Source organism: Phoxinus phoxinus (assembly GCF_949152265.1).
Source record: "Phoxinus phoxinus genome assembly, chromosome: 19".
Taxonomy (NCBI): Eukaryota; Metazoa; Chordata; class Actinopteri; order Cypriniformes; family Leuciscidae; genus Phoxinus; species Phoxinus phoxinus.
Genome location: NC_136894.1, coordinates 4,594,648 through 4,883,005, shown reverse-complemented (window position 1 = coordinate 4,883,005; position 288,358 = coordinate 4,594,648). Strand labels below are relative to the sequence as shown.

Sequence of the window (288,358 nt, the reverse complement as noted above, 5' to 3'; positions counted from 1 at the left end):
TAGTTCACCCAAAAATGAAAATACTATCTTCAATTACTCGCCCTCATGTCGTTCCAAACCCGTAAGACTTTCGTTCATCTCTGGAACACAAATGAAGATCTTTATGATGAAATCTGAGAGCTTTCTGTCCCTCCATTGACAGCTACACAACTACCACTTTGATATTTCAAAAAGTTCACGAAGAGATCGTAAAACTAATCCATATGAATTGAGCGATTTAAGCTTTTATTCACATATAAACATTCATCAACGCACACATCAGTTGTGGTAAACTGAAGCTCAAGCATGTTCACTTGACGTGCGAGAACCAATGAGGTTCATTCTCGTGTTACGCATCACGTTTGAGCGTCTGCAAGAGGTTCTCTCGTGTAAAGCAGGTTCGGTTGAGCTTCTGTTTATGTTCACTGATTCAAGTCAAGTCTAGTCAGATTTATTTATATAGCGCTTTTTACAATACACATTGTTTCAAAGCAGCTTTACAAAGATAACGGAAATAATGCAACTAAGTTTGTTTCCAGAAGAAAATAGTCCAGCTTAAGTATGTTCAGTGATGTTTCATTTTGTTGTAAAAAAGTCATTAATTTAGTTAAATAGCCGCTCTGGAGAAAACCTTGATGTCATCTTCCAGCTCAGATCAGTTCTCATAATGGTGTCCATGCAGGCAGATCAATATTATTGTTGAATATTAAATTAAATGTTACATTTAATGTCCCCAATTAAGCAAGCCAAAAGCCAATGGCAACAAAGGTGAAAACAGGCGACAGTGGCATAGAACCAGAACTCCCATCAGGTGACAGGATGGAGAAAAAAAACTTGGGAGAAACCAAGCTCAGTCGGGGATCAGTTCTCCTCAAGGAACGAACAGTGTATGATTATGATTCAGGCAGCATTACAGGTCAGATTGGATTGGAACAATCAGAATATTACCAGTTCTATCTGGTCTGATCAATGTTTATATGTGAATAAAATCCTAAATCAAATCTTTTCATCATATAAAGCGATCAAGTCTCTTCAGAGAATTTTGAGTAAACCACTCAATTCATATGGATTAGTTTTAGAATCTCTATGAAATTTTTTGAAGCGTCAAAAAGCAGCTGTCAATGCAGGGACAGAAAGCTCTCAGATTTCATCATAAAGATCTTCATTTGTGTTCCGGAGATGAACGAAAGTCTTACGGGTTTGGAACGACATGAGGGTGAGTAATTAATGACGCAATTTAAATTTTTGGGTCAACTATCACTTTAAAGACATTAAAGAAATAGATTATAAAAAATAAACATAACATCGCCCTTATTTAATTTCAAACACAAAAATATAGTTTTTCAAGTTTTTTTTCTAGTATAAACAGTTCATTGTACCATATCCAGCATATTAGATCAGAATTATTTCTGAAGGATCATGTGACACTGAAGACTGGAGTAATTATGCACAAATTTCAGCTTTATCACAGGAATAAATGACATTTTGAAATATATTAAAATAGGAAACTATTCGTTTAAATTGTAATAATCTGATTTGTAATATATATGTATTCTGTTTTTGACTGTATTTATAATCAAATAAAACTTCAACTTTAAAATTTAAAAACTTATAGACCAAAACTTTTGTATTGTTTTGTATCAGTATCATGAACAAAATGTTTTTGTTTGAAAGGATGAAAAGGATGGTCGACGGAAGAGGAAAGCTGACAGGAGTCACTCTGAGTCTTCAGACGAGTCTGATGTAGACAGAGACGTAAGAGTGTCTAAACCCTCTGTGACCTTAATATGTGTCATTAAACTGTTTTAGCGCTGCAAATACCATGTGACATGCCGAACTCATCTCTAAATGTTTTTGTTTTTTTAGGCTGAGCCCAAAAAAAAGAAACACAGTAGTGAAGAGAAGGATAAAATTACAGTAAGTCTTCAGTGTAAAGCGGCTTATCCATAACTTTGGCTTGTCTTTGCCCTTATGAGGGCAGCAGAAACGACTGAACATGCGACCCGCATCATCACAGAAATGTTATAAAGAGTGGATTCGAAAAACAGAACTTAAATTTAGCCCCTATTATGCTATTTTAAAGGTCTTTTAAGATTTGGTCTTTTTTTGTTTTAGAGGTCTCCTACAATAGGGTTAAATGCATCCAAGGTAAAAAAATAAATACAATTTTCTCATAATATACATTGCACATCACCACATTTCTCAGAAGATTCTGAAACGGTTCGTTTGAAGATTCAGTCTCTCTAAACCCGTCCTTTCCGAGAGACTACTCTGCTCTGATTGGTCAGACGACCCAGTCTGTTGTGATTGGTCGACCGCTTACAGCACATCTCAGAGATACGAACAGTAACGATAGTGTCAGTTTTACCGTATCAATTCCAGCCCGAGTCCTCGTCCTTTTGAATTGCAGCAAAGTGGATTCACGGCACTGAAAACAGCATCTCCTCGACATGAACAACTCAAACCAAACTCTTCCAGTCTCCGCTACAGCTACAGTGTTTGAGGGTCAAAGTAGATGTTGTTCACAGGAAGCCGATGAAGACACTAGGCTGGCATTATGCAAATTTGTTTCATTGTTATTCAGGTATGTATCAGGAAGTGAGACTGGAATTGCTGACAACTTCACCAGTTCAGAATCGATTCTTTCTTTTAGGAGACAATTACTTTATTTTTCTCGCATTTTGAACTTTAGAACTACTTTGTAGACCTTTTACATTCATAAACAGCTATGTTACACACTGCATGAAAGGTAATGTTCAAAAAGGGGGCGATTAAAAATGGATTAAAGACTGATTTTTTAATATCTTTATATTTATAGGATAAGTCTAAGAAGAAAAAGAAAAAGAAGAAGCATAAGAAACACAGCAGAAAGAAAAAGCGGAAGACTTCCGGCTCGGAGTTGGACTGAAGGGCTAGTGTTGACGTCCTGCGCGACGGGCGGCTGGAATTGAGTGTGAATGGAGACGGAGCTCTTGCCAGACTGTGGGAGAATAAACCCCATTAGATATCTGTTCAAGTGACTCTTAAATGCGGTGCTTCTTGGCACCGGCCGGCCGTGTGGCCGACTTGGATGACAGGATCAAGTGGTGGGGGACTTGAGAGGCGTTCGGGGTTCATTATGCTCGCTTTGTTTGTTTTTTAAAGCAGATGATTCTCAGTCCAAATAAAAGTCATTTACACCAATGCTGGCCCTGTGTACAGTATGTTTGTGCTGATGTGGGTTAGAAATGCTGGTTTATGGGTTGTAAAGGCAGTTGTTTTGCATTAAATATTTTGAAAAATTCTTGCTTCTGTTTTTCCCTATGAACCAATAATTGATTTTATTCTGTGATGTTAGTATGAACCAGTGTTTCCTGCACTGATCTTCAGCGGCACGAAAAAAACATCATTTTACCCAGGTTGTGAATGTGAGTTTGCAGTCTGTGTTAAATGTGATGCAATAAAGAGTGTGTATTTGTGAAAAATATTTTGAATCATTAAAAAGAACCGTTTTCTATTTGAATATACACAGCCCAGCCAAAAAAAAAAAAAAAAAGTTGCTGTTTGGATTTAAATAGGCAAATGCTTCAGAGTTTATGACTGGATCATTATAGCAGCGATTATTATGTTTTTAACATGTTGTATGTTTAGGAACAGTTCTTTTAACCATAGTTGCTGAAGTGTGTAGCTTTTCATTTCTTAAAAACCATATGGGAACACACATGGCCAAATTCCAGGATGACAATGTCAAGTTTCACCCGGCTCAGATTGTGAATAAATGGCTGGGAGAAAGCATGAAGAATCATTTTCACACATGAAGTGGCTCAGACCTTAAGTTCATTGAAAGTCTTTGGGATGTGCTGGAGGAGACTTTACAGAGTGCTGGACTCTTGCATCGTCAATACAGGATCTTGACCAAAAATTGATGCACCTCTTGATGGAAGTAAATGTTGTGGTGTTATTTCCATCAAGAGGTGCATAACATTTTGCTCAAGATCTTGTATTGACAATGCAAGAGTCCAGCACTCTGTAAAGTCTCCTCCAGCACATCCCAAAGACTTTCAATGACAGTTTATAACAAAATCAGGCCAAACAAGTGTGTTTGGCTGGTTAATGCCTTCGAACTACCATTGGTCCGTGGCAATTAAGTAATATGTAGGTGTGGCTCTGGAGACAGTCGGAGACTTAAGTATTTGCCTATTTAAATCCAATCAATTATTTATTTATTTTGGCCGGCCAGTGTATTTTAAAATGTAATTTATTCCTGATGCAAACCCTGCATAATTTCTCCAGTCTTCGGTGTCACATGATCCTTCAGAAATCATCTCTCATTTTTATCAGTGTGAAACAATTATGAAAACCGCGACTCAGGATTCTCTGATGAGAATGAATCTAAAGTAGTTAAAGGATAGATTTGACATGGAAGGAGAGATTGTGGAGTTACACTTTCCCTGAAATTAATTTGTACTTAACTGCGCAAAAGTATTCATGATGAACATGATTTATTAACCTTTTTCTTCAATAGCTCTTCCACACTCGTGCTATTTTAATAGTTGCCGTGGACTTAAATGACACTTTTAGGTCGCTTCTGGCTTATGTGTGGGATAGTTCTTGAAAACTGTGTCTTCCTGAGTCATGCTTGATTTCAGATGAAACTTTGCATGTCTCTGCACTGAATGTTCCTGTGTCTGTCTCGTACTTGAATGTCAGTGTGTGCTGGTTTCACACCTGTAGCAGTGTGTGTGTGAGTGTGTACCACCACTGTTTATTGAGAACTTCCCTTCTGATCATCTGACACTGTGTGTTTAAGCTGTGTAAGTGAGTGTGTATCGGTGAGACTGTATCTGGCCCTCAGGGTGACAGCAGTGTTTTTGGAAGCTCGTCCAGGTGTGTGTGTGTCCAAATGGCACGTGGGCGTGGCCTCGAGGTTCTCTCATTTCCCTGGCAAATACTGTCACCAGTTCCCTTTTCTTGTCACACAGCTTCTAGAGATGGAATGTGTTGGAGTCACCATGTTTCTTCTGATGTGCATCTTATTTCTCTTCGTTCCTGGTAAGATGATTTTTATTGCTGTTTGAATAACTATGGCAGCAGTGATGTCACACACCAAAACTTTCAGTAAAAACTATTTTACGGTAATTTTTGGCCAAAAATTTGAGGTTGAGCCAACAAGAGAAAGGCAATAGTTTGCAACATCATCTAATTAAATACATTGACATTTTTTGAAATTCACAGAAGAATAAATATTTATTCCTTTAATTAAAATGTCATGCAAAGTTAAGTGCATATACATTCATATTTATACTTAAGGAAGAAGGTGGATGGATTTTAAATTTTTTATCTTTAATTATTATTTATTATGATGATGACTGTTGGCTTTCAGCAAAAACATCCTTCTCTGCACATTAAGATTATGTCATGTACAGAACCTGAAAGACTAAAACTAAGATTTGATTTGAATTCTGTAATTCTGAAATAGTGTGGCGATTACTTCCTACATTTGGAAATTTTCACTTCCATTTTGAAATTTCGATGGAATAGATTCCTGTGACTGTCAGTGTTTGTCCTTATATTGTTTTAAATTGAAAATTTCACAATTCCATTTAATTTTATAGGACAAAAGTAAATAAATATATATTTAAAAACGTTAATTATTTTATTATATTGCATTTAATTGAGATTTTTTTTATATGAACAAATATGTATGATTTTGTGTTCAATGTTTTTAAATGTAGTGGGATTATAGTTTTATTATTGTGCTCTAAATTAATTTTAAACATAGATTGTCATAATCTTAATATTTGTGCTATTACTGTTGTCAAAAATCACTGTTTTCATAAATCCATTTCAATTAATACACAAAATAAAATTATATATATATATAATTAAAAAATGTTTTTAATAAAATTTATTTAAATATATATATATATATACATATATATATATATATATATATATATATATATATATATTATTTATTTATTTATTTAATTTTTTTTAAAATGTATAAAAAATATATAAATTCCCAATATTTTTTTACAGATTGGAATTACAAATATGTAATATTATATTTCAAGATAAAAATAATACAGTATGTATGTATGCATATATATATTATATATATATATCATCTAATTTAATACATGTATTGAATGAAATTCACTATAAATATATATATATATATTTTTTTTTATCTGACATAATCTTATAAAGGATGTTGCTGAAAGTCAACAGTCATCATCATAATAAATAATCATAAAAGGTGTCCATCTACCCTCTTCCTTAAGTATAAACATGAAAATACAGTGTGTGTGTGTGTGTCTACATATATATATATAATATGACACATACTCTTGTGACAGATGTTTCCTACATTTAGATTTTTGTCTCACATGATGCTTTAAAAATACACATTCACAAACATGCAATGCTTAGTGTATTATTCACAGTCAGGCTTTTGTTAATTTTCCAGTCCACACGTTTATATGTGTATTTTAGTTACAGCGCAAATGTCTGTATACCGGACCGTCATGGGATGTGAATAGCAAATAGCAGTGTTTGTTTGTGTTTTGGGAGTTGAGGGTTTGCTTGTTGGTGTGGTATAGCTCAACACCTAATGCCTGTTGTTGTGGTGGTCTAAGTGCGCTGTTGCTATCCCTGAAATAATCCTTGTTTGGAGACAATAAGACCAGAACAGGCCAAGCACACCGAGCGATAAGTGTGGCGTTAACTCATGCACACTTTCACTTCCACTGAACCTGCCCTCTGGTGTGTGCAATAAGGGTGTCTTTATTTATTATTTAGCGCACAACACGAGCCACACAGTTGTCTATTGTAATGCACAACACTGTCTGTCAGCTGGCCGATAAAGCGAGTAGGGGGTGGAGATGGCCGTGTCCGGGTAGTGAAGGGGTCTGAGAGCGATAGAGCGAGGGAGGAGTGAAGCTGTCTGCCTGCCTGCTGCCACACGGCCTTGCCTAGCAACCTAGTGCAGATTAACAGCTGTCAGTTAAAGCGGCCTAACATCCCTGTGTCCATGCTAAAGAAATCTTATCCTTAAGTAAATGAGATATGTCAGTTTAGAGTTCAATAGCTCTTTACAGCATTATCGGAGCATTACTTTTGCGATCAGTGATACGGAGGTCTCTATGACCTCATGTAACGTGTGATAGCTGTTCCTCACTGAGTGTTTGCTCACCGACCAGTTCAGACAAATTAGAGAGGACTTGATGTTTGATCACTATCATTCTGAGAAGCTGGTCAATATTTGCTCATGCAGGCTTGATCAAGCGGAGAGGGCAAAGGCAGATCTGTGCGTATGAACTAATTAATGATGGATAAATCCAGTGTCATGCTGGAATTGCAGATTATGTGAGGGCAGGTTTATGTCTTATTCTGCAAACTTCTTATTGTGCAGTTAATTGGAGCGCCCAAGTGAACTAAAGGAGAAGGAAAACTGCTCGGATTAGCAACGGTTTCGATTGATGTTTTAATCAGCGATGTCGCTGTTAATGAGAAACATTGCAGGGTTTTACCGTTCTGCCCAAATGACCGGGAAGTTTAATATTGAGCATTTTTGAAGCCTGGATGGTGTTATGTTTTACATATAGATGGTATTTTCTGCTTTGTGGAAAGTTCAGTGTGTGTTGTCCCTTGTGAAAAAGTAGTGTGCTTAATTATATTCAATGTGAATTTGTATACAAATAATAACAGTAGGCACAATTTTTAATAAAAACCTGTGCAGATAATATAATATTAATGAAATGCCACTGAAGTGTTCACTTTCATGACTTACTTAACACACTTAAGTCAAATGAAAAGTTTTACTTTAAAGTACATTTGAAATAATTATGTTTTAATAATCTTTTGCTTCTATTTCAAAGACAATTGAAGACATAAATATTTACTTAAGTGAGTCAAAAACTCTCTTAAGTTAAACTAATTCCATTTAATTTAAATGTAAACTATAATACATTTTAATTTAATGCATGCAATTAAGTGTTGAAAAAAAGCACAACATTCAGTTTGCACTTACTTAAAGTATGTTTCCGCAATAAGTAGCCTACATTTTTAAAAGTAAAATGTCATTGCATTGTTTTATTATATAAGCTAGTGTGCTCCAAAACAATGACAGAATTTGCATTTAGAAGACCAAACCCAACATTGACAACATCAACATCAACAAAACCAACATCATTTGGGTTCTGACGTCAACCCGACTTTCATTTCCAACCAAAATCCAACATCTGTCCGACGTAGGATGTTGACGTCAATCCGAAGTCGGGTTCTGGCGTCAATGTACTTAAAGTGTACTTAAGTACTCAAGTAAATGTACTTTGTTACTGTCCACCTTTTTTAATCATAAATCTAAAACTGCTTTTCTAAAAAAAACATTTAAAGGGAATCCATGTTGACTTAGCCTCCAAATTGACGTCATGACTGAACAACTCAAATGACATCACATAAAACAAATTATTTGTGTATATCTTAAATATTTAGTTTGACAGAACAAGTCATTAAACACCATTTTACACTCTCTTTTGAACAGGTACAGACTCTGAATACATTTCACTGGAGCCCACGCAGCATGGGAAAATGGGCGACTCTATGCTTCTCAGAGTTGAGACTCATTTTGATGTTCAGAATATAAAGTTCCAGGGGGCCTGGATTAAAACTAAGCCCAATTACACTCATTTGGTCACTTTCACTGGGACCAATGCCATCCCAAATCTGCGCCTGAAAAACAATGCGGTGCTCAATTTGCCTAACGTCTCACTATATTTTGAGCATCTGGATGAGGATACACAGGGGGAATACGAGCTGGAGATCAACATCGTCTTCCCGGAAATGTCCAAGCCATTGACTGTCACTAAAACAGTAACGGTCACAGTCAGCGGTAAGAGCCTTTGAGTGTTTTTTGGGTTCTCATACAAATGCAAGTCCGTTTCATGGAAGCCCTTTCCTGCCAGATAATAAACAAATCATGCTCTGGTAAATCATAATTATGGCATAAAATGTTGAAATTATGACAGTCAATTTAAATAGTTGAAATTGTGACTTAAAAGTCAAAATTATTGCTTACTAAATTGAAATTGACTTAAAAGTGGGAATATGACTTAAAAAGTCGGAATTACCACATTAAAAAGTCTAAATAATGTCTTTAAATGTCAGAATTATGACTTAAAAGTCATGTTTGTGAGATAAAAAGCCAAAATTAAAACTTTCAATTACTGTTTTTTTCTCTGAGATGGAAACGGGCTGCCATATACATACATATTTCAGAGAATCTCTTTTCTTGTAAACACTCAGTTTTATGTCTTGTCTGCTTCCAGTGCCTGTGTCCGTCCCCGTAATTAGTAAGACCCCAGAATCAGAAATCGTGGAAGACAGGGACAATGTGACGCTGACTTGCTCAGTTGAACACGGGACAAATGTTCAGTTCGAATGGCTAAAGAACAACTTGATTGTTGGTCCAAGTGACCGGCATACATTCTCACAAGATCATCGGACGCTTGTAATAAACCCTGTCAAGAAAGAAGACATCGGTCAATACGTGTGTGTGGCGATAAACCACATTAGCAGGAACCCAAGCAAACAGGCTGACCTCAGTGTGTTCTGTGAGTATCTGTCATACTCATTTATCATCTGTTATCATCCCATGTGTAGATCACTGCATCGTTTTGCACACTGTCCAGCAGGTTCCTCCTGCAGCCTGAGAATGAACTGCTGTTTGCATTGTAACGCAAACGTTAGACGTGACACGCCTTTTATATTAAAGCAAAGGTAGATGAAAGTGGGTCAAGCTATTAAAGAAGCAAAGCCTCATTAAAAAGTTTTACCACTAAAGAAATCATTTAGCCTGGCAAAACCCTGACGAACTTCCGGCAAATTTAAGATTTGCTCTGCAAGTCGGTCTGGCCAAGAGCCCATTTAAGCCCATTTCCAATTTGTCCAAATCGCGGCACCAAAAACAAACGTTGAGGCGGGCTTTACACGATGACGATCTCTCTGATTGGTTTTAGGTCTATCCAATTGCGCCCAGAGGCATTTGAGAGACGTCCGTCAGTGACGCCCCCTTTGGAAATGGGCTGTGAATGAACCTTCCCCAGACCCACTCTCAGTTACGACTGAGAAGGGTCTGGTGTCAACCAGGCTATAAATCATTAGTATTTTTTGAAAAATATGTTTAAAATCACGTACACTCTCATGAGATGAAGACTAATTTCAGTAGTCTAATAAAAGCTGATTTATTTTACATGAAAAGGGTCCCCTCATGGGGGCCGCCATTTTGAAATCACATGACCAGCTGAAAAAGGCTAACTCGTTGTTGTACGATATAACTCACAGAATAGAGAAATACTATGAACTATTTATAGTAATGAACTCTTTCCCCGGCATTGACCGAATTTTCCGTCATTTATGAGACAACGCTTCCCTACCATTGACGGAATTTACCGGCTTTTTCGTGTTTTTACTTTTATACAATAGGGGGCGCTATTATGCATTTTATGAAAGAGTACTGAATCTTTGGATCAAAACAAGGAGCACAACAAGTGATAAAAGAATTGCTTTTGCACATTGTAGTCTTTGAGAGAGAAAAAAATGCAACTTACCCACATTCAAGTGTTGATTAAAAAAAAGAATACATGAATAAAAGTTTTTTGATGTTGTTTAAAAGCAAAGGCTCTGTTCTTTCTTTTGATATATTGCATGTTCAGATATTCATACAACAAAATATTCTGGGAGCCATGATAATTTTGTGAAAATAATCAAAAACGCAGGCGGTGGCTGGCAACTTTTAAAAAAAGCACTGGCGGGGAAAAAGTTAGAACTAGAAGTTTAGTAGAACTAAAGCAAAGTAATAGAAAATTGCAAAGACATGAACAAAATTAATGTTGAAAAACAAACCACTAATAATGTTTTTTGCTACTTTAACACATTTTTCAGATGGGCCTTATAACCTGGCAGTAAATTCTGACCAGTGTCTGAAAACCGAAGGTGTGTTCACAGTGAACCCTGGGGAAATGGTATTTTTTGAGTGTTATGCGGACTCGAACCCTCCCAACACCTGCGCCTGGATCTCTAAAACAAAGAACGGCACAGAGGTCCTCATGATTGGACCGCGCTTTGAAGTGAAGCCGTACGAGTTACCTCAGGGTAAAGAGTTCTTGTGTCGAGCATTCAACAATGTGACGAAGAAGCAGGACGAGACCAAGTTCACACTGGTGGTGGCCAGATTTGGAGGTATGCTTGCTGCCACCTACAGTTTTGGATCTGTACATTAGTTCATGTTCTGTTGATCTGTCTTTACTGTGTCCCAAAAACTCCTATTGATTTACATATAAAAATGATTATGGTAATTTCTAAATTAAAGGTAGGGTTGGCAATTTTTTTCATAAATTGTTTTTTGTTATTGTGGTTAAAACTATCTTCACATCCTAATAGCAATCAATAATAGAAGTGGTCTAAATATTTAAAAAAAATACTATTCTGTGGAAGTCTTAGAACCAAAAAACAACAACAAATGCAAACCCCTAAACCTAGCCTACATCTGCACGACTGCAGGGCAGGATTTATGCTGAATAGAGTGTTAAAGCAAATGGCAATTCAGGAGATAAGCAGTTATAAGATCATATGAAATGAGATCGCCGGGCCGTTTGTATATCCCCAACCGGACCTCACCAGACATTGGGACCTTTTTAGTTGCACCCAGCATCACTGCCCCCTTTTACCCTGTGAATCTCGAGCTCCGGGATGCCCCTGTCGCTTAAAGCAGCAAAGCAATAGAGTACAAGTTTCCCACATGTTTTAAATCAACAAAAAACTATGTATTATTTACAAATTTTTCTTTAGAAATGCAATTCAATGACAGTTGGTTTAAGCCGTAAGCAATGGTGCAAGTCCCTTGTGGAGGTTCTGCCCACTTTCCCAGTTCACGCCCCATTTTGGAGATCTCTGGTCTGCAGCTATAACTTGTCAAAGCTTGCTATTGCTAGCCATTCAAAAATTGCCTACCCTACCCTTCAAATTATTTTATTAAATTCTTCTGACCTGATCAAACCGAAGTAGACCGGCATTATTGAAGCTTTAAATATATAAATAATATATGATGTATTTTTGCACACATTACAAAAATTGTCATTGGCTTTGGTGTTATCAGTTAATCTGTCCTGTTTGTTATTCCTTTGTTCCATCCATTGTCTCACTGCATGGTCGTGGCAAGCTGTTTTTTTTGTTTTCTGTCCCACCTGTGATTAAGTCTTGCCGTTCCACTGGAAAGTAAATAGGGGCCAGCACCTGTTCTTATTGTTTACATCGTTGCAGGCCGTGCATTTTCTTTCAGTGTATACTGTGAATGCAAACATGCAATGCAAGTTCTTGGTTGTTTAAAAATTAAGATCACACACCAGATATGATTTATCACAAAAAATATAAAATGTAATGCTGAAATATCGATCTGTTTCCAGGAAAAGCGAAATTTATCCAGGAAGGGGGTGCGCTGTCTTCATTGACATTTATCACCGTCTTCTCAGTCGTCATCATTGTGTGTATGATGTTTGTGCTCCTAAGGAAGAGCTGCCATCCAAAAAGAAGTAATCATTCTGCTTTTTAACAATATTCATGCATCACCTTAATAATGTGTCATTTGAACAAAGTCAGTTATTCAAAAAACATATTTTTCACTTTAAAATAATAGTCCAGATCACTAGTAGTTTCTGAAGAGTGACTGGGTAACACTTGAGTAAAAAGATGTCTGATTACATCTCAGACTCATGAATGTTCTCTATAATTTGCCAGTTAGTTATTAATGAGGCTAACCTCATTAAGTAATTATTGATTACATAATAAGGAACTATCTCCTAAATTGGATATTACTTACTGATTAGTTAAGCTTGTTTCTACACTTAGTATAATATAGTTCTACTCATTAGTCCTGCATTACTTCCTGCATAGTTACTTATTATTAATGACGGGGCGTTATTCTAAAGTGTTACCGCAATATATCAACAACACAGGACAGAAAACTAATGTCTACTGATTTCAAGGGGTCTTTAATCCTTAATATAGTGTTTGTCAGGCTTTATTTAAAGTGGCCACATGAGACAGAAATCATTTTTAACTGATTTTTATTTTTCTACAGTGATAAAGACTATCTACAAGCGGTAAGAAAACAATTATACAAGCATGATACAATGTGATAAATATGACGCATTTTTCGATATCTGTGACATCATTGATGGATTGCTCCTGTCCTCCAGGCCTATGACAGAGCAGAGAGGACTGCACCGCTCCGGTACGTTTACTGCACGCCTCGGACTATAATATACCTGTGTTGTTAAGCACTGATGTGTACACTGCCTCTCTGTACAAACAAACTCCCCAATCCCATTAACATTACAGCTATAATCATATCTGCTTGGTTTCTGTCAGCATACGCTTTAAACATTTTTTTCCACCTGGCTGGTTTGGCTTTACTTGGCCACGTACACTGTCACTCCCTTTTGAAAATAAATAGGATATTATTAACTACTTACTGTCTAAAGTAAACTAGTGCTAGTCAACTAAAAAGGTGGATATAATGATTCATACGCTGTCTAATGGAAACAAATAGCTTTTAAAACATTGCAAAATATAGATCTCAATAGAAATTAATGGAAAATAAAGTAAACATATTTATATTACTTGCCTAAATTTAGCTTTGTATTATATATACACTAATCTGAGTAATATTTGCAGGTCATGAAGATGCAACTGAAGACTTTGGCATCTATGAATTTGTCTCTGTACCTGAGAAAATGGATTCAACACAGGTAGAAATAATCTCTTTGCTATTTTGCATGGGCAGTTTTGCCCCAGATCAGTTTATTATTTCTTCCCTCTGTTTTCCAGGCATCCTGCAGGTCGTTGGCACGGCTCGATTCAGTCCGAGATTTGCATACCACCATCTATGATGTCATCAAACATGTGCCTGAAACTCCTACACTGAGTCTTTTGAAATGAGAGGTGGATAGTGACGTGTGCTCAGATGTCAAGAGGAAATACATTTTACTCTTTTTTTTGTTTTGCCTTTTTTTCTCAGTCACACATTTAAGCACTTCTTTTTGCTTAACAGTTATTCATTTTTATAATACCTTTTTATACTTCTTAATATCTGAAAAACAAACTTGTGCTGAGCACTTTTTTGTTTTTATTGTCTTAAAAAATATAAGATAACTATGAGATTTTATTCTGTAGTAACATGCTTAATGAAAAGCTAAGAGTATTTATATAAATACAGTTGTCGTCTTACATCGTTTTTCTTGCATAATCAATGTAAATATGTATGCATTTTGTACTTTGAAACTGTATTTTTTGCACACTGCAGTGTATTCTGTGATATTGCTCATTACATTTTAAAGATGCCACATTTCATTTTTTCGAATGTAAAACAGACTTCTGTTGTCTGTGTCGCACTTGTTCACATTTTGAACGTAGATGCATCCATTCGTAATTTCAAAATAAAAGTTTTTTTTTAAATATATGTTTGCATTCTTTTTTTTTTTATAACATATAATAAGATATAGGGGGCAACTTGTAAGTTACGTAATCAGATTCCTTTTTTCAAGTATCGAGTAAATTAACACATTAAATGTAAAAGAAATATCAAAGTTACTTTCTTTTTGCAAGATACTTTGTTCTCCCATTTATTGACTGACACCTCTCATGTTTCCATGTTGAGAGAAATCCGGAGTAAGCGCAGAGGTGTTGTGTGCGCTGTGTAAACATGATGGTTATTCCCCAAATGAGAAAAAGTAATGCGATAAGTTACTTTTTAGGGAATCACACAATATTGTAATGCATTACTTTTAAGTAACTCTCCGCAACACTATAGAGATAATGTCTTTAAAAAAATGGTCTTTTTGCTTATTTGTGCATCAATAAATCTGTACCGGTAAATGTTTTTGTAAGTATGGCAGTGAGTCTTCCTGTGCACATATTTCCTGTCCACATATTTTGCTGATAAATTACATTAAAGGGTTAGTTCACCCAAAAATAAAATGTATCCCATAATTTACTCTCCCTCAAACCGTCCTAGGTGCATATGAGTTTCTTATTTCAGCCAAAACACAAGCAGAGTTATGTTCAAAAATATCCTGGCTCTTCCATGCTTCATAATGGGAGTGAATGGTACCTTAGATTTTGAAGCCACAAAAGCGCATCCATCCATCATAAAAAATAATCCATACGGCTCCAGGGGGTTAATAAAGGCCTTCTGAAGCAAAGCGATGCATTTTTGTAAGAAAATATTCCTATTTATAACTTTATAACATATAAGCACTGGCGTGAAGAAGTTCCGGCGGAAGAGTGACCTCTGACCTGATATAAGCTCAGGTGAGAGGAGATGCCTCTCGCGGTTCGAACAACTAGGGCAAGCGGGGGCCGGTGAGAGGATTTTTCACGAGTGAAGATATTACTGCGCCAAGTCGAAGTGCTCCCAAGCACTTGCTATGGTATTCCGCCATACAATATAGTTATCCATTTTACACGCTTAGAAAAGCGCAACGTTTTTTGTGTCACCGTCCTAGGTCGAGTTACACTACTTGAGTAACTGTAAATAGGGAAAACGTGGAGGTGTTTGGTAGCTTCTCTGCTTGGCCCCTATTGAATGAACTGGGCTAAGCTAAGTGCTAACAAAGTTTCGCCGCAAGACAGAGCGATTTAGTGCACGCACTGAGACGAGAGAGGTATGTATCAACTCGTCTTAGTTAAAGGAATAACATAGTTTAATATGAAAAAACGGTGGAGTATCCCTTTAAGGGCGGTGCCCGCGCTTATGTAGATATAAATGACTCATTCTAAGGTAATAAAACATAACGGTTCATTAAGTAAGGTCTTTATACACCACTGAAAACATAGTTATGGATCTTATATTGCATTTCTGTCAATAGATCCTCAGAAATAATACACATTGCACCTTTAAGGTGGACGATGATGCAATTCTTTTTCTTCTAGAAACAAAAACTTTGTTGTATTATTTTCATGTTATCACTGTGAAGCTGCTTTGATACAATCTGTATTGTAAAAAGCTCTATGTAAATAAAGGTGAGTTGACTTGACTCTTCTGCCGGAACGAGACTCACTTACGGCCGTTACCAGAAGCCAGTGATTCTGGTTTATAAATTTCACTCCCATTATAAAGCTTGGAAGAGCCAGGATAGTTTTTAATGATTGTGTTTGGCTGAACGCAGTAAGTCATGTACACCTATGGCTTGAAGGAATACGGGATAATTTTAATTGTTGTGTGAAGCACTGATGGGTATTCTTCTTCCCCCAGAGAGATTGTCTGATAAGCGTCGGCTATTACCTGAACAAACAGGCAGTGTTTCATAAAATGAGGCTTTATAATATGACTACGTGTTTCTCGGGAAGAGCAGCAGTATTATATCAACAGCTCTCGGCCTGGGGGAGGAGGAGGTGCCACTCCCTCATTTGACTGGGAAATCATCAGCACTTTATTGACGGAAAACACTGCTCTCTTATGCGCGCTCATATCAGCGTCTCAAACACCCACGCTATAGAATATTTATGGCAGGTACCTCATATATTTGCTGTAAACCAATCTCTGAGCCGTGAGAGGTAAACAAATGAGGTATTGTCGCTTTTTCCAAGAATCCTCTTTTTCAACAATTTATTGTATGTGTCTGTACTGAAGTGCAACACAATGCAGCCAGTCTTCTAGGACTAGGTTATAACAAAAATAAGCATTTTAGTGTAGCCGGCGGTCTAGAAATGGTTAGAGAAAAGTCAGGAGACACTGACTTCGTCTTTCCTATTTATCTCTCAAAAAGTGGTGATGCAAAATATGGAAATCTCTAATGATGGCTTCAAAGCAGAAGGCGTATATAAATACAGGCCTAATTGCTTTCTCAGAGGCATGCCAGCTTTTTAAATTTGATTTAAATGTAAAATTGATTAAACAAATAAGCATGAGAAGAGCCGTTTTGTCTGCAGAAAGTGCTGACAATATAACATCACAACAACAGGCTAGTATACTAACATATGAAAGCCTATTTCCAACATGGAAAAAAATATAACCATGACATAAAAAGTCACAATTGCCTCCATCCACACAAAAAAAAAGAATCAGCCTTTTTTTAAGCCACTTCATCAAAACCTCTCATATTGAGGGTGGGGGAACGGATTCCGACAGCTGTTTTTTTGCCGTCGGATTCCGTTCCCCCCCCCATATTTCTTAGCAGTGAGGTTCAAATATTCAACACAATGAAATTTTCACTTGTCCCCTGTAGCCTAGTGGTCTAAGCACTGACATTTAACACTTTGGTGATTTAGACGACCCGAGTTCATATCCCGGGTCATCGATTTTTTTTTTTTTTTTTTTTTTTTAATCCCATACTGTCCTATCATGATTAAAAGGCAAACAAATTTTTTCAAACTGATGGCAGTTAACCTCCATCAACACAAAAAATGGAATCAGCCTTTTTTTAAGCCACTACATCAAAACCTCTCATATTGAGGGTGGGGGAACGGATTCCGACAGCTGTTTTTTTGCCGTCGGATTCCGTTCCACCCCCCCCATATGTCTTAGCATTGAGGTTCAAATATTCAACACAATGAAGTTTTCAACTTGTCCCCTATAGCCTAGTGGTCTAAGCACTGACATTTAACACTTTGGTGATTTAGATGACCCGAGGTCATCGTTTTTTTTTTTTTTTTTTTTTTTTTTTTTTTAATCCCATACTGTCCTATCATGATTAAAAGGCAAAACATATTCTTTAAACTGATGGCAGTTAACCTCCATCAACACAAAAATTGTAATTAGCCTTTTTTTAAGCCACTACATCAAATCTCTCATATTGAGGGTGGGGGAACGGATTCTGACAGCTGTTTTTTTGCCGTCGGATTCCGTTCCCCCCCCCATATTTCTTAGCAGTGAGGTTCAAATATTCAACACAATGAAGTTTTCACTTGTCCCCTATAGCCTAGTGGTCTAAGCACTGACATTTAACACTTTGGTGATTTAGACGAACCGAGTTCATATCCCGGGTCATCGATTTTTTTTTTTTTTTTGATTTTTTTTAATCCCATACTGTCCTATCATGATTAAAAGGCAAACAAATTTTTTCAAACTGATGGCAGTTAACCTCCATCAACACAGAAAATGGAATCAGCCTTTTTTTAAGCCACTACATCAAAACCTCTCATATTGAGGGTGGGGGAACGGATTCCGACAGCTGTTTTTTTGCTGTCGGATTACGTTCCCCCCCCCATATTTCTTAGCAGTAAAGTTCAAATATTCGACAAAATGTGACTCTCCACTTGTCCCCTATAGCCTAGTGGTCTAAGCACTGACATTTAACACTTTGGTGATTTAGATGACCCGAGTTCATATCCCGGGTCATCGTTTTTTTTGTTTGTTTGTTTTTTATTTTTTTTTAATCCCATACTGTCCTATCATGATTAAAAGGCAAACAAATTCTTTAAACTGATGGCAGTTAACCTCCATCAACACAAAAATTGTAATTAGCCTTTTTTAAGCCACTACATCAAAATCTCTCATATTGAGGGTGGGGGAACGGATTCCGACAGCTGTTTTTTTGCCGTCGGATTCCGTTCCCCCCCCCATATTTCTTAGCAGTGAGGTTCAAAGTGGGAAATATTTCCTACTAGGAAATCTGAGTTTCCAACTGGGAAATCTAAGTTTCCAACTGGGAAATCTGAGTTTCCTACTAGGAAATCTGAGTTTCCAACTGGGAAATCTTCCTAATAGAAAATCTGAGTTTCCAACTGGGAAATCTTTCTAATAGAAAATCTGGGTTTCCAACTGGGAAATCTGACTTCCTTAGTAAGAAATATGATTTGAGAGTGAGATCATGTCCAATTTCATGAAGCAAAGGCAATAAATTAGAATAATTTCCAATTAGAAAACTCTTATTTTCCTACTAGGAAATCTGAGTTTCCAACTGGAAAATCTGAAATCTGAGTTTCCTACTAGGAAATCTGAGTTTCCAACTAGGAAAACAAAGTTTCCAACTGGGAAATCTGAGTTTCCTACTAGGAAATCTGAGTTTCCAACTAGGAAAACTGAGTTTCCAACTGGGAAATCTTCCTAATAGAATTAATCTTCATGAAGCAAAGGCAATAAGTTAGAATAATTTCCAATTAGAAAACTCTTATTTTCTGAATTTCCAACTGGGAAATCTGAAATCTGAGTTTCCAACTAGGAAATTTCGAGTTTCCAACTTGGAAATTCCGAGTTTCCAACTAGGAAATTCCGAGTTTCCAACTTGGAAATTCCGAGTTTCCAACTAGGAAATTCCGAGTTTCCAACTGGGAAATTCCGAGTTTCCAACTTGGAAATTCCGAGTTTCCAACTAGGAAATTCCGAGTTTCCAACTGGGAAATTCCGAGTTTCCAACTTGGAAATTCCGAGTTTCCAACTTGGAATTTCCGAGTTTCCAACTGGGAAATTCCGAGTTTCCAACTAGGAAATTCCGAGTTTCCAACTGGGAAATTCCGAGTTTCCAATTTGGAAATTCCGAGTTTCCAACTTGGAAATTCCGAGTTTCCAAATGGGAAATCCGAGTTTCCAAATGGGAAATCCGACTTCCTTAGTAGGAAATATGATTTGAGAGCGAGATCATGTCCAATTTCATGGAGCAAAGGCAATAAATTAGAATAATTTCCAACTAGGAAACTTGTATTTTCCTACTAGTTTCCAACTGTGAAATGGGAGGTTTTTTATTTCTCTACTTTCTACATAATTAGTATGAGTTTCATACTAGGTAACCTGAATTCACAACTGGGAAATCTGAGTTTCCAACTGGGAAATCTGAGTTTACAACTAGGAAATCGGATTTGAGAGGGACTTCATGTCCAATTTCATGAAGCAAAGGCAATAAATTAGAATAATTTCCAACTAGGAAACTTGTATTTTCCTACTAGTTTCCAACTGGGAAATGGGAGGTTTTTTATTTCTGTGCAAGAGGGAGGGGAAGTTATTTTGCTAAAAGATTATGAATAATAATTCAAAAAAATGTTGCACGGAGTGGACAAACCGTTTATAATAAATACAGCAATATTCCATATTTTTTATATCACGATTTTTGGGGGAACGGATTCCGACAGCTGTTTTTTTGCCGTCGGATTCCGTTCCCCCCCCCCCATATTTCTTAGCAGTGAGGTTCAAATATTCAACACAATGAAGTTTTCAACTTGTCCCCTATAGCCTAGTGGTCTAAGCACTGACATTTAACACTTTGGTGATTTAGATGACCCGAGTTCATATCCCGGGTCATCGTTTTTTTTTTTTTTTTTTTTTTTTTTTTTTAATCCCATACTGTCCTATCATGATTTAAAGGCAAAAAAAATTCTCTAAACTGATGGCAGTTAACCTCCATCAACACAAAAATTGTAATTAGCCTTTTTTTAAGCCACTACATCAAAACCTCTCATATTGAGGGTGGGGGAACGGATTCCGACAGCTGTTTTTTTGCCGTCGGATTGCGTTCCCCGTCCCCCCATATTTCTTAGCAGTGAGGTTCAAATATTCAACACAATGAAGTTTTCACTTGTCCCCTATAGCCTAGTGGTCTAAGCACTGACATTTAACACTTTGGTGATTTAGACGACCCGAGTTCATATCCCGGGTCATCGATTTTTTTTTGATTTTTTTTTTTTTAAATCCCATACTGTCCTATCATGATTAAAAGGCAAACAAATTTTTTCAAACTGATGGCAGTTAACCTCCATCAACACAAAAAATGGAATCAGCCTTTTTTTAAGCCACTACATCAAAACCTCTCATATTGAGGGTGGGGGAACGGATTCCGACAGCTGTTTTTTTTGCCGTCGGATTCCGTTCCCCCCCCCATATTTCTTAGCAGTGAGGTTCAAATATTCGACAAAATGTGACTCTCCACTTGACCCCTATAGCCTAGTGGTCTAAGCACTGACATTTATCACTTTGGTGATTTCGATGACCCGAGTTCATTTCCCGGGTCATCGATTTTTTTATTTCTGATTTTTTTTTTTTAAATCCCATACTGTCCTATCATGATTAAAAGGCAAACAAATTTTTTCAAACTGATGGCAGTTAACCTCCATCAACACAAAAAATGGAATCAGCCTTTTTTTAAGCCACTACATCAAAACCTCTCATATTGAGGGTGGGGGAACGGATTCCGACAGCTGTTTTTTTGCCGTCGGATTCCGTTCCCCCCCCCATAAATCTTAGCAGTGAGGTTCAAATATTCGACAAAATGAAGTTTTCACTTGTCCCCTATAGCCTATTGTCTAAGCACTGACATTTAACACTTTGGTGATTTAGACGACCCGAGTTCATATCCCGGGTCATCGTTTTTTTTTTTTTTTTTTTTTTTATCCCATACTGTCCTATCATGATTAAAAGGCAAAAAAATTATTTAAACTGGTGGCAGTTAACCTGCATCAACACAAAAATTGGAAGCAGCCTTTTTTTAAGCCACTACATCAAAACCTCTCATATTGAGGGTGGGGGAACGGATTCCGACAGCTGTTTTTTTGCCGTCGGATTCCGTTCCCCCCCCATATTTCTTAGCAGTGAGGTTCAAATATTCGACAAAATGTGACTCTCCACTTGACCCCTATAGCCTAGTGGTCTAAACACTGACATTTAACACTTTGGTGATTTGGACGACCTGAGTTCATATCCCGGGTCATCGATTTTTTTTTTTTTTTTTTTTTTTTAATCCCATACTGTCCTATCATGATTAAAAGGCAAAAAATATTCTTTAAACTGATGGCAGTTAACCTCCATCAACACAAAAAATGGAATCAGCCTTTTTTTAAGCCACTACATCAAAACCTCTCATATTGAGGGTGGGGGAACGGATTCCGACAGCTGTTTTTTTGCCGTCGGATTCCGTTCCCCCCCCCATATTTCTTAGCAGTGAGGTTCAAATATTCAACACAATGAAGTTTTCACTTGTCCCCTATAGCCTAGTGGTCTAAGCACTGACATTTAACACTTTGGTGATTTAGACGACCCGAGTTCATATCCCGGGTCATCGATTTTTTTGTTTTTTTTAAAATCCCATACTGTCCTATCATGATTAAAAGGCAAAAAATATTCTTTAAACTGATGGCAGTTAACCGCCATCAACACAAAAATTGTAATTAGCCTTTTTTTCAGCCACTACGTCAAAACCTCTCATATTGAGGGTGGGGGAACGGATTCCGACAGCTGTTTTTTTGCCGTCGGATTCCGTTCCCCCCCCCCCATATTTCTTAGCAGTGAGGTTCAAAAATTCAACACAATGAAGTTTTCAACTTGTCCCCTATAGCCTAGTGGTTTAAGCACTGACATTTAACACTTTGGTGATTTAGATGACCCGAGTTCATATCCCGGGTCATCTTTTTTTTTTTTTTTTTTTTTTTTATCCCATACTGTCCTATCATGATTAAAAGGCAAAAAATATTCTTTAAACTGATGGCAGTTAACCTCCATCAACACAAAAATTGTAATTAGCCTTTTTTTAAGCCACTACATCAAAACCTCTCATATTGAGGGTGGGGGAACGGATTCCGACAGATGTTTTTTTGCCGTCGGATTCCGTTCCCCCCCCCCATATTTCTTAGCAGTGAGGTTCAAATATTCAAAACAATGAAGTTTTCACTTGTCCCCTATAGCCTAGTGGTCTAAGCACTGACATTTAACACTTTGGTGATTTAGACGACCCGAGTTCATATCCCGGGTCATCGATTTTTTTTAGATTTTTTTTTTTTTTAATATAAGGCAAACAAATTTTTTCAAACTGATGGCAGTTAACCTCCATCAACACAAAAAATGGAAGCAGCCTTTTTTTAAGCCACTACATCAAAACCTCTCATATTGAGGGTGGGGGAACGGATTCCGACAGCTGTTTTTTTTGCCGTCGGATTCCGTCCCCCTCCCCCCATATTTCTTAGCAGTGAGGTTCAAAGTGGGAAATCTTTCCTACTAGGAAATTTGAGTTTCCAACTGGGAAATCTAAGTTTCCAACTGGGAAATCTTCCTAATAGAAAATCTGGGTTTCCAACTGGGAAATCTGACTTCCTTAGTAAGAAATATGATTTGAGAGTGAGATCATGTCCAATTTCATGAAGCAAAGGCAATAAATTAGAATAATTTCCAATTAGAAAACTCTTTTTTCCTACTAGGAAATCTGAGTTTCCAACTGGAAAATCTGAAATCTGAGTTTCCAACTGGAAAATCTGAAATCTGAGTTTCCTACTAGGAAATCTGAGTTTCCAACTAGGAAAACAAAGTTTCCAACTGGGAAATCTAAGTTTCCTACTAGGAAATCTGAGTTTCCAACTAGGAAAACTGAGTTTCCAACTGGGAAATCTTCCTAATAGAATTAATCTTCATGAAGCAAAGGCAATAAATTAGAATAATTTCCAATTAGAAAACTCTTATTTTCTGAGTTTCCAACTGGGAAATCTGAAATCTGAGTTTCCAACTAGGAAATTCCGAGTTTCCAACTGGGAAATTCCGAGTATCCAACTGGGAAATTCCGAGTTTCCAACTGGGAAATTCCGAGTTTCCAAATGGGAAATCCGACTTCCTTAGTAGGAAATATGATTTGAGAGCGAGATCATGTCCAATTTCATGGAGCAAAGGCAATAAATTAGAATAATTTCCAACTAGGAAACTTGTATTTTCCTACTAGTTTCCAACTGGGAAATGGGAGGTTTTTTATTTCTCTACTTTCTACATAATTAGTATGAGTTTCATACTAGGTAACCTGAATTCACAACTGGGAAATCTGAGTTTCCAACTGGGAAATCTGAGTTTCCAACTAGGAAATCGGATTTGAGAGGGACTTCATGTCCAATTTCATGAAGCAAAGGCAATATATTAGAATAATTTCCAACTAGGAAACTTGTATTTTCCTACTAGTTTCCAACTGGGAAATGGGAGGTTTTTTATTTCTGTGCAAGAGGGAGGGGAAGTTATTTTGCTAAAAGATTATGAATAATAATTCAAAAAAATGTTGCACGGAGTGGACAAACCGTTTATAATAAATACAGCAATATTCCATATTTTTTATATCACGATTTTTGGGGGAACGGATTCCGACAGCTGTTTTTTTGCCATCGGATTCCGTTCCCCCCCCCCCATATTTCTTAGCAGTGAGGTTCAAATATTCAACACAATGAAGTTTTCAACTTGTCCCCTATAGCCTAGTGGTCTAAGCACTGACATTTAACACTTTGGTGATTTAGACGACCCGAGTTCATTTCCCGGGTCATCGATTTTTATTTTTATTTTTATTTTATTTTAAATCCAATACTGTCCTATCATGATTAAAAGGCAAAAAAATTCTTTAAACTGATGGCAGTTAACCTCCATCAACACAAAAATTGTAATTAGCCTTTTTTAAGCCACTACATCAAAACCTCTCATATTGAGGGTGGGGGAACGGATTCCGACAGCTGTTTTTTTGCCGTCGGATTCCGTTCCCCCCCCCATATTTCTTAGCAGTGAGGTTCAAATATTCAACACAATGAAGTTTTCACTTGTCCCCTATAGCCTAGTGGTCTAAGCACTGACATTTAACTCTTTGGTGATTTAGACGACCCGAGTTCATATCCCAGGTCATCGATTTTTATTTTATTTTATTTTTTTATTAATCCCATACTGTCCTATCATGATTAAAAGGCAAACAAATTTTTTCAAACTGATGGCAGTTAACCTCCATCAATACAAAAAATGGAATCAGCCTTTTTTTAAGCCACTACATCAAAACCTCTCATATTGAGGGTGGGGGAACGGATTCCGACAGCTGTTTTTTTGCCGTCGGATTCCGTTCCCCCCCCCCATATTTCTTAGCAGTGAGGTTCAAATATTCGACAAAATGTGACTCTCCACTTGACCCCTATAGCCTAGTGGTCTAAGCACTGACATTAAACACTTTGGTGATTTAGACGACCCGAGTTCATATCCCGGGTCATCGATTTTTTTATTTATTTTTTTTTCTTTTAAATCCCATACTGTCCTATCATGATTAAAAGGCAAAAAATATTCTTTAAACTGATGGCAGTTAACCTCCATCAACACAAAAATTGTAATTAGCCTTTTTTTCAGCCACTACGTCAAAACCTCTCATATTGAGGGTGGGGGAACGGATTCCGACAGCTGTTTTTTTGCCGTCGGATTCCGTTCCCCCCCCCCATATTTCTTAGCAGTGAGGTTCAAATATTCGACAAAATGTGACTCTCCACTTGACCCCTATAGCCTAGTGGTCTAAGCACTGACATTAAACACTTTGGTGATTTAGACGACCCGAGTTCATATCCCGGGTCATCGATTTTTTTTTTTTTTTTTTTTTTTTTTTAATCCCATACTGTCCTATCATGATTAAAAGGCAAACAAATTTTTTCAAACTGATGGCAGTTAACCTCTATCAACACAGAAAATGGAATCAGCCTTTTTTTAAGCCACTACATCAAAACCTCTCATATTGAGGGTGGGGGAACGGATTCCGACAGCTGTTTTTTTGCCGTCGGATTCCGTTCCCCCCCCCCCCCCCCCCCCCATATTTCTTAGCATTGAGGTTCAAATATTCAACACAATGATGTTTTCAACTTGTCCCCTATAGCCTAGTGGTCTAAGCACTGACATTTAACACTTTGGTGATTTAGTCGACCCGAGTTCATATCCCGGGTCATCGTCTTGTTTTTTTTGTTTTTTTTTAAATCCCATACTGTCCTATCATGATTAAAAGGCAAAAAATTATTTTTTAAACTGATGGCAGTTAACCTCCATCAACACAAAAAATGGAATCAGCCTTTTTTTAAGCCACTACGTCAAAACCTCTCATATTGAGGGTGGGGGAACGGATTCCGACAGCTGTTTTTTTGCCGTCGGATTACGTTCCCCCCCCCATATTTCTTAGCAGTAAAGTTCAAATATTCAACAAAATGTGACTCTCCACTTGTCCCCTATAGCCTAGTGTTCTAAACACTGACATTTAACACTTTGGTGAGTTGGACGATCTGAGTTCATATCCCGGGTCATCGATTTCTGTTTTGTTTTTGTTTTTTTGTTTAATCCCATACTGTCCTATCATGATTAAAAGGCAAAAAATATTCTTTAAACTGATGGCAGTTAACCTCCATCAACACAAAAATTGTAATTAGCCTTTTTTTAAGCCACTACATCAAAACCTCTCATATTGAGGGTGGGGGAACGGATTCCGACAGCTGTTTTTTTGCCGTCGGATTCCGTTCCCCCCCCCCCCATATTTCTTAGCAGTGAGGTTCAAATATTCAACACAATGAAGTTTTCACTTGTCCCCTATAGCCTAGTGGTCTAAGCACTGACATTTAACACTTTGGTGATTTAGACGACCCGAGTTCATATCCCGGGTCATCGATTTTTTTTTGATTTTTTTTTTTTTTAATCCCATACTGTCCTATCATGATTAAAAGGCAAACAAATTTTTTCAAACTGATGGCAGTTAACCTCCATCAACACAAAAAATGGAATCAGCCTTTTTTTAAGCCACTACATCAAAACCTCTCATATTGAGGGTGGGGGAACGGATTCCGACAGCTGTTTTTTTGCCGTCGGATTCCGTTCCCCCCCCCCCCCCCCCATATTTCTTAGCAGTGAGGTTCAAATATTCAACACAATGAAGTTTTCACTTGTCCCCTATAGCCTAGTGGTCTAAGCACTGACATTTAACACTTTGGTGATTTAGATGACCCGAGTTCATATCCCGGGTCATCGTTTTTTTGTTTGTTTGTTTTTTTTTATTTTTTAATCCCATACTGTCCTATCATGATTAAAAGGCAAACAAATTCTTTAAACTGATGGCAGTTAACCTCCATCAACAAAAAAATTGTAATTAGCTTTTTTTAAGCCACTACATCAAAATCTCTCATATTGAGGGTGGGGGAACGGATTCCGACAGCTGTTTTTTTGCCGTCGGATTCCGTTCCCCCCCCCATATTTCTTAGCAGTGAGGTTCAAAGTGGGAAATATTTCCTACTAGGAAATCTGAGTTTCCAACTGGGAAATCTAAGTTTCCAACTGGGAAATCTGAGTTTCCTACTAGGAAATCTGAGTTTCCAACTGGGAAATCTTCCTAATAGAAAATCTGAGTTTCCAACTGGGAAATCTTTCTAATAGAAAATCTGGGTTTCCAACTGGGAAATCTGACTTCCTTAGTAAGAAATATGATTTGAGAGTGAGATCATGTCCAATTTCATGAAGCAAAGGCAATAAATTAGAATAATTTCCAATTAGAAAACTCTTATTTTCCTACTAGGAAATCTGAGTTTCCAACTGGAAAATCTGAAATCTGAGTTTCCTACTAGGAAATCTGAGTTTCCAACTAGGAAAACAAAGTTTCCAACTGGGAAATCTGAGTTTCCTACTAGGAAATCTGAGTTTCCAACTAGGAAAACTGAAATCCGACTTCCTTAGTAGGAAATATGATTTGAGAGCGAGATCATGTCCAATTTCATGGAGCAAAGGCAATAAATTAGAATAATTTCCAACTAGGAAACTTGTATTTTCCTACTAGTTTCCAACTGGGAAATGGGAGGTTTTTTATTTCTCTACTTTCTACATAATTAGTATGAGTTTCATACTAGGTAACCTGAATTCACAACTGGGAAATCTGAGTTTCCAACTGGGAAATCTGAGTTTCCAACTAGGAAATCGGATTTGAGAGGGACTTCATGTCCAATTTCATGAAGCCAAGGCAATAAATTAGAATAATTTCCAACTAGGAAACTTGTATTTTCCTACTAGTTTCCAACTGGGAAATGGGAGGTTTTTTATTTCTGTGCAAGAGGGAGGGGAAGTTATTTTGCTAAAAGATTATGAATAATAATTCAAAAAAATGTTGCACGGAGTGGACAAACCGTTTATAATAAATACAGCAATATTCCATATTTTTTATATCACGATTTTTGGGGGAACGGATTCCGACAGCTGTTTTTTTGCCGTCGGATTCCGTTCCCCCCCCCCCCCCATATTTCTTAGCAGTGAGGTTCAAATATTCAACACAATGAAGTTTTCAACTTGTCCCCATATAGCCTAGTGGTCTAAGCACTGACATTTAACACTTTGGTGATTTAGACGACCCGAGTTCATTTCCCGGGTCATCAATTTTTTTTTAAATTTTTTTTTTTTTTTAAATCCAATACTGTCCTATCATGATTAAAAGGCAAAAAATATTCTTTAAACTGATGGCAGTTAACCTCCATCAACACAAAAATTGTAATTAGCCTTTTTTTAAGCCACTACATCAAAACCTCTCATATTGAGGGTGGGGGAACGGATTCCGACAGCTGTTTTTTTGCCGTCGGATTCCGTTCCCCCCCCCATATGTCTTAGCAGTGAGGTTCAAATATTCAACACAATGAAGTTTTCCACTTGTCCCCTATAGCCTAGTGGTCTAAGCACTGACATTTAACACTTTGGTGATTTAGACGACCCGAGTTCATATCCCAGGTCATGGATTTTTTTTATTTTTTTTTTTTTTATTAATCCCATACTGTCCTATCATGATTAAAAGGCAAACACATTTTTTCAAACTGATGGCAGTTAACCTCCATCAACACAGAAAATGGAATCAGCCTTTTTTTAAGCCACTACATCAAAACCTCTCATATTGAGGGTGGGGGAACGGATTCCGACAGCTGTTTTTTTGCCGTCGGATTCCGTTCCCCCCCCCCCATATTTCTTAGCATTGAGGTTCAAATATTCAACCCAATGATGTTTTCCACTTGTCCCCTATAGCCTAGTGGTCTAAGCACTGACATGTAACACTTTGGTGATTTAGTCGACCCGAGTTCATATCCCGGGTCATCGTTTTTTTTTTTTTTTTTTTTTTTTAATCCCATACTGTCCTATCATGATTAAAAGGCAAAAAATATTCTTTAAACTGATGGCAGTTAACCTCCATCAACACAAAAAATGGAATCAGCCTTTTTTTAAGCCACTACGTCAAAACCTCTCATATTGAGGGTGGGGGAACGGATTCCGACAGCTGTTTTTTTGCCGTCGGATTCCGTTCCCCCCCCCCATATTTCTTAGCAGTGAGGTTCAAATATTCAACACAATGATGTTTTCCACTTGTCCTCTATAGCCTAGTGGTCTAAGCACTGACATTTAACACTTTGGTGATTTAGTCGACCCGAGTTCATATCCCGGGTCATCGTTTTGTTTTTTTTAGTTTTTTTTTAAATCCCATACTGTCCTATCATGATTAAAAGGCAAACAATTTTTTTCAAACTGATGGCAGTTAACCTCCATCAATACAAAAAATGGAATCAGTCTTTTTTAAGCCACTACATCAAAACCTCTCATATTGAGGGTGGGGGAACGGATTCCGACAGCTGTTTTTTTGCCGTCGGATTCCGTCCCCCCCCCCCCCATATTTCTTAGCAATGAGGTTCAAATATTCGACAAAATGTGACTCTCCACTTGACCCCTATAGCCTAGTGGTCTAAGCACTGACATTTAACACTTTGGTGATTTAGATGACCCGAGTTCATTTCCCGGGTCATCGATTTTTTTTTTTTTTTTTTTTTTTTTAAATCCCATACTGTCCTATCATGATTAAAAGGCAAAAAATATTCTTTAAACTGATGGCAGTTAACCTCCATCAACACAAAAATTGTAATTAGCCTTTTTTTCAGCCACTACGTCAAAACCTCTCATATTGAGGGTGGGGGAACGGATTCCGACAGCTGTTTTTTTGCCGTCGGATTCCGTTCCCCCCCCCCATATTTCTTAGCAGTGAGGTTCAAATATTCGACAAAATGTGACTCTCCACTTGACCCCTATAGCCTAGTGGTCTAAGCACTGACATTAAACACTTTGGTGATTTAGACGACCCGAGTTCATATCCCGGGTCATCGATTTTTTTTTTTTTTTTTTTTTTTTTTTAATCCCATACTGTCCTATCATGATTAAAAGGCAAACAAATTTTTTCAAACTGATGGCAGTTAACCTCTATCAACACAGAAAATGGAATCAGCCTTTTTTTAAGCCACTACATCAAAACCTCTCATATTGAGGGTGGGGGAACGGATTCCGACAGCTGTTTTTTTGCCGTCGGATTCCGTTCCCCCCCCCCCCCCCCCATATTTCTTAGCATTGAGGTTCAAATATTCAACACAATGATGTTTTCAACTTGTCCCCTATAGCCTAGTGGTCTAAGCACTGACATTTAACACTTTGGTGATTTAGTCGACCCGAGTTCATATCCCGGGTCATCGTCTTGTTTTTTTTGTTTTTTTTTAAATCCCATACTGTCCTATCATGATTAAAAGGCAAAAAATTATTTTTTAAACTGATGGCAGTTAACCTCCATCAACACAAAAAATGGAATCAGCCTTTTTTTAAGCCACTACGTCAAAACCTCTCATATTGAGGGTGGGGGAACGGATTCCGACAGCTGTTTTTTTGCCGTCGGATTACGTTCCCCCCCCCATATTTCTTAGCAGTAAAGTTCAAATATTCAACAAAATGTGACTCTCCACTTGTCCCCTATAGCCTAGTGTTCTAAACACTGACATTTAACACTTTGGTGAGTTGGACGATCTGAGTTCATATCCCGGGTCATCGATTTCTGTTTTGTTTTTGTTTTTTTGTTTAATCCCATACTGTCCTATCATGATTAAAAGGCAAAAAATATTCTTTAAACTGATGGCAGTTAACCTCCATCAACACAAAAATTGTAATTAGCCTTTTTTTAAGCCACTACATCAAAACCTCTCATATTGAGGGTGGGGGAACGGATTCCGACAGCTGTTTTTTTGCCGTCGGATTCCGTTCCCCCCCCCCCCATATTTCTTAGCAGTGAGGTTCAAATATTCAACACAATGAAGTTTTCACTTGTCCCCTATAGCCTAGTGGTCTAAGCACTGACATTTAACACTTTGGTGATTTAGACGACCCGAGTTCATATCCCGGGTCATCGATTTTTTTTTGATTTTTTTTTTTTTTAATCCCATACTGTCCTATCATGATTAAAAGGCAAACAAATTTTTTCAAACTGATGGCAGTTAACCTCCATCAACACAAAAAATGGAATCAGCCTTTTTTTAAGCCACTACATCAAAACCTCTCATATTGAGGGTGGGGGAACGGATTCCGACAGCTGTTTTTTTGCCGTCGGATTCCGTTCCCCCCCCCCCCCCCCATATTTCTTAGCAGTGAGGTTCAAATATTCAACACAATGAAGTTTTCACTTGTCCCCTATAGCCTAGTGGTCTAAGCACTGACATTTAACACTTTGGTGATTTAGATGACCCGAGTTCATATCCCGGGTCATCGTTTTTTTGTTTGTTTGTTTTTTTTTATTTTTTAATCCCATACTGTCCTATCATGATTAAAAGGCAAACAAATTCTTTAAACTGATGGCAGTTAACCTCCATCAACAAAAAAATTGTAATTAGCTTTTTTTAAGCCACTACATCAAAATCTCTCATATTGAGGGTGGGGGAACGGATTCCGACAGCTGTTTTTTTGCCGTCGGATTCCGTTCCCCCCCCCATATTTCTTAGCAGTGAGGTTCAAAGTGGGAAATATTTCCTACTAGGAAATCTGAGTTTCCAACTGGGAAATCTAAGTTTCCAACTGGGAAATCTGAGTTTCCTACTAGGAAATCTGAGTTTCCAACTGGGAAATCTTCCTAATAGAAAATCTGAGTTTCCAACTGGGAAATCTTTCTAATAGAAAATCTGGGTTTCCAACTGGGAAATCTGACTTCCTTAGTAAGAAATATGATTTGAGAGTGAGATCATGTCCAATTTCATGAAGCAAAGGCAATAAATTAGAATAATTTCCAATTAGAAAACTCTTATTTTCCTACTAGGAAATCTGAGTTTCCAACTGGAAAATCTGAAATCTGAGTTTCCTACTAGGAAATCTGAGTTTCCAACTAGGAAAACAAAGTTTCCAACTGGGAAATCTGAGTTTCCTACTAGGAAATCTGAGTTTCCAACTAGGAAAACTGAAATCCGACTTCCTTAGTAGGAAATATGATTTGAGAGCGAGATCATGTCCAATTTCATGGAGCAAAGGCAATAAATTAGAATAATTTCCAACTAGGAAACTTGTATTTTCCTACTAGTTTCCAACTGGGAAATGGGAGGTTTTTTATTTCTCTACTTTCTACATAATTAGTATGAGTTTCATACTAGGTAACCTGAATTCACAACTGGGAAATCTGAGTTTCCAACTGGGAAATCTGAGTTTCCAACTAGGAAATCGGATTTGAGAGGGACTTCATGTCCAATTTCATGAAGCCAAGGCAATAAATTAGAATAATTTCCAACTAGGAAACTTGTATTTTCCTACTAGTTTCCAACTGGGAAATGGGAGGTTTTTTATTTCTGTGCAAGAGGGAGGGGAAGTTATTTTGCTAAAAGATTATGAATAATAATTCAAAAAAATGTTGCACGGAGTGGACAAACCGTTTATAATAAATACAGCAATATTCCATATTTTTTATATCACGATTTTTGGGGGAACGGATTCCGACAGCTGTTTTTTTGCCGTCGGATTCCGTTCCCCCCCCCCCCCCATATTTCTTAGCAGTGAGGTTCAAATATTCAACACAATGAAGTTTTCAACTTGTCCCCATATAGCCTAGTGGTCTAAGCACTGACATTTAACACTTTGGTGATTTAGACGACCCGAGTTCATTTCCCGGGTCATCAATTTTTTTTTAAATTTTTTTTTTTTTTAAATCCAATACTGTCCTATCATGATTAAAAGGCAAAAAATATTCTTTAAACTGATGGCAGTTAACCTCCATCAACACAAAAATTGTAATTAGCCTTTTTTTAAGCCACTACATCAAAACCTCTCATATTGAGGGTGGGGGAACGGATTCCGACAGCTGTTTTTTTGCCGTCGGATTCCGTTCCCCCCCCCATATGTCTTAGCAGTGAGGTTCAAATATTCAACACAATGAAGTTTTCCACTTGTCCCCTATAGCCTAGTGGTCTAAGCACTGACATTTAACACTTTGGTGATTTAGACGACCCGAGTTCATATCCCAGGTCATGGATTTTTTTTTTTTTTTTTTTTTTTATTAATCCCATACTGTCCTATCATGATTAAAAGGCAAACACATTTTTTCAAACTGATGGCAGTTAACCTCCATCAACACAGAAAATGGAATCAGCCTTTTTTTAAGCCACTACATCAAAACCTCTCATATTGAGGGTGGGGGAACGGATTCCGACAGCTGTTTTTTTGCCGTCGGATTCCGTTCCCCCCCCCCCATATTTCTTAGCATTGAGGTTCAAATATTCAACCCAATGATGTTTTCCACTTGTCCCCTATAGCCTAGTGGTCTAAGCACTGACATGTAACGCTTTGGTGATTTAGTCGACCCGAGTTCATATCCCGGGTCATCGTTTTTTTTTTTTTTTTTTTTTTTTAATCCCATACTGTCCTATCATGATTAAAAGGCAAAAAATATTCTTTAAACTGATGGCAGTTAACCTCCATCAACACAAAAAATGGAATCAGCCTTTTTTTAAGCCACTACGTCAAAACCTCTCATATTGAGGGTGGGGGAACGGATTCCGACAGCTGTTTTTTTGCCGTCGGATTCCGTTCCCCCCCCCCATATTTCTTAGCAGTGAGGTTCAAATATTCAACACAATGATGTTTTCCACTTGTCCTCTATAGCCTAGTGGTCTAAGCACTGACATTTAACACTTTGGTGATTTAGTCGACCCGAGTTCATATCCCGGGTCATCGTTTTGTTTTTTTTAGTTTTTTTTTAAATCCCATACTGTCCTATCATGATTAAAAGGCAAACAATTTTTTTCAAACTGATGGCAGTTAACCTCCATCAATACAAAAAATGGAATCAGTCTTTTTTAAGCCACTACATCAAAACCTCTCATATTGAGGGTGGGGGAACGGATTCCGACAGCTGTTTTTTTGCCGTCGGATTCCGTCCCCCCCCCCCCCCCATATTTCTTAGCAATGAGGTTCAAATATTCGACAAAATGTGACTCTCCACTTGACCCCTATAGCCTAGTGGTCTAAGCACTGACATTTAACACTTTGGTGATTTAGATGACCCGAGTTCATTTCCCGGGTCATCGATTTTTTTTTTTTTTTTTTTTTTTTTTAAATCCCATACTGTCCTATCATGATTAAAAGGCAAAAAATATTCTTTAAACTGATGGCAGTTAACCTCCATCAACACAAAAATTGTAATTAGCCTTTTTTTCAGCTACTACGTCAAAACCTCTCATATTGAGGGTGGGGGAACGGATTCCGACAGCTGTTTTTTTGCCGTCGGATTCCGTTCCCCCCCCCCCATATTTCTTAGCATTGAGGTACAAATATTCAACACAATGAAAATTTCACTTGTCCCCTATAGCCTAGTGGTCTAAGCACTGACATTTAAAACTTTGGTGATTTAGACGACCCGAGTTCATATCCCGGGTCATCGATTTAAAAAAAAAAAAAAAAATTTAATCCCATACTGTCCTATCATGATTCAAAGGCAAACAAATTTTTTCAAACTGATGGCAGTTAACCTCCATCAACACAGAAAATGGAATCAGCCTTTTTTTAAGCCACTACATCAAAACCTCTCATATTGAGGGTGGGGGAACGGATTCCGACAGCTGTTTTTTTGCCGTCGGATTCCGTCCCCCCCCCCCCCCCCCCCCATATTTCTTAGCAGTGAGGTTCAAATATTCAACACAATGAAGTTTTTCCAACTGGGAAATCTGAAATTCCGAGTTTCCAACTAGGAAATTCCGAGTTTCCAACTAGGAAATTCCGAGTTTCCAACTAGGAAATTCCGAGTTTCCAACTTGGAAATTCCGAGTTTCCAACTTGGAAATTCCGAGTTTCCAACTTGGAAATTCCGAGTTTCCAACTTGGAAATTCCGAGTTTCCAAATGGGAAATCCGACTTCCTTAGTAGGAAATATGATTTGAGAGCGAGATCATGTCCAATTTCATGGAGCAAAGGCAATAAATTTGAATAATTTCCAACTAGGAAACTTGTATTTTCCTACTAGTTTCCAACTGGGAAATGGGAGGTTTTTTATTTCTCTACTTTCTACATAATTAGTATGAGTTTCATACTAGGTAACCTGAATTCACAACTGGGAAATCTGAGTTTCCAACTGGGAAATCTGAGTTTCCTAGTTTCCTAGTTTCCAACTGGGAAATCTGAGTTTACAACTAGGAAATCGGATTTGAGAGGGACTTCATGTCCAATTTCATGAAGCAAAGGCAATAAATTAGAATAATTTCCAACTAGGAAACTTGTATTTTCCTACTAGTTTCCAACTGGGAAATGGGAGGTTTTCTATTTCTGTGCAAGAGGGAGGGGAAGTTATTTTGCTAAAAGATTATGAATAATAATTCAAAAAAATGTTGCACGGAGTGGACAAACCGTTTATAATAAATACAGCAATATTCCATATTTTTTATATCACGATTTTTGGGGGAACGGATTCCGACAGCTGTTTTTTTGCCGTCGGATTCCGTTCCCCCCCCCCCCCCCATATTTCTTAGCAGTGAGGTTCAAATATTCAACACAATGAAGTTTTCACTTGTCCCCTATAGCCTAGTGGTCTAAGCACTGACATTTAACACTTTGGTGATTTAGATGACCCGAGTTCATTTCCCGGGTCATCAATTTTTTTTTTTTTTTTTTTTTTTAATCCCATACTGTCCTATCATGATTAAAAGGCAAACAAATTTTTTCAAACTGATGGCAGTTAACCTCCATCAACACAAAAAATGGAATCAGCCGTTTTTTAAGCCACTACATCAAAAACTCTCATATTGAGGGTGGGGGAACGGATTCCGACAGCTGTTTTTTTGCCGTCGGATTCCATTCCCCCCCCCCATATTTCTTAGCAGTGAGGTTCAAGTGGGAAATCTTTCCTACTAGGAAATCTGAGTTTCCAACTGGGAAATCTAAGTTTCCAACTGGGAAATCTGAGTTTCCTACTAGGAAATCTGAATTTCCAAATGGGAAATCTTCCTAATAGAAAATCTGAGTTTCCAACTGGGAAATCTTCCTAATAGAAAATCTGGGTTTCCAACTGGGAAATCTGACTTCCTTAGTAAGAAATATGATTTGAGAGTGAGATCATGTCCAACTTCATAAAGCAAAGGCAATAAATTAGAATAATTTCCAATTAGAAAACTCTTATTTTCCTACTAGGAAATCTGAGTTTCCAACTGGAAAATCTGAAATCTGAGTTTCCTACTAGGAAATCTGAGTTTCCAACTGGGAAATCTGAGTTTCCTACTAGGAAATCTGAGTTTCCAACTAGGAAAACTGAGTTTCCAACTGGGAAATCTTCCTAATAGAATTAATCTTCATGAAGCAAAGGCAATAAGTTAGAATAATTTCCAATTAGAAAACTCTTATTTTCTGAATTTCCAACTGGGAAATCTGAAATTCCGAGTTTCCAACTAGGAAATTCCGAGTTTCCAACTAGGAAATTCCGAGTTTCCAACTTGGAAATTCCGAGTTTCCAACTTGGAAATTCCGAGTTTCCAACTTGGAAATTCCGAGTTTCCAACTAGGAAATTCCGAGTTTCCAACTTGGAAATTCCGAGTTTCCAACTTGGAAATTCCGAGTTTCCAACTGGGAAATTCCGAGTTTCCAACTAGGAAATTCCGAGTTTCCAACTTGGAAATTCCGAGTTTCCAATTTGGAAATTCCGAGTTTCCAACTTGGAAATTCCGAGTTTCCAACTTGGAAATTCCGAGTTTCCAAATGGGAAATCCGACTTCCTTAGTAGGAAATATGATTTGAGAGCGAGATCATGTCCAATTTCATGGAGCAAAGGCAATAAATTTGAATAATTTCCAACTAGGAAACTTGTATTTTCCTACTAGTTTCCAACTGGGAAATGGGAGGTTTTTTATTTCTCTACTTTCTACATAATTAGTATGAGTTTCATACTAGGTAACCTGAATTCACAACTGGGAAATCTGAGTTTCCAACTGGGAAATCTGAGTTTCCTAGTTTCCTAGTTTCCAACTGGGAAATCTGAGTTTACAACTAGGAAATCGGATTTGAGAGGGACTTCATGTCCAATTTCATGAAGCAAAGGCAATAAATTAGAATAATTTCCAACTAGGAAACTTGTATTTTCCAACTAGTTTCCAACTGGGAAATGGGAGGTTTTCTATTTCTGTGCAAGAGGGAGGGGAAGTTATTTTGCTAAAAGATTATGAATAATAATTCAAAAAAATGTTGCACGGAGTGGACAAACCGTTTATAATAAATACAGCAATATTCCATATTTTTTATATCACGATTTTTGGGGGAACGGATTCCGACAGCTGTTTTTTTGCCGTCGGATTCCGTTCCCCCCCCCCCATATTTCTTAGCAGTGAGGTTCAAATATTCAACACAATGAAATTTTCAACTTGTCCCCTATAGCCTAGTGGTCTAAGCACTGACATTTAACACTTTGGTGATTTAGATGACCCGAGTTCATATCCCGGGTCATCGTTTTTTTTTTTTTTTTTTTTAATCCCATACTGTCCTATCATGATTTAAAGGCAAAAAAAATTCTCTAAACTGATGGCAGTTAACCTCCATCAACACAAAAATTGTAATTAGCCTTTTTTTAAGCCACTACATCAAAACCTCTCATATTGAGGGTGGGGGAACGGATTCCGACAGCTGTTTTTTTGCCGTCGGATTGTATATTCGACAAAATGTGCCTCTCCACTTGACCCCTATAGCCTAGTGGTCTAAGCACTGACATTTAACACTTTGGTGATTTAGATGACCCGAGTTCATTTCCCGGGTCATCGATTTTTTTTTTTCTGTTTTTTTTTTTTTAAATCCCATACTGTCCTACCATGATTAAAAGGCAAAAAATATTCTTTAAACTGATGGCAGTTAACCTCCATCAACACAAAAATTGTAATTAGCCTTTTTTTCAGCCACTACGTCAAAACCTCTCATATTGAGGGTGGGGGAACGGATTCCGACAGCTGTTTTTTTGCCGTCGGATTCCGTTCCCCCCCCCCCCCCCCCCATATTTCTTAGCAGTGAGGTTCAAATATTCAACACAATGAAGTTTTCACTTGTCCCCTATAGCCTAGTGGTCTAAGCACTGACATTTAACACTTTGGTGATTTAGATGACCCGAGTTCATTTCCCGGGTCATCAATTTTTTTTTTTTTTTTTTTTTTTTTTTTTTAATCCCATACTGTCCTATCATGATTAAAAGGCAAACAAATTCTTTAAACTGATGGCAGTTAACCTCCATCAACACAAAAATTGTAATTAGCCTTTTTTAAGCCACTACATCAAAATCTCTCATATTGAGGGTGGGGGAACGGATTCCGACAGCTGTTTTTTTGCCGTCGGATTCCGTTCCCCCCCCCATATTTCTTAGCAGTGAGGTTCAAAGTGGGAAATATTTCCTACTAGGAAATCTGAGTTTCCAACTGGGAAATCTAAGTTTCCAACTGGGAAATCTGAGTTTCCTACTAGGAAATCTGAATTTCCAAATGGGAAATCTTCCTAATAGAAAATCTGAGTTTCCAACTGGGAAATCTTCCTAATAGAAAATCTGGGTTTCCAACTGGGAAATCTGACTTCCTTAGTAAGAAATATGATTTGAGAGTGAGATCATGTCCAACTTCATGAAGCAAAGGCAATAAATTAGAATAATTTCCAATTAGAAAACTCTTATTTTCCTACTAGGAAATCTGAGTTTCCAACTGGAAAATCTGAAATCTGAGTTTCCTACTAGGAAATCTGAGTTTCCAACTAGGAAAACAAAGTTTCCAACTGGGAAATCTGAGTTTCCTACTAGGAAATCTGAGTTTCCAACTAGGAAAACTGAGTTTCCAACTGGGAAAACTGAGTTTCCAACTGGGAAATCTTCCTAATAGAATTAATCTTCATGAAGCAAAGGCAATAAGTTAGAATAATTTCCAATTAGAAAACTCTTATTTTCTGAATTTCCAACTGGGAAATCTGAAATCTGAGTTTCCAACTAGGAAATTCCGAGTTCCAACTAGGAAATTCCGAGTTTCCAACTAGGAAATTCCGAGTTTCCAACTGGGAAATTCCGAGTTTCCAACTTGGAAATTCCGAGTTTCCAACTGGGAAATTCCGAGTTTCCAACTTGGAAATTCCGAGTTTCCAACTTGGAAATTCCGAGTTTCCAACTAGGAAATTCCGAGTTTCCAACTGGGAAATTCCGAGTTTCCAACTTGGAAATTCCGAGTTTCCAACTGGGAAATTCCGAGTTTCCAACTGGGAAATTCCGAGTTTCCAACTGGGAAATTCCGAGTTTCCAATTTGGAAATTCCGAGTTTCCAACTTGGAAATTCCGAGTTTCCAAATGGGAAATCCGACTTCCTTAGTAGGAAATATGATTTGAGAGCGAGATCATGTCCAATTTCATGGAGCAAAGGCAATAAATTAGAATAATTTCCAACTAGGAAACTTGTATTTTCCTACTAGTTTCCAACTGGGAAATGGGAGGTTTTTTATTTCTCTACTTTCTACATAATTAGTATGAGTTTCATACTAGGTAACCTGAATTCACAACTGGGAAATCTGAGTTTCCAACTGGGAAATCTGAGTTTCCAACTAGGAAATCGGATTTGAGAGGGACTTCATGTCCAATTTCATGAAGCAAAGGCAATATATTAGAATAATTTCCAACTAGGAAACTTGTATTTTCCTACTAGTTTCCAACTGGGAAATGGGAGGTTTTTTATTTCTGTGCAAGAGGGAGGGGAAGTTATTTTGCTAAAAGATTATGAATAATAATTCAAAAAAATGTTGCACGGAGTGGACAAACCGTTTATAATAAATACAGCAATATTCCATATTTTTTATATCACGATTTTTGGGGGAACGGATTCCGACAGCTGTTTTTTTGCCGTCGGATTCCGTTCCCCCCCCCCCCCCATATTTCTTAGCAGTGAGGTTCAAATATTCAACACAATGAAGTTTTCAACTTGTCCCCTATAGCCTAGTGGTCTAAGCACTGACATTTAACATTTTGGTGATTTAGATGACCCGAGTTCATTTCCCGGGTCATCGATTTTTTTTTTTCTGTTTTTTTTTTTTTTTAATCCCATACTGTCCTATCATGATTAAAAGGCAAAAAATATTCTTTAAACTGATGGCAGTTAACCTCCATCAACACAAAAATTGTAATTAGCCTTTTTTTCAGCCACTACGTCAAAACCTCTCATATTGAGGGTGGGGGAACGGATTCCGACAGCTGTTTTTTTGCCGTCGGATTCCGTTCCCCCCCCCATATGTCTTAGCAGTGAGGTTCAAATATTCAACACAATGAAGTTTTCACTTGTCCCCTATAGCCTAGTGGTCTAAGCACTGACATTTAACTCTTTGGTGATTTAGACGACCCGAGTTCATATCCCAGGTAATCGATTTTTATTTTATTTTATTTTTTTATTAATCCCATACTGTCCTATCATGATTAAAAGGCAAACAAATTTTTTCAAACTGATGGCAGTTAACCTCCATCAATACAAAAAATGGAATCAGCCTTTTTTTAAGCCACTACATCAAAACCTCTCATATTGAGGGTGGGGGAACGGATTCCGACAGCTGTTTTTTTGCCGTCGGATTCCGTTCCCCCCCCCCATATTTCTTAGCAGTGAGGTTCAAATATTCGACAAAATGTGACTCTCCACTTGACCCCTATAGCCTAGTGGTCTAAGCACTGACATTAAACACTTTGGTGATTTAGACGACCCGAGTTCATATCCCGGGTCATCGATTTTTTTCTTTATTTTTTTTTCTTTTAAATCCCATACTGTCCTATCATGATTAAAAGGCAAAAAATATTCTTTAAACTGATGGCAGTTAACCTCCATCAACACAAAAATTGTAATTAGCCTTTTTTTCAGCCACTACGTCAAAACCTCTCATATTGAGGGTGGGGGAACGGATTCCGACAGCTGTTTTTTTGCCGTCGGATTCCGTTCCCCCCCCCCATATTTCTTAGCAGTGAGGTTCAAATATTCGACAAAATGTGACTCTCCACTTGACCCCTATAGCCTAGTGGTCTAAGCACTGACATTAAACACTTTGGTGATTTAGACGACCCGAGTTCATATCCCGGGTCATCGATTTTTTTATTTATTTTTTTTTCTTTTTAATCCCATACTGTCCTATCATGATTAAAAGGCAAACAAATTTTTTCAAACTGATGGCAGTTAACCTCTATCAACACAGAAAATGGAATCAGCCTTTTTTTAAGCCACTACATCAAAACCTCTCATATTGAGGGTGGGGGAACGGATTCCGACAGCTGTTTTTTTGCCGTCGGATTCCGTTCCCCCCCCCCCCCCATATTTCTTAGCATTGAGGTTCAAATATTCAACACAATGATGTTTTCAACTTGTCCCCTATAGCCTAGTGGTCTAAGCACTGACATTTAACACTTTGGTGATTTAGTCGACCCGAGTTCATATCCCGGGTCATCGTCTTGTTTTTTTTGTTTTTTTTTAAATCCCATACTGTCCTATCATGATTAAAAGGCAAAAAATTATTTTTTAAACTGATGGCAGTTAACCTCCATCAACACAAAAAATGGAATCAGCCTTTTTTTAAGCCACTACGTCAAAACCTCTCATATTGAGGGTGGGGGAACGGATTCCGACAGCTGTTTTTTTGCCGTCGGATTACGTTCCCCCCCCCATATTTCTTAGCAGTAAAGTTCAAATATTCGACAAAATGTGACTCTCCACTTGTCCCCTATAGCCTAGTGTTCTAAACACTGACATTTAACACTTTGGTGAGTTGGACGATCTGAGTTCATATCCCGGGTCATCGATTTCTGTTTTGTTTTTGTTTTTTTGTTTAATCCCATACTGTCCTATCATGATTAAAAGGCAAAAAATATTCTTTAAACTGATGGCAGTTAACCTCCATCAACACAAAAATTGTAATTAGCCTTTTTTTAAGCCACTACATCAAAACCTCTCATATTGAGGGTGGGGGAACGGATTCCGACAGCTGTTTTTTTGCCGTCGGATTCCGTTCCCCCCCCCCCCATATTTCTTAGCAGTGAGGTTCAAATATTCAACACAATGAAGTTTTCACTTGTCCCCTATAGCCTAGTGGTCTAAGCACTGACATTTAACACTTTGGTGATTTAGACGACCTGAGTTCATATCCCGGGTCATCGATTTTTTTTTGATTTTTTTTTTTTTTAATCCCATACTGTCCTATTATGATTAAAAGGCAAACAAATTTTTTCAAACTGATGGCAGTTAACCTCCATCAACACAAAAAATGGAATCAGCCTTTTTTTAAGCCACTACATCAAAACCTCTCATATTGAGGGTGGGGGAACGGATTCCGACAGCTGTTTTTTTGCCGTCGGATTCCGTTCCCCCCCCCCCATATTTCTTAGCAGTGAGGTTCAAATATTCAACACAATGAAGTTTTCACTTGTCCCCTATAGCCTAGTGGTCTAAGCACTGACATTTAACACTTTGGTGATTTAGATGACCCGAGTTCATATCCCGGGTCATCGTTTTTTTTTTTTTTTTTTTTTTTTTTAATCCCATACTGTCCTATCATGATTAAAAGGCAAACAAATTCTTTAAACTGATGGCAGTTAACCTCCATCAACACAAAAATTGTAATTAGCCTTTTTTAAGCCACTACATCAAAATCTCTCATATTGAGGGTGGGGGAACGGATTCCGACAGCTGTTTTTTTGCCGTCGGATTCCGTTCCCCCCCCCCATATTTCTTAGCAGTGAGGTTCAAAGTGGGAAATATTTCCTACTAGGAAATCTGAGTTTCCAACTGGGAAATCTGAGTTTCCTACTAGGAAATCTGAGTTTCCAACTGGGAAATCTTCCTAATAGAAAATCTGAGTTTCCAACTGGGAAATCTTTCTAATAGAAAATCTGGGTTTCCAACTGGGAAATCTGACTTCCTTAGTAAGAAATATGATTTGAGAGTGAGATCATGTCCAATTTCATGAAGCAAAGGCAATAAATTAGAATAATTTCCAATTAGAAAACTCTTATTTTCCTACTAGGAAATCTGAGTTTCCAACTGGAAAATCTGAAATCTGAGTTTCCTACTAGGAAAACAAAGTTTCCAACTGGGAAATCTGAGTTTCCTACTAGGAAATCTGAGTTTCCAACTAGGAAAACTGAGTTTCCAACTGGGAAATCTTCCTAATAGAATTAATCTTCATGAAGCAAAGGCAATAAGTTAGAATAATTTCCAATTAGAAAACTCTTATTTTCTGAATTTCCAACTGGGAAATCTGAAATCTGAGTTTCCAACTAGGAAATTTCGAGTTTCCAACTTGGAAATTCCGAGTTTCCAACTAGGAAATTTCGAGTTTCCAACTTGGAAATTCCGAGTTTCCAACTAGGAAATTCCGAGTTTCCAACTGGGAAATTCCGAGTTTCCAACTTGGAAATTCCGAGTTTCCAACTTGGAATTTCCGAGTTTCCAACTGGGAAATTCCGAGTTTCCAACTAGGAAATTCCGAGTTTCCAACTGGGAAATTCCGAGTTTCCAATTTGGAAATTCCGAGTTTCCAACTTGGAAATTCCGAGTTTCCAACTTGGAAATTCCGAGTTTCCAAATGGGAAATCCGACTTCCTTAGTAGGAAATATGATTTGAGAGCGAGATCATGTCCAATTTCATGGAGCAAAGGCAATAAATTAGAATAATTTCCAACTAGGAAACTTGTATTTTCCTACTAGTTTCCAACTGTGAAATGGGAGGTTTTTTATTTCTCTACTTTCTACATAATTAGTATGAGTTTCATACTAGGTAACCTGAATTCACAACTGGGAAATCTGAGTTTCCAACTGGGAAATCTGAGTTTACAACTAGGAAATCGGATTTGAGAGGGACTTCATGTCCAATTTCATGAAGCAAAGGCAATAAATTAGAATAATTTCCAACTAGGAAACTTGTATTTTCCTACTAGTTTCCAACTGGGAAATGGGAGGTTTTTTATTTCTGTGCAAGAGGGAGGGGAAGTTATTTTGCTAAAAGATTATGAATAATAATTCAAAAAAATGTTGCACGGAGTGGACAAACCGTTTATAATAAATACAGCAATATTCCATATTTTTTATATCACGATTTTTGGGGGAACGGATTCCGACAGCTGTTTTTTTGCCGTCGGATTCCGTTCCCCCCCCCCATATTTCTTAGCAGTGAGGTTCAAATATTCAACACAATGAAGTTTTCAACTTGTCCCCTATAGCCTAGTGGTCTAAGCACTGACATTTAACACTTTGGTGATTTAGATGACCCGAGTTCATATCCCGGGTCATCGTTTTTTTTTTGTTTTTTTTTAATCCCATACTGTCCTATCATGATTTAAAGGCAAAAAAAATTCTCTAAACTGATGGCAGTTAACCTCCATCAACACAAAAATTGTAATTAGCCTTTTTTTAAGCCACTACATCAAAACCTCTCATATTGAGGGTGGGGGAACGGATTCCGACAGCTGTTTTTTTGCCGTCGGATTGTATATTCGACAAAATGTGCCTCTCCACTTGACCCCTATAGCCTAGTGGTCTAAGCACTGACATTTAACACTTTGGTGATTTAGATGACCCGAGTTCATTTCCCGGGTCATCGATTTTTTTTTTTCTGTTTTTTTTTTTTTAAATCCCATACTGTCCTATCATGATTAAAAGGCAAAAAATATTCTTTAAACTGATGGCAGTTAACCTCCATCAACACAAAAATTGTAATTAGCCTTTTTTTCAGCCACTACGTCAAAACCTCTCATATTGAGGGTGGGGGAACGGATTCCGACAGCTGTTTTTTTGCCGTCGGATTCCGTTCCCCCACCCATATTTCTTAGCAGTGAGGTTCAAATATTCAACACAATGAGGTTTTCACTTGTCCCCTATAGCCTAGTGGTCTAAGCACTGACATTTAACACTTTGGTGATTTAGACGACCCGAGTTCATATCCCGGGTCATCGATTTTTTTTTGATTTTTTTTTTTTTTAATCCCATACCTTCCTATCATGATTAAAAGGCAAACAAATTTTTTCAAACTGATGGCAGTTAACCTCCATCAACACAAAAAATGGAATCAGCCTTTTTTTAAGCCACTACATCAAAACCTCTCATATTGAGGGTGGGGGAACGGATTCCGACAGCTGTTTTTTTGCCGTCGGATTCCGTTCCCCCCCCCCCCCATATTTCTTAGCAGTGAGGTTCAAATATTCAACACAATGAAGTTTTCACTTGTCCCCTATAGCCTAGTGGTCTAAGCACTGACATTTAACACTTTGGTGATTTAGATGACCCGAGTTCATTTCCCGGGTCATCAATTTTTTTTTTTTTTTTTTTTTTTTTTTTAATCCCATACTGTCCTATCATGATTAAAAGGCAAACAAATTCTTTAAACTGATGGCAGTTAACCTCCATCAACACAAAAATTGTAATTAGCCTTTTTTAAGCCACTACATCAAAATCTCTCATATTGAGGGTGGGGGAACGGATTCCGACAGCTGTTTTTTTGCCGTCGGATTCCGTTCCCCCCCCCATATTTCTTAGCAGTGAGGTTCAAAGTGGGAAATATTTCCTACTAGGAAATCTGAGTTTCCAACTGGGAAATCTAAGTTTCCAACTGGGAAATCTGAGTTTCCTACTAGGAAATCTGAATTTCCAAATGGGAAATCTTCCTAATAGAAAATCTGAGTTTCCAACTGGGAAATCTTCCTAATAGAAAATCTGGGTTTCCAACTGGGAAATCTGACTTCCTTAGTAAGAAATATGATTTGAGAGTGAGATCATGTCCAACTTCATGAAGCAAAGGCAATAAATTAGAATAATTTCCAATTAGAAAACTCTTATTTTCCTACTAGGAAATCTGAGTTTCCAACTGGAAAATCTGAAATCTGAGTTTCCTACTAGGAAATCTGAGTTTCCAACTAGGAAAACAAAGTTTCCAACTGGGAAATCTGAGTTTCCTACTAGGAAATCTGAGTTTCCAACTAGGAAAACTGAGTTTCCAACTGGGAAATCTTCCTAATAGAATTAATCTTCATGAAGCAAAGGCAATAAGTTAGAATAATTTCCAATTAGAAAACTCTTATTTTCTGAATTTCCAACTGGGAAATCTGAAATCTGAGTTTCCAACTAGGAAATTCCGAGTTTCCAACTAGGAAATTCCGAGTTTCCAACTTGGAAATTCCGAGTTTCCAACTAGGAAATTCCGAGTTTCCAACTGGGAAATTCCGAGTTTCCAACTTGGAAATTCCGAGTTTCCAACTAGGAAATTCCGAGTTTCCAACTGGGAAATTCCGAGTTTCCAACTTGGAAATTCCGAGTTTCCAACTGGGAAATTCCGAGTTTCCAACTAGGAAATTCCGAGTTTCCAATTTGGAAATTCCGAGTTTCCAACTTGGAAATTCCGAGTTTCCAACTTGGAAATTCCGAGTTTCCAAATGGGAAATCCGACTTCCTTAGTAGGAAATATGATTTGAGAGCGAGATCATGTCCAATTTCATGGAGCAAAGGCAATAAATTAGAATAATTTCCAACTAGGAAACTTGTATTTTCCTACTAGTTTCCAACTGGGAAATGGGAGGTTTTTTATTTCTCTACTTTCTACATAATTAGTATGAGTTTCATACTAGGTAACCTGAATTCACAACTGGGAAATCTGAGTTTCCAACTGGGAAATCTGAGTTTCCTAGTTTCCTAGTTTCCAACTGGGAAATCTGAGTTTACAACTAGGAAATCGGATTTTAGAGGGACTTCATGTCCAATTTCATGAAGCAAAGGCAATAAATTAGAATAATTTCCAACTAGGAAACTTGTATTTTCCTACTAGTTTCCAACTGGGAAATGGGAGGTTTTCTATTTCTGTGCAAGAGGGAGGGGAAGTTATTTTGCTAAAAGATTATGAATAATAATTCAAAAAAATGTTGCACGGAGTGGACAAACCGTTTATAATAAATACAGCAATATTCCATATTTTTTATATCACGATTTTTGGGGGAACGGATTCCGACAGCTGTTTTTTTGCCGTCGGATTCCGTTCCCCCCCCCCCCATATTTCTTAGCAGTGAGGTTCAAATATTCAACACAATGAAGTTTTCAACTTGTCCCCTATAGCCTAGTGGTCTAAGCACTGACATTTAACACTTTGGTGATTTAGATGACCCGAGTTCATATCCCGGGTCATCGTTTTTTTTTTTTTTTTTTTTTTTTTTTTTTTTAATCCCATACTGTCCTATCATGATTTAAAGGCAAAAAAAATTCTCTAAACTGATGGCAGTTAACCTCCATCAACACAAAAATTGTAATTAGCCTTTTTTTCAGCCACTACATCAAAACCTCTCATATTGAGGGTGGGGGAACGGATTCCGACAGCTGTTTTTTTGCCGTCGGATTCCGTTCCCCCCCCCCCCCCCATATTTCTTAGCAGTGAGGTTCAAATATTCAACACAATGAAGTTTTCAACTTGTCCCCTATAGCCTAGTGGTCTAAGCACTGACATTTAACACTTTGGTGATTTGGACGATCTGAGTTCATATCCCGGGTCATCGATTTTTTTTTTTTTTTTTTTTTTTTTAAATCCCATACTGTCCTATCATGATTAAAAGGCAAACAAATTTTTTCAAACTGATGGCAGTTAACCTCCATCAACACAAAAAATGAAATCAGCCTTTTTTTAAGCCACTACATCAAAACCTCTCATATTGAGGGTGGGGGAACGGATTCCGACAGCTGTTTTTTTGCCGTCGGATTCCGTTCCCCCCCCCCATATTTCTTAGCATTGAGGTTCAAATATTCGACAAAATGTGACTCTCAACTTGTCCCCTATAGCCTAGTGGTCTAAGCACTGACATTTAACACTTTGGTGATTTAGATGACCCGAGTTCATTTCCCGGGTCATCGATTTTTTTTTTCTTTTTTTTTTTTTTTAAATCCCATACTGTCCTATCATGATTAAAAGGCAAAAAATATACTTTAAACTGATGGCAGTTAACCTCCATCAACACAAAAATTGTAATTAGCCTTTTTTTCAGCCACTACGTCAAAACCTCTCATATTGAGGGTGGGGGAACGGATTCCGACAGCTGTTTTTTTGCCGTCGGATTCCGTCCCCCCCCCATATTTCTTAGCAGTGAGGTTCAAATATTCAACACAATGAGGTTTTCACTTGTTCCCTATAGCCTAGTGGTCTAAGCACTGACATTTAAAACTTTGGTTATTTAGACGACCCGAGTTCATATCCCGGGTCATCGATTTTTTTAAAAGATTTTTTTTTTTAAATCCCATACTGTCCTATCATGATTAAAAGGCAAACAAATTTTTTCAAACTGATGGCAGTTAACCTCCATCAACACAGAAAATGGAATCAGCCTTTTTTTAAGCCACTACATCAAAACCTCTCATATTGAGGGTGGGGGAACGGATTCCGACAGCTGTTTTTTTGCCGTCGGATTCCGTCCCCCCCCCCATATGTCTTAGCAGTGAGGTTCAAATATTCAACACAATGAAGTTTTCACTTGTCCCCTATAGCCTAGTGGTCTAAGCACTGACATTTAACACTTTGGTGATTTAGACGACCCGAGTTCATATCCCGGGTCATCGATTTTTTTTTTATTTTTTTTTTTTTTTAATCCCATACTGTCCTATCATGATTAAAAGGCAAACAAATTTTTTCAAACTGATGGCAGTTAACCTCCATCAACACAAAAAATGGAATCAGCCTTTTTTTAAGCCACTACATCAAAACCTCTCATATTGAGGGTGGGGGAACGGATTCCGACAGCTGTTTTTTTGCCGTCGGATTCCGTTCCCCCCCCCATATTTCTTAGCAGTGAGGTTCAAAGTGGGAAATCTTTCCTACTAGGAAATCTGAGTTTCCAACTGGGAAATCTAAGTTTCCAACTGGGAAATCTGAGTTTCCTACTAGGAAATCTGAATTTCCAAATGGGAAATCTTCCTAATAGAAAATCTGAGTTTCCAACTGGGAAATCTTCCTAATAGAAAATCTGGGTTTCCAACTGGGAAATCTGACTTCCTTAGTAAGAAATTTGATTTGAGAGTGAGATCATGTCCAATTTCATGAAGCAAAGGCAATAAATTAGAATAATTTCCAATTAGAAAACTCTTATTTTCCTACTAGGAAATCTGAGATTCCAACTGGAAAATCTGAAATCTGAGTTTCCTACTAGGAAATCTGAGTTTCCAACTAGGAAAACAAAGTTTCCAACTGGGAAATCTGAGTTTCCTACTAGGAAATCTGAGTTTCCAACTAGGAAAACTGAGTTTCCAACTGGGAAATCTTCCTAATAGAATTAATCTTCATGAAGCAAAGGCAAAAAATTAGAATAATTTCCAACTAGGAAACTTGTATTTTCCTACTAGATTCCAACTGGGAAATGGGAGGTTTTTTATTTCTGTGCAAGAGGGAGGGGAAGTTATTTTGCTAAAAGATTATGAATAATAATTCAAAAAAATGTTGCACGGAGTGGACAAACCGTTTATAATAAATACAGCAATATTCCATATTTTTTATATCACGATTTTTGGGGGAACGGATTCCGACAGCTGTTTTTTTGCCGTCGGATTCCGTTCCCCCCCCCCCCCATATTTCTTAGCAGTGAGGTTCAAATATTCAACACAATGAAGTTTTCAACTTGTCCCCTATAGCCTAGTGGTTTAAGCACTGACATTTAACACTTTGGTGATTTAGTCGACCCGAGTTCATATCCCGGGTCATCGTTTTTTTTTTTTTTTTTTTTTTTTTAAATCCCATACTGTCCTATCATGATTAAAAGGCAAAAAATATTCTTTAAACTGATGGCAGTTAACCTCCATCAACACAAAAATTGTTATTAGCTTTTTTTTCAGCCACTACATCAAAACCTCTCATATTGAAGGTGGGGGAACGGATTCCGACAGCTGTTTTTTTGCCGTCGGATTCCGTTCCCCCCCCCATATTTCTTAGCAGTGAGGTTCAAATATTCAACACAATGATGTTATTCACTTGTCCCCTATAGCCTAGTGGTCTAAGCACTGACATTTAACACTTTGGTGATTTAGACGACCCGAGTTCATATCCCGGGTCATCGATTTTTTTTTTATTTCTTTTTTTTTTTAATCCCATACTGTCCAATCATGATTAAAAGGCAAAAAATATTATTTAAACTGATGGCAGTTAACCTCCATCAACACAAAAATTGTAATTAGCCTTTTTTTAAGCCACTACATCAAAACCTCTCATATTGAGGGTGGGGGAACGGATTCCGACAGCTGTTTTTTTGCCGTCGGATTCCGTTCCCCCCCCCATATTTCTTAGCAGTGAGGTTCAAAGTGGGAAATCTTTCCTACTAGGAAATCTGAGTTTCCAACTGGGAAATCTAAGTTTCCAACTGGGAAATCTGAGTTTCCTACTAGGAAATCTGAGTTTCCAACTGGGAAATCTTCCTCATAGAAAATCTGAGTTTCCAACTGGTAAATCTTCCTAATAGAAAATCTGGGTTTCCAACTGGAAATCTGACTTCCTTAGTAAGAAATATGATTTGAGAGTGAGATCATGTCCAATTTCATGAAGCAAAGGCAATAAATTAGAATAATTTCCAATTAGAAAACTCTTATTTTCCTACTAGGAAATCTGAGTTTCCAACTGGAAAATCTGAAATCTGAGTTTCCTACTAGGAAATCTGAGTTTCCAACTAGGAAAACAAAGTTTCCAACTGGGAAATCTGAGTTTCCAACTAGGAAAACTGAGTTTCCAACTGGGAAATCTTCCTAATAGAATTAATCTTCATGAAGCAAAGGCAAAAAATTAGAATAATTTCCAACTAGGAAACTTGTATTTTCCTACTAGATTCCAACTGGGAAATGGGAGGTTTTTTATTTCTGTACAAGAGGGAGGGGAAGTTATTTTGCTAAAAGATTATAAATAATAATTCAAAAAAATGTTGCACGGAGTGGACAAACCGTTTATAATAAATACAGCAATATTCCATATTTTTTATATCACGATTTTTGGGGGAACGGATTCCGACAGCTGTTTTTTTGCCGTCGGATTCCGTTCCCCCCCCCCCCCATATTTCTTAGCAGTGAGGTTCAAATATTCGACAAAATGTGACTCTCCACTTGACCCCTATAGCCTAGTGGTCTAAGCACTGACATTTAACACTTTGGTGATTTAGATGACCCGAGTTCATTTCCCGGGTCATCGAATTTTTTTTTTTTTTTTTTTTTTTTTAATCCCATACTGTCCTATCATGATTAAAAGGCAAACAATTTTTTTCAAACTGATGGCAGTTAACCTCCATCAACACAAAAATTGTAATTAGCCTTTTTTTCAGCCACTACGTCAAAACCTCTCATATTGAGGGTGGGGGAACGGATTCCGACAGCTATTTTTTTGCCGTCGGATTCCGTTCCCCCCCCCCCCCCCCCCCCCCCCCATATTTCTTAGCAGTGAGGTTCAAATATTCAACACAATGAGGTTTTCACTTGTCCCTTATAGCCTAGTGGTCTAAGCACTGACATTTAACACTTTGGTGATTAAGACGACCCGAGTTCATATCCCGGGTCATCGATTTTTTTTAAGTTTTTTTTTTTTTTTTAATCCCATACTGTCCTATCATGATTAAAAGGCAAACAAATTTTTTTCAAACTGATGGCAGTTAACCTCCATCAACACAAAAAATGGAATCAGCCTTTTTTTCAGCCACTACGTCAAAACCTCTCATATTGAGGGTGGGGGAACAGATTCCGACAGCTGTTTTTTTGCCGTCGGATTCCGTCCCCCCCCCCCATATTTCTTAGCAGTGAGGTTCAAATATTCGACAAAATGTGACTCTCCACTTGTCCCCTATAGCCTAGTTGTCTAAACACTGACATTTAACACTTTGGTGATTTGGACGATCTGAGTTCATATCCCGGGTCATCGATTTTTTTTTAATTTCTTTTTTTTTTAAATCCCATACTGTCCTATCATGATTAAAAGGCAAACAAATTTTTTCAAACTGATGGCAGTTAACCTCCATCAACACAAAAAATGGAATCAGCCTTTTTTTAAGCCACTACATCAAATCTCTCATATTGAGGGTGGGGGAACGGATTCCGACAGCTGTTTTTTTGCCGTCGGATTCCGTTCCCCCCCCCCATATTTCTTAGCAGTGAGGTTCAAATATTCGACAAAATGTGACTCTCCACTTGACCCCTATAGCCTAGTGGTCTAAGCACTGACATTTATCACTTTGGTGATTTAGACGACCCGAGTTCATATCCCGGGTCATTGATTTTTTTTATGATTTTTTTTTATGATTTTTTATTTTTTTTATCCCATACTGTCCTATCATGATTATAAGGCAAAAAAAATCTTTAAACTGATGGCAGTTAACCTCCATCAACACACAAAAAAAGAATCAGAGAATCATAACCTCTCATATTGAGGGTGGGGGAACGGATTCCGACAGCTGTTTTTTTGCTGCTGGATTCCTGTCCCCTATAGCCTAGTGGTCTAAGCACTTACATTTAACACTTTGGAGAATTTGATGACCTGAGTTCAAGTCCTTGCTCATCTTTTTTTTATCCCATACTGTCCTATCATGATTAAAAGGCAAAACATATTCTTTAAACTGATATGGCAGATAAGATCCATCAACACAAAAAAATGGAATCAGCCTTTTTTTAAGCTCCATGAATTGTGACATCAGAAGTTGGAATTATGAGTTAAAAAAAAGTAATAATTATGAGACAAAAATCTAAATGATGACCAAAACAATTATAATTATGCCATAAAAGTTGTATATGACAAAACATTGGCATTTTGATAAAACTTTTAGCACTCTAAATTATGTAATAATTATTACTATTTATGTCATAATGATGACTTTTTTGTAATTATTATACAAATAATTACAAAACTATACAAAAATAGTAAATGTGCTTCCATTCTCGCAGCTTTTCTGCCTAAATTATTCTATTCTATTCCGAGGAACTACATATCCCATGCTGCACTGGCCACCTGTCACGTGATCCTAACAGTGCAACATGGCACCTGTGTAGCACTGGAGGAACTGAATCGCCGTTTGATAGAAAAACACCACAGGATACATTGGGTTTTAGTGCTGCTGTCTTCAACTGTACGATGCAGAAAATCAAGTCTCTGATGTCCCGTCAGGTGTGTTATTTCTCCTCTTTCATCAGTCTGCTTCTTCATTTCATTGACGAATCCGGAAGCATTTTAATAAGCTAGCCTGCTAGCTTAATACAAATGTACAGTAAAACAGCTTATACAGTTTATAGACCTGCACATTTCCTCATAGTATCATCATAATGCATTCAATCATTAACAAAAATAACTGAAATATTACTATATTTATATATAACGTTATACTAGGCTATATATTACTCTGGTCCAGTAGCTTAAGATGCTGCTGAGATGTACTTTATTGAGTTTAAAATAATAAAATCAATTTAGACTACAAACTTGGGTACAAAGGGGTTAAGGGCTTAACCTAAGAAAAATATATTTTTGTATTTATTACTCCCATAGTGTATGATTGCAGAAAAAAATATGTTTTTATTGACAATTGATGGGAACAATCTACATTGTTAAAAGCACTATATAAATGAAGATGACTTGACTTGACATGGAGCAACATATTCTTTTTTTTAAAGACACTAAGTATTGATACAGTTACTACTTGTAAGTTAATACTTGTTCAAAACAATCACTTTAGCAAAATGTGTACCATTTTTGGTTTATTTTGATAAAATAATTCATTTTTGTTCAACAAATATCACTGTCATCAAAGTGTTCAAAGATCCCATATTAATTTTTTAAAGATTTACAGTCGTAACAAATAAATCTGACATTTTATTATATGATATGATTATCATATATATTTTTAAATATGATGGTTTTAATATGATCAATATGATCTCTAAAGTAGACACCCAATTTGATGTATGATATTTACCATCTGAATCTAACCATGTCATTTAAACAAATGGAAAAGTCAACCAGCTATTTTTTATCATGTTAATTATTGTGTCTTTTACCCCAAATACATATTCTTCCGTAATTGAAAAACTGTTGCTTTATTTAGCTTACCTTGAACAAAACTGAAAATCATTAACAAGAACATTGCATCAAAATATAGTCAGTAATTTTGTCGATTTTCATTTGCTACATAAATCTACAACATTTAAAAAATATATTAAATATTAGACCAAATTAGTGGTTTAAAAGAGAAAAGGTCAAATGCGTTTTAACCAGGTGCGCCCTGGTCAATTTTTTTTTGTCTTTGTGCAGCTTGGTCCCATTGGTGAATTATTGCTCTTTTTTTGTGTGTTATTGCTAAAGAGGATTAGCCTAACATATTAGGGGTCGTCAGCATCTAAACCCCCCATAAGTCAATTTCTAATATTTATTGTTTATTGTTGATTTTCTTTGCCAGGGTCTGAAAAGTCCCCAGGAGAGTGTGGTTGACATGAGCCCCATGGAAAGCTTCAGGAGCCCCAGCAAGGTCAGTTCATGTTCTCAAACCAAACCTGCTCTGTTTCTGCATGAAGTCTCACATTTGTGAACAGATTTTGTTGTCCAAAAAAACCACACAGCAGCCTGTCTCAGCATTCACAGAAGAAACTTGTCAAATGAGTGCTGAAAAATGTCTTTGCCGACTAGATGAACCAATCCTCTTTGTATATTATAGTCTATATATGGATTAAAATGCTCTTCTCAAGACCATATGTGATAACTACAGTGAATTCTGTCCTGCAGGCCGCTTCATAGTTTAGTGTTTTTCCTGAAAATATGCACAGCATAACCTGAGTTTTATTGCTGGGTATTATTATCATAATGTGATAAATAAATATACCTTTGTAAAATTACATTTCATCTTAAACCGAAAACTAGACATGCCCTTTTTATTCACATGAACTTCTTTCATGTTTCTGAAATATTTACTAATAAAGTTGAGAGTAGAGCTGCACAATTCTGGATAAATTGAGAATCACGATTAATTTATTCAAAATGGAAATCACAATTCTATGAATAGACAAATAAGCAAAATAACGTAATTTACTAGAGGTTCTGACTTTGTTAATTTCGGCAGTCTTTTAAAAATATTTAATTGATTTAAATTATTTTTTTTTTAAAATTTTTTAAAAATAAATAATTCAATGAATCACTCAAATACGTCACTTGTTTCATGACTGGGTGAATCATTATTTTTGAATGAAACTCTTAAATTAATGATTCAATGACAAAAACGTATATTTATCAGTCACTTGTCGCCACCTACTGGTGTAACGATGTAATTGATACAACCTTTATTTGAAGCATCAAGTTACTTTCAAAATGTGATTTGCTCTTTTTTGATCGCAACTATAGAAATCAGTCTTTATATCCGATGAACAATATTTTTTTCCTCTATACTTCTCTGATAATTTTAATTATTGTAAGACAGAAATAATGATACTGTGTCTGGTTTAAAAACTGTCTTGTTTGTAATTCTCTTTAATACTTATATATGACAACTGCTCTCTCGGGGTCAGTGCCAACACAGATTTGAACGTTCGCTGTGATCGTAGACTTGTTAATAGACAGGCGAATCGTTGTCATTTAGGTATAAGATGGGTGTTTGAATCAAGATTGCGATCTTTTCACGTGCAGCCAGAGAGTATGAGAAGGTTACTCGCACTGAGCTTTAGTGTAGCAGTGCCACTGAGTTGTATTATGACCTTCATTCAGTGAGATAAATGTAAGTTGGTCGTGGTCCAGTGCACTAGTTCTAGCACTACCTCACACAGGTCCATTAAATCAGTTTAAAAAAGTTTCTAAGCTGATTTTTAGCACTCGTCACCACAGCTGTGATATCTTTTGCTGACACTTTTTAACGTTTATTATAATCCCTAGTTATTATTGGCTACATAAATTTCCCAAATCAAACAGACTCACCATCTCTCTTACCATCAGAGAGTTTCTGTTGTTATTCTGTATCAATTGTTTTATATTACACATACTTTTCATAACCATCTGTCCTGGATCCCTGGTGGGCTTTGTTTCGACATTTTTTTCTGAAATAACTGAGGCAGTGAGAAAGTGTTTGATCATTGAATCAAACGGTCTATCCATAGCATGTTGAGGAAAAGGACGGATTAGGCCTCTCATATAGCCACCAAACGCTTCTGAGCCATTAATGAGAATTGTGTGTAGGAAAAATAGACTTTGCAAGTTGGTCTTTATCATCCCAAGATTATCAGTTTCTTAAAAGTGAAAGTTCTAGGCGAGCATGCTGTGTTTTAACAGTTTGTTTTAATAAGGAAACAAGATATTTCCTTTTTATTATTTGTATACAGTTCTGAGATTTTCTTCTTGTTAAAGTCCCCCTGTAGTCAATAATTGTATCCTTTAGAACTCATATTTGATCACCAAATGACATTTAAAACCCCCTTCATTCCTTAAAATAGCTTGAATGCAACTCTGCACCCCGTCTCATTTAGTATACGCAGAGCCATAAATATTCTAATTAGCCCCGCCTCCACTCATGCCAGTACACAGATTCACTCAGTCAACTTACTGAGGTAAATGCTGCACAATGGTGTCTCTCTTTACACCGCCAGACACATAACGGTAATTAATATGATTAGCCTTATGCTTGACTGTTATCAAACAGCTAATAATGTGTTGCTAATGTTACACAAACCATGTTCCCGTTCCCCATCTCAGTCTGTCTTCTAACTATCATCAGAAACGCTTTGAACAACTCAGAACGTCAGTGGAGAAAGGCATATAGTTCATCATAACATCGTAATATACATCATACACCCGCATACAAAGCATATATTGCTTACCCGGTTTTTCATATCAACAGAAAAATATACCGGGATAACCTGGCATGTCTTGAGACTTCCCTATAGTTCGCTGTTAATGATATGCTAAAGCCCGCCGCTACGTTCATGTGATTGGTTACTAGGGGTGTAACGGTACGCAAAAATCACGGTTCGGTACGTACCTCGGTTTTAAAGTCACGGTTCAGTTCATTTTCGGTACAGTAAGGGAAAGAAATGCAAAACATTAAACTGTTGGTTGTTTACTATAAACTTTTTTTTTAACAATTTGTTTACACTTTTTTAAACACACTTTTTAAATAAAATATAGGCTACTAAATAGAAAATATATAAAATAAAAAAGAATAAGAAATAAAATACTGCTGCAAAGTTCTCCACTAAATAAAAAATACTCTCAAACCAATATTGGCCATGACGCTAGCTAGCGAGAGGCTGGGCTAAAGCGAGCGTGCCGTGTATGTGGTGATCTTTTTTTTTGGGGATATTCATGTCCGAGCCCGACCCGAGTTAAAATCCTATTTTTTTTCTCATACTAATGACACATGTACGTTTGTTTGTGTGGAAAGCCCGCTTTTAACAGAAAGGCATTCGGAAATGTCCACAGATGAGTGCATCAGCACGCACGGAGCTACAAGCGCTCTTCTTAACACAGGCGCGCTTGCACGTGTTTCGTTGTCACAGCAACATTAACAAATTTCCGCACACAGAAAGACAGATGTAATGGTACTATTTTACATGTATTTGAATCACAAAAACGATTAATCAGTGCAACGCGGAGACTTCCGACACTTAATATGTTCGTGTGGAAACTCGGAATTGACGCATGTTCCGCACACAAAACTAGCCTAATTTACGTGAATGATTGCATTCGGTACACATGTGCACCGTACCGAAAGTGCTGTACCGAAACGGTCCGGTACGAATACACGTACCGTTACACCCCTATTGGTTACAAGGTTTGTGTCGTCAGAAACACCAGCGATTTCAAACCACGTTTTTGAGACTGTCTTTAGATCACTGTAGTTTTAGAGAGAAAGTTCTCAGCAATGGTGTTGACTTATGAATTTGCACATGGTTTGTCTTAAAGCACATTAAACACACCACAGACATATAAACAACAATAAAAACTTGATTTTCACCACAGGGGGACTTTAAAGGGGTCATCGGTTGCAAAATTCACTTTTATATGGTGTTTGCATATAAACGTGTCTGCAGTGTGTGGACACAACCACCATAAAATGAAAAAAATCCATTCACTCCTTTATTTTTTTTATCCTCAAAAAGCCTAAACTCTCAATAATCAAGCCGTTTGGATTTTCTGAGCAATATGATGTCATATTGCTCATGCTCCGCCCACGACCGCTGACGGACTGTCCCGTATTAGCATATTTCTTCTCTCAGCCAATTGTATTCTGTCCACCAGGGCAGGTTGTCAAGGCAGCACTTTACTTGTCTTGTGTCGACACCCCCCATGGAAGAGAGGGGTGGGGTGAGCAGTTGCTCTCATTTAAAGAGACATGCACTGAAACGGTCGCTGTGAACACAGCTGTTTTTGAGGAGGTAAAAAGGTGTTGTTTTACACAGCCATTGAGGAATTTTAACCAAAGTATGTTATTAACTTTAAATGAAGACCCTAAAGAATCATACCAACTTGAAAATAAAAAATGGGCATCCGATGACCCCTTTAGTACTTCAGATTTTTATTTGCAAACTTTTTTACTAGCCCATGACAAATATGGTTAAAATATAGTTAGTGGACCATATCTGTTTGATTTGCTCTAGTCTGTAAAACCATAGACTAAAAAAAAGAAAAAGAAAAGATGGACGACGTGTCTCCACTTCCTTCCACTATAAAAAAAAATTAAGCCAACATATCCCAAAAATAACCGTTGACATCTTGCGCCAATGATGTCTTTTGGAGCCAGAGCTGCAAACTTATCTGAAAAACGAACACTCGAACATATGTCAGTGTGATGAGAACAAGGGCTGAACCCATCTTTTGAAAAAAAAAAAATCTTGCCGTTTAGGACCTATCCTGCAGCCAGCCACTACGGGGCGAACAAAACGCTTTGGTTTCACTTTTCAGAACGTGTGTAAACTAATGATAACATATAAGACTGTAAAGTGTAACCACCACTTTTATATTGTGATTTTTAAACCATGTGTTATTTTGTGATTCCTAAAAAGGTATCTGGCTAACTGGCAATATTTTATTTTTGTGCCTAAAGGCCAACTTGTATTCTCTTTAACTTTTGTTAAATGTTCATTTTGGGTCTTGTGTTCTGTGTCATGTAAAAAAATATGAAATATGGTATAATGTGCTTTGGGATTATTTGCTTGGCCAGAACCCATTTCTCTTGCACAATCTCTCATGTCCTCTAGATGGCGCTATAATCACATAATGAACACATCAGGCAGTCTTGAAAGCCTCATGATGAATCACTGTGAAAATTAATGGACATTTATGCAGTTTATTCACGTCATTAGTCTAATGTTGTCATCACCATCATATTAAGAAGAATATATTGTAATATATTATTCATAAGATGATTCATTCTCAAGCGTGGGTGTGCTTTTACAGGTGAAAACCACATATAAATTCATATAATCAGAAACTTTCTTTCCCTCCCATATCCTGAATTTATCATAATTTTTAATGGTGTCTGATATTTGTAAAGATGTCACTAATAAAAGCTGGAGCAGTTTGTGTTCGGACCCATTCGCTCGCAACATTTACCACAGCAGCTGTCCGTCTCTTCCCTCTCATCTTGGTCCATGTGAACGAATGCTTATTGTTATTTTTAATACGCCTCTAGTTCACACTCTCACCTGCGTTTGATCAGCATCATTCAATAACCCTTCAGTTCACTCATCTAAGCTTTGATTGCTGCATAGCACGTCAAATCACACTTTTATGTGCAAATAGACTCGCGCTCGTCGTCTTCTGCGCGCAGGGAATAAAAGGACGAGAGGTGTTCATTTTGGTAAACATTGTCAGTCTACATGGGATGGAAAGATAATTGAACAAAGGCTTGCCGACCATTTTAATTAGTGGCAGAGTTTTTGCTTTATTTTCCAAGTGACCGTTTGGGTGGAAACTGATTGATGTTTTCAGTCTCATCCGATCGGATCGTGGACTTCATTCCCACCTAATTTGTCGCCTTTTGTCGACCTTTTTTCATTGTGCCTGTGATGGGAAGTAAAGTGTTTTTACACTAATACTGGACTGGAGTCTTCTTTGGTTTTCAGTAAAGTAGTTTTCAGTGAAAATCACTTTGATTACTGTAAAGAACAAACATAATTCTGTTTTATAGGGAGGACCTACATCTGTGAAACCATATTTTTCAGAACCAATTATGGTATTTCACCTTTAGCCTTTCAGGATGTAATGTGGCTTTTAATAGTTTTTAGTAAATAAATGAATCAAATGTCTCCCAGAAACACGTGACACTTTCTAAGATTTAGCCCCTCACATGCACTGTTCTTCAAATCCCCTGGGAATTTTCTCTCCCACAGATTGGATGTTTTGACAGGATATGCATTCACAACCCCCCCCCCCCCACACACACACACACACAATAAGAATACATAAATATATATGTATTTCCCTGGGGGCTGTTATTTTCTACTAAAACACTTCAGAACCACTACAGCATAAACAAATGGTTTGCTAAAGTACTGCTATATATGCAAAGTATTCTATACGTAACTGTACAGTAGTTTAAAGTGATAGTTCACCCCCCAAAAAAAATTCTGTCATGAATGAATACTTTCACTCATCTTCAGAACACAAGTTTGAAAAATATATTTTTGATGAAACCTGAGAGCGCCCTCCATTGACAGCTATGCAACTACCACTACTACTTTGACGCTTCAAAAAGTTAATTAAGAGATCGTATAAAACTAATCCATATGAATTGAGCGGTTTAGTCCGAATTTTCTGAAGAGACACGATCGCTTTATATGATGAACAGATTGAATTGAGGCTTTTATTTACAAATAAAGATTTATTAGTGAATATAAAAGCTCAACCGAACTTGATTGATGCGTGAGAACAAACCTCATTGGTTCTTGCAGAAGTTCAAACGTGATGCGTAACACGAGAACAAACCTCATTGGTTCTTGCAGAAGCTCAAACGTGATGCGTAACACGAGAATTAACCTCATTGGTTCTCGCGCATCAAGTGAACATGCTTGAGCTTTGAACTATCACTTTAAAGATGTATTGAGTTTTTAGTTTTTAAACTAAAGCAGAATACTACAGAAGTAGTTATCAAATACTTAAGAGCCAAAAATTATTATTTTTACTCGCTTGTGTTATTCCAAAAATGTTATTATTGTTGCTATACTGCTAGTAGTACTACTAATATTTTTATTTTTATTTTAATGTTGTTTTTTATTGATTGAGTAGCTTTTTGAATTTTAACTCAACACATTTTTGATCTAATCATGTATTTAAATGTAATGGCTGTGGGGTAAAATTTTACCCACAGTATAGAGGGGGCATTTTCTTAGGTCAGTGGAAGGTTATGTTAAAATGTACTTTTCAGGGCAAGGTGAACCGTCTGGGTGGAGGACAAGTCCAAAATAATAGAAATTTTAAGCCAATTCACATTTTAACACTCTTAAAAAGCAAATTAACGTGATACATTGCAAGTGTTTAAAGCTAATGTAACATACTTTTAAATTCGATCAATATCTTTAAATATAAGTAAAAATTGGTGTGAAAAGTTCCCCTAATTAAATGATTCTCCGCTAAAAGTACATTTTGTCATTATTTACGAATGCACTTGCAAATGTATGATGACCTTAAAGATAAGGGGAGTTTTGCAACTTTTAGTCCAGGTCTTATTTTGATTTCAAAGTGTCTTTAAGGCTTAATGGTAACCAGTGAGCCCAAGGATTTTGTCTTTTGTTCTTGCTGTGCGTGTACCAGTGGAGTGACTCATAGCACCCCACCCTCTGCGGATGCTGATGCCGTACCTCAGTGAGTTCACCCACGCTCCCTCACAGCCTGCATCACACACACACACACACACACACACACACACACACACACACACACACACACACACACACACACACACACACACACACACACACACACACACACACACACACACACACACACACACCCACACACACACCACACACACCACACACACACACACACACACACGCACGCACCCACCGCATCATGTCTTTGAGGAGATTAAATGCTTTCAGGCCAAACCATTCCTCAGCTTCTATCTCAATGACATCAAATTGCAGTCTTTATATGAAGATCCTTCATATCTTAGCAAGTGTCCGACTCTGGGTTCTTTCTGCAATGTCAAACATGAATAAGGGGTTTATTGATGTGTATCGCTTTATGTGAATTTGGCTGACTGCTGTAATTAAAGGGTTTTGAAAGGGTTCTCTCAGCATCTGCGTGGCTCAGTAAGTTGATCTCAGTCCTGGTCGCAGAGCTGTTTTAACCACATTGCATCACGTCTTGTGAATCATGCGTAATGAGTCTCTCAGCATCTCTCTTCAAAGAAAAGAGGACGACTTTGTTTCTTCAAGCTGTTTTGAGTGAAATTGATGTTCCTGTGCTGATCCTCATTAAGGTTCATGAAGGGTGTTCCTCAGGGATAGGTGCTAAGACCACTTAATCTTTGCACTCAGCTCGGCTATGCGTCAGGCGTGAGAAATAATCAATGTTCAGACCCCGTTTTTAGGTGCGAGGCGAGCTTCCCCACGATGGTGTCCCAGAAGCAGTGAGGTTTCTCTGCCAATACTCATTCTCATTGTTCTGTCTCTCCCCACAGGAAGAGCTGAGGGAACTGAGGGAGCAGCCCACCGATCCACTGGCAGAACAGGAACTCATTGACAACATTGAGGAAGTGTACTTCTCCAGTGACTCCTTTGACATGGTGCAATACGAGCTTGAGGTGTGTGTATGAGAGAAAGTCATAATGTTTCCATGTCTATATACCAGAAGATGTTTAGCATTTGAAAAATAGAGATAGTATGACATTAATATAATTGATAACATATAGACACTGTGTATGTGTGTGTGTGTATGTATATATATATATATATATATATATATAGGCAAGATTTTAAAAAATAGGTCTCTTATGTTCACCAAGGCTGCATTTATTTGGTTAAAAAAAGTCATATTGTGATGTATTATTACAATTTAAAATAACTGTTTTCTATTTAAATATATTTTAAAATGTGATCATGCATAGCTGAATTTTCAGCATCATTACTTCAGTCTTTAGTGTCACACGATCCTTCAGAAATCATGCTAATAGGAAGATTTGCTGAGTAAGAATTTTTTTTTTTTTTATCAATGTTTTTTCAGGATTCTTTGAATAGAAAGTTCAAAGAAACAGCATTTATCTGAAATATAATCTTTTGTAACATTATAAATGTCTTTACTGTCACTTTTGGTCAATTTAATTCATCCTTGCTAAATAAAATAATACATTTCTATAATAAAAAAACAATTCTTACTGACCCCAAACTTTTGATCGGTAGTGTATAATATTACAAAAGCTTTCCATTTCAGATAAATGCTGCTCTTTTGAACTTTCTATTCATCAAAGAATCCTGAAAATAAAATTGTACACAACGGTTTTCAACATTGATAATAATAATAATAAATGTTTCTTGAGCAGTAAATCATCATATTAGAATGATTTCTGAAGGATCATGTGACACTGAAGACTGGAGTAATGATGCTGAAAATTCGGCTTTGATCACAGGAATAAATTACATTTTATAATATATTCAAATAGAAAACAGTTCATTTGAATTGTAATAATACTTAACAACATTCCTGTTTTTTGTGTTTTTAATCAAATAAATGCTGCCTTGGTGAGCATAATTGACTTATAAACATATAAGTCCCCCCCACCCCCCCACCCCCCTTCCCACTCCATAAGTTAAAGTTAAAACTTTCATAATTAGTTGTGTCCTAATTTCTATAAAATGCAAGATTCTAGACATTTCGAAAGCTGCACTGAATGAGAATTATAGTGGATAGTAAGTACCGTACTCTCAATTGAGTCCAAACTTTTGGGGGTTTGTTGTTTCTCTGTTTGTGGATGTGGCATTAGCTGCGATTTGTTTATTCCTCTATAATAAAGTTGGGCAATGTTTGTTAGAGCTGTTCAGCTGCTGTTGTTTATTGAACTCTTAAGAACTGGAGATGATTTGCCCCCGTCTGTGTGAGTGATATCTGCCACCATGTTCAAACTCAGTACCATCAGAATAAAAGACATTCTCAAATCTCAGATCTTTCCCTGTTTGTGTATGCTTGCCCAACAGAAACTCCCTCCGGATCTGAATCTGCTGGAGCTTGAGGAGTACAGAGATAAGCTGAAGAGACAACAAGCAGCTGTAAGCATCGCATTCAGACACATCTTAAAGAAGCGCCCGTGTGTGACACATACTGTATGATATCAGTGCTACTTCTGCATCATAACTGATACCGCTTTATCTATGGGTCATGGATCAATGCAAATGTTTGACTTTGAACTCAATTCAAAACTTGACATTGTTAAGAAGCAAGTTGGACAATCTTTATCTTATTTTACTACCTTTGTTTTTATAACTTATTTTATTTTAATTCATATTATTTTATATTTATATCTCAATTATCTCAAACTGATCAGACTGAAATCAATACATTAAATACATTTTTAATCAAACTTTTTAAATATTACACATTTTTTAAAGATAATTAATAACTTTTTCAATGTGGTGGGAAATCATCTGCATGTCTGAACAGCTTTTTGACCTTGGAAATACTTTTCAAACACTTTTTGTACTGTCAAGCTTTTATCAAAGTTTTTAATATTGAAAACACCAATGACACAAAGGAATAAAGTTTCTTTTTAAATGTTGTATATTTTTAATTACTTTTTAAAATTATTATTATTTATATGTTAGACCTTGCACTTATACTTAATTTTTGGAAAATAAAAAATAAATAAATTACTGTAAATGTCTTAGAAATGATATGCTAGATGAAAGGGGTAAGGGAATTTTCAGGCACTTGACAAATTTAAGTAATAGTAATAACATCAACAACAATAAAACAATATATAAATATAATAATAATAGAATTTTGCAATAATATTGAGTCAAACCATTTCCTTTTTTTAACGTTAGTTTATACAATTATGACTTTTATCGGATTTCTTGTATATTTAATGTCTTCCATGAGCGAAGGAATTATTAATCCCATATTGTGCATACTGGCTGCTAAAAATTCAACTTTGAATACATATCTATGTATATAAAAATGTTTTAATATGTTAAAATCTATTAAAATAGAAATCTATTAAAATAGAAAACGCTTATTTTAAATTGTAAAAATAATTCACAACATTACTCTTACTGTATTTTTGATCAAATAAATGCAGCTTTTGGTAACAACCCCAAACCTTTGAACGCTTATTTAATGAAAATCTTTTTGGGGGGAAATTAAAATTGTAAGATTTTTTTTTGTGAACTATTATTATAATTATTTTGACCCATAACATCCTTCTGCAGACGTCAGTTTTATGAGTGTGTTTATTAGTGTGCTTGTGAACGCGTGAGTACATTCTGTCTTGATCCGGGGTGATCCTCAGTTCACTGCAGCCTTGGAAACAAACTTATAAAGAGGAATGTCACCCTCTGTCTTTGTTGTTTCTTGCTTAAGACGCTTGCTTACTCGCAGCTGTCCTGTCGGCCCAGTGCAGGGTGAAAGATGCGGCCCCCGGGATCCTTAGGGGTACCCGATGACTCAGTCTGACGCGATCTGTTGTGGTCTGCCACGAGTAGGTCCCCACAGGGGCCCTGTCCCCGAACGCTGATCCCGGGTCATGACAGGCAGCTGCAGGCATCAGAGGATGAGCTCTGCGTGAAGCCGGCCTCCCGCTGAATGCCATTACTCTGCACGCTCGCATGCCGTGGTATTTTATTCATGATTTACACAAGCTCCTCCAGTGTCATTTACATTGGAGTATGTGGCCTTAACACATCATTACTGTCAATTTCTCCCTCAGCTTAAGTCAAATGATTTTGGAGATGGTTTTCTCTAGAGGGCCCATATGCGCAGTCTCTGGATGTGTCGTCTGCAGATGTGGTTATTGTGGATTTGATGGGTCAGTGGGGGAGAAAAGCATCTGGTCTGTTGGAGGTGGCTCTATTCTTCTGCTAACATGCAGCTCTGACACTTCTTTGGCAGGAACTCATCTCTGAGCTAATTGCTTGTCTGCACTGCAAGTGTGTTTCAGAATAAGCCTGTCTTTTCCCTTTGCTTTTTTGGTCTTTTTTTGGGGGGCAGGAAGAATTTTTCAGTGCTGATAACCTTCTCAGCAGGGTGATTTTAGTAGACACACCCACTCATTCTTTATTAATACAAGTTTTGCAATAATTTTTAGTCATTAGAATTATGAAATTGCACAAATGGAGGCAACAAAAGAGAAGGTTAAATCAAAAAAATTCTTCTTAAAGGATATGTTTCCAGAGAATTCTACTATTCCGCCCAAGTCATTCATACATTTTTTTTTTTAAAAACTTCATATAAAACAAATTGGCAGTAATGATATTTTGTTACAAAATTGTGGCTTTGACAAAATTCTTGCAATTCTTTCTTTTTTCCTCAGGGCTGTGATATGTTGATGTTTTTCTCAGAATTGCGAGTTATAAAGTCAGAATTGTGAGATATAAACTTGCAAATTTTGAGAAAAAAGTCAGTCTTTTTCTCCCCTCAGAATTGGACTTTATAACTCGCAATAGCGAGTTTGTCTCACAATTCTGAGAAAAAAAGTCAGAATTGCAAGATATAATATTGCTTGTTTATATCATGCAATTCTGACTTTATAACTCAAAAGCGAGTTTATATCTTGCAATTGTGAGAAAGTCGCAATTATCTTTAAGTCGTTTTTTTCCACGTCGGAAACAAGCTTCCATAGTTTTCAACATTGATACTGATAATAAATGTTTTTTGAGCTGCAAATCATCATATTAGAATGATTTCCGAAGGATTATGTGACTAAAGACTGGAGTAATGATGCTGAAAATTCAGCTTTGATCACAGGAATAAATTACATTTTAAAATATATTCAAGTAGAAAACAGCTATTTTACTGTATTTTTGATCAAATAAATGCCTTGGTGACCATAAAATACTTTTTCAAAAACATTTTTAAAAAACTCAGCGTCACGTCGTGGCTAACAACGCCCTTTAGCCGTGACTTATTCACGACACAGCACAGCCTCTCGTACCTTATTGCTTACTTACAGACACCAAACAGACACCAAACATTTGAAATGTATTTTTTTTTTCTTCAAATAAACATATTTTGCAGAATAAATACAATTTATAGTGATTATTTCCAAAGTGCCATCCCAAAATCACACTACTGGTTGTGGCAAGGATGAAGTTGTGTGAGAAATGTTTTGAAGCGACTCAAACTTCTTGAATTTAATCAATGAACGACATGATTCGTTTTTTTTTAACATTGTACAAGTTACCCCTTAAATAACAGAATTCTTAAAAACATGCTTTTAAATGATCCTTTCATTGTCGGTTACGTCTGGCAATGAATGTCAATCGATCCGCTTGTAATATAAATAAAGCTGTATTGACCAGGCTCAACAGATATGTTGTTTACGGCTGGCCTTTGTGTTCACTCTTCTGTTTAATGAAGTTTTTCTTTCCAGTCCTAATTGAATGTCACGCTGATTAGATGACTGGAGGAAGTCTTTGCTTGTAGTCATTAGATAAAATGAACAATATTAATAATGAATTTTATTAATTGAGTAAAATTCATTTGTGTCCTTGTGAGAAAGATTGTCGTAATTGGAAAATAAGGTGAAATTGTAAGTTGGTGTTTGGATTTGTAGAGAACTGGCAGGCTGTTTACTGCTCTGGTGCGAGCACTGGTTAATAGATTTCTAATTGGAGTTATTACCCATGCAGGAATCACTCACAGTTGGCTGCCGGAAGGCATACAGAGAGAGTCTTGTGCCTCGCTGACAGACAGCTTCGTGTTCAGCCTGTCGAAGTCGGACGGAGTGTGTCGGCCACCTGTTTTCAGAGTCTCTGTCTTTTAGTTTTTGGAAATAGCACACCGGATGGCTCCTCACAGCTTGTTTTCTCATTCTGGCTTCGATCCGTCATGTGAGGTCTTTAACAGAAAATGAGTGACCGATAGGTGGAGCGATGAGCTTTGTGAAAATCCTGTTCCCTCCTCCTGAGTCGAGGTCTCTTTTGGCCATACTTGCACAATGTGAAAAATGCCTTCACTCATTCCACGATTAAATTGCAGGTTCACTTGGTGTTAATAACTAATTCCTAATTCGTGTGATTTTAATAATCAATTAGAATAATTTGGCTTAAAGGGATCACCCAAAAAGAACAATTCTGTCATCAATTACTCAATCATATTGTATTAAAGAGGACCTATAATGCTTTTTTACATTTCTGACTTTCTTTACCGTGTAATGCTGCTGTTTGAGCACGAATAAGGTTTGTGTTATTCTCAAGTTATTCTCTATATCAGTGTCACTGTTTCTGAACTCCCATTGTAGTCTTCAGTTTTCTTCCGGGAACGAACACGCCACAATATTCCTCATTTAAATAATCCCTGCCCAAGTCATATGCAAAAAATGTGTCAACTCGCGGTTATGGTAAGGGGCGTGACTTTTCCGAAACACGCTTGTGATTGGTCAACCACTTCAACACACTGGTCCAGCCGACCAATCAGAGCACAGTGTGCTTTTCAGAAGGAGGGGCTTCATAGAGACAGGAACTAAACAATAGTGTTACTGACAGACTGGGAAGAGAGGAGCTGCAACAATGATAAATGTGTGAAAAATTGTCTTTTTTTGTGTGTGTTTTTTTAACATGCAAGCATGAAATCTATTCTTGTAGACCCCCAAAATAAAATCAAGATAATAGGTCCTTTTTAAACCTGTATGAGTGTTATTTTAGTAGCATTGAGTAATTTAGTTATTCATTTATTTAATATTAAATATGTCTATATAGCTTTTATACAAAACAAGGTATTAAAAAAAAAAAAAATTCTTCCATACGATGGAATTTATTGTATGGATATGTTTTCTTTTATGACAGTTATGCAGGTTTAGAACGACATAAGGGTAAATAATGGTAGAAATCTCATTTTTGGGCTTATATGCATATGTAAGCGCGAGTTGAGGTGCTCTTGAAAATGTCTCTTTCAGTTGTGTTTATCACACATTCACACACACATCCCAGCGCTCGCCTGCCAGTCGGTCTCAGCTTTTCGCACAGTGTGATCTGCTAACATACGCCACTGCTCAGCTGAGTCTGCCATCTGTTCAGCTCTCACCGACACGCCAACACCCTCTCGTTCCTGACAGCCCCACCATGTGACGCACATATCGATCGGAGCGTGCCACAGGATGCCTTATATTTACGGCCTGACCTTCCACAGAGACATTATTACCCACTGACTGTTTGAGTGTACCAAGAAAACTTTATTTATTATATTGTTACAGACTAATTGTGGCAGATGTGGAAGACATGAAAAGCCTAAAAGAATTCAATTCAATTAAAAGTCTCATGTTTTATGTTGTTTTTCCTTTTCCTCGTTTTAAAGCCTCAGCTAATGCCTCAAATGATTAAAAAAGAGGCGTTAAATGCACAAACAGATTATGTAGCCTTGTGAAGCTTGGACATGTTGAACAGATGTTAACCTTTAGCTTGTGCTCTCATCTTACAGGTTTCTAAAAGAGTGGCAGACCTCATTTTGGAGAAACAGCCTTCCTATGTTAAGGTGAGTAGTCTGTCGCGTCTGGGGAAATTGGGTCTGAAGATTGGGTTCAATTAACATATGACTGCCGGCTTGTTCCTTCTGCATCAATGCTAGGGGAACAATTTCAGAGTTACAGAATGTATGATATAAGTGAATAGAGCCAGTCTGGATGGAAATGTTAAAATACTATTACTCACTGTTCACAATATGCTTGTTAAAGGATAATTCCGGTATTTAACACCTTGAGTCTATATTGTAGTTTGTTTTGGATGAACAAGAGTGGTGGACAACATTTTTTTGACAATGGTTCCTCTCTCTCGAGTTTTTGACTATAAAAGAATTGGCCATGGACCCATTTAACATTGGAGTCAATGTGCATGTCCGAAAATGTCATTAAAACTGCCAATAATGTTCGTTTACAAAACTGTTAAACTCACCGAGTGATTAGTGGTGTTCGTTGATGTTCCAGAAACAAAAAGTGTTGCGAAATACAGTTTCTGTCGTGTTTTATTCGTCATTTTGTAAGTTATAGGGTTGTGAAGTGTCTGAAAAAATAGTTTCACTATAGCAAAATAAACGGATTGGAATCATATATTGCGACGATATATTGTTTATAATCATCAACGAACACCACTAACCACTCAGTGAGTTTAACAGTTTTGTAAACGAACATTATTGGCAGTTTTAATGACATTTTCGGACATGCACATTGACTCCAATGTTAAATGGGTCCATGGCCAATTCTTTTATAGTCAAAAACTCGAGAGAGGAACCATTGTCAAAAAAATGTTGTCCACCACTCTTGTTCATCCAAAACAAACTACAATATAGACTCAAGGTGTTAAATACCGGAATTATCCTTTAACATGATTTTAGTGCAAGTAAAAAAAATCTTACAGGTGAAACTCGAAAAATTAAAATATGGTGCTAAAGTTCATTTATTTCAGTAATTCAACTTAAGTGAGATATTTCAAGCCTTTATTTGTTATATTTTTGATGATTAGGGCTTACAGCTTATGAAAACCCCAAATTCAAAATTAGGATATTGTGAAAAGGTTTTCATAAGCTGTAAGCCATAATCATCAAAATTATAACCAATAAAGGCTTAAGATATCTCACTTTGCATGTAATGAGTCTATATAATATATTAGTTTCACCTTAACTTTTGCACGATATTCAAATTTTTTGAGTTTCACCTGTATATATATATATATATATATATATATATATATATATATATATAGCCATGCCACACTCAAGTTTTAAAGAAGGGTGCATTCAAAAAATTCTAACCTTCCTATTAATGCTTTTAAATCATCCAAAAAATTGGATGACAATTTTGTTTTGTTTCATGATGACTGTAACTGCATCCTAGCTTAAACTCTCTAAATATATATTTGTCAAAATAATATTTGTGCAGCGTGCTCTGCAGATGATGCTGAAGATAGTGATTTTTATCACTATAACAATTTGGGATCAAAGTGGAAGTAGAAGGAATAGTTAAGGCTCCGTGTCCTCTTGCCTGTGGTCATATTTTTCTTACATCCTTAATCACTGTGAACCCCTTTGAAAACGGATCACTTTGGATCACTTTGAAATTTCTCTTGAAGATATTCTCAGTCTGAAATGCTCTGCTTTGATCCTGTGCCAGGCTTTTCACCTCACAGTCGTTGTGTGGAATTGTTTGGATTCTTTCTTGACGAAGCTTGAATGACTGAACGATGTATCGTGATCATCATTGATGGAGGCAATACAATAGTCAATTTTGTTTCTTGATTTTATAGTTTACTTAAAACATCAGAGCATCAAATTGAGTTCCATTCCCGTGTCTTCTGTTGTACAAAATTTGTATTAGACTAACTCCTTAAGAATATGTTATCCTTTTAATGTTTTAAATCATACGAATTTACCAAGAAGTTTCACTTTCTGTAAGATGGCGAAGAAAAGTCTATATTGTTGATAAAATCACAACTGTTTTTGATGCATCAAGTTCTGCAGCGCATCTCAGCATCAATCTGTTTCATTAAGTTTCATATCTCAACTGTCCTTAAAGGAACACTGCGACTTTTGGGACTTTAGCTTATTCACCGTATCCCCCAGAGTTGGAGAAGTCCATACATCCCCTTTTCATCTCTGTGCGTGCCGTAACTGTCTGACGCACCCACCGCTAGCCTAGCTTAGCACAAAGACTGGAAGTAAACGGCTCCAGCTAGCATACTGCTCCCAATAAGTGATAAAATAACGCCAACATTTTCCTATTTACATGTTGTGATTTGTATAGTCACAGCGTGTAAAAATAACAAGGTCACATGATACACAGCCATTTTCTAACCGTATGCATAATGGGAACTATATTCTCAGAAGGCGAAGCACTGCTACTTCTGTAGAGTGATTTGCAGTATGTATACATAGGTTTCTTGTATACAAACAATACCGGATGCGCGCGCATCCTAGAGGCAAGACCGCTATATGTTATGCCGAGTTCTGTAAAAGAACATTGTAATTAACGTAGATTTCGCATTGTTTGTAAATTCTTGTTGACTCAATAATAAACTGCAATTTCAGAGTTGAATCTGTTTGCTTGTGTTTCATTTGCATATTAATATAACATTATGTAAAAAGTTAGTTAGTTGACTAGTATGAAATTGTCCAACTAAGTTTGCGAATCATAAAAACCTGACATACCCTATGCATTTAGGTTAGTTTACAGCACAACAGCTCCGCGTCATCTCTGCTTCTGCTAGATATAGCCGTAAAGACTGTTGCTTTCTGCCTCTTAGATGCGCGCGCATCTACGTGATGACGTTGCACAGAAACCCGTGTATACGGCTAGAAAATGGCTGTGTGTCATGTGACCTTGTTATTTGTACACGCTGTGACTATACAAATCACAACATGTAAATAGGTGGCGTTAACAAAAAAAATGTGGCGTTATTTTGTCACTTATTGGGAGCAGTATGCTAGCTGGAGCCATTTACCTCCAGTCTATGTGCTAAGCTAGGCTAGCGGTGGGTTCGTCAGACAGAGAGTTGAGAAGGGTATGTATGGACTTATCTAACTCTGGGGGATACGGTGAACAAGCTAAAGTCCCCAAAAGTCGCTGTGTTCCTTTAAGAAACTACAGATTGAATACATTTTGTATTCTGTCCACATGCAGTTGAACTGTATATGTCATGTTGGACAATAGCTCAAGTTGTTCTGATGTGCTGTTTACCGAGAGTTGGCTGGTTTGTCCAAACCATGGGAGATGTGCATTTATATTTTAGACATTTCCATTTGGTGATGCTAGTGGCTCAGAAATTGCATCCTTCACTTTGTGTCGCCCATTACATGTCTTCATCCTAAATGGAATGAAGGTATTCATCTTCTGACCTCCAGAAACATTTAAAGATTTCTGCTAGAGTCATGTCACACCGAATTGCCATTGTAAGCCAACACAAAAAGCATTCGATATTCTTGGTGGACAAATAACATATTTCATGCCTTCTCAAATGCTTTTATACAACATTGAGAATGCAGGTTGAATAAAAAACATTCACATCACTGGAATAAATCTATTAAATCTAAATCTATCTATTTATAGCCGAAGTTGATGTTTTGAAGTATAGACTAGTTTTGTAACCTTAAAAAGAAAATGCTTCAGGAAAACCCATTGATACATAGTCAAAGACTAGGAGTCAATGCATCACCTAAGCACGCATGAATACAAAAAAAAAAAAACGCTAAACCCTTAATGTCTTAAAGTTAACAACGGACATTAGGAGTGTTCACCAGATGGATGTTGAGAAAAGTATGGTTATTTGTTCCTCCATTTGAAGAGCTTTTAAGTCTGCTGGTGCTTTGCCACAAGCCATTTTACACCTCAGCAGCCTGCATTTGTCCCAGGCCTTTCAGAGATAAGATGGGATGGGATTTCAGCCATGCTTTTGAGCTGTATTATAGACAGCCCATGCTTTTAGAGATCTTGTGATGCATTTTGTTGTGCTTATCACACATAGTCAAAGAGTGGTGCATCACATCACTTGGGCTGTTTTCTAAAACCTTGATGTGTATGTCAACTTCTAAGACGGCATCCTGACTGAAACGAAACCTCTTGGTCGTAACTATTCACAGTTGATTTCAATAAAGTTTGATGTTACAGTGTTTGTAAGCTATCAGTACTTAGGCCAAATTTATACTGAATAGGTGGCACAGAAGCGCTTCTGAAGTGGCATTTAGGTGTCTTTACGCAGACTGTTTAATACTGTTTAAATGCATTTACACAGCAATTTTAATAATATACGTTTTTACTAGGGGCTACGGTGGGTCAGGGCAGGCATAATTTAGTCCTGCTTTTATGCAGCATTATTACACGGCTCTGGGGAATACTTGATTCTGATTGGTCTATCGCGCCATCCAGCGATATGTTATTCCCAGATAACAACCACTGAAAACAAATAACGCAGGCGGGTTACTGAAGTCTGCAGCGCTATACGCTTGCTAGAAACTTTTTTTTCTTTGTGGAAGTTTTGCTTTTGGTGAGCTAATGAAATATGAAAACTCAGTCAAATCAATATTTTGTGTAGTTATTGAATTATGCCATACATATCATGGTTTCACACAAACGCAGCTGCTGCCATTTTATGACTATTGTTTTGTACACTGTTGGATTATAGGATAACAAACAGGCATGATTTTAAAAGTTTAATCTGAAATCAATATCTCTAATCCCTATAATTATTTATTTGGCAAATTTCTGTGTAATAAGTGGTATGACTGTATACCGTATCCCTAAATGTCCGTCTAGTTTGAACTCTCCGCACTAGCAACTGCTCTCTCCGTGAAAGCTTTGCGTTTAAAGACCTAATAAAATATTTCAACTCGGATCAATATTTCGTGTCTAATTATTTACTTATGTGGCAAGTAGCCATGTAATAAGCAGGATAATGTACATCCAGCCGGTGGTTTTCATCAGCCTGAAGGGGTTTTTATATCCCTTATGTCTTTATATTTTAAGCAGGCACAGAGCAGCCTTAAATCAGCTGTGTAAAGATGCCATTAGATGCGTTTCTTAGGGGGCGTTTACAAGGGATGTGTTTTTGTGTTCAGAAACCTTTACGTGGATAATAATGAGGATGTGAAGTCTAATTCACACCAAGAACGGTAACTATAAAGATAACTACCACGATAAGCGTAGATGGACGATAATGCTCTGTTTATTATAAGTACGTCCTGCAGTTACATTGTCTGTCGCTTTAAATGTTTGAGCTCCTTAAAGGTTGATTGATTTTATCATTCATCAGCTTCTGTAAGTGATTCCAACAAACTTGCTTTAAATTTACCAGCAGCCATATCACCCTGTAGCCCAAGACTGGTTGCCCACTGAAGCTAAGCAGGATTGAGACTGGTCAGTACCTGGATGGGAAACCTCCTGGGAAAACTAGGTTTCTGCTGGATGAAGTGTTAGTGAGGCCAGCAGGGGGCGCTCACCCTGTGGTCTGTGTGGGTCCTAATGACCCAGTGTAGTGACGGGGACACTATACTGTCAAAAAGCATTGTCCTTCAGAAGAGACGTTAAACTGAGGTCCTGACTCTCTGTTGTCATTAAAAACCCCATGGCACTTCTCGTAAAAGAGTAGGGATGTAACCCCGGTGTCCTGGCCAAATTCACTTTATCAAACATTACCTCCTTATAATCCCCATCCACTGAATCGGCTCTATCTTTCTCTCTCCTCTCCACCTATAGCTGGTGTGTGGTGGGGCTTTGAAGGGAGTCCCCTGATGTGATCGTAAAGCGCTTTGGGTGTACAGCAGTATAGCATAGTAAAGCGCTATATAAATGCCCCCATTTTATGACCCAACAGTGTCGTATCATTATAGTAGTGGTGTGCATTTATCTATTAGAATGATTGTTAAAACTTTATAGTTTTAAACTAAATCCATTTAGAAAGATGTTTCGTCAGCTGAACAATTGACGTTGTTAACAACAGTACTTCTATCCCTCACAGCCTCATTTTTATTTCTGTTACAAATCCAATATGGCGCTACCCTGAAAGTTAGCAAAAGTTTCATAGGCAAAAGGCCTGTTATCTATTGTAAATAGTGTAGCGATGTATGGAACAGAACTCACACTGAAGTCTTTCAAACCAAACAGTGTACTCTACACCTTATCCAATAAAATTGGCTGCTCGACGGGATTTGCACTGAACTGGTTTGGGGTAAAGAAAAAAAATAATTACTCATGGAACACAATATCAGGTCGAACAGTTATAATAATGGTATTAAACGGACAGTTATATATCCGGCACGGCACCATTACAAACCATTCTCAGCCAGAATGCTCAACACAGTTGGCTAACTGTGCTGGTAGAATGCATGTAGTGACATTGCCATTCAGGATTGGTCACTTGTTTGTTGCCTGGGTACCAGTTTCTCTGTAGCTGGCCAAGCGTGCTATTTGAGCAAAGTAAACTTAAGTTAATAATATTATCCAATCATCCCTCGTTACGCTGTCACTATTTACATATACCGTCTGTACATTCCAATGTGCCAGTGGAAAATTAAACCATATTTGTACCGGCTGGGCTGGATCAGCACAGAATGGATCAGTTAAGCAACGAGAACGGTTTGGCTCGACGGTGGAAAAGCAGCTAATGTAGGAGCCTTGATGTTTGTGTTTTACTTGTTGATGTTTTAGGAGTATTTTAACTATTTTTAACTCGACACGTCACTCAGTTCAAGCCTGAAATCTGTAAACAAGGTAAATTCAGTTGAAATTGCTTGTGTAATTCTGGGAAAACAAAATAATGATTAACAATATGATCTTTTTGCAGTGCATGATTCACTTCCGACATTACAGTGATTGAGATTGTTTTGGCAACATTTTGGTCTTGCGGCTGCCAGTAAGCAAGGTTTATGCCAAAAAGTTTAAAGGGATAGTTCACCCATAAATAAAAATTCTTTCATTAATTACTCGCCCTCATGCCGTTCCAAACCCGTAAGACTTTCGTTCATCTTCAGAGCACAAATGAAGATCTTTTTGATGAAATCTGAGAGCTTCCTGTCCCTCCATTGACAGCTACACAACTATTACTTTGACGCTTTAAAAAGTTAATAAACAGATCCTAAAACTAATCCATATGAATTGAGCGGTTTAGTCACAATTTTCTAAAGAGACTCGATCGCTTTATATGATGAACAGATAAAATTTAGGCTTTAAATTCACATATAAAGTTTTTGAAGTGCCAGTGGTAGTTGCGTAACTGTCAATGGAGAGACAGAAAGTTCTCAGATTTCATCAAAAAAATCTTCATTTGTGTTCTGAAGATAAACGAAAGTCTTACAGGTTTGGAACGACATTAGGGTGAGTAATTCACAACATCATTTCTATTTTTGGGTGAACTAACCCTTGTTTGATGTTATTTGTATTTATATATTGGTTTATATTTAATTACATTAGGGATTGAATTTAATTGTTGAATGTGTTTTTTTAAGAACCCAAATCTAAGGGATTTATCAAACTCAGCAGGATTTATCACTCAGAAGAGGAGTGACAACCGTGTTTGTCTGCGGTGTGTATGTGGAGACAGTGAGTCACTCTTGTTGGAGCTCTGAAGCCCACTGGATCCCTTAAGGACCCTATGACTCAGCGAGGAAATGGCTGTGTTCAGCTCCCTGTTCTAGCGAGGGCAACTCCAAGGGCACTTCAGAAGCTCTCCGTCTCACAGAGAGAGATTCCTCCGAATACATCGCAAAGATTTATTCTGCAGATGCCTGGTTAAACCACCAGCCTGTGTTTCCTCAGCACAGACACTCTGTTAACCTCACGCCTTCCATGTGTTTGTCAGTAGATCGAACGCCAGAACAAATTAAACACTGCACTTTTGTTTTATTCCTGTTTTTACTGTCATTTATTCGACGGTACTTTGAAGGCCGCAGGATGTCCTCAAGGCACAAGCTCAATACGGCCTGTTCATCTCTCAGAAACCTTCCAGCATTCTTCAGGGTATTTGCTACTGATAGCCTCTTGAAGAATGAACTGTTCTCCTTGTGACGCTCTGCAAAAGGAGCCTCTGTTTCTGCAGCCCTATCTGTGGAATCGATTTTTTCCACCTCGTATTCTTTGGTTAAATAATTATCTTTAACGTGACAGTGGGATGATGTTTCGGCACTGAAGGCTGGCTCTGTTGGCCAGATCTAATGTGCGTCGAAAGACTGGGTCACTCAGCGTGAGCTCACCTCAGGCTGTGACAGCTGTGCTCTTCAAAACTGAGATTGGAAAGGAAAAAAACCTTGCAGAAAAGCCATGAACTTCAACTGTCTGTCAGTTCGTGGACATGTCGTTGTGGGTTAAAGGAGCACATTCTTTCCCATTGTGCTGCTTTTCTCATTCCCATAATTAAAGCTTGTCACCATTATCATCTCTCTCACTTTATTGTTCATAACGGGCCTGAAAAACATGACTAATAGAAGAGTGTCTCTGGCCTGAACCCATTAAGCACAGAGGTTGGAATCACGGTTATCTGTGAGGGGTAATATCCAGCTATATGAAAGCAAGGTCATAGCCATTGTCTCAATTGTCTTGCCTACTTCAAAGGATACCAAAGTAATGGTTGCCTGCTTGTAATGTTCTGGATAAACTTGAAAATCATTGTTGTTTTAGGAGCTGGAGAGAGTGACGTCTCTGCAGACCAACCTGCAGCTGGCCGCAGTCATCTGCACTAATGCACGAAGGTCAGAGAGCTATAAAATGCTATAAAAGGTTGAAAGTCAGGTTTAAAGGAATAGTACACTTAATAAATAAAAGCTATGTTATCATTTCTTACTCATATGTTGGTCCAAATTGACTTTCTTTCTATAGTGGAACTAAAAAAAAAGAGAACAATTGACTTGAATGGGGATTAAAGTTTACGAGTTTCAAAAAGGTCTATAAAAGTATCAAAAAAATTCTCCCATACGACCCATGCACTGTATTCTAAGGCTTCTGAAGTTGCGCGATGGCTTTGTGTGAGAAACAGATATGCAAGAGATTTACATCATTATTCACTCCAGTGAGCTGCTCTATCAGGGAGTTGATCTTGAGAACTGGTTCACCCAGAACAAATCTTTCAGACTGGTTCGGTGAAAGAATTTCCTCATGAATTTAACATCTTTACTTCCCTCACGAACTCTCAAAAATGTGCCAATGGACTCGATGTACGATCTTTTCGCCATCAGGCCTTAGTGATTATTGCAATCAATCATTATTCCGGCGCAGTTCAGTGCATGACAGGTTCTACTCGACCTAAAAAGCCTCGGCATCCATCAAACAATCTCGATGAACGCTTTATTTGCTGCTACGACCTACGTCTACTGACTAGCCAATAAAAATGCAACATGAAATGGCATATTGATCCACACAACATGCCGCTAAAACTTAAAACTACTTCCCTTAAGCTCTGCTAACTCCTAATTATCAGCGCATATAAAAACCACAATTGCCAAAGTGCGATTCATCTTGCTTTATTTGTTTACCACCAGCGCATGCTGATGGCGTTTTATTCTTCTATAAATGTAGATGTGCGTAGACACCATTAGAGCTAGAGATGATGCCAAGTTTTTTGGCGAATAACAACTTTCATTTCTCTCTTTCCACTCAAAAAGCTACAGTATCACATGACTTCAGAAGACACAAGTCTTATGGACTACTTTAAATGTAGTTTTATTTTGTCCTTTTGACACTTAAGTCCCCTACACATTGTAGTTGTTTAAAAAAGAACATTAACTTTTTTTTTTTTTTTATTCCTTGAAAGAAAGTAAGTCAAAACAGGTTTAAAACAACACAAGGGTATAAGTAAATGGTAAAAATTAATAAATTTTTTGGGCAAACTATTGCTTTAAGTTTTGATGAGCTGTAGAATCGGCGCAAATGCTGTAATTCTGCTTCCAGGCAGCTTCGTTCTGCTAAAGAAGGCTTTACCGAAGCCAGCCTTGGGCTGTTGGCCAATCAGAGACGCCGACAGCTGTTGACAGGATTGCTGAAGTCTTTGAGGACCATAAAGACTCTGGTAATCACTTCATCAACATTGTTAATGTCTAAACGGAGACTTTCTATTCTCTGCATGTTAATTTCCAGCTACCCAGTTTTACAGACACTCTGTCCATCTTCTTTTTGCTTTCCTTACAGCAAAGAACTGATGTTCGACTGAGTGAAATGCTAGAGGTAAGTTGGCACGAAAATCTGTCCAAATGTGCAATGCACAAACATTTTTGAAAGAGAACTCACAAACAACTAAGAAGGTATTAGATGCTTTGGTATAAGATTGTCTCTTACACCCTCTAATTGAAGTGTTTAGTCTGTTTATGTCCTCTAAATATACATTTCACATGAAATATTAACTTTATTCCATCGTTGTGAGGCTAATGATAGAAATCTAACATCATTCATTAAACTCTTAGCTCAGTTTTTCTATTCTGGCCCTGTAAAAATTGTCTAGATAAAGATATTCAGGTAAAATGGAGCATTTAATTTTACAGGAGGAGGACTATCCAGGCGCCATCCAGCTGTGTTTGGAATGCCAAAAGGCCGCCAGCACATTCAAGCACTACAACTGTATAAGGTGGGTGGAGAACCGCTGACAGGATTGGCGAGAGATCCAGATGCTGAGTTCCCTAAATGAATGACGTGCTTGAACTGATTACATTTGTAGCCATTCATTTAAGGGCACCTTGATTTATTTATGGAATATTGCAGTGTTTTAAATTAATTATCTGTGCACATCATTCATATTTTTTTTGTTAATTCACACTGTGCCCTCTAATCTTTAATCAAAAAACTTCCCCTCCCTCTTGCAACAACATCTCTTCTCTGATGATGTGTTTACTGGCGTGGGGGCGGGACAACCTGTCACTCACATGAGATCACAGCAACAGCAAATCCAATGATCCAATCAAATCCCGATGGACAAAATCAAGTCAATTTCTAGTTCAAGAAGCTGTTTTTCTTGAATAAATTCTGGAATATAGAAGAAAAATTATTTTTTAAGGATATTATTCTGCGTCGTGATGAACATTGCATTGCCGGGTTTGCCTACGCTGCCGTCACGTTCTTCATGCCGTCTGGAGATACGGAGCAAAGACTGTGCAGCGAGTTGTGTTGACAGAGTTTAGCGATTTGGAGAAGAGAAAACTTCAGAATAACGTAATTCATGAAGTTGTGTGTACGTCCAAGCACATGTGCACTTGTGCACATGTGCAGTAAAATTAATCTTATAATAAGATTACAGTATTTATACGCCAGTTTACTGCGATTGAAATTGCCGTACGCCACATAGTTTAATGCGAATTTGGTTACTACGATTATGTGCTTAATCGCATTAGTTTGATCGAAGTATTGCGTTTGTATGAGGTAAAGTTTTTAGTCTGTAGTCTGTGTTGAAGGAAATGGGGCTTAAGATGTGAAGATTAATCGGTGAGTATGATGGTGAGGAATAAATGCACCTGTTTGCTTTCCACTGATCGATATGTCACGACCCGCACTAATGGAATGTCTTTATCTCATAAGAAAGTGGCATGAGAGACAGGAAGGGTGCTGTCAGAGTAGATCCTTTCATACATATTTGCACACTCTTTTTCTTCTTCTTCTTCTTCTTCTTGCCTTCTTGTGACTCTGCAATGCTGCTCTGTTTGTAATTTGGCACAAGAAGTTTTTGCTATCTGATCAGCCTCCAGTCAGCCCGCTCTGCACTGATATCCATGCAAGTACATGGAAACCTGCCCAATGCGATTTTCCTTCTGTTGAAATTCCCTCCCTTTGAAGGAAGAATGGAATGAAAATTTAAATAAAAACATTATTATTATTTTTTTTTTTTACAAATGTTAAATGGGGGGAGGGAAAATTGGGATTGGGGATGTTACAGTCATCGTCATGCATTGCTGCATTTCAGTTGTTGATTGTAGAAAGGTAGATGGCCACAAAAGCCATGAAGCAATGAAGGAGATGTAATTTGAAAAAGGACAGTTTTCCCTGTCGGATTTTACACTCTCGCCTGTTACAATTAAATAGGGGTGGTATAGTATAGATACTTAGCCTGACGTCGTCATACTCAGATTCTAGTCAGAATATGAGTCTGATACTGCTCCATTGAGCTGTGATTATGGGGCGTATTTCAACCGAACCAGGAAAGAAAACGCCTCTGCACTCAAATGGATAGACCTACAACCAATCAGAGCTTTAATTAATGCGCTGTCGATATCTTCAATAAGAGACGCGATGGCGGAATCTACACATCTCAATTATCCAGCGGCAGCCATCTTTGTTGTAAACAAATTCAACCCAAGCGCTCTTTGGTGACGTGGATGATTACGTTACTGTTGATCATCTGTCCATCATCGTATAAAGCCCGCCCTGATAATATGATTGGTCCAAACAGCTCTGGTTCAGGCATAGTTGCTCCACAACGGAAAAAGTCCAGACCGAACTTCCCGACCTCAAATGTTGTGTGTAAGTTCGGCTGGCATCCAGGCTAATGGATACTATCCAGAAGGCACTGTCATTGCTGCAGCAGAAATGATAAGACCTGCAGCGGGAACATTTAACAGTCCAGGCTGTCTTGATAAAGGCATAACTGTGATATAAAAGAGCAGGAGACAAAGTGGAGCTGATTGGCCACTTGCTCTCTTTCCTCTACCCGTTTATGAAAGGATGCATATTGTGCTCTCATATGTTTGCGCATATCAACGGCATTTTAGGCTTGATGTACTGGGGTTTTAACACTCTGGCAGTTATGTAGTCTTCAGATTGTAGTAGCCATCTGTTTTGTCATGTTGTTTTTCCACCTTGTCTTCTGTTTTTCATGCAATTAGTCTCCAGCTAACAGTGAGGTAGGTGAAAATGGCTGTCTGTGGGAAGATTGACGTCAGCCTCTGCATTACTCACAAGTCAGGTTGAATGGTTCTTGAAATTTGGACAAAAGTGTGGCAGACAGAATTGAACATTTTTATAGATGAGGCACTAGTTTCAGATAATTAAAGAGGTCATTGCCTCACCTGTAAATTCTTAAAGGTCAGAGTTGGGTTTGGACAGATTATGGACCTGCTGGTAGATTATGTTTTTTTTTTTTGTATTATTCAGTATCCAAATGGTGATAGCATTGTGGTTTTCCCCGTTTCGATCCCTGCAGTGAAAAGTGATAAGATGTTTAATTAGATGCATTGAGATTCTGAGCTACGAGGCATTCGTGTGGGCAGATATCGACGTCTCTGTGGGGTAATGGTTCCTGAACCAGGACACAGGAGTTTTAGAAGAGACGTACCCAATGTCTACGAACACCTGCGGTCAATATAACGGAGTAAAATGTCACTTGGTTATTTTCTTTCTTTCTTTTAAAGTAAAACTTTATTCTCTAGCCGTTGAGATTGATATTTCAAGATATACTCAGATTTCAGATCTGGATGTCCTTGTTCCTTTTTAAATGCAAACGTTTTAACACACCTACAGAGAATGAGAATTGACAGGGTGTACCGTAAAGAAGATTACCCACAGATTTGTGAACGCAAGCAAATGGAAAATGACTCATATTGTCTGTGGGGAGTCTGTCAAAAGCTGGATTTCTGTTGTCAAAGTGCCTACTAACTGACCTTCAAACATTCAAAGCAGGTTTTTGTGGAAACAATCCTCATGTACAGTAGCACTCTCAGCTGAATTTTGAGAGTTAAAAAGGTGTCTCATCTTTTTTTTTTAAAGTACACTTACAGTACACTACCTTTGAAAGTTTGCTCTTTTAAAGGAAATTAATACTTAAATTTAATGCACACTTGCAGAACAAATCCAAAGTGACAGTAAAGACGTACAAATAATGTCTATTTCAAACAATTGCTAAATTTTAATATAAAAAATCCAGAAAAAAATCACTGTTTAAAGAAAGTTTTTTCGAGCACCAAATCGGCATAAGAATGATTTTTGAAGGATCATGTGACAGTGAAGACTAAAGTAATGATGCTGAAAATTCACAGGAATAAATAAAAAATGTAAATATTACTTTACATTTTCACTTACAACAGACCCCAGCAATTTGACCTGTAGTGTTATTTTTTTGTTTGCCACCCAAGCATAACTATTCATAATTTTAATAGTTTTGCCTTATCGTTTAACAACAACCTTCACATTGTGTCAGTGTAGATCGGACTGAAATGATTTTACTTAATTTTTAAATAAGTTGGCATGTCCTTCACATAACCAGAAACAACCATCATCATTAGATCTTCTGGTGTTTAGGAATAATAATATCTCTCTTATTTACTCACTGTAAAAATGTGTGCTAATTTCTGATGGTCCAATGGTGGACAGTCATATTTTGCATTCATCTGTCTGATGCTAGACAGTTGCAGAAGTTCAGAAAGAGTCCCTCTTTTTGGATGGAAAGTTTTACGTTCTGATAGTTTGATTTCCTACTGATGTCAAACTATCAAAGGAAATTTGGTTTCTCGTGATTTGACACCTTTAAAATCAAAGATGATGTCCGTCAGTTGCTTTCTTGGCATGAACTGCTGTATGTGCTGTTGCAACATGAAGAAATAGTGATTCACATGTTGCTTCATCTCAAAAACTTCTCCGTTGTGCAGACTGTTAAGCCTGTTTTGGATTTTGAGGATATCTTTGAAACTTCTTCGAATAATTGCTTTCTTTTCCTGCAGCTAGCCGTGGACTATATCTCAGCGCTTATTCTGCCAGTAATGGACACTTCAGTTGTCTGCTCACTCAGGTGCAAGAAAGCTGATTTAATTGCAAAGAGACGTAAGCTGCAAAAGTGCCCAGCGCTGTGGTTTTACAGCCCAGCACACTCAACTTTTACAAACACTGGCCACAAATCCAGCAACATCCCCTAATTTAATCACATCTAACACCACTGACCCTATGCTATTAGCACAGGATTTATGTTCAGAAACCGAAATATATATATTAAAAAAGTGTCTTGGTCTTTTCTCTCTGCTCTTTCTTCCCTAATGGCACGATAATGATATGAGACTGTTTGAATGGAAATGTTTTTATTGTGCGACGGATCCTGTCGTGAAAGCTCATTAAAATGTGATTTCGTGTGGCTTCCCTGAAGGAAACGGCGTGGCTCAGAGAAGTGCTGACGAACTGCGAGTCGGAAGTAATTGATCCGCTCGGCGTGATGCTGGGTTTTCTCTGAGGGCCCCCGGAGGAGATGGGGGACCCACGTCGAGTCAGAGCCCACTCTGATGGATGCAGGCACACTAAAGATAAAGAACTTCTTCTGCCTTCTCCCATCATCGCAATAACCCGTCCAGAACACTAGCACTCAACAGTATTTGTCAGAAGGAGTAACCTTCTTTATGAAAAGGTCACAACCTCGCCTGCTGGTTTTTTTGGCACGACACAAAAACAACGTTGCATATTAAGTAACCTTCTGCTTTTCCACGATTTTATTCATGCCAAGAACCGTGCATTATGGCAAAATGAGAGAGTTTATTGGAACAGTTTGCTGGAACACCTCTTTTTGCATTCAGAGCCTTCAAAGAGAAGGAAAAAGGATGAGGAAAAGGAAGAGGTAGATTAATTAAAGTTTTATGCATTCTGTCTAATCTTTCAACGGCACTGGCCCACAGGGGCCGGGCAATCCCTCATGTCAAGCCGAGTGAGCTTGTGAAATGAAATGCAGTTGTTCTTAATTGTCAGATCATGATTATGCGTGGCCACCGGCAGAGTTGCTGCTAATATTATGTTGCTGTAAGTCTCAGCTGGCATTGCAGCCAAAGGTTTGCTTTTCAGCACTGGCTCTTTTAGATTCTAATAGGATCAGATGGGTCTGTTTTTTTTCTCCAATTTTAGTTTTAGCTTTACTGGCGGTGCTTTAAAAGGGATAAATTTAGAAACGCACTGCTATTACAGCCATCAATGCAGCACTTGTGTAACAAATCCACTGTATTCAACGGTTACTGTCAGATTTCAGGTGGCCTTCTGTTAGCAATATGCACTAGCTTGAATGGTAAAAGCTGAAAGAACTAAACTACAGATATGAAGTCATGTATTTCCAGTGGAGAGTGGTACTGGTTTAAACTGAACATTTTAATTGGTAACACTTTATTTTGATGGTCCACATTAGACATTGTACTTTGCAACTACATGCCAACGAACTCTCATTAGAGTATTAGAAGACTGTCTGCTTAACATCTGCTTACACTTTATTTTGATGGTTCCCCAACTATGGAGCCCCTAAAGGAACATGGTGATGGGAGGGGAAAAAAATATTTTGATGCGTTTGTGTTTTTCCTGAGAAACTTTGCATTTGCTCACAAAACCTTTGCGTTACCTCGGCAAAAACAGTGTTCCCCTAAGAAACGAAGAACTCGAAACATTTGCAAGCGAGCGCAAAGGTTAGAGGAGGAACGCAAACATTTTGCAATTGAATGCAAAAGTAACGAATGAAGTTTATCGAGGGAACAAACATTTTCAAGAGAACGCAGAAGCATTGACTAATCAAAATCAAGTTTAACATTTAAACTTTTTTGGCTAGCCCTTATCAAACCTGAGCACGAGTTGAGAATTACTATTAAACTATTTCTATAAAATAAGCGCTTGGGAATAATATTGTCCGAAGCAATACTTACATTATGTAATTATTTATATTGATTAGTCCTAGAAAACCTATTATGCTTTTTTTTTTTTCAAGCATATTGGTATACATTTGTTTTGTCTGGATACATTCATACATTCATTAATTTTACATGATTGGTGTGTGGTTGACATGACCCGAAATCTGCCTTATTATTCATGGCTTTCGTAAGACTGGCTAGTCTTTTTTTCTTTTCCTCCCTCATTCAGACAACTCGCTGACTAGTTTAGCACATCCCTCTCTGCGCTAACAACACGCATCCGTCTTGTTCCATTTGCACATAATAAACAAGAAGCCATGTTCAGTAAAAATACATCCTTGCTTTTCAAATGTCAGGGCCTCCTTTTTCCACAGAGATGTCACGGTGCATGATGCTGGTTTCGTGTTGTTTAGTGCTCTCTCGCTCTGACGGCCCATTTCTCTGAGAAAGCGAGCTGCCTTTTCCTCCGACGTGTTGCTGTAATGATTTTGGTGGTTTTTTGTGTTGCTCTGCAAACAGAATACACTGGTCGTCTGTGCTGCCCAACAAACCAACATTGTTTTTCTTTTGTTTAACCGTTTCTATTGTCATCCTTGTCTTTTTTTTTCCCTCAGTGAGTTAAATTCCAAACTGCAAGACACTCTGGAGCAAATCGAGGTATGTGACTTTTAAAAATAAAATAGATTTTAAATTTTTTTGTCTTTAGGCTCAGGAGAAACTGAGAATCTATACTGACCTTCTTCTTCATTAAATCAGACATTCAGTCTCAGATCACCCTATTCCCTTCAGAAACTCTCACACACCCTTGACAGATTTAACAACAGCAGTTGCCCTGATGTAGTGCCTCAACATTATATGAATTAAACAGATCGGAAGGAACACTTGACCATGCGTTTGTACGTCTAACAGTGGCACCCAGGGTGTCAGTCTGCCAGCATTCGGTCTCTCCGGCCCCAAGGCAGATGGACTGTGTTTTATTAAATAAATTGCTGGCTTTCAGGACTTGGAAGCTGCATTGAAGCCCATACGACACGATCACGCATAGCCACAAACAAACACACACACACACTATTTCCCCAGCAGTGCTGTTTATGGCATCTTCTGTATTATTCAGAGATTTCTCTGTGGCAAATGTAATTGGATGGCATCCAGCCTCGCATACAACTCCTTTACTCATTGACTTGCTCTCTTTTCCCCCTCTTCTTTCATGTTTCTCTCTTAATATCTGTATCTCACTCTTTCTTTTCCCTTCCTCCCCGTCTTTTTATCTCATTTGCTGTCTCATCACGCGCATTAGCGAATAGCACGGCGCCTGTGCCAACGGAGAGCGCTGCCACCAAAATTACAATGATTCATGTCACTTTTCTATTTCTGTAGCAGAGCAAGTTCCCAACTCATTAAGGACGTGAATGCTTATCTTTTGAGCTCAAAATGAAGCTGTGCCTTCAGTATCATCAGTGATTTAAACCACAGATTGTCACGGCCCTCATTCATTTGTGGTGATTGTTCGGTTTAGCACCTTAAAATGAGGATTTCAAGTACTTTTGCCTTTCATATGCACTGTAATTAAGCCACTGAACTCTCTGTGCTGATCTTGCTGATGTCATGCTCATCCGTGCAGGAACAGCTCGATGTGGCGCTGTCCAAAACCTGCAAGCACTTCGAGGTTTCTCACTACACCAAAGTTCAACTGGCATACAAGCTTCTGGGCAAGACGCAGGTGAGTCATTGTCGCTAGGGCTCTCACGACCGTGACATTTTGGCTGGTGCTGAATTGTCATTCAAATAGCTGTCATTAGTTAGTTATTTGTTTTGTTCATGTCACTTGCACATAGCGTAGGCTTAATACACATACACCTTATGCAGAAGTTATTTAATCACGTTGATCCTGGAGTCAAACAGCAAAATATATGATTTTCGTTGTGAACAACATAATAATAATAATGATAACAATAAACTCATTTTATACTTTAGTCCACTTTCTATTCCCACCAATTTTTTTTGGTTTGATTGGTTTCGTTTTAGATTTAAAGGTAGAGAAGGTCAGAATTGTCTAAAAAAACTTTTATTCAAATTTGTTTAAACTGTCTTTATATACCACTACATAATTAAAATGCAAGTACTCTGAAATAGAGAGTATAAAACAACTGAGTGACTCTAGTGTATTTAATCTTCAATAAACACAGCTCATTAATTCCATTCACTCCCACCTAAAAACGGGTGCGCGGCTGCGCGCACGTGGGCAGAGCCAGTAATAGCGGCGGTAGTCATGGCGACGGAGAGTGACAGTCGCGCAAGCCAATCACTTGTTTCGTCCCGAATGGAATTAATGAGCTTTGTTTTTTGAAGATTAAATACACTATAGTCACTCAATTTTTATACTCTCTTTTTCAAAGTACTTACATTTTAATTATGTATTGGTATATAAAGACAGATTAAGCCAATTTGAAAAAAAGTTCTTTAGACAATTCTTACCTACACAACCTTTAATTTAGTTTGTCTTTGCTTTACTTTTGTTTAGTTTTTATGCAGTATTCTAATTAATTTTATGCAATAGTTTAATTTTTAGTTTTATAGTTTTATATAGTTATAATTTATAGTTTTTTTTTTGTTGTTTTTTCAGTATTACACAATAGTAATATTTCTGACCTTCATTCTTGAATTCACTTTACTGGGATTCAACCTGAACTAGCCAAAACAATTTGCCATATAAATATTAAAATAAGACAAAAGTGAAACTCTTTGCGTTTAATGTGACATTTAACAGACTGTACTTTTCTGAGAATGGCATGAAAACCCGTAGATTTTGCACATGCACCCCAGAGATGTTTGTACTTTGTTAATTTATTTGAAGTGCTTTTAATGACATTTCTATATTCATGTAAAAAAACAACATTTAAGTGCACAATAATCACAATTATTACAAATATTTGCATTTAGATTAAATAATCGTCACCATTTTATCCAGTGTTTCTTGACTCGATCGCCCCCTGCACTTCACTTTTCTCCTTTTTCTTCTCAAAATGGGAAGATGATTCATACCTTGCATAGGATTTGCCAGAAGGAAAGTGCACTCTATTGTATCCCACTTTTCTGTTCCAGAATGAAGCAAAGCTGTGATTTAAAAGCAGATTCCAGGAAAAAAATATATCTCATTGTTGGTTTTATTATAAGTCGACTCCTGCATCTGCTTTGGTGCCTTCCCCGTCCCCTTATAAAACTCCTGCAGGTTGAACTCTCCTGCTGTTGTTGATCTGCCATTGATCCACAGGATTAAAGATCCACTTTAAAAAAAATAGAATTAGACATGCACGATTGCACTTGTTTGTGAGACGCCTGGATAAAGGGAAAAATAAGAGCAGTCTGGAAATAAATAAAAAATATTGTTGAGATGGAGATCTCCAAGCATCAGCTCTTGCTGTCAAGAGTTGTCAAAAACCTGAAATTCTACCTTTGAGTTTGTACAATTGTTGATTGTTTTTAATTAATGGTATATGTGTGGTTCTGATATGATAGGACTAGTTTTCTCTGAGGAGAATGTGCTTTGTGATTTAATTCCCATCTGCATTCTCACACAACCTCAGAAAATAACGTATGGAGTCAATGACCTACTGTTTTTCAGGGGTCCTCAGAGAAATATTTTTTCAGATTGCGGTATATTATTATTTTTTTACAGTGTATCTCCTCATTTATTTTGACCTTGAAATCTGTAACTAAAGCAAAATTGTTGTGCTTCCTGCCTGGACTGGTGCACCGTTATATGGATTTAGACCTTTTTGCCAACATTCGGGTTAAATAACAATTGGTGGTTCGAAAACTGCTGGCGTCCCATCCGTCATTAAAATAATATGAAATCCTTAAAGTGAGTCTGATCATGGACTGCTCAGAGTGGCCATTACAGCACAACTGTTTTAATAATAATAATGATAAGAAATGTTTCTTGAGCAGCAAATCAGCATATTATAATTATTTCTGAAGGATCATGTGACACTGAAGACTAGAGAAATGATGCTGAAAATTCAGCTTTGATCACAGGAATACATTATTTTCAAATACTGTTTAAAATGTACATTAATTAATATAAGTTTTTTTTTATATTAAACTCTTGTTTGCAATCAATTTACCAACTCAAATGTCATTTGGCAAATGAATCCTATCCAAATAGTGTGTCTGTGGGCATCTCTTTGTGTGTTGTATAAGTATGCAAGTATTTGTGTCCTGAGACGTCCCCGGTCTCATCCGAAACAGCCTTCCTCGTGTCACTTTGATCACCACAGCCTCTCGGGAAGAAGATGGCAGCTGCGCTGTTTATTCATTCCTACGTTCATTCACACACACACACGCGCGCGCCTCTAAGAACTTAATTTATTTGCGGTCTGCAGTCCAGGCTGTGGCCGTTTCATCAGAGGTTACCGTTTAAGCCGATCAACCCGCAATTACTGAAGGACTGACTTCAAGATGTGTGATTCATACGTCTCCCTTGAAATGAAGTCTGATTTCAAGAGTCGGCCCTCTGGAGACCCCCTGAGAGAGTCGTACTGTGGTTGAAGAGATTATTAGGAGATTCATGACACTTGAATGGGATACATGATGAAATCCACGCAGAGAGTATTTATGAAAAACCAGCTTAACCGCCACAACAAATAATTGATCAAATTAAAATCAATTTAAAAAATCATTATCAACAACTAAGTATAGTACAGAGTATCAGATTCATATGCTTTGACAGATTTAGATAAAAAAAACAAATTTATAATGCATTATACATAAAGCTTTTAACTAGTGTTACCAAAACTTTTTTTTATCTTTTCGTTTTTGTTTGAATCTTTTAATCAAATTTGATTATCAAACCACTTGTAACCCTAGGCTTAATCTTTCTGATAATCTTTTTCCCTGCTTTGTGTAACTTGGTGTATTGACGTTTTCCTCAGTAGCTCTTTCTAGGACCAATTATTTCAAATACGTTTTCTCATTGAAATGCGTTTTTCTCGACTCCAGACGTCACTGATGGATATTTCTGGCCTAGATGTCCCAGAAAGCTTTCAGCTAGATGTTTGCTGACTATCTAATTTCAAAGTTTTAAACAAATCAAACGCAAACCTTGTTTCGGTGTGTACGTCATCCGTTAAAACAGCCGTTTGTCCCTCTTAAGAGGTGCTGTACTTTCTGGCTTTTTGCAATTAGCCTAATGACTGCACATCTAATTCCCCATCTTTTCATCTTTTCCGTTTTTGATTTTCTTGTTTTTAAGTCTATGTAATGGATTTAATTGCTCGTTTTTCTCAGCACAATTAATATTTCGATCACGTTTGTCTTTTAGATGCGTGTATTTAAAAAAAAGTATATCTTATTCCTCACTGAACAAATGCAGATGTTGATGACCCCATCAGCTTCATCATTTTCTTTTAAATACGTTTGAATATATTATTGAAATATTTCCACCTGTGTGCATTTGAACGCACTGACCTGCAGGAGAATGCAAATATCCTGATATTCTTTTTGATTGAATTGAGCCGAAGCTGATGCGGGATACGCTCATGGCTGAAGGAAGAAGGAAAGCAGTGGAAGCGACAGGGGAGAAGTGTAATTAAGTTGTAGCAAAGCTGTTTCTTTTCCCACTGGGACCATATTGAGCTTCAGAATGTAGTTCGGTAATGATTCATCTCCTGTGAGGTGTGTGAGCCGGACCCACGGCTACACACAAGTTTTACCTTCAAACAGAGCTACTTTGGCAGGGACAATACTTTTTCTCAGTGTTTTCTTCTAGTTTTCCTGTAAAAATATCTGAAAATCCATAGAACAAAGTACATTTACAAGAATTTACAAAACATTTTAGATGTCTTTTATTATTATTTTTCATACCCCACTTTTTTTTCTTGTTTTAAGCATAAATCTAACTATATATATATAGAAAATGTGTATGATATTATATATATATATATAATATCATACAAATATTCTATTTTAAATATATTTAAAAAGAGATTTATTCTTGTGATGTAAAGCTGAATTTTCTGCATCATTACTCCAGTCTTCAGTGTCACATGATCCTTCAGAAATCATTATAATATGATGATTTGCTGCTCAAGAAACATTTCTTATTATTATCAATGTTGAAAACAGTTGTGCAGTTTAATATATTTTTGTGGAAAGGGAGATACTTTTTTTTGTGGATCTTTGAGGAAAAGAAAGTTCAAAATAGTAGTATAGAAATAGTAAAGGCAATTATTACTGTATGTTGCAAAAGGTTCCAGTCCGTTTTGATAAATGTGATGTATTATGAATAAATAATTAAATGTATATATATATTTATTATTTATTTTTTTTAAACAAAAATTATGTGCAAAGCATGTAATTATCTAGCATCATTTTTTTTACATCTTAAGGAAATGTATCTTGTTTTAAGAATGTTTACTAAATACTGTTTATTTAAAGGAAAACAAGACAAAATATATTCAATTTAATAAATCAATGAATAATACTATTGATTAGCATTACCAAACATGGACGTTTTATTATTATTTTATATTCTTGACTTGACTTGACTTGACTTGACAAAAAACGATTAAAGAAACCAGGCTGTTCATTCATTTTATAAAAAAAAATTTGTGCTTTTAATTTAAACGGGTTCACAGGCATTTTTTTCCAATGTTTGTAGTTATTATTCTTTTTTAATTTAGCAGATTTTTAAATTGTACCTGTCTTTCTGAGTTCAAGTGAACCTGGAGCTTTGATTGTTTGTGAATGCTGTCACGTGATATGAAAAGCTGTTTTTAATGTTAAGTAAGCTTCAAAGCAGTTCTTTGGAGAACAGTTGACGTTAAAGATAACTTACCAAGTCAATTCAGCAGGTTTTAAATATGCGGCTTTGGGCAATGCAAAAAAACATTGATAGGTTTCAATATAGATTTTTTTTATGTGAATATGCTATATAAAAATGATCCCACAGATGACCCCTCTCATTTCTATTTTTCTTCTTTCTCCTCAGACGGCCATGGATCAGTTGCACATGCACTTCACCCAGGCCATCCACAACACTGTCTTCCAGGTGGTGCTGGGATATGTAGAGCTGTGCGCCGGCAACGCCGATACCAAGTTCCAGAAAATGCAGTACAAGGACCTTTGCACGGTATGCCCATTCCCCATCCACCCCCCCATACCGCATGTTGATGGGTGTCCCGTAAAATTAGAGAATAAACACACTTCCAAAAGTCACTGTGAGCCATATTCGTCGCTCGAGCATGACATAATTTGTCGTTTTCGTTCTTATTGTGCTCTAGACAGGCGTAAAATAGGTTCGATTCTGGCCTTTGGAAATGACTTGTATTTGTCTAGCTGTAGCGAGAGGGAAAGATATTGCGCAGTGAACGGGGCAGGAGATCTCATTCATGAGCAAGTCATGAAGCAATTAATTTGAGTTAACAGGAAAAATTGGAGTCTCTGCCAAAATAGCGACTCGCCACAGAATGCAGTCTTAGCCTGGATACTAAAATTCTCATTTGCATTTGTATAGAAGCACTGAACCCTTGGATCACAAACAAAATTGCAGTCATCTTTTCTGGGTCATATTTTATTACTGTATGATATTGCAAGTGGGTGATTATATTATTGATAAATAATATTAAGCTCCTCCAGTAGATGGAGCACTACAGATGATAATTTCATACATATTTCTTTGTGACTACCACTAACTTATTCTTACATTTATCTAAACTATTATAGCTATTAATTTATGTAAAAAAAAAAAAAAGATGTCTTGACATACTTGAATGCACCTCTACATACAACTGTCATGATATCTTAATGAAGAAACAAATCTTTAATATTAATTTCTATTAATATTTTGAAAAAAAGTTTTGGGCTTGGTAAGATATTTATTAATGTTTTAAATACGTCTCTTATGGTCACCAAGGCTGCATATTTTTATTTATTTATCAAAATTACAGTAAAAAGAAAAAGGGTAATGTTGTGAGATGATATTACAATATACCTGTTTTCATATATCTTAAATTGTAATTTATTCCTGTGATGCAAAGCTGAAAAGCTGATTAAAAAAATCTTACTGACTCCAAACTAAGAACTTACTTTGTTCTCAAACCATTTAAGAGAAGTAGCACTGGTTCCACTTCTATAATTACTAAGTGCTTGGATTCTTTCTATGACCTGCTTTTGGCACAGAGCTCAAATAGTTTGCGTAGGCTTAGCTGCACCTGGCCGTACTATATTTGAGTGTCAGAAGGGAATATTGTTATTATCTGCTGAGCTGAGGTAAAAACAGCCCTTATGTTCGAGTTCATCTGGTACAATCAAAGGATGTTTGAACCGAATGCACGGAGCATTAATAATAAGTAAATGATTTTGAGAGGAAGCTTTGTTTTGCCCCTCTGTGTCTTGCAGTTTTATACACTACTGTTCAAAATTGTGGGGGTTTTACTTTTTTTAAGATTTACTTTTAATACGTTTATTTTAAGGTGACTTAGTTACGCGCTTATACATGTACTTACTTTAGTAATAACATTAAATTATGAATTATTACAAGTAACTAATCCTAAACCAAACCCTAACTCTATAGGAAGTACATATAGTTAATTAATATTACTCAGTACTTATGTGAGTAGGTACAATGTAACTACGTCACCTTGAAATAATGTATACATTTTATTTTATTTTATTTTCGCAAGGATGCATTAAATTGATCAAAGGTGACAATAACAACGCTTTTTGGTTCTTGGACTTGTTGTGGCATTACTATGGGGTCCATATCTTACAGTAAAAGCGGCGAATTTGCGCCGAAATTGCGACTGATTTACCAAAGAATCCACAGTGAAATGTACCAAACAAATAAATAAAGCTCTACTGAGACATTCACATAGTTGAAAATAAATGACCACTTTCATTGCATTAGGATAATTTGGAAAGTAATGTTATTTTTAGTCCAGTGATCCTGTATCTCTCTTCTCTCCTCATCTCACTAATGCGCCAGTGGGCGGAGCCAAGTATGCGATGATGTAGAAGTAGGCGTTGGTCTGATAGAGAGCCTAAGTCCCTCCCCTTCCGGTGGACCACCATGGGACCTTATTTCGGAAAAATATTGTATGGTAGTCAATGGCGAGAGACAACAAATATTTTGATCCCGTTTGAATTGTGCCCTGAATTACACATAAAATGTTTGTCAATTTAAAAGATACATTTTAAAGTCAAGAAAGTCGAAGTTTGATGTAAAATTGTTGAAGTATAAGACTGTGAACATACGTAATTACCAAGATTACAAACCCAAAAGGCGCACATGTGACGTCATACCTTTTCTCTCAATGAATGAAGCTAACTTTACTGAAGCTAACGTCTGTCATTTTTTCTATAGTCTTACGTTATAATCGTAACGTTACGTCGTCATGCCTGAGTGTTTTGTACCAGACTGCACGCATACGAGCAACGGTGACGTACAGTGCGAGACGAGAGTTGTAGTTCAGTGAGCGATTTTCACATAAAACTAAATGTTACTCTTCTGTTTTATGACAAACTGCAACTTTCTTGACTTTCATAATTATCTTTTAAATTGACAAACATCATGTGTAATTCAGGACACAGTTCAGACGGAATAAAAAGATAAGTTGTCTCTCGCCATTGACTACCATACATATTTTTTACGAAATAAGGTCCCATGAGCCGGAAGCGGAGGGGCAGGACTATTCTGCAGAGGCGGCCTTCCGTCGCACTATTACATCATAATGTGACACTATCCAAAACGAGTCGTTTTCGGAGCTTGGTTTCAATAAAAGCTGTTGTTGGTTTGAGTTCTGAAACTTACTGGATATTTTTATAGCACAATGACCTCTTGCATATAAAAAGATCAAGGAAAGTTCATGATTTATGTGGTCTCATGTCAGCGACATGATTTGATGACGTCCTTTGACACCCACACTGTTCCCCCCCAAACGTTGTTTTTGATCTTGTAAGTGACGGCATGACAGATCATGCTTGTAGGGTCCATATACGTGTTTACCACCAAGAAATTTGGCAACATGCGCTATGCCTTTAACACTCAGACACGGGTTGTCGCTGCCTGAGGTGCCGGCTCAGCTGATAAAATCTTTTGATTGTCCTTCTCTGAGACATTGCTTTGAAACGCACACGAAAAATGACAACAGTATTTTCTCAATGAGATGCTGTGTTGCTCCTTTCAGTTTTAGTTCTGGTGCCCTTTGAACCTCTGAAGGGGAAAGAAAATGAATCCTGTATCTGGGTTTTGCCCTCAAGTCTCATCTCCCAGCAAAGCAAATATTGCAGATGAATTCGTCTCGAGCACCATGGACAGTGCGTCATCCTTCTGCCTCTCAAACTCTCCTGAGCGTCATAAAGTAAACAAAGTAAACACGACGAGAGGTATGCTAATGCCAATCACTTCAATCCTGAACTTTGAACCACAGCGTGGGAATTAAAATGCAGCGTAACTGGAACGCTCCAAAGGTCACATCATAATGCAGAGCGCTACATGAATTTTACATGAAACTATCATTATCCCTTCGCTTCAGAGATGTGCTCAGCTTTGAGCAATGAGTGAGGTACTGTAGATGAACAGTAGCGGGGAACGCCCTGTTAGTGCACGTCAACAACGGTAATACAAATGTTAAAAACTGCACACTGGAAGTTACCTCATAGGGGAGTATCAGTGTTATTTACCATCAGTGTCCCTCACACTCGTATTTTAGAGGGCTCTCGATGAGCCCGAGTGGATATTGACCTTGCAGCTGAACACAAGCACTTCATGAAAGTGTTCCTCATCAGCATCTCTTTACTCCCTCTCCACCTCGAACTCTGCTGTCCATCTCTGCAAAAGTTATTTTTTTTTATGAACGGCTTATACTGTCAATACACTCTTTTTACATAATTTAACAAGATGTGCAATTGGAAAGTAAGGGCATTTTAAAGTCAACATGAAATCAAAATGGACCATTTTTTTTAATGGAATATTGCAGTGCTTATTAATATTATAAATGATTTATCCGTGCACATCATTATTACTGGCAGGGACAACCTGTCAATCAAATGAGATCAACCATTTTTTTCTTGTTTCACAATAGTGAAGAGTATTGCAACTTCGGTTTGATGCTGACTTTAATAGTTCAAGGCGGTTTTTTAAATTCTGTTTGATAAGAGTTTTAAAAATCTGATTCAGAATCTGACTACTCTTAACTGTTCTGATTCCATTTTGAGTCAGATATGACTGATAACGTGTGGTTTAGTTAGTTGGGTGAAAGATTTCCCCACACAGATTTCGCAACAGGTTCATGTTGGTCACGCAAATTTGCCACGTTGACCAATGGAAGCATGCTTGGTTTAAAGTGGCTTCTTTGTGAGCTTAAAAAAAAAGAAGTTTTTAATAGAAATCTTTAAAAAGAATCAGCTCATAAGATACACTGTTAGGGAATTACACGGTTTTACACTGTAGATTCAGTATTATAGGATGGTGTTCCATTCACACCAGTGGAAAAATGCATGTTTGAGAACTGTTGATGGAACCGAATTTCACGAAAATGTTTTTAAAAAATGAATTTTGAATGAGAATTTTGAATCTGTTCTCGCTTTAGTTATAGCTTTCACAATTATCATCTGAGCAGTCTTATTGTCCGTCTTCTGTGCTATCAAGCTGTCAGATTCTGAACTGTCAGCCTCCTGAATAGTAAATATGTGGAAACCGTTATCTGTGGCATCTCTGACGATGCCCCGTTTTAAGAGCTGACTCTCACGCAAGGACCGCATGTGGAGTTTTGACAGTGGAAGTTCCAAACGTGGGAACGTTTGATTGATTCTGTTCATTAAGACCGCAGGGGGGCTACATTGATGTTTCCAATAAGGAAATCTACACACACACAGCAGTTGGCCTTTTTTTGAGCCCAGTCTGATGTAAAGGATGAATGAAGGTTACAAACTTCAGGATGCAGCTGCACATTAACGATTAAAGCTTCCTGAGTTGTCCTGTTGAACTAAGGAATGCGTTTTGTTGTTCTCTATGTGTACACTGTACTGTATGTGAATATTGTCCACATACAGTACTGAGCAGGTTAAATGTTGCCCCACAAGGTTCCCAAAAGGTGCAGCATTAGAATTAAAGCTCAGGTAAGAGCATTTATAGTAATTGACTCGCATTTCATCAAACCCTCATAAAGAATCTGTTTTCCCCCCTCTGATCTCTGGAGGGTGTCGGAGATCGGCGTTGGAGTGGAAAGTGCCTCATTGACGTCTGACTCTTAGTGAAGAGGTTGCAGTCGGAGCAGCGCTCGAGAGATTTCCAGAGCTGATTTTCGCTCTTTTCAAAGCATCACCAGGCTAATTACTCTAGCATTGTTTGATAATCTTGTGGGAAGATGATGAAACCTCATTACTTTATTAATCTGATAAATATGTCCATTTTGTGATTTCTCCAACCCAGGCTCATTGGAAATGCATGACTCTTTAACCTTTTAGCGCCACTCACCGGACTTCATTTCTGAACTGCCAGTGTAATATGTTGCCACAGTCCAATTTCCAGTTTCTGAAAAAAATTAAACGCCACATTTAGTGCCAGTCACTGGACATTTCACTTTGAAAGTGCCCTTAAAGTGTATATACTGTATTTCTACACACAAACGTGGAAGTAGCCTAATGTCACAAAGCCGTATGATCCTCACATCCTGTTCCTGAGGAGCTCGAAACCCCTTGATCCTGACTGAGCCTCTCCAGCTCTGCCATCTGTGCTGTGACTTCTTCAGCTTGGTTATGAAGACAAGACGCCACAGAGATTTGCTGACTTTACATGTTTACAGACTGCTGACGGCGGTAGCGTTTAACCCCCCTTTGTTTTCCCTCTCTTTCACTTTAGAAATTTACTACAATCATATTTGAAAATGTACATGATTCGACTACATTTAGAAAGGTGGCCACCTCTGATGCCCAGCAGTGCCCTTCCATCACGGCAAATAAACAGAAAAAAACCCCAGTGATGTTTTCAGACTGTAGGGAGCAAAAAACAAGAGTTCTTGAAAGATCTTTTTCATGTTTTTTTGATGTAATTCCCAGCACACCATTGAATGAAGTCACCGCTGACCTGCGTCCATTTCTGTCCACCTGCCTGAATCCCATGCATCATCTCAAAGGATCTTATCAAAATATCAGCTATAATGTCCATCTGTCTGTCTAATATGACTCCTTTTGAGATTAGAAAGACATTTATCATCCTTTCCCTCCACCAACTCTCAGTTGCCAGGCAACAATGCCTCGATTCTCATAGCAGGAAGTCATCGGAAGAGGATGGGGGATTGATTGTTTCAATGAGATGAGTGACTTCTCCTTCTGCTCACCTGCAGGAGTCATTCGACATCAATGAGAAGACTATACTTCCTGTGTGGTAACTACTGGATCAGTGTTAATCCAGCTGAGCATCCAAGTATCTCCTTACACTCAATGATGGCAACTATACAACTTTATTCAAAGAAGGGTTGTGGCTGTCCCAAACAATCAACTTCAAATGAGACAAATGGCTCATATAATTATTGCTTTCGACCCCGAGTATTATATTTTGGTGGCTTTGGCAATATTACAGATTTCCTTCGGTATAATACTTGAGCCACCGTTCATTGCATTAGTTGGAGACGCTGTAGTGTAATGAGTTGTGTGGGATGGTTTCATATGAGCTTGTTTATCTGTTTCTGCAGAATTACCGTAAGTGATGAATCACCTCTGAATGCCCAGAGCTTTTTCTGTATGCAGCACAGACCTAATTAGATTTATCACAGCCACTCGGATCAGGTCGCATTGTGTCTCCGCATGTGAATACAAAAGTGAATGAGTGTTTTATTCATTTGATTGTTTGTTTTAAAGTCTTAATTGGTTGAACAAGTGTGATTCGTAAGTGCTATCCTTGACTAACCGTCTCTCAAAATGCAGGGAAACACCTGTTTTTTTTAGGACGCGCTTCAGTACTTGGTATAAACAGGGAACAAGTTTATGCATCAAGGACTTGATTTGAATTAATGTGTTTAATATGTTCAAAGGTGTTCATTTATGTTTGGAAGCTTCACATTTTCTCAAAGATTTGTTTCCCTATGCCTATTACTCATCACTGACTGGTACAAACAAATTTTGACAAAATATTTAGTATAAATATGTAAGAACCCACCACTCACTTCAAGCAATTCATTACTTTCGTTTTTTATAATTTAGTTTGAACTTGAAGACTGAAAATCCAGCTTTGCCATCACAGAAATAAATTATATTTATTATAACAATAATTAGTATTATTATTTTTCATATATATTCAAATATAAAAGTTATATTAAATTGTAATAATATTTAACAATTTTACTGTTTTTGTGAGCAAATAAATGCAGCTTTGTTGAGCATGAGAGACTTTGTTCATAATCATTCAAACATCTTATCGACCTCAAACTTTTAAGCGGTAGTGTATTTAAAATGAGAAAAAATTTCAAAAAATCCCCAAAATATTTCTTTATGCTTTGTGTAGAAAATATAAGCACAGTTACTCAAAGGGGACATACAGTATTATACCACTTTTCACAAGATGTAAAATATATCTGTGAAGTTTCAGTTCAAAATAATCCACAGATAATTTATCTGTGGAGTATTTGACAATAGCTTGTCTCATTTGGGTGTGCGCAAAAACTCAGTTTTTGTGTGTGTGTCTTTAAATACTTATAAATACTATCCAAAATTGCTTTGGATACTCCGGCAACAACAAAACTGTAGAATCTCAAGCAACCAAAATGTCAGTAGCGGTGTTCAGACTTACGTGTTTGAACCGGAGTTGGACTCCGGAAGAAGTTACAACTTTTCGAATGCAACTGAATGTTTCTGAATGGTTAGTGGATAAATGTATATGTAGTTGAATCAACTCCACGAATAGCATGTACCGTCATGTTAATCTACAAATCTTTTAGGAAAAAAGTTTGTGCAAATCCAGCATTGAACTGACCCTCGTCTGTGAAGCAGCCCGGCGTAAAATGATTTGCGCAAATGTAAGAGAAGGGGGAAAGCTGGAACCACTCATTTGGAGAGACTGTTTATGATTTATGGGGATTATAAGTAAAAGGAATGGGTGGATTTCTACCATTATAGGCTGGTTGTTTACACACAAAAGTGATTTTTGCATAATAGCCCCCTTTAAAATTATGAAAACCTATTAAATCCATCAGAGCTTGTGTGACCTTGCTCTGTGACTCACGGAGTTAAACGGTTAAACGACTGAATACATTTATGAATGTTTTCATAACGGCAAAAGGTATGTTTTTAAATTAACCCCATTCTTTTGTCAATGCGTATTTGTATTATTCTCTAACTGAATATGCATTTTAATCTTGTATGAGGGCAGATATTTTTGGGCTTGTGAGTAATACTGGTATGTTATAATTTTTATAAAACAGAATAAATCAAAACTATTGTAGATGCGTTTTAATTTCCTATTATTTACTAATGACAGGTACAATTGTGGGGTGTTTTGTTGTCCTATGTTCCGAGATTTATTTTGCTAGAACACTTTTAAATGGAAAAGTTTTTTGGACTGGTTCAGAGTTTGATTTTATGCTCTTTCTCATAGACATTAAACATGACCTGGCAAAATGCCTCTGCCATCTGCTCCACAAATGTTGTTCACATATTTGAAGTTCCTACACAATGACCTCAATCGTAACCTAAATAAACTTCAGTGAAGTTTGGCAGCTTGGGGTAAGATTAGGTAAATGTTTGACAATAGACAATTAGAAACTAAAAGCCTACTGTGGTGAGTCCAAATTGACAAAGTCCATTGGTAAACTTACAAATAAGCCTTGGGGTAACCGTGGTTCTGTAGCGAAAATTTATGACTGTAATACATAAATTGTAACCTAAGCTCAAAAACGGTTAGCTTTTCCACAGCTGGAGGCCGTGTTGCTATATGCCGTTACCTTGCCTTCAAAAAACAGCCTCGGCGAGCCTCGGGCCGATCGTAATTTACCAGGCTCCAGCAGTTTGCAGAGTTTCCAAGCATGGTTAAGAAGAAAAGGCATGGACAGAGCTCCAGCATCTCACTGCTTGACAGCTTTGATGAATATGTGTATGGATGAGGCGGCAATGCTGCGGTTCTAGACATGGCAAAGTTCATGTCAGCTTTCCCCGGCCACAAATCGCACTGGCCAAAGGGAGTATGTCAGCTCCTCCGACAGTCACCGAAGTCAGAGTTGATTCAAACTGTATTTTACTTCAGTACACAGCCCACCTCCCAATTTGATATACAGTCTCTCATCCCAGACAGGAGCTTGTTCGGTTGTCTCTATGGTATTATTTCTAATTATAGCGTTCCAAGGAATGTAAGAGATTCTCTGAGGTTTTGAAGGATTGATCGCATGGTAAATATTCATTAAGGTCCACAGCAGGTCAATCATTATCTCTGGCGAATTCATGTCAGAATTACCGGTTTCCAAATGTCTTCGGCTTGATTTAAGGATGCATATACATCTGAGAAGAGATAATGTCATGCTCAACTGCGTTCCTTAGCAGATCTTTAGTGTCTTTTTCCTCAGATTGGAGTTTTTGCAGGATGTCTCTAGATCCTTAGAATGTTTTCAAATGTCTTCAACTTTTTCCAAGTTAAAAAATTATGTCCAAGTCAGTTCATTTCTGGGAGTCCGTTTTTCCCATGCTATCAATTTCAGTGCATACTGATTTTTGTCACCCGAGTGGTCATTTTACATTAATTGGTGAACTGTATGTATACTTTTACCTTATGTGTACTACTATTAGTAGAGAAAAAAAACTGTTTTAAAATGTAACACTGAATACTTGAAATACAGCTTTGCCCTGACAGGAATAAATTACATTATTCTCTAGAAACATTTATTATTATAATCAAGCCAATGTGCTGCTTCATATTTTTGTGGAAACAGTAATATATATTTTTTCAAGTTTCTTTGATGAATAGAAAGCTCAGAAGAACTTTTTATTTGAAGCATTTTTTCGAAATGTGAATCTTTTGTATAATGTCTTTATACAATAAATGTCTTTAATGATATAAATGTTTTTAATGATATAAATGTCTTTAAGAAACATATTAATTTCTTTAAAAATAAATCTTGCTTACCCCAAACTTTTGAACGGGAGTGTATATAGTTAAATAATTCTGTTTATTAATTCAATGTATTTCTTTATGTGAATACATATGATTCAATGTTATTTTTATTAACTTTTTTGTAAAACATTGATGAATAAATAAGAAAATTGATTATCGTTAAAAGGCTAAAAATAGTTAGATCACCCAGCCCTAATCACCATATAACTTGAACATATTGACATTAATTACTAAATGTATAGATATTAAATATTTGTATTGTTGCAAAATTATTATTTTTTTTTTTGTAATTTGCATTAATATTCCTTAAATTTAATTCCTTTAAATATACTGGTGTCCTGCTCGCAACGCAATTAATCCAATTTCATGACAATTCTTGGAATCGTTTTAACATTTTATTGAATACGTTAATGTATTTGGTCTTGCCGGACTAGATCTGCTGCGCTGCTGCTGTAGAGCAAATATGAACTTGCTACTGCTATAGATACACAGACTGTGAGCATGTAAGATATGATGCTGCTGTTCCATTAATAAACATACATAAACCCGTAGCTGATCTAGGCATGTGGAGCTGGGGGAGGTGGAGGGTTTCAGAGGAACTACGCTACAGCAAACACTGAATTAGACCATTTAAATGTTGAGCGAGCAATCTCATTGGCTGTAGGATCAGCAGAGGCCGATCAGCTTGTGCCATGACTGAACTAGATATTTATAATGGAGGCATATTTTACTCAAAATAATGTGAAAAACTCACAGCTTTTTTGAAATCACATGCACTTCTCAGGGTGAAACTAGGAGCTTGTTGAAATTGAAATGGTGAGACTGAAGCTCTTGCTTTTATCTTTCTCACCCCAGCACATTACCACAGACAGCTACATCCCCTGCTTGACCGACCTCTGCAAGGCCTTGTGGGAGGTGATGCTCAGTTACCATCTAACCATGCAGTGGCACGATGAGCACTACAAAGAAGAAGAGACCCCTCCTGGTAAGACAAATTAGCCACTCTTGTCTGCATGCATAAAGAGTCATGGGTTCATTTCTCAGGCGAATTGTATTTTGAATATGATAAAATTGTGTGCTAAACATAACCCCCCCCCCACACACACACATACACACACACACACACACACACACAATTTTGTTGACATAAGCGCAAAATAACACATAAGCACGTTGGTCACTCCTCTTGATAAGACCGCTCTTTTTTTCAGTCTAACCAAAGGCACTATTCAAAAGATTCAAAATGACATGTTGTGCCAGTAATATACTTTTAGCTGACAATCACGCCAAAATTCCACAGGAGATGCTGGACCGCACTGTCATGCGTAGTCGGCAAAAGAACAATAAAAACATTGACAGCCAATCAGAATCCATCTTGCTTTAACGAGCTGGAACATTTAAAGCGACAGACGACAAAACTGCCGTGTGTGCTTATAGTTAAGCTTATATTGTCTCCTCTTTTTTTAATTTTAGTTAGTTTTATTAATTTTGCTGTTGTCATTTTTGTGGTCATTATAAAAAAAATTTGGGCTATACAAGTTTTTATTAATTGTTATTGAAGTTTTATTTATTTTAGATAAATATTATAACCCCGGTTTCTTTTAATAGCGTATGCAATTTGATAGTCATTTATTGTTTTTTATATAGACACAAATACTGGTTAAGAATGAGATTTGTCAAATACATTTTATGTATTTAGTCTTTTAATGGGATAGGTAGAATATGTAAATGTCCCAAGCCAGATTCCACTTGCTAGGTTTCATCTCTGACAGTATGTAATAGTATTTTTTTCCCAGCGTTCTTTAGCACCTGAGGTTCATCTTTCTGCTGACGCAACTCTCTAAGTCCCCTTGTGTTCCTCTAAACCGTCTGGAGGTCCACTCCTGTATTTTGGCTCGTTTGTATGTAACTCTAAATCAGTTTTAGTAGAAAGAGCTTGGGATTCATTAGGGTGCTCACTACCCCGTGATGGTTAGATTTACAAGCATTGCATTTGTTCTTTTACAGTGTAAGGTCTTGCCTTGTATATTCAGAGGAAATGGCTTTGGGTGTGCGCAGCTGGGGCCGAGGAGACTGAGCGGGTAATTGAAAGGGCCGCTGCAATGTAGTTTGTAACGTTTGCCTTTCTGTCTTGCCTCCGCTTGGATTTCTGAGGTCACTGAGCACTGCTGAAATAAATTGGTGCTTGTTCTTGGTTAGGTCTGTCATTGGAAATTCATTGAACCTTTTCTAAAGTACCCTAATAACCCCTGCAGAGCCAAGCATACACAATGTTACTGACTGAACAGCCATTGTTGCTCTAGGTAATGATGGTTTTCTATAAATATTAAAGCAGGGTAAATAATATAATTTGTTTTAATGGAATATTTATTTTTTATGAAACTGTTAGTGGTATTTTCCCGCACTAATTCCCGCACCTCAACTTTGTACTACTTTATATTTAATCAATCTTCTGTTCTTCTGTTGTGTGACTTTTTGTAATCTCTCTTTTCTTTGTTACTTATATTTCACGTTTGTTACAGCGCCCCGAATTAAATGATTTAAACTCTGAAATGCACACATTTCTGTGCTCCCCCCCCCCCCCCCACATCAGTTCTCAAAAGAGCAATTACTAGCATTGCAGTCGTAATTTATCATCGACTCTGACAAAATGGCTTTTAGAAAATAACATAAAATCGATATAAAACTTTAATGATATAAAACAAATTTAGTGAGCTTAATGTGTAATACAAATGAAAGAGCTGACAATGGAACAAAATAAAATACACTCAAGTGTCATCTATCATGTTTTTCCTTTTTTTTTTTTTTTACTGGAAAATAACCATATAAAGAACACTTTTTTTTAGAGTAAAGTGCTTTATAGTATTAATCTCAATTCATAGCAATGGATACAAAAATAATTTTATTTCATAATCAGTATTTTTGTCTCATTTCCCAGTTACAACATGTAAATGTGGAAAACATGATACATTTACTTGAAGTAAAAATTATAATCCAGTATCTTGAATTATTTAGATATCTTGAATTATATTGGGGGAAAAAACTACAGAGTCTTATCTTATGCAGTTTTGCTTTAAGTAAATATATCTTGTTTTAGCATATTTTAATATTTTTCTGGGGAATACAACAAAAAATGCATATTTTTTGGCTGTGTAAAAGGACTGCATCCCATTTTTCATAATTTTCTCTCATAAGCATTTCAAGTGACAGATGAAAAAATGGCACAATAATAAAACAGAATATCGTCATCCGCTGGTGTGGACTCTAATATAGTTATCTTTAGAGTTATTGTTCTTGGTGTGAACAGGCCTTAATTCTTATAGAATCATATTAATGAAATGAAACATTTATCACAGTTTTAATGCTCTTCTGTATATATTTATTCTGAGATATTTGACGGATCAAGTTCAAGAGTGGTTTGTGATCGAGATATTATGGGGACACGGAGCCTATCGTGAGTCATCATTTGTTGTTCTCAGTTTAAAAAGGTTCTCAAGCACATTTGGCAGCCCTGATGGATAGTTTATATTCTTAAGATGTTCTCTCATCTCCTGCCCGTTTCTTTTAGTTCTCTCTCTCCCACATTCGATCGCTGCTTCGTAACTAATCCTCAGGGCTGCAGGCGACGGACGGAGGGGCAGAAGACACTGTGACCGTGCAGCAGTGTCAGTGTCTGGGCTTTTTCAGGATACGCACACAATTTTTAGCTTGTGTCAACAGTTACTATATATATCTTGGGTATATTTTGACTTGAAGACTTTATGAGGTGGCTTAAGCTATTCCTTTTTCATCCAGTAAGCATAACGTGTAAATGATTAAATTCTTTGATATAAGTCTCCTCTGCTCACCAAGACTGCATTTATTTGAACAAAATATAGTAATACAATAATTCTGTGAAATATGTTTTCATTTAAAAAACGTATCTATTTTAATATAATAAACAATCTTATTATCAATGTTGAAAGCAGTTTTTTTCTTAATATTTTGTGGAAACTGATACTTTTTTGTGATCCTTTGATGAATAGAAAGAACATTTATTTGAAATAAAAATCTTTTGCATAATTATAAATATTTTTATATAATTTTTTATTTATTAAATGCATCCTTGCTGAAAGTATAATTTTCTTTAAAAAAAACAAAAACAAAGTTCTGGACCCATACTGGTAGCATACATTAATATGTAATATGAAAGTTAAAAAAAACAGCATTTATTTGAAATGCAAAATATATTGTAACTTTATTTTCTCTGTATAGAAGTAATCTTGATGTATAATAAATATTAAATGTAGTCTATATTTAAGGGCATTTTTCTCAGTTGTTTGTGGTAATGTTGTTAACCTGTCCATTGTCTTGTGAAGTTTCATCATATTTATTTTCGTCATATTCATCATATTACATATCGTTTATATCCTCTCAGACTGCCAGTATCCTTGATTATACTTCCCATCTTCCCTACCATCAGTGGCACAATAAATTAATGCATTTTTCTATTTGACGGCTGACAAACTAAACTTGTCAAAGTTTTGTATCAGTAATTAATGCCACCTAATCTCAAGAAGTCTGGAATATGCTAAATTAGTTAACCTTCCAAATCTCAAGCGTCGTCACGCACAATGATAGGACCAGCTCTCCAAATGAGGATAAATGATCATTCATGAGCGACAGGAAAAGTGACACACTCCAGCGTGGCTTTCGGTCACCTTTCTGTTACTGATGTGTAGATGGTGAAAGGTGAAGGCCAATCTAATGTATGCCATGCTGACACACTCATTTTTAACTGCCCAATCAGATCAGTATGTAAACTACAATTCTAAAGGAATGATCTGAATTTTCAATTACATGTTGACATCTATTACAGGGATAGTTCACCCAAGAATGAAAGTTTGCTGTTCATTTATTTACTCACTCTCAGGCCATCCAAGATGTAGCTGACTTTTTTTCTTCAGTAGAACAGTAAAGATGATTTTTAGCTGAAACCGTGGTCCTCTGTGATTCATATAATGAAGTCAAGGGTGCTGTCACTTTGAGATTCACAAAAACATATGCAGACAAAACAAGATTAATACCCACGGCTTCTGATGATACAGTGAGGTCTTAAGAAGCAAAACGATAGGTCTATGTAAGAAACTGCTTTTTTTTTTTTACAACATTTTTTTAAATGAACTGTAAATGATCCATCAGGGCTGCAAAATGTGATTGAGAACCTTTTAAAAGTGTGAACAGCACACGATACGCTCGATCATTTTACTATGTTCCCATAATATTTCAATCTCTAATGATTCTTGAATTTGATCTGTCAACTGAACAGAAATTCAGCATTTATTAATCTTGAGTAATGCTAATTTCTGCATAAAATACATTTTAACAATAGTTTCTTGTATTATGAATGAACATGAATTACTATAACATTGAACAATACTATATTTATATATTCACATCAACTAGAATTTGTAAACGCTGTAAACTGGTGTTCATTGTTATTTTTAACGTGTTACCCTATGCTTAATGGTATTAAATGAGGTTGCATTTCCCATGCATCGTTTAAAAGATTTCTATGAATGATCTTGGGGAAAATTCAAACATTTTAATTTATATACATGCATCTAGTTGATATTCCGTTCTGCAGTAAGCGCAGTATATCACAAGGAGGCCGATATGCTTAACTTCTTGCGTGTGTCCGTAACATTGAATAATGCACCAACCCCTGTGTGAAATTGACAATTACAGCTGTTGTTGCGTGCCGTTGCGTACGGGATTCGTCGTGGTCCGTGTCGAGATGACTTTACTTTCCTCTTCTTGTTTGTCAGAGCTATCAACAGGTAAATTGTCTCCGCTGGCCTGTGACTTGCTTTGCTATCTAATTTCACGAGGTGTGTAATCACGGACAACCATGTGTGGAAAAAGCGGTCAAAAGTAATTAATTAGAATGCAAGTTAGACTTTGAATTGGCTGGATGTTTCTAAGGATCGGTCGTGGTGTTCGGTTCACACTTTTGATTGATGGTGTCTGTGTCTTTGGGAAAGCACAGCTGCTCGCCTTTGGTCTTATGTGTATGCGCTTGAGTAAGAAGATGTTGTAACTTTAGTTTAAGGTCCTGCTTTAGAGGTTTGGCTCTGTTGAGTGGGAATGGAGCAATTGGGAACTTTGGGAAAGATGCTTTTTCTGAACGAGGTAGTAAATCACGCTTCGCTTTTATTCCTGAGCAATTCGACCATTTGTCTTCATGAGGACGATGTCAAATGTGAATGAGAACATTCGAAGTGAAAATTTCAACAGGTTTTGTGTATTTAATGCCTCCCTCGTGTCATTGAACTGAAACGGAGATACTGGACTGTTTGAGAAAGAATGACCATATGATTTTGCTTTTGGATGATCCTTGCTAAGCATAAAACACCACTTCTAGTCTCAAGAATGCAGGGCTGCTGTTATACTGCGTTCACACCAAAGAGCGAATAGAGCGTCAAATTCGCGTCTAGTTTGACGCTTGAACATTTTGAATGCATTTGTGTAAAAAGCAAGCGTTTGAAGCGAAATTGACGCGCGTCCGAGGCGAAATCCGCTTCTTGTGGGAGGGGCAAGTCCTACGCGGTGGTCTGTTTGCAAGAAAGGCCGTGAAATTTAAAAATACTAATGTTATTGTGTCACGAAATGTAGTTTAAAGAGTTGTTCAGTCGAGAATGTAGTTGTTTAAAGCTCAAATCTGTGGTTTATTTATAAAGATAGCGCCTATTTAAAACATTTGATCTGACGTTTTCGGAGTTGTGAGATCCAGGAGATCACCGGGCGCTCAGCGCTCATGTAACCCGCCTGGAGCAGCCTTACCTCGACTAGACGTTTCCCGCTGGTAAACGAGAAATATTTAAATCCACAATCTATAGCTTCACAATCAAGTGTTCAGTGTCACATACATTCATAGTTAACATATAGCTGACCAATGTCATTCCTTCTTTCACGCAGGCATTTCGTCATATTACAAAATTATTTATTGAGGCCAAACATATAAAATAAGTTATTGAGGCCAAACATTTAAAATAAGTTATTGAGGCCAAACATTTAAAATTACATTATAAACTGAAAACCGGGCCTGCCCCCGTTTATCACGTCACTTCACTACGTGACAGCAGCAAGCAGCCTCCCGAACTGGATGGGCGAATGAGGCGAATTCGCATCTACCGTGCCACGCTAGACACCTCATGCGCTCCGTAGGATCTCCAGACGCGCGTAAACGCGTCTTTACATTGACTTAACATTGAAATCACTCGCGCCAGACACTCTATTTGCATTTGGTGGGAACGCAGCATTAGAGCTGCACGATTAATCGTTAAAAGACAGCAATCTCAATTCAAATACGCACGCAATCTTGTTCCTAAATGACAACGATTCAAATTTGTCAAGTACGATCACAGCGAACATTCAAATCTGCGTTGGCGCGGCCGCTGATCCAGACAGAGTATGTAGGCTATAGATCATGCATGGGTATCAAACAGCTTCACAAACAGTCTTTTCAACCACAAAGTATTGTTATCTCTGTTACAATAATCAAATCATCTCTGTAACGGATCCACTGAGGCGAGTTGAAGTGAGAAATCAAAGGGGAGATTTATTTAAATAAATCCAGAATGTAAACAAAACGATAACTAAACTAAACTTGACGATAAACATAACGTAACCATGAACTAAACTTGACCATAAACATGGAACTGAGGAACAGAGGGAACAGGGAACAAGGCAAGAGGCTGTGGAAACATGAGGTCCATGAATACACACAGACTAATGACTTGACAAGACACACCTGTGAACAGGATTAAACGATGAACCAATGAGAACGCATTAAACAAGAAAGCATATGAGATAATCACAAGAGGACAAGGGAATCTCAAATCGGCAACAAAATCTGACATTAACTGTCCCATAAAAGTTGTTTTTTACGCTCAAATAGTGTTAAAGCGTATTTCAGGCTGGACCAGCCTATGCGTGTCTTTGGACACTGACTGTTTCTGCCATATTTCCCATTGCACTTTCTCCCATTCATAGATGGGTTTGGTTTAGACCTATGTTTTGAATAATGGTGTGATCTTTTTTTATATGACCAAGATGTTTTTGTTTATTTCATGAAGATATAATGAGGCGTTAATGATGATTTGCGTCTTTTTTTTCCCCCTCTTTCCTGCTGAACTGAATTAGCTCCTGTTGGAGAATCAGCCCTCCGGTGTCAGGCTGTCCTGTCAGATTGTCAAAGACTTTCTCATTTCTTTCTCTTTTTTCGCCACTCATCTCTTTTTGCTTTTAATAGGAAACCTGACAATTTTGACCATCTTTTAATAGAATCTTATTTCCTGCTGTACGCAGTGAATTACAGTTGTACTCCTGCACCTTTTCATATTTCCCAGGAAGAAAGGTTAAAAGTAATCAATGTCACTTTACCCTTGATATCCCTCCTGAATAAACAAGCCGTTGACCTGCCTGGGTCACCAGAGAAGATGAGCCTCGGTCTTGAGTTGGGCAGGACTCATTATTAGGGTTGTCAAATTTGAATTGGATGAATTGCTCATGTTTGTTAATTAAAGGGATAGTTCACCCAAAAGTAAATATAGTCATCACATACTCACCTTCAAGTTGTTGGGTTTTTTTCTTCTTCTGTTGAACACAAAATATATTTGGTAACCAGACACTTGACGGTAGCCATTGACTTCCATAGTATTTTTTTTCCCCTAATATGAAGGCCAATGGCTACCGTCAAGTTTTTTTTCTCTCTCTATTCTTTAACTCTATTCTTTGTCTGTGTGTTAATCGCTAGGGCAATGCTCCAAAAAATTTATTTGAGTTGCAGTGATTTGAAATGTAGTTCTAGATATTTCTTTCTTTATTAAGTATTTTCTTATTTTTGTTTTCTAAATTATTGTGTGTGTGTGTGTGTGTGTGTGTGTGTATATGTATATGTACAGTAAACAAGAGCCTGAAAAATAGGCTATATGAGCCATTTATGGCAACATTTTAGATAAGCTAAGTTAAACAAACATGTTCCTCTTCCACAGTCTTGTCATGGTCAGTGCAAGGGAGTATAAGTTGACGGCACTGCGTCAAACTAAAGACACTTTCATACACGGTCAGCTTCCTGTGTAAATTCATTACTCTTGCTCTGCCGGTCCTGCGTTTTTAGCAATCATTAGTGAGAGTGACTCTGGCTTCATGCTCAGTTCATGTTCTGTATCTTCCTCAGCTCATTGCTTTTTCCTCGAACGGTCTGTCCGGTTATTCTGCCCCTTTCCCAACGATTCCCTGGGATGCTGAAATGTCTGCAATGTGCTATTGCCTGTTTGTGTGCTCATTCCGTTTTGCTTTGTGTGTATGTGTGAGGAGTTGCTGCCAGGGAGTTGATGTTTTTCTTGTCCTCTCCAGCAGTTGGCTTGCAGTGATTTACTCTGTGGCTCTGCATAGCTGCGCTCCTCATGGACTGAAATGATTGGGGAAAAGTCCAACCTATCGTCAGGAGCCAAGGAGCTCTTTGATTCGGCTCCAGAAGCTCCGATCCTGCTGGTTTAATGAAAGGAGCTTGGAAGAGAACTTAATTTTCAGCAACTGACAAAAAAGAAACACCTTTAGCAGTTCTTTCATTTACATTTAAATGGAAATGTTCAAATAGGCTCTTTTAGATTTTAGACATTGGCATCCAAATGTCCGAGACACAATATGCATTTTATATATAATATATATAAAATATATAATATATAAAATATATAAAAATACATGTATATAAAAAATATATAATATATATATACACACACACATTTTTTTTGGACATATGTATATTATATATATATATATATATATTTTTTTTTTTGACACATTTTAAATTGATTAGATTTACATCACAATTTTTCTTGTATTCATTTTTCGGAAATTCGTGTACATTATTCAGTACAATTTTTGGCTTGAATTGTTGTGCTGTTAATACATTTTGTAATTAAATATTTTATATTAATATTAGTAATAAGCATAATTATAGCATTTTCACTAGTGGTCTCCTACTTTTGCAACTACTCGCTGCATGTGCAAGTCTAGTTCAAAAGCTCAAAAATGATTTTTCAGTCATGAGACTGTCCAATTGCATATTATTGATCCTGCTGCTATATTTTCTGAACAAAGCATAGCCTAGATATAATCATGAGCAGAAAGAAATGCTCTCTTCTCTTCTTCGCTCCAAGGTCACAATTTCTTTTGAACTACTCAATGCGGCTTCTACAGCTCACTAAGTCAGTGTAAAGAGGTCACATGTAGACCATCCTCGATTAAAAACCATCACGTGTTTGACAGCGAAAATCCCGTACAGCCGTCATGGAGAAAGTTTTATATTCTTCTCGGTGAGTGTGTTCATGCAAAATTAATATCACAAATCAGTTCAAGAATATTGTGTTTACTGAGATTTGAAATGATGTACACCGCTATGCTTATTATGGCGATTGGGTTTTGACCTTTTACAATGAACACCATTTAAATCGCCTTTTCTCAAGCATTATCCATGTAAGATTGTGCATTTAATACACTCTCAATATTCCCTTCCTGAATCTCTCTCACTTCACTGAGTGTGAGCTGATACTGTTATCGTAATTGTATGAACCAGTTCTCACAGGAAGGGTTTTTTCAACTCTGGTTTAATATCTCCCTCCGTCTCTGTTGAGTGTGTAGATATTAAACTATGGAGGGTAGAAATAACTGTTTGGGTGCTGGATTGTCATGTGGCGCTCAGAGGTGTTAGTTGCTCACACACACACACACACACCGGCAGAGCATTTTTTTCCACCTCGTTTATTTCTCGCTATGCGGTTTGGATGCTCGTTCCCTTTGGGGTTCAGGAAAGTTCCCATTAGCGATAGGGACTTCATAAAAGCTTTCATATTATGAGCGAGGGAAAGGGTAAAGGCAGCCTGGAGCTCTGTGGATTTGGCTTCTGTGAAATATCAATGTTTTTCGTGTTCTGGAGCCGGAATCTGCACAACTAGAGCGGAGCGTGTGAAGCGCGAGGCAAATCCAGTTTTTAAAGTATACATGAGGGAAAATGTTTTTCATGCACTTAATGTAAAACGTGAAACTGGTTTGCTTTCACTAAGGGAGTTATTTTCTTCTCTCCAGTGGTCCTAAGATGAGACGTGAAGTCGGCACAGACACGACTCTTGAGTGATGACTCTGGCTCTCTGGGGTTTAAGTGAGCACTGTAAAATAAAAAAACTCTTACCCTATATCTAATTTCTAAGCGCCAAACATCAGTCTGCAAGAGTCCACTGAACATCCCATCAATCACTTGTATTGAGATCTTCTCTGAAGATTTTCTTTAACAGTCCCACGATACATGTGCCTTGGTTTATTTGCCCCTTTTCCACCGTCAAGGTGTCGGTACCAAATCTGGTCCCCGATCAGGAGCCGTTCTGGGCTGTTTCTCCCAAAAACGTTGGAACCGATGGTCTCTCTCAACGTAGACTCACAATGCTTCTAGTTAACACAACCCTGCAAATATCCATCATAGAAAAGTTAGTTTCGAGCTGGAAAATTGTGCCAGACTCTGAAACCAACTGGTCTGGACTGGGTTATCAGAACAGAATTATGCAAATCAATTCAATTGATGAATGTCCAACTACTTCATTGCTTAGCGACTCCAGCAACTCTAATTTTTTCTATTTAGAAATGTGTGAATTTCATGCTGTGCCTTTGTTTAATTTAGTCTTTTTGTTTCGAACTGTTTTAATGTGTTGTTTTTGTCTTTTTTTTTTAGAGACTTTGTCTTTTTGCACGTGATGTTCATGTGTGAATGCTTGTTTGTTTTCTCTAGAGATGACTTACAGCGAGAGTGCTGAGGTGGAACTGTTTGTATAATCTGCACATCAATGACACGATAATTATGTTGTATTACTAAGAGCCTGCCGGAGTATCAGTCCAGAATAAATCTCACCTGAAGGGCTTTTGTATTTAGTCACTCTCAGTCACGCTGTGCCTTTATAGACATTAAGATCAGTCGCCCACATTCACGCTCTTAATACACTCATATCTTGCTGCGCTCGTCTCTACATATCATCATTCTCATCGTAAGTATCCTTCTCTTTACATTAGAGCGGATGCATAATGGCCAAAGCAATGAAAAGCAGCACTATGAATTCACAATGAACTGACGCAGTAGATTTCCAAGGTTCCCGGTCCAGTTTAGTTTGGTGCATGTCACGTAACGGATACGGCTTCTGTCAGGATAGATGATGCACATCTAGGTGGTCAATTTTGATGAGTCTGATAGGTGTCCTCTGTGATTATACTCACTTTGGTTTGTCAGGATGAACACTTCCCCTGATGAAGAGTGACAGCTGCATTGTTGCAGGAGGTGCTTGTTATCAGTTTGGTTGTTGTAGGAAAGGATTGTCAAACACTCTGTAGATTGAGGATCAAGAACCTTATACTGCCTGAATTTTACTGTCTTTATTTTAATTAAAAAATATATATATACTTTTTTTTTTTTTTTTTTACATCCAGGAGTTAACGTTATATAATTTAGAAAACCCCTTAACCGTTAAAAAGACAAGATATTGCAGGGGACATTCAAACTGATTTTTTTATTTATTAATATAGGACTGACCTGAAGGAAAGTGCTATGTCTACTGTAAATGCAGGTACACTCGCTTACTCGATCTCTCACAATACTCTACGTTACTCTAGCTTCAATGAACAATATCAATGAGAGCAAACATGTGTTTACATTGCTAAGAGTGGTTGCTAGGGGTGTTGTGTTGTGATGCATAGAACCGTTGGGTGAAGTGTGAATAAAACACAGCTATTGACCGATCAGAATCAAGGATTGAAACTAACCGTTTTATAAACTGTGTTTGAGTATTAGGGTACATTCAGTTTTTTAAATAATTTAATTTTAAAAAATATTATTACCAATATTTTGTTTGTATTATTTTAAAAGAAATTATAGAGAAACCACCCTCTTCTTTTGACTGGATGGATTTAGTAGCACAGTTGGACTGGTTGTATGCATCAGTGTGGTATCAATGGTCAGGGTTTTTCCTGGGTCAAAAATGGTCTGTCGAACACGGTCATCCACACACGTGAACTGTGAGCCCAGGACTGACAATAAATTAAATGTAACATGCAATTACAAAGTAAATGCAAAGAAACCTTTTGTAATATTAACTTATCCTATTTATTCATGAAATAAAAAATGATCACTGTCAGAACCAATCATAAAACAAAGTGCTTAGAACTGTTACATTTCAAAATCTGTAAATTTGTATTTAAAAAGTCATTGTAAATTTGAAACATAAGTAATAAAATGAACAACAAAGTAACACATTACATAGAAAAAATGGCAGTTCTGTTATTTTGCAATTACTCTCCAAGACTTTATTCACAATCATTTGACATGGTTAGTATCAGATTTGTTTTTTTTCCATCCATTGCTATTATCACTGTCAATTGGATTCAATCGCACATTTAAATACTATTGCAAAATCCAGAAATTTTGTAATGTCTAGTTAGCAGCATGAAAAATATATATTATATGCAGAAAAGCGAGCAAAGATCGCTGCCATTATAATCACTCAATTACAACACAAGGGACACAAAGCTGCACTCTTGCGAAAACTCCCGTAATAATCATGAAGTTGTCTATGCTGTGCAATGAATCTCTTATTGAGATTGTGCTTATAATGTTGGTTATAATGAAAGGATTCGCAATCGTGAAAAACTTCTGACTAAATGAAACGCATCTGATTGGCCATTGCATTCACATGCTCAACAGTTATGTCTGTGATTGGCTACAAAGCTCAATGCTACAAAAACGCAATGTAAATAGAAACCTTTTCACAGACACTCTTCACAGAGCGCTTACACAAACTCTCACAGGAGCATTTTTGACCAGCTGGTACTGCAGAACGGCAGAATTAAATGATCAAATAACTCTTTGGCAGTACAAAGATTATTTTTGCGGCCGCCAAAATATTTTAAATGCAGGAAAAACCCTGCATTCAGTGGTGTTGGTACGCCTTTTATTTTTCCTGGTACCTGGTTCCACCATGTGGTCCTTATTGCAGTGAGCCAATTGAACAATCTTCAAAGTAGAAAAATGAACCGTCTTTGACAACCGTGTTGTAAGAGAATGTCATTGTTACTGTATTAGCATAGCACTCTGAAATTTCAGCGTCAAGGTCCTTGTAATTGCGACTGTCACCGCTGCAGGAGTCTAAGGGTTGAGGGCACTTGGTGCAGTTTTGCAAAAAAATACTTTCTACTTTCACGGAGCGTAAATGTTTTCAATGGGATTTGCAACATCTTGAGATGGTTATTTGTTGAGATAAAAACACATGTTTTCACAGGATATTTTAAAGAATGTTTCAATGTCAGAGCCATGGCAGGGTAAAACTGTATAAAAAAAATTATGTTAATTTAAATACATTTTAATGTATAGTAATTCAAATAAAATTTTAACTAAATGAAAATTAGAAATGAATTGGCCACAAACTGATATAAGTTTAAGCGGAAGCACTATTATTAACTGGTAATAAAATTTTTAAATTAAAATTAAAATGACAATAAAAAACGACTAAAATAACAAAAGCACACAACCAAAAATTTTTTTAGAAAAAATTAAAGCCAATTCAAAATATTACTAAAATGGCTGTTTTCTGTTTTCAGTTTGTATGTATTTTTAGTTGAAGAAAATAGGATCTTGGTTGAAGATAATGTGCGAGATGATGAAAATGTGTGTCAGACTGTAACAGACTAACCTGATCTCCTGTCATAATAGCATATAATGAGTATAAAGTACTGTATATACTGTAAGTATCTCCTGTTTGTAGATGATTCCAGCGCAGAGGGCTCCGATGAATCCACCGTGGACCGCAGCTATGTGAAAAAGAAGCTGGAACACGGTTTAACTCGAATCTGGCAGGTAGGGAGCGTGCTCATTTACTTCTTTTTGTCTTTCTTTGTTTTCCGTTCCGCCATTAGCTTCATGACTTGCCCTCCCACCTCACGTCCTCCTCTTTCTGCCCCCAGGACGTCCAATTGAAAGTGAAAGCCTATTTGCTGGGAACAGACATGTCCAACTTCAAGTACGACGACTTCATTGTGGTTCTGGATGTTATCAGCAGGTAGGGACCCACTTCCTCATTAGTGCTAATTGGATTGGCCTGCAGGGACCAACTGCACCACAATCACTTCTGCTTCATGAGAAACTCCCCTAAAGAGAAAACGGGGCCAGGGGGCATCAATGAAACCGCTTGTTCCTCAACAAGAGACCATGGTCATCCCCATTAACAGAGCTCAATTAAAAGGCCATTTTTGTGTGTGAAACCACAGCCCTCCGTATTGATCCGGCCTCGGGGTCGCTGACTTGTGTGAATAGAGGCGGCATTTTCTGCCCTCGCTGGGACACGTGATGCAAAGTAACTCTCTGGGGTTAATTAGAAGAGTGAACCACTTTCTGATTCATTTCATCGTTTTCTTTCGTTTATTTCTCTGTTTTTCTCTCTCAATTGACAGGTTGATGCAGGTGGGAGAGGAATTCTGCGGCAGCAAGTCCGAGGTGTTGCAGGAGTCCATTAAGAGACAAAGTGTGAACTACTTTAAGAACTATCACCGGTGAGATACAGTAAATGGCCCATGGCCCAGTTGACCTCAGTCACAATTAGTTCTAGGAGGGGTTTACTAAAAATGGAACGAGTTCTGCAGGAATGGCTGTAATTTGTTTGTTCGCCCAACAAAAAGCCAATAGGAATTTTCCATTGACTTTTTGCAGAAAGTAAGCTTTGTGACCAACAAAAGTTTCTGATTCTTACATGTTTTGTTCATCAACATAATCTTCATAAATGAGCACAGCTTTTGAATTCATTTTGGAGCCAAAATATAATTGGCAGAAGTAAAAAGCTAAAGGTTGGCTATAAATAAAAAACTACGCCACCGTCCAAGACTTCCACATCACAATGCAATCAAAATTGACTTATTGCAATATTTATTATAAATCATTTATCCATGCCATATCCCAGACAATCTCTGTAGTCCCATTTGGCCACTTGGAAGCAAAAGTGTTTTTCAAGACATGTAAAAGCTTTAAAAAAATCACGAGTTTGGTATTTCTGATGCATGTTTTGCCGTAGAATAAAACGTAAAAATTTCTTGAGCTTTTGCTAATCTTATTTCAGGCATTTAAACAAAAACCCATTTAAAAAAACCCGGGAAATCCAAAAATGTATTTTCCAGGTTTCAGAACTCATTCCTGCAGAACTGTATTGTGGCCACTGATAGTGTTGTTTATTTGTACTTGCTGTCGGAATTGTTTTAGTGCTTAATTGACTAAATAAATTATGCAAATAGGTTAACGCTACAAACATGCATAAAAAAGTCTGGATGTTGTCAATGTCACAGTGTTCCTGCAGATTCAAGGGTAGCATGTCACGTGATTGCATGTGGATATCATCTGTGTATCAGTATTTAGCTAGAATATATCTAGAATGCTGAATTGTTGAAGTGCCCGCCACATACTATAGTCTCTGCATTGTGGCTTGAAATGATGAGAGGACAGGCAACAGGGGCTTTGTTCACACTGCTGGCAAATTGGATTTGATTTTCAAATCTGATCTACAGGACTGATTGTCCACATTGTCTTTGTGCAAGTGTTGAAATCTGATTTTGTGCTCTATATCCGGTGCATCTACATCAGTTGCAATAGTAATGATGCGTCTCAAACAAATGCAAAGAGACAACAACTGTGAGTAGCTGTCATTGAGAGGAATGAGAACTGGAAAATTTGCCTCATTTTGCTCATCTTTATGACAACTTATCATTGTGCTGAAATCGCAAGATGCGTGAAAAAACATAAATGACAAAGTGATTTTACGCATTCAAACACATACTGTCCAAAACTGCTGACTTATTAACGAGTGAGTGAGTGGAGTGAGTGAGTGAGTGAGTGAGTGAGTGAGTGAGTGAGTGAGTGAGTGAGTGAGTGAGTGAGTGAGTGAGTGAGTGAGTGAGTGAGTGAGTGAGTGAGTGAGTGAGTGAGTTTTTTCACAAAATACTGAAGTGATGTGAACCAGTTAAGGCGAGACACGGCAGGCAAAAACATCGTGTTTTTTTTTCACTGGTCTTCTTTCAGACTTGTGGTGAAAAAAAGTCCAAAATACACATTTAGGTCTTTATTTTACTACACTTTGTCTATTTGCGTCTGTAGATTTCTCTGAAATTCAACAAAAGTTGGCGTTCTAAATCAACGCGCTGCTCCGCGATCTCTCTCTGCTTCCTTTAATCTCACACACGTCTGAAAAGCTCACTCTCTTCTGTACAATGCTGTCGGATCCAAATATGGTCATTTCCTTTTAATCAGCAACCAATCGTGAAAGTACAATGGGCATTTAACTCTAAAAGCGAAATCTCATTGGCTGATGTCAATTTCTGACAACCTGATTCGTTCAGATGCATCACGTGACGCGCTCTGACATTTAAATGTGTGTTTTTGACTCTTTCTTTCTGCTCAGTTGAAGGCCATAAATGCTGTGTTTATACGTTTTTTATGTGATTTAGGTGGTTGGTATTGTTGTTGCTAATGATTTTATAAGATATTGTGTCAGTAAATAGTTGTTTCCACTAAAAAAGTATGATTTTTTACGTTACAAATCTTTAAATGCCTTTTTCTCAAAATTAGTTTTTTGTCATTCTCCTGTATAAACATCTCAGCCTATGTAGCACCCATGAACACCAAACTTTCCAGTTATACACTTAGCAGTATTCTGAAGATATGTTCAGAGGGATTTGTTAATAAATCATTCCTGGCCTGATTTATGTGACATTTTAATTTAAAAAATATGGCGAAAATCGATTTTTTTTAAGGCTATGGACAGTATATTTTGATTTCCTAGGTAATGAAAGCATTTATCCTGAAATCCCTCTGAACATCTTTTTTCATCTTATGTGTAATCAAAATGAAAAAAGAATTTTGCATCTGGCTTTATCATATGTTCAGATCTATCTACTGAAAATATATGCAAAATTGCACATATTTAATGAGATAATGTCTAATTTGCATAATTAAACATACACATTTCAAAAACTTGTAATACATTTTTTTATGACCTTGTGTAAGTAATCAACTGAGGAAGTTTCATGGTGATATCTATTATTTAAAAATTGTACCCTACTCACCTGTAGTGTCTCGCCTTAAACCAAAAAATCTGATTGTTACTGTTTGTCTGAACGAAGCTGAAATGTCCATAACCCCTGCTGTAGTCAGCAGTACAAAGACCTTTTCTGCTTGATGAGGTGGAGGACATTGAAAGAGGACATCTTACCATTACTTCTGATTATTCAAGCAGTTGGATGGCATCCATAAAGCGATTATCTGTCAGTCCTCTGAATGCTTAATCTCTGATGTCACTGCGTCGCCATTAACACATTGTGCCATTACAATATATATTGTGCCCTCTGGCTTAGAGGACAAAACCGCTCCGTTTTTCCTTCAAGTGCTTTAAATTTGATGCGTTTAAAAATATCATTGATTGAAGACGTGACTAGAGCTGCTATTTCAAATGTCAAACTCCCTGCCACCGGCTGTACTTTATTTGGATTTTAGCTACCAACTTGTGATCGTGTGAACTGCCGGTATGTTCTTTAGAGATTAGTGATGGACTTTTATAATGTTCCACTCTGATGTAGACATTTTCTACAAGGCTGCCGGTATTGACCTCGTCTGGCAGCGGGCCACTTTGACACTCATCATTCTCACTACCTATAACCTTCTCGCTGATTGACTTTTCCCTGAACCGTTTTTGCCAGCCCATTTCATTTTCAATAAGCTGAATGGCAAAGGGTCTTCACTTGACACAAGCCAACCTCTTGTCATTTCTCTTTGTACCCTCGCAGAACTCGCCTGGAGGAGTTGCGGATGTTTCTGGAAAATGAAACCTGGGAGTTGTGCCCTGTGAAGTCCAACTTCAGTATTGCCCAGCTCCACGTAAGTCCTTATGCCACAGATAAGACATTGAAATGCAGCGATGCGACTTTTATTCATGACTGATCTGGACCAACTGGCAGTCTTTTGAGATTTCACATTTGCATATGAAGATGAGCCGGAGAGTTTTTGTTCTGTGCGTGCTTTGAAACAACAGTCTTCGGATGGCTACAAGCCAAAGGCATATCAACACACGTTCCTGCATAATGAGCATTGTTTCAGTCCAATTCTCATGGTAAGCGGGTCAAAAAGTGTTCTTTATGTGACCCATTGCAGGAAATGAGATGCGTCTACAGTGGGTGGTTTTCTAACCAAATAGATAGCGTTTTTGTAGATCATCTTCCTTCATATTTCCCACGTCTTGCCGTATTAGGGACGCTTTTATATGCATTTTAAATCTCAGGAAAGGCTTGACAACTTGATAAATGAGGCTAAGCATCATCACTGATTGTATTCCAACATAAGCTGTTTTCTCTCCTAGTCAGGGTGTCATCCGTCTCAAAACAAATTACACCCTGGAAGGCAAGTATATTCACCCGAGAGTATCTGACGAATAAGCCAAAATGCATCTCTTTCAATTATTATATGCTAAACAGGGTCTTTCGTTCGGTAAACCGTTCTCTGATGGACCTTTTACACTGTTTTTGTGCAGAATATACAGGTATTTTCTCAAAGAAGTGCCACTAGTTTGTGTGGTAGAGAAAGCTGGCGTTGAAAAGCACATCAGTGAATGGCATAATCAGCGGTGCTATTTAATAAGTCACATTTGCATAACGACTTCATGCTGGAGCTCTGATGTGCAAAGCGGTTTAACTGTGAGAAGTTTTAGGTCACTTAGCGCTACTGCTCGGAAGCTTTTGCACTTTCACCCTTGCAGCTTATTGTTCATTTTTTAAATGTTCTTATTATTTGCAGAATTCTGCAGAAGGACATTTCCAATGAAAACATAAAGGAACCTGTACAATTTATCAGAACATATAGAGCTACTTTTCCATCTGACATTTACATAACCAACACAAACATTTCCTTTAAACCTAGTCTACCTAGTGTGTGGTAATAACCCCGAGGTCTCCACTGATCCCGAAGGGAAACATTATTTGGTTGCAATATTTATATAATAAATAGTTTGGGATCTGTAAGATTTTTTGGTAACACTTAACAATAAGGTTTAACTTGTTAACATAAGTTAATTTATGAACTAATAATGAGCAATACATTTGTTACAGTATTTATTAATCGTCGTTCATTGATTGTTCATGTTAGTTGTTAAGAAATACAACTTTTGATTTTAATAATGTATTAGAAAATGTTCAAATTAATATTAACTAAGATTAATAAAGGCTGTAATAGTATTGTTAATTCTTTGTTCATGTTAACTAAAGAGATGAAACATAAATAAATGTAACCTTATTTGTAAAATGTTTCAGATCTTTTTTTAGTCTCTTATGCTGAACAAAGCTGCATTTATTTGATCAAAAATACAGTACTAACAGCATTATTGTGAAATATTTTTTACAATTTCTAATAACTTTTTTAGATTTTAAAATGTAATTTAATCCTGTGAGGGTCAAGTTGAATTTACTCCAGTCTTCAGTGTCACATGATCCTTCAGAAATCATTCTAATATACTAATTTGCTGCTCAAGTAGCTTTACTTATTATTATCAATGTTGAAATCAGTGGAGCTGCTTAATATTTTTGTGGAAACTGTGAAACATTTTTTTTTAAAGATTCTTTGATTAATATAAAGTTCAAAAGAAAAGGATTTACTATAAATACAAATCTTGTAGAACATTTTAAATGTCTTTACTGTCACTTTTGATCAAATTAATGCTTCTTTGCTTCTCATTTCTCTCTCTAAAAAAAAAAAAAAAAATCTCACTGCCCCAAACTTTTAAGCGGTAATGTATATACACTATATGAAAAAGCAACATATTTAATCAACGAGTGCTAGTGCGGCCTACTTTTTAGTTATTTGATATGTATGATATGAAATCTGATCAATCGGTTTTGTTTTCCCCTCTTTTCCAGGAGTTTAAGTTCATGGGTCAGTGTCGTTCTCCCTCAGTATCTCCCAGCAGGCAGCCAGACTCCGCAGAGCTGCTGGAGCTTTCTCTGTTTGAGCAGTACCTGCCGGGAGGAAATCCTTTTGAGATGCAGATCGACAACAAGGAAGAGGAGACCGAGGATGTCCTGGCTTCTAATGGGGTATATAGTAGTTTCAGTACTAGTTTAATTCATTCAAAACTTCACAATAACTTATAGGTTCTAAAATATAATTTGAATTACAGTAAATGCCAGCTGTATGGGAAAAAATATGTTTTATAATATAGCCTTATTTCAAAGACATTTTTCCCCGGTTTCACAGACCTGGCTTAAGGTAGTCCCAGGCTAAAATGCATGATTGAGCTGTTTTCACTGAACGCAACTTAAGATGCACACAGTACTGTTTTTTTATTCTACGGGTTGTGTATAAAAGCTACTTAAATGCCCTAATTGAAGGCCTAATCCTGGCTTAGTCTAAGCCCTGCCTGTGAAATCGGCCCTTTGTTTTAATAAGCCTTTAGCCTATTTTATTTTTCCCAAAAATAATTTGTTTAATTAAAACATTTATTTAATGTAATTTGATATTTTCAGCCAATATATTTATTTTTGTGGCTGAAATGTCAGGGCATCTCCTATACCTGGATACATTCCACTAATTTCTACACCGTCTAAACTCTTTAGTCCTTTCTATTGCAGTATTTTCATATAGTATTCAACACATGACAACAATATTTATGCTGTGCTGTTTGGCATCAGACTTGAGCAAACAAGCATTTTCTGATGGTTTACAGTTAAACTTATATTCTTATTAGATGCTTGCCAAACTGATTACTGAAAGAGGAAAAAACGGTTGTAATCGAAATTATTCAACTCCCATCGCTAATTATGTTTATTGGCAAAATGTACAAACGTTCAGCTGTTTGCAATTAACAAATCATACAAAAGTAAGTGAAATAGCTCAACACAACAAATGTTTCAAGTGTCTGAAAACTAGCCAGTTCAGATATTTCATGTGTTCTAGCTCAAGCACACCTGGCGCAACTAATGAAGCCCTTGATTATTTGCATCGGATGTGCTTGAGACAACACCTGTTTTGCAGAAGTCATTAAAAATTGCATATTCAGTTGAATTTGGGGAAACCACGTGAAACATTTTGCCAATAAACCTGATTTTAAATGGGGGTTGAATATTTTTGATTATAACTGTAAATGGGACTGAAAATTTGATGCGTAAATATTTTGTAATGTTAAGTGGCTCATTGTCCTTATAACCATTGACAAAGGCCATTACTTCTATGTGGAGAGAATACTCATTAAAGCTCTCATGTGCTTAGCATCTCTGATGATGCTTCTGTAATGAAAACAAATGCTGTATGTTTATGACAGAGAGTGTGTGTGTGAGCCCTTGGTACAAGTGCTTTTACCCTGAGAGAGAACAAAGTGTTTTGCATATAAGCTCATTGTGTTAAATATTCCATGGCTCCATGCTGTTTTGTTAGTAACTAGATACAATGTGAGGCGTCTATCAACTTTACATTCAATCTGTATCCTTACGGACCGTAGGAGTTGTTTGAGGTTACGTTTATCTATGTTGAATCTGCAGCACGGTTTTTACACAGGTACACTAACAACACTAAAGTCAAGCTCTGTACCTTAGAGAATTAAGGCTGAATCTTTGTGCTAGTTTTGTGATATGCTTAGTTTATTTTCTCCTTTTAAGCATCAGTTATCTGCTATCCCTGATAAAAAGAAATGGCTGCTTAAACCAGTCTAAGCATGTTTACAGTTATTAACTGGTTAAGGCTGGTCTCTTAAGCCTGGATCAGATGGTTTTCAGATGGTTTTGGTCGACAGCCAACTGGTCTTCAGCTGAAAAAAACCCTTAAGATCCAAGATCAGCAAACCAGACCATCATAACCAGGCTGGGAGGCTATCTAAAACCATCTTAAAATCTATATAAATAAAATCTATTCTGAAAAAGTTGTCTCATGGTCATCAACGCTGCATTCAAGATCTTAATCCTTCAGAAATTGTTATACTAAATGTTGTTATTATCAATGTTGAAAAGAGTTGTGCTGCTTAATATTTTTATGGAAACCTTGATAATTTTTTTTTACAGAATTCTTTAATGAATAGAAAGTTCAAAAGTACTGCATTTATTTGAAATAGAAGTTTTTGTAACATTATAAATGTCTCTGTTTTTTTTTTTATTTAATGCCCACAAAATATTGAATGGTAATGTATATGAATGTTCGCCTGTTATGATTTATGTTTCTTTCGTTCCATATCCTCTGTCGGCAGTACGAGTCAGATGAGCTGGAAAAGAGCGTGTATCAGGACTACGACAGTGACAGCGATGTACCTGAGGAGCTGAAACAAGACTATGTAGATGAACAGACAGGAGACGCTCCAGTGAAGAGGTCAGTGCTGAGTCATCATCTCGCTGCTCACTTCACACAGATTAGCTAACAGTTGCCCACAGACTGGTATGTCCACATTCAGTTTAGAAATGCATGGTATGATTGCCGACGCGTGTTCATCACGTATAAAAATGCATGTTTTTTATAAATTGTAGTGTGCTGTAGTTTCAGGTCGCTCATGAATCGGTTCATTAACCCAAGGAAAGGTTAGTATGGAGCAAACTTATCATTTGTGGACATGTTCCCTCTCAGGCAGCTGAATTAGTTTAAATTCATCCAGTGTACAGTGAACACACAAGCTATCATTAGCCTCTTATCAGGGAGAAAGGCTTTAATTATTTTATGAAGAACAAGCCTTTTAAGTCCGCGTGACTCCCGTTTAGAGCCATTCAGAGCTTTGAAGTTAAATAAAACGGTCTCAAGGAGATTGTTAAAATGGCTGCTTTCAGAATTGCACCATGTGGCTGTTTTGCCGACTACTTGAGCATTTTTTCCCCTGTATTTCCTAATTACTCTTGGCTTGCTCTCCGTGTCTAAGTGTGATAGAAATATCATAAATCAAGAGAATGATTAGGAATGTGATTAAACTGCGAACCCTGATGAATATTTAAAGCCTGTTTGTTCCTCACAAAGATGACTGACAGTTCTCCCTGCAGTAAATCAGCTGCCGCATTACATGTTGTGACACTTCATTGTTAGAGACTTCACATTTTGAGGGATCTAATGTTTTTCATATTTAAAATGACATAAGGTTTCTTAAATGTGATGATGTGACTCCCCCTCACAATCTGTGACTCCAGTGCCTGTTTAGAATACATCTGGAATATTCCGGTTCAATACAAGTAAAGCTCAGTCAATTTGTGAAGACTTTGTGACAATGTTAATTAACAAAGAAATAATTTCGTCTTGTTCTTTATTTTCTTATAGGTTATAGTGAGGTACTTGCAATGGAAGTGAAGAGGAGCTATTTTAAGAGTATTTAAAAGCAGAAATGTGTAGCTTATCATTTTATAAAAGCACTTACATTAGTTTTTTTTTTTTTTTTTACTTGTGTATTATTTGAACTGTAAAGCGATTTCAATCTATATTTTTAGGATATATGAGATTGCAATGCAATTCATTTATGCCACAAGTCCTGTAATTGAGCATAATTTGTTCTGAACGCAGAATATCCAGCAGTGCAAATTAAAGAGGCCATATTAATACCTTTTACAAAGTCTTGATTTTGTTTTCGGGTCTACTAGAATAGGTTTTCATGCATATTTGGCATCGTTGCAGCTCCTTTCTTCCCAGTTTGTCAGTCAACACTTTGTTTAGTTCCTGTCTCTATGAAGCCCCTCCTTCCCAAACAAACAAACAATGTGCTCTGGTTGGTTGGTTGGACCAGTGTGTTGTGATTGGTCAACCGCTTCCAGCGACTAACTACTAACGCAGCTCAATCAGGCAATCTGTTCTCCAAAACCAAGACTGACTTCGGTTAAATCTGAACCCAGGCTAATGAAGGAAGTGTGTGAATGAGACTCTTCAGTTTTGAAGCTCATTAAACTGTAATGCTCATCCTGGATCTGTGTGTCCCTGCTGTTCCCCCTTAATCAGCGTGTCCAGAGAGACACTTCGTAGCCGGAAGAGGTCCGACTACAATCTGAACCGAGCCAATGCCCCCATCCTTACCAACACCACCCTCAACGTGATTCGCCTGGTCGGTGAGTAATTGACCTTTGACCTTACACCCGTGCAAGACCGGTGGTACATGATAAAGTTGACCCTGAGCAAGGGGCTGCAGTTTGCCCTCTAATTAACAGGCTAATAGCTGAATTACTATGAAAGAGGTGCGCACTTCGACTCAGCTGTGTTCTGCTTCAGCTTCCGGTCATTAACTCCATTCTGAGCATGTGCCTGCTCATCTCTTCAGGTTCATTTGAACGTCTGTTTGACGTGTTGAACGAGATAATGGCCAACAGACCATTCATCTTTAAATGTTCAGTTTAGGCTAAGCTAACAGAATCTAACTGCAAAACGATGCTGTCATAAACCCATGGGTGTGAGTTTTTCTGTGGTGTTTTGATAAAAGCGCTAACGTTTGTTTCGCTACAGTCAGCAGGAATATTTCTTACATGTAGATGTTAAAATTGATTAAACACCTTCTGGTAACATATTCAGTTCTTTCTTTTTCTACAGAACACAAAAGGATTTTTTTTTTTAAGAATTGTTTTGTCAATGGGGTCCAAAACAAGAGAACATTTTCAAAATTGTCCTATTAAATGACATGAGGGCTTTGAATAGGACATTTGCCAAACAATTGCATTAATATTTCCCTTTTCTAAATCTTTGTGGTTTTATATTCAGACTGTGAACCTTGTTTGTTTGCCTTGCTTATATATTTCACATTTTTCATGATTCATTTTGCTTTTATAGGGAAATACATGCAGATGATGAACATTCTGAAGCCCATTGCCTTTGATGTCATCCACTGTGTGTCTCAGCTCTTTGATTACTACCTGTATGCCGTCTACACCTTCTTTGGCCGCAATGACATGGTATGCATTTTAAAGCATTGCTGTTCTCCTTCATGTTCGGTGTTAATCCTTAACGGTATGAAATATTTATTATATACAATTGGATCCTTGCTGTGCTGTTCATTAGGAAAAGTCTACCGGTACACTCATTGTTTTTCCCTCTAATGTCTGTGAGCCCTATGGGCACTGTTCTATAATTACTTCCATTATCATGTGAGCAAGTGTTTAGGCTTAGAGTTTTCCTCAGGAAGCTGTACTCTGAACATCAAAGAAAGGTGTAAATGTCGGAACGAATTCGCAATCTTTTCAATGGTACGCAGCTGTTCACCATTCTTAAAGATTAGGTTTGTATATACTGTAGTATTTTAACTCAACTGTAGCTTGACATCACATACGTGCATACACAAATGGATAAATGTGCTTCATTGAGCTTTTAGGGGGGAGTATCGAGAGAAAATTGTTCCTGGAGAAGTTCATGCGTAATTTCATTGCAGATCTCTCTATGTAGGCTAGTGCTGTCACACGACTGTTCTCAAAGCTTTAATAAACACAGCTTTAGGCTAAATGAATTGGCTATCAGTTTTGAAAGCCCACCCGTGCCAAATAAAATTAGATGGCAGCTCAATTATCTTCATAATTGTCACTATTTGAGACTCAATAAGCCACATCGAAAGAGTTTTCATTGCGTCCGCCACAACAGGAATATATCGCAATTTAGCAATTTATCTCAATCGGAGGAGAGGTTTCTTGCTCCCCAGAGCGCTCTACTTATTTTCTGTGCACTGCCCCAAATTAACTTAGAACTTATGCCACCTAATCTTCCCAAAAGTTACTGGAATAATAAAACCTACAGGGAGTTGCCTTGTCGGCTTTTGATTTCCCAGAAGTCTTGCTCGCAAGCCGTTAAAGGTAAACTTTAGCTTTTGAGCCGTTGCACTTATGGCTTGATCCTGTCAACTATACCCTAACATGGGACCTGCTTTTGTCAGACCTTTGTGAAGTAAAGCAACTTCAATTTCAATTATATTACCTGCTGCTCAACCGGTCCGTGCCTCTACAGCAAACCAACAATGTGATTTTACTTCCTAGATCTCATTCACTATGAAATTCACCATTCAAGAGTTTTAGGACAGCCTCCTCTACTTCATAGTGTCATGGGCTTTTTGAACACTATTGCAGGTGTACATTAATTCCTGAGTGCAGAGAGAGTGCCATTGAAATGTCTCACGTTTTCCAGCTGTGTGAGCTGGGAGAATCTGTTGAAGAAGGCAAGCTTGTTAAACAGCGATGGAGGCCATAATAAAGCTATTGGTTTGGCAGTGGCAGCCCAAGGGAATCTGACTGAACCTGTTAAAGACAAGGGCCTCCTGCTGTTCTTGGACTTTCCTAAACTCTTCGGCAGCCTTGCAACCGCAGTGAGAGTCAAAGATAAAAATAAGTGAGAATTTCAGACCTCTACTGCCTTGCAAACAGACCTCCACACCCACATCGTCTACCAACTTGTTTCACAGCTTGCCCTTACTTGTCCAGCTCACTGTTTACCACAGAAAACACCCTCAAAATTTTTTTTGTTCTAGGTAGACTTCAAGATGCCATGACCTTTTTCTCTGGGAAGAAGAAACTGAGCAGGTGGCTCCTCGGTGTGCCTATAATATTATTCAATTCCATTGTTTCATTGTTGATATCCTGACATTATGAGAACTATTCCACAAGACTAAACCTATCTAACAACCATCCCATCAGTTTAGCCTATCATTGGCATAACCAATGGCATGCTGTTTTCTAGAGGGGAGTCTATGTCCTTCAAAAACTGAGAAATAGTGTTTCTGTCATGGGATTTGACAGTAGTTCTGACATTTTTATTTCCATATTATCACAGAAGTATGCTATTTGCACTCTATGCTTTGCAAATAATTGTTTGCTTGCTGTGCCGAGCCAGTGCTAAATCAAAAGTAAATGCGTTCGTGCTGGGGGATTGAGGCCAGTGCCCTTGTACACTATAGAGCTGGAGAAAAGTCCTTGCACTTCATTTGGTTTCCACTTGTGGTTCAGCATCACAAGTGATGTTTTCACTCCTAAACAAGATCATTCCATTTAGAAAAGAAACGAAGGAAGTGAGGGGGCCCTGAGGAGAATTGAACTTCTATATATATACATCAAGACAGGGCTTCCTGATAAGTCTTCAAGAGTGATCTGGATGTCATTGCTTTCTAAAAACCTGCCTTTGCTGATGTGCAAGTTTTCACCTTCGATTTTGACTTTGAAAGCCACTTCCCACTGTTCATGGGAGCTAATGCGAACAAGAGAGATTTGATTCACACTTGCCAAGGCAACACTTTTTTTTCCTCCTCATGCCCTCTTCCTGAATGACAGTGTGGTGTATTATCTTTGATATTTAAGTGCGGACCACAGAGCTTTTTTACTTCAACTCCATCCTGACCAAATCCAGCAGCAATTCTGAGGGAGACTGGATATAGGCACTACGAGATCCGCTGTCAGATTCCAGCGATGTTGAGCGCTTTGCCTGTAACCCACCCTACAGCTTTGAAGGCACATTAAATAAAACAACACATCTCATCTTTCTCTCTCTCTTGTTCTGATTTTTTCCGTCTCGTACTGAGCGGACAGCAAGAGAAAAAGCGTGAGAGGGGTTTCTATCACTAATGGAAACTTTTCAAACTCTCAAATGAATAACAGTATCTTTCAGTATCAGAGGCAGCCGGTCTCGTATGAAAGCCTATGGAGACAAAAAAGTAAATATCATTACTTATAAAAATATTTACATAGCTGCTGGAATTGATATGCTCATTTGGATTCACTTTCACCCATGGCTAACTCCAAACACACAAGACATTCAATCTCACATGGAGATGGAGATTATGTATTGCGCCATTTCATTTAGTAATGAACAACATTAGGATCTGAAAGGTCTGTACCCCATTGTATTCTGCCAGAGTATCAGCTCTGCCATGCACATAATTTAAGATGCATTGGTCTTGGCATTCATTGCTCTTTGCCTCAAGTTAATAACTTAGCTTAAAGGCAATGAATGGAACGATATGCAAGTGGCTTATCTGAAAATGGATCACCTCCAGGATGATGAAGTGTTTGAGTAAAGGGAAAGGCCTAAGTAGTGCTTATTAAGTGTTGCAGCTACAGTTAGTAATGGACGGGAAGATGCAACTGTCGCGCTAACTGATGGGTCCTTTGGAAACTCTGCAAAAATGTTCAAGTCAGAAAAAGACTGCAGTTTTATTGTCCCCCAATTTGTTCACCATGTAAATTAAATGGTTAATTTGCACAATGCCAGACTGTACTTTTGCTGTGGCCTGGCGGTTGCACAAATATGGTGGAAGTCATTGATTTTCTTAAATGATTAATTCTTATTTTACTACATAAATTCCCGGTAAATTCCATAGATGCACATATCTTTAGTTCATCTCCAAAAAGCAGGCTTTTTTGCTATTTCATTATTTACTTTGTGTCGATTTTGTTTTCCTTTTTGTTTCTCAATGCAAAGCACTACCAATCTGCATCTCTGCCTTCACAAAGCTCTCAACCTGGTGTGTCCAGACAGATAATCCCTGGTTATTGGGTAAGACTGCAGTGTGTGGAGCTTGTCGGCAGTAAATATGTCTGCTATTGTGTGCTGTGTTTTCACCCCCTTACTCATATTTTATATATTTCCTTAGTCAATTCACTGCAATGTCCTTTATTTTACTTGTATGGTTTGATGCAGATTAGTTTCCATGCCAGAGAACTTTTTGTATACCCAGCTCAAATGTAGTGTGTGTGCGTGTGCGTGTGCACTTGTGTAGTTTTTTAATAATTGACTTATATTACAATATATATTATGAACTCAATTTAATGGGAGGTTTCTGTAAAATGTTTTTTTGTGTTGCTTGCAAATGCTGGTGAGACATTTATAATCATAGTCGTAGTCGGCTCAGTGTTCTCAAATAAAGATTTAACTATTGATTCTGCATCTTGAACTGGATTACACAAAAAGTGGTTTGAAAGGGATTTAAGGATTATACTTTTAATCCTTAAATCTTTTATGAAGTCATGTACAGTATTATTCTTATTTTATATCTACTGTGAATTCAGTGCTACTCAATTAAAAAGTTATTACTGCCGTCTATTTAGAGATTTACTGCTTTGTTCCCATAGTAAAGTTGAACCGATGTCTGCCGTTCTGTCGTTAATGTCAGATCTATTGCATATTAAAGACATTTGTAAATACATTTCCAGTGAACGATCACAGGAGGATTTACCAGTCCCATTCATCCTTCCCTTTTAATATAAAATTAAATTGCAATTAATGAACATAAGTCATGAACCACACTTAGGCCTGTGGGAGCTGTGTGTATTGAGTGGTTTCCTGGAGATCATCGGTGGTGTGTGCATTCTGGGGCTTTTGGGGATTGCACTTTGTTGAGTGTGTGTGTATTCTTCTTTCTCACGGGGTTTGTTCTGCTGTCTCCTATAGTATGAATCCTCTGGGCTGGGTTTGATCAGCAGCAGACTGAGGACTACGCTCAGCCGAATCCAGGAGAGCCTAATAGACGTGGTGAGTAATACATGCCACTTTTAATGCACTCTTTCTGTTTTTTCTCTCTTTCCGTCTCACTCCTGTGGTTCGTCTCTACTCTTGGCCTCTCTTATATAACCATTATGAATCCGAGTGGAAATGGTAGTGTGCATTTATCCGAGTTCCCTATAGCCTCTCATCAGGCCTATCATCTCTTGCCCTCTCCTACTTTCAGCAATAACAGCCACAGGTGAGTTAATCACCCTCAGTACACTTAGACGGCCCCGCACTCTTGTAATAGATGTCCTTTGGTTTCCATGGTTGCACCCATTAAGGCTGTCTGGGCCAAAGGCCTGATACCCACATTGCACCATATACCGCTATCTCCTGCTCAAATAGGCAGTTATTATATAGGATCCTTATCCCAAATGTCAAAGAGCAAGAAAAGGTAGGCTACTAGTTTGCATGAAATAATTCATTGTTTTTATGCAGTCAGACATGCAAGTTCTAGTGGTCAGTCTATGGCTCGGTCTCAAAGAATAAACCTAACCTACCTAGACAGCGTTTTTAGTCATCGTAAGAGCATTGCCAGTCTGAAATTGCATTTACTTTTGGCTTCATTTTGAGGCAGCTTTACAGGGATCTTTCTGTAGATAAGGCACTCCCAATTCTATTTTATGATTAGCTCAGCAATCAATTTCTATTCAATTTAGCAAACAGAGCCAAAAGAAAAGTTATTTTTTTTTGTGGATAGTTTGGCATGTCAAACAATGACAGCAGTGTCCTGCAGTTTGACATGCTACACTCTGGATTAAATATGACATATGTTGTACATCATTTGTTGTCAAGTTCTTGTAGAATTGTATATATATATATACACATTAAACAGCAAAACTTCAATATTGATAATACTAGGACATGTTACTTGAGCTCCAAATCAACATAATGAATGATTTCTGATGGATCATGTGACACTGAAGACTGGTGTAATGATGTTGATCAGCTTTGCCGTCACATGAATAAATTGCTTTTCAATTGCCTCCTTAAAAGAAAATAGACAGCACTTTAGGTCTGTAAAAACACTTGCGTATCCATCTGTTTATGCCATATGTATGGCAGGTTCTTCTACGCCCATCCTCTAAGAACTGTTGTAATTTGTTTCACAAGCAGTGAATTAAGACCATAGTTTATTAGCTCGGGCCACTGACTAAGACACAACACATGTCCCCATCATTTATTTGCTCGTCAGCGGGAAGTTTCTGCATTTCTACTGTGTTCCCATGGGCTGTCAGGGCATATCAGAGATCAGCTCCCAGACTTTTGGCACCTCTTGCATCACATATCAAGCGACGGCATCACTTATCCCAATGGGCCTGGCAGGGCCTCAGGTGTGTGTGATGGTGTTGAGAATTGATGGCCTGAAGAGTCATGAGAGCAATCGTTTTTTTGGCTGGAGATACAGGCAGGTGTTTAAGATTATTCTAGGTTTATGACGATGATTTATTATGGCTACACATTTCATATCCCTAAAAGCACTGCTTTAAACGTTTTCTGTTAACCCTATACAGTAAGGTCATATTTGTTAAGTAAGGGATAATCCACAACTAGCTGTGCATTAAACACATTTTAACGGACACCGTGAAGGCAAGGAAACACCCGACCTAAACTCAAATCGTTTAATGCACTGCTAGCCATGGATTATCCCGCTAATACCATTGGTCATTTGCCAGCATTGAGAAATCAAATCTGTTATTGATGTTTGCAGTGCAATATTTGACCAGAAGGATAAAAAATGAGTTATTTTCGTCAGATATGGCTCGTTAGATGTAGCATTCGACACTTTTTAAATCAGAATAAAGTAGTGTGGTATGATTACATTTATTTGAATGAATGAGTTAGAGCATTTATTTGAATTAAATAACGAGAGAGGGAGAGAGATGCGTGTGTGAATGACCTGCGTCTGTGCAGCATCTTTATACTAATGAAGCTACGCATTTCAAAAACTTCAAAAACAGCGATGTTTACCTAGCCTGGTTCTACCAGACTCTCATACATTTCATTTGTACAGAGAGTCTGGCCTCTCTCCATTGACAAGCGTTAACTTCCTTGAAGGCGGGCACTCTGTTGAAGTTTAAAACTATTGGATCTGCCCAGAGTCACTCTGGATCTGCCATAACCAATCGCTAACGTTTGGTCGTGACGTATGACGACTCAAACTAGCGCACAAGCTCAACTTCATCGTTCTCAGCCACTCCCTCTGTTCGCTGATTGGACCGGTAAAAAATTGACTGGAGAAAACCCAAGAATATACCGCAATCCCAGACGTAGTTCTGAAGGAAAATGAAAATTGAGCGGAAGCACGTAGGAGGGCGGAGCCAGGCTAATGTTTACCCCCTCATTGCTGATAAATATAATGTAGTGAATCAGCAGTGAAGCTATTTTATTAATAATAGCCGTGGGGTAGTGTTGAGAAGTTTCTGTGCTCCTGAAAGTTCTGCATATTAGTAATTTAAGATTTTAATATTTAACCTTTTAGGGGTTGACAAGATACAAAGCTGTATATTTGAGGATACTTCACCAGTGAAAAGCAAAAGTTTAAATTTTTTGCACTTTTTTTTGGCAGTGTGCCTTAAAGGGATAGTTCACCCAACAATGAACATTTTGTCATAATTTACTCGCCCCAATGTTGCTCCAAACCTGTATGACGACTTATATGAGGGATATTTTGAAGAATGTTTTAGTTGTTTTTGTCCATACAATAAATGTCGGTGGGGTCCAAAACCGCATTGATCTCCATTTAATTTCATTGTATGGACAAAAATGGTTTTTCAACGTTTCTTTTTTTGTGTTCCACAGAAGAAAGTCATACAAGTTTGGAAAAACATGAGTAAATTATGATAGAATGATGATTTCTTTTCTATCAGAGTGAATGGGTGAACGATCCCTTTAAGGTCCAGTAGTTTTTCTACTGGAAATATTTATCTGACTGAACGATCAATAACTTCTATTCCCTTCCCTTATAACCTTATTTTGTTTGTCATATTTAATTTCATATCTCTTCTTAATAAGGTATCAGTGGATATATAACTCTTGTCAGCAATCAGAGGCAAAGCTGGAAATTTGAATTCACAGATCATAGCATCCCAGATGGGGGAAGATACCTTGCCAGCTTCTAGATTACGTGAGACGCACATTTGACATAGGAGCCGAGAACTTTGAGAATGATAGAAGTAAAGCACAGTAACACACTGTAGCAGACGGCGATTGAAGGGTATTTCCCATGGGTACGTACACCTACTGTGGCCTGCTTTCCTGCGCAGATATAATGATATCACTCTGCAGAATTAAAAGCTCTTTAAACATTATCACCTCTTTCGCAAGATCAGACCTCCTGTGAGATCCAATCTCGGCTTTTCTTGGATAGAACGGATAAAAAAAATGTCCAGAGGGAAAGCCGCTAGGCTCCGCCCCCACATGCACTGTGCTATTTTTACACAGACTGATAAATATTTTATTACCTAAGATTCACCCTCTGCCTTGTAAAAGCTTAGCCTCTTTTTATGTAATTATAGACAGCTGGAGTTCTTTTTACCATATGCATATCATTATTGTAAAGATGAGCAAGTTTTTTTATGTATTGCCTAAATTAGTCAAATCTAGATCATCTTTATCAACTATTTTAGAAAATAAAACTCATTGTTTAGCCACCTGCATGTTTAGGCACCTATGTTATTTTTGGAGTGTGCAACATATTCATGCCACGCACACGAACAAGGTGGACGAGACCTCATGTATGAACCCATTATTGCTGCTCTTTTATAATGGCTTTTGTTCTTCGGATGAATCGGTGGGAATCAGTGAGCTCTGGGCTTGAAGTTGACCGTGACCGTTCTCAAGTGGCTTGTGTCACTCAAAGCCAAATGTCTTTTCTTGTCACCTCTTCTCTTTTCAGATCTTCAGGTTCACACATCTGCCAGCATTCGATCTTTTCATTACATTGACAAGCTGGTCCTTGGTGATGGTGATATCTATACCAGTGGTCTCATCTCTCTATCTATCTCTCTATCTATCTCTCTATCTATCTGTCTTTCTGTCTATCTGTCTATCTGTCTATCTGTCTGTCTGTCTGTCTGTCTATCTATCTATCTGTCTATCTGTCTATCTATCTATCTGTCTATCTATCTATCTATCTATCTATCTATCTGTCTATCTATCTATCTATCTATCTGTCTATCTGTCTATCTATCTATCTGTCTATCTATCTATCTATCTATCTATCTGTCTATCTGTCTATCTGTCTATCTATCTATCTATCTATCTATCTATCTATCTGTCTATCTATCTGTCTGTCTGTCTGTCTGTCTGTCTGTCTGTCTGTCTGTCTGTCTGTCTGTCTGTCTGTCTGTCGTTATATCTCTCATTCTATCAATTGTCTGTCTGGTTTACATGCTAACTGGTTTACTTCTAGAATCTCTTCAGAATCACAAACTCTTCAAAATCATGGGTTTTTACTTCAGGAGAGCATGAGACAAAGGGTGTGTATTTACCTTTGTTTGCGCGAGCGTGTCTGTGTCTGTGTGTGTGTGTGTGTAGTGATGTGTCCACTGGGCAGTGCTGAAGGCTTCTGCTTCAGATCTGATAGTGAATTCTCACTCGAGCATCTGCAGTTTTGTGATTATCTTTCTCCAGCGATTCCATCCAGTCCCTCATTCCTCTGTTCTTCCAAGCTGTCTGTAAACTTGTTTTTTCATGTTTCATTTCCACACACAAATACTTATGTTTGTGGCCGGTTCATTGGACGGTTACATAAACTGCTTAGACCAGTTTTAAAAGTTAGTCATCTAATCCTCACTTTTTAACGTCATTATATAAAAAGATAGATTGGTTTAATTTGAACTGGAAGAGTAAGACTGGCTTGCCTCTTATCTAACTGCTAGTTGGTCAAGCTAGTTCTTAAAGGGGTCATGACATGGGTTTTTTTATTTTATTATTATGTTCCCTTAGGTGCAATTATAGTATTACTATAGTTTTTTTTACAAAAAACTTTTAAAATGTAGTGATTTATGACCTTTTCCCACCCTGTTTCTCATCCTCTGATTCAAACAGTCTGTTTTGGGGGTGTTTCCCCTTTAAGAGTTCAGTGTTAACGCCCACTGTTATGATTGGCTAACGTCAGTGCCTATGCATCAATTATTAACGCCCCCAGCCAGAACATTTGCGGATTCAGCGTATTTAAAAAGTAGTTTAAAGTTTTAAACACATTACTTACAGTTTGCGTCGTCGTTGTTGAGCCCAGAATAGTCGGCACGGACTTATCTTTGAGCAACAGTTTTCTGGCAAAGCCAGCATCATATTGGGATTTGTTCTCAAAACAGTCATCCTTCAAATGTATAGAACAAACGCTTAAACTAACACTGCCATGACTGAGACGTCCGCAAAGAATAAAGTGCATCCATTTTTCCCTGACGTCTGGATCTTTCGCAGCGTATTCAAAGATGTTGTTTGTCAACAGCCAGGAACAGCACATCTGCGTGGCATCGTAATTTCCCTGTACACAGACCCACTCGCTGTCCGTCGACTGAGCACTTGTGAGGCGCGCAGCGCGCGGGCGCGACAATGATACGAAATGAGCGTAGTTGCCTTGAACTTTAAGCGTAGTTGTCTTGTGCTGGAGGCGGTCATATGCAAACGCTGGTAGGTCACTTCGTACCGTGACGTCACTTCTTACCATGGATCCAGAACGAGCTGTATTTAGAGCTTGATTAAATAAATGATTCGTTTATAATGGGGAGGAAGTCTTAAGCTATGAAACTTGCAGGACGTTTTAATGGTACAAAGACCTCTTATATACCAAAAGATCAAGGCAAATTTGGTTTCTCATGTCATGACCCCTTTAAGACACGAGCTGAATCCGAAATCACCCCCTAAACCCTCATTCCCTATTCCCTACGTTAGTCCACTGATACTGTTCACTGCAAACTCGGACAGCATACATCGGTTGTGCACTCGTCATTGCAGTGCAATGGGATTGAGTAAGTGCACTCAATAATGTCCACTATGATTTCGGATAACGCGCTATTTGAAGGTATAGGGGGAGATTTGGCATTCAGCCACAGTCTTAACATAATGCCTAATTTTATACAACTGGCTCCAGGTGTGTGAGCACCGGTTTGTATGCGTTACCTGTGTGCTTCAGTGTTGGTAACTTCTTTTCTGTTCAGCAACAGTGTATGTAGCATTGAAGAAAGGTTTTATTTGAATCCTTGCCATACTTTTTTTTTTTGGACTTACTTGGACTTAGCCATAGATCTTCCTACAAGGATCAATTTCTGCTGTCTCAGAATGCATGCAGACAAGATGCTGCAGAAAACCCTATTTCTTCTCGTCTTTGAAATAGATTTGAAAAATTCTCCCTTCTCACACAACAAGATCTATTCTAATAAGATTGTTGCATTGTGGCATCAGTCCTGATCTGGTTCATTTTGAAATCAGATAAAAATGAGCATTTCTTTATGCCGTTGAGGCGCATTCCTCCTCTGGTCGCAGAGGTTTTGGCAGTCTGTCGTCCGCCATGGCTCGGTTTCATTCAACAGCTTGGCGGTTAACCTTAAGCCTGTGGTTGGATTGTGGGAGCCGGCACGCTGTGACTTGGCTCATGTCACAGATTGGCATGATGGCTGCTCAGGATGATCCCTTAGAAAGTACATCAGCTTGTGCACTAAATGAATTGCCTGTGACTTCTCCTCAATTGAAATGCGATGATTTCCATTTATCTTTGCCATTTCAAAGAAGCACCTTTATGAGCTTTAGAAGCTGTTTATTTTATTTCCCTCTTCCCAATGAAGCAACCGAGCTGTCCTTTTCTTTGAGATCTTATCCTGTAAATGCAATTAATACTTAAGAAATGGACATTTAAGAGATTCTAACGCAGGGACAAGCAGAGCTGCGGACTGGCACAACACATGCAAATGAGATCTCTAATTCTGTTTGACACCCGTCTAATGAGAAGCGAATTTGGAAAATTAGGAGAGGAAGAAAAATGAGCTAAGAAATACATTAGACCGTAATTGCCAACTGACATTTCTGCCCCGTTTCTCACATAAAACCCTTGAGATTGAAGAATCAAGTAATATTGGAGCCAGTGCATTGTAAACATACTTACAAGAAGAAGAACCCATTATGAACGGGGTATCTTGGGAACACCATCTGTTTAATTTGACTTTACAGAGCCAAACACGTATGCATGTATATAATGACTAGAAAGATTGTTTATAGATAAGTGGCATTATCATAGATACTTAGGTGCATGGATTCAGGTTTATTCTTAGAATATAATGCATTCCCTAATAGTTTCTCTCAGTGTCAAGGTGGATGTTATGTAACCTCATTATAAGTAATGAATCCGTCATCAGATTATTTGAGACCCTAGTGGGTCAGTCTTGCAATGCAGGCTCTATTTTTACAGATACCATTATGATGCTAGACCTCGAAGCCAGGAGGATTAAGAACAATTTTGTGGGTATAAAGCCTTGAATGCCATCATAGCCACAGAAAGTTTTACAAAGCCAAGGCTTTGAGGATGTACCGCAGAAGTATGTAGTACAGTGTTGGCAATATCCAGCACATGCTCTTGTTTTGTAGAGACAGCTTTGTAGTAGTAGTGTCACGGAACGTAGCGATTTGTCTCACTGTATTTGTCATTCTCAGTTTTTTCTAAAATAAGCACAGTGTCTCACTGAAAGAGCAAAGGTAAGATATGTTATCAGCTCGGGAAAATGAGATTGTCGCAGAACCAACATTTCCAGACATTTCTTCAATTTTGAAGCTAGAGTAATTGCATACCAGTAGAGCCATGTTTGCTAAAGATGGGAAAAATACCCGAAGCTACTCTTTTAAGAGCTTTTATATTAAGCTGTAATTTGTGAGCTGTTAGCCTGGAAATGTTTTTCTATAAGCATTGGTTTATCCATGCTCCAGTGAGTTTATTTGGAAGATTAATGGTAAAATTACAAATTTAGTTTGTGGCACAGATGTCTGCCTAATTTTATGAAGTGGTGTGACTACAGATATTTACAACGACCCAACCCCGCATTTTGAATTTATGAACAATAATGATCTAAACTGCTTTTCACACTTCGTTAACAGTTTAAGTAAGGCAGTCATTATCACAAAATAAACCCTTAGAGGGTGATCAGGGCGAAAAGTTCCTACTTACAAAATAAGAAAATAAATGAACATTCAATATTCATTTAAGGTGACATTATCTTGTGACAAGGACGAGACCACAGAATTAATACGTTTTCTAATTTTTGAATGGGATCCCCCTTGTGAGGGCTCATTCCTAAAATATAATGGTAGCTACATAGCTTTATATTTTGCATTTTTCATGCATAGAAACATTTATGGTGTATGATAAAAAAAACAATGTTGTTTGCAAATTAAATGATTAGCTTTTATTTGTTGTGCTTAAGCCAGTGATATATTTTGTTAAGAAATATTATGTTTGATACTCAATATAAGAAGAAAATATTAATTAATTAGTTAATCTTACAAAAGCTTGGACATTAAAAAAAAAAAAACATTCTGATTGACTAATATAGGCCTATATATATCTTTTTTTTTTCAATCAAGTTATATGTGGACAGTCTAGTGGTATACACGAATATTTGACCACAACATTCTGTGACTGACCAATCAGATACAAGTATTCCAGAGAGTCATGTAATTTATTGATCATCATATGATGCATCCTGATGTTTGTGAATGCATAATATGTAACTGTTTATGTATTATGTTTGTGTTGAAAAGAGAAAAATCTCTCACATTTTATCTCATATATTCTCAATATTGGATTTCCTGGAAGTTACATTAATGTTCTGGATATTTCCTTTCAGGTTTGTAAGGGGTTGTTTATTTATTTGTCTGTACTATTGGTGAGATGATATTCAGGCATACCTACAAACCCCTTGTGGAATATCTAATACAAAGACAGGACTCGGTTTGTGTCTACAATTAGCCTATCGTTTTTCCCCAAACAAGGCATCTGAGATTGACAAAACCCGACCGCTTGGTCTAGTTTATGGGTTCGAGTACCACCTGTTTGGATCGGACTCTAGTTAATCAAGCAAATAACAGCCATTTGGGCTTTGCGATAAACTAAAGTGACAGCCAGACACAGTGATGGGACCTACTGGCTGAGCTCTCTGTTCTCTCTGTGACCAGTCGAGAGTAGGGCACACACACAAAGACAGGGAGTTAATTGGTGTGAAAATGCTCCGGCGTACACCCACACAGGCAACAGGACATGGGATGGTAGCTCAACAGTGAAGACTCAATGAAGAGTAGAGAATGGGGTCAGCTGGGGCTAAAGGAAGCAGAGCACTCTGTGTGAGAAACCGTTGGAGAGATATCGTGTGGCAGATTTCGTCTGATTTTGCCTTGGAAAAGACTGTAATGAGCAGACCGATTCAGGGTACTTTAACAGTGACTGGATAAGCGTTGGACATGCAGTTCGAGTGCCAGATTTGGCTTGGAAAGCTGTTAAAGTGATTTGTAAAAGTAAGAGGTTAAATAGTAGGAGTTCCTTCATATGAATTTCTTCAACTATTGGGCACTTTTGGCCTTTTTTAAAACACTTTTCACGCTTTTACTAGTTTAAATAATTTGTCTTTTAATATAACACAACAGGGAACAGACACATTAGATGAATCACTGGAGAATTCTGTCATTTTTGGTATTATTATTTTTTCCACACTTAAAATTTTCTTTTTTAATAGCATGAAAATGATGGTGGTCTCTTTCCTTCTGGTAAGGCAAATTCCACAGCTAGTAATAATACTTTTAATAAATAATATTTGATCATTTTTTTTCATTTTAATATACTTATATGTATAACTCTCAGAATTCTAACTGACATTTTTCATGTTTTATAATGCATTTTAAGATTGAAGATTAATTTTAAGATTGAGTCTTAAAATTACACACTGAGTCTACACACACTATGCATATTGTGAACGCCATTTAAAAATGTAGCATAAATGTAGCATAATAATTGATGAAGATATGGTAAAAAGTTTCCGTGACAAAAAGAAAAAAAGTTGTTTTCTTGGAATTTTCTGAAGCTGAAGAAACGCTCAACTTAATAACATTCAACATAATAATGCGCCAGTGAACATAACACGATCACATTATGATCCCATTGCAGTTACACTTCATTTAAAATTTGGTGTATAAAAACAAATATTGCGAGCCCTTTCTGTTGTGCTCTGTTTGATTGACATGTATGCACATGTTCCATGAAGCATTTGAAGTTTAACCAGAACCGTGACCTTAATTTGCTTGTTTGCTGTTAGGACACTCTGCACTGTTATGATCCAATAGTATCTGCATTTCAATAACATGGCAAAGACAGTGAATGTTTTTATTTACATAGAAATGTGTTTTGCGCTCATTTAAAGTGACTGACTGAGACTGAGTTTCCCTGTGCACAGTGCAAACAGTATGACCCAGTATTACAGTTTGTGGCTTCGTTGATACATTGTTGCCCTAAAAAGCATAAATCATCAAAGGGATAATATTTAGTTTGCAGTACATTTCCCAAAAGTCTAGCTTAGATACCTTATAAGCGTAAATGCATATGGAAATCTGATCAAATGGGCTTGTGTCAAGAGATTTCATTTGTTTTGGTTCCCATTTATTGCTGTCTATTCCCTCGTTGGGTTTGTCAATCAATTTTTTAAATATGTTAACGTCAGAACCCCTGAGCTTTTGCATAATGCTTGATTGAATATGTATTGTGTGTTCATTTTGTTAAAGTGTGCATCAATTAAAAGGCTGTGAGTTATTATGTGTGCTTGGGTCAGCAGTTGGCTCTCGGTTGATCACCAATGAATGATTGTGCATAACCATTTTAAATGCTGGGGATTGTAATTAGATGCGCATTATCTTCCCTCTTTTGTGAATAAGCTGCTCGGAGTTTTATCAACAGTGTTCACGCAACACCCAAATATCGCCTTGTTATTCAGGATCGCATTTTATAAAAATGTGCCTTTTTCTTTCTTTTTCATAGTTATTTTGTGCATTGTTAAGAGAAAAGGTCTGAGCGATTCATTACATTTGAGGCCACTCGTATTCAGCTGTGAGAGCTTTGTAATTAAATTCTGCCATGTTCACAATGAAGTGGATTTTTCCTTACCGTTCCCACTCTCGGTCTTTTGTTCCCTTTCTAGAAGCAGATTAGATTTAAGCATTCCGGGGCTGTGGCGATGCTAGGCCATTGCTCGGGTATTTCAGTTGCGTGTTATCAGATTCCATTTCTCTCTTTTCTTTTCATTTTTAATAAAGCCCAAGCCCGAACTCTGGGTGTAGCACTGCTTCAGCCTTCAGTTTATTTGCAGTGAATCAAAATTCACGGAAAAGAGTCTCCGTTTCGAGATGAGATATTGACATTTTTTGGGGGGCTTTGGAACCTTTTTCCCTTCATATTTTAGATTGTAGCTTTAGCGCCCGATAAGAGGACAGTTATGAAGCCTGGCACATTCATATTGACGGGGCGAAAAATCCTGGTAGGATTCGCCTCCTGGTCCAGCTTTATAAAGAACACGCTCTCCACCAGCTGTTAACCACTGGCACTTTTAGCACTGGGTTGCTATAGAAGCTTGGATTTCCATTGAGCTCCTTTACCATTTAATTCATTTAACAGATTGTTTGAAGCAATGCTCAAGGTTTAAAACCGCCTTTATCGACAGCATCTGTGATAAGCGGTCAGTTACAACAGAAAAGAATTTAACAATTTTAAGCGAACAGAATTGCATTTCTGAAGGTACTAAATGCCGAAATGTGCATGTTTTTGAACATGCTATGAAAAAGGTTGGTAACACTTTACTTGATGGGTGTGCATAAGACTGACATGACACCTTTTATGCATGTTTATGACAACTGTCATTAAGTGTCATTCGCTCAATTATGACATTTTTAATGCAAATATGACATTTTTTGAGATGTCTTTGTCATGACAACTTGACATAAACCAATACATCATAACCTGTCAGTGTCTTGGTAATGACAACTTGACACTATCAAGACAACATAACCAGTCATAAACATGACATAGCAGATTTAGTATCAAACTCAATAAACCACTTATCTTTATGGGTTAACATTACAATATTTTTCATTTTAATGACAAATTCAATTTGTACCACTGTAGTTGAGGTCAAGAAACATATTCCTGACACAGTTATAATGTCTTCATGACAGCCAATGTCAAAACCAACCACATGACAGTTTAATGTAATGTTAACCCATAAAGCTAAGTGGTTTCTTAAGCTTGATCATTAATCATTTTACGACATATTTATGACAGGTTATGTTGTCTTGGTAATGTCAAGTTGTCATGACAAAGACACTGACAGGTTATGATGTATTGGTTTATGTCGAGTTGTCATAAAGACATCTCAAACAATGTCATAATTGAGTGAATGACAGTTAATGACACTTAATGACAGTTGTCATAAACATGCATAAAACATCCTTCATATTCATGATGTGTTATGTCATGATTATGAAGGTGTCATGTCAGTCTTATGCACACCCCTTCAAGTAAAGTGTTTTTTGCATATTTTCTTGCATTGCTCTCACTGAATGATTTTACCGTAGCCACTTTAAATATTTTACAGGTTCACAATAAGAGAATTCCAAAAAATGTATGACTCTTGGAAGGTTTACAAACATATTTACACTTTACACGTATTAAACGTATTACACTGCTTTTGCCTTGTCCTTGCTATTGTGCCTTTGGTCTTTTGGTGTAGACGCTACAGATGGAGTACAGGATTCCTCTTATGTCTGTTTTCCAGGTTATGATTTAAATATGAGGCTAAAATGACTATAGGGAAGTACAGCTGTCGTTGTTTCTGTAAACTGCCGTGCACTTTCTGTCTTACAGATTATTCATGTTACCAACACGAGGCTGTATTTTTAAGACTTGGACGTTTTTTTTAATTGTACAGTATAATTAATGTTATTTCACCAATTGTATTTAATGCTTCAGCTTTAACCTGTAGTTTTTGTGATATCTTCTTCAGCTTAGTGTCCTTTATAATTGTGATTTGCATTAAATACTTGTTTTCAGAGTTAATGCTCTGACTGAAAGCAGAAGGGATTCTAAATGGGATGCTAAGCCACCAAAGTCTACAGAATTATATTCATATGCAGATAATGAGCATTTGTATGCAGGCTCATCTGCCAAATGTATTTCCTGTTTTGTACTAACCTAATTTTAAGCCACGTACCTTTGCGGATCCGTGCGGTTAGTCATGCATAGCTCTTCCGAAAGTAAGACAACTTTGTGTGCTATAATGTTAACTTCCCCAAGGCACATATTCTGCGGAACCACAAAAACTGTGAACTGTGAAATTTCATATCAGGATCAGTTTAATAGGATGATCATGAAGTGTAAACGTTTACACCTTTTTCAGTTGTTCTAACCTTGTTTTTGCCATGATGTGCTCATTACCAAAGCTAGTGCTGTTTTATTTTGGCCCAGACTTTCAAAATCAGTTAAAGGTAGACTATGTAACTTTATTTAATTTTTTTATATAATGAGCGAATACATCAATGAACCATCTTCCAAACAGTGTTTTTGTCTGATCCCGAGTCACTATACGGTACACCTATCTTAAGTGTGTTCAGACTATGTTAGACCATGCGGGAGAATTCTCAGAATTGAAACGCAATTGCGAGTTATAAAGTCAGAATTGTGAGATATAAAGTCGCTATTTTCTCTAAAAAATCTGTATTTTTTACCTCGGAATTAGACTTTATAACTTGCAATGGCAAGAAAAAAAATTCCGAATTGTGAGGAAAAAGTCGCAATTATCTTTTAAATTGTTTTATTCAGTGGCGGAAACAAGCATATAAGGAAGATATTTATTCAGCAAGGATGCATTAAATTAACGAAAAGTGACACTAAAGACATTTATTATATTACAGAAAATTTCTATTTCACATAAATGTTGTTCATTTGAACTTTCTATTTATAGAATCCTGAACAAATATATCAGTCTTCGCAAAAATATGAAGTCTGTTTTCAGTTAGAATGCATATTAGAATTATTTCTGAAGGATCATGTGACACTGAAGACTGGAGTAATGATGCTGAAAATTCAGCTTTGATCACAGGAATAAATTGCATTTTAGTATATCCAAATAAAAAACTGTGTTTTTAAATTATAACCCATCATATTTTGACTAGAGCACACCATCAGATCTTACCTGCCGAATCCTAATGTAACTAACAAAGACTGTTCTGCCCTCATAGTGCAGTCGCTTTTGATTTGTACACATTTGTCATTTAGGGAGATTATTTTCTATTAGCTTTCTCACAGAGCTGTTTATCCTATGGGTCATTATCAGCACAACACCTCTGATGTGCAGTGAATTTAATGGCTGGAATAGTATTTTTAAGCGCATTTGTGATTTCAGTTTGTATCTTCAGAGAACTTATGGCAGTAAAACTCAAAGGGAATTTATTCATCTTTAATCTCCAATGTATGCGCGGTATTAAGCCCAGTAATCCCATTATCCTCTCATGTTTATTCTAACAGGAACAGAATGTTAATCGTAACCTCATTACAGTTGATCTCAATGGATAGCATTAACCTTAGACACCATTCAGCAATTGTTTGATGCATTTTGTTTTGGCTGCTGTTTACTTAATACATATTCAGAATGCCCTGGAAGCTTGACTGCATTTGAATATATCCAGTACAATTTACAAGGGAGGAGTAGTACAACAACTGTCTTGCTATACAATTTGTTCTCCAATTTTTCTCTATTCTTTAGGATTGCTCAGTCAGGATACATTGATTTTGTGACAAGCCTTTTTTCAGGTCTACCTATAAAATCTCATTTGGATTGCAATCCAGACTGACTTGGCTTTTTACAGCATTGGCTGTGTAGCTTTGGCTGAATGCTTGGGGTCATTGTCTTGCTGAAAAACAAATCTTCTCCCAAATCGCAGGCGTCTTTCAGACTCTATCAGGTGTTCCTGTGGGATTTCCTCCAGGTCTTTCCTGATGTATTTTGCATTCATTTTATCTTCTACTAGTACTGGATGGTATGACGTTTTATACGGCTGCAACAGCATAATGTGTCAGCCAGTCGCTTTTTTACCTCAGTATATAGATAAACATATTTCCAGCAGGCAGGGCAGCTTTAAATTATTTGCATGTGAGAGCGATAAAGTAGCATGGATGAATATCAATAAGCCGAGTGGGATGTGAAAATTAATAGGTGCAACTTTTATCATGTAAACATTGTTTGCATTACCAAGTAGGCAGTTTGAATCAATCTAAAGTCCTTTTATAGTGTTTTTATTTCACTGTTTTTTTTCTGGTCCTTTTATTGTTTATCGCTAGGCTGTTCAATGTGAAGCATCTGTTTTTGCACTTATGCCAGAGTTAACATTTGTTATGAATAATCTTATCTTTTGGTCCGCGGCCATCAGGTTTTAAATCAAAAGAGAAAGTAGATAAATTAGATCTTTCATTTATAAATTATGTAATTCAGTATATTATTAAAAAATACAAATTACTACACTGTTATTCAACAAGCAAAAACTATATTGCTTATATTTTGGCCATAACCTCAAGCATTAGGTTTTGGTCAAAACCTCAATCTTCACAAGTCGCCCAGGTCCTGCCACAGGGAAACATCCACCGCGTGATCACAGTGCCAATGGCATGTTCCTGATGCGTTTGGCTTACACCACACATCATTTAGTCTGATTTCCAGAAAGATAAATCGTTGGTCTTTCTGCTGGCTTCAGAGTCTCTCGCGTGCATTCATAAAAGAATGCACTTAAGGAAATGGTGCACTATGATTGTTTTAGTTTGACATATCACAGAGCACAAATTGAATAAACTTCTACAAGGCACTGTAGTATATTACACTTCATATCACCTAATATTGTTATAGTCCATCGCTGGGTGATTTTTGTCATAAAACACTCCACACCGATCATACAGACATAGAGCTCATCAATAGTCATTTTGAGTCTCATAACAGAAGCTCCACATTTTAAAGACACTAGAGATCCTGAGATTGAAAAGACTCAGAGGTTGAGTGGAAAGGTCAGGGCCATAAACCGAGGGATGAAACGGACCTGTGAGTAGAACTGCTGGAGGAAGGGTTCTTGGCTGAAGGCATCATGCTGTCGAGATGAGGCTGAAGAAACTCAAACTGCTCCGCCAGGAAAACTCTGCAGGGAAGAAAAGGCCCGAATCAGAGAGCGCTTTCTGCAGGTTTCCAGCCAAACAATCACTACATGTCTATACATGCAGAGAACTGGCTGTGCTGAAAACTAGCATGTTGGAAAAATGTGTGATGTGACTTGGATGTTTGTGGGTTACATATCTGCTTTTATATTATTTTCAGGCATGGATAACAAACTGAGGCGGAGTGCTGGATATAAGGGCTTCTATTTTAAGATTGTTCAGCGACTATAAAAAGAATTCACTCCCCCAATACAGAAAATGTTCTTTCATGTCAAAGAGGGAGAAAAAATATTAATCACAAAAGTATGAAGTTGGAATGTAGCAGATGCAATATTTAGTCTGTGCGGATACTGTAGCGTTGCGTCCGGATATGCCTACTTCCATACTATATAGTAGGTGAAAAACATGACGCGAGTAGATTAGATTCTGAAGTGCACATTCATGGGAGAGGATTTGTGAATGGAAGTGAAGCCACTATCGTGTTACAAATACAACATGGCGGATGGAGAACGTTCAATTTTCATTCATACTACCAGGGCTTGACATTCACTTTTTTGCTCACCAGCCACTGTGGATAGGAGTTTTCCAAAATTACTGGATACTCAGCATTTTTTAGAAGAAAAAAAATTATATATATATTATACAGTATATAAGCCAGAGTGGCTAGTAGGAGTGACAGCATTTACACGCCGCTGCTGAAATACGCCCGTGGTTGGCGGGAGTGAATTTCAAGCCCTGCTTACTACACACATTCATACTATATAGGACGTACTTTTTTAATAGTCATGAAGAAAGTTTCAAACCAAGTGTAGCACCTACTATATAGTATGCGATTTCATACACCACATAGGTCTCTATCAGCTTTGCACATCTGGAGACTGCAATTTCTCTTCCTTCTTTTGTGCAGAACTGCTCAAGCTCAGCCGGTTTCATGAAGATCCAGATTTTTTTTTCCCTTCCTCAAGTCCAGCTATAAATTTTCAAATTGACTCTGACTTGGCCACTCTTAATTTTAACATTGTTGTTTTTAAGTAGATTTGGCTTTATACTTTGGCTCGTTGGTGTATTGGAGACTCCATTTAGGTTTCCCTGCAGTTTTTAGCATGTATTTAGACTCTTTGTTAGTTTATAATGTTGATTAGCATAAAACAAACTAGATTAAATGGTGTAAACGAAAGCATGACTCAGTCAAATGGGGCTGAACAGTTTTAGGGTCCTATTTTAACGATCTAAACGCATGGTCTAAAGCGCAGGGTGCAAGTGCACTTAGGCCTCATCCACACTACTGCGTTTTAGTTTAGAAACGGAGAATTAAAACGAATACGATCTCCGTCCACACCAGCGTTTTAGCTGCGTATTAGAATTGATCTCCATCCACATTAAAACGACTGAAAACGTAGATCACGTGACCATTCACCAACACTGGGCGTGCGCGTGCCGGTGTAAACAGGCGCATGTAGGCAGTTATAGCATTGTAAAATGCAGAATTTACTTGCACAACAGCTGCTAACAAAGACATCAAAGTCAGTAATGCTTGTAATTCGTTATCCATGTTGCAGTCACTAACGTTACGTAGTCCAGGCTGTTTTTGTATGTTTTCTTCCCGGGGACGGGTCATGTGATGGGTAGCTGACGAATCAGGGAAGGATACGCCATGACTGATGACACCCAATCATAGAGCCGAGCGTGAGCCTCTTGCGTCATCGTCTCTAAAGTCCTCCGTTTTGACCGTCTTCACTAAAACGCCCTCCGGAGATTCAAAACACAAAACGGGTCGGCTGCGTTTCTAAACTTCTCCGTTTTAGGTCTTCGTTTTTGCAGTTGTAGTCTGGACGGGAGGTGCAGACGTAGCAAAAGGTCTCTGTTTCTAAACGAAAACGCAGTAGTGTGGATTAGGTGTCCGAATCCACTTTTGCTAGTTTAACGTCAGGAAAAATGGTCATGGTCTAAAAGGGTTGTCCCTATTCTCTTAATGAGTAATGGGTGTGTCTTGGGCTTTACGTGCAATAAACCAATCAGAGTCTCATGGCGCAGTCTATTTCAGTTGCCTCAAAATAGCAACATGTCAACAGCGCCTGAACACACCTCGTTTTCAGACCAGCAGCCCATGGGCGCACAAATGGCCGCAAAAGCATTTTGCTATTTAAACAACGTGGCGCAGGATGTGAAAATGATAACTGCGTCACGCTGAAACTAGCAATAAAATAGTTGCGTCGCGCGAGCCTGGCGCCGGGTGTATGATTAGGGCCCTTACTGTTTTAGACATCGCACGTTTAAGATGTCTCTGTAGTTGGCATTTCGTTTCACATTTCATCAGACGTCGTGTACTGCACATGCCTTTGGGTTATGGACTTTTAAAGGTCATTTCATGGACAGATTGATTACTATGGACAGTGTTTTTTATATATAGTACAATCCGATGAAAGATTTCTCTTGCATCCTTCAACATAAATATGCTTTTGGAAGATATTTGTTCTGACCTCATTGAAAGGATGAATGTCATATAGTGGCCATATAATTCTGAATATATTACACTGGACTAAAGATCAATATTGCTTTCAGCTTTGAACATGGTGAAATTGGCGGCCAGGAAATGACCTCAATCTTTCATGTTTAGACCAAAGTGCAGAGACAGTTAATAGACTCTGGTCAGAATTCATTGATGCTGAATTGTCTGCTATTTGCTCTCCAAGAATTTATATACTGTAGTTCTCTGGAAAGAAAAGTGAAAACTGGGAATGTTTAAGTTTGGGATTGGTAAGATGTTTCAATAATCGTGAAAGAAGTCTCTTCTGCTCACCAAGCCAGCAGTTATTTGATCAAAAGCACAGTAAAATTTACTATTTCTTTTTTTGTAATTTGTCAAATAAAATGTCAAATGTATTCGTGTGATGGCAAACCTGAACTTTCAGCATCATTACTCCAGTCTTCAGTGTCACATGATCCTTCAGAAATCATTTTAATATGCTAATTTGCTACATAAGTAACCTTTCTAATTATTATCAATGTTGAAAACAATTGTGCCGTCTAATATTTTTTATGGAAACCGGTAACTGTTTTTGGAAATAATGTGAATAGCAATGTCTTTACTATCACTTTTGATTCATTTAAAACATCCTTGCAGAATAGAAGTATTAATTTCTTTTTTAAAAATCTTACTGGGAACAATGTATGTTTTTTTCCCCACACACACACACACATATATTAGTTTACGTTAAATGCTCTTCTAAATCTGTAAGCAATGCATGCTGACTGGATTTGGATCTCTTTTTAATTCTACAGGGAGATGTCTACACTTGTATCAAATCAAGTTCTATGATTAATTCATGTAGAACGTAATACACACATCCGCAAAGGCCGCACTTGAGCGGTAATCGCATATGGGCTGAATTGGTTTGTGTAGGATATTGGGAAATAAGGCTTTGAATATTAATGATGCAATGGCAAATATCAAATCGCATTGCACTGTTGTGATATCTCAAACCAATTTTCATGTTTTGTGAGATGATTCCTCAAGTTCATGCGAGCTGTTTTCACATCCGCTAAAGAACAGATTGTTGTTGTTGTTTTTTGGCCTGCTCTGAATTGTTTGCAATTTTTGATTAAAAGGATAGGTCTCTGTCATCATTTACTCTTGTTGTTCCACAACCACTTTATTTTCTTCATTCCGTCAATCACAAAAGGAGATGCTCACAAAAAAGTCAGGATGTTCACATTGGTCTTTTCCATCTTTTCTCTTATTTCAAGAGTACATCCCATGTACACTCACTGAAGCACTATTTCTATAGTGAACGAGTGAGTGATTTCAGAGACAGCTCAAGTTTTAGTTGGTATTTATTTATTTCCAGTTAATAATTGTAGTGCTCTAACATTTCAGTTTACATTTCTACTTTTATATTTTTATAATTAAAGCAAGGAAGATTTTTTACCTTAAAATAATGTTTCCAAAATCGTTTCAGTGGTTCATCAAGTCATGATACTTATGCCTCTGCATTGCGGTCCTTTATCAGCTATAACCACACTATGTAAGATTGCCAGATCGGGTCGCGTTTCTGCAGTTCTAATGAGACATACAAAATTCTGAAAAAAAAGTTCAGAGACTACAAATTTGACTTGCTTTACGTCAAGCGTTACAATAGTCATTATTTTGTTTTTCTTCGTTTCTGATGTCGCAATACATCATACTTTCATGAAACCATGCAACATACTCAACCTTGTCTGTGGACATGGTTCATTTTAAAGCCGGTGCTGGATAAACAGCGAGCGTGCGTGCGACAGTAGCTGCGGTAGGCTAAATTATTTACGACAGCAGTAATGGACAATTCCGCTTCCAACCTGTAGGACGACCGGCCGCAGAGGAAAAGTTCCTTGGTGTTGCTTTAATATTTAATAATAATTATTATTATACAAATATAATTAATGTTTATATTTTATTTCTTCTTTATTTAATTTAACAGAAAGGTTTTTGATAGTTTTAATTAGTAATAACCCTGAATCAAAGGGTTTTGCAACGACAGGAGGTGAATAAATGACTGCACTTTTATTTTTTAGTGAATTGTTCTTTAGAGCAGACTTTTAAATGAAGTGATTACAGTTTGATTATATGGTATTTGTGTTAATGTGACATCTAAATGGGATTTCAGTTAAAGTAAATGTGAATAAATACAGAGCACGATTTGTTAATTTAGGGTTTTAATGGCTCTCATTAGGTTACGTCATGGTTTTCTTTGGCGAGTGTGTAGGCCTGTGCCATTTGCTGCAAAGCACTCTTGAAAATGGTTATTAAGGACTGTAAGGACGCTTCACCTTACAACCCCCTCTTTCAGGTACAGGATGATGGGAAAGCAGAAGCGTGTGCAATCCTACTTTACATATGGGCACAGCATTAGCATGTGGTGGCAGAACTCAGTTCCTCATTAAATAAATGTGTTGTTGTTGTATACTGTGTTTGGTCTCATTTGACAGCTCATTTACTCATTACTTTTATTATTTATTGTAACCTCTAAGGTAGTTATCCACTTTCTGGTTACGAAAATCGAATATTACTTACTGGTGCAAAATAGTGTTAGAAGAACATTGTGTTTACTGTATGTCCAGCAATCAGTGTTTCAAAGGAAAGCTTTTTATACACAAGCCATTTTTCAGGATAATTGGTTGAAAAAAACAGTTCCAACACTACATGTGCACATTTCTGTATCTGAAATCAAAGCATTCACGGCATATTATTAAACCTCTGTTCATTTTGTTTGTTAAATAAATAAATACTGGTAGTATTTTACTGGAGTCTGGATACCATTCTTTTGAGGAATAATTTCAGTCCTATTTCTGTCATTCGAGTCTAGGGCCCTGTTTACAGCTGGTATTAAGATGCGTTTTGGTCGATCGGATCACATGTAGACGAGGAAGACACATTCCTGTTTACACCTGGTGTTTTAATCCGTCTCTTTTGCCCACTTTCAACCACTTCTGTCCTGATCTCTTTGAGGGGGAGGGCATTGTACAATATACATATGAACGCGCCCGGAGACGATGGAAAAACATACGGAGAGCATCAGCTTTAGTTTCTCCTGTGGCAGCCGCCAGACCACTGCGAACGCTGTGAGTGTGTGTGAGAAATCAGGAATGGTGAGAGAACTTTGTGCTTGGTGCGATTTTCGCCTTCAAACCAAACTTGGGTCTCCAGCCGACAACGTTTAAATCCCGTCTGGCTAGCGCGCTTCCCATAATGTTTCCGCATTAGGTCAGTAGGCGGAGAGAAGACGGTCTTTTGTGGCTGTTCAAATACATTCGACCACATGAGCGTCTACACTACGAAAGCAGTCGGGTCGAATGCGTTTTCGACTACCTCTGTGGACAATCTCGAAATGTTTTAGACCCCGTTTACACCTGTATTTAGCGTCATCCACTTGTGACCCACTCGACCAAAACTCATCTTAATACCAGGTGTTAACAGGGCCATTTTTAGATCTGTAGATTGTTTGCTTTGTTCCAAAACAGGGACTTACTTTGTTACAATGTTGCAGTTTTTTCTAAGTGTACCAAAATGTGTTTATGCAAGTCACATGTGAGTAAAGCTGTCCTCTTATTGGTCATATATGTTAATTATATTATGAATGTATTGATACTGCTTGGTCCGTTTGGTTTCTCGCCTCAACCGAAGCGCGAGTTGGTTTTAAAACGGCCTCAATGTTTGTTGTTGTTCCTGCAGGAGGCTGGAGGGGAGAGCGCAGGTCCTCATGTGTCTCCTGAGGAAAGGAAGGAGAAGGTTCCCAGTCCTCATCTCAGTCAGCTGGTGATCCTGACGGCCAGTGATACGCTCTATGGTTTGGCTGAGAGAGTCGTCGCCACTGAATCACTGTAAGCTACTATAAACCGGCTTACTTAAAGACAGAGTTCCACATAAAATGAACGTTTTTATTATTTATTTACTCACCCTTGTTTTCCTTACAAAATATGTGCAGTAGTGGCCAACAGTTAAAAAATTGACATCTTCACCCTTTATTCAAATATTATTAAAAATGTCTTTAAAACGATTTTTTAGGCATGTTGGGTAGTTGTTTTGATTGTGATAATGCAATGAAACTTGGCAAACTGTGTGGACATAATTTTTGGCCAGGCTGTCATACAAAGAAATTATGAACACCTGGCAAAACGAGAGAACTAACGAAACATTAATAATAACTGATTATGTTGTAGTCAGTGTAGGCTTTTTCCTTTTTGACCTTTTTTTTTCTATGCATTTTTTTTATTAGTAAAATAAAACCTGTAGTTTGCCTTAATTTGACTAATAATTTTATATAACAACCTTAACCAGGTTTAGTGTTTTGTTCTTACCTAATATTTTAAATACTTTAAAAATATATCAATATTTTCCTCATATGTTGATGGTTTAATTGAACTTGTAGGGTCATTAAAAACAAATATCCCTTCCGGACATCACTTTTGGCCACTGCTATATATATATAATATATACACAGCATTATTTATAATAATAAGAACTAATTAAGATTTTAATGTTTTTGAAAGAAGTGTCGTATGCTCACAAAGGCTGCATTTATTTTACTGCATTAAAGAACCAATTTCTTTATATTTTTTTATAAAAAATAATATCTTAAAAAATAAGCATAGTGCATTTAAAAAAAGAAACCAGCCAGGCGGTATCAGCTTCATATATCCCGCTGTATGTGTGATTTCTCTGTAGCGGAAGCACACAAATGAACACATTTACATTAAAAATGAAGCTTACTGTTGCTAGGTGTTGAATGTCGAACCTCAGCAGCCTCCTTTCAACCCCAAGCCTGTCTATCCAATCAGTCATATCACTGTGGTTGTTATCTAATCAGCGAAGCCCATTAAGCCTCGCTCTCCCTGCGGATGAGTCTACAGGAGTGGGCTGAACCAGCTTTAGCAACAGAAAGGGGAGTTCATTTCATTAAGTGATGTGACACCGCAGGGGCTGATGAGAGCTACCTGAATCTCCACCACTATTCCAGAGCAAGTCGTCAGGCCTTCAAACCACGTTTTATCTTCCAGTCCTCCGATTCTGACCTTTTCCCATCCGACTGATTGTTCAGCAAGACGTTAAGCCTTCATGAAACTGCAGGGAATACTCCCTTGCAAATTCACAGAGAGAGTTTGATCCTCCCTATAGTTGCTTTGGATGCATCCAGATGGCGTTCGATTCGTGCCAAGCATTGTGCTGGAGAACCTTTTCAAAGTCTTAGACTGAAGACGGATCGGAAGATCCAGAGTTTAAACCTGGAAAAGGTTCTTCTTGGGAACGAATGGCTGTCTGCTTCCACCGGATGCACAAAGACTCAACCACATCGAGTCATTAAAGCGGTGAAGATCTGGGCTCTCCTTGTCGAGCATGTTCATGCTCAGAATGCACTACACTCAAAAACACCACTTTTTTTTTTTTTTGGAGAAGGTTAGTGGCAGTGCAACCTCTTATTTGCGCCCCATCCTCCCCCGCACTTCCTTGCTTAATGGAATAATCAATGAAGGCTTCAGAGTCTGAGCAGAGAGCAGGCGTGAGCATGTGAAAGATAAGCGAAAAAACAGGGTCTCGTTTCTTTCTGGGTGCTGTATTTATACAAGCGTAACCATACGAATCTTCGATTATACCCTATTCCATCAACACCACATGTATGGTGAGACGAGAGACCTTTTTTCTCATTCTAAATCAAATATTCTCTTTATTAAATGTGTAACAATGGGACAAAAACAAGCGACCACTTACTCAATTAAAAATCAAGCTCTGGTTCTTTGGCCTTTTACCTCCCACATAAATGCTATATATTCAGATGTCATTTGTTTCCACTCTGACTGTGATACACTTGATTCACTGATTACCTGCACATTTATTTTGCCTGTTCTAGTTAGAAAATATTGTTGCTGGCTAATCATATATATATATATATATATATATATATATATATATATATATATATATATATATATATATATATATATATATATATATATATTAGGGTTGTGAAACGATATTTTATTTAGATACACACAAGTGCATGTATACATTTAAGACAATTTTTTATATATATATATATATATATATATATATATATATATATATATATATATATATATATAATAAAATATTTATATATAAAATAAATTATATATAAATCTATATACAGTTTAAGCAAATATTTCTTAAATATATACAAGCGTGTGTGTATTTATATAAAATAATTATACACAGTACACACACACATTTATTATGTAAACACAAACTTTTATTTTGGATGCAATTAATCGCGATTAATCGTTTCACAACCCTAATATATATATATATATATAGTTTGCAAAGTTAGTACTTTCATTTTGCAAGGCACATTAAATGGACATTATAACATTGTAAATGTCATTTAAAAATATTAAACCGCACAACTGTTTACAACATTTATAATATTAATAAATGTTTCTTGAGCAGAAAATCAACATATTAGAATGATTTCTGAAGGATCATGTGACACTGAAGACTGGACTAGGAATAACCTTTGCCATCACAGGAATAAATTACATTCTGAAATGCAGTATATTACACTAGAAAACAGTTATTTCACATTGTAATATTTAGAGTAAGCGTTAGTGAATTGTTTTTACTCTGTTTTGTTTTATTTGATTAAATAAATGCAGCCTTAGTGAACATAAGATACTTTTTTCATAAAGATTAAAAATATTTCATCAACCCTAAACTTTTAAACGATAGTACACGGAAAATCTAAAAATCTAAAATTTAAGTTTCTAAAATAAAATATATTTGTCATGAAATGTTTTCTCAAAAAAAGTACAAAGATTTAGGTTCATAAACTCCTGCATAACAATATTCAGTACCTCACAGAAAACCGAATTCCTCAACATATAGCTTTTCATATTCTGCTTTCTAATCTACTCTAGTGTTCATTAGGTGTTATATGCAAATATTTGGACTCTTATTGCTCATTGAACTCTTATCTCAGTATGTGGGCTGTCATTAGCATAAATTACCTGGCGGTGTTTGGTGAGCAGTGACTCTTTATGAAGGTCCCGGTTGTACACCGCCATTGGCAGCGTTAGGAATCAGTGATTTATAATTACGTCTTCTCTCAGATAATTCTTTGCCTGCAGATTCTGTTTTGATTCCTGGATGCTGTTGATTTGCTCAGACAACATAAATGTATTTTATGACTGTGTGAGCCATCTTTTTTTTTTCAAAGTTTAGGTTGTAAGACAAAACAACAGAAAAAAATATATATATTCAGCAGTTAGAAAATTATGCTAACAAATGGTAATTTACGATCTCATTACATTGCCTTTAAAAAGTATCCTCCCCATGGACTTTTTCATGTTTTGTTGTTTTAAAGCACTAAATCACAGTGCACTTAATTTGACTTTTGCAACAATTAACACAAAAGCACTTTATAATGTCAGATTTCTAGTCCCTACAGAAAAACGCAATTCAATGCATAATCAGCCAAAGTCCGCATATTTATGCGAGGGCCGCATTTTTTCAAATACGGAGCACTTTCGCCGCATAAATAGCCGATTTCCACAAGCAAAATATGCAGGGCTTGCATAATTTCATAATCCCCGCATTTTTGTTGCAAAAAAGTCACATATATCTTAGCAGAAAGTTGAAACATGTTGCATTTACTTCACACAAGAGCAGCCATTTTCCCCTGAACGGTATGAAGTGACGTAGTTACGCGACGTGAACATCATCGAAAAGCTGCAAACCCCGCAATGAAACCATGATGAAGTCCGCAAATCAGTCTCATTTGCCAACAAAAATAAGCAAAGCAGTTTCCCAGTGTGTTACATGACAGTGGAGGCAAAATATTTTGGAAGCACTTATTCTAACAGAAGATGTCTGCTTTTTATCTGTAAAACAGGATAGCATATTCCTAAAGCTACAGAACTTGTTTGACTCATCAATGTTTTTTAAGTTTGAGCCATGTGTTTATTAAGGTCTGAAATAAAACAAGATGAGAACTTAAATATTTCCAGCACTTTCTGTGATGTACTGTAGTATGCTTGCTTATCATAGGAAGTAATAGGAAATGACTCTTTACATTAAGGTAGTAGCCTAGTGAGAACAGGGTGTTGGGGAGTCACTTTTTTCTCTCTTTTTTTATCAAACCGCAGTTTTTGCAAGTTCCCGCAATTTCATCGCATAAAATTGCTTAAATATCCCACATATTCCATCGCATTTTTTAAGAAAACGTGCCGCATAATCAAGGATTTTTTTCCCGCAACAATCACAAAAAAAACTCATTTTTCTGGAAGGACTGGACAGTTATACAAATAAACTTTTATTTTTACCAATGGATTGTTTTAGTTTTGAATGGTTATTTGTTTGACACACTTACCTTAGGTCAGGTTTTTTAATAATTTAATTTATGTATCTCTCTTTAATGTGTTTAATGCTTTAGATGTGGACAAAAACAAATGTCAACTGCGGTGCGTAGCCAATGTTATTTAATTGATTGTAGAAATCTACATAAATACTGACTTGAACGGGAGAAAACTATTACTTTGTGTTTAATAACTAGTACATTTTGACTGTGGTTCAATCCTCTGTGGTTCAATGCTGTAATTTAAAAAAAAGACTGAATTCTTTTTATAGTAACTGTAGCTCTTAATATAGAAGCCCTTATATTTAGCACTCAGTCTGTTTGTACTGTAGATCGTGTCTGAAAAAAAAATGAAAGCAGGCAAACAGAAGCCTGAAAAATTAAACCTTGAACTTCCAAGTCACATCACACCTTTTTTTTTCACCACTGTAACTAGTTTTCAGCACAGCCAGTTCCCTGCGCGTAACGTCATGTAGTGATTGTTTGGCTGGAAACCTGCAGAAAGCGCTCTCTGATTCGGGCCTTTTCTTCCCTGCAGAGTTTTCCTGGCGGAGCAGTTTGAGTTTCTTCAGCCTCATCTCGACACCATGATGCCTTCAGCCAAGAAGCCCTTCCTCCAGCAGTTCTACTCACAGGTCCGTTTCATCCCTCGGTTTATGGCCCTGACCTTTCCACTCATTCTCTGAGTCTTTTCAATCTCAGGATCTCTAGTGTCTTTAAAATGTGGAGCTTCTGTTATGAGACTCAAAATGACTATTGATGAGCTGTATGACTAAATATATGCATATTTAATTACAATGTAATTTGTTTTATCTTTACATCCACAGATTAATTTACATGCACTGTCAAATAAGTCAATAAGTCATGACAACATGTACTTTAACTCATCAAAATACGTGAATTAATTTCAACTTCATTTTTAAGTTATGCGAGTTTAACTAGGCAAGTGAAAATTACTTAAAAATGAGTTGAAATGACTTAATTTAAAGCAGTAACTGAACTTAAGTTTTTGAGTTGATTTGGGGGAAATTCATTCCAATTTTAGGGCATATGTCATTTTTATGAAGGTCCTTATTCATTGCAAGTATCATTAATAGAACTTCCATTTGGAGATTTCATGGTTTATTTTTCATTAAATACTTTATTTCTGAGTACATAGCACTTCATGTACAGCAGCTGTCTCAACTACTTAAAAATGTCTTTGGATATTTGACTAATACTAAACTGTTTTCCATACTTTTGGCCGATGGTTATGTATAGATGCTCTTTATTTTGACCTTTTCTATGCTCTTTTCTCCATAGACTGTATCTACAGCCAGCGAGCTCCGCAAACCCATTTACTGGATTGTGGCGGCCAAAGCCATAGATTACGAACAGATGCTGTTACTGATGGCTGGAGTGAAATGGGACATTAAAGAGATAATGTCACAGCACAACATCTATGTGGATGTCCTTTTAAAGGTAATGTGTTTTTGAGGTCGTGCAGTGGGTTTTATGTGCGAGAATAACGTGTGGCCTCCCTCCTCTCTGTTCATTTTCACACTGAGGAGAACACACTTAGACGCGCATCAGTAAAGATCAGCCAACCGTTTCTCCACTCATATTCTTGGCTTCCTTAGTCAATTACAACACGGCTTGTTTAGTTTTAAGGAACTGTCATACTTCAGTGGCAGAGCATTGCAGACATGTCCTATCCACTCGTCTGCTGTACTCACCTGACACGACGCTCGATGATGGAAATGTGTGGTGTCAGAACGTGTGTGTCAGAAGGTTATCCAGAGGTCTAAAGTTAAGGTTGACATGCTGCGTTTAACTGAGAGAGACAGGCGACGACTCAAACACTCACTCAAGTGACGGATGTGATTATGGGTTGGCTTTACTGATGAGGTGAGGGAATATCAGCTCCTGGGTGCTACAGTGTGGAATTATTGATTATTTATTTATTTATTTATTTATTACATACTTTCATGTACGGCATAAGAGGAACATTATTTCTAAAAGTAACGCATTACATTATCGCATTAGTCATAAAATGTGTGGTATTAATACTAGATGTTGCATTGCTTCAGTTATTCACTGCATTATGTTTGAATGAAATTATTTGTTTATTTTAATTTGAATTGCCCTTTATTTAACCAGATAAAACTTTCTGAGATTTAAATCTCTTTTCCAGAAGTGACCTTTCCAAGATGAGCAGCACAACATTATAAAAAAGAAAAAATCACCTTAACATTAAAAACTAATCATCAAAACAGTTAAAAACATTTACTAATTGTTTCTTTTTTTAACAGCTCACCAAGCAAATATCTAAAAATATTAATTCTTGTTAATATTATAGTATTAATATAGTGTTATATAATTTTGTATAATAATAGTTATTGTAAATTTTATATTTTTTATATTATTTTAATTATGAATTGTACAAAATTCCACACACCCGTCCCATACACAATACTGTTCAAAATATTTGAGGTCTTGGGTCTAAGAATTTAACGTTTTTTTGAGCAGCAAATCAGTATATTAGAGTGATTTCTGAAGGATCATGTGACACTGGAGACTGGAGTAATGATGCTGAAAATTCAGTTCTGCCATCACACGAATAATTTACATTTTAAAATATATTAAAAAAGACAACAGATATTTTCAATTGTTTCACAATCAGATTTTCAATCAGATATTTCACAATATTAATGTTCTTACTGTAGTTTTTGATCAAATAAATGTAGTGAGCATAAGAGACTCAAAAACAAATCTTATCGACCCAAAACTTTTGAATGGGGATTTATATACGGTATAAATATGGTGTGTGTATATATATTTATGTATATATATATGCTGTATGTATGGCTATTTTGCCATACATAATATACTTTATTATCAGTATTTGATTTGTGAATGAATGTCATTGCTGGCACAGCATATAAATTCTCATCCAGTGAAATCAAGTCTAATGTGTCGTCATGTGCAGTGGACCTCATGTTGTTGAACTCATGCCCACACACACAGCTGCATGTTTAAAGTGAGATAATTCCTGCTCCTCTGGGTGCTGCTGCGGAGAGACTTGTGGGATCTGAACTTTTGAATGAAAGCCCAGTACAGCTGTCACTGTCCCCCTGTCACTGCCGCCATTGCACATGCAGCACATTACCAATGCATGGAAATGATACGTCTGTGTTATAAAATACTGGCCCTATTGTGACTTCTTCTGAAGCAAACAAACAAGTTGAAGCCCACAACGAGCCGGGTTGATTGATATGTTTACCCTAAGGTTGCTAGTTAGCTTTCTTCATGCAGATTTTCTCCAGACATTTTTTTTCCTCCATGCCTAATGACTCTGCCTCATGAATTCCTCTAGATTGAAAGATCACGGCTATCAATTATTTGTCAGGATCTGAATTATTTAAATGGTCAGGCTTTGGGAGTCACACTCAGAATTTGAGGGGCAAGTTTAAGAGCGGGAAAGTGATCTCATGTCTCAGTTAAGGATCACTGGACGGAGGGTGTCTCATTCCTTTGCATGTCCACATCTCTTCTTTAACCTCTGCTCATTAGCCCATATGAATTTTGCATTGGGTTAGGGAGCGATTTGAATGGCTGACGCATATATAAAGAGACAGAAAAAAAAAGCTCTGAGAGCAGATGGGGTTTCACAATTGAATTATCTCTTTGGCGTATTTGCTGAGGAAGCTCGCTGAATTTTGAAATATGCATAATCATGTGGATTTACATAAGTTCCTGATCCGAGCTGCAAAGTTTTAGTGGGGAATGTAATGGAGCTTGGCTGCAAATGAAGAAAGGAGGCTCACCTTTGTGCGCCCGCTGAGTGAAGCGCTGTGCCCGTTTCTCTCGGTGCCACCGCTGAAGTCCTGCGCCAAGTCTGTTTGTTGAAGCCAATTTGTCTGGCTTTGCCAAGCTTACTGAATTAATCATGTATCTGCGGAAATACTGCAGTGACTCACATTGACTCTTGCTCTATTTAAAATAACCATGAAAATGAAGTCCAGGTGCCTGGGCACATAAAGGACATTTGCTTATATATATAAATAAATGGTACAATTACTTGCCTGCGTTATAGAGCAGAAATGCACTGTTATTTGTCTCTAACTGCCATCATTTACATGCCTTTCTCAACCTGTATGACTTCTGTGGAATGCAAAAGAAGATATGTTTCTACAGTTTTTGTCCATACAATGGAAGTCAGAGAGTACATTGAACCCTTTAGACTTTAATTGTATGGACAAAAAAAAATCTCCTTTTTTGTGTTCCTCAGAATAAAGAAAGTTATTCAGACAAAGAATGCTTTTTTGCAGAATAATGTAGAATTTTCCTGCTTCACATTATTTTCAGAAACCAGAAAAGGTTTGATTATTCAGAATATTTGAAGGACATGAAACACATTTTAATATTTTATAATAGAAAACGTAAAAAAAAAAAAATTATTAAAGCACAGCTTAACACAATTTACCCCCAAGTATATGACACAGTTACCAGTTTTTATAATTTACTTTATTTTTTTAGAAAATAGACCATTTATGTGTGAGACTCATTTTTAGACCTGGATGCCTTTTCTGTGTAACAAACAAACAAATAAATAAATAAATAAATAATGCTTAAAACACAAAAAAAAGTAATAAAGAAACCGTTGTAAACATAAAAAAATAACTTTTCTAATGTGATCTCTTAATCACAATAATCTGTGTATGTCTGTATATAATATAATAATTTCTAAATATAGGGTCATGTGACAAAAATGATGCAGTTTGCCAGATTAACGCTTACCCACTGACTCACTCTTATAGATAATGTTGGGAAAGAGGCCGAGAGGTTAATTAAGAACCCGTTCCAACGCTCGCACAAACTCTGAAGGTTAAATGAGATTCTTTGCTTTCTTTTTTCTGGTTGATTTATAAGACTGATACTGTGACCATTCAAAGCAATACTGAGGACAGCTCAGAAGTGACATTTCAGTTCTTTAGGACTTGAGGATGTAAGTGGGTTAAACCTTTATGTGGGATTTTCATCAAACAGCACAAAGCCACACCAGATTTTTTTTTTTTTTTTCGTTAGTTACAGTACGTAATCACTTTTTTCAAGTAACTAGTAAAGTAACAACAATTTACAACTACATTTTTTATTTAATTTTTCAAATAAGTAACAGCAAATGTTTTCCTATTTATTGACTGACTCTCCAATCCCCATGTTGAGAGAAACCGTGCATAAGTGCAGAGGCGTTGTGTGCGCTGTGTGAACATGATGGTTATTGTAGTTGTAGACTATATGTGAGCAGGTTTTACTCATCTCACTTGCACAAAAACAGATTCAGTTTTCCTCAGAATTAATAAAAAAGAGTGAAATGCAAACTCACAATATTACACAAACATGCAATAAGTAAATATGTTAAGTAACTAAAATATTTAATCTCACTTTATTTGCCAGTGTCTTTGATACTGACCTTTTGATCCAATTCAACCTTACGAATAAGCAAAAAATAACTTCACATAAACATCACATTTGTTTTTCTTTTCTTTTTCACTGCTAAAGTAAAAGTGTTGAACTTTCTTTTCCTGTGTCTTGTTCTGCTGTGACCCAGAATAGCAGCACAGCTGACAGGTTTGTTTGACTGGACAGGTGGGAATTTGCCTCTTTTTTTTTTTCTTTTTCTTTTTTTTACAAGAAAGCGCATATCTGCAAAAGTAACAATGCATTACTTTCCATTAAAAAGTACCTAAGTAACGTAATTAGTTTGTTCGAAATCGAAACCTGAGCCTCCTTTCGGTTTGCATTGCTTTAATACTTATCAACGTGACTGAGATTAAATAATCGGATCTATGTTTGCTGTGATTAGTTTCTCCGTATTAATTCTTAAACTGTCTCTTGCTGGGCCTATAAATTATAATTAGATACTGAGAAACCGTAATCTTTAGATCATCACTTTTGCATTCTTTTTAAAACCATATTTCTACGTCGTAAAATAAACTGGACGTTTTAAAAATGAATTCAGAAGATTAAAGGTAGCAAAAATAAACCCGGACAACTTGCACAGCAGTTTTAGTGCTCTTGGCTTAGTATCAGCATTCAAGGTGCGAGATCACAGTACATGTGGTCCTTGGCTCTCAAATGAGCCATATGTCATTGTGTTAAGAAAGTTATGGGTGGGTTTTCCTGTCACAAGTGAAAGAGAAATGGGCTCGAGCACAGCTGAATCAACACCTCCGTGAGAAGCCGGCTTATACAGTACTGGTTTCTGAATGTGCCACGGCTTTATCCAGACATCTGCACTGCAGGAACTTAGAGAGAGCTTCTGTGAATAACCTGAATCCTGTAGGTTTGACAACATGGCCTGCCAGTGTGGCTCCAGTGAACGTTTATAGACTCCTGTCACGCTTCTCTGACTCTGTTATTAATTTTCTCCTTTGTTGGGATTTCTGGATTTGTCTTAAAATACTATTTGTAGCCTGTTCTTGACCTCTCATGCTGATGGTTCCAACAACACCCAATAATAATGCTGATGGTTATGGTGGCTTGTTAACAGCAAGCACTGCACACTAGGGAGGATGCAAGACTAAATGGTTTTGGGTCAATGACAATTAAGTGTACACAAAAAAATAACAATCTTTTAACAATCTAGTTTAAAACACATTTGCCAAGTTCTTGGAAATGTACTATGTGCATTCATAATGGTTTGAAAAACTTTCATGCCGTTTTCAAGAAATGTTTAAATTCAGTGTGCTGTGGTGAAACCAAGTACTACAGTAATATACTGTATTTTCTGTGTACTTAAATATTATTTTGAAATATATATATTTCTAAAGTTAAAAAAGGGGGGAGGGGTATTTTTCATAAATATTGTGAATTATTAAATCACGAATATATTTACATTTTTGAGGACTTTTTATATATTCTGAAAAAATATATTTTATATTTTTTTGGACAGTTTTATAACCCTGACATTTTTTTTTTACTAAATGCCGCTCCAAAAAATATGAAAATTAACTTTAATTCCAAAATTAAAAACATGCTCATCATTGCATTTTTACTATTTTTTTAGTATTATTATTATTATTCAATATTTATTTATATTACTTTTTAATCTCTTTAAATGAATAGATCCAGACAAAAATGAGTGTCATGACATTTGACCTTCATGTCATAAATTGTTTTCTGCAGGAGTTTGAGAAGTTCAACCAAAGAATGGGAGATGTGTCGAAAATAGTTCGGATTCCTCTGCCTGTGTCCAATGTCTTATGGGAGCACTGCATCCGTCTGGCCAACAGGACATTAGTGGAGGGGTAAGTGACCCACCGAGCTGAACCAAATGTGTGTGTGTGGAAGTGTACGAGACCACCTGCTCTCACAGACTGTTTTCATTGGAACACCGGCCATTACAAACCACTCAAGCCTTAACCCAAACAAAGAAAATAGTATTTACCTCTCAGCTTCTCCTCAAGGATTTGCCTATATTAGACTTATAGAGAGTTTTCCAGTTCCTCCTACTGTACTATCCCCCAGAGTCTGGCATTGCCACCATCTTGCTTGGTATTATTGGTATTGGCTGTATTTGGTTAACGCCAAACATAGCACTTTACTTTCAGGCCAAAGAGCTCAAGTTTAGTCTCATCAGACCACAAAATATCCTTCCAAAATTGTTCATGTTTTGTCATATGGTTTCCAGCAAATTCCAGGCATGACTTCATGTTGGCTTGCCTCAAAAGTGACTTTCTTCTTGCTAGTCTCCCAAAGAGGCATGAGGTGTCAAGTGCTGATGTCTAGACCGTTTTCCCAGTTTTTCCCCTGGAATTCCATGTAGTATCTGGCATCTTGTTCATTTTTCTTACAAATGCCCTTTTTGCCCGGTTGCTTGGTTTTATAAGATGGACTGACCTTAAAAGTGTTTGGGTTATGCCACGCTCTTTCCGGTTTGCTTTAATGGATGTTGAAGGTTAAAAGCTTTGCCAATCTTTTCACTTTCCTCCTAACAACAACTTCTTGAAGTTCCTCAGGCAGATCTCAATTGATTTAAATCTGCTCACAAAGTCAGTGATATTTACGGTGCAAGCAAGCACGAGTGGATTGAGACATGAGCATAAAGCTGCAACACTGATCGCTAGATAAATGAATGTCTCAACCAATATAATAACAGAGAGGATGAGTCCTAATCAATATACATTTTTATTAGTTTTCATCAGGCATTACTCCAGTATTTAGTCACATGATTCTTCAGAAATCATTCTAATATGCTGCTTAAGAAACATGTATTATTATTATCAATGTTGAAAAAAGCTGCTGAATATTTTTGTGGAAACAGGGATACATTTTTTTCAGGATTCTACGATGAATAGAAAGCTTAAAAGAACCGCATTTATTTGAAACAACAAAAAAAACGTCCTTAATTTAATATTACTGACTTTGAAGAGTTAGAACATATACAGTATATGCTTAAAACATGGCAACAAAAGCATTTTATCCTGTCATGAAAGCAGACTTGTTTGATTTTCTAGGACTTCCTCCAACAATATGTTTACTTTTAAAGCAAATATCTGATAACACAAAAGGCAAATGTTCTGGCCAGATGCTTTTAATCCACAGCCATATGTACAAAAACAGCAAACCTGAATGAAAGCTTTAGCTTTTCTCCTTCTTTATTCCTCTACTTAACTCATGGGGTGTTTTTACTAGCACGAGGAGCTTTTTGGCCTTTTCGGTTATGGTGTGGCTGGCAGTGATTCTTATGGGGATGCAAAGTAAACCCTTTATCACTCGGGATTCGGGGGAGTGTGAAACGCTGCAAGAGACACTACGGTTTTCAGCTGCATCCTTGATCTTGTGTTTGGATCAACTCTCATCACTGTATTAATGTGAAGGAGTGTGTTTCTCTGTTTTTGCCTTCTTCCTGAGGCGTTCTCATACTGTAGATATTGTAAAAATGGATTAGCTCTGTGGATTCATCAAATATCTGTAATGATTTTGTGCTATGAGCAGAACGGCTTTGTTGCTCTCAAGTAACTGCGTATGTAAATCCATCAGTGTTTGATTTTCTTCGTATTCTTCTTTCCTCTTCTTGCACCATCTTTCTTTGTACCCATCTGCTTGCCATTAGTCAAGAGCTGGATTATTGAAAATGAACATCAGGGATTTTTGTGTGGCACAGTGACAAGCAACTTAGAAGCCATGTCTTCTCCAGAGAGCTGTTGTCAACCTGTCTCCCAACACTCCTTCCTTGCCCCAGTATATTATCTCCAGTGTGCCGCAATCTTGCAGCTCGCAGACTTGCAGAAACGCTTTTGTACTCGTCACCTCTTCAGTGTAATGGAGATATGCTGGAAGCACATTTGACACAACTTGACAGACACCTCTTGACTTCAGAGAGGTTCTTCGTGGTGTATCTTCAAGCTTCACTGTAGACGTCAGGATGCAGCTGCATGTGAGATGATGATGTATCAGAAAAATGCATTTGTCAAGCCATTTATCCATTGATTATTCATTTCTCTAGCTCAAGGCAGCATAAAGAAGGAATCGCTCACCGTCCAGAGATGAGCATGCTTTTGTTAAACATCTGAAAAGCCTTGTGCAAGTGCAAGAGAGAGTGCACAACAACAGCACAGATGGACATTTGTGAAATGACAATATGTTCCCAGAATATATGAGGAACTCTAGAGAATCTTCTACCAAAACATCATCCCTGTAATGTTCAATCCCACCAGGGCCACCGCTAGCCAAGTAGGTGTCTCTCGGTTTAGTGCCCCCCTTGATAGTTGGTCCCCTACGCAGTCTGCATACTTGACATTGACAGGCGCTGGTCTCAAACACCCTGAGGACCTTAAGCTATTGAGCTGGATGAGCAACATTTATGGTATTGATGCACCGTTGTTAAATGATTAGTTCACTTCAGAATTTAAATTCCCTGGTAATTTACTCACCCCCACGTCATCCAAGATGTTCATGTCTTGCTTTCTTCAGCCAAAAAGAAATTAAGGTTTTTGAGGAAAACGTTCCAGGATTTTACTCCATTTAGTGGACGGTTTAAAGGTCCAAATTGCAGGTTCAATGCAGCTTCAAAGGGCTCTACATGATCTTGGCCGAGGAATAAGGGTCTTATCTAGCCAAACCATCTGTCATTTTCAAAAGTAAATAAACATTTATATACTTTTTAACCACAAATCCTCGTCTTGCACTAGCTCTGCGATGCGCCATACATTACATAATCACATTGAATGGTCACGCGCGACGTAGGCAGAAGTACCGACCTAGTGTTAACAAAGCGAACATGCAAAGACAAAGTCAACGCCCTTTACAAAACAAATAAAAGGTAAAACAACGATGTCGGGCGATTTTGAAGTTGGAGGAGAAAATGAGATGGAGTTTTTCACCCTACCCAACCTTTTTGAACCGGAACACGCGTGACCTTTCAGCGTGATTACTTAATGTGTGGCACATCACAGATCTGGTGAATTATATATTCTGTCAATTAACCAATCAGATATTAGGTTTAGGGTTTCAGAGACCTCTCATTTTTCTCTGAATGTAGAGGTAGGTTAGGGATAGGGCTGTGGTTGTTTAAACCAGTGGAGCTCGACCTTTTTCACTTCAAGACCCCCGTTGTCCACAACAATATTTGAATTTCACAAGTTCTTCCCGATAAAATATTTTAGAGCTTGGCATGATTAGAAGGATGTATATCAGTTATAAACAAATAATATTTTGTGTGCTTATTTTAATGCTTGTTTTTTCTTATCTTAAATAATTTGTAGTCGTCTTTGGGCCCCCTTGGAAGTTTGTTGAGGCCCCCTGTTGGGCTCCGGCCTCTGGGATGAGAACCACTGGTTTATAAGAACTTTGTTGGCCAAGACAAAATAAATAGTTTATAAAGGCATGACCCCAGCATAGATTGGACAAGCTTCTCCTGCCAGGGGTCAGCTGTACACCTGCATCATGAGGTCAAGGGCCACTTGTCGGAGAATGGCAGAGCACTGTGTTTGACACACAGGTATTGAAGAGGCAGCTAGAGGAGTGTGTATCTGCAAGCCTCGCTGCTTTCTCTCCTGGACAGTTTTCCTCTGAACTAAACGGTGATTGCAATTTATTGCAGCAGGGAGCCGATGCTCTCTGTAATCATCACATCTTCAGCTAGACGGCATTTAGAAAAATTCCCATCATCCTGCACCTGATTAAGCACTGGGGATGATTCCTGAAACATCAATAATGAAACATGAAATTCTGAAACGTCTAGTTGTGAATGAATGAGTGTGTGTTCACACAGCAGTCAGGGTCAACGGCTGTGCCCCCTCTCCTGGAAAAATATTATATTAGAGAAAACGTTATATGTTTATGATATGTTTTACTGTGCTTAATGTTTTGTGACTCCTTTATAAAATAAATAAATTAGTAAATTAACTGTAAAACCATATATGATTGAACATGCTGTGGTATGGCCTATTAAAAATGGTTTATTTAAAAAAAAAAGTATGTTCTTTTGGGATTTGAATGTGAGAACCTTGTTACTCAACTACAACATTCATCACCATTCTAACAAATGTTTTATTTGAAAGTTTTCTGCTTATAGTTTAGTTTCATTTATTTGCAACATTTACAAATGTGTGTATTTAATGAGAGCGAGAGAGAGAGAGAGAGAGAGAGAGAGAGAGAGAGAAAATCAGCATCTTAGAATAGTTTCTGAAGGATCATGTGACACTGAAGACTGGAGTGATTATGCTGAAATTTCAGCTTTGATTACAGGAATAAATTACATTTTAAAATATATTAAAATAGAACATTTTTTCAATCAAAAATAAATAATGCAGCCTTGGTGAACATAAGAGATTTCTTTAAAAAAAAACTATTTTTTTAAAATCTAACTTTTAAAATTAGCAATACACTTAATCAAGGTAAAGAGACTAATGTGAGAGCCGCAGAATTCATCCTAGCACTATCTCTAATGGTGGCCATTATACAGGAAAAACACTTTGCAACCAGGATGACTATTCTTTGTTTTCATCCAGCTTACTTGTCCATTTTGGCCGCTCTTTCTGCAATTAGACTTCGCCAGTGCCGTGCCGAGTTGCATTCCAAATCAAGCAGAACGTGACAGGAAGAAGGAAGGAGGCAGAAAAACACGGCGATATATTGGCAGACTGGATATACGCACTATCTTTCCCCTCACAGAAAGTAATTACACCGCTGTCAGACTCAAAGCAAACAGGGGAGTCAACAGCACTGAACTCTGCATGGCTGCAGCTACACTGTAAACCGATGGTGTTGGGATCAGGTCTGAGACCGAGACCCACAAGCTGTACAAATGAAAAGGCGGCAAACCGAAAAAAGAACAAATTTGTCCAAAAATGGCCCACAGCTTTTGGTGTCACTTACCAGTCAAGGATGAGTTGGCTTAAACACCATATCCCACAGTCTGTCAATATTACTGCTGAAAATAATATATGTGGAACATCTGTGATGATTTATTATTTTATGTTGATTAGGCACCTAGAAACAGAAACAATGATGCCAGTTATCGTAAAAGTTACACAATTGATTCTGATTGGTCGATCACTTCATTGTTCGATTATTTATATATTTATTGATGTGTGTTCCTATTTACATTACGGTGGCCTAGCGGTTATCAAAGTCCCAGGTTCGATCAGTAGTAGGACATAAGGTTACCTGTAAATTGGAGAGTTACAAGCACCGCTGTGCTCGCTCGCGAGACACTTAACCTCAACCTTGCTCTAGCGGACTCTCTCTAAAATTAATGTAGCATAAACTGTCAAGAGTTAATGAGTGTCCTGTATCTGTCTGAGCCACACTCACCTCTGCTCTCTGTCTGCCAGCTATGCTAATGTGAAGAAATGCAGTAATGAAGGACGTGCGCTGATGCAGCTGGACTTCCAGCAGTTCCTGATGAAGCTGGAGAAGCTCACCGACCTCAGACCAATTCCAGACAAGGAGTTCGTCGAGACCTACATCAAAGCATACTACCTAACTGAGAACGACATGGAGCAGTTCATCAAGAACCACAGGGTAAGGCAGACGACACACTGTTGGCATGTTCTTAAAATATCAGAAAAGGGTTCAGTATTTGATTTATATTTGTACTAGCAAAACAAGTAAAAATCAATACCAGTATTAATAAAATCAATGTTTTTTATGAATGTGAATTATGAATATGAATATTTAATGTATAATTATAAATGTGTGTATATATATATATATACATACATACACACACACACACACATATATATATATATATATATATATACAATTAAAATATTAGTTATATATATATATATACATATATATTCTTTTATCAATGATAAATTATCAGAATGTGAATTCATCTTATTTAGTTTTATATTTAATATTTATATATTTATATTTAGTACATTTTAATATTTCAAATGTAATGACAAATATTAATTCAATTATGTACCGATATAACAATGTTTCCATGTTCCATGTATGTTTCTTTTGCTAAAAGTAAACATTTTGAAATGTGATTATGCAAAGGAATCATAGTTTTTTATTGATTCATTGAAACGTTCAGTAGTTACACTCACAGAAATGCATCTAACTTGCCAAATTAAAGCATTTATAACTAATATAATTAAAGGACAAGTTCGGTATTTTACACTTAAAGCCCTGTTTTCAGATCGTTTCTGATGAAATACGATTTTTGTGTGAGCACATCAGTGAACACCCCTGACCACTCGGTCAGTTTCACGTCTTTGTAAACTAAAGTTGAATCCGTTTTAGGAAAGATTGTTCCAGTGCACCAATGCAGCCATTGTGGAGGTGTGGGGGTGCAAACCACAGAAACCGGAAATTCTCGGGCCAGCAGCATGTGTCCAAATTTCAATCTTAACGGTTCTATTTCATCAGAAACGATCTGAAAACAGGGCTTTAAGTGTTTAAATATCTCCATCACAACCTGTGTGAATATTTAATATAAGATGCAGCGCTAAATGATTCCCTTTTAAATGCCAGGACAAAGGCTGCCTACATTCCAAACATGTTGTGCAAGGCTAGATTTAATTTCTCATTAAAAAAAAAGATGTATTGTTGTGAAAGGCGTCTCCAGCAGAGATCCATCATGAGTTTGTTTTGTAGGAGTACTCTATGAAGCAGCTGACTAACCTGGTCACCGTCTGCCTCGGGTCCCACATCAACAAGAAAGCACGACAGAAACTCCTCGCGGCGATCGATGACATTGATCGGCCCAAAAGATAAATAAATGCCACCCAACCACCCCGCCAAATTCAACCAAACACCTACACTGTTACTTATCCAGTATCCATTACCGTACGCGGCCTGCACTTTGTTTGCGGTTTCTGTTTACGTTTTATTAGGAATGTAAGCAGGACGTGCTCTGACTACATGTGAAGCGGTCATTTAAAGGGTTGTAAAGGATGATGGGTAATGAAAGTGTTACCAGTGTCACTTAAATCACAACATGAATGAATGCCTCATACGCTATCAAACAGTAATTTAAACAGATGTGGCAAAACAACCATATTTCCCCTTTTTTGAAGAATTCTTGCTGGTTCTGTAGCATGAGGCTTTTTAAAGCTCTGTTAAGGCTTAAGGCTCTGTTATTTTACACGAAATGCATGCGCATCTCTTGTCTTGTTTTGACAGGCCACTGTCGCTCATTTCGCTAGCTGTACGTCACTGGTCTCACCATGTTACACAAACACCTTTCTACATTTCTTAGGTATTGATTTTATCATTTATGACACTTATACCAGATCCCAGAGACGTAGTAGTATTGTTGTCATTTTCATGAAACACGTGTGCAAGAATGTGATTACTTGTATGTTAATAGTAATAACTGGAGGAAGACTCTAAAAAAAAAACACCTGAAACCTTCCTGTTAGAAAGTGATCAACTATTTATTTGAGATTATGTATGTCTGAAATGCAGGAATACTGTGTTTCGCTCACTGAAATGTGTTGTTTTGTGGTAACTAAATTGTGTAATAATTGTATCTGTACCAAGGCAAGGTTGTACAATAAATACGCTAACATTCTTATCATGTGAATAATGATACTTCAGAATTCTGTTTCAAACGTTTTTTTGTGGTATGAAAACTTACCAGTTTGCATTGAATACATACAAGTTAGGGTGTGCGATATTGAAGAAAAATGCGATATGCGATAACTCCTTAAAGTGTGTAAAATAAACTTAAATTATCTTTAAAATATATTTAAAATGATATAACCTACATGTGTTTCACATTCTTTTTATGACAAGAAAACATCCTTATAACTTCTGAAAATGAACATCAGCGTTTTACTGTAGCGTAAGAAGTGTTATTTTAACATCAGTGTAAACCACAGGGTTTCAGGTTATCCTACATTTAGGTTTATTTAAAGCTGCAGTCCGGCACTTTTTTGGGTTTAAAAATATCAAAAAATACATTTTTGAAAAAAAACGTAACCAGCCAGTGTTCAAAACGATCTGCTTGCCTTACCTCGATTCAAAACGGTAAGCTTGTAATAATGATTTTAATTCTAGTGGTACTGGTGGATTTCCGCGGGAATTTCGAGAATGTCTTTGCGTCATTACGTCACTTCTGTACACATAGAGAAGGAGTCTCGGCTAGTCGGCTATTATAGCGTGTGTGGATGATGGTGGAGTTTTAGCTTAGCACTTGGTATGGCGGATCCCGAAAGTTTAAAGCGACAATCACCAGTGACAACTGGAGATTCACCAGTTGTAAAACCCAAAGACTTCGGACTTCAGAAAAAATATATTTTTCACGTTTTGACGTGATATAAGCAATCGTTAGATTTAATCAGCATGCTATAGCTACTGCAATGCTTCCCCCCACCCCCCGAATTTGGTCAGAACAAAAGTGAATGTTACTTGTTCAGATGACATTTTTCGATGAAAATTCTAATGTTGACACTTTCAAAAAGTATACTCTGAGATTGCTGATGACAGTACAGTATCCACAGCGACGCGGCAGCGACAGGTTCTCCTCAATACATTGTGTTCATCCGCGCTGTTTCATGCCGATTTACTACCCACGCACAGTTAATAATTCCGCGAATAACTGCAATTGCAGATTTCGAACAGAGATGGCGACAAAGAGGAAAAACGACGGACTGCAGCTTTAATAAAAGATACTGAATCATAAAATATAAAAAATAAAACATTGTTTAGTTTTCACTGTATGAATTAAATATATCCTGATACTTATTAAAGCTAAAAAAAACTTTGTCTTTTGTTCATGACCCCATTTATTGCAAGCTGTTGCGATATGCATATCGCGATATATACATTTGCGATAAATTCGATATATTGTGCAGCCCTAATACAAGTGATGTTGAAGTGTGCTGAATCCTCACTTTAAAGGTACAGAAAGTTTTTCCCTAAGCCACAGTGAGCAGAAGAAAAAGAAACCTGCCGCCATTTATAAAACCGGCTTGATATATTTCGAGCAGCTAGTAGACACTAAATGATCAACAGTTATAGCTTATCTGCACACATTTTAAATCCAGAGATTATTATAATTATTACTTTTTTTTTTTTGTACTTTAACAACTTTTCACAATGACATATTACCCTTCAGGTATGTCTCTTGCCATGCGCTGTGCAGTTCACTTTAATCCAGCAAAGCTTTATCTCTAATTAATTGTCTTCTTCTCCTCCTCCTGTTGTGCTGCACTTTAAATAGCCTGCCTTGGATGGAGAGTATGTATTGATTTGGCCATGACTCATCGTGTGTAGGAGGCATTTTTATGGTTTTTTAATAGCCGGCAGGGGGCCGCCTGGAAACCATTGTGTTCTAAAACATCAGAGGACCACCTGAGAGAACATCCTCGCTCACACCTTCATAACCGTGCACAGCAGTTTATCATTCCCTGAAGTATGGAAATACAGCGCCGCAGAATTTCTCCTGCAAACCGCAAACTTCATTGGTGGTGCGTGCATTTATCATAAGTCAAATTGCAAGATGATTTCTACTTGTTTGGTGTTATTTTAGTTTTTTTGTTATATATACACCCACCTTTTTATTTATCAGAATTAAATAAGATCTTGCTTTGGCATTGACTAGTTGGGTCTGCTTAAAATATCAAACAAGTTTACTAAGTGGGGGAGACCGGGGACAGTTGCATCACTTTTTGCATTTGGCTCTTTTACTCGGAGACGGTTTGGATTAGACAAACAATTTTTTTATACAATAAACGTACATCTGTCTGTTAATAGTCTAAACCATTTAAAGATTGTTCCAGAATCTACATTTTTCACAATTTACATTTGAATGTAAGGAGTCAGATGTTGCAACTGACCCCGTGCCCGGGGACAATTGCAACACTGTTTGGGGATGGTTGCAACATGTTACAAATAGGAATATATGTCAGTTTTAGCTAAATGATTATTATCAAATATTTATTCATCAGCTTTGATTAATGATAATTATAGATTTTTCTAGATGAATAGGCCATATGTGCAGATGTAAAATATTCAAATTGATATCAAATACAGTAGGCTTTTAGTAAAATAAGAAGAATGGAACGATTTGTGAGGCAATTCACTTTTATTTAGCCTATTGTCATGTAAAAAAAAAATTTTTAAACTATATTTTTTATTATCATTTTTCATTTTAGCAAAACAAAGGTTAACAATGTAATGTCAACAATATAACTGCATCTTGCATCTACTTTAACGATAACTTTACAGCAATAACTCTCATTTTAACAACTGTCAAAACTGTAATATCAACAATAATATAATACTCTGGATTCAGTCAGTCACAGTTGTACAAATTATGAAAGAACTTTTAAAATGTTAAAAATACTGCTATGTGGTCTGTTTTTATATTTATGCATTGTTGCAACTGTCCCCTTACCTGTCAGCCATGATAAAACCTCATGTGCTAGCTAATCAAGGTGGTATTGAAACATGTTAACCATATTAGCTTAAAGTTAACATATCACTCATTTAAACCATATAAGTTTGAACTGAATCACAAAAAACAATTACAGCATTTTAACAAAAACAAAGCTCAAGAAAATAAATACTTTCATACCCCAAAAACAGTTTTTTAAAAATAAATCCTGGAGCAGCTCAGGAATCTCCTTGATGTTTCTCTGCAAGGGAGGGGCATCCAACTGAGCATGTGCAGTGTGAGTGTCATCACTCTAGCTTCTTTCTGATTGGAGAAAAATGACATGTTGCAACCATCCCTTGTTGCAACTGTCCCCGGTCTCCCCCTGCTCTTTTCTCACATCATCAAAAATAGCTTTCAATCCTCTATTAACACTGATTTGGCGATTTCATGATGTAAATATTTTAGAAAATAAACATGTTGATTGCAAACCCGCCCGTGTCGGCGTGATTGCCTGCGTCAGGTTCTGCATTGACCAATTGCAAGGACATCTCCATTACATTTGTATATATAAAATTACAATTAATCTTCTTTTTAATATCTATTTGTATATTAAATCATGGTTGGTCTTCTTGCGTGTATATATTTAAGCATTAATAGCTGCCGAAATCAACTTCTAAAACCTCATTTTGCTTTTGCAAGTGCAGGAATTGCAAATATAGTTGTATCTGACGCATGAGCGCGCATTTATGGAATAGACTCGAACACATTAATGCAAAGCCGTCTCTTTTAATGAATGTCATATTGTGAGTATGCTGTTTACTTAAAACCGAGTTCGGACTTCATGTGGTTTTATCAGAGGAGATTTATCACGGCGTTTCATTACTGTCGTGGCTGGTGTGTTGCAGATCCTCCACTGTGAACCTGCTTGAATCACACACACACACACACACACACGTGCTCCTGATCAAAGCTGACTTTTTCACGCGTGTTTATTTTAGACGGCTAAGCTTCACTGGTTGTTTATATACTCTCTCTCAACACCATCTATTTGTGTGTACATCACCATATTAAAATGTGAAACCTTGCTACAAACGCTTTGGATATTTTTATTTTGCCAGCTAATTTAATATAATATGCTTATAAAGTGTACTGATTTGGCTTGTTTTGAAAGTGTGTGTGATTTTCCTTTCTCTAGTGCCGATGTACTTCTCAACTTCTTATTTCAGCATGCACTATTACACACACAGGATGCTTAAAAGCATAAATTGTAGAAGAGTGTCCAAATGTCTTGGCAATGTAAATTTAACTGGTTAAATGTGACCCAACAGCTGTCAAAAATGCTGATTTATGAAGGAATCTGTGCCCACTGAAAGCACTGAAGTTTTCCACAGAATTGAAGCCACCATCTATCACAAACGTATCCACTATATTTTCACTATAAAGAACCTTTTATGCAATGGAAAGGTTTCATGGATGTTAAAAAAGAACCATATACTGTATAAAGCGATCGAGTCTCTTCAGATCATTTTGACTAAACCGCTCAATATGGATTAGTTTTACAATCTCTTTATGAACTTTTTGAAGCATCAGTGGTAGTTGCGTAGCTGTCAATGGAGGCTCAGATTTTATTAAAAATGTTTTTATTTGTGTTCCAAAGATGAACGAAAGTCTTACGGTTTGGAAGGACGTGAGGGTCAGTAAATAATGATTTATCATTTTTGGGTGAGCTATCCCTTTAAGAAAGTGTTTTTGTGTAGAGTCATCTGATTAGTGTACATTTATAATTGTGTTCTATAAAAAAATGATTTAATTATGTATGGTTCGGGCCCTCAGTGTATTTCGGCATGTTGAAATGACGTGTTTCACTGATTCAAACGTCAGAGGGAATCAGTTCCTGAATGACTGAAGAAGCAGAAAAGGTCTGAAGTCAGAGGACTTGTAATGTTTTCGAACACACACAACAACAAAAAAGTGTAGTTAAAAGCCACTATGAAGTCCAAATGGATTCTTATTTTTTAATGGAATATTGCAGTATTTATTATAAATGATTTATCCATGCACATAATTACTTTTTACTCATGTGCCTTCAAAATCTTTCATCAAAATAACCCCTCCTTCTTGCAGCGACATCTCTTCTCTTCTCTGATGATGCGTTTACTGGCGTGAGGGCGGGGCAACCTGTCACTCACCTCTGATCCACCAATAGCAACCCACAACCATCCAATCCAAAATGAAGTCCCGCCCTACATTGTTTTGTTTTTTTGTCCGAGACGCCGATGAATTCAGATATACATCACAATATTGAAGAAAAGACTATCCTAACTTCTGTTTCATGTCGACTTTATATTTATATTTATGCATTTGGCTGACGCTTTTATCCAAAGCGACTTACATTTCATTTCAAGGTACACATTTATACTTGCTTTCCCTGGGAATCGACCCATTACCTAGGCTTTGCAAACGCCCTAGTGTTTTAGAAGGCTCAGCTCTAAGCCATAATTTTGATGATTATGGCTTATAGCTTTTGAAACCCCCTAATTAGAATATTGTGAAAAGGTTTTCATAAGCTGTAAGCCATAATCATCAAAATTATAACAAATGAAGGCTTGAAATATCTCACTTTTCATGTAATGAGTCTATAATATATTAGTTTTAAGTTGAATTACTAAAATAAATGAACTTTTGCACAATATTCTTATTTTTCGAGTTTCACCTGTAGTAAACTGCAGAGCTCTGATCAGTCTACACTTTGCCCAATGCTGGAAAGGTTAATTGAGGAAAAACAAGACAATCAGTAAGGATCAACAGGCTTAATATTAATGATCACACTTGTCCATTTTATAGTCACATGGACTAATTAACAAGCCTTGTCATTTTTTTCTTGTCTTGTTTTTCCTAATTGACCTTTTCAGATGTACAGCTTCATAGCGTCGGACCCAGTCTCATCTGACTTTGTGAAGGATTCCATAGCATAGAGTTACTCCATTATTAACAGTGACATTTTCACGATGGTCACATCAGCGCTAGTGGTTCTGCACTGAGACTCTTTGCTCTATTGAGACATCTGTGGTGACAGATTCAGTTATATACACTGTGATCGCTTATGTGAACACATAGCGGCCTGGGAATTATTGAATCTTATTGGTCCCACGGCAAAAGCCACATTCTTACTTAGCTGGATTTATAGGCCATGCACAGGTATAGTGAGACATGATTTTTCTTCTCAATACATCTCTCAGTAAACAAAGTGTGCAGAGAAATATGAGCAGCGAGCGCCCTGGAGGCTCTGCGCGGGTTGCCCTGACAACACCCCTCATCTCGCCACGGTAGCGGGATTATGGGCTATAGACAGACTCCGCCGCTTGTTTTTACACATTTGTGGGTCAATCAGTTGTTTTGCTTCTGTTTACATGACAATGTTCACTTGACTCGCATACTGGAAAAAACATCTGCACCAGAGCTATTATACTATAGTATTATTTCAGTCAATGTTTATTATATTTTAAGTAACGAAAATGTTTGTATGGCCTTAGTTTTAGTTAACTACAGTATAGTAACCCTGTTCTGCACACTCTTAAAAAATAAAGGTTCCAAAAGTGGGTTCCACAAAGAACCTTTCTTAAAGGGATAGTTCACCCAAAAATGAAAATTCTGTCATCATCTACTCACCCTCAAGTTGTTTCAAAGCTGTATGAGTTTCTTTCTTCTGTTGAACACAAAAGAAGATATTTTGAAGAATGTTGGTGACCAGACAGTTATGGACCCCATTGACTTCCATAGTATCTTTGAAAGTCAATTTTCATTTTTGGGTGAACTATCCCTTTAAAAAGAAAAAGAAACAAACAAAAAAATCAATGTAAAGAATATTTTAAAGGGGTGGTTGATTGATTTCACTTTTCTAACTTTAGTTAGTGTGTAATGTTGCTGTTTGAGCAGAAACAACATCTGCAAAGTTACAATGCTCAAAGTTCAAAGCAAAGGAAGATATTTGCAATTAAAGAAATAGCTTTTTAAGGACTACAACAAATGGCTGGTAGGGACTACACAACATTCCCCTCGGGTTAGTGACATCACCAACCCTAAAATTTACATAAACCCCGCCCCCGGAACACGATTTATAGATTATCAAGACAGAATATGCTAATCAATGTCTAGAAGATAACTACACATAAGCTGCATAAAAAGCTAAAACACTAAAGTTTTTGAAATGTTCAGTGCATGTGTGTGTGAGGTAAAAGGACACGAGCTCTTGAAGCTCCGCCCCCTGTGCCGGGAGCAGCAGCTCATTTGCATTTAAAGGGATAGACACAAAATGGTGCGTTTTTGCTCACCCTCAAAAAGTGACAGCTTTAACATGCTATAAAAATATCTGTGGGGTATTTTGAGCTAAAACTTTACACACACACACACACACACACACACTCTGGGGACATCAAAGATCTTGTGAAAAGGGCATTATAATAACACCCCTTTAATAATCTAAGAACCTTTTTTCCAAGTATAACGAACCATTTTGCGTAATGTAGTGGTTTCGCATTGATGTTAGAGGTTCTTTATATAACCATCAATGCCAATAAAGAAACTTTCTTTTTTTAGAGTTTGTAGAAAGTTGAACTTTTCGTGTTGTTGATTTGCCGATGCGTGCAGGAAAGGTTGTTTTGACATGCAGACTTATTCAATATCATTAATCACGAGTCTTATGCATTTTTTATGATGACTGTGCAGAAGGCTATAATAAATCCTCTAAACATTAAACGCTACATGCAGCACGCAAGGACAGCTCAATATTTTCAGCAATGTCAGATCTGGCAGTTTAGCAGGTAACCAGCGATGTCTTGAAGTCAGACCTTGAGCATAATATGAGATGGCCGGTTGAATCTGCATTTATTGTGCAGTCAGTTTGTCTTATTGATTCGTATTGATTCAGCGCTGTCTTTAATTGGACTGTCTGTGGGAAAAGAAGTGGTTGGTCGATAGAACTGAAAGAGCAGCAAAACATTAGTTTACATGGAGATTCATATAAAATAACATCTGAACGCTTCAGAAGTTTTTGAAACGCATTTGATTTTGAAATGGCATTCGAGTTAGCATATTTGCGGCTACCGTTTAAAAGGGCATTTAATTGAAATACATACTGTTTTACAGACATTTCTGTGCCCATTTATCCCCGTTTAAGATTTAATTATGTGTTTAGCTTTTTATGAAGACGTTCAGTATTATTCTGATCATACTGTGAGGCTTAAGCTTTATGAGGTTGAAGGAATGGATGTGATTGTTCTGCTTCATAAAGTCTGAACTGTGTAATGTCAGAGAGTAACAAATCTCACAGCCAGCAGTCTTCCTGCAAGATCAATGCCATTTGGATATGTCTTCAGTGTGATTTGTAGCCTTAGTTCAAAAGAAATTACGTGAGTCAGTAAATAATGGATTGTGGGATACCATACCATGCTGCCGTCTCATACACCGTCTCACCGGACAAATCAAGCAAATGTGCTTCATGTTCTGATGGTGGGATGATCTTTGTACCTCTGCAGTGTGTGAGAGAAAGCCTGTTGATTTGGTGCATTAAGACAGAATGTGATAATTGTGGATTTTAGAGCTCTGTTATAAATATTCGAGTGAGTAACATTATGATTTTGTTATTATTCATGTATTCTGTCACCACTTAGCTGAGCATTAAATCAAGGACCTGCTCATAAAGTGCCATTAAACATTTGTATGTTGTTTTTTGGGGTAAAATGAATTCATTCGAAGAAAAGAACCTGATAGCGATTTTATTTCTGACATGGCTAAAAAAAAGATTTCATAATACACTTTGTTTGTTTCTATAAAATAGGGTTAAGGTTAAAAACAAGTTATTTGTCCAAGTTGAGCAATGTATTTTTGCTGTAGTCAGTGAAGGTTCGGTCCGTGTTTGGTTAGATGAGCGTAACAGACACGCATGTTCTGCCAGACAGCTGACGCTACAAAACAAGACCCTGGATCTTCACTTCTTGAAAACAAGCTCTAACTATACTGTATGTTTGATTATATGTGGCTTTTCCCCGTCAAATGTGCTGGCGTGATCCGGGGTCGCATCTGTCTCTGACCGAGACTCTCGGGACTGACGCGCTGACCTCTGAGCGAGAGGTCACTTGGATTTTCTCCAGGGCCACGGCCAAGATATTTCCTTCTCCACCCATCAGCTCTTTCTCCTTCCCCACTGTCCTGCCTGTGATTTCTTACACAGTGGCCTCTGCTGACAGAAAGAGGAGGCTGACATGGGGAGAGAATAAAGGTCAGGTTTTGTGGGATTCTCTGTGAAGTGCCAATAGAGAGTTTCCTTTTGTTTGTGTGCTCACGATCACGCTTTTTTCTGCTTAATGGGTTTTCATCAAAGCTGATGCTGGCGATGGTTTGTGTTCCCAGTAGACGTGATGAAAGAGCACGGGTTTAAGCCAACTTCTACTCTTCAACTCATCAGAGATCAGAAAGAGCTGTAGACCTCGGACAGACCGGTCAAACGCTCAATCTTACCAACTCTCATGTTTTATCATTAGCATACATGACATATACCGTATGCTGTCAAGTGATAAACATTATGTATATTGTAATACATCATTTCTCAATGAATCTCCAAATGAATAGAAACAACATAAAGACGCTATATTTTAAATATAGGCCAGTGTTACTATTAATTTTTTTTTTTTTGGGGGGGAGAAATTTAAAGAAATTTAAACAATAAATACCGTTTTGTGGCTCTTTAATGTGTCTGTCAGATCGCTGTATCATCAGTTAAAGCTGCTCGTGAACCGATCATCTCTTCCTTCTAGTTCATTTATAGCATCAAATAAACATGAATGAACATCAGAAGGAATGTTGTTTTAACCGCGGAAAGGCGTCAGCACACTCCGCTTCTCAAGTTCAAATCCTCCCATGGTAATCTACTAACTCTCCTGACTGCTTTGTCTGACAAAATGGTGGATGGCGAAGTATGATTGGTCAGATCACCTGTCAATCAAGCTCCCTGCGAAGGGTCAATTCTTTAGTTTTATTAGAGAGAGAGAGAGAGAGAGAGAGAGAGCCCCATAAACTCTTATTATGGATGTTTGAATCTAATTTTGAGGGATTGAAAAAGTCATTGAGAAGTGCCCTACAATCCAGTAACATCAATGGTAAGAGCTACAGAAAGCCTTTTGATAAAGATGATGCTAGAATGCATAAACAGTTCGTGCTGCAGATGGAGGACGAACAGAGTTTGAGAAATGCCACATTCATTTGAAATCGTAACATTAGAAATGCTTGACTGTCATTTTCGATCGATTTAATGCATCCTAGGCGAATAAAAGGATCAATTACTTTTAAAAACATTTCACAGTTAACAAACACTTAAACAGTAATATAGTACATACAGCACAATGATCGTCCCTTAGAATTCCAAATTCAAACCATTACTCTCAATTTATGTTAATGTTAATATCAATTTACACGAAATCCTCCTACTTAACGTGAAGTCTGTATCAATACTTTTCCAGTTTAATAGATTCCAGATTTAGAGAACATAACTAATCATTCACCAACATTTATTTGCATTTTATTGTCCACAGCATGTCTTTGTTGCACTTTTATTAAAAAAAAAAATCATAAAATACTACTTTCCAGGTCTGAGGAACTTTCCATGAGTTTGTTCTGCAAATCCTGCAGTCATAGTTAATGGAGTTTGCCTTTAGAAAATCACTGTATTTGATTATGGCACAGGAGAATGTTATGGAAAAAAAAAAGCTATTAGTTTCTTCTCAAACTCCGACTTAGCCATTGTTTCCATTTTGCTTGCATATTAATAGAAGTAGACGTGGGTGATAATTGATACTTCACAAAACGCTCTACTAAGCAGTATGAATGCAGAGACCTGACAGCCTGCGCTCAGATGAAGTCTTTCTGTGGTGTCGAGAGATTCAGCGGCGAGAAAACTGGAAATATAGCCTAACACACAGATTTGTTAAAATATTTTCATATTCACAGTTTGTCTTCCTTAGAAACATCTACGTGTGTGTGTGTGTGTGTGTGTGTGTGTGTGTGTGTGTGTGTGTGTGTGTGTGTGTGTGTGTGTGTGTGTGTGTGTTTATAATGAATCTATCACTCTGACTTTATCGAGCAGAAGATCTTCCCATCATGCCTCAGGCTGAAAGACAAATCTAAACACTCAAGGCAGAGATACCAGAGGTAACCAGTGAAAACGAACTCTTCCCAACTCTTTCTAACTCTTAGGGATATCGTTTACAACTCCTATTTACAGAACAGACTGAGAATTAGCCTGGTTAAGGCCACATTAATCTAAATAAGATAAAGACTCAAAATAAAGACTCGGTAAACACAAATTACCAGCTTTGCCTTAGAGCCAGAATCCAGTTTAATCCTCGACACAAACATCATTATTAATAGCAAGATTTAGGGAAAAGAAAATGCCATTCAGAAGTGCACTGCAAAATATTATTCCTCAGTATTTTTGTCAGTTAGTAAACATTCCTAAATCAAGACACATTTACTTGGACCTGGATCTTGTTGATTTTGTTTTCGGGGTCTTCTAGAACAGGTTTTCATGCTTGAATGTTCAAAAAAACACAATTTTCGACATTCTCCATTGTTGCAGCTCCTCTCTTCCCAGTCTGTCAGTAACGCTCTGTTTAGTTCCTGTCTCTATGAAGCCCCTCCTTCTGAAAAGCACAATGTGCTCTGATTGGTCAGCGGGGCCAGTTGTGATTGGTCAAGCGCTTCAAGCGTGTTTCGGAAATGTCACTCCCCTTAAAATGAATCGAGATTGTGCTTTTTTTAAATTAAAAATACAGATAATCTACTGAACTCTATTAGGGCAGGTCATTATCGTATTATCTTAATAGCACTTATTTGTGTTCAGATTTCATACTGACAATTATTTATCATCATGAGAAAGAAACAGATAATCATTTCAATGCAAAACGGTAAGATACTTGAATCCTCTTGAAGCAGCAGACTGGGTATTTCACAAATAGCTTAAGCACAATTTATGGAAATCATTTATTGCCAATGATAATTGTATATCTGTGTTCATCCAGCTGTACTGAGTGCTTCTCTTTCATATATCCCATAAAGCTCACAGATTGCACAGTTATTATGTCATGATACAATCAGTAGTGTTTGTGATGAATATGAATCCGCTGCCATTGTGTTCAGCACAAAGAGATGAAAGCGATGCAAACGCCTGGAGAAACGCAGAATCAAACGCTCACGATCGTCATGTTATGCGTGCGGTTATGTAGCACTTCCCCAGACAAGACTAAATATTAATCTCACAATGGAGCATGATGTGACATCAGCAGTATTTGTGCTGGATGCAAATTATATATTGATGCTTGTTCAAACAACAAAACTGACTAGTGAACAAAAAAAGAGATAGAGACCACAGCAACCATTTCCATAAGTATATATCTGATTGAAATTGCTGAACAAAACAACAACATCAGAGGAACGTCATCTCTGGATCAATAGAAAATGAAACTCTGAAAAATGATTTTCAGAATGAAATGCGAGACATTTCCACAGTGCAAAACATATAGGCCTACTCAAATCAACTACCGTAATTTCATGTTGTGACCCAAGATGAAAAATACAATCAGAATTTCAGGTATTCATAATTATTTTGCCCCTAATTATCAATTAGATAATAAATATTGACCAATTTGATCAGAAGATTCAATTAACATGTTGAACCTCCCATAGATTACAATAACATTGTAAGACCTTATCTTCTATGGTTAAATTCAAATATATAGATTATATTCCCCATAAATGTTCCCACTGACTACAGAAAGGCCACATATTTGATTATATCTTTCATATTTAGCATAAAACTATCAAATGTTTATTTAAAGTGCCCCTATTATGCAATTTAAAGGTTGATAATTTTATTTTAGAGGTCTCCTACAAGTTAACATGCATTCAAGGCCAAAAAACACTTTATTTTTCTCATAATATACATTGCACATCACCTCATTTCTCAAAGAGTCTCAAAATGGTTAGTTCAAAGATTCCGTCTCATTAAACCCCTCTTTTCCAAGAGCCTACTCTGCTCTGATTGGTCAGTCGGACAGTTTGTTGTGATTGGTCGACCGCTTGCAGCGCGTGTCGGAAATGAAATGCTTCCTCAGCACTTGATTCTCAGAGATACGGACAGTAACAATAGTGTCGGTTTTTCCGTATTAATTCCAGCTCAAGTCCTCGTCCTTTAAAGTGCAGCAAAGTGGATTCACAGCGCTGATAACAGCGTCTTCTCGACATGAACAACACACACCAAACTCTTCCAGTCTCAGCTTTAACTGAGGTAGATGTTGTTCACAGGCAGCCAATGAAGACCATAGGCTGGCATTATGCAAATTTGTTACATAGGTATGTAAAAGAAAGTGAGACTGGAATTGCTGACGACTTCACCAGTTCAGAATCGATTTCATTTAGGAAACTATTTAGGAGCACTTCGATATTTTAAAACTTTTACATTTATAAACGGCTATATTACATGCTGCACGAAAGGTAATATTTGAAAAAGCATAATGGGGCACTTTTAAAAAGGGTAATGGGTTACAATATCTCCAGAGATGAATGTTTTGTTAAATCTCATTAGGCAGATTTCTCCTCATATTATAATGAGGGGACATTAAAACCAAGTGTGTTTATCCAAATCAGAGGTGTTTTTTGGTCATGTCTGAAAGGGCAGAGGGAGGAGAGCACATGTTCAGAGCAAACAAAGCACATTTGTCAGTCCTGCACCTGTAGAGGCTGACGTTTAGTAGACGTGACACCGCCGATGCCAGAAATATCTTTAACTGCTGTCTGTGCTTCTACACCCCTGAGGCCGATCAAACCACATCTTACTCACAAAAGTCAATTACACTGAATGGGATTAGCCATGATGTTGAACCTTTAAACTGAAATGCCAAATGAAGATGCCTGCTCTTGCGAGCATCATTTGGACTAAAGTGATGTCTGGCACAGGAAAATTGACATCTTCACCATTTAATCAAATATTATTAAGAATTTGTTGACGATTTTGTAAGCATATGTGACCCTGGACCACAAAACCAGTCACATGGGTCAACTTTCTGAAATTGAGATCAATACATCTTCTGAAAGCTGAATAAATAAGCTTTCCATTGATGTATTTGTTAGGATAGGACAATATTTGGCCGAGGTACAACTATTGAAAATCTGGAATCTGAGGGTGCAAAAAAATCGAAATGAGAAAATCTCCTTTAAAGTTGTGCATTTATGTTCATGATTGTGCAGCATTCACTCACAAAAATAAATGTTTTATATATTTACGGTAGGAAATGTACAAAATATCTTCATGGAACATGATCTTTACTTAATATCCTAATGATTTTTGGCATAAAAGAAACATTTTGACCCATAATGTATTATTGGCTCACGTGCAACTTATGGCTGGTTTTGTGATCCAGGGTCACATATTGTGTAGTTGTGCTTGAAGTCAATGTTTTTATTTGTGATAATGCAATGAAACAAGAGATAACTAATTCATTTATTGAATATTGATTAATATTAACCACTGAATATGAAAAACTGATTATGTTGTAGTCAACGTTATTTTTATAATTTTTTGCATAGTAAAATAAAACCCGCAGCTGTAGTTTGTAAATAATTCTGTCAGATAAACACTTTAACCAAGTTTAGTATTTTGTTCTTCCCTCATATTTAAAATATTTTCCTCATTTATTGATGGTTTAATCAAACTTGTAGGGTCATTATGAAGAAATATCCCCTTCAGACATCACTTTTGGCCACTACTGTATGCTATATATTTCTTAGATTCAGTGATATGAGAAAGAGTGGTATTGTTGCTATTATGATTTTCTTTCTAAATGGAAAAATATTATTTGGGATGTATGTCAAAATATACGCAAATTATTTACTAAGTATCAGATATTAGCCAACATATTTAATTTGATGTACAATATAGAAGCATGTGGAGTTTGTACACATGGACACGATTGCAAAGAGTTTGACAAAATATTATTTTTTTTCTTCTGATGGTATCTCCAACATAAGCAATACACTTCAAAAACATGAGCAAGAAATTTATCTTTCTGACTTCAAACGTGGAACTGTAGCTCACACGAGCTTAATGACTGACTGTAAATGCACCATGATAAATCCATTACACATTGGAATAAAACAATTACACGGTGAATACCAAATCCCAGATACTGACACAACTCACAATGAAATGACCCATTGTCACAACTTCACCTCGAACCCATTGAAACACAACACACTATGTAGAGCTAAACATCTCTTTTAAATAAAAGTACAGTGTTGTAGTCCATAGTAACAAAAAAAGAAACATTTCGTACAGAAGAAAAGACAAGCTTGCTTCCAGAGTGTCATTGAACCAGATGTATAAATTCACACAGTAGGGAAGCTTTTCTTTACTGTAAATACTTAAAAGGTACACTATGTAACTTTTGGCCCTCTAGCTGTTAAAAACAAAACTGCATGCATTTTGCAGAAGAACATTGTTTTGGTTGTGCTTCGACTCTGTGTGACTGTGCGAGATATTAAGAGATTTAAGAGATCTCTTACCAGACTTAAGAGATATAACCAGTTTAGATGGAAAGAATCTCAAACTGACTAGCTGAAGACATTACTGTAGCTTTACCCCATCAAATCCAGCACACACAGCGCTACAATAACTATATGAAATGACCCTTCACAATAGATAATGCTTTACAATAAACTCGGTTTGAGGGCAACATTTGACAATTTATCTGTCCAATAAAATACCGTACCTGTTGAGTAAATAACACAACCTTCTTGCTGATTTTACAACATTTGAAACTCCTAAGTTCTCAAAAAATTTATGTTGGTTCTTGTTTTATTACGAGCTTTATCGCCTTCTCTTTCCAGCAGAATCTCCTCGGTGCGGTTCCTTGGAGGATCGAGATTTAGTTGCTCCATGTCAACCTCTCTAGCTCGTCGTTACAAATAACCTCTGCCGTCAACTAAACCATCCCATCAGGTCTGAAATATAACACTTATAGCAGGCTTACCATAGCCGAGGGAATCAGGGCAAGACAAAAACACGTTTTGAAAGAACGATTGATGATGTATTGACTGATTTGTTCATTTTGAACCAAAAAGTTACATAGCGTACCTTTGAATAGATGTGATCTTTTAACGATAAGGTATTTGATTCTCATTTAGCAGTAATTGATATATGTATAAAGATCATTTTCATTGTAGTTGCACATGTTGATTTAGTATCTGTGTGAGTTGTTACTGTATTCTTGTGACGCTTTGACAGCTGCCTGTCATCACATTCTCCCCGGACGCCGTGAGCCAAGAGCGTCATGTTGTCCTCACTGTTGTTCTGTCTACACACTCTTAAATATGTGGCAGAAAGGTGTTTTTCTTCAGTCATAACAACAAGACGGGTTGCTTTGATTTTATTAACGTTTTCACACCTATATGTATATTTATTTATGTATCATTACCAGGTCAACATTTTGGAGTTTATGAAAGCAAATCTCTTTAAGGTCAACAAGGCTGCATTTTTCTGGATCAAAAATACAATAAAAACTAAAATTGTTGGAAATGATTACAATTTAAAATAACTGTTTTTTTATTTTAATATATATTTTAAAATGATATATATTCCTGTAATAGCTAAATTGAATTGTCAGCATCCTCTTTTCAGTGTCACATGATCCTTCAGATTTCACATTTGATAAACATGTGAAATTCACATTGATAAATAGAAAGTCTAATAGAGCAGCATTCATTTGAAATATAAATATTTTGTAACCATGTAAACTGCTTTACTGTCATTTTTGATCAATTTAATGCATCCATGCTGATATAAATATATGTTTTTATATATATACATATACATACATATATACATATATATATATATATATATATATATATATATATATATATATATAAATATTTATATCTTACACTCACATAATCTGCTGATTTCTTATTTTGCCGTTTCTTATTTTCAGCCTAAATTCAGTCAGTCCCACAAGTAATTTGTGGTCCAATAAACGCAAGCAAAGAAAGGTGTATTATTGATCACTGTTGAAGACGTGAAGTGCATTTGGTGCATTCATGAGCAGTGGATTTTGGTTGCAGAGAGGAAATGCACTTACTGGCAAAGTAGCACTCCAAAACACTGAAAATATGTCTCAAAACCAGACAGATAAATACAATCTACACTCTGAAGCACGGGAGCTTATTAAATATATTTTTGTCTCTTTTTAGTTTAGTTTTTGTTTACAGAATACATGCCTATGCATATCTATGCACAGGTTTATGAATTGACTTTCAAGCAGTCCTAAAATTGTCCATGTTGTTGATCTTTTTCTTCCACACCCCCCCCTTCGCAACACAGACGAGGCAGAAAAGCACAGCTGCAAAAACAATAAAGCAGTCAGGAGTCTCGCAAGACAGATAAAAAGCTATTTTCAAATGCGAAGTGACCGTCCGACAGATCCTTGTAACCTCTTTTGACGTTTCAGAGACAGGATTCAGGCACTGAGGAGCTTTCCTTTGTTCGGAGACGGACGAGTGTGTCCTGTCCTGTCCTCTAGAGGATCGTTTCCCAGTAGAGTGTCCCACAAATCGACACATCCTTTGGTTTTTTTTTTTGCGAATAAACTTTTTTTGTTTGTGGCCACGGGCCTGAAGAGGATGTGAAGGGAGCTTGAATCTAGCAGCTTTAATATGACATATTTGAAGAAATGCGGCCCGTGTCTGTATTTTTTCAGCTCGCAGAAGTAGAGAGTTTCAGTGGTGCCGACACACAGGCTTTGAATGCTCTGTTGTCAACTCTTAAGTGCTGTCTGAGATGGGGGAGTTTGCGAACATTCAGTCAATGTTGCTTTGCTGTAAAGGAGTCTCCGGTCTCCAGTTCTTTGCCAGTATTGTCTTTTTCTCCGAACGTTCATGCGTACGTCTCGCCCGTCTTGAGGGCCACTAGCTCCGAGTCTTCAGTTTGTTTGCCGTTCAAGTGTTCGCTGTTGCAGTCGTGATGGAACATGAAAGCGGGCTCCTCGGTGATGGAGGTGGCGGTGTAGGAGGTGGACCTCATGGAGCAGTGCTCGCGCCGGCGCTGACCCCACTGGGCTTTGTATTGCATCCACTGGCGTTTCAGAGTTCCCTGGACCTGCAGTGAAACATGGCAGAATCAGAGAAACAAAATACTGTTTTCACTGCCACTTTTGATTCATGCATTCTTGCAGAGTAAAAAAAAATCAGTTACACTTTATTTTAAGGTGTCACTATCTACGTTTACATGGACACATTTTGGTTCAGTCGGAATGAAACCAATACGATTGATGAATCCGAACACGGGGTTTATATGAACAATAAATAAAGTGATCGGATTGATGTGCGCGTTTATATGTCACAAGTTTCAAATCGGAATTGATTTTTTGACATGCGCACACTGCACAAATATACAGAGTTTCCCGCTGTTCGTGCATAACTATTCTCCTCTATTGGTTCTTTATTTGTTTTAAACAGCAGACGTAATATTAATTATGATTTGGAGACGATGAGCATAACCGTTTTGCCGTGCTGCTTATATTTATCACGCAGTAAAAATGCCCCTCCACGCGGCCAAAACCAGTCGTCTGTGGATGAGAATCCAAAACAAGGACTGGTGGGACGTTGTCCTGCTCCACTTCACAGACGCTGAGTGAAATGAGAATTTTAGAATGACGGGACAGTTATTTATATGACACTTTATTCAACAGGAAGAACAGCTCGTTCCGCGCGTCATACGTCATTGCACATGCGCGGTCCTTTCAGTTTCGGTTTTCAATCCGATCAAGTGTTTACATGTTCTCTCGATTGCATTACAAAAGGAATAATAAACCTTTCAATCCGATCGAAATTTCATTCGGATCCGATCGATGAAGGTGTTTACATGAAGGTTTTTTAGTCCGATTGAGCCGTCAATCCGATTATAAGTGTGTCCATGTAAACGGTAGTTGCATGTAATTATGCATAATTTACTGTTATGGTAAGTACATGTATCAAGGACACAGTAAAACAAAGTGTTACCTTATAATCTTACTGACACAGTATAATGTTAGAATATACATATGTGTTTGGCTATTCTACAGAATCAGCCAGTGCTTTTTTTGTGTGTGTGGAATGTAATTGGACAAAGCTGTAGTCATTTTTTCTTGCGCTGAAACATCTCTTCGGTCAAAACATTCTTTGAGCTTTGTAGTTTTATTATAACCATCTTTGAAGATGAACTTGAGTCAAACACGGTCTGTGATGATCAGTCTGTAAACAACTATATTAAATTATTAAACACCTATGCAAATTGCCGTTGAATGTAATGTTGATCAATTTCAGGTAGCAGGTTTCAGTTTAACATCTGTTTTTATCTGGTAACATCTGGTGTCCCAGAGCCTTGTCAGGGCGTTGAGAAAAGTGTGATTTGACAAGCTGCACTGTTTGTGCATCAAAGTTACTTAAAACTGTAGCCTACTTTTATTTATTATTTTATTTTTATTTTTTATTTTTTTACTTTTTTAGTGTGTAATGTTGCTGTTTGAGCATGAAAAAGGTCTGCGAAGTTACAAAGCAAAAAGTCACTGCTAAGTGAGATATTCTCTATATCAGTTTCTGAACTCCCTGAAACGCCTCCATTGTAGTCTTGAGTTTTCTTCTGGGAACAAACGTCAAAATATTCCTCATTTAAATTATTCCTGCCTAAGGTATACGCAAAAAAAATGAAATAAAATGGTGTTAGGCCCTGGTCGAGTTAGTTAGTAGTATGTTAAAACTCGCGATTATGGGAAGGGGCGTGACATTTCCACAACACTATTCAAGCGGTTGACCAATCACAACACACTGATCCAGCCGACCAATCAGAGCACATTGTGCTTTTCAGAAGGAGGGGCTTCATAGAGACAGGAACTAAACAGAGCGTTACTGACAGACTGGGAAGAGAGGAGCTGCAACAATGTCAAATATGAGAAAAATAAGGTGTTTTTTGAACATTCAAGCATGAAAACCTATTCTAGTAGAGCCCAAAAACAAAATCAAGACTTTGTGAAAGGGCATACATTTCTTGACCATAACTTTAGTATTAATTACGTTTTTGTTTTAGCATTTTAGCCCGTCAGCATGTGGGAATTATATTACTTTATTATTATCATAACTGATTTTGATGCGCCAATTACCGCTCTGTACTTTTACCACATAACAAAGAGGGATATTGGATCAGACACAAATACCGAGGAGACGGCGGCACAGGGGAAGGACATTAGACGAGAACGAATCATTACGCGGAGGTAAACAAACACCACCACAAAGAAAATGTTATTCTGTGTCAGTGCTCCTTTTATTGTCCTGAAACAGGATCTGTGCTTAGGACACATCCAAATAGTTTGTAGACGCGCTGATGCTGATGCGAGCTGGCTGCTCATGCAGAAGCTAATAATTGACCCATTTTCCAGGCCCAGAAATAATTCAGCATGTTTAAAACATGACTTACACATAGGCGGATGAAAGGCGCTAATTCATTCTATTCAAGTTCGTGCCAGGAACCTCATGCTGAGTATTCTAATGAAACTGTGTCTTCATTGTTTTGGTTTTGTCATGCATAAGTGCTCTAAGTCTGTTTTCCTCAAGTCTGGTAAATGCGTTTTGACATGGCTGTTGGTATTTACTGCCACTTAATACTCTTTTCATGTACCCCCCTCACTTCAAGGGACACTTCAAAAACACGTCTGGCTTTCAAATAGATGTTCGGTGAATGTGTAAACGCATGACATGAGAAATGTCTCCATCCTTTGTGACTACGACCGACCCTTGAGAAAGTTATATCAGTGGCAGTACAATGCAACAGCAAAAGTTTTTAGGCCTAAATTTAAAGTAACCATAAAATCAAAATGGATAATTCTTATTTTATGTATGGAATATTGTAGTATTTATTATAAATAATTTATCCAGGCACATTATTATTTCTCTTGCCCTCATAATCTTTCATCAAAACAACTCCCCCTCCCTCTCGCAGCGACATCTCTTCTCTGATGAAGTGTTTCTGTCGTGAGGGCGGGGCAACCTGTCACTCACATCTGATCCACCAATAGCAACCCACAACCATCCAATCAATTCCCAGACTAAATCAAGTCCCGCCCTACACTTTTTCTTGTTCAAGAAGCCGTTTCACACAAATATACGTCACAATAGGGAAGAAAAGACTATCGCAACTTCTGTTTAACGACTTTAAGATTTATGTATTTGAATTGCACATAAAATCCATCCATTTGGATTGCAGTTTGAACATAAACAAACTAAACGTAATGTGATGCATATTTGTCAGTCATACATAAATGAAACAGGCAAGATTAGCTTATTATTAACTGTTAGCATCTGTGTGTTTTTTAATCAGTCATATAAAATATGGCTATCTGAGAGCAAGCAATATTCATTTAGTTAAAATGTATGAGAATGAAAGAAAGTGTATTTATTGATTATAAATCTATAAATCTGGTAATTGTGTTTTTTAACTCATTCAGTTTCACATTATTAGTACTATTACAGAAATCTTGCATGCTTCTTATTTAATGTATGACTGAAAATATGCAACACATTACGTTTATTAGTTTATGTTAAAATTGTGTAATCCAAATGGATGGAAATATTATAGGCAATTCAAATTAATAAATCTTAATTGCAGGCATATATACAGTATATACTGTATGGAGAGAGAGAGTGTTGAATGATGTTGTTTACATAATCTCTGAGTTAATTTAACTTAATCTCTTTAAAACCCTGATTTTCACAGTCAACAGCCATGTCATGTGTGCGTCATCCCAGATCATGGAGGAAAGCGACATCAACCATGTCTGAAGCAATGTGTCAGTTGCACAACATGGCCAGGTATTCACCCAGAAACTCACTGAACGCCTGACTGACTTCCTGAACACCAGCCACTTGGACAAAACGTCAAGCTATCTCAAAGGTCACATCATTCACAGGGGGTGATTTCGCTTACGTTTAGCCCCTTTTATAAAGATGGCAGGCATTACTTTAACATAGTTGAATGTGATGTGGAAAGCAATTGTTGTTTAGCCAACCTCATGTCAATTCAAACCTGAATGCTGTATTCAAAGTCATCTGAATAGTTTTAAATAGGCCCAATTATGCTATTTTAAAGGTTCCTAATTTTGTTTTGGAGGTCTCATACAATCGGTTCACATGCACCGAGGTCAAAACACTTTATTTTTCTCATAATATACATTGCACAACACCCAATTTCTCAAAGTGACTGAAAATGGTTTGTTTGAAGATTCTGTTGTGATTGGTCGACTGCTTACAGCGGTCATTACCATATCTGACTTTCAGCTCCGAAGGCTTCCTCAGCACTTAATATTTAGAGATACGAACAGTCATGTTAGTGTCTGTTTTTTACGTATTAATTCCAGCCCGAGTCCTCATCCTTTTGAATTGGAGCAAAGTGGATTCACAGCGCTGAAAACAGCATCTTCTCGACATGAACAACACAAACCAAACTCTTCCAGTCTCAGCTACAACTATGTATTTCAGGACGGGTCAAAAGTACACCTTGTTTGCGGGCAGCCAATGAAGATGATATATTCTGCCATTATGCAAATTTGTTACATTGTAGACTGGAATTGCTGACGACTAGTTTAAGACTAGTTTAACTTTCTTTTAGAAGACAATAACTCTTTTGCAATCACAAACAGCTATATGTATGTAGGATAATATTTGAATTAGCATAATAGGTGCACTTCAATAGTTTTTAGGAGACAAGTGGAAAAACTTGTTTTTCACTTACAATCTGACGAACCTCTAATAATGTCATTCTCCATTCAACATTTTCACATTGGCAAACTCTTGTTTTGTTGCAAAACATGTGTAAACCAATGGCTTTTTACAATACAACTTGCCGCTCTATTTTTAGCTTTGAAATGTGAATTATCCATTACCAAAAAGTAGTATGGACCACTTTTATGGGGGTTTTATGATGTTGCAATGAAAATATTAAAATTATATTTCTCAAAAAATAAATCTTAACTACATGAGGGTGAGTAAACAATGCCAGAGTTAAGCATTATGGGGTGAAATATCCATTTATAATGATATTAATCTGCTCAGTCTGCTTACCTCTCCATTGAAAAAACAGAATATGGTTGCCACCAGCAATCCCTTGCAAAACAGAAAACATGGAAGCATTAACAATCATTTTTCGGTGTCTTCCACAAGTAAAAAGAGTTAGCATTCAGTCCGAGTTACCTGGTAATGCATTAATATGTGCATTATGTAATCATATATCTCTCCTGCCAAGCGGTTTTCTGGCCGCCAAGGGAAGATGACGAACTGAATGCCCAATAAGGGCACCAGAATCAGGGTGGCTCTCACCGCCTTCATATACATGTTGGACTCGGCTCGGTGCGTATCTCTCAGTTTGGTCACCAAGACCCGTACTATGTTCAGCAGAAAGAATAAATTGACCTACAACATAAAAAGATATATATAAAAATGAACTCCAAACAGTCTTTAACTAACATGCTCTATTTAGATTTTAATTTCACACAGAGTTGCCACAATTAGGCTGTGAATGAACACAGTGAAGTCATTGACTCGATAATCCAATTTGAACAGAAACACGATCTAATGAGATTTTAAACGCAATATTTGTCATTTGCGGCAGAACATATTGCATTCAAACTTTTCCTTAAAATTAAGCGTTCTCAAGTATTTTTCATGATTAAAATGGATTACTCAGAGACAGAATCATGGTAAATATCGTGTGAATATATGCAAAGCTCAATATGATAGATAATAAATAAATGGACTCACTAATAAAGCTGCCATAATGGGGCCGTGAACCACGTAGAGCAGATGGGTCTCCACACTCATCCAGCAGCTAGTGGAAAAATATAATAACTCTCATATCAGACCCACTGTCCACTGAATCTGGCCTGTCTTCTGTATTTACTGCTGAAAAGCAGTGAACATTACTCACTTGTCATCAAAGTATTTCTTTCTCGCCACAGCATGGATGGATGCAGGCACCAAGGGGAATCCTGTTGAAAGGAGAATTGAGACATAAGTCACAAAATATTATGCCTCTAATGCAAAATGAGTGATAAGGCCGTAACTGTTATTAGACGGTGAGCCATGACCACGTGAAATGCGTAACTTGATTTATTAAAGTATTTGAAATAGCGCTTTACAGGCTCAGCATTTCTAGGCTAAATAAACAGTAGTCTTTGATGCATGATGACCGGACGATTATCAGTAAATAATGACTTACATTTCAGCCAATTTCTCACTCAAAATTATCAAATAATGCACAGATGATATGAACTATGATACATGTATGGTGTTTTTTCCGCTCATTCACTTTCAATTATGGGAAGGTATGGCTTGGAAATTCTTCAAACATTTTCCATTTGTTTTTCTGAGTCAAACGTCTAAGTCATATAGGGTAAAACAACAAGAGGATGAGGAAATAATTACATATTTTTGGGTGACATATTCCTGTAATGATGAGAGTTTTAACAGAGGCTTTGAATATCCACAGGACAGCTTGAAAAGCCACAAGGCAGATTTTCTACAGATGGTCGAGGGCTGTCTTTTCTCGCTTTGGAAATAGATGATCCGGCACAGGGTTATCGCACAATCTTTAATAATGCTCCACAATTCAAGGCTTTTTTTTGTCCATATGTTAGTTACTTCCTAATCCGTGTCATTGCTAACACAGAGAACAGGCGAAGCAAGATAGTTAAGCCCTGATCTTCGATAAACCGTCCTAATAAAACTGTCACTGGGAACAGTAAAGTACATCCGAACGTGAAATAAACCACGACCCCAAACATCCACAACTCGCCAGCACATTGTGTCCTAACTGTGGATTGGCTGATTCGTCTGTCTTTAAACAAGTGTTTGTGCCGGCGACAGTGTTTTCTGTTTATGGAGCAAGAGGACATGACCACGAGCAAATGTATCCAATAAATGATGGAGCAAAGACTGATGAAACAGCTGGCTTTGAAAACAGGTCACGATAAACTCCGTGCTTAGCAAAATAGAAACGGCGTTCATATTTACAATTTCGAGTTGGCTGACAGATGGGAAAGCAAAACTGGGAGCTGCGCTCAGACATGGGGAGCAGAGCTGGCGGAGACAGACTCACCCCAGCCCAGAAGATAATACCAGTGCAGATGCTGCTCCTCTGCAAATACGGCCACCACGATCAGCGTGTGCAGGTAAATCCCCTCGCAGAGCATCCAGAAATAGTTACAGCCCAGCATGTACATGTGGAAGAAGTGCAGCACCTTGCAGCCAACCTGAAGAGGGAGAAAGGTGAGAGAATGAAGTAGACGGGTGCTTTAAGTTTCACAATTCATGCTAAATCTAACAGGACAGCCCTGCTGAAAAGACCAGACTACACCAGCATTAATGGCAATGTCCAAGCCTATTTATACTGGTTTGGTTCTGGATTAGCTGGTTAAGAATTAATGCTTTGCCAGATATCTACTGCATTGGCTCAGGTGGTTGGTAACATTTATTTTTAACAATATCAATTTCATGAACTGCATAGACACAGCAATATGCAAAATTATTTACATGGCATAGGCCGATTAGGACATCTCACCATTTTATAAAAGCATTACCAACAGCAAAAACCTGATTTAACAGCCTAACATTGAACAAACACTGATCCAAATATTGTTTTCGGATTAGCCAAATTAGTGACAGATGGATTTACATCAAAAGTTTGTTTAGACGCACAACTTAAAACTATGGGAAGCATTTTCTCCTTTCTTTTAAAAGTTCATTTCGTTTGCTATCCTAACTATGTATGATTATGGAGACGTGTGTGTTGTGTTCTTTAACGGTCTGCCTAGAAAAAAAAGCTATCACGATGCCAAACCCCCTCATGGAAAAAGAACGCCTTCGTGTTTACAACTGTTACGGCATACACACTTTAACCCCCAAGAGTTGTACAAGGCGGTCTGTTATTGTAGGGACATCGACTTTATATTTTCACACCCCTAAAAATGCAGCTGAACAAAACTAACTGTGATTGGTTGCTTTACATGTCAGTCAGACTGCCAATGAAAGCAGACCTTCTACCCTCGGTCTGAAGGTCTGGCTACGAGAGACTAGATGACATGTAGTTGCAAAGTTACATAGTATAACATCTAAAGCGGACTGTCTAAATAAAGTGTACACTTAAATTAAAGTTTTCAAACAGGTTTCACAATCTTTTATTGGTCTGCTAAGCAGATAGTCCCGCCTCAAGCTCACGCTATTGGTTGAGCCAGTTTTACTGTGTTGGCCAAAGTGTTTACTTGGAAATGAAAGGCCTATTTATAGTTGAGCCTGCAAATTAATCTAAGAAGTGTTTAAAAAACCTTCAGAATACCAATTCCTGATCTTTAACATGGGCTGGACGATCCCTTCCTCTGAATTTTTTGAGTTGCCTGGCTGCTTTGTACGAGCATGTGTGCAGTTTTAATTAGAAAATGCTGGCAAAGTGTCTTTTCTCAATCCACTGAGCTGGATCACACTCACCTCCCAACAACACGTCAGTCACCCAGATTAACTTTTTACCATATGTCCATGGCATAGCTCTCATCTGCCTGATACACCCACGCAACTGGCAGCAAGTCCACACACATGTTATTCCACACACACAACTTTCCTTCAGAAGTCAAGGCTCTTTTACTTTAAATTCAGATGTCCTTGACATGTAATGGCATTCTAGTCAGAGCACAGCTTGTGTCAGAAACACAGGGTTTAAGTCTAAACTAAACCTATCTGCAACCTCTTCTCCTTGAGGGTGGAAATGCATTCTGCACTGACCGCGGCTCGACTGCAGTTGGAAGGAAAAACAGAAGGAGCTTGTTCCTCAGGCTGAACAAGGATGCCATAAATTAAACATAGATAATGCACCCACACCCCCGAAAGAATGCACATTTTAAGACATTACACTGCATAAAAAATCATTTTGAGAAAGTAAGTACTTTTACAGGCACAGCAGTAGTGTTTGTTTTTTTAAATGAAGGAGTCTGATGAATGCAATAATGCACTCTCAGACAAGCCAATATTTTCAGATGTGTACGAAAAAAATGATTATGATCTTTCTGAAACTCCAAAACTACACCTCCACTGCACTCCAGTCCTTTCTGAACTTCAAAATCCACTCATCCAATCCATTTGAAACCCGGGATAGCAGTGTGCAAACTCGTTTTAGACTGTCTCACTTTTTATCTGTTTTTTTCTCATAATATTGGTATACCAGAAAAAAGAATAGGCAATTCTCCTCGATCACATTATAGGTACAGTAGCTAAAAGTGAATGTTTTTCTTGAAACGCATCTCCTCGCCACACCTCTTAGATCATGCAGAGCATTCCACTGTGGCAGATTTATGCATTCCTCCATAGAGAGCAAAACCTGAAAAGATCATTTTCCATGAAAAGGTCTCATGCAATGAATATACAATGTGAATAAAACAATATAACCTTTTATGGTGTACTAAATATGTGTTTATTCTTAAGTGTACAATCGTACACATCACAAATATAGAAAATCTATGGTCTTTACCCAAATGTAAGTATTTTTTAAATGTCAAGACACAATATCACAAATTGAAGCATAGGTACTCTGTCAAAACTTAAATTTAAATTAAATGATAAATTAAATATTCTTCTCAGTTATTAATTTAATATATACACAAACACTACTGTTCAAAAGCTTTGATTTTTAGAAGAAGTTTACCAAAGCTGCATTTATTTGATCCAAAATACAGCAAAAACTGTAATACTGTGGAATATTTCTACAATTTAAAATGACTTTTCTATTTGAATATATTTTAAATTGCAATTCCTGTCATTCCTCCTATCTATCTATCTATCTATCTATCTATCTATCTATCTATCTATCTATCTATCTATCTATCTATCTATCTATCTATCTATCTATCTATCTATCGTGAAATGGTCTAAATGAAACAACAGTTTGATTACACTTCTGATCTAATATTTGGATCAGCCTTTTTTCCTCCTTTTTTAGAAACAGAAAGCAGTACAATAAGGTAATAGTACACTCTAAAAAATGCTGGGTTGTTTCAACCCAATTTTGGGTCAAATATGGACAAACCCAGCCGTTGGGTTAAATTTTTACATTACATTTTTAACCCAAGGGTTTGTCCATATTTGACCCAAAATTGGGTTGAAACAACCCAGCATTTTTTAGAGTGTAACAATAGGGGTTTTCACACTTGAAATAACCCTGGGTCATTCTAAACCCCGGGTAAATGGAATATATATTACCGACTGTTCAATTAAGTTTATACGGAATGAATGTTTCAAACTATAAGAATGAAACCGTTCCAGTTTTCTGTGACCATTTGACATTTTCCCCCTCAAACCAACTGTGTTTATACACAAAAAAATGCTGGGTTGTTTCAACCCATTGTTGGGTCAATTATGGAAAACTTAATTTTTAAACCCAACGGTTGGGTTTGTTCATATTTGACCCAAACATGGGTTGAAAAAACCCAGCATTTTTTAGGGTGTACAACATGCATGACGCTGCGTTTCCGTGACTGCACAAAGCACGTGAATATGAGGCATACGATTGGTTTTCTGTTGCTAAGCATCTAGCCGTAACATCTATGCGTTTAGCACCGCAATGCAGGGTTAACAGCGTAAAGCCGTGCTAATCGTGCTTCTGAGCCATGTTTCATAACCCTGGGTAAAAAGCTGTGCTACCCCCCGCTTCTAATTTACAAGTGTGAAATGTTCCTTTTACGGGGTGGAAAGCGAGGTTTAGGACGCAGTGTGAAAAGCCCTGTTGGTGATGTGAGCGTTGTGGAGGTGAGGCCACGCACCGGATTCCTCTGCACCACTTTGGGGTTGTTGACCACAGTTATGAGGTTGACGATGGTGAAGGCTGAGTTGAGCACATACGAGAAGAATAAGTTCTTGTGTAGAGTGATTCTCTGACAGCTCAGACTCCTGGATGGGAGATAAGGAAATATTAATCACGGATCATTCATGACAGAGGGAGTTGTGTGACTTTTTGCAGAGTAATTCAGTTTGACAGTTCATTTCAGGATGGAAACGACAACAAAGAATTGGGATAGTTTAGATACATACAAAAAAATCTCAAGCACTGAGCTTTTTTTCAGTATTTCCAACACATCACAGGTGAATTAATAATGAATAAATCAGACCATTCATTCATGCACATTGCCAAACACCTTTTAACAGAAGGTATATATTCAATATATTTTTTGTCCGTCCCATCTTTTAAATGCCTCCTTACAAAGCCTGCATTACACTTTGACTGTCAGATATGCAGAAAAGTAGACGCTACACGCAGCCAGAGTTTCCTCTATATGATCTCACCATGTGACTTGGCAGGCATCACTGATGTGCAAATGTACACTCTAAAAAATGCTGGTCAAATATGGACAAACCCAAACGTTGGATCAAAAATGCAATTTAAAGATTTAACCCAATGGCTGGGTTTGTCCATATTTGACCCAAAATTGGGTTAAAACAACCCAGCATTTTTTAGAGTGGGTGATATGGTAATATCAGAAGCTCAAGGATTTCATTTTGAGAATGTTTTTTTTTAGCCCAGTTTCAATAAATTGGGCGGGTTAAGTACTGAATGTTACAGTATGTTTTAGTAGTACAATGAACTCTTTATATCTCGAAAGATAAAGGGAAATTGCATTCCTCATGATATGACCCATTTAATGACATAAACAGAACATCAATTTTGTGCCACCTGAGGCCTGAGCAGCCTTATTTCAAATAATGTGATTGTGAGATGCTTGCCTGTCTTTAACAGTAATTGCTTATTGGTTGAAAATTAAAACTCAAAATGTTTGCAAGGGATTATTCATGAAGCCTCTAGAAGGTTAAGGAACAGTGATCTTCAGAAATATATACACTACAATACCCTTCAAAATTTTCAGATCAGTAAGATTTTTGTTTTATGTTTTAAAAGAAGTCTTTTCTGCTCACCAAGGCTGCATTTATTTGATCAAAAATACCGTAAAAACATTAATATTGTGAAATGTTATTACAATTTCTAAAACCTAATTTATATTTGAATATATTTAAAAATTTAATTTAAAAATGTATTTGTGTGATGGAAAAATGAATTTTCAGCATCATTACTCCAGTCTTCAGTGTCACATGATCCTTCAGAAATAATTCCAGTAGGCTGATTTTTATGCTGATTAAAAATTTGTATTATCAACGTTAAAAACAGTTGTGCTGCTTAATATTTTTAAGGAAACCGTGATACTTTTTTCAGGTTTTTTTGATGAATAGAAAGTTAGAATGAATAATAACTCTAACCCACGACCATTATTTATTTTAAATATACATCTTAGAAGATAGAAATCTAGAGGAAGAAAAGGGGGTATTTCTGAGTATGAAATGTTGTTCTGTTGTTGGTCAGGAGTTGTTAAATATGCCAAATTTGGGACGTAAAACAAGTTCACACCTGCATCCGCAAATGTCATCACAATCTCCCAATTAAGAAAGTCATGCTACTCACATGATTTCACTCAGTTTAACCTAAAATTGCCAGCAGAGATCAGCTGAGTGCAAAGCTGGGGTGGGAGTGAAAGCTGAGCTCATTTTCCAAAGCTATTTCCCATATTCCTAACCAAAAATTTCTGGCATTATTCGGTGGGGCATAAATTAAAGCTTAGTGCAGCTGTATGCTGACACGTACCTCTTTGAGCACCACATCTGGACTCAATAAGACGACATTAAGACTTTGACATCTCAGAAGATCGGACTGTAAATATCACCATCGCACCATAAAAACAAGCGTTGCTACGTTACACTTCCAGATAGTGTACCAAACTAGCTGAACATCATAAGTGACACGATACAAATATTAACAATTGCGAATAAATTAACTGGCCCGGTGATATTTCAAAAAAGTTGCAAGATGTAGACCCGTTGATCAGATCGCTTAGGCACCATCACAATGAAGCCAAAGACGTCCAAATGTTCTTTAAATAATGCTTTTCTTTCCCCCGGTAATTTTAGGCTACGTTTGCAGGGATATGAAACATGCGATAATGCCATAATCAAAAATTAAATGAAATGAATCTGTGTCCAACAGACTGTAATTTCTTTAAAAACAAAAACAGAAAAAGTATTTATTGAGTGCTAATGTTGATATTTGGTCTTAATAGAAATATGCTTTTAATCTTCTAAATAATAATCAGTTCTAAAGAGTACATTAAGCAATCATGGAAAGATTGAGAGAGAGAGAGAGAGAGAGAGAGAGAGAGAGAGAGAATCAGTGTACTGAAAAAATGATTATAAAATAAACTATTAGATTGTAAGCTTACTTGCTGGATGCAACTGTCATACTATGTGACATACAACCCAAAAGTTGATGTGGCGTTTAATGTATATATGACTCTTTGGCTCCTACATTTAATTACCCATGAAATTAAGTTTACTCTAGGGGAAACCGACATACGGAGGAAGCCAAGTCAGCATGAAATGACACACAAAACCTGACAAATACTACTCGTCATTTGGCTCAGAGCTTAGTGCAGCTTTGCCAGACAAATGGACACCAAGGATTTGCACTCAATAAAACACAATGATGAGAAACTATCGTTTTTTTGCGATGCCGGAGCCAAATGACCTTTCTCTTTCAGTCTGCAAGTAGAGTGCAAACAGTCGGGTCCTATTAAAAGTTCATTTGTTAATGTTAATGACAGAAGGATCAATAAATCATTTAAACGTCCATAAAAATATGCACGCTCGTTGAACTGAATCACAAATCATACAATGTTCTGTGATGTGTTTATTTCAAGCACCAAATTAATAATCTGAATAACTGCGCTTCGTGACTGACAGCATATTTAAGTTTAAGTATACACAACTGTACCTTTAAATAGTTTTGACACACATACTTATTCTATAAAACAAATGAACATATAGGAAATAAAATACAAAGATAGTTCGGCTTTTTTTGGATGTTATCTTTTCGTGGTCACGCTCTGTTTAGATTCCGACTGCGGACATTCTCTCAAGCAACTTTATAAGACGTACGCTTGCTTTTGAAACTAGGAGTTCTCATTTATGCTGAACAACCGTTGGCTGCTTTTCTTTCACAATCCAGTCCAACTCAACCATTAAAATAGTTTTTTAAAGAAACGGTAGTTGGGTTCATTCTCCTACTGAAAGATAAACTTTCAGGCAACTAAAGCAGGATCTCCAGAAGAATTTTCCTGCTTTTTTTCTCCTTTTTTTCTTTTCATTTTAACAGAAGGTCCAAGTTCTACTGATGAAAAGCTTTTCTTTGTTTATGTGTTACGTTTTTAGGGACCACCTTTTCTAGACAGTGATTGGGTGGTCTGGTTTAACTTCCCCTTCCAGATTGAGACTGAGACATCCAAACACAATATTTATGCCCTTGTTTGCTAAATCTGAATCATTAAGAATCTAAGAATGTATCATCAAAATTTTGCAGTTCTCAGTACCAGAGCAAAAACTGTTGAATTACTGTATACTTAAAAAAAATGTTGTCCCGTTATCAATATCTCATCCGATATTACAAAACCGATACGATACCAGATAATGGGAAAATGCTTTAATATCAGGGAGGAAATTGGTAAAAAAAAACGATTATCGGTCAATCTCTAGTCTTAATTGTACAATGAATCTCTTATTTACATATTGTAGGTACTGTATACAATGAAAGGATTATCACAAGCAAACAAAACAAAACCTTGTGCGTTTTCAGCAGTGTTTCTGACTATCTTACGGACTAGCACCTCTGATAGGCCATTGCGTTCATGCGCTCAACAAATATGATTGTGATTGGCTACTCAAAGCTTGTAAAAACACACTGTAAATAGAAACCTTTGAAGCTCAGAGAGCAACCTGTAGAAACGTACGGCCTGCTGAATGCTTGAACCTGATTGGTTGACAAAAGTTCTAAGGTGTGCAATTATTTTCAGGGAAACGCACGGCTAGTTCAAGGCAGGTCTTGACCGCATTACATGTCCATATCACTTCGCCAAATGATTTCAGTTATTTCAAAGGTCCTTGCAGACTACAACAGCAAACGAACCAAAACCCACAATGACACTGACCAAGCAAATCAATATAGTAAACAATAGAATAAAAACAACAAATTATTTCCATGTTTTTTGACTAATACATTTTATTATTTACAAAAAAGCATACTCTCTTTCTCCTGCTCTCTCTCTCTCTTTCTCACTCAAACTCACACACATGCAGTACGGACACATCGCTGCTCTGGCGATTTTAAAATATTCAAATATAACAACTCAAAAGCTACAAGACAAGAGGAAATTCACTTATGCTTAATCTCTCTCTCTCTCTCTCTCTCTCTCTCTCTCTCTCTCTCTCTCTCTCTCTCTAATAACTGCAGTGTCTGCTATCAGTGGCTCAAGTCTCCATTACTAGCTCTAAAATGGCGTTTTGGAATTAGCAACGAAGGCTTGGGATTAGATGTGTAAGAAATTAGTCCCACACACAAGAGCATTTTAAGGACAAAAACCTGACAGATGTCTTGAAATAAATCATCTGAACAATGTTATGGGATGTGGTAACTGTAGTATAAGTGGAATAATTATCTCCGCGCCGTTGAATTATTGAAAATTATGTGCATTATTTTTCGAATAATTCAATCAATTATTCCAGACTTGTTAGAATAACTGTTTTGTTAATCAGTATAAAATTATAGGATTCCAAATTTTTTGTTTTTTGTTTTTGTTTTTTTTCCTTCACCAAAACATATCACATTGAAATAATTCCTTTTGGGTTTCAGTTTGTATACAAACGTGAATTGCATTTCAGAGTATGATTTGCAATTCAGTCAAATAAGATGGTTGGTTTAGATTTTGATGCATTCACAAAGCACTGTATATGGTAATTCAGCCAATAAGCCCAGAGAAAAGGCCAATTTTCCTGATTTTGTGAAAGTAAAAGCCTGATCCGGAGTTGAATATAATTCAAGGGTTAATGCATTTAACTGCAGGGTTCAGACTGCATTTCCGCGTGGCCACGCTGACGGGAACGCCTATCCATCTTTTCTATTCAGTTTGAATTGACCGCTGTGATAAATGGGGTAACCGAGAGCCTCTTGATGGTAAATCTCTCTTTGAAAAGCTTAAACGCGGACTCTGTCAATTAAATAAATCTCAGACGCCACCGCAGCACTCTACCTCCACACCGTCACCGTCAACAGCTCTGAGTAATGTTGGAGAGTAGACAACACACAGCCCTGCCAAAAACAAGCGGACAACTGAAGACCCGTCACCGAGAGGATCATTGATCGTTCTGAAGGAACCGCAGTACGCAGATGATATTTCTGGCCTTCTTTCACTCGTATGGGGGGAGATAGTCAAGAGGAGATGGAAACTCACCTGAAATAAAAGAATATGGCCAGCGAGATGAGAAGGGACACTATAGAAAGAGCATGACCCACAATCGCCATGTAATACAAAATAAACGCCATCTGAAATGAGACAAATAATGTCATGGTCAAACCACGTTCTCATGAGATTCACAATTTTTTGGGGGTTCAAGAGACCTTAATGTAAATTCACCTTTTATATTCAAATGTGTTGTTGCAATTTATTATTCAATATTATTATTAAGAAAAGTGGAGAAAATATAATAAAATAAAAGCAAAACAGATTGCATCTATGAAAAAATATATATCATATAATATTTCAGTGTCTGAAAGGACAAAATGTGCCATTTTTAATTATATATGCACGGTATTTAAAGTGTGTTATCACATTGATATTCTGTTAATAATCCGTTCTCATAGGATTACAACAATTCACAAAGTATCAACCTGAAACGTTTATTGTGAGGTATTAAAAAAAAGATCATATAAGCATATGTTTCATTAGTGTTATTTACCAGTAAGTTTCATGCAACAAGGATAAAATCTCAAAGTAAGAAAGCATTAAAGTAGCATTGAAAGTGCGTATCCCAGTTTTCTATGTCTTTTTCATGAACTCCATCTGGTGTGATGGAGTGAAGTGCACAGACTTTATTTGAGTTTGCCTGAGCTGACATTTTCTCTCTATCCCTCACTTTGTAAAGCAGCAGTTGTATGGCTCTGAAACCATTATGTTATGAATAATTTTCAGAGCCGCTGTCCCCCAGAAAAGCTGTTAAGTTAAACTGAAACTGCCTTGTGTCGACATTACGCTTCACTGCCACGGAGTCTGAAAGAAACACTCAAATCCAACATTGCCTTCAGTAACAGCTTTTATGACACTGTATCAGAGCTGTATATATCATATTTCTACTTTTTTATGATATTGTGGTATGTTGATCTGCTAATTATTTGTCTTGTTATCTTTTCTTTTGCAATATTTCTATACACATTTTAGAAAACCAACAGCTAGTAAACTATCTGCTATATGGATATTCTGGATATAAGTTGTAATTCAACCCTGCATGTTTTACACATGGGCTAAAATTGGAAATAAAGTTTTTACATGGAAATCTTGCAATCTAACATCCCAGTTAACACAAATATATTCTAAGAACATTTTCCTAAAGTTGTGAAAACAATATTTCTGAATGTTTAAAATTATGAATGTTCAGGTTTTTTTTTCTTGGTTATGTGAAATTAAAATTTTCCAAACATTATGGGAATGTTACTTTTGAATGTACTTTTGCAAAATTATCAACTGGAATGTTCCTTTAACATTCATATAACTAAGAAAAAACGTTAAACGTTAAAACGTGCTATAAAACGTTTTTAAAACATTTTAAATTGTGAACTTTTTAAACGTTCTGAGAACAATCCAAAATAACGTTTTAAAACTTAATGGGAACAATAGCAAAATATATTTCTGTTAGCTAGGATGTGCACTGTAAGAGTTTCTTTTCATAACATCTGACCCTTTAATTCAGAAATATTCATAACAATAAGATTTTCCTTCAAGACAAGTGCAGAATAAGGATGTCGCATCCTCCTACCTTGAGCTTGTCCGAGGTATGAGCAATGCAAAGGGTGTAGTTGGACCAGGTCCTGTTTGTTTCAGGGTGTCTGAACCAGTTTCCAGTCTCATCACAATATTTGGTGACTTTTTCTAAATGAACAGGGGAAAAGACGTGGGATAAGTGCATGACAAAAGCCATTGTACTTTAGCTTTTAAAGTAACCCTGGTGACAGAAAGGCTCAAAGCTTTTACAATGCTTCAAGAATTGGGGTGGTGTAGACTTGCACAGTTTCTAAACTGGTTTTGCTTCAGGATGATGACCTGCAATGCTTATCTGCAGGGCTTTACATTCACTTTTACACTGTGGCTAGTGGTTTTCCAAAGTTACTATCCACTATCCACTATCCAATTTTGACATTGATACCAAAGGGAAAAACTGCCATATAGAAATTTTTTAATATTATTTCATAATTTGGCACCAGGTATGTAAGGCTGCTGTCACTTTAAGACCTGACGCACAGATCCATTATACTGTTACACATGTGTTTCACTTAACACATAACTGACTGTGTTTATGTGAATGCAAAAACTGGGATTTTGATATTATTGTGTGTGTATTTGACTGTTTAAGCACAATAAGAATGAACAAATAAGTTTAATTTAGTAAAAATGAAACGAGTAAGTGAGGGTTTGTGTGTCAACTTGCTGTCGGAGAGACGAGAGAGCGAGAAAGCGCAGCTGGTATCGTGTATCTATTCTGTGGAAAATTAATATTTCAGTTTATTTCAGTATCAATATGTATAGAAAAATCTATATTTTTGACAACTCATTTCAGATGCCTATTTAAAAGACTTAAATTGAAAAATGTAATATATTGTAGCCTATGTATAAATTATAGATTATATAATGTATATATTAGATTATATATATAAAATTCAACCCGCCAAAGTGACTGTGTTACACACCAGTGTTTAAATAATGTCAATCCCTGGTTATAAAATAGATCACAAAAAGTGAAAGAATTACCAGTGGAGTCGAAGTCAGGGAAGTAATTGGGGCAGTACTGAGAAGTGTACGTTCCTGCTAGAGTGTCGTCCCAGCATAACCATCCATCCCATGTGCGGTTGCAGTACGGACCTAAAGACAAGCACACAAACAATCAGGGCCAACTCCTCCGTGCAATTGCTCTTTGCACTTGAGTTTCTGATGATTCAATGTAAAACCTCTTCTGAGGCTCTCTGTTTTCGCACCTGATTTGTTATATGGCTGGTCTCTGTTCATTTTCTCAAAGCATTTATATTGACCATCGATGATCTTCTTCCTCTCCTCTGCTTTCTGAGTCACTACAGGGCTGACCTGACTCTCAGCTGTAGGATCCAGATCCGCCTCGATCTCTAAAAAGCCATGGACTGGTAACGTCTGAAGAAGAAAGCATTCCTTTTGAGATTACAGATAAAAGAAGTATCTGATTTTAGACCTATTGGATAATTAAGGGCCAAGCACTGAAGTATGCTCTTTCTCTTTCTTCATGCTGGGAGTTTATGGGGGAGTCTATATAGATGTATCTGAAGAAGTTTTTAGCCCTCTAGGAGAGTCTAACCTAACTCTAACCTCACCAACCATTCAAACCATTCATTCTTTTTGCTAATAACTTTTGATCAAAAGTTCAATGTGCCCAATGGTTTTGATTTCTGCTCGACAAGATATTTATATCTCTATTGAAAACATACACTACCAGTCAAAAGTTTGGGGTCGGTGGGATTTTATCTTAACGTTTTTGAAAGAAGTCTCGTATGTTCACCAAGGCTGCATTCATTTGATAAATAAAAAAATAAAAAGTAAAACCCTGTAATATCATTACAGGTGATTAAAAAACAAATTAAAATAAATGTTTTTTTTTATTGCCATATTTTAAAATGTAATTTATTCCTGAATTTTCAGCATCATTACTCCAGTCTTCAGTGTCACATGATCCTTCAGAAATAATTCGAATATGCTGATTTGCTGCTCAAGAAGCATTTCTGATTATTATCAATGTTGAAAACAGTTGTGCCGCTTAATATTTGTATATTTTGTAATTATTTAATATTTTTTTAAATATTTCTTTGATGAATAGAAAGTTTTAACAAACAACATTTATTTTAAATAAAACAATATATATATACGTATTATATACAGTATGTTATAAATGTCTTTCCTCAATAAAGGTATTAATTTTTTTAAATCTTGCTTATCCCTAACTTCCTCCTAAATATTACATCTTCACTAAATTGGTCTTAAATCATTTTCAGATCTTTTTTTTTTTTTGGCATACATGCCAAACAGGAAGTAAAATGTATATCTTCGTAACATTTTGGTCTATAGAAACAATTACCTCGGAACAGCTCCATCTAGAGGTCAAAATCATATCATAATAATTGATTAATTTGCTAATAAATTGTAAATAATTTGGCCTTGATTTTACTGTATTTAGATTGTTTTGGTCTTACAGAAAGCAATGATAAAAAATTTGAACCTAAAATTTTAATCAGGTGTTTCCTAAGTCTGACATAATCAAGGACTGCATGTCACAAGTTATTAAATGTTTTTCAAAACATTCAAAATTAAACGGACTTATAGGCATATCCAAGACTGCATCTCAGCAACTCTTCGGTGTACTGACATGATTCTTAAAATCATTGATACAATGCCCTGAATTTGGTGATAGTGACACTAATCGATCAAAGGTTTTAAGCAATTGTGCAGTCTTATGTTTAAATATGCTTATGGCATTTAAACCAATTTTTAGTGTGCTATTTTAGTGGGCTATATTTTACCTTAATTTTTTCCTTTGAGAATGTGAGACAGTGGGACCAGGTCTTATTGTTGGATGAACTGTGTACCCAGTTGCCAGATTCATCACAGTATTTGGTTACTTTTTCTGTAGGGAAAAAGAAAGATGAATGTAATGACTTGAGCTTAAAGATGTACTCACACCACACGATCTGAATCTTTGACCCGTTTGACTAGTGTGATCGCTCCATATCGTGCCGGGCCCGCTTGAAGAGTTGGGTTCGGGCACGGATCGATTGGGCTCGGGCACGGTATGCATGCGAGTGTGATCGCCAACTGGGCCGAAACATCTTCTATTGCTTCTTGGATGGTACACTTTTTAAAGAACTTGAGTATATTTAGGTTTATAACAGGCCCGATTCTCACCTTATTGGTGAACATGAACTGTAGCTCACGCATCAGTTGTGGTATTGTTGACGTGTGAGAACCAATGAGGTTCATTCTCGTGTTACGCATCACGTTTGAGCTTCTGCAAGAACCAATGAGGTTCATTCTCGTGTTACGCATCACGTTTGAGCTTCTGCAAGAACCAATGAGGTTTGTTCTCTCACATCAAGCAGGTTTGGTTGAGCTTCTGTTAATGTTCGCTGAACGATGTTTATATGCAAATAAAAGCCTAAATTTAATCTGTTTATCATATAAAGAGATCGAGTCTCTTTAGAAAATTTGGACTAAACCGCTCAATTCATGTGGATTAGTTTTACAATCTCTTTCTGAACTTTTTGAAGCGTCAAAGATGTAGTTGTCAATGGAGGGACAGAAATATCTCAGATTTCATCAAAAAGATCTTTCTTTGTGTTTCGGAGATGAACGAAGGTTTGGAACGACATGACAGCGAGTAATTAATGAACGAATTTTCATTTTTGGGTAAACTATCACTTTAAGTGCAATGTGAGTGCAGGCCAGAGAGGGAGGGGGAGGGGGGACAATCACGCTCGGACTCGGTACAAGGCAACCGTGCCTAGTGTGAGTACGCACTAAGTTGTTCCAGTGATTGACTCCAGCCCTCGGCCTCGGGAATCAATCGATCAATCAGTGTCTTATAACAAACACAGTGAGCTGATTCTCAGGCAGAGAGATCTCTATCAGCGAACAGCAGAGAGTGTCTCCTGTTATATCCTTACCTCAACAGGTCACTGCTTCATTTCACTAAAAATGCTGGGTTGTTTCAACCCAATTTTGGGTAAAATATGGACAAACCCAGCCGTTGGGTTAAATTTTTACATTACATTTTTAACCCAACATTTGGGTTTGTCCATATTTTACCCAAAATTGGGTTGAAACAACCCAGCATTTTATAAGAACTTTTCACAAATTTTCACAAAAACTTATTTTGTCCTGTTGCAAAAATCTTTGTCCCCTTTAGAACAACACTACACTAAAAAAAATGGGTCAAATATGGACAAACCCAGCTGTTGGGTTAAAAATGTAATGTAAAAATGTAACCCAACGGCTGGGTTTGTCCATATTTGACCCAAAATTGGGTTGAAACAACCCAGCATTTTTTAGAGTGTTACCCATCAGCAAATAAATTAGTTTTGCACATATGTTTCCAGACAGTCTGAGACCTTTTCATTATAGGGCTTCACTTATCATCCCAGAAGCCTGCGCTCGTGCTTTGGAATTCTTTCTTTGGAGCAACATTTTGTGTTTCATAATAGTCACGCAGAGACATGTAACAGATGTCATGCGTGCTGTAGAATCTCGGTGATTTGCAGTTTCTGGAGCGTTGCGGTCTGGATTGATAATCAGATGTGATTGGGAGTCTTACCCAAGGGGTCAAAGCTGGGGTAATCTGGGCAGTTCTGTGAGGCAAAGGTTCCAGCTGGGGTTTCATCCCAACAGAGCAAGCCATCCCAGAATCTGCTGCAAAACGACCCTATAAAAGTTAAATAGACATTTTAATAGGGGTCGTTTCATGAGGACTCAAATGTTCCTTGATCTTTTGAGATCCAAGAGTTTATTGTACAATGAAAACATACTGTAACTTTCTGAACTCAAAATGTCCTCAGTAAAAGGAAACAAAACATGTATTAAAACTAAGCTGATGAAATCAGCCAAAACCTTGTGCTGTTTCTGGATGTGTGTGGCACCTGCCGCTCTGCATATATCGTTTTGAAGGATAACAAGGGTAACACTTGTTTTGTATTTGTATTTGTTAACATAAATAAATGAACTAACATGAAAAAACAATGAAATGCTGTATTTTTATAAACTAACGTTACCAAAGATGAACAAATACTGTAACAAATGTATTTCTCATGGTTAGTTTGTTAGTTAATAAATCAGCTAAGGTTAACAAATGAAACCTCATTGTAAAGTGTTATCAAACAGTTACCAAAAGGTTTTCATGCTTGAAATGTTCAAAAAACACATTATTTTCACATTATTGCTGCTCCTCTCTTCCCAGTATGTCAGTAACGCTCTGTTTAGTTCCTGTTTTTAATCAAGCTTCCAAAAAGCTCAGTGTGCTCTGATTGGTCGGCTGGACCAGTGTAATGTTATTGGTCAACCGCTTCGAGCGTGTTTCGGAAATGTCACGCCCCTTACCATAACAGTGTTAGATCCGGGGTGTGGTAACAACACAATACTAACTTAGGCCCTGTTTACACGTACATGGTTATTTTGAAAAACTGAGACATTTCCCTTCGTTTACACGCAAACGGAGAATTCGCCTCTGAAAACGATTCTTTCTAAAATCTCCGGCCAGAGTGGATATTTTGGAAAACTTTGTTTGCACGTTTGCATGTAAACTGAGAGAAACAGAGTTTTAGCCAGCCGACTGTGACGATTTTCGGGATTCTGATTGGCTAACGTGGGCTTGAGCTTCTCGTTACACTGCCACCTACAGGTTTGGCATGCTCTGGACGGCATATACACGGGTTAGTGAAACGATCACTTTTCAGTGGGGTGAAATGTCTGTTTATGAAAATAGCCGAAAATATAACTCAACCAGGCCTCGCCACCTTTTTTGTGTATGTCTTGGGCAGGAATTATTTAAATGAGGAATATTGTGATGTGTTTGTTCCCGGAAGAAAACTCAAGACTACAATGGAGGCGTTTCAGGGAGTTCAGAAACAGTGACACTGATATAGAGAATAAGTCGATTTGGAGTGACTTTGTGCTTTACAGATATTTTTTATGCTCAAACTGCATTAAAGACAGTTGAAAATGTAAAAAAAAAAAAAAAAAAAAAAAACCTTAATAGGGATCATCTTTACACTGGGATATGATAAAGTATTTGATCACACATCACCTTTTGAGAAGAACCTTTATTGTTTCCATGATCACTTTGAGATAGCTTTCAGCCATAAAGAGCTCCACTAACAGTCTTGGAATTTAACAAGGCCATGAAAAGATTAAGAGCACCATTGTCTGTCATTCAAATGAAAATAAACCTACCTGTTTTATTATGGGATCCATCTCGGCTCAGAAGCTCCAGACATTTGTACTGGGACTGAGTCATGATCAGTCTCTCTCCCTCCACTGCCATCAAGACAGGAGTAAGGGATAAGTCAGCGCTGGGCTGTGTTTTTGTCTCTGTTGTTCCAGCCTTTGTTACATTCTGCAAAGAGAGATGAACTTGACCACAGCAGCAAGGTTGAAAATTCAGTATTTAGGAACTGGTTCCCGTTCAATGAATTCACGAGTTGGAATTTAAATTGAACTGGTTACACCCTACAGGATGTGGGATATTAAATTGGAATTTAAATGAGAATGACATGAAGTGGACGTTACTGAATTGCAATTCAAATATATTCACACAGTCACACATAATGTTTGGAACAAAACATGAATAATTACATAACTACTTTTTTTCACTAAATATAGATAGATAAATACATTTTGCCCATGTATTCCCTGATATGCAGAAAACAATTTGATAAAAATCTAATCAAATTAAATTAAAGCAAAAACACATTGATTTCAGATCACTTCATGAAATACGTAAGTATTGACAACATCATTTGAGGTATCCTGGGAAATTATAAACTACAATAACTGACATTTTAAACACTGGCTATTATCTATTATGTTTATGGGTAACACATTATGGGTATGTTTATACTAAAATGTACAATATATAGTATGGAAAAATTGATGATTGGTCTAAGAATTTTTTTTAAAGGTTTTGCATAGTTGTTCTAATTGTTTTACTTGTGATTAAATGAAACCTCACAAATTGTGTGACAATTTTTGTCCAGGTCGTCATACAAAGAAATTATGAACACATGCAAAAACAATTAATAACTGATTATGTTGTAGTCAAAGTATGCTTTTTCCTGTGATCTTTTAGTTTTTTATGTATTTTTTATTGCATAATAAAAAAAATCCTGTAGCTGTAGTTTGCCTTTTTTGCCAAATAATTTTTTCCGATAAATCACTAAATGTTCTTCCCTCATCTTAAAATATTTTTAATCAAACTTGTAGGGTCATTAAAAACAAACATACCCTCCAGACGTCACTTTTGGCCACTACTGTAAATCTATACAGTTATACCGCATGTGTTTCTTTAAATTTTATTATGTTTTCTACTTCCTTTTTGAACTGTTTGCTACCTCAATTCAAACTCGGGAATTAGACTGGGATTTAAACGTCATTCTGCGTTCATTTCCGAATGGCACACGACCTTCCACAGCAGAAACGGCATAAACACCACTATTTTTTCCCCTGCGACCTCAAATGCACACCTACTCAGTTCTGAGGACATCACATGGGCACTTGACATTTGAAAAGGTATGATTTTACATAATGAGAACCGGCAGAAACATTCCTCTGCTCATATCAGTATTGTAAAAAGATAAGAAATCCTTCACAGAAATGAATGCTTTTCTAGAAGAGTTATAGGGATAAAGCTTTACCCACAAAGACATGCTTGATATCAAAATTCAAAGCGCATCTCTAACCATTGTATCGCTGGTTTGAGTCATCTTATAGTTCAATGGGAAGTCAAAGAGACAATTCAAAAGTACTTTACCTTTTTTCCCCTTTTAGACACCTCACAGTAATGAATTCTACATTAATTTACGACTGAAACCTTGATGTTTTTGTGCAGAGATCTTTACTTTGGCAGATCCTCTCAAACCCACCTTCTCATTTCTGCCATTAACCGAACTGAGAAAAGTCTGTGGCAGCTTCTTTAGTGCTGTGCGTCTGTCTTACCTGCACGCAATAACGCATTTACAACACCAAATTCCTCTGTGAGGTTTCTGATGTCCCATGTAGCAGTTTAGCAGCCGTACATATGATGTCACTCCAAACTTTGAAGTAAATGACGTCATACATACGACCACCAGGCCACCACCCAAAGTCAGTCAGGAAAACCCATTTGTCCTTCAATGGAAACTGGATGTCAAGAACGAATAAGATCATGTTTCAAAAACTACAATTTTATCTTTAAAGTCCCACAGAAAAAAAGGATAGTCTTTTTAGACCCATTTTTTTTTTTTTACACTTATTATTACCAATCCACACTCTTGCTCTCAGTTTTTGCTGTTCAGTCTAGCTTTAATTAAATGCCATTTCCCATTATACTTTTAAATGTGACATGCTATTTTGCACGCTCATTACTTTTCCACTAAGTTGGATTTATTCACAGTCATGGGAAAGCTACTTCAAGGTCAAAAATAAACTGAGAGGACTTATTATTATGTTATGTGCACATACAATTAGTAAATTAGGCTATTGGCTTGTTTGTGAGCTGCGGTGATACTATAGTGCTAATGTACTACATGCAGAGGGCTTCATATGCTCCCATTTCATCATTCTGACACGGAGCCAGATGCTCTGATACCAGCATCGGTGGAGCCACCATTTCATGCCTCGAGTGTTCTGCGGGTTTTCAGGTCACCTCCGCTTGTAATTACCAAACTGGAGCAATTAGTGAGTAATGTCTTTTTTTTTCTAGTGGATAGTGGGGGTTGGGTAATCAGGAGAGAATCATCTAATGACAAACAACTTAACAATTGCAAGTTCAAATGGGTAAAATGTCGAATTCTAAATGCAAGAATGTATTTTAGGCTAATTTCACTGTGAGTGTGTGTATAGAATAAAAAGGCATTACATTGAACAAACAATGAATGAGATGTTATGGTCCACTCACCAAGATAAATGATGTCAAAAGCCATAGGGTCTCTTGCCAACCCATGCTCTCAAATCCTGGCTTTATCTGTAAACACAAAAACATAAAAAACTGTCTGAGAATGCAACACACTGAGAACTCAAGTTGACAAAAACATTCTACGAAATCTATCCGTCCATCCATCCATCCATCCATCCATCCATCCATCCATCCATCTATACATACATACATACATACATACATACATACATGCATACATACATAGGCCAACATCCATACATACATACATACATACATACATGCATACATACATAGGCCAACATCCATACATACATACATACATACATACATGCATACATACATAGGCCAACATCCATACATACATACATACATACATACATACATACATACATACAGTGTTCAAATTGAGGGGGGGGCTGGGGGGCTGGGGGGGTCCGGGACCTCCCATAAGCATCAAAGGACCCCCCATAAGGCCCAAAAAAGGTCCCCTGGTTTTTCATTAAAACTAAAATAATAGAAACATAATTTATTAGGTAACATATATATATATATTTATACGTGCGTGTGTTTTTTAAGGGACAAGTGAAAGAAAATTGTAGCCTACTTGCCCAACCGGACAAATGCCCTGATTAAAACAATTTTCAATATCAAAAAAATAAAATAAGAAATAACGTAGGCTACTCGGTTACTAACGTAGGGTAGGGAAAGAGTATAGAGAGTTAAAATTAGGGGGGGAAATGCCCTTTATAAAGCTAAAACAATTATTCTGATAAGAGTGTTTTCCAACAGTGATGTAATGAAACATTGACAATTTTAGTTTGAACGGAGTAAAGACTGGAAATGTAATTTTGACAAAAGAAGAACTTTTATTTTAAATAAATCTTAATTTTAAATCAGCCTACTTCAGTGTGATATTTTATCATATTATCATGCTTAACACTGAGAATTTGAATAATTGCAATGTGATGATCAGATGCAGATATCTAAATCAGAGAATATATAAGTTCGGGAGGTTGGCGTTATTTTTAACAGCAAATTCGGGGGATTCAAAGTGCACCAGATTAATGAATTTATCTTTAAAATGTTCAAAATTTTCTTTACCCCTCTAGAGAGGTACCGAGCTCAACCCACAAAAATACTGTGGGAAACACAGGAGGCTATATGATAGTCTACGAAAAATACACATTTAATTATCTTATTAAAATACATGATCGGGATCATCCTCCGCCTCATTTTGAACCAGGAAAAACCCTGATTATTACATAGATTTTGGGTGGAAAAAAGTGTATGTTCATAAATTATGCAGAGAATTAATGCTCAGCTGCAAAAACATGTTCTGAAACACAAAAAGTTAAGTAAATTAAATTATAGTATTATATGAAAGAAATAAATGAAAATATATATATTATTAAGTTTTTTTTTTAAAAAGAGCTTCGACACAATTCGAACACTCCATCCATCCATCCATCCATCCATCCATCCATCCATCCATCCATCCATCCATCCATCCATACATCCATACATCCATACATCTATGGTTTGACTAGGAAAAGAAAGAAAAAACATCAAAATAATTCCATTTGTTCCATTTGGTGATCCAATGCTGGGAATATTAGACGCCACATGCAGTTCTGGATTGAAAAAAAACTACTAGGCATTCTAGATCAACTTCTTATGGTACATTTTCCACTTCTGTGCACAGATCCTATATGATTGATTTAGTAGACACTTCATATCCTTGATTTGAATCTCTCGTGTCACATACATTACTCAGGGTAAACTATAATTTATACAGTCATATAGTATGTTGCAGTTCCTTATAACATTACAAGCCATTGCTGAGTAATTCAATTTTATTTACTTGCCAAAGTCAATTTATTGTCTCATTTGGCTCTTGGCAAGTGTAAATTTGGGTCCCTGGGTATTATATATCAAAGCTAGACTCTTAACCTACAGCACTGGCATGTCAAAACTGCTTTCATTAGCCCTCAGTGCCGTGTAACATTTTTATATGTAGTTGTAGGTCAAACCATCTATGCCAATATACCAACAACAACATGCTAACAGTTCAGCTACTGTATTCTCTACTCTATCAGCACTTTATCGACAGAAAATGCAACGGCAGTTAAGCAGTGAGGGGGTGAGAAAGAGACAAATGATCAGAAAACTAATTAAAGATCATGTCCTGTGTTTTCAGTTCAGTAGCTCCGATGGTATTATCATTCCCCTGCCCGCCGCTTTCTCATGCAGTGTAAAACCGCCGCTAGGAGCCAGTTTCTCTCCTGTGTAACTGGGTTTCAAAATGTTTGCTCTCAACACCTCTCTTTAGATCACAGTGGGGGTATTTCTCTGATAGACAGTCAGAAAGATACCAGGAATAGCTACCGAACCTCTTGATCCACTCAACTGTGTTGACATTACCTTAGATTATCCGCAGCCAGTTCTCCACAGACGGCCCTAGTGCACATGTAGTCCGAGTGCTGATTTATTAGGATGTGGAGTGTGTATGTACCGCCTCAGGCATCTTACTATGTTCTGTCACAACACATATCACATTCAGAGAAGATATTTTGGCTGAAATATTACTCTGGTTTTCTTTCCAAGCTGGAGGATTCCAAACAAAAACAGACCATTATTTTAAGAACAGCCTGAACCAATTCAACTCCTTATGCAACCGATTGGTAGGCATGCAGTCCAATGCCTTTAAAATGCAGTCATGCATCCCTTCAGGTGGAAGGAAAGTTGCCATATTTAGCCGTTATAAAGCAGCATGCAGTTAATCGGAAGGTTCTGTCAAGGTTAACACATGAACATATGAAACTACTGTTGGAAATCCATCATTTACTCACCCTCAAGTTGTTCCAAACCTGTGAGTTTCTTTCTTCTGTTGAACACAAATGAAGATATTTTTTAAGAATGCTGCAACCAAACTGTTGACGGTAGCCATTGACTGTCATATTTCTTTCTTCCATTCAAAGTCAATGGCTACCATCAGGTTACTGACATTCTTCAGAATATCTTCTTTTGTGTTCAAAAGAAGAAAGTAACTCATACAGGTTGGGAACAACTTTAGGCGGAGTAAGTGATGACAGAATTTTCCTTTTTGGCTGAATTATCACTTTAAATGTTTAACAAGGATCAATTTAAGGTTTATGAGTTAACTGTATCACAAACTCACAATGAAAATCAATTCTAAAGCATTTATTAATCTTAGTTAATGCTAAGTTCAATGTTTTCTAATACATTATTAAAATCAAAATTACTGTTAATATTATTTAATGAACCTGCTAACATGAACTAAAAATTAATAGTTGTATTTTTATTATCTAACGTTAACAAATATTAATAAATACTGCAACAAATGTATCGCTCATTGTTATTTAATGCATTAACATTTAAATCGTTTCATTTTGTTCTGTGATTTAAAAAAATGAGAAAATGTGAACTGTTGTTAGCATCATGTTCTGACACACATATTGTTTTTCTGTCTCGCTTGGGACTTTTTATTGTGTTTTGTGGTTTTTATACTGATCTAATGACTTTTCTGCATTTTTAGTCAGACATTACTAGCGTGTGTGTTTCCTGCGTAGGGACTAACACTAACTGTTGGCAATTTACGTTTTTACCGTCCTTGTGGGGGCATTTGGTCGCACACACACACACTCACACCCACACTCACACACACACACACACGAACACACACACACACACACACACACACACTACAAGTCCTTAGAGGACAATGCATTTCTCAGTAAATGGGGTAAGACATTGTTTACAGATCATTTATTTATATACCAAACCCAGACGGGACGTTTAACAAAAGTCATTTGTGTTCTCTTCTTATGGTGAAATCCAGTTATCATTGAAGCTATTTCTAATGCACCCATGCAATTTTTATAAGGAAATTAAATAAAACCGATTATTGGAGCACATATTACAAGAAAATTCTATTTCAGTTTAGTCAATATTCATATTTTGTCAATATTAAAATGTCTCAAGATTGAACTCAATGTGTTACTTTCCATTTCGTTTAACTTCTTAGTTTAAATTGTTTCAAAGTCAATTCTACACAAAACATTTTTATTGTGCATTTGATGCAGTTATATATTTGTAAAGGAGTGAGGCAAGTAAAGTCACTGTAGCATAAATATGTTTCCTTCCAGTGTCAATTTATATGAAAATGTATTCCGCTTTGAGTGTCATCCAAACCCAATAATTGCACATTAAATACTTTTCTTTCCTTAAAAAATAAACTAAATAGCCCTATTCTGATGTGACAAAACACCCTGAAAAATTCATTATGAACAAGTCTCCATCATTGAATAGCCGTCTAGCCATTTTTAGATATGAGCACACGGCCCTGTTCAGGCTGTGGTCAGTGGCACAGGAAAAAAAAGGGACAAATCTGGCTTGCTTTGCTCTCTAATCATTGTTTCCCAGATAGCAGGAGGTCTCGTTTTTCACATGTCTACGACTGCGTGTATCGGGATGGAACTTAGCCAAGATAGAAATAGGGATGGAGAAAAAGGAGAATGGATCCCAGTCTTAGGATTCAACTCCATATAAGTTCTGGTCATTAGCCAACATAATTAATGTTCCTCCGTGAGGATGAATTAAAGCTTTACTTCATCATGTTCGCCAATAAGTTGGGTATCCCCTAAGTAAGCACAAGACTGAAGACTCAAACGTTATTTTGGAAGTAAGATCTGGAATAAAAATAAAAAAAGGATGTTGAATTAGTAACGAAGACAGAAATTTTTTTATGAAAGCTTTTTTAGAATGAAGGATGCAAGATGACACTGCTTTCTTCCCTAAAAGCTTTCAGAAATATTAATAATGTTTGTTTGGGAAAATTACTTTTAATCCTTTAGTGACCGCAAAACGCAAATCCTCTGTGACAACTTCCTTAAAGCTCCCTAAAATGGCTTAGCTGATACAGTATAGTCCAATATAATAAACACTTTTTTAACATAATCTCTGAAATACTTCATTCTTATTGAAGCTTTCAGCTTTGAAATCTCTTTAATGACCTCTAAACTGTTTCAGGTCCCATGATGCTCATGCAATCTCTTTTTTTAAACAAAAATAATGTTTTATTTATAAAGCGCCTTTCTCAAGTTCAAGGTTGCTTAATACAACGCTTCATACAAACCTTAAGAGATATTGCCAAAAACATTACTCTAAAACTGTCCTAAGTTATTAATTTCAAACAATATATCACACTATATCAAAACATAAACATATTAAACTGCCTCTATTATGCCTTTTTGAATATTACCTTTAATGTAGTTTACATTGGGAATGTAAAAGGTTGGGAGAGTTTTAAAGATCAAAGGGTTTCACTTTATTTGGATGGTCCCTTTAACACATTCTGTTGTCTATAAGTAACATTGCCCCTTCATGTCTACTAACTATCATTAGAGCATTAGTAGACTGGTAGGGTTAGGGTTAGAATAAGTTGACATGTAGTTGCAAAGTTACTTATAGTCAGTAGAGTGTCTGTTGGAGGAGCATCACAATCAGATATTAAGCAGACAGTCTACTAATACTCTAATGAGAGTTGACATGTATTTGCACAGTTACTTATAGTTAACAGAATGTTCAAAAGGGACCATCAAAACAAAGTGTTACCGATCAAAGTGCACGATAAATGGAGTTATCGTCTCCCAAAAGAAAGAACTGATTCTGAACTGCCTGAAATGAGTCAGTAATTGAACCTTCGCAGGGAGCTTCATTGACAGGTGATCTGACCAATCATACTTCGCCATCCGCCATTTTGTCCGACAAAGCAGTCAGGAGAGTTAGTAGATTAACATGGGAGGATTTGAACTTGATAAACGGAGTGTACTGACGCCTTTCCGCGGTTAAGACAACATTCCTTCTGATGTTCATTCATGTTTATTTGATGCTATAAATGAACTAGAAGGAAGAGATGATCGGTTCACGAGCAGCTTTAACTGATGCTCTACAGCGATCTGTCAGACACATTAAAGAGCCACAAAACGGTATTTATTGTTTAAATTTATTTTAAAAAATTACCAAATTTGAAAGGTGAGACTTTGTTTAATATCAAAAGTAACCTGTTCTGTCCTGTCTGTCAGCGTGTTTTCAGTCTCCTCTCTGCTCCGCGATGTGTTTTTCACTGCGTGAGAACATGGTGTGGCGTGAGAGCGGCTTGGCTTGTCGGACATAGCGACAGTAACTAAAGGGGGCGGGTCTTTGCGAACGGTCAATTCCAGTCTTACTTCCTGGTTACAAACCTACATAGGTTTGTAGCTAATTTGCATAATGACGCTGACAGTGAACGGCATCTACTTTGACCCATCCTCAAACATTGTAGTTGTAGAGTCGTAGTTTGGTTTGTGTTGTCGACATGTCAAGAAGATGCTGTTTTCTGCGCTGCAAATGCAAATCCATTTGTATGCACTTCCAAAGGACAAGATTGATACAGTAAAACCGACGCCATCGTTACTGTTCATATATCACTGTGTACAAGCGCTGAGGAAGCCTCCGGGCCTGAAATTGAGATACTGTATGGTAATGGGCGTTACTCTTCCGACATGCCCTTTAAGCAGTAGACCAATCACAACAGACTGAGCCATTTGACCAATCAGAGCAGAGTAGGCTCTCAGAAAGGAGGGGTTTAGAGAGACTGAATCCTTTATTGACCTATTTAACACATTTTGAGAATACACTTTCTTATGTAATTTATATGAAAATTAAAGTGTTTTTTGACCTTGGATACACGTGAACCTTTTGTAGGAGACCTCCAAAACAAAACCTGGAACCATTAAAATAGCATAATAATAGCACGGTAATACATTTTTTACACTTTCTTAAGGAAATGTGAGTAGTGCTTGTCTGTGCATAACTCATCGCTGTAGTGTACTGGTTAAATCAGGTTAAGGGTATACATAATTTATCTTTTAACAGGATGAATGTATTATTTGTAAAAATTTCTTTAGGGAAAGTATCATTTAAGGATATTTGAGACCAACAAATTAGTCGAGATTGTAACTCGGTGTTATATTTTCATGTATTTAACTTAATTCTTGTAAGCTGTGGAGGTTCCAGGCGGCCCATTGGGTGTTTTATTAAATCGTAATTATTAAATCTTCTTTATTACATTTAATTTTTGCAGCTTACTACATATATACAAATGATGTACTATACCAGGATAACTACTGTAAACCCCACCACTTCATCTGACTTTACTTTTCTCTTTCATTGTACTGCTCTTGCTCATCCTAAATGTGGAATGACAAAAATCGTCCCAAAAAAAAGAAAACTCCCATCAGAACAAAGCTTCTTTCAACTTCTCTATGCGCTCCCATGGGATTGTTCCAACAAAAAGACGTCCCTCTCTATAAACTATATAGATTTGGGGGGGGGGGGGAGGCAAGTATGGTCCACATCAATATCCTCTCCCATTTACAAAATAAGGCATAAGTGAATTGTGAACCATTACAGTCAACTGTGACAGAGCACCTCAGTATCGCCAAAGCACATGGGTATGAACGTGTAGTGCTATTGTGAAACGCTGTCATGACGCCAGGCCATACAAACGGACGACTGTTTCTTCCATCTGCCATTTTACTCACTGTAATATTGAGCTTTCCTGAGAGCATAATTTGTCCTCTTAAAATCTGACCTTGTACTGCGCATCACATCAAAAAACTGAAAAATATCTAACCTTCTGAAGTACAGCTGAAGCACAAGCGGGTGAGGGCATCTAGTGTGTTTTGCTATATGAGAAGCACAACATTCGGAGTCATTAACCCGGCTAATTCTGTCACTGAGCGAGATCCCCAGAACAGCAATAAGCCATTAGCTGGCTTTAATAGGTGTCATATTTATATAGCAGCAAAATGGACTGGAGTCATATCAAACAAGAGGACAGGAAAATGCACTCAGAGGGATATCCATAATTCAGAGAGCACTTAAAATGCTGTGGCACTGGCATGTTCTCAGATTAGGCTGTCGGTGCTGCGTGTACGGCGAACAGTAATGTGGATCAAGTGTAGGCACATACAGGTAAACTCTTAAAAATAAAGTTTCTTTGGCATTGATGGTTCCATGAAGAACCTTGAAGAACCTGATCCACGTAGAACACCACAAAAGGTTCTTTAGAGTTAAAAAAGGTTATTTAGGATTTGTTCAATGTTCTTCACACTAAGAAAAAAATAGTTATTTTTAGAACTGTTCACTATATGGAAGCTTGTTTCTGCCACAGAATAAAAACATTTAAAAAGGTAATTGCGACTTTTTATCTCTGACTTTTTTTCTTAGACCTGCGTGATCTAAAGTCACTGTTGCGAGTTGTAAAGTCAGAATTGCAAGATGTAAACTCAAAATTCTGACTTTTTTTTCCAGATAATGGATATGATTGATATAAACTCACAATTCTGAGAAAAGAAGTCAGAATTGCGAGAAGGGAGCTTGATTGACAGGTGATCTGACCAATCATACTTCGCCATCCACCATTTTGTCGGACAAAGCAGTCAGGAGAGTTAGTAGATTAACATGGGAGGATTTGAACTTGAGTGTAGCCTACTGACGCCTTTCCGCAGTTAAACCAACATTCCTTCTTATGTTCATTCATGTTTATTTGATGCTATAAATGAACTAGAAGGAAGAGATGATCGGTTCACGAGCAGCTTTAACTGATGCTCTACAGCGATCTGACAGACACATTAAAGAGCCACAAAATAAATTTCTTTAAAAAATGACCTAATTTGAAAGGTCCTCTCTGCTCCGCAATGTATTTTTCACTGCGTGAGAACATGGTATATGTGTGTTTGAGAGTGACATAGCTTGTCAGACATAGCAACAGAAGGGGGCGGGTCTTTGCGAACGGTCAATTGCAAGAAAATCACAATCGCCTTTTTTATTTTCTATTCAGTGTTGGCGGAAACAAGCTTCCATAGTTCACTGAAAGGTTCTTTGGGAAACCAAAAATGGTTCTTACTTTGAAAACCCTTTTGGAACCGTTATTTTATGGAGTTGTGGTTTTCCTCTTTAATCCAGCTCAATTTCACACATTACTCTTTGAGGAAAAGGACGTTGTTGGGTGTTTATTGAAAATCCAGCTTTGCATTGTTCAGAGATCTGTATTACTTTTATGCCTTGATTTGCAATGAGTTTGTGTTCAGCATATTGTATGCAATGGTGAAATCTGTCCGTTTGTAAAAAAAAAAAAAAAAAAAAAAATTTTAATAATTCTACAACTATCAATTGTATTCCAAGAGTCATTTAGAATTGTTGGTTTATGTATCCATGCAAAAGTATGGTGCTTTTTTTTAGCACCTTGTACCATGAGTGTCACAGTATAAGACCCTGTGTTAACACATTTCGAGCAATAATGCATTCCTGCATGAACCACAAAAGCATGTCTTCATATGTATATCATATGTTAATCTAAGATGTAATCTGTAATCATATACAAAATAACACGATCATCAACATTAAACAGCATATAAATCAAAACTGCCTGTTACTGAATGAAATGTCGTCCCAGGACGAGCTATACATAGGTTTCTTGTATACAAACAATACCGGATGCGCGCGCATCCAAGAGGCAAGACCGCTATATGTTATGCCGAGTTCTGTAAAAGAACATTTAACGTAGATTTCGCATTGTTTGTAAATTCTTGTTGACTCAATAATAAACTGCAATTTCAGAGTTGAATATGTTTGCTTGTGTTTCATTTGCATATTAATATAACATTATGTAAAAAGTTAGTTAGTTGACTAGTATGAAATTGTCCAACTAAGTTTGCGAATCATAAAAACATGACATACCCTATGCATTTAGGTTAGTTTACAGCACAACAGCTCCGCGTCATCTCTGCTTCTGCTAGATATAGCCGTAAAGACTGTTGCTTTCTGCCTCTTAGATGCGCGCGCATCTACGTGATGACGTTGCACAGAAACCCGTGTATAGGACTGTGCAAGCATTAGGGGTGTTGATGGACTTTATCTACTCCATCTATGTTTTGGTCATTGTTCTGAATCCCATCTGGATGTAGTCTTTGACAAAAACATGATTTTTCAGCTTTTTGCTCAAATTTTTTTTATGAAACTTATCCAGATTCAAGTGTTGATAAATAAAAAAGAATGCATGAAGCTAGAATACATTTTTGTATTTTGTTTTGAGATCATTTTTGTTGTTGTTTGTTTTTTAAAAGCAAAGGCTCCGTTCTTTCTTTTGATATATTGCATGTTCAGATATTCATACAACAAAATATTCTGGGGGCCATAAACTTTTTGTGAAAATGGTCAAAAACTCTGGCGGTGCCTGGCAACTTTTTTTTTTTTTTTTTTTTTTTATACGCTGGCAGGAAAAGAATTAAGGTTCAGCTTTTCTTCTATGAGTGTACATATTGCATTCACCAATTTATTTATTTATTAAATTCCATACTCTGTACAGATCAAACAGTCATTTGAGAATAAAAATACTGCCGTCGCTCTCTACCCAGCATTTGCAGGCAATTCACACCCTGTCAAAGAGATACAAGTCAATGGCATGTGATAACACACAAATAAACATCATATGAGACGGGGAAGGTCTCTTAAGACCTTGTCCTCAGCTTCCCCTCAGGATGAAAGACCGTTAAGAAAATGCCGCAATGGACCTTTATATTCCATCTGCGTGCTGCACAACATACCTCTTCGCCTGGCAGGACTGATGCCTTCAGTTATATGTGTATATTGATTTGTGATTATTCTGCTGCAAACTCCATCATCAGAAAGACTCTGTCATGTCTGTTCTTCCACACAATTTAACCTTCAAAACTGCAGCTGTGTGATTCCACTGAAGGGAAGCCATGCACCTCTTCCCGGGCTCAGCTAGCACCTCCTGATTCATGGGTGTATATATATATTTATATATTTATCTTCTCCAAATCGAGCCCTCTGTTGTGACGAGGTGCGTTAGCACTTAATCCATCTTGGCCATCGAGACTGGAGCCAGCCAAGTGCCACATGCGCTCCAGCTGTTCTTGACACAAACCCAACCGCAGGCGTTCACAGACACCGGCCAGGTGCGGGAAGACGGCTGGCAGAAAAGCTAAAGCAGAATAAAAGGAAATGGAGAGGGGAGGGGGACTGCATGGCTTGTCAGCTCTTGAATGCAAAATGGCCCCTTTTTTATGGTCCCAGTGTCCTGTCTGCTTTATGAGGAACATACAGAACTAAGCACAGCCACTACGCTGATGATGGATCTCTAATCTTTATGGCCATCGGAGAGTCAGACAGAGTTTAAAGAGGAGTCTCTGCAGCCTCCATCTATTTGGGCCACTCGTCGCTCAATCATTCACAACGGCAATAGGATTTGTACATTGTTTTTCTCAGCAAAGAGTGTAAAGAGTGTGATACAGGATTCAATTATATAACTGTGTCTTCAGTTTTTCACATAAAAGGTCTGCCTGTTGGAATCTAACTGTGTATAGGATCAAGAATGAGAAAGATATACAATATTCGTTTAAATGAATGAGTTCCCTAACAGTCAATACATTTACACATCTAAAGTTACATCATTATGCCAGTAGGAGACAACAAGTGACTCAATTTAGGGAGTCAGTGAATCACTTACTTAACCGATTCGTTCACACTGAGTCAATCAGGAATTAAACAATCTTTATGAGTGACTCATTGAATCATTTACTCCAATTTGTTTCACAAAAGTAATGTATTCAGGGCAGATACAAGTATTTAGGTGCTTTCCAATTTGCGTACTTACTGTATGCACTATTCTATGTCCTTTTATGTATAAATACTGCAATTAGTGCGTTCACACTGAAAATTACAAAATGAAAAAGTGCACTTCAAATTCTCGGATGATGAGCTTATTTAAAAGAAAAAAATGCAAAGCTTTCCTTTCCATCAGATGCTGATGCTGAATGACAAAATAACTTTATAAAATTCATACACTAGACGGTGGAGTATGTAGTGCAAATATAAGTGTATACAACTTTTGATTTAGCGTGACGTGTTAAGTTTACGGGGAAAGTGGGAGTTTGAACGAAATTATACTTTTATTCATTAAGGACGCATTACATTGATCAAAAGTGACAGTACTGACATTCATAAAGTTACAAAATATTTTATTTCAAATAAATGCCGTTCTTTCTTACTTTCTATTCATCAAAGAATCCTAAAAAAAAAAAAATATCACGGTTTCCACAAATATATTGAGCAGCAGCACAACTGCTTAAAAAATGCTGGGTTGAATTTTGGGTCAAATATGGACAAACCCACACACCCATGTGATTCTTTACTACAAAGGCAATCAGGCAAATAATTAGAGTAATTTAAGTGTATGAACAATCATAAATAAAACAATTATTAAAGGTTGAATAATTATGTTATGTTAGGAATAATAATTGAATAGAAATAAATAATCATGAATGCAATCATTAATCTTATTAATAATTCAATATACCTAACCTAATTTAAATAGAAAAGGGCACCCACTGCCCCAAACAGTTCTTGACCTCCTCAATGCACTGATATCAGGTTAAAGTCAATTGGCTGGACCAAATTGAAGTGATAACCTTGCAGTATGACAGATGTTTCTAGAGAGTGTATAGTTTGTTCGGTTTGAGAGTGTGAAAACATTAAACCAGTGATACGCCAGCACACTTACAGTTAGAGATCTACACTTTATCTCTGACAAAATGGGAAGGTGCAACATCCTCCTCTTCAATTCATGCCATCTGACCTTCTCAGAGAGCCCTTGATTTTGATCTGTCGCTCTGACCTCTCTGTTCACAGCATCAGCAGCACACACACACACAACAGACACGGCTATGGAGCTGTTATAGGGCCACACAAATGCCAGGCTGTCAGGAGAAAATAAGAGCAGGCACAGAGCAATTTTGCAGAGTCAGGCTAAATTTCAAGGCACTTTTATCTGAGATGGCATACTGTGAGCTCATGCATTTTCCTCTCCCTTAGAAAACATGGGACTGGGCTTGCCTCTGGTACCATAGACGCCTTTAAACTCTGAGGGGACATAAAGTAGGACTTAAGTTTCTTAGGGCAGTGTTTCCTGCAGATGCAGACTTTCTCAGAAGAACATTTCCAATCTCATATAGCTTAAAAAAAGAGCCAAAGCAAGAAGAAGCAGTCACAGTTTAAATAAGGGCTGTTAGTCATACCTGCGCCTGCAGTGTGATTTTGAATGCGATTATCTCACATCATCCCCATGATGAATTTCACCATAATGCGCTTCTACAAATAATTCACAGAGGTGGAGAAAATCGTAAAGGTCACATGAAAGTTTTTGTTATTAGAAATTGAGAATGTTATACTTCTTAACTCTTTCCCCGCCGGGGGTTAAAAGCTGCCGTTTTCACAAAAGTTTCATGGCCCCCAGAATCTTTTGTTGTAGATGAATATATGAACATGCAATATATCACATGAAAGAACAGACCCTCTGCTGTTTTAATTTATATGATGTTTAATGTTGATGATCGCTTTATTTTACATACTGTATGCGTATTACATATGATATCGATTGTTTCTGCATATTCTTCACATGTGTTTTGATCTGGAGATTCTCTTTCAGAAGATGCGTAATAGCGCCCCCTACCGTATAACAGTGAAAACACGCAAAGCCGGATATTTCCGTCAATGGCGGGGAAGCGTTGTCTCATAAATTACGGAAATTTACTTCAAAATGGGGAAAGAGTTAAGCACATGTTATCAATGTCGCTAAACATCTTTATTATTACCTTATCAGCTGTTTGAATTATTAACGGTTTATTGAAACCTGCAGACTGGCAGCTCTACTGGCCGGAACAGATAGCTACTGCATGTGGACGAACACCAAGATGCATTCGTTTTATCTGATCAGTAAAAACCAGCCCGATCTCATGAAAGTGCGTATTTGTACCACGAATGTTATTTCTCGTCCCATTTATACGCCAAAAATAAAAATAGTTTTTGCGTGCATATGATACGCACTTTATGGCGTGTAATACGCACGCACTCCCCAGCCCTAATCCTATACCAAGATCTGTTCTGGAAGGATTTCTTTATCTTTGTTCGCACATTTTCATCACAGAGTTTTTCTTTGTTATACAAAGATGTTCTATTTGGTCAGCACAACTTTGATAAAGATGAAAAGGACCAATATTTTTTGATAAACCTATTTATTTGTGTAGCAACTGTTTTTTTTTTTTTACACAAATGTAAATTTCAGGGTGCTAAACCCTATTTATTTTTTATTTTTTTGTAAGGAACTTAAATCCTACCTGGACACTCTCAGTACATCCAGCAACTCCAAAGCTCTTAAAACGGTTGCACTGTGTCATTTGCATGATATTCTCCTGACTTTATAAACTGTAACTCTTAATTATATTTACCCCTGGTATTGGTATTGATTTTGTATGTTCTTAGCAATGCAAAAAAAATACAAAAAAACAGTACAAATCCTACCCAGGGGTTTTCAGTGCGTAGCATATGCACGCAAAAAAAACATAACATTCGTGGTATAGGTACGCACTTTCATGAGATCGTGTTGGTAAAAACTAAGTGACTATAAATAAATACCCCCATGATGGAAAAATCCCAATTTGCTTTGGATGCTTTGATTGAATGTCTGATAAAAAAATAAAAGCTTTAGTTGTAAACTGATTTACACAAGCCAGCAAAGCAGTGGAATAATGAACATTCAGCTTCCTATAGATTCCTGCCAACATTTCCCATTCATATCTGTTAGACAAACCCCTAGAAATTAGCATATGAAGTGGCGTTTTGTAGCTACAGTATGTGTGCTTTTTCTCCAAGACATTTAATGAAAAGTCACAAACAAGATTAGAGCTGCGTTAGACTTGATGTGTGTGGTAATTGTACATCGCATAGATTGAAACCCACAGGAGGTACAGTATGGAGTACGGTTTCTGGATACGATGTGAAGCTATTATTGTTCATCTCACTGCATGTAACGATTTTCCATGCTTGGAAAATAAGGAGAATAACAGAGCAAATTTGGAGTCATTAAGCATTACTTTGTGTTTGATTTATCTGTGCCCAGAGCCTCCATCGGCTGCCTGCGATGTGCCGTGTCTGTCTGCTCCCAGAAAGCTATTTTGCTGGTCGTGCCCCATTATCTGATTTATAGAGTTAATGTTTGTTCCATTAACCAAACCGTATCCATTGCCAATTTAACTTTTTTAATGCCAGATTTAGTTTTGGGATTACTATGGGTTTTTCGTACCTGTGTTCACAAAGAGGGTCTTTATTCAGTCGTTTCTTTCCCAACAGTGTTTGTAAAGCCCCACCGTGCCGAACCAATTTATATTGCCATTACCGTTGAGCACATCCGTATTACTTATATTCCATATTTCTATATATCTTGCAGTCAGTTTAATCACCTGGAGTCCCCGCTGTTTCCAAAGCTGTTACAGAAAACATGTTTGACCTTCTCAGTAATAAAGTTATAGCTTGTCTTTCCTCCACGTCTTTTTTAATTTCGATGTAAAATCAGAAAAAAATTTGTTAAAAACGACTCAAGGCGTCACTCAAAATCCTGAAAATCCAGTTATTCCACCGTCTACGTCTGGAAAACAAAAAGGCAGATCATTTTTCTTGACAGCTGAAATGTACAATTCTAGGAACCTGAATGAAGATGACTGAATGAATACTCAGAAACAGAAAAAGACGACGTGCCAGATAAAGCGGCATCTGTCTTTCCTCCTGCTGTTAAAACCATCTTGTGCATATCCATGAAATAGAAGTCAATTTTATCAGATGGAAGAAGCCAGTTAAGGTCAGTGAAAATGTCAAAACTGTCAGAGATGTGAGACTGCTTCACACAGATAATCAAAGATTCATTCTCGTTTGTTTGCATTGCGCTCACCCACAGTGAACGACAGCCTCAGAGAGAGAGATGTTACTTAATATTGGACAGTCTGCCAGATTGAAATATAAATGGGTCAACTTCATTTTCAAAGAGACTCAAGTATTCCTGATTACATTTATCAAATGTGAACTCAAGTCAGCAAGACATAAATGAGTGCAGGTGAACCATTGTCCTGGTTCATCAGTTCACACGAATCATGAATCATTCATACACAAATACATTTCACTTTAAAGAAATTCAACACAAATGTATAATTTGTAATGTGTGTATATATGTCATTACATTTTGCTAATTAAGCCTATTTTACTAATGTGTGTATTATGTGTATAATAAAACATTTGGAGTGGACACACAGCAAAAAAAAAATTTTTTCTTGTTTTCCAGTGCAAATATCTAAATATTCTTAAAAATCAGGAAATAAATAGTTGACTAAAGCCTACTGTCTTTGTGGGATTTCCTGTTTTTATTTAATTTTTTACTCTCAGTGTCACTTTTATTCAAAATAAAAATATAATTAAAGGCCTTTAATAAACATTTTAATGTAGCCTACCAATGTGTTTTAACAATGGTCTTGATGTAGGGGAGCGATCATATTAAGCTCCTCATCAACAGCGATCATAATGGAGCGTTATTAAATATGAAGCCAAAGTCCGCAGACTCCAGACACATTAAAGACATTTTTCTTTTCTTTTCATTCTTTTCCATTTTGTTCGCGTTTTTAAAAGCACAAGTGCATTCGTTAATTTTTCTCACTGCAGTTTTAAAGCCCTCATTAGCCAACGTGAACTTTACTCCTCATAAATGGACGAGACAGATGGACGGGGCAGACAAAAAATGGGTTGCCATATATGGCCCCAAAAAGCATTTATCAGAAAATGTTGCTGAGAATCGTCACTGCAGTCAACAATACTTTTGCATATATTAGGGGAACCAAAGATAAATCATAGGGGAATTGTATCGATCTGCAGAGACACATTCATGTGGCCAGGTGTATTTGAAATGTGCACACCCAAGAAGGCCCTAATGTTCTTCTGGTCTAGCGATAAAACACATCATCCCTCATTTAGCAGTAGTTACGCAACATTGACCCAGTTAATACCAGTTATTAACGTCAATCTTCCGTGAGACGAGCACAAGTGGTCAGGCGAGACAGGTGCACTTTTCAAACGGACTGCAATTCATCATGTGTGTTGTGCATGTTTCCGTACAATCCTTTAAACTGTTCAGACACATTTAAAACACGTATCAGCGCAGTGTTTGATTGACAGGTGACTCGAACAGATAATCTTTCTTAAAGTTTTGTTTTCTAGATTTTTTTTTACTGTTGGTATTAATTATTTTATTTTGTGGTGAGAGATTACCCTTAATTATGGCTACATATATACATATATACATATATATATATATATATGCACTCCTTGATTTAATTAACTTTTCACCCTAATTCAAGAACATATAAATTGAATGGAATATAATTACATACTGCACATAAATTATGTAAGTATATGTTATCTTAATTCAGTCGATTCGGGTAATGTGAATTTTCAACATACAAGCATACAACGTTTTCACCACATGAATTATAGAAATCATTTTTAGTTTTCATCAACAGCCAACTATGAGGTTAAATATAAAGCCTGCACAGCTGTGTCTGTCTTTGCCTGCTGAGAAATGTGCTGCTTGTTCTCCAGAGAGTCACAACTGGCAGCAAAGCAACGGAGGAAGAGGTTTAAACCAATAACAAAAAAAATATGAATTGCCCCACTTTTATTAAAATTAGTGTGAGAATAGGGGGATACATGTTTGCTCAAACATCCGAAGGTATTTTGAGCTAATTCCTGTCAATCTCGCATGCAAAGAATAGGCTTATGACTATTGTGTCCTGTTTTGTTTAAAATGATTAAATATGTCTTCATCAGTCAATTTTATGATATTCTGGTAATAGTCTGTGCATATTATGTAAAGACTAAAATTCCTATTCAGACACTATAAATACACTACACTCTGTTTTTCCACACGGAGAATTGAGAAGCCAGGAAAAGTTTTGATCACCACATGAAAAGACTTCCTCTGTCTTGAGTCTGCGACTTGGCATTGAAAATGACGCTTGGAAATGTTTGATTCACAGTTTTAAAATACTGTGCATTGAAAAGCATCTGGCGCTGTCAGCCTCACTAAACACAATCCTGGAATGAATATAAGTTGCAATATATAAATAGAATTGTGGAAATATAGGTAGTTCAGTACTATTTGGAAGATAATGACAAATGAACAAAGAAATATTTACTTGGGAGAGGTACAAATAAGACACAAATGTAACTCAATATAAATATGGAAGCTTGTTTCCGCCACAGAATTAATTATAAGGTAATTGTGACTTTTTATCTTACAATTCTGACTTTTACATTTCTACTGAGAAATAATGTTACAATTGCAATTACGAGTTTACATCTTGTAATTCTGAGGGGGAAAAAAGTCAGAATTGTGAAATAAAAAGTCGCAGTTATCTTTTTGTTTTTATTTAGTGATGGAAACAAGCATCCATAGAAAAAGTCTTATTTTATAGGCCTAGGTTCTAACATTTCAAACATAAATAACTTAAAACAAGCTAGATTAAAACAAGTAAATATGAAGAAATGTAAAAGCATGTTCCACACATAACCTTTTGTATCAAGAAAATCTTTTGGATTTACAAGTGAAGAGCTTTTCACCTACACAACTTTTAATAAGTGTTATGATTCCGGCTGCATTTTTGATCAATTAACCAAAAGCTATTGTTTGTATGTTGGTTATTTATGAACATCAATGAGAATTACAAACATATGATCATATGATCAGCGGTTGCTCATTTTCTCAAACAAGCGTGTATTCCTTTGCCTGCCACAACTGTCAGTCATTGCAAACCAACTCAACCTTACATAAAAGCTTTATAGAGTCCATTACACAACACACATGGCAGCCTGACAGTGTCTCCGCTGAGACCGCCGGTTCAATATGCTTGTCCCATATTCGGTCCCATCTAAGCATGACCATATGAGAAAACATTACTAAAGTATTTTACTGCAGTCAAGCACCATAACATTTTTTCTTTTTCCATTATAGTGTCCAACATGATGAAGATTACTTGAAACCATATAGAATAAAAAGATATTTCACCCAAAAATGAAAAGTCTGTCATCATTTAGCTACTTGCTCACATGCCTAACCTGCATGACTATAGATACGCAGAGCACAAAATAATATATTTTTGTAGAACGTTTGAACTGTTTTTGTCCATATGAAAATTAGTGGCTTTCAAAACACCACACTGACTTTTAATGTAGCCTATGGTCAAAAAAGACATTTTTCAACATTATCATTCCACAGAATAAAGAAAGTCATACCGGTTTGGAATTATATGAGGGTAAGTAAATTATCATTTTTGGGTGAACTATCCCTTTAAGAGGCATGTTGCATTAGTGCCATTACCAAATCTAAATTGCTATTGTATTTGAATAAAATCAAAAATATATAGTTTACTGTAATATACAGTAGCACGGCAATAACTTGACGTCTAAACCTGAGCGACGGAGCTGCAAAACACTATGACAATGAATCTTACAAACCTGGGACAAACAACCTCAACTTCTCAGGAAAGCAATTAAGATTGTTCTGCGTATTCTATAACTTTAGCAAAGCAATCACGAAACGCCACTGACGAAAAGACAGTGAATTGAGCAGACAGGACAATGTGATGCCAAACATTCCCATTACACAGAGAAAAGGAGAGAGAGAGAGAGAGAGAGAGAGAGAGAGAGAGAGAGAGAGAGAGAGAGAGAGAGAGAGAGAGAGAGAGAGAGAGAGCGCTCCTAACCAACCATGCATTGCCTGCTGTCAACCTCTGCTTGCCTGTCGAGAGAGACACTCAAGGAAATGGAGAAAACCAAATAGGCTGCAAATGAGAACAGGCAGTGAAGACCACCAGAACGAAAATGAAGCAAGATTGCATTAACCGAATGTAGCACATAACATTGGTGAAGATGAGAGTGAACAAAAATGGGTCAATAAATGGCAGCAAAGAAAATCGAATTAACACGTGGACATAGTTCAGACATAAAGGAAGAGCTTATTGTGAGGCTTAATTTAGAAACCATTTTGTAACATTTGGATTTCTCTTCCCGTGATGAATCTGTGAGGACCTGTTTCTGAGATTTCTCACGCTCCTCGTTCCTCATTCAAAAGTGCTTGTGAAATCGAGTGCATCTACTGTTCATGTGATACGCTTCATTTAAAAATACTAAAATCAATTCAGTTTAAACAAGCACGGTAATTCAAATCTGAGTGAAAAAAATGCCTTCCGTTAAATTAACATAATCATGATAAATAGGGGATGTGACATACTCATGAATATTTATAATGTATTGTGAGAAAGACAAACACAAGAGACGCTGATCAGTGTAGATCCATACACTACAGTTCAGAAGTTTAGGGTTGAGAATATTTTTTAAATATTGTTAATGTTATTACAATGTCAAATAAAATGTAATTTATTCATGTGGTTGCAAAGCTGAATTTGTAAACATCAATGAATATTTGCTTAATTTTTGCTTAATATTTTGTGGAAATTGTGATAAAAAAAAATTCAGGAATCTTTGGAAAATAGAAATTTTTCTATTTTCCAAAAATAGAAAATCTAAAGTTATTAATTTAGAATTTTTTTTATTTAATATAGACATCTTTTGTGACGTAGGCCTATAAATGACTTTACTGTCACTTTTGATCAATTTAATGCTTCTTTCCTGAATGAAAGTATTAATTTTTTTTCTGAAAAAACATTAGAGACCTCAAACTTTAGTGCATAAATTTGCATAATTCTTTCAAATGTTTTGCATTTAAAATGGCCCAAAAACATCTATGAGTCTAAATGCCTCTGTGTAGTGGACAGCTCTCGCTGTATGGCACATGATTGTACTTTAGCTCCACCTACTGATACAGTACATCGCATCTCATGTAGACTGTCCAGAACAAGCCTTGATGAACATAAGCCTGCCTGGGTAATGCAAACGTGCCCAAATTAATCCAAAGTCTACCTGACAGAGCAACAGCACCTTTTAAAGGGATAGTTCACCCAAATGTTTTTCATTTTGTCATCATATACTCACCCTGATGTTGTTCCAAACCAGTATACATTTCTTTCTTCTGCTGAACACAAAATATATTTTGAAGAATGTTGGCAACCAGAGAGCTGATGTGTTAACCATTGACTTAGTATTTTTTTTCTACTATAGAAGTCGATGGTGCCGTGGACAGTCTGGTTACAGCATTCTTCGAAATATCTTCTTTTGTGTTCAGCAGAAGAAACAACTTGAGGGTGAACAAACATTTTGGAGCGCATTAAATGCATGCTTTGTATAACAATAATTCTCAATTGATGCTCATAACTGAATGCAAAATAAACAGAAAACGTAACTAGATAATGGGTTTAATTTTCAAGCTCTGCGTGTCATTATAAAATATACTCCACTTCCAAAAGGAAGAAACTTAACTATATTCAGTTTCTTCTATAAAATCCATAATCTTTCTTAACAAGTTCAAACATTTGCTTATGCTTAGCCATGGTCAGTATATCAACAGTAAAAAAGCCTTCAATTATACAACAATGGATGTCGTAGTCAAGTAGATTATCACTCTTCTTCTCTACAAAAGCCCATTTGGTCTGTGGCAAGTATCGTTTTTATGGTAGATTACCTTCTCATAATATTTGAATCACTGCAGACATGTAGACATGGCCTATATGACCGTCCCCAACACACTAATGAATAATGCATGAGCCATTAGCCGAGTTAGGAGCAGAGCTCAACAAGTGAATGTTCATGACCCCATGAACTGAGACTAGTCCTACATTAACATGCTTGTTTTCTCTCTCTGTGGTGATCCACTGTCGTGTTCGCTTCCCTTGTTTTCATGTGTGAGATGAACTTGTTGTCAGGCTGATCAGAAAGGAAACCCACAAGCATTCTTTAAAAGCATGCAGTCAGTATAAAAGCGCTGTCCATATCTAGCTCCACATCTCTGCTCTCGGCCTGACTCGAATAATGCATTTTGTATTTGATTACGGGTCAAAACCTTATCTTTGCAAAGAAAAATCATTGCTGCTTTGTGTCTTTAGTATTTTCTGTGCTTTCTGACATTTCACTTTAGCATGCATTGTTAGTAAAAAGATCATATGCATCACAACGCACACTTTCTAAAGAAACTGTGAAAACAACATCTGCAATGGTTTGTTTCATCTTTTTTTTCTCAGCTTTCCCATGTAGCATCTCTTAATCCTATCAGTGGAATATACAGTGGCGAATCCAATTTAATCCTCCTACCATAAAGGAGACAGAAACCTAGAAGATCTGCTTCCTGTATGGTTTATATAATGAGCCAATGTTCTACACAAATGATGAAACGGTGTGGTTATCATATTCATAACCAAAGGAACTTTAACTAGACCATACGCAGCATGGAACTGCGAAACTGTCAGTTTATGAAGAATGCGGAGTGAGATCAGTCACTATCAGACCTCATATTTAAAGTAGATTTATAAAATAGATCTTGCCATGCTGACATTTGCACTCTTGCTATATGATTTCTAAGGAAATAGAGGAGCTCAACTCATGTTTTCAAACAGCTCAGCCAATACAGTCTTTATTTAGTGACAATAAGAAATTATGAATCTGAAAAATAAAAATCTGCAATTATTTATATTGGCAAACTGATGTTGCCAGGTTCACATTTAAAAACAATAACCTTTTCTTTCTATTCCCCATATTTGTATTATTCAAATCATTAACAAATTTAACAACTAGGCAAACAGAAATCAAAGATAAATGTAAAGAACCATACTGTATACGCAGAAATCATATCATGCACTGGGCTACAAATGGAATATATATATAACTGTAACCTATATATATATATATATATATATATATATATATATATATATATATATATATATATATATATATATATATATATATCATAACTTGCATGTAATTAGGCAATATGCGTCACAGTTGTTATCCCATCATAATGAAATGTACATCTTACCTTTATGTGGATGACAATGTAAATCCTGTGCGTTCTTCACTTTCTCACACTGCTTCTCAAACTGAATTCCATCGTCTGGGATTACAAATAAGTGATGCTGTCACTGCATCTTGTGTTTTTATCTCCGTCTGAGGAGAATATCCACTCGTTAAAAAGACGTGTAATCAGAAACGTCACTGTTTTACTTTTTTTTTTTTTTTTGTATGTGTGTGTGAGCGAGACGTTGTTTCAGTTCAGCAGCCGGTAATCCAAGTGCATCTAACAGCCGCTCATCTCGAGCCGAGCATGTGGAGCGCGTGGGCTCCTCCTAGAATTACTGACAGCGGGCTCCAGCACGCTCAAACACACATTTAGGCTGTGTTTCAAAACCTAGTGAGCTGCCTTCGTAGACAGCATTTTGATCCCTAGGCTATTCATCAAAGAATCTTGAAAATGTTAAAATGTATGACTATGATGTATTAAAACACATGCATTCTCGTTTCGAAGTCACACAGTGTGAGAATAATAGGGAGCTTCTGTTGAGGTGCCCAAACCATGTATTAACCTACCTAAACAAAGCACTAAAGTTTTTGTTATATTTGTGAAAAATTAGGCTATTTGTGGGGGAAAAATACGATAACGTGATATATTAGCTTGTGAACTTGTGATTTGTCAGTGCAGAGTTTAAAACCGATCCTGATGGAAAACGCTCCGTCAGTGCTGAACTGTTGCTATGGTTAGGCCTACTTCCCGCTTAGAACGAATATATGGCTTATAACGTTAATTAGGTAAAATAATAAACACTGTTAAAGGGATAGTTCACCCAAATGAATTAGCTACTCACCCTCATGTCGTTCCAAACCTGTAAGACTTGCATTCATGCTGATTTTTTTTTTGATGAAATCTGAGAGCTTTCTGTTCCATTGACAGCTACGCAACTACCACTGTGATGCTTCAAAAAGTTCATAAAGAGATCGTAAAACTATTACGAATTGAGCAGTTTCGTCCACCTTTTCTGAAGAGACACGATCGCTTAATATGATGAACAGATTTATTTAAGCTTTTATTTTTTCTTTCTTTCTTTCTTTCTCCCACAACACTCATTAACAACAAACACCACCACAACACTTTCCTGCCGGGCTTCTTGAAAGAAGGAACATATTTTGCCTGGCTTCACTTCACTGGTTGACGGTCAGATACCGCGATACATTTAAAGGGAAGGTTCGGAGTAATTTCAACCTAGGGTCCAGAAGCTTTTTTTTTCCTTGGTCGAACATAAAGTTAGAGCTTAGCCTATTTAGAGATATCAGCCGAATGGCTCAGTGCAGGCGCTAATGGATCCAAGGTTGTATCTCGTAAATTACCCCAATAATAATGCCCAGAATGGTGCCAAACTAGTAGCTACAAATAGGTTCTGTACTCATAAAACGAGGCATTGTAAAGTTTGTAAGAACATCAGGAGTTTATTAAAATAACACTTGCCTGATGGCTTGTTAGGGCCCAAGCCTTGAAAAGGCGAAGGCCCTATTGTTTTCCATAGGATTATTAATATTTTATTTATTTTTATTAGACATAACAAACAACATTTACAATTATAACAAGACATCCAAAACGATAACAATCAAAGATAATGGGTTTACAGTAAATGGAGAAAAACATTAAAAAAAAAAAAAAAATATATATATATATATATATATATTATATATATATATATATATATATATATATATATATATATATAGGCCTATATACAAAATAAAATAAATTAAGGGCTATATCTAAGTAAAATTGGTACTTAAAGAAAGAAGCAGCATATACAAGTTACATTTTTAAGTAACTTCCTTGCCTGATGGCTTATACCGCTAACCTGGACGTCGAGGTCACTTCCGTGATTTGGGAAAAGCCCGTAAAAGTCCTAGCAGAAAGCGATGCATAAGGATGTAGTGTAACGACCCCAGTTCCAGGAATGCAACAAAAACATTTTGTTGATAGTCAGTTTGCAACAATTATTAGTTAACACTAAGTTGTCAACACTTTGGGGGAAAAAAGAACCAAAATATACCAAAAAACTTTATCAGCGACACCGGGTGATTGAGCGAGACTTTTACAGGCTTTTCCCAAATCACGGAAGTGACCTCGACGTCTGGGTTAGCGGTAGCATAAGCCATCAGGCAAGTGTTATTTAAATAAACTTCTGATGTACTTCCAAACTTTCCAATTCCTTGTTTTATGAGTACATTTGTACCACTGTATTAGTTTGGCACCATTCTGGGCATTATTGGGGTAATTTACGAGATACAACCTTGGATCCATTAGCGCCTGCACTAAACCATTCGGCTGATATCTCTAAATCAGCTCTAACTTATATCTCTTATATACTTATATATCTCTAAAAAAGCTTCTGGGGGGGGGGGGGGGGGGGGGGTGTTTGGCTTGAGGTCATGGTGCAAAGGACCCTAGGTTGAAATTACTCCGAACCTTCCCTTTAAGGTTCTATTGTGTGTAAGGGGTTAAATAGCCAAGCTCCACAATACATCACAGATCTTCTTCTCCACAGGAAATGTTCTAGGCCCTTAAGGTCTTCAAACAGGTTGATGTTGACTGTGCCAAGGTCTGGTTTGAAGTTAAAAGGTGATCGTGCCTTTTCTGTCGCTGCTCCGTGCCTGTGGAATGATTTGCCGGGACACATTAGGCTGTCTTCCGATGTTGATAGTTTTAAAACCTCACTAAAAACATCATTTTTTTTCTCTGGCATTTGGATCAATGTAGTCTTATTAAATTACTTTTCTTGTCAGTTTATATATATTTATAGTCTAATTGTGTTAGATTGTACAGCACTTTGGTCAGCAGTGGCTGATTTAAACATGCTTTAGAAGTAAAAGTGCCTTGCCATGTGCAATAACAAAAGCAGGAAGTTGAAAGTTAATCATTTTAAAACATTAAAAATGTGGAAAAATTTACATAGGTTATGAGAGATTATACTATAATAACGGTGGTTTAAGACAAAAGGCTTGTTTATGATTTTGTTTATGCAGGTTTATGATTTGCAGTTTTGTATTAGGTGATTAAATCAATAGTTTCTGTGTGTTTTCGGGGACACCCAAAACACTGAGCTTGCAAAGGAGGGAAATGTAGAATGTCTGTACTCATATTAATTGTTTCCTTGAGTGGGGAGAATGGATTTGTTACAGAGAAAGTGCTCCCATATTGACTCTTCCAATTACAGTGAAGATTCATAGTAATGTATTCCTGAACACAAGCTTCAAGCTTGTGCACCAAAAGCAGAATGATGCAGAAGTTGTGTAAAGATACTTGAGATATTATGAAATGCACAGGGTTTTTTTTAATAATCAGGCAATAGTACACATTTAGCAAGTGGTTATTTAAAAAAAAAAAAAAAAACTTGTTTTTAGTTTTTCCTGAAAAGTTACCCTGCTGTATTAAAAAACTGCTGCCTTTTCACTCTTTCCACTATTTCATCTCTACAGCTGAGGACTTTTCACCTCATACAGTAATTTGTATATCATTTATGTTCAATAAAAATATATTTTTAATCGTCATACACTTTGGAGCCATGACACATTTTCCCGAGAGGCGGAGATAAGTACTGTCTAAATAACATATCAAATAAATATGATGCTTATTAAAAAACATAATGACCATTATACAGTCAATCATCAGTTTTCGGTTTCTTGATTGTTTTGATCATTTCTTATGGATGCTTGGTTTAGATACATGTTTACAGGGAAATAATGATTCCCTTTGGTTTGTCTGCCATCTCTTTCTCACCAGCATGTTGCTCAGTCCATCTCACAGTCGTGAGCTGAGAACGTTAAAAGGTTCTGCCTTAGTTCAAGGAGCTGGAAAATTGATGTCAAACTTTCAATGTGCAGCGAGATTCAAAATGATGATAAAGGAAAGAATAAGCAGAAAATTTGAGGGGGAAAACCAATCCTGCTGTGATGTTCCTGAAGCTATAATGCTGATTTTCACGACCCTTTTCATCCACACTAAAGCAAGATACCGCAGGTGAATATGGTAAAAAAAAAAATATATATATATATATATATATATATTTAACAAATAGATATCACCATACTAGTTGATTGATTACATTAATAATTGCAAATATTATTTGTATTACATGTTTTCTGAAATGTTATGTTTAAATATGCAAATTAAGCATTTTTTCATAAAATATGCAATCATTTGCACAAGTCTGAAAAAACACTTTATCAAAAGCTAAAAAGCCCCAAATCTCAAAATAGATAAAAAACTGTCTCACCTCTAAGATTGGGTTAATTTTATGTCCTTTCAATGATGGTGTTTTTACAAGCTCATAGATGTTGTAGTTTGATATAGACACTGCGCTTTTTGTCTTGTGTTGACCGGTCTTCAAAGCATGGCTTTATTTTATAGATTTAATTTATGCAAAAACAATGCAACACCGTGACTCTTACATGAACCGAACACTCTCTCTCCTTCTGATCCACCTCCTTTCCCATCTGTGCATAAATCCACACTCAGGAAAAGATTTGATAAGCATGAAGCAGCATATTTATGACACATTAAAACTTTCAAAGGATGATATCTTTATGGCTCAGAAGGACTAAACGTGCCCTATTCAGAAGCTCGAGATTTAAGAGTTTGTGTCTGAGAGAGAGATGTACCGATCCACATATTTGGAATTATCTCCATGTCTTTGTGAACACAAAATTTAAAATGGCTTTTACCTTTTGAATATTCCTCTTCAAGAAAATTATCCTTTTTTACATTTCTAACTTTCTTTAGTGTGTAATGTTGCTGTTTGAGCAAAAGCCACTCCAAAGTGAGTTATTCCTTTGTATCAGTGTCACTGTTTCTGAACTCCCTGAAACGCCTCCATTGTAGTCTTGAGTTTTCTTCCGGGAACGAACACGTCAAAATATTCCTCATTTAAATAATTCCCATACACAAAAAGGGGCATGAGTTGCATTATGGTAAGGGGTGTGACATATCAGAAACACGCCAGAAGTGGTTGACCAATCACAACACACACTGATCCAGCCAACCAATCAGAGCAAATTGTGCTTTTCAAAAGGAGTTTTACAGAGTCATCCTAGCCAAGATCAGCCAAACAATAACGAATGTTATTTCTCGTGCCATTTATACGCCAAAAATTGTTTTTGCATGCATATGATACACACTTTATGGCGTGTAATACGCATGCACTCCCCACCCCTAATCCTACCCAAGGGTTTTCACTGCGTAGCATATGCATGCAAAAAAAAATCAAAAAAATGTTGCCGTATAAATGATATGAGAAATAACATTTGTGGTATAGATACGCACTTTCATGAGATTGTGTTGGACATACTGGGTGGAGAGGTGAAATACATGAAAAGTAGTGGGTTTTGTTGAAAAATCAAGCATGAAAACCTAGTCTAGACTTTGAAAAAGGGTATAATAGGTCCCCTTTAATCATAACAACAATTTATAAATTGTTATCCTCTTCATTTGGTCACATTCAGAAGAGATGCTTTTCAAAGTTCAGGCTGACCTCAGTTAAAGGTTATACTCAGCAGGAAACACAAAGACAAGACATCCTTCTTTCCCCTCACAGCGGCTATCAGAGCAGAACACCAGCCTGCTCATGCCTGAAAGAAAAGGCAGAGGAACTGAGGCCATACATGTCTCTCACAGGAGGATGAATCCAGTGAGTTATCATGAGATCACATCACACCTGTTTTTATAAGCAATATGGTCCCCACTAAACAATAATTCCATTAGGATTGATTGAGTATATATTGAGATATATCTCTCTGCAGCACAAAAACATAGTTGATGTATATCACTGAGTGAGGTGGCAGCACATTACAAATCACTGTGTTATGGACCTCTCAGAGGAAGATAATGTGATGATCGTTGATGTCTATTATTTCATCTGATTCTAATCCATTTGGACGTGCTGTCATATACTCCACCCATGATATCATTCCTTTCTGGAGCCTTAAAACAGAGAAATCAGAGTGTAGTCTCCAAAACAAACCATTTGTGACAATTAGGCCGATTGCTCGTCATCACGTCTAATGCACGCTCAGGCAAACTTGGCATGTACGTTGCAATTTGTCACGATGCCACCTTCACTCCCTGAGGCACTGAGCAAATGAGATACAGGCTGTGTTGTGTTTGAAGAACCCCTAACAACGGTTATTTCTCTTTACTCCATGAACTGCTCATCATGTATGGAAAATTATAGATAAAGATAGAGTCATTATCTTTCATGTTATTAATGGTGTGAAGTAATAGCATCGTCATATTTCAGTTCCTCTTCCCCTTCTGAGCATTGAAAATCTGAAATTTGTTTTTAACCGAAAAAATATTTTTTAAAGAATTTGGTAACCCTTTACAATTGGATTTTATTTGTTAAAATGAATTGTGTCAGGACAACTTTCTAAATATTTGGCATTGTAATGTACATGACTATTAAATATATTTGGTCTTGGCTAAATAGATCTGCTACGCTGTTGCTGCTGTTATTGCTGCTGCTGTTATTGCTGCTGCTGCTGTTATTGCTGCTGCTGTTATTGCTGCTGCTGCTGCTGTTATTGCTGCCGCTGGTGCTGTTATTGCTGCTGCTGCTGTTATTGCTGCTGCTGTTATTGCTGCTGCTGCTGCTGCTGTTATTGCTGATGCTGCTGTTATTGCTGCTGCTGTTATTGCTGCTGCTGCTGTTATTGCTGCTGCTGCTGCTGTTATTGCTGCTGCTGTTATTGCTGCTGCTGTTATTGCTGCCGCTGGTGCTGTTATTGCTGCTGCTGCTGTTATTGCTGCTGCTGTTATTGCTGCTGCTGTTATTGCTGCTGCTGCTGTTATTGCTGCTGCTGCTGCTGCTGTTATTGCTGATGCTGCTGTTATTGCTGCTGCTGTTATTGCTGCTGCTGCTGTTATTGCTGCTGCTGCTGCTGTTATTGCTGCTGCTGTTATTGCTGCTGCTGTTATTGCTGCCGCTGGTGCTGTTATTGCTGCTGCTGCTGTTATTGCTGCTGCTGTTATTGCTGCTGCTGTTATTGCTGCTGCTGCTGTTATTGCTGCTGCTGCTGCTGTTATTGCTGCTGCTGCTGTTATTGCTGCTGCTGCTGCTGCTGTTATTGCTGATGCTGCTGCTGTTATTGCTGCTGCTGCTGCTGTTATTGCTGCTGCTGCTGCTGTTATTGCTGCTGCTGCTGCTGTTATTGCTGCTGCTGCTGTTATTGCTGCTGCTGTTATTGCTGCTGCTGCTGTTATTGCTGCTGCTGTTATTGCTGCTGCTGTTATTGCTGCTGCTGCTGTTATTGCTGCTGCTGCTGTTATTGCTGCTGCTGCTGTTATTGCTGCTGCTGTTATTGCTGCTGCTGTTATTGCTGCTGCTGTTATTGCTGCTGCTGTTATTGCTGCTGCTGCTGTTATTGCTGCTGCTGCTGCTGCTGCTGCTGCTGTTATTGCTGCTGCTGCTGTTATTGCTGCTGCTGCTGTTATTGCTGCTTCTGCTGCTGTTATTGCTGCTGCTGCTGTTATTGCTGCTGCTGCTGCTGCTGCTGCTGCTGCTGTTATTGCTGATGCTGCTGCTGTTATTGCTGCTGCTGCTGTTATTGCTGCTGCTGCTGCTGCTGTTATTGCTGCTGCTGCTGCTGCTGCTGTTATTGCTGCTGCTGCTGTTATTGCTGCTGCTGCTGCTGCTGTTATTGCTGCTGCTGCTGTTATTGCTGCTGCTGTTACTGCTGCCGCTGTTACTACTGCAGCTGTTATTTCTTCTGCTGTTATTGCTGCTGCTGTTATTGCTGCTGCTGTTATTGCTGCTGCTGCTGTTATTGCTGCTGTTGTTATTGCTGCTGCTGCTGTTATTGCTGCTGCTGCTGTTATTGCTGCTGCTGCTGTTATTGCTGATGCTGCTGCTGCTGTTATTGCTGATGCTGCTGTTATTGCTGCTGCTGCTGCTGTTATTGCTGCTGCTGCTGCTGCTGTTATTGCTGCTGCTGCTGTTATTGCTGCTGCTGATATTGCTGCTGCTGTTATTGCTGCTGCTGTTATTGCTGCTGCTGTTATTGCTAGTGCTGTTATTGCTGCTGCTGCTGTTATTGCTGCTGCTGTTACTGCTGCCGCTGCTGCTGTTATTGCTGCTGCTGCTGTTACTACTGCAGCTGTTATTTCTTCTGCTGTTATTGCTGCTGCTGCTGTTATTGCTGCTGCTGCTGTTATTGCTGCTGCTGCTGCTGTTATTGCTGCTGCTGCTGCTGTTATTGCTGCCGCTGCTGCTGTTATTGCTGCTGCTGCTGCTGTTATTGCTGCTGCTGCTGCTGCTGTTATTGCTGCTGCTGCTGCTGTTATTGCTGCTGCTGTTACTGCTGCCGCTGCTGCTGTTATTGCTGCTGCTGCTGTTACTACTGCAGCTGTTATTTCTTCTGCTGTTATTGCTGCTGCTGCTGTTATTGCTGCTGCTGCTGTTACTACTGCAGCTGTTATTTCTTCTGCTGTTATTGCTGCTGCTGCTGTTATTGCTGCTGCTGCTGCTGCTGTTATTGCTGCTGCTATTATTGCTGCTGCTGTTATTGCTGCTGCTGTTATTGCTGCTGCTGCTGCTGTTATTGCTGCTGCTGCTGCTGTTACTACTGCAGCTGTTATTTCTTCTGCTGTTATTGCTGCTGCTGCTGCTGTTATTGCTGCTGCTGCTGTTACTACTGCAGCTGTTATTTCTTCTGCTGTTATTGCTGATGCTGCTGTTATTGCTGCTGCTGTTATTGCTGCTGCTGCTATTGCTGCTGCTGCTGTTATTGCTGCTGCTGTTATTGCTGCTGCTGCTGTTATTGATGCTGCTGCTGTTACTACTGCAGCTGTTATTTCTTCTGCTGTTATTGCTGATGCTGCTGTTATTGCTGCTGCTGCTGTTACTACTGCAGCTGTTATTTCTTCTGCTGTTATTGCTGATGCTGCTGTTATTGCTGCTGCTGTTATTGCTGCTGCTATTGCTGCTGCTGCTGTTATTGCTGCTGCTGTTATTGCTGCTGCTGCTGTTATTGATGCTGCTGCTGTTACTACTGCAGCTGTTATTTCTTCTGCTGTTATTGCTGATGCTGCTGTTATTGCTGCTGCTGTTATTGCTGCCACTGCTGCTGTTATTGCTGCCACTGCTGCTGTTATTGCTGCCACTGCTGCTGTTATTGCTGCCGCTGTTATTATTGCTGACTCTGTTGTTGTTGTTGTTGTTGTTGCTGCTGCTGCTGCTACTGCTGCTGCTACTGCTGTTATTGCTTCTGCTGTTGAGTATTGGTCCTGCTGTTATTGCTGCTGCTGATTATTTTTTTGTTGCTGCTATTGAGTATTGCTGCTGCTGTTATTGCTGCTGGTGCTGCTACTTCTGCTGCTGTTGAGTATTGCTGCTGTTATTGCTACTGCTGCTGTTATTGCTGCTGCTGTTGATTATTTATTCTGTTGATGTTATTGCTGCTGCTGATGATTTTTTTGTTGCTGCTGTTGAGTATTGCTGCTGTTATTGCTTTTGTTGCTGCTGTAATTGCCTCTGCTGTTATTGCAGTTTGATGTAAAGTGAAGATAAATTGTTAAAATTAAAATGTTAATATTAAGATGAATTAAAATGTTGATTATCTTTTAATAAAATAAATAATTTTAGTGTCCTAAATATCTAAGTATTTTACAGTGTATTTTTTTGTTTATGTTATTTCTCTCCAAAGTGAATATACATTGCATAATTTGACACATTATTACTCTATCTTTATTTTTAGCAGTACAAGAAAGCCTTAATATTTCAGGATATACATATCTAAGGGAATACGTTCTTACTAAGACAAAAAGAAATATGGGGTTGCTTAATAAAAATGATATGTTTGGGCCTCACCTAAAGAGAATTTGAAGTTTCAACAAACCAGTAACTTATGAGGTGTTCTGCATTATTAAACATTTGTAAATGGGTTTTGCAGTCTCTGTGGAAAAACTGTCACTTTTAATTTAAATGTGTCACTGCCGAGAAATGAAAGTTCCAGACTTGTGATTTACATAAAGCACACCTTTGCTGATTGACTGATTTGTGTATTTATTTCATGGCAGTATCCTGCCACCTCTCAGCAAACTATAATATATGACTTTATTAAGCCCTAAATTCAGTTGTGCTGCTGTGCAACCTGCTAAACCTGCTGAGAGCTAACAAATCTCTTTTTAGTATAAAACTATTAACCTTTACAGACTTCACCACAGGACATGCAGACTCTGCGAAAGACGTAAGATTGTAATCTAACTCCCATATACTGACAGGAATTCACAATGAGCCTGTATTTCTGGAATAATAATTTCTGTATTTATTGTTATTGGAGCAGCTTATCAAAATGTATTCAAAATATATAGTAGTGCATTTATCAGTGTAGTTTTAAGTAGTATCTCTAACCTCAAGGGAGGATGTTGCATATTGAGACTTCTCTCCATCAGGTAGGCCTACATATTTAGATCATTTATAACTACACTGTATTATTCAGGTTGGGAAAAACAACACTTTCTAAATGCAATGGAAAAGAACAAAGAAATACCACCATTTTCATGGCAACTAAAAATATTGAGCTGCAGAAATGCTTTTAAAAATGTAATCTGTTTGTCTTCAACAATGTAAAAAAAATGTTCCAGTAGCAGAGCATGTCTGCATGAATACAGAACTCCACCTTGTGGCTGTTTTAGACAACATTCATCTGAAGCCATTGACTGAGACTGACTAGTTTGTGGAACATTAAGTTACCAAATTTGTGCATGATAAATTCAGCTTTGCTTTATTGGTTTTAAAATTACATTTTCTGTGTGACAGATGCTTCAGGCCACATTACGTCGACCATTTATCTGGATTAACAAGTTAATTACGTGATGGATAAACTAGGGGGCGCTATACTTTCAAACAAAACTAACTTCACGTGGTAACCATTAAAGGGATAGATCACCCAAAAAAGTTCACCCAACTTTACTCACACTCATGTTGTTCATGGTTATACATTACAATAATTAGGCTACATCATTATTTAAAATAAAATAATATAAAAAAAGATAAAAAGAAACATGAATATGATTTTTTTTTTTTTTTTTTTTTTTTTTTTTTTGTACATGAACTGAAACATTGCACAGCAGTTAAACTACTAATGAAGGTCGAAATGGCTGGTGTTCCCTTCTGTGCGATTTTTTATTTTATTTTTTCGCCAGAGCACCACCTCCTGAGCCTCCCATTTCAATTTCCCGCGTAGGCCTAGCCTAGATATCAACCGCGCGACTGGGTTGTATGTTGCCAGGTTGAAGTCACAAATGGGTTGAAATGTGTATTATTATGTGTCGATTGTGTGAGTATATGATGCGTTCTATACAAGATCTGGCAACTGGACAACCTTGGAATAATATGTTGATGTTATTTTTTTATTTACGAGGTTTGGACCATACAAATGAGGCTATGGGAGTTTCCCCAGGAGAAATAACAAAATGGGAGTGGTGCGGGAGATCGGTGTGGAACACGGGAGATTCCCGAGAAAAACGGGAGTGTTGTTCCAAACCTGTTCTTTTTTCTGTTGAACACAAAATAAAAAAAATTGTGAACATGTTGGTAACCAGTCAGTTTTTCCCCCTATAATAAATGGAGGTCACTGGCTACAGTCAACTGTTGATTACCAACATTCTTCAAAATATCTTCTTCTGTGTTCAACAGAAGAAAGAAACCCATACATGGTTTGAACAACATATAGGCTAGGTGATGACAACATTTTTATTTTGGGGTGAACTATCTTTTTAAGGATTAAGCACAAATTATATAGGCTACTTAAACAACAATAATGTGGGGATTTTTGGAAATTAAAATGGATATACAGGTGATTATGATGAATATGTGAGTGATTATGTGTTAGGCTATTTATGGTAATATTCTTCATGTGACAGATCAAACAACAACATGGATTGAGAGTTGTCTTTAATACTTCAAAAATTATTCGAGAAATTATTGCTGCAGATGAAAGACTTTATTCGGGATTGATATAAAGTGCCGTTACAAAGGCATGAGGCACAACATGATTTTAATTCAATTTAGTATAAAATGTAGGTTAACATTATATATAAATTAATATAAAACACCCAGGTCAAGCACTTGTAATTTAAAAAATGTGGCATTTTGCACAAAAAAACAACCTGCTATTTAGGTGTCACTATAGCTTTCTGAAATGACTGTCATGTTACTACGCCTAGACTTAGATGATAACTTGATAAAACTTCAGCATATTAAATAATGTTGCTAAGTAATCATTGTCAGTTAAACATCATGCTTTATCACTTAAACAGTGTTAGACTTATTAATGTATTTAATAAAACAAATAATAATTAAAAAAAACTGTTGAATTCTTATTTTATTGAAAATAAAAATATACATAGGCATAAAAAATACATGAGAATATTTAACAAACCTTCATTTTAAAAACAATCAATATCATATGTACACAGAGTGAGCTGTGCATAATACTGTAAAATCAGTGCAATCATCTTTGTCAGTAAAACAGTGAGAATGACTTTTAAAAGAAACAATTATTTGGAACTTTTATAAGAAACAATTATTTGGCCGACATCTCCCTTGGTGGCTGAGCCTTCACTCGTCTTAAGTACTGTTTAGAAACTCTTATCGACTTCTTTGAGGAACTCCAACGTTTGCTCCCTGAGAACAACAAAACACATGGTTAACATTGAAAATAATGTCCTCTGGTCTTGATAATGACTTTCTCAAACCCAAAGCGATCAAACATACCGTTTTTACCACAAACATCCATGCAGCTTCGTTTGGAGATGAAGTTATTGTTGCTTCCTCCGCATCCCGTGTATATGAACTCCTCGCATGTTTTCGTAGCAGAGTTGTAGTAATACCTTGGTATGGAAGCGAAGCACTTTCCTTTATGCAAAATATCATGGCAAATCACAGGGATCGCTGAAAAAATTAAACACAACAGAAATTTTTAACTTTAGATATTTGCATTTTCCAGGGACCTCAAAAAGTGTTCTAGGTGGAGCCGGAGTACATTAATAAATAAACCAGGCAAGAGACTGGAAACCATTTAGACATAAAGCCATTAAACAAGCTTGTTGTGTCTTAATGTGTTCCAACGAAGGGTCCCAACAAGTACACCGGTCCCTTAATGTTCTGTTCTATGTTCCACTCATCAGTTTTATTTAATGCCATTGACATTTCCTCACCAAATCATTATCAAGGTCCAATGCTTTATTGCTGCTTTTATTTTAAAGATGGCAAAGCACTGTCCCACCATCTTGCCGTTAAATACATTTTTTTGTTCTGCATTTTAATTATTTAATTTGATCTGCGTATGCTTCAATGAGACTTTTTTTTTTTTGAAATGCTACAGCTACAGTGTTTCTACTTACTTTTAGGAGGTTTGCAATATTCCAGACATCCCTGAAGGTTTTCAAACATGTTTTCATTGCCTTGGCAACCACCATAAGTGAAGGGTTCACACTGCATGGAGGTCATATTGAAGAAATACCGCTTGAAGAGGCCCCGACAGGGCCCCTCTTTCTTTTGAAAACGACAGATCTGGGGGATTTCTGTGGTGTGCAAAACAAAATAGGTTTAAGTGAGCATTTCGCATCATTTGAACAAATTACTGAGTGAGTTTATGATCATTTTAAACCATAACTGCCCTCAGAACTCTCATTAAAAAAATCCCATTTAAGATCCCTTACGAAAAATAGGTACTTAAAGCTGCAGTCTGTAACTTTTTTTGTGTTCAAAATTTACTACATTCATATAATAAGCGAGTACATCATGAATACATTTTCCAAACCATGTTTTTGTCTTATCCTGAATCACTACGGTACGCCTATCTTAAGTGTTTATATTCAGACTATTTTAGACTGCTTCGGCCCAGTACCGGCGTGACTCGTCATAGACATAAACAGAGAGAAGTAGCTCCGGCTACAATGTTCTTCTACAAAACGCATGCGCCAAAAGTTACAGACTGCAGCTTTAAGTTCAAGTATATTTTGAAGTATACTTCATGTATAAGTATACTAATATCAATGTACTATATGTATACTTGTAAGTTTACTGTTTTTATTACTACTTGGGACTAAATTGGCCCACTTTTCAGCATATAAAAGTATATCTATAAGTATACTTTAAGTGTAACAATAGTAAACTTTGAGTACACAACTAGTTTACAGCTAAGTTTTTCGTTCACTGCATACTACAAGTGAACTTATAGGTATACTGGTAGTTTACTAGTCAAATACTTGTGGCGCACTTTTTTAGTTTATAAAAGTACACTTTGAAATGTACTCTCAACTAGTTTAGTAGTTTTATACTGCAAGTATACTTGTAAGTGTTCTTGAAGTGAACACAACATCATATAGTTTACAATTTATATATTATTTTTGCACTTTAAGTATACTAGCCTACTATGTTCCAATTTAGGTATTAATTTTTTATACTTGACAAATACCTTTAACTGTACTTTTACTTTTACTTTGCAACTTTTACTTTGCAACTTTTTTTTTTAAAGACTACGTCTGGATCGGATTCAGAGCAATGATCAAAACATAGATGGAGTAGATCGTGTCCATCAACACCCCTACAAAGCTTCACAGTCGTTAACACTTCCTGTTTATCTTCTATCACTTGTTTCTGCTTCTTCTTCATCTGTTTCTTTTGATCTGGAGATTCTGAAGTCTGAATGAGGCTAGAATAAAACTTTTTTTTAAAAGCAGAGGCTTTGTTCTTTCTTTTGATATACTGCATGTTCAGATTTAAAAAAAAAAAATATATATTCTGGGGGCCATTAAACTTTTGTGAAAATGATCAAAAACACTCGCGGTTGCTGACAACTTTTTGTTTTTTTAACGTTGGCGGTGAAAGAGTTAATAGGCCACTATACTCAATCAAAAGAGTAAACAACTACAAACCAAGTATACTTAGAACACTAAATTATACTTTTAGGTATCTCGATCAAAAGATTGAGTACAAGTATAGGTTAAACAGGCTACTAGACTTTTCTGTAAGTAGCCTATAAGTCAAAATATAGCCTACTTGAGTGCAATTTTAAGTATAATTCTGAGAAGTACATAAAGTATATTCTTGAAAAGAACATAAAAAGTAGACAAAGTATACCTTCTTATTTTTAGTTTAAAATAAGTATAGCCTACTAATAGCACACTTGAATAAACTTATTTTTCGTAAAGGATGTCATGTGTATTGTTTACAGAGCATCTGCGTATATATAATAAACGTACTTGGAATCCTGAAGCAAGTTTTCTGACATTCCATAAAGGACTTGAAGTTGTTTGCGTTTCCTCCACAACCGCTGTAGCTGAACTCTTCACACTGTTGGGTGATTGTATTGTAGTAATAGCGCTGGATGTCGTCATTACACGTTCCTTCTTCGATTTGCAACAGACAAACTTCTGTGAGGGAATAAATAACGCGGTAAAAAATTAATAAACCTCAAGCTCAAATTCACTTGCAACTTTTAAGTATCAAGTTTCAACAACAGAATGCCTCTGTTTCGCCACTTTACTAAAGAGCACAATGTTATCTTTACCTTTGGGTTGTTGTCCGACGGCGCTTTGCAGCAGAACAACAATAAGCAAAAGACCTCCAAGCAAATCACACACCATTGTGAGAGATTATGGATTCTAAGATCGCGTGTCTGTAGACTGATATGGGCTACTTACTGCTATGTTACACGCCTGATATTGCCTATCTTGACTTCTCCCAATCGTTGCCTTATAAATGGAGAATTTGTCAGGGGGGAATTGGAAGGGCGGGCTATACTTAGTCATTCATGACAATTCCACAGTAGCCTATCCACAATAGAGCGAAATGCGTCTATTCCCGAATAAATAATGACTTGTTTCATGACTTCAGGATTATACCAAAGCCAAATTTACTAATACTAGCCTAACTACTAGCTACAACTATTCTACTATAGTAATAATAAAATGTAAATAATATAGTAAAAATATAATAAAAATAGAATGTATAATCATTATACTTACTATAGAATAATAATAAATAAAAATAATATTGGAATAATAACATTTATATTATTATTAACAATATAATAATGAAAAAACTCCTTTTTAATCATGTGTGACCAGGAAAAACACAGGAAATGTTTTAAGAAAATGCATTTGTCATATCTTTGATGATAATGAATTATCTAATGTGACAGGTTAGGGGTAAACATGGATTAGCACGCTTATCACAGTAGCCTGTAATACTTTCTATGTCCCCTTGACCTATATTGCAATCCGAAGGTCATTATAATCCATTTTATATCAATTTCACTATGTTTGGGATGTAATTCATTTGTTGAGTAAATATTTACTTTGCTGTGTGTATGGTAATCCACAAGAACAGCTGACCACAAATTTGGAGAGGAAGACTATGGAAAGATAAAATATAGCACGCTTGTTTTAATGAGATTAAGAGATTACAATGTTTATGCAGATTACTTTATAAACCGGATTGAGAGAGAGGTGCGGAATCTCTGTCCATTTTCAGGGGTGGAGGAGACCTCATCGTAAGCGGCAGTAAGTCTGGTCTTTTTGTATAATTGCAAATCTCAATCATAAATACCCTACCACTTGTGATGTAATTGTCTGATTTGATTTCTCACAGACAATGCCGGTCATAAATGTAGAAGAACTGACAGACCTGGATAAGGCTAAAATGGAAGTAACCCAGCTCAAAACTGAGGTGAAGCTAGAAAGGGCGAAGGTAAGCGTTCACATCTACTCATGGCCAGATTAAACTAAATGGACTACATCAAAGTTGGATGGCCTAGCTTTCTAAAGTGTGTATAGGCATTGTTGGTAAGCTCTTTTTTGTTTGATTGTCACTTCAATCACTTTTTTCTGTTAGACCTCCAAATGCTGTGAAGAGATTACGGAGTACATTCAGAGCGGAGCAGAGGAGGATCCTTTGGTCAAAGGCATTCCAGAGGAGAAGAACCCATTCAAGGAGAAAGGTGGATGTGTCATTTGCTAATGTGGACAAAGAAAGCCCCGACTTTTGCAGTTTAGTGTTCAATGCAGCCCATGGACACCTGCTAAAATTTAATCATAGCTGGAATCCACTCTTCTGCTCCCCGAACAAGGACAATCACAAACATGGATAGATGTTCGAATAACTCTAAATGGCTCTTTTTCCCTTTGTAAATGAGTCCTCAGGATCTGGACCCTCATATGTTGTGTATTCATCTTTTAAGTGATGTAATAAATCTGACCATTGTGCACAGATCACCAGAGACTTGCTTGATGGACTAATACATGTATTTCTTTCTTAGGCAGCCAGCCAGAGGGTAACATCTGTGTAACAAAACTGGGTGAAAGTGAATGTTTGAGCTTGTAATTAACATGATAGATCAAGGCTTAATCGGTGGAATAATTTAGCTATTCAATAAAACCAAAGTTACATGGCAAATGGCCACTAAAGTTTCTGAATTAAATTTTTGTCACTTGAGCATTCCCAAGAGCCATTATGAGTTTGGTTTAAAGTGTACAGTATTATAAAGCAAACGGTATTTTACAGAAAACTTTACATCAAGTCTTTGCCATAATAATGCAGAAGAAAGGCCACACTTGTTAATTACAAAATGTTGTAATTTCGATATAGTCAACTTTATACATTCTAGTACTAACTCTAACTTTGTACTAGCAGTCATTAGAGTATTAGTAGACTGTCTTCTTAATATTTGCTAACACTTTATTTTGAGGCTCCCCAACAACAGACATTCTGACTGAGTAACTTTCTAACTACAGTGCACGTCAACTTAGGCAATTTAACCCTAACCCTAACCTAACAGTCTATTAATACTCTAATGAGATTTAGTTGACATATAGGCAAAGTTACTTCGAGTGAATTTAGGTTGATTGTGACACTTTTGCCATTTAAATAACTGGGGAAAAAGTGTCCAAATCAACCTGAATTCACCCCTATAGTTAGTAGAATGTCTAATGTGATGTGGACTATCAAAATAAAGTGTTAACCAAAATGTACTATGTTAAACATTGAGGTAACTGACAAAATACCATAATAACAAACGGTATTATATAATGGTAGCCCAGCCTATACTATTTAGTAAATATGGATCTTCTGCAAACATTGTTTCAGAATTATTCTTACATTTGGTTAATACCCATTTATCACATGTTTACTATATAACTATAACTATTACTATAGCCTAGTTAACTATAATTATAGGTAGTTATCTTGGTAAAACTAGGGACATAGGCTATTGTACATTCGACTTCGAGTTCTACGTAAGGTCCAATGCGCATGCGCATGTCAACACTTTTGTGTAGTTTGTAAGAATGGCACTGCGTGCTAAGGTCTTGAGACTCAGTTTAGCTGTGAATCGTAATTTACCCAAAACTGTTTTCTGCAACAATCGGTACTTCTCAGAAAAATCGTCCTCCAATCCGAAAGCATCTGTTTCTACCGAAAATATCGATCATGTTCTCTACACAGAGGAACATTTTGCATTAAAGTCATCTTTGAGAAAGGTAACGAAAGGACAGCGTGCTATTTTGTATCCATAACAAATGTATAATTCGCTGTCGAGATGAATGTTGATTAAGTTTCTTTCTACCTGAATGTCACACATGTGAATGTACAGGTCGAATCTTTTTCAGCAAGTGAATGTAGGTAAGAGGTCACTTACTTTGTAGCTAGCTTGGACAGCTAGTTGCATCTGTGTTGGGTTAAATTAATTACTTAGGGATTTGTTGTTAATGCTAGACATAATTAAAAGATTTTTAGGAGGGATTTGTTTGATATAAAGATGAATTTTCTAGATTAACGGATGAAATGTCAAGATCAGACGCTTTGTTTTGATGCCTCCAGAATTGTCACGTGACGCTAAAGTTGATTGTACAGCCAGCTGTCAAGTAAGGAATACAAGTTATTTTAAATTAAAAATTAACTTTTTATTTAAACCCTTCTTCTATACCAAATATATACAACCCCCGATTATTTACATTGCATTTTATATATAAAATAAACATACAATTAATTGTTATTGTAGTTAATAAGACTTATTTTCTTATTTCTCTGTTCTGTTGTCATTTCCACCACACCAAGCAACAAACAATACTTTTCAAAAAGTTTATCTCTGATTAGGATAGGAATTAGAATAAAGAAATATCTCTAGTATCAAGGCACCTGAGTGACATTTTGAAGTTCAATTAATTTTAAGATCGTTCATAAATATGAGGACTTATTACCAAACCAGTCTCTTTTTTGTACATTTTATTTCAGAACTTTTCTTTTTAGTACATTTTATTTCAGAACTTTTCTTTTTAAAGTCAATATTAATTTACTAATATAGCTAATCTTTTGTGTTAGAAAGTTTGAGGCTTTTCTCCAAAAAGTGAAAAGTAATTTACATTACACGTCATTACCATCTCCAAGGCATGTGATACATTTTTTAACTTGAAACTGAACATTTTAATTGAGTGAAAGTCACTGTAATTATACTTTAATATCAACTGGCTAGACTGAAGGGTTACAGGGCTTGGACAGGAAGTTGCTTCCTCCAGTTCCCAGTGGCTTTAAGTGTATCGGAATAGACTGGTATGAGAAAGAGGATATAAGTGGAAAACAGAAAAAAGCAGCGGATAATGAGAACAATGCTGTATAGCGTGAAGCTCAGGGACGGCGTTTATTAAAAGAAATCACCAGAGACAGTGAAACACTGAAAACAAGTTAGAAAAGTCCTTGACTTAGAAGCATGTAATATTTATATGCATCTAAATGGAAGGAAAGATTGGTGTCAGATTCAATAGGGCTTAATATTTGCACTTCTTTCAGCCTTTACTCGTGTATTTTACAATAAAATGCATTCCTTCTCAAGGTCATCTCATGATTCAAGATTACAGTTTTCACAGTATCTTGCGTAAGACATTTCAGTAATGGTCAGATTGAAATAATGGGAGTATAATTTTTTTATGCACCAATTAGGGTTAGCACTTCCAGGAAACATCACCTATTGTGTTATTCAGTTTAGTTCAATGGTCTTCTGGGTGCATAAAGTGTTGACAAACCGTAAGTCAGAGTTTTGGACCCCACCAAACAATTCACAGCTCTAACCGACAAGAGTATTGTGGAATGTCTCACCAACCTTTATTAAGAATAGTAACCTTGTACTGTAGGTTCGGACAGGGTGGACCACCCTTCCTTTCTGACCGTATTATCCAGTCACAGTCCTCTGGGTTTCGAGTAAATCTAACACTAAATAAGACGCTTCCGTTATATGTTCTATGCCAGTTGTTCCACACAAGTTCTTTCTGCTGAAGAAAGTCAGAAACTAGTTTGCTATCGTGTCGTTGACCCCTGGCTTCCTTTCGTTATTAAAGGCTGTTTGTTCTGTTCACACTGCTTTTGAGGCAGGACGTTTTTGTTGGCCAGCGAAGCAGCATGTCTGCATGTTTTTGGGGAAATGAAATGTGGTGCTCATCCCATTATTTTTCTTTAACTTTTCACAGCTCATACCGAAAGCTCAGTCTGTACCCATTAAACACATAAGCATGACATATTAGCTGAAGAGGAGTCATTACCACTGCTGGAAAAGTTTATAGCCTTAATTGAATTAAAATTACTGGTTCATCATGCTTGAATCAACTTTGTTTTATTGTACATATAATGCATCATTGCAAAATTAATTTGGTTCCTTTTCTGCTTCATTTGTGTAAGTAGATTTTAATGAATCGCCTTGCTTTCCTTTGACTCCCCCATTACAACATTTAGTGTTCTTGTGATCAGACACTAAAACAGTTCTGACAATGAGCATTACAAGGTCTGTTGACTTTTAATTGCATTTATTTTAAAGACTTAACAGTTACAAAAATACTCACCCTTATGTTTGTAACCTAGATGATGTGTCATTTTGTTGTATAGAAAAGAGAAGCCTGGACATTCCACTAAATTAACTTTTATTGTGGCCCGTAAACAAAGATGATACTTTTATAGTTTTATAAAACTTGAAAAGGATATAAGCAAAAAGTTATGGAATATTACGTTTATTATTAGTTCAAATAAATTAAAGGCAGAACCATGCAAAAATATTGCCAACAAAATTGTGCATTCAAAAGTTTGTGTTCAGTAAAAAAAAAAAGTTTCTGAAAGAAGTCTCTTATGCTCACCAAGGCTGCATTTATTTGATCCAAAAGACAGCAAAACACTAATATTTACACATTAGGTTTTTTTTTTAAAGCTGAATTTTCAGCCATTACTCCAGTCTTCAGTGTCACATGATCCTTCAGAAATTATCCTAATATGCTGATTTGCTCAAGAAACATTTATTATTATTATTAATGTTGAAAAAAAAAGCTATTGTTCACATAATGCATTTTTGGGGAAAGAATTCAGTTCCTTTTCTGCTTGAATTGTGGAAGAAGATTTTAATTATTTGCCTTGCTCTCTTTTGAAACTAATGTTGAAAACAGTTGTGCTGCTTAATACTTTAGTGAAAACTGTGATACATTTTTTCAGGATTTTTTATTTAATTTGTTGTTGTTGTTGAATACAAAGTTCAAAGGAACAACATGCAGATTTTTGTAACCTTATAAATATCTTTACTGTCATTTTTGATAAATTGAATGCATACTTCCTGAATAAAATATGAATAAACTGTTGGTATTGTAAAAAATAGCACATTTGGTAAAAATGCAATTGAAAGTGGTGATCATATTTGGTGATGTGGTGTTCAGTTTACGGTTGAAGAAGAAATCCAGATGTTGATAAGGCTAAACTTGAAAGTGATTATGTATGTCACTCTTCTGTCAGGAATGTTTGGTTTGGCAGCGTCTCTATGGCTCAAATCTACATGGAGTATTGCTGCAGATGCTCGCTATATTTCACAACGGTTATGTTATTACAAAACCAGACGTCTTGAAGTGACTCAGAAGGAAGTTAGCTTTGTCCCACTTTCGAGGAAGACACCTATTGTCTGACTCTGGCTATTATACTCTATATAGTTTGAAGGAACTTGAAAACTTTTTTTAAATTTTTGGCCTTTTGCCACTTTTATATAGAGGACTGGAAGTGATGAGTAGAAGTGAGTGATATCCTGCTTCACTGGAATAATGAAGTGTTTAATTGCATACAAAGTGTAATACACGATTGCCTTGTGTTGTATAATACACGAGGTCATGTTCATATTAAGATACAGTAGTATACTTCAAGTATACTGATCTATGATTGAATGTGTTACAGATCATTGATCAAGAGATCAACCCTTATGTAGACCAATGGGAGGAAGAAGGGCAGTTTCCCGCTCATAAGATCTTCAAAATCCTGGGAAGTGCAGGATTTCTGGGAGTCAACAAACCTGTGGGTAAGCAGACGTTTGCTACTTCAGATGTACAGTACCTTAATCAAGCAGGGATTTTGTGTTTTTATTATTTTTTCCTCCATGGGGTCATAACCATTTTCCTCATCCTCTCTGATATTTTAGAGTTAAACAGGAACTATTTAACTTCAGCTGCTCTCTCCTAAAACTGGGATCTTTCCAAAGGATGCTGTGTACAGTGATTCTCAATTTGGGGGATGGGGACCACAGGATGACTTAAAAGTATTTAGATTAATAAATTACTATTCATATATTAAAATATTCTAACTCTAGTATAAATTAAAACGCTTAAAAGCATCAATTAAATGTAAAAAAAAAAAAGTACAGGGGTTGAGAAATGCTGTCAGTTTGGGTGGTCATATCATACGTTTCTTTTCTTTTTTTTACATCAAACATTTTTGCAGTATGTTTTCATAGTACTATGAGCTTTTCTATTGCACAAGATAAAGGACAATTTGATTGTTCTTGAAGTATCACCTTGAAAGCAGCTGGTTGAAAAAGATATTTGTAAAAATGAAAATATGCATTTTAAGTACAAACTGGATCATTTTGTCTTTGGTAATGGCAGAATTACAGTTCTAAGTGTCCTTTTTTTTGAGAAAAGTAGAGGAAAAAGAAGATTGTAGAGTGCCCTTAAACAGTCTTAGGGTTTTTATGTGAGTGCAGATGGATTCATGAGAAAATAACAACATTGCTGCAAGAAGCAATTACGAGAACATTTTTGGTATTAATAAATATTTGGTACAACGATTTGTGGTATTATCACATGTATCAATATGTCAGTTCACAACTTTTTTCCATGCAGTTCAAAGGGTTGCTATAGACTCCCAATACATGAGAAGAATGATAGGAGAACCAAAAGTCATACAGTTCATGTTCAACATCTGTTATTATATTGAACTTATTAAAACAATCAATGACTGTTGAGTCTCATTCTTAAATAACATCCATATAATATCCTCATAATTTATAATTTTTATACATACTTTTATACTTATAAAACAGTTTTCATGTGATATATATAAAGTTTTAGCAAGTAACAATAGAATGCCGAATAATTGCTAGATCGCTGGAGGCTCGGGGGAAACTTAAATCTGGCTTCATAAATCTGTAGGTCAGAGGAGAACAGCACTTGCATTAAGAAGTGCTGAGACTGTGACACTTCTGCATTAGCCGGCTGGATTTACTACATCTTCTTAGACAGAGGATTAGTACTCGTAGCGTTGCCTCACCTCACTTTGATATGTGCAGCACAGATACACCAGCAAATCTCTGAACAATAACGTAGAATCTGCTCAGGTAAAAATTGTGACTCGACTGCTGTAGGCTAAACTGGAGCTTTTCCTGCGCTCTACATATTTCATCTTTCTTCTGCGCACTCCCTGTTGAGATTTGTGGCTATTTTTATAATCAGAATCCACCATCATCAGTGCTACAAATGTAGCATTTTCACGTTTATAGAAAGCAGAACATTTGTTAGTGAAAGGTAATCATTTTCTGAAAGATATCAAGATGTAAGGGAAACTGGAGTAAATTCCTCGGGTTAGGTTTATTTTGTAAAAGTCAATTTTTGTACAGACACATATTTAAAACACATTTATATTTAAGAATACAAAAAACATTTTCATGGTAAAAGGATACAGTTCAATGAACACACATTACCCAGGGCTTGTTGTTGTCATATTTTTTGAGGTAAGTTGTCACAATGTAACCTGCCCTTAATCTGCCTATTATACATTTTGCGGCAAATTTAAACAGTAAAACAATTATGAAACAATTCATGAAACAGCAAAAAAGTAATGCGTAAAACCATTTAATATATCAACTATTATATTGCACTGCAAAAAGCAGAATTCTTATTCAATACTTTTGTCACATTTTCCATTACATACAAATGTAAAAATATCTACAAATTCTTAAATTAAGACATTTACCGGTACTTGAGAAGCAAAAATGATGTAAGTCTTGTGTTCTGGGGGGGGAAATCATCAAAATGAAGTGTTTATGCTGAAAACAAGAAAAAATACCTGTCAGTGGAGTCAGAAAAATTAACTAAATTCAAAGGGAAAACAATATTTTTTTTTATCTCACTGACAGATATTTTTCTTGTTTTAAACTTGCATAATATTGTTATTTTTTTCAGTAAAGAAGATTTAATATCTTAAGGCATTTTTGCTACTCAAATGTATCTTTATTTAAGATTCATAAACCGACAGAAATACTGAGTAAGTATATGTATATATATATATATATATATATATAATATATATATATATAATATATACAGTAAATTAAATATTTCAGTGTGGTTTTATTGTGTTCACTTATTTACTTAACAGTGACAGCAAAAATATGATGGTATTGCTATTTTATTTTGGAGGATATAATTCACAAAAAAATATGATTTTGAATTACCGGTAAGTGTTAGAAAGCACATTTGTGTCATGAACTTTTGACTCAACCTTACAGTTACTAAGAAATGGCCTTTGTAAAAAAACTAGCCTCCCATATGTATAACCATCATGAGCCTTCTATACTAATGCATGCGCACAATGCTACATGATCTTACAGGTTAGCATTTTGGTTATTTAGCATGAAGGTATTTTAGAGTTTAGCTGGTTCCCATAACACTGTCTTCCTCATGAAATCACAGCTTTCACAACCTGGCTAAAACAACTCCATCTTACAAAACACTGGCGTAAATCCAGATTGTCTGTTTTTACAACCCTGGCAACCTCAGATAAGGCACTAAAACTTTCCTATCCGAACCATCCAGTCGTCTAACATTTACTCAAGTCCCAAAATATGTGGGGGTGCAAGGCCTCTTGTGTCTCTTGAAATACTTCTCATTTCACATCTATGCGGTGATTAAATGTACTGTGCGAGGTTACCCCACCAAACAGGAGAATCACTCTCCACTGTTTTTACATGTACGCAGTAAACACAAGTGTTGACCAGCTTCCAATATCTGACCTTCGTAAAGATTAGACCTGCTTGATGGCAAATTACATAATTTCCCCCTTTTTGTTCCAACTTTATATCCTAGTATTTCATACTACAAACCCATATAAGACTATTATACAATATTAGATTTTGTTAAACATTTTTTACTTTCTTTAGTGTGTAATGTTGCTGTTTGAGAATAAAATAACTCTGAAAAGTTTAGAAGCAAAAGGAGTTATGTTCTATATTAGTGTTGTCACAAATATTGATATGTATCGATACTAAAATATCTGAACCGTTTCCAATACTCCATTTCTGAATTGCCGATACCAAACTGCGCATTCTCACTTCTCTCCAACAGCGAATTAAAACACACCCGCCTCCTCTCACTCACTCGTGTCATTCGCTACGATTGAATAGTGCTTGTATTGCGCATAATTTTAGTCATTCCCGCAGGTGTCGCGCTCACACCAAAAGCGCTTTCATAAAGCCGCCTCTCAAACAGCTTGCGAGTACCAAAATGACTTCTATTTTTGGCTTATTGCGCTTAAACGGTCAAACACATACAAAATGATGTCAAAATCCCAGATTTGCCGAATATTCAGGTAAATATAGTCAGTTTTGGAACGTAAATAGTTGAAAAATAAATCACATGTTGTGTAAAAGTAAAAATATATTGGATCTGTGCATAAGCTCTTAAAAAGTGACAGCGGGTTTATTAGGCTGCTGTCACTTTAAGAGCTTTCTTGCATGTTAATCTAAGAGCAAGACAAAGAGAAAATGACTCACTGCTCTTGACTAAATCACTTTTGTAACTTTAATTGTAAGCATTAATCTGTGTTTAAAATAATAATTATTGTGTTTAAAATAAAGGGTCGAGGCCTAGTTGAGTTAGCTAGTTAGTAGTGCGTGAAACTCGCTATAGTAAAGGGTGTGTCATTTACAAAACGCGCTTGAATCATAACACACTGATCTAGCCGACCAATCAGAGCACATTTTGCTTTTCAGAAGGAGGGGCTTCATAGAGACTGGAACTAAACAGAGCGTTACTGACAGACTGGGAAGAGAGGAGCTGCAACAATATTAAATATGTGAAAAATAATGTGTTTTTTGAACATTCAAGCCATATCTAATAGACCCCAAAAACAAAAGGGCATAATAGGTCCCCTTTTAGGTTAGTTAAGCTAGTTTGTGGTCAGGATAAACAAACTAGGTACTGAACACTAACAGATTGTCTGTTTGGATACTGAATTATTTGACTACCACTGTTCCTGTGCAGCTGTATCTGTTTCCTTTGCTCTCTGGCTTCACTTTTCCTTATTTTGCCACACCAAATGTTGTCCACAACCATCGCGGGACCTGATGACAGGTTACAGCGTCCTGTTGTACTGGGGGAAATGAGTGTAGAGTTCACCACAGTCACTAAAGGACTTGCTTTTCAACATTATTGTTGCCCTTATTGCCTGCAGAGATTACAATCATTTCCTTAATGTCGTAATATTTGTTTCCTGAAGGAAAATGCTAAATGAAATGGAACATGAAATGACATGAATAAATGCATGACAAGGAAAGTATCGTGAGAAACAGTAATGCTGTTATTACGATTACATGTAATTGCCTATACGCCATTTGCCCAAGACGTAGTATGTTATGATGAAATGGACCGCAGGGGTGTGAAAAGGGCATGTCAAGTTTTAGATTACTGCATGGTACAAATATGTTGATGACGTATGCATGATGCATATTTGTCTTCAATACTAAAGTAAGCAAGTTTAACTTATTGAGGCCCAGGAACAAAGAGAGACCTGATAGAAAAACTCTAAATTTCACTTGCTTTGTGATCAAAATGTTCAGGAAATTGGGCAAATATTGTCGGATATTTGTCTAAACCATTTATTTACAATGTTTACATGCTTATTAACAAAAAACTGAAGAGATGAAGCATCTGCTCTCTTGATATTCACTGGTTGTTTTCATTGTTGGCAGAGTATGGCGGTCTGGGATTGGACTTCAGCTACAGTGTGGCTGTGGCTGAAGAACTGGGGAACATCAACTGTGGAGGGATTCCCATGGCCATCGGCGTTCAGAGTGACATGGCTACACCGGCACTGGCGAGGTGATTTCTAAAACTGAAATATTGTTATCCTTTAAGTACTACACATCAAACAGTTCCTGTACTCCGAATGCAATACTACACAGAATCAGAGGTTGCGTTAAACGAATATTTTCCGTCATTGACTGTTTGTTTTTTTAGCAGTGACAGAAAAATCTGAAGGCTGTCCGCTGTTTTGACAGATTACACTGAGGGTGATCTATTGTAGCTTGTAACTGTAATTCCCACCCCTGTCCAGTTGGTGGTGAGTGCGCTCAATGATTATTGAGAAAAATGATGGCTGTGTTCGAAATCACCCCCTATATCCTTAAATAGGGTACTATTTGAAGGGACAGCCATTTGTACTAAGCACCTTTCACACAGAGATTCCGGAAAATACACGGATAATGTGACCCGGGATTTGTCCCGGGATCGTTTGGTTTTGGTTTATTCACACTGCCAGTGATTTTCCGGGATCTATGAGTGCGTTCACACACATCCCGGTAAGATCCCGTAAAGATACGTGACGTCTGGATGAGACGTGTAACGTATGCATGGAAAATATGTACACTAACGCATCGCGTACCGTTCCACAAAGCTGGCGAACGATCTCAGCTTCAGCGCGGATAGTGAGGACCCCATTACTAGGCCCCCAACCCGGGATCAACGCGCTGTGTGAAAGGGGCTCTAGTGTCCGAAACCATAGTGGATGTGATCAAGTGCACTCATTTAATATTGCAGCGCAATAACAAGTGTACAACCGATGTACCCTCAATGGCTAGAGAATACCCATAATGCACTGTGAGAGTTGCGTGCTGAAGGAATTCCCTCATCTGACCAGAAGATCGCACCGTAACTGAATCGGCGTAACTGAATTTTAACTTTATGTAAGATATTTTCTATGATAACAAATTATATTATGCAGTTTTGCTTCTCAAGTAAATTTATATTGTTTTAAGGTTTGATATTTTTACTGTGAAAAAATACTGATTACACAAATTATCTTATGTGTTGACAGACTCTCATAACAATTTAGACCACCTATCATTTATTATAAATAAACACTGTAATTATCAGGATATTTCCTTTCCTCCTGTTAGTATTTGCCATATTCTGACTGCCGGTTGTACACTGTCACTGAGGGGATATTACTGCACTGTGCTCACTCTCTGGAAACACGTTTTCTGTGCATATCCACTTTGGCTATTTGGTTTCAGAAAATCAGGGATTTCGATTAGTGTCCTCTGTGATTCTGCCCTAGGGAACAGCTTCTGAAATTGCATTTGCTGCTAGTAAAATGTAAATCTTTCGTGTAACCTCACGAGCTTTAAACCACAGCTGCTATGACACTGATACCTGTGAGGATGTGACTGTGACTTCTGTGCCGCTGTAGGTTTGGTTCTGCAGAGCTCAAGAGAGAGTTCTTGCTGCCCAGCGTAATGGGAGACATCGTGGCCTGCCTCGGGGTGAGCGAAACAGGGGCCGGCTCGGATGTGGCTAGTAAGTATTTTGCTGGAGATAATGTACCAAACAAGAAAGACATGTTCGTTGTATTGCCAAGGGGGTGTTTTAAACAAGATGTAAACATACACCAGACGCAAATCTAAAATTAATTACTTTATCAAATGAAGATATCAAAGCATTTCAGGCCAGGGAGATTAAAAGACTCGCCTACATGGGAATACCACACAGGGGCATGCTGAGCTATTTTTCATAAATGTATTCAATTTTGTATTTGAAGTAAAGCCGGCGCTAGTCAGAAATTATTAATGAGTTGCATAGAAATCTAAACTTTTCTTATGGTGAAATGAGAGTGCTGTATTACTTTATTTCACATTTTAAGCCAATTATGATCTAAAGTAGGTGTTCTCAATCTTTTTGATTCAAAGGCCCTTTATTGTCCAACATAAAATTCAACAGATAAAATATTTTCTATATGATATTTCTGCTGTAATTATGACAAAGCTGCTTGATTTCAACTTTTTTATTAAAAGAAACTGAGTGGTGAATACAGTTTAATTAATTAATTTTGTGATTCCAGTGTTGTTATTGGTAACTAAAACTAAAACGATTTAAAATTGTTTTCGGTAATTGAAACGAAAGTGAAATTAAATTGCATATAAATATTAGATGTAAAACCTAAACTTAGGATAAGTGTAATAAGGATAAACTAACTAAAATAAATAAGTTGAAGTACTAAAATGACTAAAATAAAAATAAATGAAATTATATTTTAAAAATATATTTAAAAAACTAATACAATATTACTAAAACAAACTGAAATTAAAACGAAAAAAAAAAAAAAAGCAAAAAAAATTTGTACAATAGTATATAAATAATACTAAAATAACTGTTCAATAACTTGTTTTTGGTAATTGAAATAAAAGTGAACAAAATTTTTATATAAATATTAGATTCAAAACTTAAACTTAAGATAAATGTTGCCTTCGCAACTAGCTAAAATAAACAAGTTAAAGTACTAAAATTACTAAAACTGACAAAAATAAATCAAAGCTATATAAAAAATTTAATAAAATATTACTAAAACTTAAAATAAAATTAAAATAAAAACCTAAATTATAAAAATAAGAGCTAATTCAAAATGCTAAAAATAGTATAACAGTAAATAAATAATATTGTAAAAAAAAATAATAAAAATTGTATGATGTAAAGTTAGTGTTTAATATATTAATAATTATATTTAAGTCATCCTTTGGCCCAGAAGTTTAATGAGGCCCCCTAGTGGGCCCCGGCCTCCTGTTTGAGAACCACTGATCTAAAGAGTCTAGTTTGGGAATAAATACCCTTTCCTCCAGGCATCAAGACTAAAGCTGTGCGCAAAGGAGACGAATTTGTCATTAACGGTGGAAAGATGTGGACTACTAATGGCACACAAGCAGACTGGATGTGCCTTCTGGCCAACACCAGCGATGACCCTTCTCACAAGAACAAATCCTTAATCTGCTTACCCATGGATCTGCCTGGTAAGACTGCAGGCTAAAGCACAAAACTTTTGGAAAAGAGTCGTTTGTCTGCCAAAGTAAACATGTTTTACCATATACGTCCGCAGGCATTCAAATCGCACGTAAGATCGGTAAAATGGGCATGTGGTCATCGGATACAGCAGAGGTGTTTTTCGATGACGTGCACGTGCCCTGCAAAAATGTCATAGGGCAGGAGGGAATGGGCTTCACTTACCAGATGCTACAATTCCAGGAGGAGCGACTCTGGGGGGTGGCCAATAGTAAGTAATCCTTTCTGACTCCCACACATCCCACTGTACGTCAAACATTTCTCCTCACTGTTGGGATTGGCACGGGCATGACGTCCGTGTGTTAATGCCAGTGGTGCTTGTTTGTGTAGTACAATGAGTCCAGATCACTCTCCTCTCAGGCCCAAATGTGTTTACAGATGAGTCAAACGTTGTTGTAAATCATCAGCTAACATTTCTGCCTACTTCCTGTCGAGATGTTGTCTACACTATTCCCTTTTTACAACTATTTGTTGAAAAACGCATCGTAATTTTTCCCTTCGGTATGTTAGACCGGCGACATGACCTGATAGTGTTGTATTTCTTGTTTTTCAAGTCCTGACGATGATGGAGAAAGTTGTCCAAGAGACCATTAATTACACCAGACAGAGGAAGATCTTCAAGCAGCCGGTTCTGAATCACCAGGTCGTTCACTTCAGGCTGGCTGAGCTCCAGACAGAAATCGAGCTGTTGCGCTCCCTTTTGCATCGCGCCACAGGCGAGTCCAGACTGTTTCTGAAATTATTGTAGAATGATTGGCCAAGGCAGATGCAATTTCATGGGTTTGTGTCTGGTAGGTCTACAGGGCCACCATTTCCAAATTAATAATGGAATCATGAAATGGTGTGAACTAGAGCTGCACGTTAGTACGATCACAGCGAACATTCAAATCTCCCCAGAAAGAGCAGTTGTCATGTATAAGTATGAAATGGCTCTTTTCTAATACACCGTATCATTATACTTGATAGAATTACAGTAATTAAAATGATCACATAAGCACAGGGATAAAAGTTATAGTTTGGATATGAACACTGATGTCTACGGTAGCGATGAAAATAGAGTAAGTCACCTTTTGAAAGTAACTTAATGCTTCAAATAAAGATTGTACCGATTACATCGTTACACCAGTAGATGGCGACAAGTGACTGCCAAAAAAATGTATGTCGTTGAATCATTCATTCAAGAGATTCGTTTAAAAACGCTGATTCACACAGTAATGAAACCATAGATATACATAATAAAGGCTAGATGTCTTACGGCGGAGTCTCGGACGTCATCACCCGGTGGCCATCTTGGCACAGCGAAGCTTTCTGTTAGGCGAGTGATCTGCACGAACACAAATACTCTTATCTCGCTGAAATCTTGACGGATTTACAAACGGTTTGGTTTCTTACAAACGTTATTAACGTGGCTATAATTCTGGATGCTTGAACATGTTGAAATATATAATATTATAATTAGAATAATAGATTATAGAAAATTATAGAAAATTGAGCAAGTTATGGTTATTTAAAAAGTACATGCACCATTAAAACAATGTTACAAGTGAGCGAGCCCCCTGTGGCAAGATGGCCGCCGTGTGCAGACGTCGACCTCCATTGGCCAGCAGCGCGGACGAGACATCTAGCCTTTATTATATGATATCTATGAATGACACAAGTGAAGTCTTTGAGTGAGTCATTGAATCATTCGTTCAAAATTACTGATTCAAATTGATTTTTTTTTAAAGACTCCAACAGAACCTCTAGTAAATCATGTTTTTATTTCGAATCGATGTCTATTCAGATTGTAGGAGAATCGTGATCTCTATTTAAATAAAAAAATCACGATTCATTTGACGTTTTTCCTCCCTCCTGTTGTGAAATAAAAAAATGGAGCTGAATCTCAGCATATACAACTTGAAAAAGAATGCCTTTAGAATTGATATGATGTTTTCTGTGCACTTTCATAGCTCTGTACATCAAGGGAAACGACGTGACAAAGTTGGCGTCGATGGCCAAGCTGAAGGCAGGACGACTGGCCCGAGAGGTCGGTGACAGCTGCCTCCAGTACTGGGGTGGCATGGGCTTTACCAGTGGTGTCCTGGTCAGCAGGTTCTACAGGTCAGTTTCTCTCATGTGCTCCCAGAGCTGCAGTGACATCTAGTGACATTTAAAAGCAACAGGTTTAGATTGCATGTATTCACTCTTGAATAAGGGCGCTTGTGGTTCCAATGAAGCAATTGATACATGTGAATGCATAATATGCTTTTGAGTGAATCGAACGCCCAACTGATTATTAAAAGTGTAAAATATTGGTAAGCCTAATCCTCATGTCAGATCACAAATAAATCAAATCTGTTTTTGTTTTAACAGGGACTCCAGATTAATGTCTATTGGTGCAGGAGCCGATGAGGTGATGCTGTCAATCATATGCAAGTACATGGACACTCTGCCCAGGAAATGACATCACTGATGTGAAAAATAGTGCACTTACAATGAATGGAGAATCTAACACTAAATGTGTAAATGGATTAGTCAATTAAGTTATAGTAGCAGTTACATCAACTTTAAGATGATTTGTAACTCGCAGTCAGATATTGTTGCCTTAATGAAGACTTGGCTGATGAAACCCTGACAAAAAATGTATGTAACATATGTAAATTCTGATTACAGTTGTAAATGACTTAGTTTTTTAATATGCATGAAAAGAAAAAATAAAGTTTTCATAATTCTTAAGATTCTTGAGAACCACAAATGGAATACATGAAAACGGGACTCAAGCTTTTGGCAACACAAAGAAAATGTTTATGTAATAATTCTCTCAAAAATTGTCATTTATTTACATATTAGTCTCTGAAAAACTAAAATAAACCATGCATTGTTAACCATAGAGAGCAGAAGGGTTTAAGCAAATACCTCAAAAAAATAATGCAAGGCATTTCTGGAGTACACAGAATTCTGGGGTGGTTTCTGATATATGATTATTATACAAAACAGAATAACTTCACATATCTCAGTATGCTTTTCACAGTCTCAAGATCAGCCCTTTGAACACTATATTCAAAAAGCAACATTTTTGTGGCAACTCTTTTTAAAGATGTTGTGAATGCTTGCACGGTAAAAAGTGCTAAATTGTTTACACCCATCCAGCTTTACTTCTGGCCAGTTGTCAAAACCTGAATTTCCAACTATACTGTACAATTAAAAGGACTGCTGTGATGATGTCGCACTCTCTTAAAAGTATTTCATCAGTATCCGTATAGAGGTTAGCACATTTATAGCACTGAAGTTCTACTAAAAGAATAATGTCATTAAACAAAGGTCATCATTGAATAAAAGAAAGACAGATGCACGTTCATCTTTTTTCATGACCAGTATTAAACGAGTGGCATTATCCCTGCACTGAGACGACATTAATTTTGGTGGGTTGGGACAGATATTTTTTTATATTTATACAGATTTTTCATATTGCACATTGTCACTCAATGGTTCAGTTTCTTGTCAAACGCTCCTCGTCGTCACTGTGAGGATTCTGATCCTGTCCTCCATATGGGCATGGCACATAAGAAATGTCTTGGATCTCATCGGCCCTGCGATCACCTCAGTTTGATCACCCAGTACAGGACGATGAAGACAAACAGGGCGAACAGCAGCATGTAGCAGAACACCTTGGATTGGCTCCCCCTGGCGAGGAGCTTCAGTCTACCCATGGTGGATCCCAACAGACCTCCAGTTGAGTCGAAGTCCGAGTCCTTGAGGAGAAACAAACGCGGGATGTTAAAGTCATTCAGATCATGCGTTTTGATGAAGAAAAAAAATATTTTTATCATGAATCATTTCCCATCGCTTACCATATCTCCCAATATTTTATTCTGGTACTTGACTTCATTTCCAATGTCAATCGATAGCTGAAAAAGATGCAAATCAACAATTTACTTTGGCTTTCATTTTTTCATTAGATGTATTGTAATGAGTTAAAAGTAAAATAATGCCTCTCAATGCCTTTTTTTTTTATTGAGGAAAACTCCAACCTTTAAGGACACCAATTTTCTATGTGAATGTATCGTAAATTAATGAATGTTCTTCTTTAAAATACAGGCTGCATAAGTCAGGACACCCCTATGCTAAATCCCCATAGAGGCAGGCAGATTTTTATTTTTAAAGGCCAGTTATTTCATGGATCCAGGATACTATGCATCCTGATAAAGTTCCCTTGGCCTTTGGAATTAAAATAGCCGGACAATCATCACACACCCTTCACCGTACCTAGAGATCGGCATAGGGTACTTTCCATAAGTTCATCTATCAATGCAAATCAAACCAGCTATTAGGCTAACTGAAATAAAACCATGCCAATCTCGAAGTACGGTGAAGGGTGTGTGATGATGTGTGGCTATTTTAATTCCAAAGGCCGAGGAAACTTTATCAGGATCATAGTATCCTGGATCCATGAAATAACTGGCCTTTAAAAATAAAAATCTGCCTGCCTCTATGGGGATTTAGCATAGGGGTGTCCTGACTTATGCAGCCTGTATTTTAAGGAAGAACATTTATTTATTTACGATACATTCATTCACAAAGAAAATTGGTGTCCTTAAAGGTTGGAGATTTTTAATTAAGGCATTAAGGCATTTTTTTATTCCTCTTATTAGTCAACTTTAGCATGGGTGTGTTCACTTATGCTAAGCACTGTAAGTATTTTAAATATTATATAATACATTAATATAAGCTGTAAATATTTATCAATAAATCTAAAAGTAAATATGCTCAAGCCCACTCACATGTTTAAGTGCGTTTACTTTAGCTTTCAGTCCCTCCTGTAGATGTTCGTTCTCCTCCTCATACACACTGTATCCACTCGCTACGTAATTCCCTGGAGGGCCTCCCTCACCTAAAGAACAAGTAACAATCAGGTCAAATTCATTAGATAACACTAGTGTTTCTCAGCATTTTAAAATACAATATCCAATCACAGCAAACTATTTCAAACGTTGCCACGTATGAATTAAAATGTATGCATTGGTTTGACTTAGAGTCAGGGCCAATCATTTTACTGAGGATGGCTGGGAAAAACTTCCAGTTCCTTCACATGCTGACTGCAAAATCAAATAGATGTGAGCTTTAAATATACAATCATCTACTAATATACAATATATCTCCTATACAATCAGAAACTACTTAACATCTAAAAGTAAGGGACTAGTTATGAATGAAATATTGATACAAAAATCAAAATGAGATATTCAAAATAATTTGAAAATAATTCCCATCACTGTTGTTTAAAAATCTCATTTAATTACTGCCCAGTTTTATTTATCAGTTAAAATGAGCCCCTTTGAGAACTGGCTTTTAGATTATATTTTGATGGTTCCTTCGTTTCAATAAAACTCGAAGGAATCTTAAGTTCAGCTTGGGTCTGTCATATTTATTTTTGCCATACACGCAGAAACACTAACAAACACTCATTCATTTTCTGATGTAAACAGCTCTGTTAACCTGACTATAACGTTAGCAACTGGTATAATACAGAGAGAACTAGCCAAGTAAGTTAGCGCTATTGCCTGACTCAGGTCAGACACCGTTTAGTCTGGTACCGTTATTTAGGCAGGTAGTTCCCCAGATCTGGAAACTGTCATATTAACTTGATTTGGTCATACAATGTTGGTTTAATCTCGGTAACGTTAACTGTGACTTAGCTTAGCAAGAGCCCCAAACGTAACAGAGAGAAAAATACTTACCCAAACCTGCACGCCTCATTATAGCCCAGAAATCTTTATGATATGATATACGATCACCACAGTTTAAAAGTAATGTAGCAGATATTAGCTTATCTTGCTATTTAAAGCCGCTGTACTTTCCCCTTCCAACTCAACAAGCGCCACGACACCCTACGGAAGCCGCGAAGGATAAAGCCACACGCGAAAGGGTGATTGGGTAGTGAAGTTTTTACTGCGAGTTTGGTTTGCAGACAGCCGACCAGCCGACAGGTTGAAATCAAAATGGACACTTCTTATGTTTTGTGGAATATTATTGTATATTATAAATTGATGTATTTTATTCATGTTCCCTTGTATTCTTTTATCAAAAATAACAGCTACATCTCTTATCTGATGATGTTTATTGGCGCGAGGGCGGGACAACCTGTCACTCACATGAGATCCACCAATAAGCAATAGTTTTTTCTCCGTTTTTCTACTGTGTATGAGGGTCGTTGATATGATAGATAAAATGGACATTGGCTTTTTTTGCTTTTTTAGAGTTAGAACTTTAAAAGCGTCTATTTAGGTGTAGAAATTGCGACAAGTTTACTAATTTACTCAAAAAACACTAATGCATATTGTTCTTTGGCAAACCATTTTGACCATTTTGTGATTCACTCTGAATATGCACAAGAAACTATGGCGTTTTTATTACTCAGCAGGTCAGTGAGGTATTTTATTAAACAGATAAATCACCATATAATGTAGCTTTCTAACAGAGTTCATTGTAAAGCATTTTCTATTGTCTATTTCATTTTCTATTCTATTGATTATTTAATTCCGCACAGTCAAGCAGAACCGAGGCACAGTCAAAACACTGTTCTTCTGCCAAATGCATGCGTTCGAACAGCCACAAAAGACGCTTCACCTAATAGGCTACATAAACATTATGAGAAGCGCGCTAGCCAGACAGGATTTAAACTTTGTCGGCTAAAGACCCAAGTTTGGTTTGAAGATGAAAATATAAAGTTCTGTTATGAAATCTAGATGGCGCAGTCGTATGGGTCCTTAACTCAATCTGCTTTCAATCACATCATTCTCTATAGGGCACAGCTGATTGGTTCCTGCTGCATCAGTAGCCAATGAGCTCGCTGCTCAACCCTCAAATATTTGGTCAGCTTTTGCTGTAGCTGCAGTGCGCTTTTAGAAACCCTCCACCTTCCCCAGCTCCACCTGTATAGATCTGCTACGGGTAATTCATGTTTGCTATATTATACAGCAGCAGCATGTCCCGTTCTTGCTCTGTATCAGCAGCAGCGGCGGCATAACAGATTTATTTCGCCAAGATCAAACATATCAACTTTGTCATGTACATTACCATGCCAAACACTCAAAGATTTGTCATGACAGAAATAGCCACTAACTGAAGTGCCATTATAGGGTCTGGCTTGTCCTGATCCCACAGCACATCAATGTGTCCGTCCACTGTTCTTCATGTGCATCCCCCTGCAATTTCACAGAGCATTCAATAAAGCAAGCTTCAGAAAGAACCTCTCAAAGAGCAATTTCAGTGTTCCTGATTATCAACCAATATGTCTGTGAATGCCAGCTTTCATTGAGTACAAAAGTTCATGTTTTGATTCGGACTTTCATTCAATAAAAATACCAAATATATTGTTTAAAATCGCACAAAATAGAATCAAAACTGGTTAATTTGTAGACTAAAAAAAGATTATAAAAAACACTTCACAAGATCACAAACTTGTGCATGTCAAAGAATCAATGAATCTGTAACTTCTTGTAATATGAAACCCTAAATCCATTTCATTATCATCATTCTTTCATTCAACATTCATTCTTGTCATTTAGAGATCATTTCAAAAATATGTGACACTTAAAAGCTCAAAATGCTGCGATCACTCCTGCCGTCTCAGTGGAATATGTGACAGACAGCTACAGAAGCTGAGAACATACACTGAGTTTGGAATCTATTTAAATCCTGACAATCATCCTGACATAATTCCAGCGATATAATCTCAGCTAGTCACAGCTAAACAGACGCTGTCTCATTAGTATTCACCATCACAATCTCTAATCCGTTATTTCGCTATGCTTAAGTCAGGTAAACATTCACAGAACAATGTACGGCTCTTCTTTGGCCATTCGTATTACACAGTTAAGACACTATTATGTGAGGATTATTATTTTATCCATAGGACATATTGTTTGTTTTACAGATGAAAAAGTGACAGTTGTGGAATTGTAAACTATTTTGTGCTGCACATATTATTAGTAAACCTAGCAATACACAAATACTAAAGAGAAAATATTCCATGCTTTTATTTTTAGGACATTTACTCCACATATCTGTTACAGCATAAACTGAGTAAACTCTTAACATACGCCAGACCGAATGTTCTGCACTCATTGTGACATTAAATCGACATGAAAAGGAAGTTAAGACAGTATTTTCTTTCCTATTGTGAGTGTGACTTATATCTAAGTGAAACGGCTTCTCGAACAGGTAAAAAATGTAGGGCGGGGTTTGATTTTGTCCATGGGGAATTGATTGGATGGTTCTGGTTTTCTATTGGTGGATCTCATGTGAGTGACAGTTTGCCCCGCCCTCCCGACAGTAAACACGTCATTAGAGAAGAGATGTCGCCGCAAGAGGGAGATTTTATTTTGATTAAAGTTTACAAGGGCACATGAATTTTAAAGAAATAAGGATGTGCACAGGGCATTTGTTTATAATAAACTGCATTATTCCATAACAAAAATGGAATTGTCAATTTTGACAGTAATGTAATGTTCACCTGAATTAATAATAGAGTCAATATATGAAGAATATTTAATGATTTGTCTGAAAGATCTGTTTACAGATAACTAAACAGGTGGATAAATTCCCAATAATCATTTTCTACAGGAAACAGAAAAATTAAAAAAAAAAAAAAAAAAAAATTGTCACGTAATATTTTTTTCTGAATAATCAGCTTGTAAAAATCAGCTTATTGTGGGTTGTGTGGAAAATAAAAAATATGAATTTGTGCTTTATGGGTTGTTAAAAAACAGGATAGAAAATCACTAAAACCTTCACTGACATAAAAACGTTAAAAAAGAGGTCCAATTTTGTTAATTTTATGTTAAGGTGATGTTAGTTACACATTACTACATGTACTATAACAGTAAATAATGTATAATTACAAGTAACTAACCCTAAACCAAACCATAACCGTAATTCTGTAAGAATATGTTTAATACTCAGTTATTTGAGTAAGTATGTAACTAAATCCTCTTCAAATAAAGTGTAACCCCATTTTTTAAACATTGATTCTATAAATTGCTTCGAATCCAAGTGTGGACATATTGCTTGAAGGTCATCTGGAACAGCAAACTAATTACTTGCTCCACTGATGGCCAGAAATTTCAATTAACATGCACTGATTTCATTTAAACTAATCTCTTATTGTGTTACTGAGCAAAGAAGATATCACTAATGGCTTTCTGTCAGATAAGCATATTTGACTTATCTTCTCTTAAAACTGTAAGCTATTGATTAGAGAAAGGGGAAAGTAAAAAAGTCTTTTCCACACCATTATTGATTGTGTAACTAGTTATTATTAGGAGTGCCTACATCTTACTTGAATTATTTTCGGTCGGGAACTCACTCAGCCTCAGGGAACGCAGAAATGGGATAGAAGAAACCCACTCCTTTTTCGGATTGACATCCCTTTGAACTGCAGATAAAGAAAAGAAATCTCTCAACATCATGTTCTTATATCCACATCTACTGCTATTCAATTACAAATGAATCTGGGCGATGCAATCATCAGAGTTCTTGGCTCTATTATAAGCCTTTATCATTTCAACACTTTATAATAATAAAGCAGTTAAAGTGCACTCATCTCCTTACAAATGCATTCATCTCCTTACAAGACAGGGAAGGACACAATATAACAGACACAATATAAAAAGCTTTCAAAAAAGCCATTTTCATACCAACATTTTCTCTTTGCCACCATTTTACTGTTATATTATATATAAACCATGTTGATATTTATCAGCATGGTAAAAGCTAAAATGCATTAAAAAGTTCACCCAAAAATGAAAATTCTGTTAATTTAAACGAGATATATAACGTATGACCAGCTTTCGTTCATCTTCAGAACACAAATGAACCTCATTGGTTCTTGCAGAAGCTCAAACGTGATGCGTAACACGAGAATGAACCTCATTGGTTCTTGCAGAAGCTCAAACGTGATGCGTAACACGAGAATGAACCTCATTGGTTCTCACACGTCAACGTGCTTGAGCTACTGTTTACCACAACTGATGTGTGCGTTGATGAATGTTTATATGTCAATAAAAGCCTAAATTCAATATTTTCATCGTGTAAACTGTAAAGTGATCGAGTCTCTTCAGGACATTTGGACAAAACCATGTTTGGATTCAATGAAAAAAGATCTTCATTTGTGTTCCGAAGATGAACGAAAGTCTTACGGGTTTGGAACGACACGAGGGTGAGTAATTCATGACAGAATTTTCCTCCCTTTAATAGAAGTAGGAGATTATTGATTAAGGTATAAGGTTACAAAAATGACTAATAACACAACAATGCTCATAATAACTTTGGTATCCCGGGGTTGACAATCAGCATTCTGTAAATAATGTTTTTCACATTCTTTCATTGAAAATGACCTCGTGAAATTCTCAGCTTATTGTGTTTTTAATAAAATAATGTTGCAGCCATTCAGTCATTCTGCACAGTTTACAGGTCGTGCCAACTTGGCCTCTTGCATACAAACATATTTTCATAACTTTGGTCGCATCATTTGCACAGCTGTGTTCCACTTCAATGAATTTAATCTCTGTTTACACTTTGATCTGTTCTGCTTTCATTAATATACAACTTTTAAACTGTCCCCGGATATAGCTTGTGCAGAGATTAAACATTCACAAAGCAGTTTAGGAGCTGTAATAAAGAAATATCAGTAAAATCTCAGCTTAGTTTATGATCACATGCTTTCAAATTCCAGAAAGATTTCTGCACTTACATTTCTTAATGATCTAAGGATGATTCTTGAACAGTAGATGAATATTATGCTCCAGAAAACACCAAATGTTCTTTTTTGATCACATAGATGACATAATTTTCAGCAGAGATGTTGCAATATTCTTGATGATGACTTAAGGGAAATATAGTGTAGAAGCCGTGATAAAGAGCTGCACAGCAGGCCAAGAACATTCTTCTAATGGAAAAGTAATGCTTTTATGACAGCCATAAAAGAGTTCAGACCTCCAGATAGGGGTGAGCGATGGACGCGGTTAACTGGTAAAAATTTGTCAGCCGGTATAGATTTTGCTTTGTGGTCACGAAAGCTTATCGCTTGCATGCATTTTAAAGCTTTGGGGTTTATAAACAGGTGATTTTAAACTGTTGATGTGCAATAAGCAGCTAAAGGGAACTCTTGAGAGACGCGAGCACATAAAGCCGCTGCTCAGAGCGCGTGACTTCTTTTCGCCGGCTTGAACAGTTTAATATACGTACTGTAATTGTGTGTCAAAATGCCCGTCTTTGCAAGTATCCTCATAAACAGTCATTTATCTCTTAAGTGAAGGTAAACAGTTGAGAAAGAAAACACACCTGTACAGTATATTGGATCTGTGCATTCACTCTTAAAGTGACAGCAGCCTAATATTCCTGCTGCGGTCTGCCATCATTTTAAACAACAAGAGAAAATCTCTCACTGCTCTTGACTGAAACACGTTTGTAAATTTAATAAGAATAAATGTATATTTAATTTAGTTAAGACTATGCCGTGTTTTTTATATTTGATTACTTTATACGATTTATGTAGTATTTCTCACTTCTAGTGCTTGAAGTTTTTCAAGTATGTCTATTTCTTTGTTCTGTTGTTTGTTGTCCTATTGCTTGTTATTAGTTTCTTTGTTCTTATTTTATCACTGACTGTTACTTGTTTTCGGTAAGCTTGAGTTTTTTTATTAACTAGGCTAGAATTCATTTTTGTGATATTGAAATTAATGAATAGAATTATGAAATTCCAATGGTAAATTTTTATATCAGAAAAACTTTATTTAAAGCAAAAAATTACTTGTGATATATTGTTATCGTGAAATAAAATGACTCATATCGTGATATAAGATGGTCATATCGCCCACCCTTCCAGATGTATTTCTAGAAAACTCAACAAAACAATATTCACTTGCCTCTAAATGCAGCATTTTTCCCCTTATAGAATAACAGCACATATCTTTACTGAATTTTTTTCAAATGTAAGCGTAAGTCCTTATTCCGACCTTCTAAAATCCTCACAAAAAGCATGCAGAGATGCCACCAGGCAGAGATTTGAAAGAAAACTCTTTTAATTAATATAGTGGATAAATCTGCATCAACTTTAATTAATCTGATTGAGGTAAATGTGACGTGGACTAATTAAATATCTAAGAAAGAGAAAGGGGTTTGGATTGCTTCACATCACATCAGCCACCAGTGCAGCGTAACCCAAATGATAAAAGGTGAAGTTAATTATTCATCAAATTAAAAGCATCACAAGTGAACTCATTAATAACATCATGCCTGAGGATCCACGATAAAAATGGCAAACATCTCAAAAATAAAATCATCAGCCAAAAGGTTCCTATCTCTATAGCAAAGCAGAGGAGCTGAAACTGTAAATTAATTTCGTTTTTTAAGTTTTTTTTTTTGGGGGGGGGGGGGGGGGGGGGTCTGTCTAAGGGGCTCTATACATAATTTTAGAGTTCTATATGGAACTTTCTGTCTTTCAGGCGCTTCCATATAGAACCTTTTCTTCTAAAAGCTAGTGTACAGTTGCTCTCACTTTTGCCCCCGTTCATCCATTCCCAACATGTCTCTTTCATTTCATTACTAACTGCAGATTCACTGAGTTTAACAAGTAAACCATTATTTGCTGAACAGGGAAAATTGCTTTTCCAAATCCCCTCTGTATGAAGTGCCCTGTCTGGTCAAACATTTCTCGGTCTAACAAGAGTGAGCGCTTATCATTCGAAAGACAGCATAGTGAGGCTGTAACTGCTTTCTTTATTAAAACAAAAGTATAGATAGGCAAAGTAGTCATTCGCTGGATGAATTTCCCCAGAGCTGAAGACATGCACAGGGGATGCAACATCTGCTAGTGCTCAGCATAACAGAACCGGTTGGAAAACACTTGCTGTGTTTAAATATGATGAAACAAGCCATGCTCTAAGTTGGATTTTACAGAGCCATATGCATTATTAAATGTATAAAAGGTAATTAGAGTAACCCCCGAATTCATGTTCATCGTTCATGTTCTGGGAGTAGCTGAATGACTCACTAAAACAGGGAGGAGAATGAGGGAGGGAGAAATAATAATTAAATGTAGACTCTTAATGAGTTTTTAGTGCCTCCAAATTTGTTCACAGCTCTCAGAAAACCCTCTCAACATTCAAGATGTTTTTTTTGTTTGTTTTTTTGTCCTAGCTATACAAACCGTTTTCATAAATGTTAAACCAGCTAACTTGAACATGAATATGAAAATGCACCACGATCTCATGAAAGTGCGTATCTATACCACGAATGTTATTTCTCGTGCCATTTATACGCCAAAAATGTGTTTTTTTGTGTGCATATGCTACTGAAAACCCTTGGGTAGGATTAGGGGTGGGGAGTGCGTGCGTATTACACGCCATAATGCGTATATGCACACGAAAAGTGCGTATATGCACGCAAAAATAAAATTTTTGGCGTAAAATGGCACGAGAAATAACATTCGTGGTATAGATATGCACTTTCATGAATACACTGCTGTACCAAACATCCCCATTCAGAATAGAAGCAATAACAGCTGGACTGCTTGTCCTCAATGTCTCTTAAACAAGGAAGTTCTAATATTTAGCAAACTGATTCTGGTTAAGATTAATACAGGATAGAATCAACATCGTTTGGTATATACACACACAAACATATCTGGGAGTTTAAATAAAAATATTCTTAGATGTTGTGTTACATTTTTTATTCCAAGCAGGAGCAATAGTGCCATCTAGTCTACTGTAGATACATTACAGCGACTGTTCCACTGATTCAACTAATCATTTCTCTGAGTCTCTCACTAAACAATACACCAAACAACGGCTCATTCCCAAAAAGCTTAGGCTCATAAGACATACAATAAAATGAAGAAATAAAAAAATACTAAACATCCTCTATTTAGACATACACAAATAATTAAAGTCGGAAATAAACATGCAGGACATGTTGTCATGAGGAAAAGACTCATCGTAAGGCCGTTGTGTTATTTCTTGCGTTTTTTCATTGTCATGCTAGACGAATATCTGGAGAGAAATGTCAGAGAAAATGAAAATGGTGATTAAAGCACAGCCTTGTCTGACAGAGGCTTTCTAACGTAATCTCCTTTCATGTTTCACACAAATCTCTGTGCTGTCAGGGGAAATGGCTTTCTATAACCAACAAAATATACAAAGGAAAAATAACTATTTTTGGCCTATAGAGTTCAACTGAAGTGCTGCAGACATGGCAGAAATCAAGCATTATCAAACAACACTGTCCCACTTCA

At 37.0% G+C, this 288,358-nt stretch overlaps 7 protein-coding genes across 9 annotated transcripts in view; 4 read left to right on the top strand and 3 right to left on the bottom strand.

The window, feature by feature from the left end:
- Positions 1-3,262, top strand: part of fam133b (family with sequence similarity 133 member B) — a 6,284-nt gene extending 3,022 nt beyond the window's left edge. The window contains exons 9-11 of the mRNA XM_079589755.1: positions 1,654-1,734; positions 1,846-1,896; positions 2,798-3,262. Of these exons, the coding sequence (XP_079445881.1) occupies positions 1,654-1,734; positions 1,846-1,896; positions 2,798-2,887 (222 nt within the window). The 3' untranslated portion in view covers positions 2,888-3,262. The remainder of the gene's footprint in view (positions 1-1,653; positions 1,735-1,845; positions 1,897-2,797) is intronic.
- A 1,584-nt stretch (positions 3,263-4,846) lies between these two features.
- hepacam2 (HEPACAM family member 2) lies at positions 4,847-15,029 on the top strand. Its single transcript, XM_079591235.1, is given in 10 exon segments — positions 4,847-4,885; positions 4,887-5,010; positions 8,507-8,854; positions 9,291-9,575; positions 10,906-11,202; positions 12,426-12,551; positions 13,100-13,121; positions 13,218-13,252; positions 13,696-13,769; positions 13,849-15,029. Coding segments are annotated over 10 exon segments (1,446 nt in total). The 5' UTR covers positions 4,847-4,861; the 3' UTR covers positions 13,960-15,029.
- Positions 15,030-52,986: 37,957 nt separating this feature from the next.
- Positions 52,987-175,948, top strand: vps50 (VPS50 subunit of EARP/GARPII complex). Of its 2 annotated transcripts, XM_079591910.1 has the most exons (29): positions 52,987-53,138; positions 54,421-54,489; positions 62,626-62,748; positions 64,136-64,207; positions 69,570-69,623; positions 78,244-78,314; positions 79,510-79,627; positions 79,747-79,782; positions 80,097-80,179; positions 86,792-86,834; positions 87,799-87,897; positions 93,166-93,306; positions 104,128-104,257; positions 118,113-118,204; positions 118,312-118,406; positions 118,798-118,896; positions 122,170-122,260; positions 124,288-124,464; positions 126,603-126,721; positions 128,318-128,424; positions 129,137-129,258; positions 132,758-132,832; positions 133,727-133,807; positions 156,253-156,401; positions 161,442-161,538; positions 162,206-162,364; positions 168,071-168,192; positions 173,725-173,914; positions 175,004-175,948. In XM_079591910.1, the coding sequence occupies exons 1-29, from the start codon at positions 53,106-53,108 to the stop codon at positions 175,121-175,123; spliced, it is 2,967 nt and encodes a 988-aa protein (XP_079448036.1). In that variant the 5' UTR covers positions 52,987-53,105; the 3' UTR covers positions 175,124-175,948. The 2 variants fall into 2 exon arrangements, with proteins under 2 accessions (XP_079448036.1, XP_079448037.1); XM_079591911.1 differs by lacking the exon at positions 132,758-132,832.
- A 17,094-nt stretch (positions 175,949-193,042) lies between these two features.
- calcr (calcitonin receptor) lies at positions 193,043-243,932 on the bottom strand. 2 transcript variants are annotated; one of them, XM_079591633.1, is made up of 16 exons: positions 243,646-243,932; positions 220,698-220,763; positions 217,997-218,159; positions 216,366-216,473; positions 214,579-214,682; positions 213,013-213,181; positions 212,789-212,899; positions 211,800-211,912; positions 210,221-210,312; positions 204,662-204,788; positions 200,956-201,109; positions 199,786-199,846; positions 199,620-199,686; positions 199,053-199,271; positions 198,924-198,965; positions 193,043-193,932 (listed from the first exon to the last, which is right to left on the bottom strand). In XM_079591633.1, exons 2-16 carry the CDS (start codon positions 220,740-220,742, stop codon positions 193,711-193,713), a joined length of 1,797 nt encoding a protein of 598 aa, XP_079447759.1. In that variant the 5' UTR covers positions 220,743-220,763; positions 243,646-243,932; the 3' UTR covers positions 193,043-193,710. The 2 variants fall into 2 exon arrangements, with proteins under 2 accessions (XP_079447759.1, XP_079447760.1); XM_079591634.1 differs by lacking the exons at positions 204,662-204,788; positions 210,221-210,312.
- An 11,635-nt stretch (positions 243,933-255,567) lies between these two features.
- On the bottom strand, positions 255,568-259,494 carry tfpi2 (tissue factor pathway inhibitor 2). Its single transcript, XM_079591631.1, has 5 exons — positions 259,206-259,494; positions 258,898-259,068; positions 257,035-257,214; positions 256,406-256,582; positions 255,568-256,315 (listed from the first exon to the last, which is right to left on the bottom strand). The coding sequence occupies exons 1-5, from the start codon at positions 259,279-259,281 to the stop codon at positions 256,215-256,217; spliced, it is 705 nt and encodes a 234-aa protein (XP_079447757.1). The 5' UTR covers positions 259,282-259,494; the 3' UTR covers positions 255,568-256,214.
- A 2,402-nt stretch (positions 259,495-261,896) lies between these two features.
- On the top strand, positions 261,897-276,926 carry LOC306987413 (putative acyl-CoA dehydrogenase 6). Its single transcript, XM_079591630.1, has 9 exons — positions 261,897-262,173; positions 265,883-266,003; positions 270,948-271,077; positions 272,447-272,553; positions 273,870-274,037; positions 274,124-274,297; positions 274,641-274,802; positions 276,036-276,186; positions 276,439-276,926. The coding sequence occupies exons 1-9, from the start codon at positions 261,982-261,984 to the stop codon at positions 276,527-276,529; spliced, it is 1,296 nt and encodes a 431-aa protein (XP_079447756.1). The 5' UTR covers positions 261,897-261,981; the 3' UTR covers positions 276,530-276,926.
- A 349-nt stretch (positions 276,927-277,275) lies between these two features.
- On the bottom strand, positions 277,276-280,050 carry bet1 (Bet1 golgi vesicular membrane trafficking protein). The gene is made up of 4 exons (XM_079591632.1): positions 279,804-280,050; positions 278,847-278,956; positions 277,917-277,973; positions 277,276-277,817 (listed from the first exon to the last, which is right to left on the bottom strand). Exons 1-4 carry the CDS (start codon positions 279,820-279,822, stop codon positions 277,662-277,664), a joined length of 342 nt encoding a protein of 113 aa, XP_079447758.1. The 5' UTR covers positions 279,823-280,050; the 3' UTR covers positions 277,276-277,661.
- Between the last annotated feature and the right edge of the window lie 8,308 nt (positions 280,051-288,358).

Excerpts from the sequence above, each read along its gene's own strand:
- vps50 (XM_079591910.1), top strand. The coding sequence starts at position 53,106 with ATGCAGAAAATCAAGTCTCTGATGTCCCGTCAG. Across the intron at positions 87,898-93,165 it reads AGCTTCTGGGCAAGACGCAG|ACGGCCATGGATCAGTTGCA; the intron begins GTGAGTCATTGT and ends CTTTCTCCTCAG. Across the intron at positions 133,808-156,252 it reads AGGAGAGCCTAATAGACGTG|GAGGCTGGAGGGGAGAGCGC; the intron begins GTGAGTAATACA and ends TTGTTCCTGCAG.
- calcr (XM_079591633.1), bottom strand. The coding sequence starts at position 220,742 with ATGGGTTGGCAAGAGACCCTATGGCTTTTGACATCATTTATCTTG. Across the intron at positions 212,900-213,012 it reads CCAGCCATATAACAAATCAG|GTCCGTACTGCAACCGCACA; the intron begins GTGCGAAAACAG and ends GCTTGTCTTTAG. Across the intron at positions 193,933-198,923 it reads TCTGTTTTTTCAATGGAGAG|GTCCAGGGAACTCTGAAACG; the intron begins GTAAGCAGACTG and ends GTTTCACTGCAG.
- tfpi2 (XM_079591631.1), bottom strand. The coding sequence starts at position 259,281 with ATGGTGTGTGATTTGCTTGGAGGTCTTTTGCTTATTGTTGTTCTGCTG. Across the intron at positions 256,583-257,034 it reads ATATTGCAAACCTCCTAAAA|CGATCCCTGTGATTTGCCAT; the intron begins GTAAGTAGAAAC and ends TAATTTTTTCAG. Across the intron at positions 256,316-256,405 it reads GGATGTTTGTGGTAAAAACG|GGAGCAAACGTTGGAGTTCC; the intron begins GTATGTTTGATC and ends TGTTGTTCTCAG.
- LOC306987413 (XM_079591630.1), top strand. The coding sequence starts at position 261,982 with ATGGCACTGCGTGCTAAGGTCTTGAGACTCAGTTTAGCTGTGAATCGT. Across the intron at positions 274,038-274,123 it reads CTTACCCATGGATCTGCCTG|GCATTCAAATCGCACGTAAG; the intron begins GTAAGACTGCAG and ends ATACGTCCGCAG. Across the intron at positions 276,187-276,438 it reads CTGGTCAGCAGGTTCTACAG|GGACTCCAGATTAATGTCTA; the intron begins GTCAGTTTCTCT and ends TTGTTTTAACAG.
- bet1 (XM_079591632.1), bottom strand. Across the intron at positions 277,974-278,846 it reads AAGTAAACGCACTTAAACAT|CTATCGATTGACATTGGAAA; the intron begins GTGAGTGGGCTT and ends CATCTTTTTCAG. Across the intron at positions 277,818-277,916 it reads ATAAAATATTGGGAGATATG|GACTCGGACTTCGACTCAAC; the intron begins GTAAGCGATGGG and ends TTTCTCCTCAAG.